The 207924-nt window shown below is 43.3% G+C and overlaps 5 protein-coding genes across 9 annotated transcripts; 3 read left to right on the plus strand and 2 right to left on the minus strand.

Moving 5' to 3' along the window:
• The first annotated feature begins 14768 nt into the window (after positions 1-14768).
• UBE2Q2 (ubiquitin conjugating enzyme E2 Q2) lies at positions 14769-58670 on the plus strand. The gene is made up of 13 exons (XM_050309359.1): positions 14769-15165; positions 29055-29159; positions 35476-35580; positions 37152-37208; positions 39183-39323; positions 45570-45654; positions 49559-49619; positions 51667-51757; positions 52078-52136; positions 53378-53426; positions 54346-54441; positions 55199-55265; positions 57048-58670. Exons 1-13 carry the CDS (start codon positions 14980-14982, stop codon positions 57077-57079), a joined length of 1134 nt encoding a protein of 377 aa, XP_050165316.1. The 5' UTR covers positions 14769-14979; the 3' UTR covers positions 57080-58670.
• Positions 58671-58804: 134 nt separating this feature from the next.
• Positions 58805-65240, plus strand: FBXO22 (F-box protein 22). Its single transcript, XM_050309784.1, has 7 exons — positions 58805-58945; positions 59044-59176; positions 60362-60449; positions 60840-60935; positions 61799-61963; positions 62877-63042; positions 63351-65240. The coding sequence occupies exons 1-7, from the start codon at positions 58848-58850 to the stop codon at positions 63778-63780; spliced, it is 1176 nt and encodes a 391-aa protein (XP_050165741.1). The 5' UTR covers positions 58805-58847; the 3' UTR covers positions 63781-65240.
• A 1166-nt stretch (positions 65241-66406) lies between these two features.
• Positions 66407-116455, minus strand: NRG4 (neuregulin 4). 3 transcript variants are annotated; one of them, XM_050309789.1, is made up of 7 exons: positions 91964-92213; positions 88108-88275; positions 87022-87087; positions 83030-83123; positions 75811-75960; positions 72090-72169; positions 66408-71993 (listed from the first exon to the last, which is right to left on the minus strand). In XM_050309789.1, exons 3-7 carry the CDS (start codon positions 87029-87031, stop codon positions 71977-71979), a joined length of 351 nt encoding a protein of 116 aa, XP_050165746.1. In that variant the 5' UTR covers positions 87032-87087; positions 88108-88275; positions 91964-92213; the 3' UTR covers positions 66408-71976. The 3 variants fall into 3 exon arrangements, with proteins under 3 accessions (XP_050165745.1, XP_050165744.1, XP_050165746.1); XM_050309788.1 differs by lacking the exons at positions 72090-72169; positions 91964-92213 and adding an exon at positions 116328-116455 and having other exon boundaries at positions 66407-71993; XM_050309787.1 differs by lacking the exon at positions 72090-72169 and having other exon boundaries at positions 66407-71993.
• Positions 116401-171221, plus strand: TMEM266 (transmembrane protein 266). 3 transcript variants are annotated; one of them, XM_050309781.1, is made up of 12 exons: positions 116401-116535; positions 117701-117801; positions 118645-118734; positions 120565-120753; positions 130791-130945; positions 134971-135044; positions 143812-143868; positions 145595-145733; positions 146803-146918; positions 154653-154839; positions 164237-164287; positions 170202-171221. In XM_050309781.1, exons 3-12 carry the CDS (start codon positions 118721-118723, stop codon positions 170774-170776), a joined length of 1557 nt encoding a protein of 518 aa, XP_050165738.1. In that variant the 5' UTR covers positions 116401-116535; positions 117701-117801; positions 118645-118720; the 3' UTR covers positions 170777-171221. The 3 variants fall into 3 exon arrangements, with proteins under 3 accessions (XP_050165738.1, XP_050165739.1, XP_050165740.1); XM_050309783.1 differs by lacking the exon at positions 116401-116535 and adding an exon at positions 116566-116926; XM_050309782.1 differs by lacking the exon at positions 117701-117801.
• Positions 171222-171400: 179 nt separating this feature from the next.
• Positions 171401-199897, minus strand: ETFA (electron transfer flavoprotein subunit alpha). The gene is made up of 12 exons (XM_050309786.1): positions 199830-199897; positions 194190-194339; positions 192362-192443; positions 192179-192261; positions 190601-190700; positions 189227-189337; positions 188043-188144; positions 187133-187201; positions 186103-186185; positions 175494-175559; positions 172335-172415; positions 171401-171497 (listed from the first exon to the last, which is right to left on the minus strand). The coding sequence occupies exons 1-12, from the start codon at positions 199866-199868 to the stop codon at positions 171459-171461; spliced, it is 1005 nt and encodes a 334-aa protein (XP_050165743.1). The 5' UTR covers positions 199869-199897; the 3' UTR covers positions 171401-171458.
• Between the last annotated feature and the right edge of the window lie 8027 nt (positions 199898-207924).

Consider the following 207924-nt stretch of genomic DNA (forward strand, 5'->3'; position numbering starts at 1 on the left):
CAGGGTTCATCAGGACAGATTTGAACAGTTTCCAGTATTCCAGTGGAAAATGGGTTGGGAAAAGTGAAATAAATGGAATATTAAAAGAGGAAAGAACTGCTTCTCCAAACAAAGTTTTTCCCCTGTAAAAAACCATGGCAGTTTAATAAAATGGAATAGATTCACTTTGGAACATTAACATGACCATATTTTCCTTTTACAGCACTAAGTTGTCACCGCTGCCAGTGGCTGTTCTGGAAGCTGCACATCAGGCTGTGCTGTGCTGCTCTCAGATGGTAAAACTCCATCACAACTCTGGCTATCACAGAGTCAATTCCCTGCTCGACTCAGTTTGAGCCAAAGCAAATATTGGCAAACAGGTGAAGGCTGTTTGAGCCTCAGAAAAATAGATTTCTAGATACTTTCTCAGGACATAAAGCATGCTGCAGATTCTCAAGTGGAGTGAAATTACCACAAACTTTTGATCCCATACTGGCAATACCATGTGGTTTTCTCAAGGAGTTGAACTGGAAAATTAGTGTGACCTAAATTAACAGGGACAGTTGTCTAGAAATAGTACTCTTTGCTTGAACTTTAGAGCTCAGGTTAATTCAGGATGTATCATCTGAACTAGCCCTCTCAGCTTGGTAGGAGAAGGAAATAACCATGGCAACACATAAGGAATTACCTTTGAAGGCCCAGGTTTTTGGTCTCCTCTGGGTGAATGCTGACCCATAGTAGTCGTAGTGATATAATTAAAATGCTTCAGTGATATAATTCAAATGCTTCAGGTTTACCTTATTGTCAGTGGCTTCCTGTGTGGGAACACCTGCCAAAGACTGGAGTGTTTGCACAGCCTTCTGAGAACCAACCATGAGAATTATTGTCCCCCCTCCTGCCCTGCAAAAGATTTGCAGATGTCACTTCCTTTTCGTTCTCAAGTTTTCCAGGTTTTTGGAACATGTCAGATTCCCAGAGCAAACTGGGTTTGGAGAACAGAAATATCCCTTTGAGTAACCGAGGGGCTGGGACACCCTGCGTGGGGCTGGTGGCTGCAGGTCACAGCTCCTCCTGTGCTTTCAAAACTGCTCCTCTCTCGCCATCTTCTGGTCAGCTCTCCGGGATCAACTGGACCCGCCTTTGAGATCCTCCTCTAAAATTGTAAGTACTGGGCAGAAATGGTGATCACTGACTCCTTGGGCTCGTTTAACCAATGTAGCCATACAGCATGTAATCAGCAGAGATGAAACTGCGTTTCCTCAGCTGATTTTGGAATTGCCAGAGGCGGTGATAGGCGGACAATTTGTGCTCTTGACTTTTGTTACAGAAAGAAAGTGCCTTCTGCACCTAAAGAGGGAGAGTAAATTTGAAATGCATTCACTTTTTAAAAAAGTTCTTGGTACTGCACACCCCCCTGCTGGCTGCTTTAAGTGGATTATAATCACATTTTCCCTTTTTTTTTATTTTTAAATGTTTTCCTCTTCTGTGTTGTGTGTGAAAAGCCCACACAAACAACAGGGAAAACTGACTGACAGCCTTGGGGAAACAGTGAAACTCTGCAAAAACGCTGCCAGGCACACAGAGCAAACTGAGGAAACAACAGGAATCAAGCACTTATTTTCAGTCAATGTATGTTTTAATAAGAGCCAAAAGGATCCTGACAGATGTGGGATTTTTGAAACGAGATGGTGTCCCAGCCACAGATGGTGAAAGGCTGAATTTAGATGCCACTTCTCACCTCTGGGTGACTGATGTGGCCCACTGGAAATTCCAAACCATCAGAGGGTGGTACAGGCTCCCTAAAGTCTCTGTTTGGAAGAGGCAGCTGTGTTTGGCTCCCATCCCTGGGTGGGAACTGCAAGGGTGAGCTCTACAACCACAGCAAGGAGGAATTTGCTGCCTCTGGCCACACCACCCTTTCGAAGAGGCCTCCTGGTGGACCACAAAGCCTTTGTGAAGCACCTCCAAAGGGGTTTAAAATCAAACCAGCTCACACAAGCTGGTGCTGACCACCTGGGCCAGCTGAGAGCTGGGCCTGTCGGAGCTGCAGGGCCAGAGGAGGCCACAGGCATCACCCAGCCAGAGACAGCCTGTGCTGCATCCCTGTCAGCAGCTGCTCCCCTGCAGCTGCACCTGACACTGAGGAACTGCTGCAGGGCCGATTCAGGAGCAATCTGTCTGGGAGCACTGGGATCTGGGTCTGGCTGACCCTCCTTATCTGAAGAAGGCAGAGAGGACATAAAACCTGAGCTGCAGTTCTTCAGCAGGTGCCATCCTGGTATCCTGGTGCGAAGAAAACTTCAGGAACCCAGTTCAGGATATGTGTTCTCAGCTAAATCCCATCCGAGCTGTGTGAGCTGCAAAAAAAAAAAAACAAATTAGAAATTCAGACAGATGGAAACCTCTCAAAAATGTGTGCTATTTTGTTTCCTAAAAGGATTTTGACAGGTTATTTAAAGCTGTTCATCCTGCTGCCGTCTCTGCCTGGTCTTTGAGGCACAATTCGAAAATAACTCATTAAAGGTTTGTGTTTCAGCATGGGAAATGCAGAGTGGCCATTTTGCATTTCTATCAGCAACACCAGCAGCAGGCAGCAACAAACAGGTGTAAAGCTGTGTTTAGGTCGAGAAGAAACCACTGCCTGGCCCCCATAATCATCAGTGTGGATGTGATGGCTACTTTTAAGTGGGAAAAAAAATCTCTTTGTGGCTCCTCTGCTGCATGTGCAGCTTCCAGCATTATTGCTGGGAACTTTGAGAGGAGACTGGGCCGTTGCATTTCACACTGTGGAGTTCTCATGGAATGCTGCAGGCATCAGGAAGGAGTGAGTGCTTCTTCTCCAGTATCTGCAGCTGCTGAAAAACCTTTATTTCCAGAATGGGGCAAGTACGTGAAATGGAAGTGTTTGATTCAAAAAGGAGACTTGTGGATGAGTTAAGTCTGAAGTTCAAATATTTGCCTCACAGAAGGTTTAACAAAGCTTTGCAGTTTTAATTGGGGTTTTTACTTGCAGCCACCACCAAAAGCTCCCAAACCCCCTGACAAATGTGTGCAGGCTTGTCTTGCCTCGAAGCAGGGCAGGGAGAGGCTGACCTGAGAGATTTGTTTCTTCTTCTGTGTTAAAGCTGGGCATTCACAGAGATTTTCTGTGGCTCCCGAGAATGTTTCTAACCCATCCCAGAAAGCCAGGGCAGGAGACCTGATGGCTGTACCCACAGCCACACCCTTTGCACAGGAATTCAGTTCCCAGCTGCCCTGGGAGCTGCCATCTGCACCTGCAGCACGGTGAGTGGGGACAGTGGCACCACAGGGGGACAGGGACCCCCAGCCTGTGTGAAATGCTGGCCTGCAGCTTAGCATGGTGACAAAACAGGCCCTTTTGATCACATTTTGGGGCTGTTCTGGGAGATGCTGTTCTGGCTGCTGCCGAATGGGAGTCGGAGCTCGCTGTCTTTGGCTGCCACTCCGCTGTCCCTCATGGTGTGCTGTGCTCTGCCAGTGGAACTGCACATACAGTCACTCCCTAACCCAGTTCTGTCACAATAATGCAGGTTGGGTTAGGTATTTTTTTAATATGGGGAAAGCAGCCTCCAGGCCAGGTTCCCTTGCTCGGCTCCCATCACAATAACAGCGGGCGACGTTCGTGTCGTGCTCTGCTCAAGTGTGTGTGTGAGCAGCTCGTGATTGGACTTAAAGCCTCTGTAAATAATAATAATAAAAAAAACAAAACCCACAGAACAAAAAGCATGATAGCCCCTCAGAAATCTGGCTGATTCCTGGAAGAGTTAACTCGTTTAGAAACCTTTTAGTGGGCCATATTGATTAGGTGGATGTGTTCAGAGCAGCTGTGGATATTGCAGTAATAATGAACTGAGGCAGTTTATCAGCACATCAATTATTTTACTGGTATAAAAAGGAGCTTTAATTGTACTAATGATGATGGGCTCCATCTTATGTTGAAGCTATCTGGCTATCACAAAATTATCTCTCAATGAGCTCATCTGTTTTGCAAGCAAGAAACTCGTAATCTCATAGAATGGAAGATGTTCTGGCTATTTATAGTCCCTGATTTTATTTGTAGGGAATATCATGACTTCACAAGTGCAGTGGCACTAATCTCCCTGGTAAAGCATTTATCCTAATCTAAAGGGAGCTGTTTTGCTGCAAAGCCAGCCATGTGCTTAAAAGGGCCATTGAACCAAATTTGCAACACTGGCTCTCATTTGCCTGTAAATGTAGCAGGTGATTCAGTGTGTCCTGAATGCACAGCAGCCCCGAGCCAGGCTGCTCTCTGAAAATGAGACAGGGAGACAGAGAAGAAGATATTCCCACCCAAAATGGCTGCAACCAGCTGAGATGAATGTGGGTAACAGCACGTGAGCAGCTGAGGATGTGCTGCAGCCTTCTGGCAGCTGGAGGTCTGCAGGGAGGGTTTTTAGTCGTTCTCAGTTAAAAAGCAGAATGCTCTTCTTACACCCTGGACAGTGAGAGAGTTTACTTTCTCATGGGTTTTTCCTACCCTGTTCCAAACTAGCTAGTCTGGGCTGGCTTTAGTACTGAGTCGTTTGGAATTGCTTTTGGCACCTGCTCCCAAGGGGAGAAAATACCTTTCTGATTATGCTTGCAGAGATCACTGAGGACCGTGGAGCTGGCTGGAGAAGATCTCCAGGAGATCAAACAGTGTTCCCAGCTGAGCCAAATGGAGAATGAGTTAATCAGAAAGCAAGGGGGGAGTGGAGTTTCTGCAGTGTTCGGGTCTGAGAGGAGCAGGGAACCAGCAGAGTTCACTGCCGGGATGGGAAAGGAGCCTGTGGAGGTGAGACCTGCTCGAGCCAGAGTTTAATTAGCAATTCCACAGGTGCTCCAGTCTTCAACAGGACGTGGAGCCAACCCCATAGGACAGGTTGTGGGTGCAGGGAGCTGTGCCAGGGCTGTGAGGGCTCTGAAGAGAGGGACTGTGGGTTCACTGCTGCTTCACTTTCTACCTGACATTTGTTTCCTGCCTTGCTGCTGCAGTCCCCTCAGCTGCCAGAGCAGGCTGCTGGGCTGCAGCTGTGCCTGAAAGGATAATGCAACCCTGAGCCTGAATTCACTTTTTCTCCTTGAAATCAGCAGGTACAGAGAGTGGAGCAGTGCTCTTCACTTGCATTCCACCTGGGCCTGGGCTCAGCAGCTCCACAAAGATTTGTACCCGAGGTATGGCCAGGCTGAACCGGGAGTGTGTCAATTGAAAAGGCCAGATGTAATAGTGCTCCTTTAAACCATAATCCTTCGTGTAATATCATACTTAGTTGCCATAGAAACCACGGCATCACTAAGACTTACAGCTCTTGATCCAGCAAAACAGTTGAGCATTTGCTGTTAATATAAAGTATGTGCTTGAATTCCAACTCTTCCTGTGGGCACTGCTTGCCTGCCTGGAACTGAGCTGAGACATCATTTTTTTTCCTGTGGGAGGGTGATGTGGCCCAGCAAAACCTTCAGTTGCTTTGGTTAAGCCAAACCAGCGTGCGTGTTTCACAATCATAAATCATAAATCATAAAAATTCTTGGCCCAGGAACGGCCTAAAGACAGTCCAAGCAGAAGTTTTTAAGAGGATATGTTGGATGCTTGATTAGATCCCATCAGTGTCTCTGCTTCTGCAACCTGAAAAAGCATTAGAATGATACTTTTTATAGTTTGTTCCAGTACTTAAGACACTGGACAGCTCTTCATTCTCTTGATTGGAGGGGAAGAATAATTTTGTTCTGACTCTAAAAGGTATAGAATTTTGATTGTAATTTCTAACAGAGACATTCATGCTCCCTGATCGAATAACCAACTTAATGTAATTCTTCAGAAGGCTTGTTGTATTTTTCTCAGTTTCTGGATTAAGTATTTAAGAATTTCTGCTTTAATTTTAAGGTATGTCTTAGCACCCAAAGTGCTGAGAAAAGTGTGAAAATATCCTTATGTCTTAAGAAAACAAAAAAAAACCCTAACCTGGTGACAAATTAAGAAACACTGCATGTATTTTAGTTTGAAGATCTGGGGGTTTTAAAACTTCTTTTAGCTGAGTCCATGATTTGTGAAATTTGAACAGGTGTCAGTGTTGAATATTCAATTCCTGTTGCAAATGCATTTGGATGATAATGTGATGATTTACTTGTTGGCCTCACTCAAGGCTTGCTGGACTCAATGGAGGTCAGTGGGCTCTTTATCAGAACTAGGTGGTTCAGCCTTATATATTCCCAGTTTTTAATTCATATTTGGTGTCACGAGAGAGGTGGGTAAATGCTTTGACTAATTTCAGTGGTTGATAACTGGTTACACATCTGTTATAGCTGTTCTAGAAGGTTATATTTTTGCATCTGCTCTGTGTTTGTGCTGAGGAGACCCATGAGTTCCACAGAACTCCAATAGATGGAGGTGGCAGCAACTCCACAGTGAACTCGGTGCATCTGTAATGCTTTCTGCCAGCAGGGGGTGGGGGGGAATAAGATCCCAAACACATCAGCTGTTGTGAAAATTAAAGCAGAAGGTTAATAAAGGTGGCCGAGTCACAGCTGGCTTCCAATGCAGAGAATGCTTGTGGACAAATCTTCCTGCTGTTTCCTGAGCTCCACCAGCTGGTAAATGGCTGGGTGTTTATAAAAGCCCTCCTCGTAAAAAGTTAAAATTTTGTGAATGGAAAAACGATTTTAAAACGTCCCTGGATAATTTCCTTACCTGGAGAGGAAGGCAGAACCCTTTGTACAACTTCGAAGATAAATTCATGGGTGTGCCGTTGATTTTGCTGATTTCAGAATACCTGGCCAAAAAGACAGAATCTCATCCCCAAAAACATTTTATTAAATAGTGTGATTGACACGAAGAATGAATAAGGATTCACGGTCAGCCACACGTGTGGCAGCAGCCCCCCGGAGGGATATTTCCCGTATTAGTTGTTAATATTGCTGTATAACTGTAATTATTTCGGCGGGGAACAGGCAGGGATGGGGACAGGGAGTTCCCGTTGTCCTGCAGGGCGCGCTCCCGACGCCGGAGGGCGCTGTGCGCTCAGGAGCGGCCGGGCAGGTGAGGAGACACCTGGGGCAGGTGGGGACACACCTGGGGCACTGTGGCAGGACAGGCCCGGCCCACAAACAGCCTCTGATCAACATTTCTTCCCCTCCAGATCATCTCATCCAGCCTGGAATCACAGCCTTTCCCCTTGGCCCCTTCCCCATGGCCACCCTTGTCTCCACTCGGTGGCAACTCTTCTGGGCTATGGCACTGCTTCCTCAGGGATTTCTAGAGACTCTTCTGCCTCAGTGGGCCAACATTCAGGTTATGTTTTCCTCATCGCGGCTTAATTTTGTTTTTCTTGCTTTGTCTCTATATCAGTGCTAAATAATCACAGAATCAACCAGGCTGGAAAAGACCTCCGAGATCATCGAGTCCAACCCTTGATCCAACCCTGCTGTGGTTCCCAGCCCATGGCACTGAGGCCACATCCAGTCTCACCTGCAACACCTCCAGGGATGGAGAATCCACCCCCTCCCTGGGCAGCCCATTCCAAGGGCTGAGCACTCTCTCTGTAAAAATTTCTTCCTGATATCCAACCTCAACCTCCCCTGGCACAGCTCCAGATTGAGCCCTCTTGTCCTACTGCTGGTTCTGGGAGAAGAGACCGAACCCCCACCTGGCTACAACCTCCTGTCAGGGAGTTGTAGAGAGTGAGGTCTCCCCTGAACCTCCTCTTCTCCAGGTTGAGCCCCCCCAGCTCCCTCAGCCTCTCCTCATAGGACTTGTGTCCCTTTCCCACGTTGCTCTTCTCTGGACCTGCTCCAGCCCCTGGACATCCTTCCCAAACTGAGGGACCCAGAACTGGACACAGCACTCCAGGTGTGGCCTCACCAGCGCTGAGTCCAGGGCAAGAATCCCTTCCCTGCTCCTGCTGCCACTGATCCTGAGCCAGGCCAGGATCCCCTGGGCACACTCTGGCTCCTGTTCAGCTCCTGTCCCTCCACACTCCCAGCTCCCTTCCTGCCTGGCTGCTCTCCAGCCACTCTGTCCCAGCCCGTGGGGCTGCCGGGGGTTGTTGTGGCCAAAGGGCAGGACCCGGTGCTTGGCCTGGCTGAACCTCATCCCCTTGGAATCAGCCCACGGATCCAGCCTGTCCAGCTCCCTCTGAAGGAAGATCCCTTGCTTAGTGCTTGCAGCCTGCAGGTCTGGGGAGCCAGAGCACTGTGCAATCCTGTGTGCCATTGGTTATGTGACACAACCATGTGCTACCGAGGGAGGGGATTATAAAGATCCATTAACTCCTTCCCTCCAGCCCTGCTCCCCTCCTCCTGTCCCTGTGGGAGGACAGTGTATTCCTATTTGACTATTCCTTAGCTAAAACTCTTCCTATGAGGCTGGTTCTTCAAGGCAAATAAAGCCAGATAGGGGACAAGTTAAGACTCTTGTCTAGGGAAAAAAAAAAATTACCCTGCTGAGCGTGTGTTCTCACTCTGCACTCTTGCAGGTGTCACTTTCTGTGTTGCTCTGAGGTGGCTCAGAGCTGTGCCTGAGGCTAAAGGGAGGGCAGGGATTGGGATTGGGGTGTGTAAAGGAGCATCCTAATGGACATTGGCTGCTTCTGAGAACCCAGCTCTGCTGTTGAGTCCTGCTAAGTCTCATGTCACAGAGACATCTCCTCCGAGTCCCACACTCTGCTCTGATTTTTGATCACTTTCTGCCCAGATCACAGTTGTTCTAGGTATGGAACACAATAAAATCTACCAGGGTGGATTCTGAAACCAGCCACAGCAGCTGCTCTGTCTCTCCTGGCCAAAACAGGTGGTGAATGTGGGTGGAAATACGGAGAATCCTGTGGAAAGTAAGAAGTGTGGAGGCATGGGAAGGAACTGGGAAAGGGTGAGGGGTTTATGGAATGAGCCCAAGTGAGATACATTGTGATGGTGGTATAAAAATGCAATCCACAGGAAACCAGGATCCACTAGGTTTGTGGTTTGTAGATAAAAGGGTTGATTTATTTACTGATTTTTCTGGCACCTCTTGGGATTATTTCCTTGTCCTCATTGCTATTCAAAATGTCTCTGTGTCGTCAGATAATTTCAATTACAGTCAACTAAATCACAGTGAAAGTCTTGATCTCAACTCTAACACAGCACTACTGTGATCCATTTTAAACATATTAATACCTTTCCCTGCTCAGTAATTTGCTGGTTTTATTCCTTGGTCACAATTTTTAAGCCAGTTCTCAAGTTATGTGGGTGCTGTTGTGTCAAAAGAGATGTGAATTAATGTTATGTTCAGACTTTTGTGATGCAGTCTTTCAAATGTTTGTTTAAAACCAAGAATATTGGTTCTTTTACTTCCCTTTTACTCACTGATTTTGTAAGTCTGTAGGAATTTATAAGGAGTTATAAGGTTTATAAGAAGTCTATTATCCTTTATCTGTTTTAGCAGCTTGTTGTGCTTAGAATTTGTTTCTAGCAGGAAGAGTCAGATTTACAGAATGGTAATTTCTGGGCTCATTCTTTTCTGAGGTTTGGTCTTGCAGTTGAGTCTGAGGCTGCTGTTTTCTGTGACTCCTTCTCAGTCATTCTGAGAAAAGATGACTTCAAGTCATCTTTATAATGGAAAAAAAGATCTTATATTTTCTGTCCTTCTTTCACCCATAAAGATACCTGGGTTAGTTTTCCAGATGTACTTCACCTCCTTTTTTTCCCAGTCTTGGGAAGCTCCATTTTCTGTATTTGCTATTTAAAAGTCACTAGATGCAGAGTATGTAAAAAAAAAATAATCCCATACCAGGGCTTGGTAGATCTTGCCTTGTGGACACTTATGACCTCCAAATCAGCAAATGATTGAAAACCACTGATCTACCTCAGCAGTCTGATTTTCCCCACATATAATGTGAGGCTGCTCCCTGTGCCTGGTTTGGTGTGATCCTGAGCCTGGTTAGTGTTTGTGCAGGGCTTGAGTCTGTTGAGGGTTTGAACAGGGACAGAACTTTCCCAAAATCTAAACTAATCAACAAAAAGAGATAGGACTAAATGAGAAGGCCTGGATGGTTGCTGAGATGCACTTGGTTTGTGTTTTCCAGGCTGAGTGATGTGGTGCTTTCTGCCTGTGCTTGCAGAATCTGAAACAATTCCTGCGACCTGCCCGGTCCATCTCAGTGCCCGCCAGCTCAGGTGCCTTGTGCTGATATTTTAAAGATAGACAAAGTTAACCATTGCACTGCCTACCCAAGTAAGAAATCAGAAGGGAGATGAAGGGGCTGTGTGTTCAGCTGTGGTTAGGATTGCATCTCAGTGCTGTGAGCACTTGAGCTGAGGATCTGCCCCTTTCCCTGCCCACTCCTCCAGCCAGAAATGTGTTTAGCAGGACTGAGCCTGGGCCTGACCTCTGCTCCTGGACATCCCTCCTAAGCTTCTGGGAAGGCAAGGGCAGATAAGCCTGCTGAGCCCTATCAGGCTAATGCTCTGTGGATCCCAAGGAAAGGGTGCAAGTCCTAAGGAGTCCAGGGAAGTTGTGTTGTTACTCTCTGAACAGCTCCATGAAGTTACCTCTTCCCTTACCCAGCTGGCTTCGAAAAAACGATACCACATTTTTTCCTTTTTTGTCTGGCTTCTGTTATTGTATTAAATGGAGTGCCTCAGATGTGGCTGTGTGGCTCATTATTGCTTCCAGAGAGGTGTTTTTCATCTGGTTTTAAGAAGCTGTGTGAGCCATAAAGGAGAGCACTGGGAATATTCCCTCCTTGTGCATTTTAAAGTGTGCACAGGGAGTTTGGTTTCTGATGTGTTTGTGGAGGGGATTCTAATCCCCACCTGCAGCATTGCAAGACCCTGATTAACATGGCATTGCTTTCCTGTGGCACCTTTCTTCTAATAAATTAATTCTCATAACTTTCATATAGAAAACCCCCATCCCTTTGCCCTCACTTTACAGACACTATTCACCTTTTAACCTTTCAGAGATACACACTTTTCAGTCATATATATATAAGTATAGCCAGAACTACAAATCCACAAACAGTAATGAAATTTTCACCAACAAGTTATTGCTGTTTCCTTTATAGGATTACAAACACTCCTCAGTGGCTAAGAAAAAACACTCTGAAGAAGGGACCTGTTTTACTCAGATGCTGAGAGCCACGGGGATGAACTTGGAAGAAGTGGGGCTGAAAACTGCTCTCTGACCATCCTGGGTAAAATCATGCTACATTTCCTTTTTTTTTTTTTAAATCTTAAATCCATGGCCATGGTATTTGAGTGCCTGCAGACATCTCTTTGACACCTACCCCTGAACATCTTGGCAACAATATCCCTGTCTGACCAAAGCTGCCCTAGGATAGATCGGGTTCGAAATGCCATTCCTTAAATGTTAAAGCCTTTAAAAGCATAGGTGTCTGAGGAACTAAGCAATCCCATGCCCACTGCATGCCATGCTTCTTGAAGCTGCATTGTCCAGCCATTCCATCAGCTTTTATGCACTGATGTATGTTTTTTCTCAAATGCTTTGAGGGTGACTTCGTTATTGAAGCAGTGACTTTGGTGCTGGGATCTCAGAAGATGATGTGAAATCCTGCCTTTGGTGAGCAAGACAGCTTGACTTTTATCTTGGTAAAGCAGGACCCTCTCAAATCTTTCTGCCTTTGCCCAAGGGTTCAGGTAAGGTTCCTGTCTTATCCCTCTCTTTATGGGTGTTGGGTATAATTTGTCTTTTCTACTCTCAGGTTCTGCTGCCACCTGTGAAAAAGTTCAAGTGTCTGTTCTGCCCCGGGATCAGCTATTATCAAACTGCATCATCCATCATTAAAATCAGTTTCCACTTCCTCCCACCCAGCTCATTAACTTTGCTTTCACTGTCTGATGAGCTTTAGGGTTACAAAAGATCTGGGCCTTCCCTATCCCTGAAATGGCAGTTCCTTCTTGGGTGCCTGGAAAGTGCCCTCAGACACAGAGAGAGCCTTTCTAAGGGCAAGGCTGTAAATGAGAGAAGTGAGGTCAAACCCAAACCCATGAACTGTTCTCAGAGAAACAAATCAATCCACTGCTAGGCACAAACACTCAGCTGGAATGTACAGGAGCTTCACTGGGGGGTAGAATTGGAAATGCAGCAGACCTAGAAAAGGCATTCACAGGAAGAAAAGGACTAATATAAATGATATTCATCTGTGCTCTTAAGAAGCCTTTCTTTAAGCCCCTAACAACTATTCATCAAAGCCCATTCATCCTCCATTTCAGTTCATGTCCTTCTTAATGGGTCAACCTGAGCTCATCTTTCCTTCAGTTCCCTTTGCCCCTTGCTGCTGGCTCTGTGTCTCACCAGGGACATGCCCACCTCATCTGCTGGAGACAGGGCTGGCACTAAAAGCTAACGGGAAAGACAACTTTGGTCTGTTTGCCTCCTTGTTCCTCGCCAGTTCTGCCCCAGAATGCAGTGAGGAATCTGCTGGGATTTTTTATTGCAGAGATCTTCTCATCAGAGCAGGAAGAAAGGTAGAAAAAAACTGGTGCTCACAGGCCATATAGATACAGGGAACTTGAGAGCATCTGTAACTACTGGAATCTGATACAGTGCTCCCGAGGGTCTTTACCAAGGTGCATTTCCTTTATTCCCCTGAGCTGTCAGGTCCTCCCCTGTGTGCAATCAGTTGGGTCTTTGGGAAACTCAGGATTTCCTGAGTCATCTTCTGACCAAGGTGAGGTTCATGTCTCATGGCAAGTCGCTGAAGAACGAAAGAGGAATGAGTCAGACCTGACAAACAGCTCTTTACACCTCTGGAGCAGCCTCTGGATTCCAGAGAGGAGACAGGCCCGATATGTTCCCAAGGGCTTATCACAGAAACCAATTCCCAGGCCACGTTGCAGCTTGCACAATGCCTGCTAAATACAGAGAAGTGCAGCAGAATTCAGAGGAGTGCTGGCTGTGCAGCTGCATGTTGCTTCTTGAAGCCTGCAGTGAAAAAGCAAACTGAAGGAGCTGGGGAAAGTTCTAGACCAGACTTAAATAATATATGGGCTTGCAGGACACGCTCGGCCAATCCAACAATTTGTTTGGCCTGCCAGGTGGCCAGGAAACGGGGTGGTGTTTGATCAGTGGGTGCTGAGAGAGGTTCCTATGGCTTCCACCAGCTCGCCAGCTCTCGTGCAGGTGGGGCATCCCCTCAGCCAGCCCCTCTGAGCTGCACAGCTGCCAAAAAAAATGTCCTGTCACAGTCAATGGAGAGGCAGAGCAGAGGGGAGGCAGATGAGGAGCCAAGGAGGATGGAACACCTAAGACAGTGATAGAGGCATAGGAAGGTATGACAAAAGGTGCAGTTTGAACTTGCTGAGCCTTCCCACCCTAAAGCTGCAGCGGGGCGTTCCAGGCCAAAATGCCATCGTACGAGGGAAATAGGGCTGAGTCACCAAATTCACTCCTCTGCTGTTTCATGCATCTCATCATGTAATGCCTGACAAAGTCTGCTTTGTTTGGTTTTGCCTCTGGTGTTCCCATAGAGAGGCTCTTCCAGGCCCTCCCTTTTTTAACAGGTATAGTCATCTTCTGCCATTTATTTATAAATAGTTTGCCCTTATGCTAAATCTTCCTTTACCCCTCAAAGTTCTTGGCCCTGCCTGTTGATGTATCGACAGACAACAGTCATATCCACTCTGTCTTCACTTTGCAGGCTGTACAGTCTAAGCAACACACAGCTCAGCCAATCTAGGAAAGCTGAGTTGCAAACACTGTATAATCAGAATTTCAAATGATACCTAAAAAAACCTGTGGACTTTCTGGTATCTTTCATTCAGAGCCTCTAACCGGTGTCAATCCTTCCTGACTCCTTTTGTAGCAAAGGGTGTTCTTTGCAGCTCTCTTTGCTGGAAGGATAGGAATTTCCAGCCCACAAAGCAGTGAGACTTCCATCTGCTTGGAGTTGGGCATGTGCATAACTGTTTCTCTGGATCAAGATTAGAGTTCTCACTGCTTGACAAGATTCAGCTTGTGGTTTGTGAAGTGCTGCCAGTTTGTCTGGAGTTAAAGATTTATATAAAATATCAATTAAAAAAGGGCAATTCTCTATTTCAGGTTTACGTGTGTACTGCATTAATTAAAAGCTGGTTGGGAAACAAGAAGGACACGGTGCAACACCATTGCTTGTATCACACTTTATACCACGTGAGCTGATCCATGTTCCCAAAGAGCTGACAGCAATCTATTGGCAAAACCAAGGTGGGAAGGGACAAATAAAGGTGCAGAGATGATGTTTCCAGTGTGAGGAAGAGGCAGCATCTCTTGATCTCTGAATGTAGGAGTATTCTCTTTACTGTCATGCTTTATGGTGCTTTTTCTGGGGATAAAATGTTGACCATTATAGAGGAGCTTCGGTGGAACTGTAACAATTTTCCTTGGCCTCTGTCTTGCTGATTTCCAGCCTGCAACGACCAAGACCCGATTTTGTTTGTACGGATCTGCCAGAAATATCAGGACAGGAACTCCTCTCTTTATGCCGACTGATCCCGAGGGGTGCCGGAGGGGGCTGACAGGGCTCCGGGATGACAAGCGCAAACCCAAGCCGCAGTTTTTTTTCCCCAGCCAAATCAAAGTGCGGCGGGGAAGCAGGACGGGGACCCCGCCGCGGGGTTCGGCGGCGGGAGGGAGGAGGGAGGAGGGAGCAGGGTGCGCGGCCGCTGCGGTTCGGGGGCAGGGCAGGCGCTGCCCGGGCCGGGCCGGGGCGGGGCGCGGGGCCGGGCTCTGGGCGGAGGGCAGGCCGAGGGCGGGGCGGCGGCGCGGCTGGCCCGGCCCGCCGGGAGGGAGCGGAGGGAAGGGGAACGCGCTGCGCTGTTGCCCTTTTAAGCGAGCGAGCGGGCGCGGGAGGCCGGTACAAAGGGAGCTCCGCCGTGCCCCGCCGGCTGGGGCTGCCCCGGCCCCGCCATCTTCCGCCCCGCAGGCGCGGCCGGGGCCAGGGTCGGGCCGGCCCAGGCGGAGGGAGGCGGCGGCAGCGCAGGCCCGGGCCCGGAGATGAGGCCAGGATGTCGGTGTCAGGGCTCAAGGCCGAGCTGAAGTTCCTCGAGTCCATCTTCGACAAGGACCACGAGCGCTTCCGCATCGTCTCCTGGAAGCTGGACGAGCTCCACTGCCAGTTCGTGCTGCTGCCGCCGCCGCCGGGCTCCAGCCCGCAGCCGCCGCCGCCGCTCACCATCCACTGCAACATCACGGTGCGGGGGCCGCGCGGGGCGGGCAGGGCCGGGCACGGCCCGCCCTCGCCATTGTCCGTGGGGCGCGGGGAGGGGGCGCAGCCCCGCGGGGGTGACTCAGCACGGGGGGGGCCGGGGCCGCTCCCGCGGGGGCTCCGAGCGCCCTCCCCGCCGCCACCGCAACAAAAGTTACAGCGGCCGGGCGGCCCCGGCCTCTCCTCTGGGCGCTCCGGGTGCGGGGGAAGGACGCGGGGCCAGGGGCCGGAACAAAGGCGCTCCGAGCCCGGGGGGTGCCGGGCAGAGCTGCCGGGCCCCGCTGCCGCCCCGTCCCTCGCGGGGCGCGGGCAGCGTTTCCCCCGAGCCCCGGCGGGGCCGGGCGCGGCTCCGAGTGCGCCACAGGCCGGGCCGGGCCGGGCGGGGCAGCCCCGGGGGCGGCGGGAGCGTGAGGGGGACACCGACCCCGCTCCGCCACCGAGGGGCTGCGTTACCGTCACGGTGCCCTCGGACTTGTGAAGGGGCACGGGCAGCCTCGAACCCGAGGGGCTGATACTCCGGAGGGCTTTGGGGGCTTCTCACTGCTGTGTGTTTGTTTTTCTGATTTCCAGCCCCCCTCCCTCCCCCTTAAACTCGTTAGCTTTGTTTTAAATGAGTGGAAGAGAAGCTGAATAAAACGTTCAGTGTTGTTGTAGCGTGGTAAAAATCCTCTGTTTTTTTTTTTTTTAGAAGTTTAAGGCCTAAACTTGCAAAAGGACTTGAATATATTGGCGTCTGTGACTCATGTACAGGAAAGTGCTGGAGGTTCATTTTTAGTGAGTTGGTTGTAGTTATTGAGTGAATTTAAATGCCTTATTCAACTGAAAAAACTTGGGGTGAAAACAGCATATTTGGGTTTGAGGAAGGCATTGCTTTTATGTCTCTGCATGAAAGTTTCAAACAGCATGGAGGTAGAAGCGTTCATGTAAGTGTGAACATTTCAGTACTGAAAGATGAAAGTGTGCATGTAAATCAGGCAAATCAAATAATAATCCTGATCAGATTCTCACTTCGCCTAAAGTAACTTTATTAAGTTAAAGGAGACTCGTTAAGCAGACCTTTCAAGTTTCACAGTTAACTGTCATGAGAAGTCAGTTTTGTGGTCGTGGAACAGGTGTTTGTTTTACTGGATACTCATAAGACATAAGATGTTTTTTAAGGTAAAATAAACAAGATGCTTTGGTGTTCTTGTTTTCAGACGTGACCCATCAGATGATGGACTGTGTGACTTCCTATAAATGTTTTTTATTCAGTAGGAAGTGTTGCACTGCTGAGAAGTTTGGCCGTTCCTTTCCACACAACACGATCTGTTTCACAGATCTCCTTATAAACAGTGAAGTGGAAGGTTTGATGATTGTGCACCCTCAGTTGCCAGATGAATTTGATGAGTTATTTCTTCTTTGTCAAGTGACAGCTAACAGGGAGGCCAGTAGCAAGTAAGGCCTGAAGTTGTGCCTGGGATTTGTGCTGTGGTGTTTATCTACTTGTGAGACACTCGTGTTGTAACTACTTTTGATAGTGATTCTTAACTTGAAAAGAAAATGCCCACTTACCTGTAGGCCTTCAGTTGAGGAGTGTCTGAGCAAGCCAGAAACAACTTGGGTCACTGTTGTCACGTTTGTGTGTTAATGAGGGAGCAGCGTCTGCAGTCTGCTGTTACAGTCACTGCCCCAAAGGTCAGGAGGTCTTTCACGTGCCATTAGAATTGTGGTGTATGAGCTTGCAGAAAGAACAGGAAAAGTGCTGGTTTCGAACCTCAGAGCTGAGACTTCTGCTTTGATGAAGGGCCGTGTCTGAGTTTGTTGAAACTTTTGCTTCACAGCTGGTCTGTGAGCAGCTTGGTGCTTTCCAGTGTTGACTAACTTGGGGCTCTCTGAGGCAGGTGTTAAAAATAACTGGCAGAGGGCAACCTGAGATACAGAAGTTGCTCCCTTGAAACAAATGGGCAGCAGGTGACAGAGCCAAGAAGAGAGAGCTCATCTCTGGGCTTCTGTCCTAGTTTTTTGACACAAATGTTAGAATTCCAAGTGTGGCAAAAGTAACTGGGTTTTTTTCTCCCTCTCCCCACTGAATGGGGTCTCTTGGCTCTGACACCTGATTGCCTCCAGGTTTTGGGTTTTTTTTTTTTTGTAGGTGGTGTAAACTAGAAAAGCATAAGTCTTGTTTACTGTGCTTTGGTGGTTCTGCAGGTACTGTGGGAACTAGAACTTCAAATAGTAGTAGCATGGAAAAACTGGTAAGGCTATAAAGTTGTTGGTAAACATGTTTTCTTGGGGACACTCACTCTCTGCCTCAGAAGCTGTTATCTCAGTGCTCTGGATTTGCAGACCAAATATGTAACTTTAGCTGTTTGCTTTTTCTGACCGGTTTAACCCCTACAATACTGATCCAGCCAAGGTATTTCCCTTACTCAGCAAAAACATACAGTGGGTTGTGTGTCTGGACTCTCAAGAATCCTGCCAAGGGACAGAGGAAGCACAAAGCTTCATAATATCCCTTTTCTTCTTCGTGGCTCTGTTTAGATACCTCAGCATTTCACCTGAAATGAAAGCTGTCTAGCAGTGGGTAGAGATGCTGAAGTTACTGGATGGAGAAATACCTGGTAGGGAAGGAATTTAGGTCTGAAAAGAGATCTGATAACCAAGTTGTTCTGATATTCCCAATGCACCCCTCTCTCTTTTCCAGTCGAGAGAGAGAAGGCAGAGGGGAGAGGGAACATTCTCCTGGAGAGGTGAGGGAGAATATCTGCTTAGGAACTGTATGGGTCTCCACAAGTTTCCTAGGCTAAAATTGACAGTTTGATTAGAAGTCTGCCCTGGCATTTCCCACTGGTGGTTGTCTCTGTGATATGAGTTTGTAGAACTGTCAAAGTTCAGGATTGGCTGCAGCATCCTAGGGATAGTCTGCCTGTGACACAGAACACTGCTGGAAATTAAAGCAGGATACATTTTACTTGGTAGCTCTTCTGTTTTATGGAATGGCAGCCAAACTTCGTCCAAGTCTGTCCATCACTATTTCTGGCAGTGACCCATATTGGAGCTTACATGGTTAATCAGATTATTGTAAAAGAGACACTTGAGGGTGGAGTCATCCCTGTCAGAAACATTGCTGCTTATTCCTGAGAACTCTCTAATTATTGAACTTGTTCAGGCTGTGTACCTTCACATTCCCATTTTGTTATGCCAACAGCAGTGTCTCCATTTGGAGTTTTATTTCTGTTTTTCTCAGGTTTCCTTCTTATTTGACAGCACTATTCCAGTTGATGTAGTTCAGTAAGCCTGGTCCTGTTCTGTATGGCTTTGAAATAGTATCAAAATTGTGGCCTTACTTAAAGGAGTGTGTTTATTGACCATGATTTTAGGTAAGTGTCCTTCAGTACAGTCTTTAGTTTCAGCTTGGTCCTTTATCAGACTTAGGTCATAGTTTTGCAAAGGGGTGTGTTACAATTATTCTACACCCAAGTTTTTTCCTTATTACAGCAAGAAAAAGCCCTGGTTTGGACTGCTGTATAACATTTCCTATTTCTTGTATCATCTCTTCAGATGAGGAACTGGATATTTAATATCTCCCCCTACATAAAATGACTACTGAAATTCTGTGTCCTCAGGTACCACTTGCAGGTAGAAGGGGGTTTGTGCCACCTGTGAGGGGGAGCAGTTGCCCCAGACAGAGCCAGGGCTGGGAGGTGCAGTGACACCCTCCACACATCAGTGATTCAGCTCAGGTGATGTGGCTGACTCACTAAACTCCTGCCTCCCTGCTGGAAAGAACAATCTGCTTTCCCTGAAAAATACCCCGCTGCTAAATCAGAGGTAGGAGCTGCTGGGAAAGACTTGCAAAGGTTGCTGTCTGCAGATTACTGCAGTTGATGGGAGATGATGACTTTGTTTTCATTTCTAAACCAGGATGGATGAAAAGATATTACCTGTGAAGCTTTTGACAAGTTGGGTATATACAGAAAGTGAGTGTATTAGAACAGGTGACAGGCCTTCAAAGGTATAAGATTTTAATATTAAACTCACTCCTAGTAATGCCTGGTAACCTTTTAAAAAGACTATATATTTGTACACAGAGCTAACCACATAATGAATGAGGTGTTCAGTTCCAACCTCAGACTTTTTAAATTTATTTTTTTTTTTAAATCACTAGACATTGTGTAGTGAGGTTGAGGCCTTTGTATTGCATCATACGGATACCAGGGCTGTATCAAAGCACACATAGATTTGTCTTGATAATATGCAGGTTTTGGCTAGAATTAGATGCATTTGGTCATCTGAAAAAGGCACTGATGTAATTATTTTCAACCGTAACTTATGCAATAGAAATCGAGACTTTAATGTTGTTTTATTTAGCAGACCAAAATTAAACAAAAAAAATTACTAAAAGAGTGAGGATTTTAATTTCTCTTTCTATGCCAAGACTATAATTAGAAAAAGAATATTGTAAAAAAGAGTAGGAGGAATCTTTTTGTCTGGAAGACAGGACCTTTCTGACACTACAGCCTGGTTGTGTGATGTGTGAAAGGCTGTAACTAAAACCTCAGGACTTTGCAGGCAGTTCCTCTCTACAATGTATGAAGTGCTTCTGAAATATCCTAGAGGGTCACAATGGTGGGCTTCAACTAGAAAAGCTGGCTTATGTTGAATTTCCAGGGTATAGGAGATGGTGCTTCTTTCCAGTGGATTACTCACGTGAGTTAATGATACGGTAGTTTCAGAACTGGGACTGTTTGTGGTCCTTGAAAGAGCTCTCTGTGCACTTTGATAATTAAAAGAATTAAAAGTTTTGCAGGAAGAATTAAATCCTTTTTTTGCTCAACGTGCTTCCTCATGCGAACTGTTGAGCAGGCTTTGTGTGTTGATGACTTGTTGGTATCCTCAGCAGGAACTGAAAATCCCAGTTGTTGGGAAGAGCAGTGTGGTGGTGTCCTGTGCACTCTGCAGTGCTGCTGTTGCTCGCAGGCTGTGTGCCATGTGAGGTGGCCAAAATTGAGTTTACTGGATTAGGGACCTGGCTGCCGTGTCAGGATTCTTTCCTGAGTCAGTGCTGCCCTGGCCCGTGTCCCAGTCTGGTTCAGTGGGTGGCTGCACAAACAGCTGTCCCGGCACAACAGAGGGCACAGGGGGAGCTGAATCCAGCAGTGCCCTGGGTGGCATTTGGGGCCACTCGTGGGTGCAGCCCTGAGGTGACACCAGGCTGTGGGGGCCTCTACCCCTGTCTGTTTGTAACTGTGATGGCTGGACCAGACTTAACTGCCAGTCGTTTGTTTACTTGTAAAATCTGATTCCTTCCAGGGGACTGGGAGATGTAAAGATGGAGACAGTTCTCTAAATCATATTATCGTTATTAGAAAAGAAAAAGGGAGGGTAAAATTCCTAGGTAGGAACAAATGCTTGTAGAAGCTGATTAGCAGAAATGAGTATTGTTTTAGTTATGCCTCAGTGTGGACTGTGGTTCAGTGCTGGCAGGTTGTTTTGCCTTTATGTACTTTTGGAAGGTTATAAACCCTGAATTCCTGGCTGAAGTTGAATATTAGGTTCGTTTTTTCCCCTTCAGATGATGAATGGTGGTGTTCTGTTTTGAAGAGACTCGATAGTTGATGATTTAGTATGCGTTCCACTGTGTTTCTTCAGCTGCAAGACTCTGGAGGAGAAGCAAAAATGACCTTTCACCACCTCCTAGAAGACAACTGGAAAATTAAATGACTGATTATAGTAAGAAGAGGCTATTTAATGTTTAGATCTTCCATCAGCCTGCCTGTATGCAGAACACTTGAAGCTAATATGATCTTTGATGGAAACAAGCATACCAGTTAGTGTATGTCTTACTGATTTCTTGCTTCCAGCTGTAATCTCTTAAATGTGGTATGAAAATAATGACCTTGCATGTGTTTTCTTTTTTATCTCTTGCATACAAGACATCCTGGTGTATCAAGTACAGTAGAGCAGCTAATACATGTGATGTCTGAAGATTTAGCATGAACTGTGTATTCTCCTTCCTGTCAGACCTTGTAATTTTTTGCCCCCTCTGAGAGAGAGTTCAGTACAGTTGCAGATCTTGGAATAGCTCCTTCAGTGTGTGTTTAGAAAGGCAGGAGCATAAGCTCTGTCAAAACTTGTATGGTGGCATTAGGAAAAAAATCAAAGCGTTCCTGAGCGGCGGTGTACAAGATACCACAGGCTTCCTCGAATTTTTGAAGTAGGAAATAACTGTGGTAAGAGTTGTGGTATTTAACTTATTAATGGTAAGCACGGGTTGAACGCCGTGGTGCTGAAATTTCGCGTGTGGGGGGCAGAATTCCGTGTGGATGGCTCCGGTGTGAAGGCAGCAGCAGGGCAGCCCTGAGGGCACAGCTGGGGGTGGTGGCTGGGCTGCTGTCAGGTGTGAGGGCAGGAGGGCAGCAGGACCTCTCCTGGCCCTGGGGGAGAATCAAAAACCCCTCTATCTGCAGAGTGGGTCTGGAGCACAGCGATGCTGCAAAGGGAGAAGGGGGGAAAGGGGAAGGTCGTTCTCAGAGAGGGGGAAAGGGCACAGATGGGAGGGGGTGCTGAGGGCTTTGAACAGCTGAAAGATGTCAGTTCCTGAAGTTAAACAGAATAAAGGAGAAGCCTGGATTTTTTGGGTGACAGCAGAAGTGGTATCAGACTGTGCTGCTGTGGAGTAACAGTGTAAGTGATAAAGGTGAGAGCAGGTCTGCAAGGAAGTTTTTTACCGAGTTCAGTTGGGGAGAGAGGGACGTGTCACAACTTAGTTATAACCAGTTCTTCAGTTCTAACCATACTAGAAACCATTTCTTGCTACTCTGGCTCTGTGACACTAATGTTGATGATAACTTTTCAGAATGTACTTGTCTGTGTAGTTGCAGAAGTAGGTAATTAAGACCTCTTGATGACTGGAATGAGTTGATAACTTGTTTCGAGTAACTAGACTTCTGCAGGAATTTGGGCACGTAAGACATTGTGCTGCTGGGAAAGAAAGAGTCCTGGAGAATCAGATTTGCAAAAACACCTTTTCCTTTAGTTTGTGTGTTTAGCTCTCATGAGGTGAAGCATTGCCAGCTTGAGTGCACGTGCAATGTGTGTGTTCAAGAGAACCCCTTGTGCCCGAGGACCCCCAAACAACCAGGCTCTGACAACTGGCAAGAAGAGGGGACGGGCACACAGTGGGGTTTTTGTGTGTGAGGAGCAGGACAATCTGATCCCACTGCTGTGAGGGGCTGTGGTAACACCCTGGATATCATCTCAGCTCCACAGCCATCTTCCCAATCAGCAAGCCACTCGGTCTGGAGCGATGCTGTGTGCTTTGCTCAGCTTTCAGTGTGGATGATCTGTCACTTTATTTGTTGCTGTTAATACTGGCAAAGCACTGTCCCTTAGCTCCCTAAGCTGGGTTGGCCCTCAGCAGCAGTTTGCATTTTCAGAGACTGCTCACTGCTCTGGAACAACTGTCACCTGCTGTGCTGCTGGTGAAACCCGGCCTGTGTTGAGTTGTGTTTGAGCAGCAGTACAGTAACATTGGGTGGATTTTGCTTTGGGTCCATACAGAAGTGTTAAGAGTGTTTGTTTCTCCTGTGAATTGCTTTGAGTGGAGAAATGGCATGCTGCATTGGGATGACACAGTGATGATCAGAAAAGAAGTGCCTTTTTTCCCCTTTTATACTCAAAATTCCTATTTTATTTGTGTAGTTATGTTACAATGGACAAGTAGCCTTTTGTTTGGTGAGGGGAGAGGACGAGGCTGTGGCAACTGATAGGAGAGTCTGATAAACCTGTATTTCCAAGGGTCACATGCAATTTCATGGAGCTGAAGTTGACAGTTGTGGCACTTTGCGTGGATGAAACAGTTTGAACGATGACTGGCAGTAAAAATGTAACTGAAAGAACTTGACCAAAAGAAATGTAAGAACTATGATGCCACATCTGCATTTGTGTTTGTGACCCTTTGAAGTGATGATCTGTGCCTTTGCTGCTCTGGTTGTACATGTTTTGACTTTTTCTCAGGTAGTGATGATTGAGCACTGACAGATGTGTGTCCCTGGATAGAGAGATATAGAAGTAAAACATCAAAGTAGCTGAGATTGTTTCCCAACCTTCCAAATTATTGGCCTCTTCTATGTGCCTGTTTGAAAGCAGCATTTGCTTAAATTTTCAGGATTTCTTTTTTTTTTTTCCCCTCAAAATATTATTTTCTATCTTGGGTGTACACAAAGTAAAAAAGTTAAAGATTCCATAATAATTTCAAGAGAATTCCACGGGCTTGGGTTGAGTAAGTGAATTTATGCACATGAAGCTGCTGATTACAAACTGCTTTGGGTTTGGAATAATTTGTACATGAGTGAATGGGTTGTGTGGATTGAATGTTCTCCTGGAGGTTTTGGCTTCTATGGTGCTCAGTGTGTTAGAGACCTGACACAGAACAGGATTTTGGGATTCTTTCACCTCCCTCCTGCAAAGTGCATGATGATTAAGCTCTTGCAGTGCCAGGGATCCAACCAAAGCTTCACCTGGGATTGTCTTGTGTAGGCTGTGGCTGTCCAAACAGCCCTTAAACTTGGAGTAGAACTGCAGTAATTTTGTGTGGTGAAGAGAGAGACTTATTTCAGACAGCTGAACTTGGTGCCTGACCGAACACAGCAGCTGGAACAGTTGCCCTCATTGACCTGAGCATGTCAGGACAAAAAGTAAAGCTAATCCAAGCTTGCTTTCTGTGGCTTAGCAACAGTTAAAGATCTCTGTTTAACTGAATTCTAGTGAATAAATGATGTCTTGCTCTTTATATGCATTGATCTGGTTAGTATTATGTTATATGCCATTTTATAATTCAAAAGGAAAAGCAGGTTGAAGTTTTCCTCTTGTTCAGTAGAGGTGGGTGGAATTCACTTTGCTTCCTCACTGCTACCAGTAATAAACTTCCTTTTTAAACCCTCCATTGCTAACGCCTTTCGTAACCTTTAGAACTCTGGATCACTGAAATGTTAGATTTTTATGTGTAAAAGATTTATCATTTCCTTAAAAGTGCAAATGATAGAATATTGTCATGTTGAATCACTTAGCTGTGCAACAGAGTAAATGGTGATGTCTGGATGTTTGAAAATACGAATTTTGGCGGTTTTAGTAACTCGAGTAACATTTCTCTGGCACTTGAGTAGCTAGTGGTAGAAAATGCTTATGGCTTTTAAGCTGCCTTTGGAAAATTTGACCCCTAATAATGGGAAACAGTCTGTCAGTTGTGTAATCACTACTAATGCTATTTTAAGCAGCTGTAAGTACTAGTGTTTTATGATCATCAGGCTAAACTTTAGCTTTAAGAATATCTTCTCAAATCCTGATATATTTGTCAATATTAACTCTGTGCTTTTTTTTTTCCCCCTCTAAAGGCAGCTTGAGGCAGGTGAAAAATAACTAGTGAATGATTGACCAACAGTTGCAAATAATGTGTACTAAATTGTAGCTAATTGTGGAGTTTAATCTTCAGTATTTATTGAATGTTCATTTGGATGTGTATATGATGTAGTTCTGCTATTCAATTCAAATGGACAACCAATGGTAGCATCAAGGTGCTTGCTGAGGGAGAGCCATCCATGATTTGAGATGGTTATAGCTGCAGATTTATTCACCTTGAGAGGACTGCATTAGCCCTCTGGGATGTCTTGTTCCATTAGGATTTACCCACTTCATTACCGAGATTTGGGTGAGCTGGAATGGTCTCATTCCAACCTTCTCAAAGTATCTAAGCTGGTTTTAAAAGATCTGGGAGTTTGATGTTCTGCTTTGGGGAAGTGAAGTGAGGGTGATGAAAAACTTTGGGACTGATCGTTCTGATCGCGGGAGCAGGAGCAAGATGTTTTGTTGGTTTAATTTAACAGCCTCACGGTACAGCCGTGAGGCTGTACCGTGAGGCTGTTAAATTAAACCAACAAAACAACCGCTTAGAAGCAGCAGCTCGTTTAGAAGTCTCCTACCGGCAGCAGAATTGTGTCGCTGTGGCTTTAGAGAGCCGGGTAACGATTATATAACGTTGCAAGGAAAACAGCCTTATTGTTACGGATGAGAAAGCTTAGATAGGATATACTTAGGCGACAGATCCTGCCCGGGAAAAGCTGTCTTAATGTGTGTGTTCCTGCAATCTTCCGTCGCTTTTTTTGCTGCCTGTTTTTTTTGTTTTTTCGTAAGCAAAATCGTTAGTAAAAATGTTAAGTGGGGGATGTAATGGAATGTCTGAACAGCGAGATCCCGCGTGTGTCCTTCTAACGCGCTGCGGTTTTCCTAAATGATTTGATTGGGTTTGAAATTGTTCCCCTGGCAGGAGCACAGGGCTTTGCTCTCTTTGTGTTTTGTGTGTTTATTAGCGGGCTGGATTCTTTCGCCTCGTTCTGTGACAGCAGCGTTTGTGTTGACAAAGCTCCCCCCCCCCCCAGTCTGTCCCGGTGCTGATACAAAGGCTCTGCAGAAGTGATGATGCCGTGAATTGTGATTGTATCGGGGCTGCTGTAAACATCCCGCCTTTGTCCCTGCCTGCGAGGTGTGATGTCAGGGTGGCACAGTCAGGGTGGCACAGCCGTGCTGGGCCCTGGCCCGGCTCTTTGAGCTGTCCCTGGGCACTGTCTGAGCCTTTGCCTCTCGGCATGAGGGTGTGTTTTTGCTCTGAGAGAGCAAGGAAATGTCGCGTTCCAGCAGTTACATAAAGCATCTTGAACACTTAACATGGGTGATGGATTATACATCCAAAAATCCCTGTCTGTCAGCTGGATAGTAAAAGGCCCAACATAACGGGGCTTTTAGCCACGGAGAATTAAAATAATTTCTATTTTAAGCTTCCTCTCATGAAACATTATATCTGGGAAGCCTGTTCCTTACATGGCATAACAGCTCAAATCCAACCCTTATCTCTGTAGGATGCAGATACGAAAGAAAAAGCTGCTTTAATTCTCTCAACAGAATTAGCTGATGGGAAGTTGAGTTGTGTGACCTTAACAAACCACAAGCTTAGTTCTAAGTGGCATGATGTGGCTGTTGCAAACTCCTGAGCCTCTTTGTATCTTAAGTTCAGAAGGTTTGAAGTTCTGTGTGTGAATGCTGTGTTTCAAAATACAGTGACTCATGTCCACGTGGAAATCAGCTGTTCCAAAAATATGGATTGCATACAGATCTAGAGAAACTTAATGCCATTTCTGATTTTAAGGTAAATGAATATATTTATTGGTAAGCCTGAAGAGTTAAAAAGTGTTGCAAAGAAACAGTAGTTTGTTGGAACTTTATATTTTAATATTAAGCACCTGTTGTGAAAAAGTTGGAGTGCACAATTAAATATCCATAATCCAAAAATCTGAAGTTTGAGATCTTTTCTGATACAACTGGGTAAATACACTCTCAATGTTAAAGAAAAGTCTCTCTGAGAAGTACATTGTTCCTGTTCATGTTTGAAAAGCTAAATCAGACTAAGAATTTGAATAGCTAATAATTTTGGGGGCATGGTCATTCATGTGTGCTGTGCACCAATAATCCAGGCAGTATCAGATTTTAGGTTTTCTCACATACAGAAGGAGTTGTTTTCAGTGCAGAAAAATGGAATGAGAGCAGAACATGAGTAAGGGCTGTCATCCAGTGCAGAAAGCATTTAAACACTCTCTGGGAGTGCTTGATCATCAGGTGTGCACTGTCAGCCCTGGTCCTGCCTGATCCCAGATGTGCTGTAAGGATCTGGGAGGAGATTTTTCCCTAGGCCCCCGGATTGGGATAGATGCTGGTTCCAATAACAAATGTCCTGCTGTGGGTCTGTTCATGAAATCCTTCAGATGGAGGCAGGAGAAGTAAGGTTGTCAGAAAAGAAGAATACAGAGAGTGAAGAGGTGGGCTCTGTTCTGTGAGCAGATGATTTCTTGAGATTCCAGATAGGTTTAGAAGAGAGGTGCCTGATGTTTGTCTTCTATAAATCATTGCAATTAAAAGACTTGCTTAGATCTGGACTAACATAATTTAAAAAATGCTTGATTAAAAAAAAAGGATTAAAAATACCTCTTAGGAGAATGTGCATACACAGTCCAAATGTTGACTGGAGAATATTTTTATTCTAACGAGTCTGAGGACTTTAAGAAACAGGTGGCTTGGTGAATCTTGGCGAGGATTTTGCTTGTTCTTTGTATTTCCTGACGGGAATGTTGGTGTAATCTAGAGCTGTGGTAGTTGTGTTTACTCTGCTGCCTTTCTATCAACTAAACAAGCTGAATGAGAGAAGTTCAGGGCTCAAAAACAGGTGGTTCAAGCAGGTCTTGAGGCAGTGGGGCCACAGCTGGCAGAGTTTCCTTTATGATGTTCCCCCCTGTGCATCGAGATCAGTGTGAAAGGCTTGAGGTGAGGATGTTGCACCACTGCAGAAGGCTTTACAAGTAGGTTGCATGTTATTAAAAATGGGAGAGATTTTATCAGTACAAAACCTGGACTATCTTTAATGAAGTTTAGTGCCTAAAAATAATGGTTTGGAAACCCTGTACAGGGGGAATTCAGTCTTGTTCCTCCCACAGAGAGCCTGGTTAGTCTTTCAAGAGTGCATTGAGTGAAACTGAGGAGAAAATACACTTTTCCTAATGCCGTGTTGTGTAAAGGAGAAAAGGGATTAAACCACATGTGTGTGCCCATCTGTGAGCCTGCCCTGGCCATAAATCATGGTGAGCTGAGCACTGGGCTTTCCTGATGGACATGTGAGATGTTAGGCCTTAGTTAATCAAGAGTAGATATTCTGAGGTCTCTGTGTTGTGTATAGGGTGCTTTGAAGTGCAGATGAAAGATGTGAACAATTTGTCTTTTTTCATAAAGACACTGGGAATATCATGTTTTCTTTTAAGGTGGTTTTAGCTGGGATTTAGGAAAAAGAAACAAACTCAAGGGGAATGAGCCTGTTTAAAAAATAAGTTTATGCAGAGCCTTCAGTTTACAGGTGGGAATTTGCAGACCTCTGTAGCCAGAGCTTTGCTGGAGTGTGGTGCCAGGGGGGAACTGTTGTGATGGTCTGTTTTCCAAAACTGGTGTCCTTTAATCACATGGTTTCTCCTGTGGGGTTCAACACCTCAGCTGGAAGGTCCAGTGAGGAATTAGGCTTTATATTGTTAAAAGCCAGTTCTAACTTAGTTGTATTTTTCTCCAGTTTTCAAACCTTGACTCCAAGTGTGGAAGAATCAAGCATGATTTGTTGTCTCTGGAAACGAGAGAGATTGGAATTTTTCCTTTTAAACTGCAGTGAGGGAAACGAATTCCGAGATAATGAGGGAATTTTCAGACCTGGGGATATGAAGATAATATCTGGGTGATAAAACTGAGGTTCAGCAATTTGTCTTTAGCTACTAAAATATAATTGAACGGGTGAGAAGTAGAGAATGCCTTAAATAACTGACACAAAACAAATGAGATCCAGACATGTCAGTGGTGTGAAGGGACACTCACTGTTGAGTTGGAAGCTTTGTGGTTCCCTCCATCCTCACAATGTTAACAAAATCAGCATCAATGCAGTTTTATTCTTTGACATGTGCTACTTATGGTTCCATTTTTTTGGGTAATTATCACCTGTATTGCACTTTTAAATTGCTCCCCCCTGCTCCACCTGCCCCCAAGGTTTTAAACTCTTCAGCAATGTTTCTTATGTATATCCATCATCTGAGCAACATTAAAATAAGTTGAAATACTAGAAGAACCAGGTGGCTGGATTTCTTTCAGCTTCTTTTGCATTGCCTAAAAAAAGTGGTGTTAAAAGCTTCTGTATTACCTGGCATAGAAGAAGATAAAATACTGTGTTGTGAAATTTTTGGGGGGTGAATGATTTTTAAAAGCTTTGGTGCTTTTTTTGTGTATTTATTTGTTGGGTCTTGTGTTTGTTTTTTTTAACAGGAGTCTTACCCCTCTTCATCACCAATATGGTTTGTAGAATCAGATGACCCAAACCTGACTTCAGTCTTAGAGCGTTTAGAAGATATTAAGAAGAGCAATACCCTGGTGAGCAAAGTGTTTTGGTGCTTTTGGGCATTTATTTGGGTTTGGGGGTTTATTTGCCTTTGTCATATTAACAGGCAGTTCAGTTTGTTCGGTTTTGGGGTCATTTGGGAGGTTTTGTAAAAAAAACTTTCTCTTCCAAAAGCGTATGAGCCACAATTAATCCAAAAAGCTTTGAGGTAAGGAGGAAAAGATTATTTAAATGCTTATTCTGTAAGAGAAGTTACAGGCCCAGTAATTACAGTGTGAAGCTTTCTGAAAAATAATTAAACAGTGAAGTGGATGAAAAGGTTAAAACTATTGAAAAAAACCAGCTCTTGTAGAGTTTTCCTTGCACAGAGATTAATTACAGAGGCAAAACATACATTCTTGAGAATGTGGGTATAATAAAGAGAATTCCTGGATTCAGTAAAGGAGAATTGACCTGAGAGCTTCTGGTTCATCTGAATGTTCCTTAGGGACTGATGCATTTAAACAGGGTTGTGACTTTGGGCAATTGCTGCTTGAAGAAAATCTCTGTACAGATCCTAATGGTTGTTTTGTGTTGCAGAAAACTCTCCAGCATTGTATCTGACTTGAGTACCCTTTTCATGCAGTGATAGCAGCTCTGTGTCTGTGTGTGTGTATATATAAAAATTAACTTCCCATTCTGTGCAGGAAAGTAAGTGTCCTTGAATAGTGCTTGGAGACAAATGTCAGTACAAAAGCAGTTTGTGCCACAAGGAGTAGTATTGCAGCAGGCTGAAAATTCAGTGATTAAGTGTTGTTTTTCCACTCCAAATTCAGCTTTACGGTTATTAAGTAGCCTTTAAAGGTGATCTTTATTAATAGGTTATTTTAGCACGTTGTGTTTATTTATGCATACAAAACAAATCAGCCTGCAGAATCCTGCTTATTGCATGGATTGTGTACTCAGTACTTGCCTGGTTTGGAAAAATTGGGAATGTTCTTATGAAGTCTACTACTTGTCATGTTGACTGGCATAATGTTAATGTAGCATACAGAGATGTACAAGTGTCTTTTTCTAAAGAACGTTTAGGATGCATTTGACTTCTTGCAGAAATAATTAGGACACTAATTAAAGTGAGAGTCTTTGAGGACCTTACCATAATGAAAAACAGTTGCAGAGGAATGTTAGGGACTTAATCCATTCTGTTGGATGTGACTGCAGGAGCCACAGGTCTCAGCTGTGCATTTTGTACTTCAGCCTAAACTTTAGATCAAACCACCTTCAGAAGAATGTGATGGATCTCTTCATCTTTGTGACTTCTAGAAAGACACAGAACGGGATAGTGGCAGAAAATCTGGCCAAATGATCTTTTTTTTTCCTGAAATACACTTTGCAGAGGATTGTGCAAAGTTGGAAGCTGGTGTGGCTGATGGCTTCAGCCTGAGGGTTCTGAACAGGATGTTTCCTCTGTGGAACTGCCTGCCCTGGGCTGGAAAGCTTTGCTGTAAACATGCATGGGACTTGCTGTGCTCAGTTGCTTGTGCACAGACACTGCTCATGGAGCTGGTAAGAAAACAGCTTCTGATATCAAGATTGTACTTGCCCAGGTAAAAGCTGCTGGGTTGATGTAATAGGCACCTGTGGATGGCCCATTGGTTTCTCAGGAATCCACCCTGCATCTCGTTATGCCAAGATGAAGGCAGATGGGAGTGGTTGAAGAGATAAATACACTACAGAATCTGGCTTCTTTTTTTTTTGGTTTGGCATTGTGGGGTTTGGGTTTGTTTTTTCTCCCCACAGCTTTTCACCATGCAACTTTTCCCCCTTCAGTGGCATTGGAGCAGCTCACAGTTTTTGGAGCAGGGTAGGAAGGGATAGGGAACCACCTGTAGAAATCCAAAGGCTTCTAATTTATCCCAGTCTCCTAAAGATTCACTTAGTTTAATTTAGATTTCTAGAATGTTTCATACCAGTTATCATTTCACTTATTGCAGGTAAAGGATCATTAGTGCCATGTTACTCTAAACTCAAAGACATTGGAACCATCAAATTTTGAATGGGAAATTGCACTGGACTCTTGCAGGAGCTTAACTGGGCACACTGACCGTGTGCCAAAAGCACTGCTGGCACATGTACCCTGGTTTAGCCTTTTTTAGAATTCCTCTGCCCTTTCTACCTGATTTGTAGCTTGTGACAGGTATCAGCTGTTTGGAAAACTGAACTTATGCTCTTCAGGCATAAATGTTTGACAGGGGAAAGAAAGCCTTGTCATTTGACATGGTGAAATCCTGATCCTGAAAATCCAGCATCACATTAGACTTGACAGGTATGAAACTGCCACCTGCCTTCTGGTGGTTGTGCTATGCAAAAGAGAAATCCTGCAGCCTTGGGAAGTTGGATATGGTGGGAGCTGTGTGAGGCAGGTCTGAAGCCTCAAACCTTCATGACATACTAAGGGTAACTATTTGGAGGTTTGCTTTTTAAAGGGAATAGGGAAGTGGAGTTGAATTCAGATAGACAGCTTTAATTCTCTCTAGACCTTAGACTTGCATGGAAGATGGCAAAAGTGTGGAATTCCTGGCATGAGTATGTTTACAGCTTGGATGAGCTGCTGTCCTGAAGGATGCTGCTTATAGCACAATGACTTTAGAGTGAGTCCCACGTGGAGGCATTTCAGGGAAGGATGTTGTCTCTTGCAAACTCCCAGTGCAGCAGCAGCAGCTGAGCATGTGTTGGGAATTTAGGAAGAAAATGCAGGAATAAGCTTTGCTTTTGTTCCTGGAACTGGCCAAGGCTGCTGAGTGTGTGTGAGGGCAGGTGCTGCCACAGGTTACCTGGGAGCTGAGTGGTGGCCACGCTCCAAGTGACAGTTATTGCTTCCCTGTTTGCATTTATATCCTCCTTGAGCAGTTTCTGTGATAATCCAAACCCAAGGTGTTTCACAGTGAACCCAGCAGGGTGTTAATATCATCAGAGGTATCCTAAAATTGTTAATGCTTTCATCCTGCATTGGAAAGATCTCTCCATGCATAAAAAAGCCTCCTGGTGTAGCCTAGGTTTCAGAAAAAGAAAATTCTAGGCTGTTCTCAGATGTGTAGATTGTTAACATAGGAAACAAACTCCAAGAAGTGTTTTTGTGTTCTAAACCAACATTACGGTGTCCACAACAACTACCAACTTCTCAGAGCTCCTGAAGCATTAAAAATTACAGGGGTGTGTATTATATTTTTGTTACTTTTATATTCATTATAATCAGTGTAATAGGTCTATAAATGTGTCATTGCATTTGGTCACTTGAGCATTTCCCCTCTGCAGGCTCCTCACGTGGCTCCTTCGGTCCCCAGAGGGTTGTGCATTCTGGCTGTGCATTCTATGTTTAGTTTGTGCTTTAGGCAGTCTGTATTCCAGGGAAACTCTTGGTGTCCTGATAGCCCCTTTCCTTCAGTAACCTCAAAGTGGGTGTGTTAAGCATTGACTTTACATGAGTCAAGGCTGTGAAGTTACCCTGGAAATGCATTTAAATTATTGACACGTGACAGACACCTCTTCCTGTTGATACTGTCTGTCCATGTGCATAACAACACATACCAAATCACGCCAGGCCCTGCTTTTAGAGCACGGGGCTGGGTCAGATGTCCTCCAGACATGCTTTTCAGCCCAAATTATCCTATGATTTTTCATATGTAGGAGCAGAGTACAAGGGATAAATGATGGTGATTGTGGCAGAAAGATCAAGGGTATGAAATGAATTCCTGGGGAGGGAAAACGTAGCAATAAGTAGAAGGGTTGTAGAGAGAGGATGAGCTGCTCTCTCTGCCACCACCTTTTCAAACTGTAGACACTGATGTCAAACAAAGCAGCTGGTCTCTAAAAATGTGCTGCAGTGTGACATTGCATTAAGGTAACCCTGAAGGGCGGGATCCTGCCAAGGCAGGGCATCCCTGCTCTCAGCTGCACGTCTCTGCCTCCCCTTCATGGTGTAACTGGGGATTGATCCTCCACAGAGCTGATCAGCTGCCTCAGGGCTCTGTGATCTCTGGGGCCAGTGGAAGTGAGGAGGCACAGGCTGGGCCAGTGGGTTGTTGCTTGGAGGGTGCTGGTGTCCCTTACTTGTGGTGCTGCCTCGGAAGGGATTCTGAGAAGCTTCCAGTGTGTTGGGGCCTGGCTGCAAAAATTCCTTCTTAATTCTGGTTCAGGTGACAGGATTTTTCATGAGCAGGATGGGGAGTGGAGGAACCAGGGCAGGAAGCAGTTCTTGAACTCTTTTCAGCCTTGACTGTCTCTTCCAGTTAAGACACGTCTAATCTTGTCTTCATCTGCTTGTCCAAGGTCAGTGCTGATGGACCAGCTCACTGCTGATGGAGCTGCTCTTCCCCCACCACTTTGATTTTTTTTGTGTGTGTGTGTGCTTCACAACAGATGTAAACAAATTAATGGCTTACCTGGGTTTACACAGCTCTGAGAGAAAAATGACAGCTCCTCCAACTGTGTGGTTTCTGCTCCAGCTCTCCATGGGGCAGTGTTTGTGCAGAGAAAAGGTGCACACAACAACATACATAGTGGTGCAACTTAAGACCTCTGAATCTGTCTGGCAGCTAACTTGTTGATGGATTAACCTGATTTCTGCCTGGTAAAAGATTCCTTGATGTTTGAGACACCCGGGAGGTTTCAGATGTAGAGTCCTAATGTTGGTGAGAAACGTGCTTGTTACAGAAAGCTTTTGGCAACGTAAACCATCACATCTCACGTGTTTGCTCCTAAGAAATGTGGTGCTGATTCCCCAGTCCTTTTGGTGTTATCTGCTTTATTTCTGAGTGAAGGATGATGGTCATGCGTGATGCAGGAACAGCAAATGTGGTGTGATAGGAGGGAGTGCCATCACTGTTGTAATGCAGGGCTGGTGTCTGAGTTCATGGCCTCAGATGGATAAATAACATTCCTATTACACAGAATGTGGAATTCTGCTGTAGAAGGGAAAAGCACTGAAGCTTTCAGATAGCAGAAAGGCAACATTTGCTTATCACTGCTAGTGATTTGGGCTTGGAGATAAGTTTTTAACCCTGGAGAGACTGAATTTTCACTTGCTGCAGAGTAAAGTAAGTGCATCTAAACTGGCCAATAGCTTTAGACACGCACAATATTTTGGAGTGAATAGATAATTTATTTTTACCTTAATTTACTGTATATTTTAAGAAATACAAACACCAAATAGTGTTGTAGAGTTATAATTCTTTCAGAATAGTGAAGTCTGTGCTGTACCTTGGGTGAGGACACATTTCCCGAGTTCCCTCCCTTATGGGGAAGTGCTTCAGGGGGGAGGGGTTTGCCACTCAGATGTCACTTCAGTGGTGCTGAGGGATGTGTGTGCAGACTTGGGTGTCTGACACACTGCCCTTGACAAGAGCAGGACAAACTCCCTTTGGTGTCCGGAAGAAAAGTCCATAAATGGATGTATAATTTTTTGCAAGCTTCATCCAGGGAGTTATCCTGCAAATAATGAGGTGTTGATCCTTTTACAGATGCATTCTGCAGTCCTTTCTTTGTTTTCCTGACATAGCTGTGCAAAGCCCTTGAAAAGTTAGGAAGTGCAGTAGTACAGCCTTCCATGTCTTGGCCTTAACTGGGAATCTGAGGCTGCCAGGAGAAATTTAACAGTTGTGGAAATCAGCTTAATTAATGTGGTGAGCAAACTTAACGTTTGCCTGTTTCTGCAGAACTGAAGGGTTTTTCTGCCTTGCACAACAATGAGTGTAAGGTGTTTTTGCCTTGCAGTTAAAGAATGTCAGTGTAACACTGCAAGTTGGAAGCAGAAATCAGAGCAGATTGTGCCTCAGCCTGACCCAAGATGTGGCAGCTCAGAGCTTGCCTGCTTCTGTGCCTTGTGCTGGGCTTGTCCTGTTCCCAGTGCCTCACTGGTGTGCCCTGTGAAAGAGTTCAGGATATGGAAAATCACACTCAGACTGTTCCTCCTTGGCTTTTTTTGAAGATGTGGCTTTTTTTAAGCTGGGAAGTGGGAATGGACCATGTTGTCTCATGGAACACTGCCTCTTGCTTATTCCACAGTGATCTGTGGCTCAGACACCTGTGTTTGGGTTGGATGGTGCTGTCAGGGCAGAGTATTCTGCTCGTGGCTTTCTTCACTTGACATGGGGGGATGAATGGGAGCCATCTCTGGATTGCCGTGTTTCCACAATGGGGACTTTGTTACAGGGATTACAGAGGAAAAGAGGGGTCTTTAAATATTATTCCAGCCTTAGAAGATTTAAATGCTGTACAGTGACTTCAAGTTCAGTGCCAATGTGAGAAGAAAATTCAAAGTACTGCTCTGTGCTTTGGTTATAACCACTTCCATGTTTTTGTTTTTTACAGCTTCTTCAACAGCTGAAGCGATTAATATGTGACCTCTGCAGGTTATATAATCTCCCTCAGCATCCAGATGTTGAAATGTTAGATCAGCCCTTGCCAGCTGGACAGGTAAACTAAAAAACTTGTGGGCACCTCCTTATGACAATGAAGGAGTTGTTTTTCCAACTCCCAAGAAAGAAGGTGGTGGGAATGATTGAACATTGTGTAAGCCAGAACTGAGATGTGCACCACTGTTGCTTTGTGGTGTCCTCAGCCTGAATTTTGTTTGCAAAATCCATTTAATAATGGTGTGATAACATTACACAATTTCCTTTGGAGTTTCTGTATCACTGAAAGGGGTGTAAGTGATACCAGTGCTGTCAAGTTTATATTCCCTCCTAAGCACTGTTCAAGCCAACTGCTGTGCACTCCTAGTGCCTCCCAAATTTCCTTTTTCTGAAGGGTTTGCTGTCTGTTGAAGTGTGTATGTTTTCCAGCGGGCAGTTGGATGAACTGCTGTCGATGTTTTCCTTCCTCTTCGATCCCTTGCAGAGCCATGGGGTTCAAGACCATGTGCTGCCTTGGGGTAGGGAGTATCTGAGGTGCCTTGTTGTCTTCTTGTGCCCCTGACAAATGGAGTTGTGAGATGTTCTTGGTAACCAAAATGTTTTGTACTGTGCTGAAAACAGAACTGGAAACAGGCAGTGACTGTTCTTTTTTGTATTTTTAATAAGGCTGCGATAGCTTCTTGTGCTCGTCCCTGTTAAGATGACATGATTTCTAAAAGCTCCTGTAGTGTAACAGATGGTTTTCCTGTGGTGGCAGTACTACAGCAATGACAAATAACTTGCTTAATTTTGGTCACGTGCCAGATTGGAATCCTGCAGGTCCCTCCTCTGAGCCACCCACAGAGCAACTGCGAGGCAGCCGGCCTGTGATCTTAGCAAGCAGCTCTGTGAAGAGTCTTGCACGTGCTCCAAAGCCCAGAACCAAACTCCTGTCAGGGAGTTTGCAAGTTAAATGAGAGTGGCCTTATTAAGTCTGACTAAAGATCCATCCAGTCCCCTGCACTGTCTGGGGCAGTGGCATTCCTGCTGTACCCAGGGATGAGTAAGCACAGGACAAGCATACCCGAATGTTCCTGAGGGTGTCTGCAGCTCAGACCTGCTGAGCTTCCTGAAATAGAGAGCCATGAAACATCAGCTCAGGCTGTTGGTTTGGTATGTTTTCAGATAATCTGAAGATGATGATAGTAGTGGCTACACAGAAGTTTGAGGTCTGAAGTTTGTTGGGTTTTTTTATTTTTAAGAGTATAGCACAGAGATGGATTTTAGTCAGAGCCATGGTCTGATTTCATGGTTAAGAGATCATGAATTGTAACCCACTTGCTGTGTTTGTTGCTTTTGTCGCTGTCTCAGAATAGGATATCCCTTATCTGAATTTGAAGTTTCTATTTAAAAATAGAACTTAATTGGAATTAATTGTGACATTCTATTTATCTTTGCTTCGTGCAAAAGTCTCTTCGCTGTCATACTGCAGGAAAGCATTTTTGTGCATCTCACACTTTAACCTTCAGTCCTTGGCAGACCTTGCTAAGTGTAATTTTCATATATACTGTTCCACTTTGAGAACAGACTTGTGTTTTTGAAAGGAAGGGACCTGAGCAGAATTTATGCAGGAGCTTTGTTGTTGTGTTGCAGAATGGAACAACAGAAGAAGTTACATCAGAGGAGGAGGAAGAAGAAGACATGGGTGAAGTATGTCTATATATGAAATTGTCCTATCCAGTAGAATTGTGGCACTTTGCTCTGCAGTGACTGGCTAATAACGAAACCAAACAGTAAAATGTAACCTCCTTAGAGTTCAGCAGAAAGGATAATTAAAATTGTGGATGTTTACCTGCATGTCAGCATTCACCTCAACCACAAAACTAGTGAAATTTTCTTCTTAAACCTAGATCTCAGCTGTGAGGTACTTGGATACAGAGAATGGGACATCTGTTTGTGCTTTAGTCAAACAATTCATAACATTGTGTGCCAAAGCAGTAAGTTCTTGCATTGTTAACTCCTGTTTCATGTGAACTGGCTCTGATACAGTTGGAAGTGTCTCCCAAATTGAAGCAGACTGGCTGAGTAAATCAGTTTGCTGATTCATTAAACAGGTGAGCTAGTTTTTAACTCTGATACATTGAAGGAAATGGAAGGACATCAAAAAGCAGACACACTGAACTTTTTTGTCACTGTCTGGCAACACGGGGCTCCTTTTAATGAGCTCTTTAGTAAGAACTACCCTTTGGGTTCACTTCTGCTACCTGTTAGAACAGCTCCAAGATGCTTGCTTTTTAAACCACTTTAAATAGCATTACTGTAGGAGAACTGTTCTGACTACCTCAGATTTAAGTTTTTAGTGAAGGTGTAGTAAGAATAAACAACTCCTTCTCTGAATAAAAGGTTTTCCTCTAGAAATGATCTAAATGTTACCAAGTTCTGGAATTAATTTGAAGCTACCTTTTTTACACCATATTTAGTCTGATCCAGACCTCATTTGTTGGAGCCAGTGTTTCTGTAAAGGTGGTGGGAACACCTGCTGACACAAGGCTCTTGTTGCTTGCAGACTTTTAGACTCTGTTTGGGTTACTCTGCACCAAAAACCATTGTCTGCTGTTATTTATAACTTGTCAGGTGTCTTTGTGTGTGGCAATGATATCTTCAACTTGTGATCTAGTGCAAGTTCTAAATGGGAAAGCAGTTTATTCCTGGGGCTCTGTCATTGCCTTGAGAAACACAAACATCTTAAAGAACACTCAGCCTGTTGCAGATGAAGGAAACAGCATTGTCAAAGGCACCAGGGAGGTGTTTCTCATGACGTAGGACATCCCTGGGCTTGGGTTTCCTGCCATGCAGACAGGTGGTGTGTGAAGAGCAGCCCCAGAGCAGTGCATGCTGGAGTGTCTCTGACAGTTGTGTCACCAGAGCTTGCTGGGGTGGCTGCTGGAGTGCTTTCCTGGCGAGGTATTCACATCCTTCCCCTCCTCTCCACAACTTGCACTCGAGTCACCTCCCAGGCAGTTGCCTGAAGCTCAGAGTGCTCCTCTGCAATGGGACAACCCCAGCTCAGAGTCCAGAGCAGAGGATCTCTCAGTGTCTTGGTCCAGAACTCAGAACTGAAATCTTGCTGGTGTGATCAAGAATGTTTGACCACAGAATTTTGTCTTGTGTCCCAATTTCAAAATTCCTGCATCTGATCTTTAGCTGAAATGTTCACCTTGAATAAAGCACACAAAGCTTTCTAATATTTAACTTTCTTGAGGGGCTGCTGTGGCCCTGCCAGATATGTTAAGACTGTGCCTAAAGTGTAGTATAGACAGGATTCAAACTGAAAAAAGAGGCTGCTTTTAGAAACATTTTAGAGCCACCCTGACTTCAGGTACTTTGGGATTCTCAAGCCCCACCTACTTTGATGGGCTAGTTCTCTACAGTCCTGACTTCATGCAGAGGTTTTATTATGCTTGTTTCTGTGACCAGAGCCATGTTGTGAATTTGGGTTTTGTCTGTGTTGTGAGGGCTCCCTGCACTTCCAGTCAATACTGTTGGCTAAGAATGAAGTTAGAACAAAATAGAAATGGCATCCAACAATCACAAATACGTAGTGCTGTGCAGTGTGTGACTGGGTTTCATTGAACAAAGAGCATAGTGCAGTTATTTACAGTTAACTTGTCCTCTGTCCTGTAGGACATTGAAGATCTGGATCACTATGATATGAAGGAGGAGGAACCAGTTGATGGGAAGAAGTCTGAGGATGAAGGCATCGAAAAAGAGAACCTTGCAATCTTAGAAAAAATCAGAAAAAATCAAAGGCAAGATCACTTAAATGTGAGTTAATGATTCCCTCCTAACTGCAGTGGAATACTTTGCAATCCTTCCTTGTAATATTTCTGACTCTAAAACAGAGATGGTTTTCAGCAAATACAGCCCACTGCTATGAATCTACAAATAAATTGACCTGTAGGTAACTATTTAACTGCTTGTCTCATTTCCAGAGGTATCTGTTTGGTTGTCCCTCTGTCCCTTGCTCGGTGCCTTTGTTGTGAACAGCAATCAGCAGGAAGCACCGAGGCTGTGAGCATGACTTCTGTGGCTGAGCCCTTTTTAAAGTGAAAGAAACAAAACCATGTTTAAAACTGAATCCATCAAAAGTCGTGGGACCCAGGAATTTGTATCTTAAACACATTTTATGCACGAATTTATTTTAATATCTGTGCCACATGGAAGTTACTGAAGGGTGGTGGGTTGATTTATTTGGGCTTTTTTTTTTTTTTGCCAGATGTGAAGCAAGGGGCCTTCAGCAGCTCTGCAGCTTTGTTATCAGTTTTTTGAGGGATCTTGCCAGCAGGCAGTTGTAAAAAGTTCATTCTCCAGAGGTTTAGAAATGTTTTGTCACAAGTGCCAGGTCCAGAGAAACTTGTGCTTCTCAAAAGTGCGTGTAGTGGGGAGTGATGATGTCATACAACCTCAGTTTTATTTAGCCTGGGTCCCAAAGAAATCAAAACTCTGGCTTCGTAGGGACTTAAAATGTTTTTAAAGCAGGAAATTCAATGTTTCTGTTCGTGATCTGCTTCAGCCAAAGGGTTTTAAAGTTTTTGTAAGTCACCTGTACAGAAAGAAGTGTGTCCAGACACAAGCTGTGCTGTTTCTCATTAAGCCAGTAGCTGAAGATGTGAGCAGTAGTGAGGTGCAGGGGAGGGACCTGTAAATATTTATTTAGGAAAGGGTTGGTGTGTAAGGAACACCTGGATTTTTGTTCTAGTTCTTATACTTGATGATTTTTCCAGCAAGTATCTCCTAAAAAGCCTAAATTGCATTAAAGGATTATATTAGATTCAAGAAAATTGATGTTGCAAACCTCTTTTAATTTGTAGTGAGAACTGTATAGGAAGTGCTTTTGCTGTATAGTCTGTTTTTGACACTTGACTAACCATAAACACAGCAGTCCTTTATTGCCTTTGTTTAAACTTCAATGTTCACAGTTGGAGAAGATGCCTTTTGAATTTCTGTGTATTTCTGTGTTCATAGCTCAGATCCAGTGGTAAAGACTCCTTAATTATTCAAGAAACTAAATTCTCTTGCAGCCTGAAAGGCATGACCTGCTTTACCGTCATCTAAAATTTGGTAGAACTGAAAGAAGGTTTTTGTGGTGTCAGCATTCCTCCTTGGTGCAGGAAGCCTCCTAAAACTGCAGATTTCCTTTTGCTACCTGTTCTTTCCAATTTGGCAAATATTGCCTTTCCTTTTGCCTTTTTTTTTTTTTCCCCCCTCCACGTTTAGTGGAGCTGAAACAAACGCTGCTGGTTTTCTGTTTGACAACAGCAGACTCAACTTACATAATAGCTGTTCCTCATGCCAAGACGCTCTGGTTGATGCTGGTGCATAAACAAGGTCAGCTGAGTGCAGGGAACAGGGTATTCAACTGCTGCTGAGGAACTGTGTGGTATTTTTGTGGGTCACCAGAAATAGCTGCGCCGCTGAAATCGTTTCTCAAAGGGCTCGTGAGGGTTTACTCTGAAATGCTGTGGAACAGAAAAAAACTCTTTAACTGTGCTACTGACCTGGGAAAGGGCTCACCTGGGAGCACTTCAGTGGCCCTCCGTGCTGCCAAAACGTGGGACTCGGAGCAGAAGGTGTTAAAACATGCCCTGAGAGGGCAGAAGTTTGCTCGGTATCCTGACACGCAGCAGAACTTCAATCTGCACAGCCCTCACGAGTGGCTTTCTGCAGGGACAGTGTGAGTGTCCCAAACGTCAGTGCAGTGGCTAAACACAGACCAGCAGCTTTTTTGGGATATGTTTCCCCAGCAGAGATGAGGAAAACAAAGCCATGCCCTTTCCATGCCGCTGGTTGGGAGAGGGAGTGGGAAGGCTGATGGAAGAAGCCTTTGCCTGGTGCCCAGAGGACTTGTCAGTCCCTTTACGTGTTCTTTGGCCCAAAGCCAGGGGTTGTCCTCTCTCTCCCCTTGCTGCAGTGCAGGCTGAAGTTTTGGAAGGTTTTTCCTTAGGAAAGCAGTGCGTGCAGCCCCATCATCATTTATTTCTAACAGGTTAAAGACATTTTACTGCTTCTCAAGCCTCTTGTCAGGGGAGTTTTTAGAGTTTGTATAATACAAGTTAAGCATGTCTGTCTACTAATTTTGTAAATGAGCTCTCTTCCTTGGCAGTATCCCTAATCCCATTCTTCTTGCTGGCATCAGGAAATAAATTTGGCTTGTGGTACAGTTTGTAACTTGGAGCAAGAATTAATCCTCCTCTTAACATTGTAATAACTTTAAAGAGCCACTTGCTTAGAGTTAAAAGAGGTCTTTGAACTGGAATCATTAACATCAAATATTTAACAACTTGCTGCTGCTTGCTTTTCAGAGGTCTCTCCCCACATAGTCATTTTAGAGATTAATCCCTTTCTTATTTAGATAATGCTATTAGCTTTTCCCATTTCATACTGAGGAGTTTATACTTCAGAAGTCTCAGACGTCTCTACTTTTATCATCAGATTTTATGAAGTCTGAGGTGTCATTTCTATCCTTGAAGTAAGTGTGAATCTACTGTAACTTCCAGGAATGGATCTACACTGCACAAATACTGAGCAAGCTCTGTGACAATAGAACATCTTGTGTTCTTTAGCTCTCTTTGGGTCCCTTGACATTTTATTTTGTTACCCTGGAGAAGTTTGCCCGTTTTTGTTTTAGCAGGTGATTTTTGATCTTGTGGCTAAATTATCTGTAATATTAATGTATTGCAGATATTAATAAGAAAAACCTCCTGCCTCCTGAGGCCCAGTGCAGACAGAGCTGGGCAGTGGCAAGTGCTGGCCCAGCTGCTGCACTGCTCAAGTGTCACATTTCTGATGGTGGCAGAGGCACGTCCTGAGAGGGAGAGGTTGAGAACAGGACAGGCTTGTAGTGATGCATCTCATTAATACTATTTATGTCCCCCAGTCCTGGCTGTGGGAATTCCTGCCCCAGGTATTTCTGGTACTTGCAGCTCGCAGCAGTTGTCCACAGAGATGTTTCCCTCCTGCAGCAGGGATTTCTCCAGCTTACCTGCTTGTTATTCTGGAGAACCTCAAATATGCTTGTACAGGAGAGGATGATCAAGTGAGACTTTTTGTGCCTGTTTGATTACTTAATAGGAAAAGAAAAAAAAAATCACTTGAGTCTTGTCTGGCAGCTCTGTTAACTAACTCAGATGAAATGGCATCAGCCCCACATGACAGATACCTGTCAGATGCCATGATTGACCACTTGTTTCCAAGACAGTTGCAACTATAAATCTTGATCTCACAAGTGGAGAAACTTGATCTCCCTTGGAGTGTCAAGTCTCATTTTTCCAGAAGGATACTCTGTTATTTATATCTGAATTCAGTCTTGGGAGTTACAACTTGTATATAGGGAGTTACTAAACGAGTTTTTAATTTTAGTGCTGTTATAGTCAAAACTTGACCTGGCTGCTCTATATCATGGAGTGATATGATGCAAGTAGTACTTTAGCAGCTATAAAAACCACAAGTGACACCAGAATGAAGGTGTGTGTTTCAGAGCAGTGGTGTTTGGTGTTACCATGAGTTATCTTCCTCTTGCAGCTTCCTCTAAGTTACTCAGCAGTAGTTCAGAGCAAGTAAAATAAAGCTCCTGTGCTGAACTGCTGAGGTTAAGCTTGCTGTCCTCTTTCTCCCAATTGTAGATTGCTGGTTTGCAGTCTGTGGATTCTTTAGAGTAGCAACTGTAACTATATTTAATACTGCTGTGTAGAGAGTGGGCAGCCCAACTAGAAACTCCCGGGGAAAAAAGGGTGAAAAACACTATTATAGGCCAGGTCCACTGAGTCTACTTACATTAAAACTAACCTTATTGTTAATACCACTGCATTTTATCAGCAGTTATAATGGCAGTCAGGGTACGTGGGTGTGCTTAAGTTTTGGGTTTTCAGTGTCTACAGTGGAGAAGTCATTCACATTTTCATGTGCCAAGGTGAGCTTCCAAAGTGATGTATAGAAATTCAGTAGTTTAATCGGATGGAAATAAAGATGCAGTGAGGAAACTGGTTTTCCACAGGATGGTTTTGACCATCTAACTTGTTTTTAAATTGCCTATATACAGAGGTTAATATTGCCCAGGCAAGGATGTTGCACAGCTCTGCACAGAAGAAAACCAGAATCCTGACACTTCTCCATGAAGTTTTCCTCCAGACTCAACACAGAGTCCCAACCTTAACCCTCACAAAGCACAACATCTGTACAAGGAGTGGTGATTGGCACTGTTGTGTTAACCTGTTAAGTGTAACACTTCTCATCTCTCTATAAATATTGGGCATAAATAGTAGGAGTATGCTAATAATGTATATAAACAAACTTTTCCCATAAAATTTCATATACTTGTGTTCTAGAAAGAGGAATCCCTTCATCTGCCCTACAGAGAAGGGCTTCAGTAAACTGAGAAATGACTTGTCTGGTGCCCTGTCTTTATGTAGCTTCTGTTGAATCACATGAAAGGAGTTGCCTGCTCTTTGCTTGTTTAATTCCAAAGTTCATTTTTCATCCTGGCCCATTAAGAAAAACCAGTGGAATTTCAGTAATCTGCATAATTCTATCCAGTGGCATATGGAAGTGAATAGGCTTAAAAGAATAGTCTGCAGATTCTGATGTGTAGCTAAGCATGTTCTGTGATGCTACTGGACAGGGAAGACAGGAGTCTGTTTATAAGAATTAAATATCAGTAAGTGATAATTTGGTTCTACAATTAAGACCTCGTGGAATATAAAACATCACTGATGACTTCAGGCAAATAGAGAGATGATGGTATAGGTGTTGGACAATGGTCACAGCTGTTTCATATTCCTCCAGAAATACTTCTCTGACACTTGTGTCCAAAAAGTGTCTGTCTGTAGGTTGTTTGCTGGTGAAAGCCCAAGTGTCACAGTGCTGGGGCTTGGGGTGATACCTGGCTTACCTCACTTGGAGTCCTCATTCCTTTTCTGTATTTTAAATCTTGTAATGCTAATTTTTCCCTCTCTGCTTTTGAAAAATCTTGAACCTAAAATGATGTTTTGGGTGGAATATATAACAGAGAAATGGGGTGATGTCTAAGGTTTAGTATCAGAATCCATCCTGTTAGCTTTGGCATTGGCTTTGAGAGAGTCATCTGGGTACTTCTGATGGTCATCTTATTCAAAATAAGCACTTCAGCTTTAAAGTCAGGACAGAACCTTTTCCTCATATGAAGCCTAGAAGATTTGAGGCAAAATTGAATCCCAGGATCATGGAAATGTGAGCACTGGTGACATGTGCAGGACACATCCAGTGCAGCAGCAGCTCCTGGAAGGAGACATCAGCTTCATTAGTTTGTCAATAGCTGGTGGATTTTAGAACCCATCCTATATTTTATATGCATGCCACTTAAAGTTGGTCTCCTTTTCTCTTTTATCCTATATTTTTCTTCCCCTTTAGCACTGAAATCTCAGGCTGAAGTCTCAGGTTCAGGAACTGTGGGCTGAGTTTTCTAGCACTTTGAGCTGCTGAGTGTGCAGAACTGAGCTCTGGAAGAAGAGACATTTGTGCCCTGTGACAAATCACAGGAAGTATTTGTATTTTGAGGTTTACCTACCTTAGTCTTCCTCTGTGGAGGTGTTGATTTTTTTTTCATCTGTTGCAAATAAACGTTGCTTTTGTTCACGTTTTCCAAATGTACTGGCTGGTCTTGCTTCTCTGGTGCATAAAAGCAGAAGGTAAATTGAAATATTTTGCTGTTAGAAATGTACTGTGGATCCATCTTGGAAATCAAAATGCCAGAGAGATTTAGCTCCTTTACAGGAAGATAACTGTTGTACCTTGGTTAAAAGTTTGTGTCACCTACACCACGTTGCAGTTTATATTAATGTGCTGCTTTAGAGGGAGTGCCTTTTTTCCTCTGAGTAGTCTTTGCTCACTAGAATGTTTAACTTTTCATAAAAACTAGTTCCCACACAGAAATGAATATATTGTTAATACCTTCTGGTTAGTGTAACTTTGGATGTAAATAAAGCTGTTTGCAAATATGACTTTTCACTTATTTGGAGTCTTTTTTGTTTGTTTCAGGGTGCAGTCTCTGGGTCAGTTCAGGCTTCAGATCGACTTATGAAAGAACTCAGGGATATATATAGATCACAGAGTTATAAAACAGGTAAAATGCCTCAGATTGCCCTTCTTGAAAGCACTTTAAAAGAATTCTCTTGGCAAATACTTCTGCTAATCCTTCTGTGTTTTGTTGTCCTGTACCTGTGTGTGTCTCTGTGTGTGCACATATATACAAATACCTAGATATATTATATATAATCTCATTACATAAAGTAGTGGAGAAAAGAAGTCAGGTTACATAGCCTGTAAATTGTTCTTTCTTTCTGTTATGCCAAGTGTTGTATGAGAATCAGCAGGGTTGGGGTAACTATGAGAGTGCTCTGGGGGTGGATGACTATGAAGAACTCAAAATTTCTCCTGAGGGACTTGTTGAGTGTTCAGAACAACCTGAAAGGTGTGCAGGGCAGAGGCTTTAACCACTACTAGCAGGGTAGTACTGCTCACAGGAACGTGTTTGCTGTAGAGGGATTTGTGTTCAGCAGCAACAGATTTAGTTATTATGTATGATTTAACCTTAATTACACTGCTGTTACTTTTATTATTTTGTGATGGTATTAATCTGATCCTAAGCTCCCTGTATCCCTTGGAATAATTATACAAATGACAGTAGAAAACAGGCTTGCATTTTAAATTTGTTTGAACAATGAACACTGAGTATTTTTGGGTGGGTGGGTGGCTGTTCCATTTGTTCCCTGTGGGGCCTGTTCCTAAACCAGCTCAGCAAAGGAATCAGCATATTGAATTGTCTGAGTGCTACCCTACAAGAAGGAGAAATTACATAGATTTGGGGCAAGATTTATTCCCTTAGGCCTGCCAAAATGCCCCATTAGAGAGTCAATCCAAACTTTGATCTTCCCCCAGGTTTATTTCTAGTGGACTTAAACCTCCCTTGGCAACAGCATTTCGATCTTGTGCAGAAGGACAGAGGTGAAGAGGCTCCTGCTTTGATTTGTCATATTTAACTCTTAGTAAATTGTTTTATGTGCTGACATACCTGCCTCAGGCATAAATTTGAGTAGGTAACCCAGTGCACCTGGTGTTGGTCTAACATGGCCCACTTCCTTTAGGGTTTATTGCAGCTGAGTGCTCGCCAGGGTGCCCTCATCACCAGCCATCTGGGTGTAGGGAAGAGCCCAGAAACAGATCTGTATTAAGGCATGAGGGATCCTTTCCTGCCCATTGATGTTCTTCAGGGTTTGTTTTTGTGATGAGAACTCAGGTTGGCTGTCACAAACCTGCCTGCCTCTAAAGGCTGTCGTGTGGTGCTTTGTCACGAGGTGGGAGCAGGAGCCCCTGCAGGAGGTGTAGTGTCAGGGGAGGATTTAGGCTGGTTAATAATGCCATTCCTTGGCCTTAGGTTAATAACAACTCTTAACTGGTTGCACAAGACTGAATGGTGAGGAAAAGCAAATCTTACTAAACTGTGCAGAAAGCTGAGGTTGTGGAGTGTGAGTGTAGTACCTTATTACAGCTTGGTGACCTGGGACTGTGTAGGGAGACTGCAACTGGGTGTCGTTCATCTCTAAAGCATGTGGATGAACTAGAGTGTCAGGTGGAGGCTGGCACTATAAAGCTGATGGCAATCCTGCTTTGAAACACTGCTCTACTGACACATTTACTAAATTTTGCCAGTGCATGGTGCTGTTTGTTATAAAACTTACCTACATTCACTTCTTACGGCTTCACTTAGTCTTTGACCTCGAGCGAATTTAAGTATCGGTTCTTTGCACAAAACTCATGGTTTTATAGCCTAGTTCTGCCTTTTTTGAGGTAACTGTCACCATGTGTGCAGGGTCTGGTAGGTAACTGGCTTTTTTTAATATCAGTTTTGTTCTGACTACTTATTCCATGGACCATTTTTTCCCTTAATTTAATTTCTTCCTATTAACACACAAAAGAACCGTTGTGAAACTTAAAGGTTCTGGTAACTGTTGCAAGGAAATTTAACACTGTTTTCATTTTTTGTAGCACAGGCCAGAAAGTCTTAAGGCTGATTTTTAGTTGGGAAAGGATCATTTTACCTAGTTTGTGTGAGGTTACGTGTTTTTAGGACTGACAGTAGGATAACAGTGGGAGTTCTGAAGGGAATAATACTTGTAATAATAGTCCTTTACATTTTGTATTTTCTGTTAAAATATCTTATGAAAAAATAGTATTAAAAGACACAGTGAGGTCCTCAACAGTAGAAGTGTATTGGAGGTAGTATCCATTTTAGAACTCAAGTTCCTTTATCAATTGGTATAATATTGTTGGAGTTTAGGCAAAAGATGACAAGCTGGATCTCAACAGCAAAGCTGCTTATGTACCTGGGCAGTCCAGCTGAGGAACTGCCCTTAAAGAAACTGAAAATAACATTCATATGAGCAAACAGAAGCAAAAAAGTACTCCAGCAAATTTATTTTGCTATGAATTAGACAGTTTCATTAACCTGTTTAGGTAATGGGAGTCACAAGTCCTGCCAAGTTCCAAATATGAAGTTGGAGATTCACGAAGATCTTAATGTAATTTGGGGGATCAGGAAAGAAAGGGGAGGAATGAAGAATTTGAAGATATCAAACAAAATCCTCTCATACCTTTTAGCAGCTGTGTTGTTCATTTATAGTGACATCAACTCACTGCTTTTATCCAAAGACTGTTCGGGAGTTACTTCTAGATGTAGTAAAGGTGTCATAAGTAATGCCTGTATTTTGGAGTGAATTGTTTTTCTTCTTTTAATTTCTTAACTTTTTGCTTGCAGGGTTCTGTGTGCTTGTTTTTACAGAGGAATAAAACAAAGGAACTCTTAAAGCATGGGGAAGGTGTATGTTTGAGAGGAGCTTACCTTGATTCCTCTCCTAGCTTAAGGACCCCTCAGAAACTGATACTAATCAGATAAATTCTTCTTGACAGAAACTTTTTTCCTCATACTGTCAAAATTAAGAAAAAAAGCATTTGAGCTGCTTCCAAATAACACCTCTTGATTATGAAGAAAACCTCAAACAACCCAAACCCCTCATAGTGTTGTTAAGAAGCTTCTGTCTGAAGCTGTTGAAGTTCTCTCGGGATCTTCTGTTGCTTAGGATGATGTCAGGATCCTCACTGTAGCTTGTTCCACTGTCTGCAACAAGTGTTTTATACCTGTGCTGATGCCAAAGCTGGAGTACTGAGAGGCTGCTGCTTCCAGTCTTGGATGCAGGTGGAAGAAAATATTCTGGATACAGCAGTGGGATAGATTCATCACTAATGGGAGTTGACAGTGAACAGAGTTCTGAGTGTCAACTCTTTCGTTGTTACATCAGAGCAGTACAAATTGAAACTCTTATAATTCCTGACTTCCCTTAGATGAAGGTCAGTCAGAAAATAGTGTCCTTGGATCTGGGGAACTGGAAAAAGGCCTTAATAGCTCCTTCAGTTCATGCTGGAACAGAAATGTCATGTCTCTGAACCAGCTGCTGATTTAAAAGGGACATGGAGAGGACACTGAGTGAGTGTTCAGGCTTATGTTGTATTTCTAGACATAAAAATCTTTGCAGAAATGCTCTTGGCTGTGCTGCCTTGTGCACTCAGTAAGGAGAAACAGGCATGGACTCTGTACCTTGTTCACTGAGTCTTGAAATGCTTTAGAAATAAAGGTGTCTGGACAGTTTGAAATGTCATCTGTACTCCAACACCTTCTGCTTCTCTCAGTTTCAACTGCAAGATTATCTCTGTTCTAGAATAATAAAACTCAGAAATAGGTACTGCCATTCCTTGGAGAGAATGTGGTGACTGCACTGTGGTGCTTGTATTGACTTCAGAAATCCTTGGCTTCTGCTACTTGTAGTAGATGAAGAATGTGCTGCAGTGTCAGTATCTTACCCATTGATTACATCTGCTGACAGTATTTGTACTTAAATGCAAAGAATGTTTTTGCTAAGTTCTACCTTGTAACACTTTTAGTGCATAATTAATCCCATCTGATATTTCTACAGGGATATATTCAGTGGAACTGGTAAATGACAGCTTGTATGAATGGCATGTTAAGCTTCTCAAGTAAGTTATTTGAGTCTTTTCATATTCTGAACAATCTGTTTTATTATTGCTGCAGAGATTCCTACTGTAGATAAATGGCAATCTCTAGCCAGAGCATATAAAATATGTGTTAAAGTAGTAAAAGTAGTAATGGTAACTGTAGCCACTAAATAGTGGCTCTAATTCTGATGTACAGAAATGTGTAGATGTGGAACTGTAGTAACTGAGCTGGCAAAAAGACAAACCCTCTTTGCACTACCAACACAGTGTGTAATCCAGTAACTGTCATTACTGTTCAATTCTCTTTCTAAAACTGCTCCAAAAAATTGAAACCTTAAATTATGAACATTTTTTTTTCTGGAGTTTTTGGATGGTTTTATTTTTAGTTGTCTTTAAATGTCAAGAAAATGCAATTTTTAGTTTCATTCAAGATGTAAGAAGGAACAGAACTGTCTTAGTGTCATTAGTTCTTTATTTCTACAGTTGAACAGACACATAGGACTGAAACTTTTAGATATCACACAAATGTGAGTTATATAATTATACATAATTTGTCTTTTCTCATCACCTCACGCACAGTGACAAGCAGTACATAACTCATCTTGTTGTGTCCATAGTCCAGTAACTGTAATCTAGGGGTGTTATATTGAAAGTATTCCTGGTAAGGAGATCATCTGCCATGCCAGAAGGTACCCTGTAGAAAGGAAGAGCCTACCCAAGCCATGCTGGGTGGCTGCAAAAGATGGCATGGGGTGAAAGACCCTCCCCAAGTTGAGATCTGTCGTGGTGAACGAGGACAAGGACGGGGCTGTCCCAGCACGGTGCTGACCTGCCTGTAGGAGTTGTGAGACCTGTACAGCTGGGTCACCACCTGCTGAAACACAGCTCTGTGTCCTCCTTGGTGTAATCAGGGTTCTGTGAATGTTTTGGAGCTGAAAATGGCAGGAATGGCGTGGCAGAAAAATCTGTGTCACGTTACGGGAGGCCTTTCCTGTTGAGCACCTTTAACAAAGTGCTCAAACCACCGTGCAGGGATTGGAAACCTCTGCTGGGGTGCTGGGAACAGGTCTCATTTCCTGCCTTCAAGAAGGATAAAATAGGCTGCACGCAGCAAATGCTTCTTTCCAGAGTGACTAAGGGAATAAGTGTTGTGTTTGTTCATCATGGCAAAGAGTGTCTGAAAACAAACAAACTGTGCAGAGTGGCCGAGGGGGTAAATGTCAGAGAGAAGAGCCCTTTTGGGTGAGGAACAGCACTGGAACTAGAACAGGTCACACTGAAGTGGCACAGGACAAGCTATGGCTGGAAATGAGAGGTTTCTAAGCGCTGGAAGATGTTCTTGTGAACAATTTCAGACTGGAAGGACAGGGACAAACGGCCCAAGTAATTCTGGAATGGGATCTCATAACTTTGTGACTCCACCTGTAGCAGAGGATTGGCTTTAATGGCCTCTCAGTCCCTTTAACATAAGCTTTGGGCTTGCTGCAGGTGTTTTTTGACCAGTCTCTCCTAAAAGCTGATGGGGTGTCAGAGCTTGGTGGGGTTAACCCAGTAGTGACGAATTAAATGGCCAGGCTGCTCATCACCAGCTTTGCAACAAACAGTTGTTGGAATTCTGCTGAGCAGAAGCTACTGGATTTAGTATTTCTGCTGATGCAGATTACTTTTAACAGCTGATGCAGAACTACAATTACATATTCCATAAAGGATTCCCTCACTGTGTACTGAAAACTAGATGACTACAATCCTCCTGTTAATTTTTTCCCCCTCTTTTTTTTGAACATAGATTTCCAGTGAACTGAAGAGAATTAACTGTTCTCTTCAAACAAGCAGCTTATTTTGTGCTGTGTTTAAATAACACTTGATAGCACTGGCAATGTAGTGCACTGCAGCCAGCTTTCATGGCAAAGTGTTCACTTTGTAAAAGGAGCAAGAATTTCCTAGAGTTCACCTTAGATTTCAGTTTGTAAACTGTAATTACATAAGGGAAGTGTTTGAGAAGAATTACTGTTTATGGGTAGTGAAAATATTAACTTCATCCAGGATCTCCCCCCTGCTTCTCTTACAGGGTTGACCCTGATAGCCCACTGCATAGTGATCTTCAGGTCTTAAAAGAAAAAGAAGGTGTAGAATACATTTTACTCAACTTCTCTTTTAAGGTATGTGTCTGGGGGAAGAAATGCTGGGGTTCAGTTTGAGGCTTACTGTGCAAAGTGACTGAAATGACCCTCAGCTGTTACTTGGGTAAAAATGGATCTTTAGCATAAAAAAAGGGGGACAAAAAAAAAAGAAAACTGCACTAAAGCTTCCCAGAAAATGCTTCTTTTTTTCTACTACTGTGGAAAAGTGATTTTTGACAGAACAGAAAAATTGCACTGTTTCAAATCTGATCTGCCAGATAAGGCTATTGAAATACTTTGTGCTTAGGAAATCATGTCACAGTGTATTTCTTAACCTGCTTTTGTTTTACTCTTTTCAGGATAACTTCCCTTTCGATCCTCCCTTTGTGCGAGTGGTATCTCCTGTGCTCACGGGAGGGTAGGTTTGAGTTGCCCTGCAGATAAATTGTACTTTGTGGCAGAAATGTCACAACTTGACAAGCTCTGTGCCTGCCACAGTGATCCAGAACTGGCCTCTTTGTGGGTGTTTGGTTGGTGCTTTGGATGGGTTGTGATCCCTGTGTTGCCTTAAATTTGCTGTACGGTCCTGACTGGTTCTCTCTTGCTCTAACACTGCCATAAAGATTTTGTTTAAGAATTCCTCCAATGCTGATCCAAACCCGCTACATTTAATCGACACCATGCTCCAAATGTCATCTAAAGTGTGTTTGGAGTGCTGCCTGTGGCACAGAAACTTTTATATATCCGTGGGGAGAAGATTAAATTCACCTTCCAAGGCTTTTATGCATCTCGTGGTGACAGAAAACAATACCTGCATTTGGAAATGCAGTCTGTGATAGCTGATTCTGATTTGATTTCAATTGCTACGTGTCTTTTTTGACTTCAGGACATGGTTAGTGCAGGTAAATAGCCTTCCTCATGGTGCTGCTATCTCTAAACTAAATGAGCAGAGCCCAACACCAGAAAACTCCTTTGCATTCTTGTTTTGTTCTGCTTGGACTTTGTAGAATTGAAAAAATTAGGAGCTTTTCAGGGGTCGTTTCCCTCTGAACGTCACACAGATCTTGTGTGGTTTGAATGCCTTGATCGCAGAGCAAGAGCACGTTTTGGGAGTGGTAAATTCTGCTCCCTCAGTGCAGGTTTTGTGGTGCTCAGCTCCTCTGCTGAGGCCCAGTCAGCACAATGGAGTGTTAATGGAATTAAAACAGAGTTTATAGGACAAGAGCAAGCAGAGATCTGCTTGATCTCATTTGATTTATAGGTGCACCTGTCTTGTTGGAAACTGTGTTCAATTTCTTTACAGAATTGAATTTTGTTGGGTTTTTTTTAACTGCATGTCACTCCTATGTAGTGTAGCCATAAAAAGCCACTTTTTTTCTGTTGTCTGTGAGCAGTTGTGCAGATGGTTTAGTCACTGGTTTTAAGCAAGTTTAGTTAGCAAACAGCTTTTTATTTTTTTTGTCTCTCTCAGTGCTAATTTTCTTTGCTTAAGTATAACATGGCTCACTAGTTACAATATATTTCTGGTTAAAGGGCATTTCAGCTTTATGAACAATGAATTTAACAAATAAGCTGGCCAGAGCTTAAAGTGCAGTGAGCAGTTGCATCTTTTTACTGACTGCTGATGTCAAATATATTTTCTTTCACCTTTGTTTCTAGGTATGTCCTAGGTGGAGGTGCATTATGCATGGAACTTCTTACTAAACAGGTGAATATGGGCTCTGTTATCCAGATAATAACAAAACATGCTTTAAAATAAGAAAAACAGGTGTTTTCCTGGAGTTGAAGAATCCCTGTGTGGAATAAATTACACACTCCAAAGGGAGCATGGTGGAATAAACCTCAGTCCCACAAGATTTGCCTTGCAGATCTTGGGTGAGATCTCCTTTTCTGCCTTGAGTGGCTCACAGGAGATCTGAACAAAAGGCAGAAGAAGTGAGAGCACAGCAGCTTTGCCCTCTCAGAATGTCTGTGAGGAAGCCAGTGTGAGGAGCGAGTTCTGGGGAGCAAGACACGTTGTTTTCTTTTCCAGAAGTCTCTTCAACTGCACAGAGTCAGCTCTGGAGAAGAGAGGAATACAGGAGCTCCTAGGCATAGATGATTCCTGTGTAGACAGATGGATTTTTTTTTTTCTGTTAAATAAGTAAATGAATGAAGGAACAATCTGCAGGCTCTGGCAGAAGCTCCTGTGAGCACTGGAAGGTAAAGCAGTGCCAGAGATGAGCAATCGTAGTCATAGGAGCAAAATTGTCACAGCTCAATGAATTACTTCATTAGATGTCAGGCTTTTCTGCTTCTTGGAACAAGAAGTTGTAATTTCTGTTGTGATGTTGCTGAAAATGTGTAAATGCTGTAGGAATGGAGCTTTTTTGTTTCTGTCTTGCTGTATTTTGGAAATGTGTGATTCAGCCTTTTCATTTTCCTTACAAGTTCTTAGTACTAATACTGTGTATGATTTTACGGATTTTTTTGTGGAAAATAAAAGTTAACTGAAAACAAGTAGTTAAAACTAAAACTGGAGTTCAGAAAAAAAAAATAATCCCAAAGCACACATTCCAAAATAGATTTACAAGGTGAGCACGAGAAACAAGTACATGTCATATGTTGATATTCCCTTCCTCCCCCAGGGCTGGAGCAGTGCCTACTCAATAGAATCAGTCATCATGCAGATCAATGCCACTTTAGTCAAAGGAAAAGCCAGAGTACAGTTTGGAGCCAATAAGGTAAATGTGCTGTTTATCAATTATACAAATCACTGTTAGGCTTCCATTTCTCTGTTGACTTGCACAGAAGATGTTTAATGACAGGACTGTCATTGCAAATACATTTGCATTTTGAGTTGTTTTGGTGTCCAGTGCACCTGTATGAGTATTTTATAGGCAATTAAGAGTTTCTGTAATTATGAGCATATAAGTTTGATAAAACCTTGGGATGGGCAGGGGTTTGAAGTAGTTTAGACTTTACTATCCTTGCTTTGGCAAGGGAGGGAGGGAAGGAGGATCAGAATTGGGAGGATTTGGACGTTCTGGCTCTGAGAAGGGCTGTAGGTGACAGCCAGGATCACATACACTCGTGGTAAGAAGTTCTCCTCCTATTGCTGGACTAAGTTTCATGAGAGGGAAAAATAATAACATGCAGATACTTCAGAGCTCACCATCCAGCATTAACTGGAAGCACAGTTCAGTTCAAGTGTGCATGCTGGTAACAGACCATAACTTAAAAGGCCTGGAAGAATTAAATGCTGCTTTCAAATGATGTTTAAATTTTTAAGGCAGCAAAATTGTCACTTGAGTGTCTGTTGTTAAGTAGAAAATATGAGAAAATATTTATCTTGATGACCTTGTACTGGAAAGCCAGGAATGTTCCAGCATTGTGCATGGTTTTGATTTGTAAGCCCACTGTAGAGTTGCCTTGTAAACTGTTTTTAAGTCTTCCATGTCTAGGTGCAGGTTTTTATGTTGGTTTCTTTTCTCCTTTCAGAATCAATATAATCTAGCAAGAGCACAGCAGTCCTATAAGTCACTAGTACAAATCCATGAGAAGAATGGTATGTACATTCTTGTGACTTTGTCCTTGTCTGCACAGCACCCTGGGATCTGCTGTTTGGCCACAGAGAAACTGGAGTGACAGAGTGTCTTAGGTTGGCTTGGGAAGATTGTAAATGGTGTTTCCTTCTCCTCTTGCACTATGAAAACCAGAGTGCTTAAAGGAACTTGACTGCAGCCATTTCAGCTTTTCCAATTTACAGCTAGTGTTTCCACATGTTCCTACTGTTTCTTGAAAGGCAGCTCCGTTTCATTTTCAGCAAGTTGGTCTAGGGACTTCATCATTACTGAAACTTTAAAAGGGTCTTATTTATTAGTGAATTACCTGCTGGAAGCTTGTCCCTTCCCTGAAAGGCTTTGTTTCAATGTGGCAAGACCTTAGTGTAGTAATCATAAAGGAAGAGATAAGATGAAAAGAAAGACCCTAGAATAAAAAAAAATTCAAGAAGTCCAAGTGAGGTGTCCTGGATGGAAAACTCTACAACAGAATAGGAAGACACCTGTGTTTAGGGGTTTTTTTACCCTATTTTTACACCATGCAACACTCTCTCTGCTGCATAAAAAATTGCTTCAGGTGTAATTGCATTTACTTGTGCCAGTGTGAGAAGACAATAAGTGACCTGAGGCTCTAAAAGCTTTAAGTAGCTTACAGGTTATGTAAAGGTAGTCAGCAGAATTGGTATCTGGTCTTGTGATTGGGGAATTAGTCCAGTTCCCTGTTCTGTGACGTTCTTTGGTGTGGGTTGGACGCAGTGTCCTCTGGGAATTGGTGTTGCTGAGAACACGAGGGAGTGTTTGTGTGACTGCAGTCAGAGCCTCAGTTTCCCTGCGGCTGAAATGGAACATAACACCTTCTCTGCTGTTGGGAGGAAGGTCAAAGATAATGACTTTAATGTGCTTTCCAGTTGTATGAGAGTTTGATCTTGCCATTAAGAGCCATTTGCTGTTTTAGGTCCCTACAAAGGCCAGCATGGCTGGCTGTTTACTGCTAGCTGTGTGCTGGCCTTGGCCAGTGATCACTCCTGCACCAAGAGCTGCACACAAAGCACTCACAGCACCTCATGCTGCTGGGAATGATGTCTTTAACTTAGACCTGCTGCCTGCTCTCTGGGACAGCATAAATAGGCTCCATAGTCAGTGTAGACACAGTTAGAGGAAGTTTTACAATAGAGGCTGGGAGAGTTAAGATTGGAGCTGTGGAGGTGGCTAGAAAAAGCTGTGCACTCTTGATCAGGTATGATTCAGCTGCTAAACATTCCAAATTGTGTCAGGAGACCAGTTATTCAACTGACATTTCAGAGCTTATTCCTACAGGAAGATTTACAGAAGAAGGGTAAACTGTGCAGCTGTTTGTGCATGCCTAACTCTGCAGTACACAAAATGGGATTTATATAAGTGTGTCCCAGTGTAGTTGTGTTTGTATGTCTGTGCATTAAGTGGCTTGAAGGGGGGTTTACCTGTGTTCCATGAAGTTTTGTCAGCAGTGTTCCTCCTTCAGCTTCCTTTGTCGGTGTCCAGTTTGTCCAACTTGGGATAGCTGCTGCCACAAAATGCCGCAAACTTGGATATATTTAATAAATGCACTCCCAAGGACTGGCTCTGATCCTGGAATATGCCACATGCTTTATGTCCCACTGCTGACCAGTAGCATTTAGGGCACTGGGTCTTGCTGAGCTGGCCTGCTTTAAGGGGGAAGGAAGGAGCCAGGTTAGGCTTCCTCCTCCCACAGATGGAGTGTAGGACCAGCAGTGTCAGTCCCTAACATGTCTCTCTGTTCTCCACAGGCTGGTACACTCCTCCAAAAGAAGATGGCTAACGCTGAGGACTATTGTCTACCTGGACCAATGTCAAGAAAACAAGCTCTTTTTTTATGTTTTCCAACACACAGACTCAAGCTATGAGTGCCCCTATAACAGCTGTACTGAGGACTTTAGCTATTAGATAAGTTAGTGGATAATCTGTCAACTGACACGTACAGTATAAGTTACAGCCTTACCATTCCGCTCTCCTTAGGTATCTGGACTGAGCAGTTTGGGCCTTTACCACATTTGTTCTTATGGATTAAGCATATTTGGGCCACGCCCTCCCTTCTCCTCGTTTTTTTATTTGAAAGCATAAGCTCTCCCTACAGCAGGCTACCGACTTACTAAAGATCATTCAGTAGGAGTGAGTTGTTCACACACTTTTGTGTATTTCTTACCTTTTGCAAAATGCAGACTGCAGAGACTTTGCGTTGTATTGTTTCATTTAAAGCCAAGAAGTTTAATACGTTGTTTAATACCGTTTTAGGAAGTGTCAGGTCTTGCAAATCACAGTAGTTTTTTTTTTTTTCTGGTCTGAAATGACGGCGTTTGTAGTATTTCCAAATTAATGATATAGGAAAAACACATGTATGTTAAGTCATTAAACATTTTTCATGGCTGTATGAGAATACGAACTGTTTATTGGAAAAGATGCTCTTTGTTTAGATTATGTTAAATTTTTTGTTTAGCTTTGGGGGTTTTTCCCTTTTTTTTTTTTTATTTTTTTTTTTTTTTATTTGTTTTGTTTTTATGCAGAGCAAGGCTGTGCCAATAAAACCTTGTAACTAGTCACTTCCACTGGGGCATCAGAACTTGCTGGGCTGTTCCTGCTACTTGTTGGCTCAACCTCCTTAACAAGAAGAGCCGCAGTATGAAGCTTGAAGTTATTTAAAATACTAAAAACCTTTTTAGGTGTTCCATTTTATTAACGGGTTGTTGCAATCATTTGTAAACTAATGAACTTATAAAGTGATTGGCACAAATCGAGATGAAAGTCCTTGAATGAAAAATTTTTATATAAAAGCTACAATAAAGTACCAAGAACACATCATCCGCTTCAGAGGCGTTAAGAGATGTTGCCATAGTCATGACAGTGGTTTTGTTATTGAGAGACTAATGGGAACTGTTTGTTCTTTATTAGGAGACGATCCTGGGTCTGTGAACTTACACAATTTCATTGCCTTACCGAAATCGACTCTATTTTGGTTGTAGTTTTAGTCATTAGGCCTTCGCACTGCTCGGGGCCGAGCTAAGGGTGTGTTCCGTGGATTCAGCACTTCCACGAGTGCAGAAGCATGTTTTTGTTTTTGTTTTTGTTTTTGTTTTTTTAGTTGACTATCAACCTTGTGCTCTTCTCTCTATCAGGCACCCGCGGGTCCTTGTGCATTTGCTTCTAGATCCAGTTTTTAGCTCGAAAGAAGCGATGGGCGAGGTTTGGCACCGCTTCCCGTGGGCGGGGGGTGAGGGACAGACCCGGCCGCGCCCGCCCCCGCCCTCGGCGCATGCTTCGGTGTGGGTTCCACTTCTCCTGGCAGAGTTCCTTGGCAATGTACAGTACTTTGTAAACTTGCATCAAGTTTATAAATAAAAAAAGCATTTTACGAAGCGCTGTGTCCGTGCTGGAGCGCGGGGGGCGAGGGGAGGGGACGGGCGGGGTGTGTGAGGGCGCGGCGGGTCCTCCGCGCCGCCAGGGAGCGCCCTTGCGGCGGCGCGGCCGTGGCGCTCGCCGAGGGGCAGCGGCGTGTGTGGCGCAGGGCGGCGGGGCCGGGAGGCGCTGGGGCCATGGAGGCCAAAGGCGGCTTCGTGCTCGCCAACCTGGCCGAGGTGGTGGAGCGCGTCCTCGGCTTCCTGCCCACCAAGGCGCTGCTCCGCGCCGCCTGGTAAGGCCCGGGGCCGCGGGGGAGCGGGGCGGGGCGGCGGCCGGCCGCGGTTGGCGGTGGCGGCGCGGCCGACGCGGGGTGTCGGTGCTGTGTTGCAGCGTGTGCCGGCTGTGGAGGGAGTGCGCCCGGCGGACGCTGAGGGGCCGGCAGCGAATCGCCTGGGTGTCGGCGCTGGAGCCGGGCCCCGCCGACAGCCACGCGCTGGTGCGGGCGCTGAGCCGCGAGCTCGAGGTGAGGGGCGCGGGGGGAGTTGGGTGTATGTGAGGGGAGTGTGGGGGGTTGTTGTGTGTTTGTGTGAGGGGAATGTGGGGGGGAGAGTTGGGTGTGTGTGAGGGGAGTGGGGGTTTGTTGTGTGTGTGTGTGTGAGGGGAATGTGGGGAGAGTTGGGTGTGTGTGTGAGGAGTGTGGGGGTTGTTGTGTGTTTGTGAGGGGAATGTGGGGAGAGAGTTGGGGGTGTGTGTGGGGGAGTTGGGGGTGTGTGAGGGAGTGGGGGAGGGAGTTGGGGATGTGTGAGGGGAGTGTGTGTGTGGGGGAGTTGGTGTGTGAGGGGTATGGGGGGAGTTGGGGGTGTGTGAGGGGAGTGTGGGGGGTTGTTGTGTGTTTGTGTGAGGGGAGTGTGTGGGGGGAGTTGTGTGTTTGTGTGAGGGGAGTGTGTGGGGGGAGTTGAGTGTTTGTGTGAGGGGAGTGTGTGGGGAGAGTTGTGTGTGTGGCTGGGGGTGTGGGGGGTGTCTGTCAGCGCCTTCGGGCAGTCCCTGAAAGGCTCCCCCCGCTCCTCCCAGGCGCCCGGCGCAGGGAGCGCGTTCGGAGGGACAGTTTGGTGCTGGGTGTTAGTTTAATACACTGATGGAAACGCCGCGGGTTTCCAGGTCAGGGCAAGTCTGTTCATCTCGGCGATCTCGTTAAGAGATAAACCCTTTTTTAGCCTGGGAGACACTGGGAACATTGCAGGATTTCTCTGGCAGGGTTCTTTTCCAGTGTTAACTAGTGGTGGATCTTCACCACAGAAAGATTCCTGTCAAGTTGTTAAGCACTAAACAGAGACCTCAGCAGATGAGTGTTAAACCAGCGGGGACTGGAAAGGGCAGCAGCACCTCCACGCTGTTCCCAGCATCAGCACTTAGGGAAGCCAACAGCCAGGAATAGGAGTTCAGACAGTGTTAAAACCAGCAGTCGTGGGGCCAGGCTGCAGAGCTGTGGTTGCTCGTGTGGTGTTTGGGTCGGTTCCGTGCCCGTGCTGCCCGTTCATCAGATGGGTCAGGGCAGTGCTGGGGCTGAGGGAGGTGTCCTGCTGTCTGACGGGAGCTCGGGGTGGGGGCCGGGGCCGTGTCCCCTAGGAGCGATGTCTCCTCGTTTTGTGCCGCCGCTGTTCCCTCCCTCCCTCCCTGTCCTTGCACTCCTTGCCCCGTGTCTCCGCAGAAGGTGCATGTGCTGCCCCAGACCGTGCTCTACATCGCCGATGCCGAGACGTTCAGCGGCCACGAGGAGTGTCACGAGCAGAAGAAAGGTAACACCTTGCCCTGAACTTGCTGCCCTTTCCAGAAGTGCTCGGGGTGGAGGACGAGGAGCAGCGTCGGCTGAAAGGGAATCTGCCGAGTGTGGATTTCAGCGGGAAGTAAATCTTTTGCCAAAAGCATGACCCCCGAGTCTTGCGTTCGTGATGTGAAGTAGCCTGTGGGTGTGTGTTAACGTGCACAGATGGGCTCGTTTCCCTGCCCTGGAGGACACTGAGTCCCTGGTGCCGGCAGCCCTGAGCTCGTACACAGCTCAAGACCTGTGTGCTGTTACCAGGGCGGCCACTGATGGGCAGCATTGGCTCGGCAGGACGGGGTTTCTGCTCACAACACACTTTTACTTCTCTCTGATGTTTTCTTGTCTCTTTTTCTTATTTTAACAGCCAGAAAAAGAAACAGTAAAGAAACAGCACTCGCCCTTGAGAAGTTGTTGCCGAAGCGATGTCAGGTTCTTGGACTGGTCACCCCAGGGATTGTAGGTAGGAGCAAAATGTGTGATTTTTGTGAGAGATCAGCTTGTTTAGCACTGGCTTCATTTTTAAGGAGTTCACAGTGTTGCTGCTCCTTGACACGTGGAGCTTACTTCATGTATTGCAGTTATAATTAAAAGGATTGATTTAATCAGGCAGGCAGCTTTTCCTGGCACTAATGGACTTACTGAATGTTTCTTGGATTTATGTATCTATTTCAGTCATATTGTGACTGACTGTACAGGAATCCTTGGTGTATACCTGTTTGCTGTGGTCTAGCAGGAGGCATGTGCAGTAACTGGATAATTCACAGCCTCCCTTGGCAGGCTTTTTCTCATTGCTTCCCTTTTTCATCATTAGAAAGTTGGGGGTTTTTATAGTTTCTCACCTTAAATTCTACTCCCACAGCATAAGTAGGGTATTTGATTGTTGCCACTGCCATAATTCAATAATACACTCCCAATATTTGTGTCAGTTTGGTTTATACTGTCATGACATGCTTGTATAACACCTTGAAAACCTGAGCATGTTTGTGTGCCTGGAGAAGTTGGTAGGAAGACCTGTGCTTGTTTTCCTCCTCTTTTATATTTGGTGTGACTGGGGGGAAATGTCCAAATATATCCATTTCTCCTTGTCCAAAGTGACTTTGGCACAAGCCATAGCCAGCAGAACTTCTACGTGTTTCATCTTTCCAAAAGATTATAAAAAAACCCAAAAAATCACACCAGTTTTCAATTAGAGAAGTTGTTATGGAAATAGGTTGTCATGTTTTACATCACCTGAGCTGTTCAGCCTCTTTCAATTCTTGTTACAGTGTAGATGAAAGTATTAGGGGCCCTGACCACAAGATGCCTGGTTTTGTGTCTTTGTAGTTACCCCCATGGGTTCAAGCAGCAATCAGCCTCAAGAAATTGAAGAGGGCGAAGCTGGGTTTGCTCTGTTGTTTCCCAAAATCGATGGGGTGAAAATTCACACCTTCCATTTTTCTAAAGATGTGAAGAACAGGGTCTTTGATGAAAACAAATTTGCTGAAGCAGGTATGTCCTTTTTCTCTCCTTTGCTTGGGTTTTTGTGCCATGCTGTGCTGCTCCAGTCCGGAGTGATGTGTGGAACCAGCAGCTTCTGTGCTGGCTCCAAGAGCCCTCTGGCTCTGTAGGGCTGCAGCTGGTAACTGCATCTCTGGAGCACTGAGGTTAAGTTATCCTGAGTATCAGTCTCAGATTACTTCAAGTTAGGTTCCAAGAGGAGTTGTTAGGTTTCAAGCAGCTTCTAATTGGTTAAAAATATTCCAGTGGGAATTATTCCTATCACTACAGTTTAGAAATGAGTGAGGAGGAGCTGCTTCTCTTCTTCTCCAAAATGACTTGGCATTTAGATCCCCAATCAGGTGTTGTAGCCAGGAAAGGCAGAGCAGAAGGCAGCACATTTCAGTGAATACAGTTCATGTTCTTCACACTGTGTCCTCAGCAGAGTAGGTCATTTATGAAGAGTAATGTCAAAAGGGTCTCTTGAGTCTCCTAGGAACCTGGGGGATTCTTCCTTGGGATAGGAAATGGGCTGAAGTGTGGAATTTATTTCATTTTCAGATTAAAGCTATTTACTGTATTATGGTTCTTGAATAACTTGTATGCCTGGTTCTTACCTGTAAGACTGTCAAGTAAAACTGAAGAGCTGTGGTAAAACTCACGTGCTGTGGTAAAGGAGTGGAAAGCTGGAGGAAGCAGATGCAATCTGTTTTTAACTTGCAAGGTTCTTCCCAGAAATTCTCTCTCAAGTGGGGAACACAGCCCAGCTCCCACCTGGGCAGGTTGTGTCTTTTCTTCCCAACTGCAGCAACAGAAAGCCATTAGTAAAGGTGTGATTTATTATTTGAGGAGAGACTAGGAAGGCTGGGTTTCAGGGCTCAGGATTTAAACAGAACAGAGGATCAATGTTCGGTTTTGTTTGTAGGTCTGAAGAATAACCCAGATCTCCGTGTTGTCCTTCTGTTTGGCTACAACTCCTGGAAGTCTGGAGCTACTCGATTTCTTCATCAAATAGTCAATCCACTGAATGAGAAAAGTATCATCCTGGCTGGAGGACAAGTGGAGAGCTTTACATCACTGACCTCTGAGAAGTAGGTGTCTTTTTCAAGGTGAATGTTAAAAATTATTTAGAATGGGAGAAACCCTGCAGGTCCATAGCCTTCTAGCTGTATTATGCTTGAATCCCCAGTAATGGATGTGGAAGCTTTTCCTTGGGAAAGGTTGCTAAAAAAAGGAGAGTTGCTAGAACGCGAAGGCTTTGGTTTGTTTCTCACCTGTGGGTGGTGTCAGAGCCTCCTGGGTGTTGTCTCCTGTGAAGCCCCCCATGCAGCAGCAGCAGTCAGTGGGCGGGCAGTGATCTCCCGGCACGCTCTCTCACCCGCTGCCCGTTGCCTTGCAGTGCCCACGCCCAGCCCGGGGACGCCTGTGGGGTGGTGGGGCTGGCCTTCAGCGGGCCCCAGATCCAGAGTGCCACCGTGCTGCTGGACCAGGACGTGGCCGACGAGAGGACGGCGGAGGCGGCCATGCAGCGCCTCAAGGCCGCCAACATCCCCGAGCACAACTCCATCGGCTTCATGTTCGCCTGCGTGGGCAGGGGCTACCGGCACTACAAGACCAAGAGGAACATGGAAGCGGATGCATTCAGGAAGTTTTTTCCAAACGTGCCCCTCTTTGGCTTTTTTGGACACGGGGAGATAGGATGCGATCGGATAGTTACTGGGAATTTCGTATTGAGAGAGTGCAATGACATTAAGGATGACCTGCTGCACGGTTACACGACCGTTATGACTCTTATTCATTTCGGTTCAACTAAAGCAAACCAAGCATAAGTAAGGTTTAATGCTGCAGTGAGCTGTTTGTTTCCTTCCAGAGAGCTGGAGAAGTCTGGGAAAGTGGACATCTTGCAGTCAAAGCCCCCTTCCAAAGCGTAAACATCATTTCGGTAACGTTATCAAGTCTTGTAGTTGCAATAGAGTTTAATATACTATCTGCAAGAAAGCCTTGCATTCTGTGTAATCCCCTGTACACGTTAGAATTGCAGGAAATTATATTTGATGGAATTCTGCAATTGAAGAAAGCCTCTTTCTTCCAAAATGAGAGTGGTTTGCACAAATCATAGAATATGCTGACTTGGAAGGGGCCAAGTCAGGGTCATCGAGTCCACTTCCTGGCCCTGAACAGGACATCCCCAAGAATCCCACTGTGTGCCTGAGAGTGTTCTGAAACTCAGACAGGCTTGGTCCTGTGACCACTTCCCTGGGGAGCCTGTTCAGTGCCCAGCCACTCTGGGTGAAAAAGTTTTCCCTGATATCCAGCCTAAACCTCCTGGTTCAGCTTCATGCTGTTTCCTTGAGTCCTGTCACTGTCACAGGAGTGAAGAGATCAGTGCCTGCCCCTCTGCTGCCCCTCGGGAAGATGTTGAAGATCCCAGTGAGGTCTCCCCTCGGTCTCCTCCAGCTGAACACACAAAGTGGCCTCAGTGTCCTCACATGGCTTCAAATCAAGGCCCTTCATCTTCACTGCCCTCCTTTGGACACTCTAATGGCTCAGTCTCTTCCTTACATCGTGTCCCCACAGCTGCCCCACAGTATTGCAGGTGAGGCCACCCCAAGGCAGAGCAGGGTGGGACAATCCCCTCCCTGATGCCCCCAGGACAGGGTTGGCCCTCCTGGCTGCCAGGGCACTGCTGACTCAGGGCCAACTGGCACCCACCAGCACCCCCAGGGCCTTTCCTGGCACTGCTGACCAGCACTTGTCCTTGTTAAACTTCCCGTGGTTGGTGATGGCCCATCTCTGATTCGTGGAGGTCTCTGCAGGGCCTCTCTGCCCTTCAGGGAGCTGAAGCTCCTCCCAGTTTAGTGTTGTCAGCAAACCCAAATAGCAACGTGTAGAAAGAAACGGGACTTTGGGGTGCTCTATTTATGTATGTAAAGCAGTCCATGGAAAAATCCATTTCCTGGATTTTAGTATTAGAGAGTTGCACGACCTTCCCGGAGTCCTATTTACAAAACCGAAGGGTTTTACTGGATAAAATGAATGAAAATCTTAGAAGTAACAAACTGCTTGTTAAATAAAGATGAAAATAATGTCAAAGTACTTTGCCTTCTATTAGAGAAAAGGCTCTGATTTAAAGAGATGTTGTCCAGCTACAAGTTCAGCTTGGGTCACCACCTTGACCTGAATTTCAGTTGTCTTAACTGTCTGGTTTAGAATGTAGTGGTTGTTTTTTTCTTTTGGATTGCCTTGTAGCTTGATCACAAACTTAAATCCAGAGTGCTAAAAAAAATAAGACTACCTGGTATCTTTAAGTTCCTTTAAGAAGCTTTTTTGCTCTTTAATTTGGAATTGGGGGGCACATAGGATCTGGTTATATTTATAGAGAGACTCCAAACAGAACTTGTGCTTTTGCATGTTTTTCCTGAGCTTTTACATCAGTCACCTGTTTTGGTTGCTGCAGCTGGCATGCAGTATTATTCAAGTAAGTAAGTTCAGCATCGTCTCAGTATAGCTAATAATATATTTGCTGCTTTCTACATTTTTTCCTCCCTTTTGTTTTCACTTAGTAATAGAACAACAAGAAAATAAGATGAATTTTCCACCATTTCACCAGACTGCTAAATGCCAAATCAGGCAGCTGGCCCATTTTCAGTGCAGTAAAAAGAAAACACTTAGCTATTGTTGTACAACAAAATGACATTTTTTTGCTTTAAATGTACCCAGCAAGTCTTCAGTTGGCAACTTTTTGCTTTATATCTAGTTAAAACTTTATATCTAGTTAGAACTTTTCCTGAACTTGGCCTGAGGAGCTGAGGTAGAGGTGTATCTGTTCTGAGAGTCAACTGTTGGTTTGCTGAGCACAGGCAGCACTTCCCCATGGCTGTATTGATGATGAGCTTTTTTTAATTAGGAGCTGTGAACTCCCAGTTTGAGATGGGAGGTCACTAAGTGTGGGTGTGACTGGGACAACCTTCAGTCACTGCACAAAGGGGAAAGTTACCTGGAAACGGGGTTGAATTTTCCGAGCAGCCCCTCGGTGGGAGGCGGCTCCGTGTTTTTTGAGCACAACCACAGTGTTGTGTTCAGCCCTCTGTGCCTGCCTGAGCTGGGTGTGGAGCAGGGGGGAAGGAAGTGTTTCACTCCTGTAACACAGATTGCTGTGGCTGCTGGCAGTGCTGGGCAGCACGGGAATGTTCCACTGTCCTGGATGCAGCACAGACGTGTCCGAGGAAGCAGCTGAGGAGCTCAGATGATGGTGCAGCAAATCCAGAACCAGAGGGTGGTTTGAAGGGGCTGGTCATCAGCAGGGCCCTGGAGCTGAGGAAACTTCTGAGGTAAACACAGCACAGGTGGGATGCTGGGGGGTGACCTCAGGGAGTGGGGATGAGCCCAAGGGATCCCAGAACCGTGCACAGGGCTGGAACCACTGCACTGTCTCCCAGCCTGCATCATGCTTTCCATGTGTCAGGGAAGTGATGTAGGAGATAAAACTGCAACATCAGTGATTAAAGTGTTTTGCTATCCATATTCATTTTGCCTTCATGCTGTCATTTGCTCTTCAACCACAACTCCTCAGAGAAACCAAAATATATTTGCTTAAAAGGTGCAGGTACCAAAAGACAGAGCTTGTTCTGAATTGATAGAAAGTTTTGCAGTGCCACAATAAATACCTCTGCCACTCAAAAAGTAACCACAAGGTTTTAAAGTGAGCAAAGTTAGATAAATGAGTATTCAGCAATTGAGGCAAATGTGAATAGCATAAAGAGACCTGAAGTTTATCTGCAGTTCATGCTGATGCTAATCTGTTTCCAACAAGAGAACAGAATTCCTAAGGGACCACAACTGGATTTTGGGTTTGTTATGAAAAAAAGAAAACTTGCAGAGTCACAAGCCAGGGAGGAGTGACAGTTTTGCTGATGAAAGGTAAAGGCATTGTTTTTCCCCATCTTTTGAATATGAATAATGTTTTGCTGCACATTTGTTCTTAATTCATCATTCAGTTATCTCTAAGCTTTAAAAATACAAGAAATAATAGGCAAGTGGTGTGATGTGTAATCTCATACTTGCACAACCGAAATAGCAACTGCCAAACATAGAGCTGTTTCTGTAACTTTTAAGGTCACTACCCAAAAGTCTCCTCATTATGGGATGTTTCTGTAATGTGCAGTTGTAAGAAAGCAAGAATAATTTGATAAAGAGGAGCCAAATTATGAATAAGTAGTTACATATGATTGTAAATTGATTTTGCTAAAAGTCTCCCTCCAAACTCACTCATTGTCATTACCCTCTCTTACTTTATATTTTTCTTTCTAAAAATGGAGAACTTCTTTCTCCCAGAAGCATCTCTGTGGTGGTGGTTGTTAAGTTTTCCCATCAGACACCATCTTTGGAACTCACCTAAGTTTTCTGAATGCCTCATGTCTGGCCCAGTGAGAGAACAAGAAAAAACCTTTCTCATCCAGATTCCTCCTTCTGTTTGACTCAGTGGAACGACACAGGAAAACAGTTACAAAGACAGTAAATGTACAGTTAAGTGGTGGTTTATGAGATCTTTTCCTGCTGCTGAGCCCATTTCCCAGCCAGATGCAGACTCCAGAAGAGGCTGTTCCAGAAGGACTCCAGAGGAGCCCTGAGGGTGTTCTGAACTGCAGGCTGGAAGGTAAACTGAGCTCACTGCTGGGGGAGTGTGCACTGGTCCTGTACCACTGGTTTAGGTCAAACAGAAGTAGGGCCCTTGTACTGACTGTTTTCTGCCCAGCAGCACTTCAGAACAATGCAGGGTATTGTTGTAAACAGAACATACAGCTGCAGGGAGAAACTGGAAACTCAAAGGTAGGTTTGGATTCTTTGAAGTCATATCACCTGGATACTTACATTAGAATTATTAGCACAGAAATAGCTAACTGGAATTTTTTCCCAAGTGCTTTGATAAAATTTAAGAGAACAAAGTTATTCCCAAATCTTTAGGATTTGTCCTTTTAAATGCTGTTAAAAAACAATGTATAAAGTGTCCTCATTACATTTCACAGGTAGATCTTCAGTGAGATTAGCAGGTAGCACAGAATTCTCAAAATAAATGTCTCAGTGATTCACATCACTGACAGTGGCAGGTCATGTCACCTTTGCACAGGAAATTTTCACAGCTCTAAGAATTAGAAACAGCTATTTTTAAAGTAAGCTCAGCTGAGTTGTCAATATGGCAACAGGGAGAGCAAACACGAATCCCCTCAAAAGGAACTCTCTGAGAATCTCCAGAACTGGAGAAAATGATTGAATGGTTTGAAACAGCAGCAGATTCTGTGATGGAGGATGGACAACATAGATTTAAATCACCCAGCACTGTTAAAAACTGCCACCAGTGGATGCTCAGCCACATTTCTACAGCCCATCAGTTGCCTGCACGAGGTTTTAGATGAAATATCATTACTTGCATTGAGAAGGCAATCTGAAAACAGCCTCTTTTAAAATGTACACTGAAAAAGAACGTTCAAATGTTACACAAACACAGAGGTGCACTGAGAAGGGTTAAAAATTGGCCGTAGCTTTAATTTGGGGGGGATGAAAACAGCAATATCTTCTTGATATTTCAGGTTCTACAGCTGTAGGTTCTATTTACACATCCTTATCTCGCTCTAGGAATGATTTCTGGTGAAAGGTTTTGGTTTGTTTGGTTTTTTTTTTAACATCTTCAGGCATACACAGGTTTAGGGATTTTTTTTTTTGGTTGGCTCATTTTCCCCCAAGAAATGCAAGAAATGCTGCGGTACTTTAAATGAAGAATCCCTTTGTTCATTAACCTTAACCACAAAAAGCAAACCATTTATGTCTGGATTCTTTTGATTATTCTGCATCCTGGTAATCTAAGTAATATTGCCAGGGAATCATAACTCAACTTAGTTCCATTTTTTTTTTCCCCCAAACTTACACTGATAAATCTTCATGAATATCCTGGGGTTTGAATACAGTCATAGTAAAAATGAAAGTAAATGGAAAAAAACCCCTGGGTTTAAACTCATCCACAGTCTTTTCAGTTTTTACTGGGAGCAGCTTGATGTCCTTTAATGAAAGGATGCTGAATACCAAAGGAAACTGAGTCACACAGTCAGAGACCCTCTCCAGCTCTTCAAAAATGCAGGGCCAGAAGGAAAAGGATTTCTTTTAGTGCAGTAGATTTTGAAGGGGTTGCACAGCATTGAGGGTACCTTTAAATTGGGAAGTGCTACCAAATGGACTTTCTGTTGGTCTTCCTGCTTAATATGTAACATCATAAATCAAAAACTAGCCCAGAGAAAATCCTCTTGTTTTCTTTGAAAAGCCATTTCATGTTCCCCTTTAACTGTACTTTGCTCCAGAGTTTGTTTGGGCTGCTAATGAAGAAAATTATATACTGATATATATAAAAAACCCTCTTACTTAGGTCTACAAAGAGACCTCCTGCTAAGAGCTGTCAGTTTGTTCTGCAAGTGATTAACAGGGTTTTGCAACACATTAGGAAGAGACTTTTGCTACAGGATTCTGAAAGGAAAACGTGATCCTCAGGTCTAAAAGCATTTTTGCCATCCCACTGTAATAAACTGTGGTGTAATCAAAGTAGTGGAGATTCTTAGGAAATTAAGTCTTTTCCACTTTTCTTCCCCCTCAGCCTTCCAGCTGGTGGAGAGGTAATTTTAAAGACATGAGATCTTCTGCTTGGTGGAAATGGGAGTCAGATGGACAAGAGAAAGCCCTGATTAGTCACCAGTAAAAAGGCTCCAGTGACTCCAAGCACAAGATCTGATCCACTGGAACCAGTGTTTCTTTAGCTTTATTGCTCCCAGGGCTCTTCCTAAATTCTTCCAGCAAGCATTGCTCCAGTGCTGCACCATTTTATTAAATCACACATAATGTTGGCTACCCTGTACTTTCTGTGGCGTTTGACCCCATTAAAATGAATTTGTTTCCCAAACAGTGCAAACACACTTGGTAACAGTGAGTAACTGTTCCATATCTGTCTAGAAAGCTGAGGGGATTCTGAGAGTTTACACAGTACAACTTCAGCCCATTTATTTCTTACATCTTCTAGTAATATCTCCTTCCTGAATTTCCACTTAAGCTGACCACAAGCCTTTTCCTTTTTCAGTGGAGATAGTATCCCAAACTGTAAGTGTGACTGTCTCAGTGACATAGTGAAGTTATCGAAGAGCAGCTGTCTCTGATTAGTTTTCCCTGAGGCTGTTCAGGGGACACTGATGCTGATGGAGCTCTCAGCACTGCCACACATCCCCTCAGCTCTCTGTGCAACAGAGGCATGTCCCTGTGTGATGAAAAATCACTTTTCTCTTTCTTAGCCTTTAAGACAATATTTTCAGCTTATCTGCTAAAGGTCTGAAGTCCAGGAAATAACATATAGGATTGGTTAATTTGGGGAGAAAGTGATCTTTTAGTGCTTTATGTAACGTAATCTCTGGATCAGGTCCTGTACTTGGTTTGGTGCCCTCAGATTCTCCCTTCAGATGCTGAGCATTAACTGGGACTCTGACTTCTCTGACATGAGTCCTTGGCAGGTAATGAGTTTTTCTGGTTTGTGTTCTAGTAGTTATTAGAACACAGTTTTCCCTTTGACTCCTCACTCCCTGTAACAGCAGGGCTTTCCCTCTCTGTCCCACTGGACTTTTGTCTGCACTGATACAAAGTACCCCAGAGCACGTACCAGGCATCCCAGGAACAGCAGCTTGTTTAATATTTTCTCTGCACCCGTGTTTTTACACATCTCCAGATATTGTTTATTTCAGAGATAAGAAATCTCTGTTCTGCATTTTCTCTCCTTTCAATTCGTGACCTTCTCTTGGCCGATCTTCCCCTCAATACCACCTTAAAAATCCCATATAACGACCTGCTGGGTAATGTGCAAGAATGGAAATATATCTGATTTTTGCTGGTTTCAACCCCCAGTGCTAGAAATAACTTGAAAAGCAAGTTGCTCAGTTCACTTTCTCTGTGCCTCTGACTAACCAGACCATTCTCTTTGTGTTGTCAAGGCAAAAAAGGGACATGGACCGTGTCATTTGGCCTCTCTTTGTCTGAGGAAGAGAATCCTGTAAGGAACCAGAGTGTGGTAACATGAGGTACTGATGTGATCAACAAATGGTGATGTGAATAAAAGAAATCTTTGGAGAGGGCAGCACTTTTTCAGCCAAGACACCTGTCTGGATATTTTGTGTCAGGAAGTGACCTGCTGAATAAAATTCCTGCCTTCTGCTATCTGAAATATCAACTGGAAAAATTAAGGTGAGGTTTAAATTTCCCTCAGTAGTAAGATTTCCAGAAGAGAAAGCAAGACAGAAATAAACCCATTCTCTGCCTAAATTTCTTTTAACCACTACCTGTTTATTTTATTAATCTTTTCTTTGCATTTGAATTCAAATCATGTGCCAGGAAGCTGGCCAATACACTAGCAGTGGTACCTCATCCTCAGGTTGTCTTAGGATTAAAAAAAAAAACAAAAATAGAGTATTAGCTGGGAGAAAGGTGCTTTTTTTCCCCTACATCTGTTAAGGGTGTCTGAAACAAGCCAAATCCTGGACATGTATCAAAAGTACAAATTTTGAAACTATTGAATCAAGACAGTCAAACAAAATTCCCCTATCAAAAATCCACAGTATTATGTCATGCTAAAACCCTGTTATTATCTCATATTTTCTGTACATTGAAAAAAACCTGAATGAATTTTATACATTTCCCATGTAGTAAACCCCAAAATTCTCATGCATCTACCTGTGCATTATTGAGAACTGATTGTCATAAAAAAAATCTCACAAAATTCAAACAAATTATAGTGATGTCTGTATAATTGATGCACTTTTAAATATACATACAAACTCCATTAAGTGCAACTGTTTATGTTTCAGTTGCAGTCTTCTCCAACTCATGAGCCTCCTATTTCAGTCTGCTTTCTTCTCTCATCTTGCTCACCACATCATCCTCTACAACTTGTCTTCTTAGGAGTTGCTCTGCATGTTGTTTTCCCACCATTCCTCCACTGGATTGCTTTATGCTGTTGTTATTTCTGGAAAATAAACAAAACACATACCTTTAATTAAGGAAAACTCCCTGCCCCACTTTCCTGGTGGAGTCCAGTCATTTAACTTTAAATTGCACTCACTGTTGCAGCCACTGCTGCCTGTAGGTTCAGCTAGGCTGGCTCCACACTCTGAGGAACTTGTCCTTGGAATGGGAACTTTTCTGACCAAGAGAAACAAAAACCAGACAACAGAGAGAGGGGAAAAAAAATACACACAGAGTGAAAAAGGTTGTCAGGGAGGAGACTAATTAACTGAATGATGTCCATTGAAAAAAGTGACATGGATCTTCTTTCTAATATTCAGTGTTTGTGAGAAGAGTGTACTGGAGGGAGAAGGACAGAGATCAGAGGCCAGTACAGCTCTCATAACTATGTGGCTTCTCTGCTACTCTTCCTGTTTGTCTGATTTCTCAGCTCTTTATTGAAGCAATTAGTAGACAGCACAAAATAATTTATTATTAATTAATTCTCTTGATGTTTGGAAATTACGTGAAATTCTCCACACTTTGCTGAGGAGACACAAATCTCGTAAATAGAGCTGATCTCCTGCTGTCTTGTTCCCTTTCTTTTAATAGTAATCAGACATCTGCTCTCTTGAGAAGAGTCATGAGCTCTTCCCTGTCCTGTCCAGTTTGTGCCCTGTGGTGATGTAACTCCTCCACAAAATCTGGTGTCTTGGACAGCTCAGATGGCTTCATTCCTAGACCCTGTAGCTTTGGCTGGCTGAGTTCCCATTCATCCACATCACACTTACCTTACAGGTAACTTGCCATTTCCACATGGACTTAGAACGAAATATAGACATGAATTGCAGGTTTATTTTAGTTTTCCCTAGGCTTTGTTCTGTTCCTCTTAAGCTCTGTGTGTGTGGCATTTAGGCTTCTGAATTAAATAAAAACTGCCTTATGTGCCATCTATACTCATCAGTCACCTTTCTTACTCTTTTTCTTCTTCCAGTAACCCTTGAGCAATATGTTTCTGGAGGAAGAAGGCCAGATGGATGTGGTCTGATAGGTGACTTGCTGGCAGCAAAATATGCCATTTGTTCCTCAGTACCAGTGTAATAGCAGGGATTTTTGCAGACTTTCCTGTTTTGCCCCTGTCAGGATGACAGACTTTAGGAGCCTGTTTGTTGGAGGGGTCTTTGTTTCGAGGTGGAGAGAGCACCTAGATCTGGATTTGCACTCTGCAGGCTGGAAAAAAATAAATCATCAGCTGATAAAAATGTGATGACTCAGCTGAATGTAAAAAGGATTATTTCCTACTGCTCCCCCAGAGCTTTCCTATGCAGCCCTATTCTCTTATGGGTTATTTTCACTGTTAGTTATGACTTAGTTTTATAAGCAGAGCAATGAAACCCTTTCTCTCCACCCCTGCATGGCTGATGGATTTGTTTCTAGGGAGCATTAAATGCACTTGCACATGTTTGGTCCTCAAATCTGTCCCAAGTAGCCTCAGAGAGAGACAGCTTGGAAAGGGAGGGGGGCACAAGTGATGATATAAACAAGAAAACAGAGCAAAACTGATTTCCTAAATTCTAAAAGATTTAATGTGTAATTTTAGGGATTCCATTTCCTTATTCTGAACTTCCATTAGTTCTGCATCCCTCCAGATTGCATTACTGTTTATACCAAAACCCCACCAGAACCCTCTGCTGAAAGGGCCATGGAAATGCTTAAAAACACACAATATCAGGAAAAAAACTTTGCTTTCTGATTGTGGATCAAACATCTTTGTTAACAAAGTGTAACAGTGGAAACTTGATAGCACAGTATTTCCCTTAACACTTTAAACTTTAAACTTAATATATCCTGTCAAGGACAAGCCAAACACTCAGCTAACCCTTACAAGCCTTAGTTCCACCCTCTTCTAAGATGTTAGGATACAGGTGATAGATCAAATGGGAGGAAAAAAAAAATGCAGATTAATGACAGCTGCTAGCAATAATCCTCATTCATAGAGCTGAAAAGAGGGCAGTAGATTAAAGTATCCACTTGAGACTCCTCATATGGTGGTCATTTCAGTCAAGACACAAGGACTTACAGATGTAAAGGGTTTCCTGCAGAGATGAGTTCTCTGGCAGGTGATTGTCCTACATCAGCCTCAGAGGTGTAAAGGTAAGACAAGACAATTTTGAGCCTGTTAGGTTCTTTTACCTGTACTAAAGAAGTTGATAATGATTGTATGAGATTTTCCAAGCTGATCTGATATGTAAGTTCAAGGCCAGCTATGTTCAGACTGAGTTATTTTTCTAATAAGGAGGCACCACTACTTGTTCTGCCAGTTAGGCAGAGCTTGAGTGAAGAGTAGTTGAGGTTCATCTTCAGCTGTAATAAAAGAACTTGGATGGACCTGGCATTGCTGTCACTCAAATATTCTGTGTTTTGACCATGAAACTCAGCAGACTTTGTCTCCAGCTTTCTCCTAATTCTGCTGTGTGCAAGAGGAAAGGCATCTTTGAACAGATTGCTCTCTTCTTGGAGACAATTTTATTTCTAAAGAAATACTGCCTGTATGAGACTTGAATGAATTTTTCTCAAGTTAGTTAAAGCTGTATTCTATTCTAATAACTTTTTAGTGATCTGCAAATGTTCTTTAGTGAACAACTGCTGTGGCATTCCATGACTGAGCAGGAGTAATTGAACTAAAATTACTAAGGTGGGGGGGATGCTTTACAACAAGGGGGGCTTTTATACACACTGTTTTATCAAATGCTCTCTATCTCTTCTAAATACATTCAGCTGTGGGAAAAACTGGCATTCAGGGGGTTTCCATGACAGCAGCTGAGGTAAAACTAGCCCAGCTCTTCCAAAGGTCGCTCACTGAAAGGCACTGATCAGAGAGGCTGATTTGGCAACGTGATTATGGGAGAGCAAAGAACAGGATTGCAAGAACCACTGGTTATCACAACCAAGGAGAAATGCAGTACAGGAGGAAGGGGAAGAGGCTGCAAGTCTGTGATGGCCAAGAATTACAGGGGCTCATGTAAATTGCCTCATAAAGGCATAAACACATATTAATGGTATGTGACAAAATAAGCTCTTAGACAAAGTGCTGTACTCTAAAAATAGAGGGACATAGGAGGCTGACTTGCATTATAAATGCAGAGATTAAGTGAAAACAGTAAGTTTGTTTGGGTCTGGTCACAGCATCAAATAGCTGCCTTGATCCCAATAACTGCTTGTGTGTTTTCATTCCAAGTCCTGATATGCCTGAAATGCTGCTAAAACCAAACCTGCAGCACTTGCTGTCTAGCACTGACCTTTTCCTGCTACTCAAACATGGATCATCCTGGACAAATTAAGTTAGCCCTCTGTTTTGTTCTAAATGTTAGTTAGGAAACATCTGCCTGGGATTATTCTTCAAATTCATTCCTTAGTTTTCCTTTTTAGACCAGGAGCTGCAGAGGAATTAGGAGCTAAAGGCACCAGCTGCTTTGGCTGCCAGTTCAGTGGGAGCAGTTTTTGATCCCTAAGCACTTCATCAATTTGCTTCTACTTCTCAGTCCTCAGACAACATAAGGTACAGCATAAAGTTTTTGATCTCTGACATGGGCATACTACCTGTATTTGTTACAAAGCAACTACAAGTAATAGCTCAGGAAAGCCACTGAGAAAACTACAAGGCAGGAAATGAAATATTACAAGCAACAAGTTGAGACATCCACATTCATTATGTTGAATAACCATACAACCTTATGGATAATTCATTACATGCTTTTACATTCAGATAATTAGTACATGATTACCAGAAGAAATTTCTACTTGATTAAACAGCTTTCAGCCTTATGAAGCACTTTTACCTGCAAAGGAAGTAGAATGCTCCAATTACAAGAACTCCTAGAAGAAGAAGGGAAGCCAAGAAAGCTGCAAACAGGTCACCTTTTGTTTGGGACTTGATGCTGGGCAGCAGAACCTCCTCACAACGGGCTCCTGTGTAATGCTCAATACACCTGGGAAACCAAGTGGTATTAGATTAGATGGTAAATTGTCACTTAATATGGAAAGCTTCTTTTGCTCTTAAGCGGGGAGAGAACTGTTATGACATAATTCAGAGTTTGTGTTTGCTGTGCAGCAGCTTTTCTTACGGAATTTCACCTCCTATTTCTGGAGCAAAGGGAATTGGGCACACTGGGCACCAAGTTTACACTCTGATCCATACTGCTTTCATATATTAAATTTAACACATTCATTAATTAATTAAATCTACCTCTCTAGTGTTAACTGTGTCATCCCACTGGTTCTCACACAGTAGCCATGCTTTCTTTTCCCCCTTTCATGTAACTTTTAGCTTCCTTTGTTGCAGAGCTATCAGGTAAATAGATCCAGGAAATGGGAATTCATTGAGACACAGTACACCTGAAACTGCACAAGTAGTTTATGCAGGGTAATAATTCATGCCAGGACATGTTACGTGCTTGGTGAATAACCCTCTCTTAGAGAGACCCAGGTAAGTCTTCTCTACTGTGCTTATTTTATGTATTAAGCTTCTGAAAACTTCTTCTGAAGAAAGGATTAAAATGGATATGGTATTTTACTGCAGTAAAATGGTATGTTTTAGTAAAAACAAATAAAAGTGATGGCTTAGTAATTTATATTCAGTCAAAAATAGATAGGTTGAAGCTAAAATGATCTTCATTAGTCTTGTATTTTGCACTTACTCTGCTAAGTTTTCTTTTGCAGAAAGAAACAGAAAATGGAACGCTCTTCTTTCAGTAGCTACATTCTGCATGTATTTTTTATATATGTAAATTTGCTTCCCTCTATTTGTATTACTAAAGATCTCGCTCCTTCTTGCTATTTCTGGCACTGAAGTCATAATAATCTGTGACATAAGCAACTTCAGGCTCCAGCTGAGAGAAATGGGCTGAACTCTGTAACACACTTGAAGTTCTCCACTGCCATTGGCAGCTGCAAGGTATAATTTCAGATGAGGGATAAGAAGGCAGAGTGGGGAGGAACTGCCAAAAAGGAGAAGTGTCTGGGATGTGTAACTAAGACAAAAGGATCCCTGTGAGCTTTCCCCTGTGGAAGCTTGATGTGACTCCCCTCCACTTTCTGTGCATTATGGACAATATTTCAGCACTGTTGGTCTCAGCCATTGCACAAAGAATTGCTACCCCTTCTTTCAATTCTTTGTCTTTGGAAATATAATGGAAGATTGAGACACTAAAAAAAAAAATCTGTTTAATTATCATCATATGTTAAAGCTGTGCAGCTGATCAAACTGCCAAGGACAATGGGAGACTTTTCCAAGTTATGATGTGTCACTGCTGGGAGAAGCAAGGGCAGGCAGACTGCTCTGATTGCTTGAGATAATGTTCCAGATATTTACTGTAAGTGTAGTGGCTTTTCAGTGGCCTATTTCTGAAATACTGTAGAATACTTTAAGAATAGAAGTGTAGTCTGAGTGGGAGCATTGTTCTCCAGCAAGGGAGAGAGAAATGCTTTGGAGAGCTGAATAGAGTAACAGGGATAGAAAATGGAATATGAAATTCATAGAAGTATTCTTGAATACCAATGAAAACTGGAGAATAATGCAAGGCTAAAATGATACAGGAAGAAAAAAAAATAAATAGGTTTTGGCATCGAATTAAGGCTCATGGAAAAGTTCTAAAGAATGAGTGTAAAGGCAGTAAGTCAGTAGCCTAAAGAGCCAAAGGAAGCAGGAGGAAGAAAAGACAGTCCTGCTGCAGAGATGCACACAGGATCAGGTGCAGGGTGAGGGTCAGTGGACTGTCCTGAGAAGCAGAGGTGGCAGGATCAGTGCATGGAAGTTGTATTCACGTGCTGCAAAAGACCACAGGGGAAAAAAAATTGGGAATGTGATGACAGCCTAGAAAAAAGGTCACTGAGGCTGTAGCACTTCCTACTAAACAAAAAACACAACCAGCTGCTTGAGGTAGTCACAAGTCTTTTAAGAGGGAAAGGAGCTTGAAGGCCTAAGGCTCTAAGGGGAAAGCTACAGCAGTAAGAGTGCAAGGTTATAGCAACAGGAGAAAACCCTGCAGTAGAAAAAGCACATGCAAAACTTAAACACCCTGAACCTCTCCTGCATGGATGTAACAGAAACAAGTTGTAGAAACATGATTTTCGTGACTAGCTAGTTTGATGGTATCTGTTTAACTGTGAGCAGTGGATTAGGGATTACAAACTAGGCTGAGCTGCTGACACATTTGCTGGGACTGATTCCATGCTATGTAAAAATTGCTGCCATAAAACCTAAAAATTACATAGGTGTTCACAGATATAGGAAAACTGAGATGAAGTACCTCTGGGTTACATTTAAATAAACAAAATTACAGCTAATGTGACCTTAGCAACAAACTGTGCTGCAGTCAGGGCATTTCTGAAAATCCAGATGTTCAAATATTGGCTTGCACGAGCTTTTATGAAGTCACCTGTCCTGATGTACAAATAGGTGAAGGCCCCATGTTAAAGATAGAAGCCACTGATGCTTTAAGATAACCAGGAAAGGTTTCCTCTGCAAGTCCTTTCCTAAATTTGGTGAGAAACTAAAGACTTCTGTAATTAGCAGTGGAACTCAGTCAAAAGACCTGCTTATCCTGTAGCAGAGCTCCAATAATTCCAGTGGAGTTCCATATGCAATGACTGCAAGCGAGTCAGACACAGAGTGACTCACAAACATGTGGGCCATGAACACAAATCCATGGTATCTGTATCAAGCCTTCTAGAGGTAGTCAATCTTACTAGACATAGCCTTAAAAGCCAGTAGCTTTTAAGATAAACTCCTAATTTATCTTGTTTATAATGGATGCCTAAAATCGAGCCCAAGTTCGGAGCAGCTGTTAAAAGGGCAGGCACTGGTGCATCTGCACTTGAATGAACTGGGGCCAAACCAGAGCAGCCTGGTTCTAGGCTGGACTAAGAGTGAAAGTAAGACTCATAAAGTCCTGTGTGCCCCAGGCCAGGTGTAGCTGTTGCAGAACATCAGCCCCGTGCTGTTATCCTGCTGCCTCAGCACGTGCTCCCTGTTGCTAACCGGCCCTACTATGTGGCATCCCGAACTCGATTTTTAAAATGGAAAAGAGGTCTTTCCCCCTCTAAGAAATTAGAATTTCTAATTCAATCAGAGGGGAAGTACAGCAGCCTTCAATGTCTGAGGGAAATCTGTGACTAAAAGCTCCCATTTTCAGAAAGCACCCAGATTTGTGCTCTCCTAGGTGCCTGCACACACAGGCACACCCACCCACGCCTCCTGCCAGACGAGATGAGCCAGCCTTAAGCTGTTGTATACAAACATACTACAGGAGCTGTGCTACACACAGAACACCAGCAGAGGTAAAGAAATCCAGGGGATATTAATCAAAACTACCCCTGTCAGCATCAGTACAAGGTGCAAGTGAATAGACTGCAATGCATATGATGCCAGGAGATGACCAGAGGGTCTGCAATTCTGTTGCTCCCCTAAAATCTGACTGGTAACTAAAACAGAAGCACAAAAGTCTTGCAATAACAGGAGGCACTGCTGCTGTCTCTTTGCAGATGCTGTTCATGGGGCAGTGCAAGGCATCCTCTGCCCCTGAGATTTAGTAAAAAGGTGAGGTTTCTTTCTCTGCCAGACTCCAAGGGGGGCAACTTAAGGAAGTATCTGACAGACTTTAAAATGGAAGTAGGATTTGAGTTAAATATGCACCTGGATTCTCACTGCACTACATTACACTGTAAGGGTGCTGAGTTCAGTTTTTGTTTGGTCTTCCTTTAGTCAGGAAAATCCTGGATGCTTCTTGGTATCAAAATTACTTTCATGTAAATACAAAGCTCTAAGCAGAAAAAGCTGAAAAGTTATCTGCTTGTCAATGGAACTCACATTCCCTGGCTGATAACTTCAAAATCAACATAATCTTCCATCTGTAGCAGGCTCCTAAAGTTGTCCTAATCCATAAACTATAAGGACATCTAGTAAGTACAAAAAAGAACTTAAAGCCAAAGTGAATAAGCAATACCAAAGTTAATTGGAAGCCCTAAGCAGGTTTTTTAAAATTTTTGCATTTGGGGGAGTTTGAAAACTGTTACTCTGAAGTTGAATTCATATACAAAGAGAGTAAAAGAAAATGCTCCTACTGGAGAGAAGTTGAAAGAATTGATTCTTTTTCCCTAGAACCCCCTTAGCCATGTGTTTATATGGCAAGCTTTGCCATATCTGGCAGTGATATTCATTCTGATTGCTAACAGTTTTCAAACACATAAGGTAAGGAGATCATTCACTGTTGATTTTGTGTGTACTGCCCTGTGAAGCAGAGGAGCTATGTTTGTGTGGTCTTATACCATCTGTATTTTGCTTGAAATACAGAAAGCATGCTCTCAGAAATCTGCCAAGTGTAAGAAAAAAATGCAAGTACCAGAGCACCCCCTCAGCAAACAAAATCTTGCCCTTATTCTGCACTGCCTCATTTAATGCCTGTGGGACAGCTGTCATCGGGTGCTGAGTAAAATGCTTTCAGCCTTGTGGTTCCTGAGACACCTGAGGCAGCTGCTCTCCCATCCTTCTCTGTCCTGCTGCCTGTTTGTTTAGCACATTTGAGTGTTCTGGGTTTGAAGCTCAGCTGGTTTATGGTGCCAGGTGTGCCTTTTGCTGCTGAGAATGTCAACTCATTGTTAGGAAGGCAATGAGGGAAGGTGGCAGCTGAGCAACTTCATGTTTTAGCACACATCAGCTGTGTTTAAAATCTGCTGATGTGGCACAGGAAGAGGGGGTCAGTTAATGTCTGTTTCTATTAAATATCTACCTCATATAGGTCCATTTCTGAATTATGAAATTAACTTAAATTCCAAAGGTAAACAGTGGCTCTTAATTTGTTAGTATGCATAAAAACACAGATTTCTGAAGAATTATGCATTTTCCTTAGTTACATGGGTAAATTACTTCCAATGATGTTGCATCTTACAGCACAGCACGTTTGTGTAACCAAGTAGCATATTAAGGCAAACGTTTCAAGGTAATTCTATTTGCCTGTTCTTTCTCCATCTCCCTCTTTTAACTAACAATCATCCAGCCTTGGAGTCTAAAAGTGATTTAAGTTTTCTTTTGGTGGGAGATGATCATTTGAGGACACTTGGGAGAGCTTTGGGTGGGATTTGGCAGAAACCTTCATCAGAGAAACTTTGTGCAGCCATGTGATGATGCAAGTCTTGAAGCTCCAAAGCACCAAATATTTCCTGAATTCTGCTGAATCGTGATGCATTTTTTTCCTGTTGTTTCTATTCACATCGCTGCTGATTACTAAGATATCTGTGTGTAAACAAAACCTTTCTCATCTATAATTAGCCTCCTCTGACTGATTAAGGAACATGCTTAGAATGAGGACATGCTTAAATAGAATGCTGCTATTTAAACCATCTAACTTCATAATCAATCACTAGATAGAGGGGAAAAAAATAGTTGGTAATTTAAATGCAGTGAGATTGCCTGAGTATAACAGAAATGCTCTTAAGATGTTACTTTTCTGCTTCAGCAGATTATAAAATCCTATGGCACCTGAACTGCAAATGACTTCATTTGGAGCTGTTAAAGTGGAAATTATCTATGCTGACTAGTTTGTGCTCCTGAAGGATGGATTGTTCTGAGGATTTGTTACTTCATATTTATAGTTATTGCATCAAATACATCTGCCTTGTAACACAGTTTAGCAATAGCTGAGAGGGGGCTTTGAAATTGTGTAACTGATGCTATTTAGTTTAACCACTTTTTATTTAAGTATTTTAATGTCAGTAATATGGGATTCCTTCCAGAAAAAAAAAATCAGCATGTATTTCCAAATGTCCTGCTTTTTGTGTGTGTGGTATTCATTTTCTGTCACATAAGATTGCAAGGTTTAGCAGTGAGATTAAATCACCATCATCCAGCACTTTGGAGCTCTGGCCTCCCTGATCTGATTCACTGGGACACTGGGCAATGACAGTGATCTGCTGTGTGTATTTTTCAATGAGCATTTATCACAAAACTGCCTCTTTTCTCCTCATCCAGCTAAATGAGTTTACAGGCTCGAGCTTAAGGGTTTAAATTGAACTGTCCCAAACAAAACAAAGAGATGTTTTAATTAGGCATCTGGGAAAAGATTTTGTTTCCTTCTTCAACTGTTTTATCTGGTTATCATTAGTTATAGGTCAAGATGGAAGAGGGAGCAGAAGTTGCCATAGAAGCAGAAAAAGGTAATATCCCTAAGTGCATGTAATATTTGTCTGAATGCCTATTATTTTGTTAAGTAAACCCGTTAAATCAATCATCATTTATTTTGATGAATGATAACTCAGAATTAGTAAATGAACCGTGAAAAATGGGAATTCCATTGAGCATCTTATGCTTTGGTAAATGAGAAAATAAAAAGATGGGGCTGTATTCGTGCAGGAAATGTATCCACATGCAAAATCCAGGAAGTGCTTATTTTCCAATGGGCTTCAGGGACAAGAATGGTTCTGTTATGGATTGGTGTAGGAAGTATCTGCATTTGCTGCCTGGATGTTTCTTTTTCAGGTAGTCTTTGGCTGTCACTGTGAAGCTGAGTATTTCAGCAAGATTCAGAGAACACAATAAGTCTTGAATTACAGGGGGTTTTCCCCCTTGAAAGATGGTATTATTTTTGTGTCTCCTCATTTTGTTCATGGTAGGCCATTCTACGTTACAAAAATGTTTGTAATAGAATTCATCTGTAAGAAAGACTGGGGGTGTGCTTTGCCTTTCCGAATGCCTTTCCTACAGTCTCTCTTCCATGAGGCAAAGGGTATTTTGTTCTTTCTGTATTGTAATGAGGGAAGAGCTGTGGCTCTAAATATAGACCCCATCCTGAGTGCACACGTAACTGAGCGCTGTTGCATCTGCCAAGCAAGTATAAACCAAGTATACACATTTATTTTTCTCATATTGTCATGGCTCTGCAAGCTTGGAAAGTAATAGGTCTTTTCTTTTGGATAACATTTTAACAGTGATTTCTTAAAGAAACGAAATGGTCTTTAGACAGCTACTGTCCAATACTTAGACACACAAACTCCAGTTTGACTGACCTGCAGAATGGACTGGACACGGTAGGAATCATATAACAAATCCCTCCATTCAGACAAAAAGATCCATAACTGGTGCCACAGAGTTCTTCATGATCTTAAAAATAAGACCAAAACAAACACTGAGAAAAACAGAGACTTCAAAACCAAAAAAACCCCACCAAAACAAACCATCACACAAACAAAACCACCCCATGAACAAAACGGGTACCGGTCTCGCCCTCCAGGCCAGCAACACGCAGCACTATCTTCCAGAACTGTTTCATGTAACAATAAGCAGAAAAGATCACTAACTTATCACCATATCAGATGTGAAACACCCAAATTAGATAAATAAATCAAACTTTTGTCTGGCAGTGAGAGGAACTTCTGAATTCTCTGTTAGCTCCTCTGCCGTTGTGACCGCTCACCGCAGCGAGCAGCGATTCACACGATGACCTGTGGGAAGTCTGCTCTGTCCTGTTCCACTGGCACAAACTATCCTCATCTTCACTGCCTTCTGTGAGAGACTCAGCCAGCACAGATGCACCCAGAATAGTCTCAGGTGTGGGCCAGCACACCCTGAGACTGCTCAGGGCTGCGTGAAGAGCTGAATCGCAGCCCACCTGGGCACCACCGGCTCTTCCCACCCCGGTTCTGGGTGACCAGAGGAGGGGACAGCCTGCCCAGGGTCACTGATGTGCTACAAAGTCATTTCCACACATCTCAGCAAGGCTTTTCCCTGACTCAACAGGCTTCTTGGGCAAACTGTTAGTGTGTTAAACATAATTAGGAATTGTGTAGCACCCCAGTGCAGGACACTGATGTTGGCACTTGTGGCAGCAAGTTGACCATTTTGTGTTTAAAAAGCATATCTAACTGTACCACTTCACTCTCTCTGAGAGCAGTCTAAATTTGGGATTTGGACTGCATATATTTAGGACACATTTAATGCATCAGTAACTCATTTTATATATATATATATATATGCATATATATATTTTTATATATTTCTTCCATCTTATGAAACCACAGTATCTCAATCAAAACAAAAATAGAGCAGTCTTCTGACATCACAAGGGTGAGAATCATGTGTTACCTCACACTTTTAAGTGTTCTTGTTGTTATTTCTCCCAGAAGCTCTGAAAATAAGAACTCTGCTGTCTCACTATTTATGTATAGAAGACATGGTCTATACAAAATACAGTGTTAAGAGTAATCAAGATTTTAGTTTTCTTATTTGTCCTTCGGGGAAAAAGAGTTAGGGTTCCCCTTTATTCCTGCAGAAAAAAGTGAGCAGTGTGGCCATAAGACATCCTACCTTAGAGGGAGTTTCTGCAGCTCTGTATGTAAAATAAAACTGACTTTTCCGAGCGTACCAGAGAGGCTTAGCTACTTCTAACTCTGTGCAACAAAACCATTGTGCATCCTGCTATCCCCTAGGCAATCTCTAGCAATTCCACTCTCCCTTTTTTCCATACATTCTTCCATTTCTGTGATGGCACACTGGTGTGGGAGTGTGAGTCAAGTCCTTCTGTTAATTTAAGATGAAGGCAGTTATACCCCAGTGCCCAACAGGAATTCACTGTTATCGAAGTGTGTGCAAATTGCAACTGGACCTTTTTGCCTGTGTGCAGATAAATGAGGGAGCTGGAGGAGGGAGAAGAAAGGCTGGAAGGATTGTTCATGTTTGACCTTGTTGCACAGAAATGTGTGTTCTGCCCTACCTTGTTAGAAGTTAAATGGAAATTTATTTTAACTCCGAAGCTTTCTGTGCTTGTCTACTGGCAATTCATTTCCTGCAAGTTCGCTGTTAAAAGACTAACAGCACAATTGCAATGGGAATAAAATGGGCACAGAAGAAAAACAAGGAGCTTTTTAAACAAGAACTACAAATTATTTGATTTTAGTCTATTCAAACCTGACAGTGGACCTTCTGTGGGAGTGTAATTCAATTGAATCCTCTGTCAAATGAAGAGAGGGTACTGAACACACGAACACCGTATCAGGATATCCATACAATTATAAAAATCAACTGGGGAAAAACAAAACTCTCAACGTGCTCTCAACTCTGTCAAGTGTCTGAGGGAGTTAATTGTTGAAATTCTACCAGATGGAAAAGCAAGATGATAGAAGGTAGGCCCCACAGAAAAATCCTTTTACACAGCTCATGGGAAGGTTTCAAAGAAATTCTCATGAGAATTAACGAGAATTTGTTAACCTCTTTAAAATCCTGCCCTCAGGTTCTATTTCTTTTCTTCCTCTCCATGCAGAAACAGAGCTGGCCCCCACGGGCACAGTGGCAGAGTCCTGAAGGAACCTCAGATCCTGGAGTCGCTCAGGGCTGGGAACATCTGGGACGATGATCCCTGGTAAGGGGTGATCTTTGCATTAAGGCCCAGCTCTGCAGCACACCCAGGCACTTCTGTTCTGCCAAAACACCTCAGGCACTCTGCCTTAGGCCTATTAAAGTGAGAGAGGTGGAAAGAGAGAACAAGAAATGCCCAGGGAGCCTTTGAAACCTTTCTGATTGTAATTACAGACAATTTTTCTATAGGCTATTCCTCTCCAGAGACAGACTTTTTTCCAATCCTCAGGGGAAAATGGTAACTTTAATTTTACCGGTGATGAGAAACTCGAAGAAACCTCTATGTCCATCTAGATCAGGTGCCCTTTTTTCCCAGCCTTCTGTTCTTTTCAATATTTTGTGTATTAATCTTTGCTACTACTTAGTGAAAGTATCAGAGTAACAAAGTAGGTGTCAGAATTACAAAAGGCAATAAAAGAAAATTCAGGATGCTTTAACACAAGAAAAAAAATATTACTAGAAAATTATAATCCAAAAATAGATATTATTGTACTCTATACCTACTGTACTGAAATAGAGTAGCTTGCAGCAAATTTCCAAACCACAGTTCTGTATTTATAGACAGGAAGGTGTGAAAGCACCAGTTTATCCCTCTAAATTTATAGTCAGTGATGCAAAAGAATATACTGGAGAATCAGAAGGGGTTCAGTACAAAACCCAATTACATTAGCATTGGTGAATGTGTTATGATTTTTCATGAGGTAAGTCAATACATTATATTAATCTAAAAATGCAAATTGTATGCTTTGAAAGTCAAATGTATACTACATTCAGACTCCATAATCAAGATAGAAAAGTTTAACAAGTCAAGTGATGAGGGGAGATTAAAAAAATACAAAAGATTTAGCTTTTAAATTAACAGAGCTCTATGTATGTTGTACATGATATATATCTGTGTATTTTGATACATCCTTCTATATGTGAAAGATTAAAGAGGAGTAAGACACAAAAGTTATTTTTTTACAAAAAAAGTTGAATTTGGTGGAAGGAGAAGCGAAGAGGAATAAACCAAGGTTGTTCTTTCTTAATGCTAGACTATCAGTACTTAAAACTGGCTCTAAATACACTTATTCCTAATTATTCTTTTTGAGGACATGCACATGTCCTGGTTTCAGCTAGGACAGAGTTAATTTTCTTCCTAGTAGCTGGTACAGTGCTGTGTCTCTAAACTTGCCTGTTCTGCATTTAAACTTTTGTAACCTGACTGTCCCAGCTATTAAAACAAATTCAGGCTCAGCACCCCCTTAACTCTCAAAGAGCCAAGCCAGCCTTGATAATCCACACGTTGACTCAGCTGTCTTGCCTGGTCCAGAGGCCAAAACACTGGAGTGTCTAATCCTGAACTCTGCTAACACAAAAAAGGAAAGGGAGAGGAGTGGGAAATGTTGACAGGAGATAAAAGGGGGCTGATGCTTCCTCGCTCATGAGCAACTCTGGACTGTGTGATCAGCCACAAGCTGTGAAACGTTAGGATTGATCAAAGCAAACATCTCCTTACAGGATTCCTACCATCAGCAGCTGAACTCGAGTGAGGGATGGCAGCTCTGCAGAGCAGTTGTGACAATCCCAGCTCCCAAATCCGAGGCAGTATTAATGAATTCTAATTATACATGGATGTGTATCCAGGCAAAGACTTGGAAGAAATTACCTGTTCGCATATTATTCCGACACCAACTTTTATTCTTGGTCAGAGGCTGCTCTTCTAAAACAGCACCTGAAGGCAAACATGGAAGTTGAGCATGTCATTTTTAAACCTGGTGGTGACTTTTCCCCCCGAAGAAACAGTGACTGGAATGCAGCTTAGTGTTGCTGCTGAGACATCTGTTGCACTGTGACAGTAAGGCACTGTTAGCTCCATTAATTCACACTTAATGGCAAACATTCAGCTCTGCTCTGCTCTGCTCTCGAGTTCAGTGAATCCCCAAAGGCAGAGTAAAACCAAATTCACACTGAAGCATATTTAAACAATGAATGCTTTTTTCCACACTGCCATGCTTATTCAGAGTTGTGGTACCTGTGCATTTAGGCAATCTAATTGACTGTTTCTGGCCAGCTAATTAGATTGGCATTTGAACCCTGAAAGACAGTGCACACAACTGAACCAGTCCTCAGACTGGTGATTATTCAGTCAGGTAAGGTCTTGGTGGTAGAATTCTTGCATTCCACAAACAAGAACTTCCCAATGTGTCATTTCTCACAGAGATTCTCTGTGTGTTTCAGTTGAGTGTTTCTTGTGTCTGGATGTCAGGTGAAATTAGTGATACAGGCTGTGAATTTACCAGAACTCAGCAAGGTCAAGGTTTGTACAATCATCTTTAAAATCTGGAATAGAAACTCTCTGACTGGACAGAAACCAATCTTCACTTGACAATGCTAATGAAACTTATTCTGTAGATATGCCAACTCTATAGCCACCTACCCTTGCTATATTCTGTTTTCTTGTTAGGTATAATCAAAGTTTACCGTACCAAATAGGTTACTAAACAAGCCTAACGTAATAGATCATCTTATTTTTTCATGTTTGCTCTTTTTTCTTAATTACACTTTAAAGTGTACATAAAGCAGTTATTTAAACAAACTGCTCTATACTGGAAGGAAGAATCTTTTTCCCATTAAATGACCAAATAAATTGTCAGCTTTACGAGGAATAACTGCCTATCCTTCAGCTTTCAGGAACAGAAACCCAGCTTTCTGTAGAGGCCCATTTCAGAAGGTATAATGCATTTGTACTTACTTTATGAGCAGACAGTGCTGGTTCTCACGGGACCTCAGGTGACTTCTCTAGTTTTCAAGTGTCCTGTCCATACAGGAAAGTCTGAAGTGGCAGTTCCCTGTGACACTGGGCTGTGACAGCAAGGTCCCCTCCCAAAGGCGTCCTCTTGAGCAGCCTCAGATACACAACCTTGGTGTGCACAAGGAGAACAATTAACATTGCACAGAGAGACAGGTGGACAGGAGTCACTTCAGAGCTAAAATCCTGGGTTTAAAAGAACTAAATCATCCTGCAGACAGGTTTCTCCTGCAGTCGAGATCTGGGCTCTGTGTGCTGTGAGAAAGGGTTCACATTTACATACAGTGCAAAGACAAACATCCTGGCAGAGGCCAAGCACAGAAGGGGGGAACACCCTGTTATGCTCACAGAATCACTTGCATATTTTTCTAGGGTTGCCAGCACTACAGTTTATTGCTGAATTCAAAATACCCACATAGTCTAATTCACATAAATTGCATCATATATATATTTTACATGGCGGTCAAAAATCCGATTTAAATTTGTGTCTTATTGGAGCAAGCAGTCCTTGCTAATTTAGTCTCCCTTTTCACAGAAAGTTCCACGGAATGATATAATATCCAGTAGCTCTCATAACAGGAAATATAAACACATATATCACCTAAATTTCAGACTAGCTCCTGTACCAGATTTAATTAGGACAGGAGTCTTTGAATTGACAGAATAACTTTAGTTTTGCTACTGCAAAAAGGAGATCCTGCATCTCCTTTCCTTCCCCTTACTATCAGTATGCACCTCACTATCTCTGGTGCTGCTCCTGGTGTAGGTTGAACTTTTTCAGGAGATGCTTAAATCCAGTGATCTGGCAGAAGATCCCATGGGGGAAGCTGAGGTTTTCTACTGCATCAGTGTGTTTCATCACTGTCTGGACTAGTTCTAATTGTTACAGGTACTACCCACTGCCTACAGGCTGACTGCAGACAACCAGGCAGCTTGAGGAAAGCCATGGGACCACCACTAATTCTCTATTTTCAAAATTTGTTGCCTGCATGTTCAAAGAAATAGGGGATGGCAAAGGGAGGAGGTGAAAATACTTCCTCACCAACCCAAGGAGAGGTCTGGGTGTATGCATAATTCTAAGTTCTGAAAATAAGGATCACGATTTGGGTCTAAAGATGACTTTCCAAGGAGATGCTGCTGACAGCATTCACAGTCATAGCCTTTTTTTCTTCTTTTTAAGATTGAAGAGTAAATAAATCATTAGGCAGTCATGTATTTACATGGGGTGCTGCACTCTGAACAGAGGTTCATGTATAATTGTCCTAAAAAGAACAGATTGGAGTCCCTATCTCATCAGAAATAGGATGATGTATTTAAAGAAAAGGAAATACTACCACAGAAATTGTTGCTGAACTCTATTCCAACCTATCTGTGCACTGAGATCATACTAGAAACACAAAGATCAGTTGTGCCTCTACCTTCCACTTTCCAAACTTCCACTTTTGTCTTCCTCCTAAGAGGCAGATGTAGCCCATGCTCTCAGAAAATACAGATCCAATTGTATGAGTGCTCAAATGTATCTTGCACGCATCTTGGGAGCTCCTGAAAAGTTACTCTGTGTATCCAGCTGGAGCATTTTAACCTGAAATTTAAAATAGAGCCTATTTTGCTCTGTGCCAGCTCGTTGAAAAAAAGCTTCAGATCGGCTCTACCCTTTCCCTCACATCTTTGCCACCTGAACTGGCATTAATAACAGCTGTACGTTGTTTGAAATGTTACAGTTTATGCATTTGGAAGTGTTTTGAACTCGCTAGGTTTGCCTTTGACTGAACCTGTGTGCTTTACTCCCCACAAATTTAAGTCAGAATGTGTGTTGTTGTCTCTTGGGCTTGTGTGCTTTCACTGGTTCGCTGGCCCAAGCATCCCTGAGATGCTCTAACCCCCAAAGATGGCAATTGTCAGTCTTAGTGAGCACAGGCAGAGAAAAAGCAAGCACTGAATTTTGTTTTATGGTTCTTTGTTATTCAAACATTCTTAAAATTAATCTCTGTGTAAACTCTCCCACAAGTTAAAGAAGATCATTTGGGTCACGTGGCTCTTTCAAAGATGCATCGTTTGTACATTTAGATTAAGCTGCACCTTAGAGCCATCTTCAAGAATGAGATTTTACTGCTTTATGTGTTCTTTTTTAAAAATAACAAAAAAAAAAAGTAAAATCTCATTCTGCACCAATACTGAGCTCAAATATTTGTGTTGTGAAAACAGTGAAGGGAAAAAGGTTTCAAAAATTGCTTAGTGGGCTAATTAAATATAACTTTCCTTCTGAGATGCGTCCTTGATATCTGTCAAGCAGTCAGTAACCTACAACCTCTTATTTTCTCCAGGAGCCAGGAACAGTCCTGAAGTCTTGTTAAAAGGAGTCTGTTTTTTCTCCTCTAGGTATAACTTCCCATCCCCTCCCCATCTGAAGCTCATAACTGATCTGAGCACAGAAAATCATCAGGTGTCAGAAAAAAAATGCCTGAAACAAATGAGGATCTGTCTAAGGAAGACTTCAAGGTGAGATGTTACAAGAAATCAGTGTAAGGACAATGTCTTACTCAAATTCACACCCTGAAAGTTTCTTTTAGGACGGGACAGCCACAACAGGAGGGAATTCTCACAAAAGGCAGAAGCGAAGGCAGGTCATAAATAGCTCACAAATCTCAGTGTGCTTTGACTGACAGGTTAATTTTTTTGACTACAGTTGTTCAAAATTCTTTCCATTACAGTTTTCTGAAATGACAACAAATTACTGAGTCCTCTTGTCTTAGAAGTGCCCACAGCAAAAACTTGGATTTACATTTTGATTTTATCCACTGAAGTATGTCTAGGATTAATTATGTACTACAACAGCAGCCTAAAACTCTTGTGGTGTTGAAATTGCAATTTGAGACATTACAGTGACTTTAAGGGGACACTTTCCATTCCTAAAATTTCCTAAGTAGTTTGCAACCAACTGCAAATTCCCATCAGAAACCCCAGTTCGGCTGTATGAGATATTCCTACAGACACTGGCAAAGCTACAAAGTTGAGCTTCTGTCAAATATAACTACTGTAGTCTGCAACAAATTTGTAATGTTGAGGTAGAGATTCCAATCTCCAGCCTGTGTGTGCTTATGTGAGGGGAATTTAATAAATTTTACAACACACTTGCATTAAAAAAATCACTATTAAGCTTGGGAAAAACCCCCCCACAACACTATTCCTTCATTCTTGCGTGCTTACTGATTTCTTCTGTGGCACTTTTGCTTCCAAGTTTATCCCTAAACTCTTGTAAGAAATCAACTGAAATTACCGGAATTTAAAGGCTCTCACTGCGTGGTTAATTTGTACTCGTACTCCCGTGGCAGATGCAGTGACCGCGCAGTGTCAGCTCCCCGGTGTCGGTAACCTCAGATCCAACAACCGGAACGCTAAAAATCCCTGTCACAGACCGGCGTGCAAGACAGCTCAGCACATGGTGACAGAATCACACCGACCGGTGCCTCTTAAATAATTCTGAGTTACTAAAAAATGTTTATCGTGAGAGTTTAGATATTTACTTTTACATGGCAGTCATCAGGAATCAAACGTAATTAGTGTTCATTATGCTGATTTTGATTTTGAAAGATTTATCCATATGGTAATATCGGATTGCTGTTGTAGCATAGGGGAGATAACTCAAACCCTGAATTCCAGTTTCGTTTATTTTGTCCATTTAAAGCACATTCTTAACCTTGGGCTGGTTTACTTCCTTTTTTTTTTTTTTTTTTTTTTTTTCTTTTGGTGCATTTACTTTTGCACTGAGTTAATTTGCTCTACTTAACCCACGGCTTACCGCAGCACAGGGGGTATTCTTAACTCTGCCGGTGTAATCTTTCTCAGACAAGCACCGGGCAATCTGCTGAATCAACGCAATCCCTAATCCGCAGGGTGTAATCCCGCAGCTGCTCGCTCCGGCGCCGTTATGTAATCCGGGCCGCGGCGGCGCCGCGCGGGGCGGCGATGCCGGGCCGGCTGTGTCGCGGTGTGTCTGTCGCTGTCGCTGTGTCTGTCGCGCTGTGTCGCGATGTGTCGCCGCTCGGGTGCCCGCGCGGGGGTCGCGCGCGCGCGCGCGGGGGGGCGGGGCCGCGCCCGTAGTACTCCAGCGCGCGCCGCCCGCCGCCGCCATTGGCCCCGCGCCGGCCGCGTGACGCGCGCGCGCGCCCCCCTCATGCTCCCTCCCGCCAACCCCCCCCACTCCCGCCGCGCTCCCGCGCAGCGACCCGCGCGCGCCGGCCCCGCGTCGCCAAGGGAACGGGAGCGGGAACGGGAGCGGGAACGGGCGGCGCGCGCGGGGCCGCGCGCGGGCGGCCCCCGTCCCTCCCCGTCCCCGCGCGGGGCGCGCGCAGGACGCCGGTGGCGCGGGCAGAGCAGGTACGTGAGGGGGGAGCCCCGGGGGGCGTGAGGGGAGCGCGGTGCGGGCCGTGCTCCGGCAGCGGGGCCGGGCCGTGCCCGAGCGGCGGGTCTGTGCCGTGCCCCGGCAGAGGGGCCGTGCCGTGCCCCGACGCAGGCAGCGGGTCGGTGCCGTGCTCGGTTGCGGGCGGCGGGTCGGTGCCGTGCCCCGGCAGAGGGGCCGTGCCGTGCCCCGTTGCGGGCGGCGGGTCGGTGCCGTGCCCCAGCGCGGCCGTGCTCGGCGCGGGTTCCCCGCTCGCTGCGCCCCCGGGGCCGGGCAGGGCGCCCGGCGGGCCCCCCCGCCGGCGGTGCCGCGGGAGCCGCTCCGCGCCGGGCAAAGTTTGGCGGCGGTGCCGCCTGGCCGGGGGCGCTCGGGACCCTGCGCGGGCTCCGCCGGGCCGGGCGGGCTGAGGGTCGCGGCCGGAGCGGCGTTACCCCCTCAGGGAGGGGGCCGAGGGGCTGCGGGGGCTCTGGGAACCCGCAGTACCTCCCACACCGCAGCCCCCGGCACCGCCGGTCGGCGGGGCCCCCGCGCCCCCGGACAGCTTAATGCCGTGCGGTTCCCGGGTACGGACGATGCCTGAGTCTGAAAGCTGCTTTTTATTCTCTGTGCGGGCAAACCCACCCAACGTGTGGTGCCTCGGCAGTGCCTTCACCGAGAGCGCTCCGAGTCTGTGAAGGTGCTGCAGCGCTCCTTGGAAACCCACCCGTCCCGGAGCAGCATCACTGCTTGCCCCAACCAGAAAATGAACCGTAGTTTCTGCTCTGAAGTTGAAATCTATTTAGAGTGCTCTTAACCGGGGAATTTTTGGTTTGCCTTCCATAAAAGTGTAATAAACTTGATAGGCCTTTTTTGTTATATTCGTAGAGGTGAAATCTAAATTGTGGGGATTGATGAGCTGTAACAGGACAACATATCATAGTAACTTTTCTTAAGGAGAACAGTCCGTGGATGTGCGTGGTTTCTAAGCTTGTTAGCTTGCTGAATTTTCAGGATAAGGTTCTGCTAAATGTGTCTCCAGCAGAATTTCTTGGTTTTTACGTGTGGGTTTGCGATCAAACCGATCTACAAGCTCCGTGTTAACTAGAGCACACACCTGACACCATTGTAACAGCTGCCAAAAATGGTATATATAAAAGAAGTAAAGTGAGTAACGATGTAGGGGTATTTACAGCTGTGAAGGCTCATTCTCTGCCACAGCAGAGAAGGCTCATTTGTCTGAACACAGGGCTTCTGTCATAGGCACACAGTCAGAAATTGCTGCTTTGTGGTCTGACTGCTGTTAGGAATCCTACTCTTTATGCAGGACTTATTGCTGGAATTTGCACAAAGAAGGGTAAGCAAACTGTGTTCTTTTAATGTGCTGTATAACATTATTACCCAAGTGTGGATGGGGGGACACAATACTGATAGTTATTTTTTGGTAGTTCTCGTGAAGATGCTGCAAGTTCCTGCAGGACACTTGTAAAATGGTTATTACTGACACGGTCACGTTAGGTGGGGATTGTAAATTAGACCATGCAATAGTAGCACATAAGTGTTCTGCAACGAGATACCACCATTAACACAGGGCAGCAAGTATCTTATGTGGGAAAAGCCATTCCTCGATGTTGAGAACAGTGTCTGGATTGTGGGGCAGCCTCCTCTGTGCGGGGAAGGGGGGGGAATACTTCTCATTTACAGAGGATGTGGACTAAGAACAAGTGTGTCCTGCTTCAAACGTGTTGTGGTTCCTAAATGCAGAGAGAGTGTGTTTGCAGTCAGGGAAGGGACTGTGTGAACCAAGAACCCATTCCCGAAGCAGTTCCTACTCATTCCTACATGTTTCTGAAGGAAGTGGAGTTTTTGCTCCTCTGTCCTGATGCTACCCACTGGATTGCAAAACTCACTTGTTCACTGCAAGGTGGGGATTTTGCCCGAAGGGCGAAAAGAGGTGGAAGTTGCACACAAAGTTAGATGGGTAGTAATTGTGCTAAAGGCAGCAGTGGACAAAGAGAACATGTAGCAAGAGTACACATCAGCTATTTCAGTCGGAACTGGAGGAGTAGGTGAGATAAAGATCTTCACTCCAACCGGTGTATGAAAAGGTCAGTAAGAAAATTAAGATGTGAGCTATGTGTGCCTGCAGTGTGAGTACCAGTGCAAGCCTGCTACTGAGCTCAGGTATTTTCAGATTGTGACTGACAGCATCAGTGCAGAACACAGCACGCAGCGTAGCTGTTTTCCCTGTCCCTGTGTCTGTTCCCAAAGGTTAGTTGGGTCTAGGCATGATTGCGGCTCTGAAGGTGCCCTGTACAAGGTGCTCAATACACTTCCCTCTCCAGGCCCCCTGTACTGTTGTGCTGTTACTCCAGGTTGGGGTCGGGGGTGACTCCCCCACCCCTGGGTCCCTGGCAGCTGCTGTTCCGCCTCTCGTGGTCTCCACGCTGCGGAGCCCGACTCTGCAGTGATGTTGCATCACAGATCACTTTAGGCACAGAGGGACAGGACTGGCAAAACCTCCAGCACCATGAAGCCCATGGTTCCAGTGTTATTACCCGTGATTGTGTCCAAATTAGGAGGAGGAACTGCATTGCCCTGCTAGATCCTGACACGACTAAAATTCACCTATATCATCAGTATCTGTTTAAATTAGTTGCATTACCTGGCAATAGCACAACAATTAATTGAATTGTGTTATGCAGTATAAAACTATCTGCATAGTCTATCAGAGCGACAAACGAGATGTTATTTCCATATAGTGGTGCTCAGCTAATCTGCTTCCTGGACAATGGGATTACCTAACAGTCAAAATACTTAATCCTTACGAGCACTGCAGAACCAATATTGACATAGGAGAGTGAGCTGGAGTCCTTTCTGCCGCATGTATTATCATCAGAAGTGTCAAATACATGCTATTTGAGCAATCATCGTTGCTGGTTGGTATATGAGAGGAGGACTGAGGTTTGATTCCTCCTTTTCCTCTCCTCGCTGGTTCTAGAGTGATACTGTGTGCTGGTGAAACATGTTTGCCACCCTCGTTTTGGGTTTTGTGATATGAGGGGTAAGTCTGGAATCTGCAGCGTCAGAACATGGAGAGTTTGGGATTTTTTGACTTGGAAAAAATTTCTGAACTCTGACAGTACTTTTGGGAGTATCTCTGTAGTATAGGTGGACATGAGCACACTTGTTGAAACACTGTCCTCAAGAGAAAAACAGTTAAAGTTGGCTTCTTATCACTGTGGGGTAGAACGTGGCTGCTGTTCATTCTTTGGCTCCAGAGGTTGCTGCCCAAGGTGAATTGAAGCCTTTCTTCCACCAAGTTCTTGGGTGGTGCGTTGTGGATGAAGGTGGCAGGGTTACTTCAGCCTCTCTCATATTTCAGCCCATCTGTTTGCTGGGCTTAGGATTTGGTGTGACAAGTGTGATGTATTAGGGTTTAATTCTTAATTTAGTTATGAGTTCCCAATGAGCTCTGTTACCTCCATACAGTCCTGCTGCAGTCGCTGCTTTTGCATGAGGAGAATCAAGACAGGCCTTCTTGTAAGCTCAAGCAGCAGTGGAGGTCTTCTAATCATACTTTTGTCCTTGACTAAGCATTGTAAAATGCAGTATCAGCTCATCCCTTGCTTTATCCAAAATAATAATATTTGCAGCATGAACAGGTTCTCCCTGTCTCAATTTTCATTTTTTCGTTTTGTCTCATCTAGGGTTCATTGTTTCTCTGATGTGTTTCCACTAAAATTTCTTGGTGGCAATTATTGTGTCTCTCCTTGCATCCTGTAAAGCACCACGTGCCCCTGTGGCGTTACACACAAAGGAAAATGCATTTTAAATGTTATGTTCAAATATACTGGTTGCAAAGTCACACCTGCAAGTCAGCAGATGTTTGATTTGGGGTTCTGCAGATACAGTTGTGTGTTGTGAGCCACCCTGGTATCAATGAGCCAATGATTTTCAGGAAAAATAATGTGTGATCTTAACAGTTAGGAAGAGGATTAATGCAAATGGAGCTAAAGGCCTGTGCTGTTTTAAACGTGCTGCTTCCTAATCTTTAAGAGCTTTAATTTCAACCCAAGTAACCTTCTTGCAAATTAGTTTCTCACACAGAACTTACTGGTATTGTGAGGTTTAGTCCCCTTTGTTTTGGCTTTGCTTTTTCTTTTTAATGATGTTGCATGGGGGTATAAACTTCCCCTGTTGACCTTAAAAAAATCCCTAAATGGGATTTGAGCCTTCAGTGGTGGTTTCTAATTCAGGTAACTGCCTTACTTGGTAAGTTCATGCCCGTTTGGGTTCTTTTTTGTTTTTTTTTGAGAGGCCACCAAACACTTGATTAAAAAAAGCAAGCAGGAATAGGAAAACAGTTCAGTTTAACTTGAATGGATTGCCATGAGACAAAGAGCATCTCTGCTATTCCAGGGAACTTCAAAGGCTGCCTGCAGATGAGGCAAGTGTCAGAGCTTCTCAGAAAAGTTGTGAAAGTCTTTGTAGTGGAAAGTGTTATGTGTCTGATATTTAAGTGTGCCTACCAGCTTTTTCCACTAATAGAAAACGAAATTTCATGTCCAAAAATAGCAAAATGCAAGTTTTATTGAAGTTGGTGAGACTTTTGCTGTTGAATTATTTTGTCATTTTGCCTTCCGTGCTTTTGTTCAAGTCTATCAAATAATTTCTTACAGAAAAGCACACCACTTGGACTACCAGTCAATTTAGCTGATGCCACAAATGTAAAGAAAGCTCTTCTTAAAATGAACTAAAGAGCTCCTGTCTGTAATAATTAAAGTTAGCAAACATACAGGATGTAAACATGAGGCATGTGGTGTGTCTCAGCAAGCAGTCCATAATTTTTCTCTGTATATAATAACTACCTGAATTTTACAACCCACATAGAGTAAATAATTACATTCTTATCTGGAATGATAAAACCAGACAGCTTTGAAAACAACTTTTTAACGGGAAAGTGAGATAGGGGGTCAAGGTTCACATGTTAATTGCACAAGTGGATAAAAAAGAAATCAATCTCAAAGATTTTTCTTGCATATATTTGCTGTTTTTCTTGTTACCAGCTGCCACCTCCAGCAATCTGAGTGCTCTTTTTGTTTTGATTTTGGTTTTTTTTTTTCATAAGAAGAAGGACTTTCAGAGCAGGGGCAGTAGTGTAATTAAATAGATATGTTTAACTTGGAAAGGTGTTATTTTTAGGCCTAGCTCAAAAGGGCAGGTGCTCCTTGGAGACATTTATAAATATGGCCAGATTGCTCCAACTAAAGAGCAGCACAAGACATGGGCAGTGTCGAGGTTTGCTTAAAAGTTTTTGACGTGTGTTATCTCTGGGCCAAAAAAACCCAAAAAATGGAGAGGAGGCTGCCGAGTGGGCTCCTCCTGAGCCTCCTGAGGGAGGGATGGTGTTCCCTGCACCGTGTCAGGGCCCTGGGGATGCTGGTCCTGCTCCTCGTGCTTGTACAGTGGCTGCTCTTAGGAAAGCAACACTGCTGGCTGTGGCACCGGCAGGGACCTGCCTAGCAAGGACCGTGCTGGACACAGCAGCTGTTCCCTGCCTGCCCCTCATCGCTGCCTTCTGGGAATTGGGATCCAAAGGTGTGAGTAGTGGAGAGGTTTGGGCACGCTCGTGGTAGGAAAGGGTGTGTGCATGAATTAACGGGCACACTGCAGAGAGATTTTGCTCCCTGCTCTCTGTTCTTTTTTTCTGATTCCCATTTGCTCACTTTTCCACCTCTGAGCAAAGGGGAGCATATGGCAGTGTGCTGTCCATCTGGTTGCCACTTACTGTGAAATCATCATGCAGGCGAATTTGGCCCCATCTTGAGTTTCTTAGGTGGGTAAAACTGTTACTAGAATGACAGCTGAAGTGTTTATTCTGCACTGTAAATGGGAATTAAGCACAGAACGAACACAAATGGTGCTTTGAATGTTTTCAGTCTTCTACATTAACAAAATACTTGTGCTAGTCTAGTATTGAAGGCAGAACAGACTGGGATCCTTGTGAACAGCAGATCTGTTGTGAACAGCAGACTGCTCAAGTACGGATAAAAGACAAGTCCTGTCCCAGGGGATTTGCAGTCTAAATACATTTTAATAAGAACACTGTGAATGGTGAGAGATGCTTAGGAAAGCCTTAGTGATACAGATAATGCTGTATGTGTGTCATAAGAAAAATTCCGTTGACATTTTTGCCTCCCAGCACAAGCTTGTCACAGTCTCTTTAAATGCACAGCAGGTGTTAATTCAGGTCCTGTGCGTTGTGGGTCTATCCAGGTGTTTCTGTTTACCTGCCTATCAAGGATCAACACTGGCAAAGAGAAGTTCTTATTATTGTCTTTGGCACCATGAGCACGTGCACATTTCTGTTGTCATCACATTGCAAACATTGAAGCAGTAATAACTTTGCTTTCTCCTACTTACAAGAAGGGAGTGCCATAATTAAGTGATATTTATACTATTATATTCGATGTCTTACCTGCAGACAAGAGTACCTGCAAAAGTAATTTTTAAATTCTATTTGTTTTATACTTAGGAAAGTTAACTTTTGTACGTTTTCTATTTTGCAAGTCAAGAGTTTGTTTTTCATGTAGCCACATGGAAGAAAAAAATCTGTTTTTTTTTTTAAACTGGAACAGGTGGCTATACAACTAGAAAATAAGTCAGATGCAAGTAACAGATCTGAAACAATCTTCCTTGCTGTTTAAGTCAGGGATCATCACTTTTGATTGCTGCATGCATGTTTGTTATGTAGGACTGCTGCACTGACCCCACTGTGATATGGGATATCAGAGTGCCTGTGGACTGGAAATGAGAGATTTGTCTTTGTGGAGCAGAGTGGCTGGAGTTTGTTCACTGCATTCTCTAAAGTTCTCGTTTTGAACAGAAGTGCAGTCAAGTTTTTAACTTGATAATATTAAATATTGTAAGCATTGAGATATTTTGCCTTTTTTTTCCTGCAATAACCTATTTAAAAGATTGTAAAGAGCTTTCTGAAGAACTTTTGTCATGTACTGAAACACGCAGTGAGAAAAGTTCACTTTGAGTTTTCAACAAGACTCCTGAGTTTGAGGCTTGCTCTGAAGGAGCTGTTTTTGAACAGATATTCCGTGCATTAGTATGTCTTCCAAGTATTTTAAAATGAGAATTCAACCCTCAGTACACAGCTGTGAAACTAGGCTGGCAGTGGGAATCCTGAGTAGGTTTGGGGAGAAGGAAATATTTCATGGCTTCTCTTACAGCCTCATGAGAGCTGTGGCTGATCTGCGGGTGATCTATGGCCAATATCTGTGGTGCAGCAGCACTGAGGGCAGCCAGCTCTGCTGAGACTGAGTGGCAGAGCCTGTTCAATCCCTGCTGAGCTGCACCTTGCTGTACTTCGGGAAATGACTTTTGCTCTGGGGAATTTTTTTTCCAGTTCAAAAGAAGAAGAAGGAAAAAAAAATAGTGGGGGGGGGCGGGCACAGGAAACCCCAAAGTTTTCTTTTAGCACAGTGTTGTGTGACTTGCACTGAAGTCTTCTGGAATATGTTTTATTTGGGAGTTTGTTGTAGGGTAAATCTGTGGTGGATTTAACTGTGACATGCTGAGTGAGATTCATGGATATCTTCACCGAACTTGGCTCCCTGCTATTGTTTTTAATGTGAAGATGAGGAAGAATTCCTTAGTAGTTTGCTTCTCGTGAGGCAGAAATAACTGGGAAGGCAGTTTCTCTGTGGTCTTAGAAGTCAGGATCACCACAGTGACTCTTGAGACTCACATTAGAAAAAGATTATACTAACTTAAAGATACTGAAGGTTTCTCATTTAAAGATGCTGACTATTTTCTTGCATCTATTATTCTGCTGGAGAAAAAGAAGTCATTGTTGTGCAGGTGATATAACGTGGTTCTAGCTAAGCAAGAGACTGTAACAGTTATTTTGAGGTGCTGCTTTTAGGCTGGTACCCAGCCTTCATATCCTGCCAGAAGGCAGGAGTTTTGATGTGTAAATGAAGGTATTCTTTGAAATGCTGGGAAGGCCTGGAGTGCCAGGCAAAGGATTCCCTCAACAGCCCCAGGAATAGGATTTTGGGGACTGTTACAACCCTTTGAATCCTGAGCTACGTACTGGCCAGTTGTAAGGGTGATGTTTGGGTTATTTTTTAATTACAATCTTTTTTTTGCTTGTTTTTCTCTGAAAATGCTCAATAGCATCTCCCTTGTACTTTTCTGGAATTTGGGAGCAGTGGAAAGAAACCTGGTCCTTTCCCCACTAGCAGCTGGGTGTTTTATGTTTCACCCTGTCTGAACGCGTCGCTTCCTTCTGAAGCTTAGGTGAGCCGGTTGCTTTTGAAGAACTTCTTTCAGATACAGATGATTTCCCCTTTTTGGGGGGAAGGGAAGGGACTGCAGTCGAAGTAGCTGGGAGGCTGCCAAGGCCTGAGTAGGAAAGCTCTGGATACAGGGAACCAGCAAACAAAGACTAATTGGTTATTTGTTTGACGCATTTGGAAGTGCAGCCAGTCCTCCGAGTGCCCAGGTGACTGGCATCAGCTGGGATCTGATGGATGTTTGCTGGGCTAAAGGAAGGAAGTGTATCCTCCAGTGAGGAGTGTTCCACATCCTCATCTGAGAGCACTGTTAACTTCCACAGACTGCCCTGGCAGACAGATTGCATGGACTGAGGGAACGTGTGAAGCCAGCAAGCTTTCTTCTGCTTCGTGCCTCCAAACAAGGATTAAGGTACACGGGGCAAATTGACTGGGAAATCCAGGCTTGCACAGTTCGTTTTATCAGGAGGGGGAGGACTTTGTGCCCTGATGTGCCTGTGTCTTTCACGAGCTTTAAAAATCACTTTAAAACATCCTCACTTTTTGTGTGGGGCAGGAGCTTTCTCTCCAGTAATGAAATACTTATTTTGGTTGTAATGCTATCATAAAGCAATGCCAAGTGTTTTATTGTGGAAGAAGGGAAGGCCAGTGTTCAAAATGTTAAATTATAAAATGGAGGGTTCGGTATTGGAAGAAAAACAGGTGGTGGTACTTTCCTTCCCTAGAAGGACATCTGATCTTGGGGCTTTTACTGGTTGTATTGAAATGGTTTAGCAAAGCCCTTGAGTCTGAAAGAGACTGTTTTTCTCTTAGTTTCACTGAGTGTATAAAGCATACTGCATGAACAGCATTTGGCAGGAGAGGAGCTTAATGTATCTGAAACCTTTAATTATATGCTGTAGGCAGCTCTGTCTAGGTCAGAAGACACCATATTATCAAATAACATATTATAGGCATTCAGAACTTGCACAGTAGCTTGATTATTCACTGAATAATTGGTCTTTGTTAAGCAGATAATGGCACTGTTTGCATTCAGAGCCTAGGTTTGAAGTATATGACATAGAATATTTGTATTTTAAATCATCTGTTATCCACCTGATGTAAGAACTAAATAGAATGGAGTTCAGTGAAAGCTTTTCTGATGGCAGACTGTGCCTGTCACATTTACAGTGTGATACCTGCAGTTCTGAAGGTGTCTAAGAGATTTTTTTTGTTTATTGAGTTTAATTTTGTATGGGTGTTGGCAGCAATGCTTAGGTCCATACAGACTGTTTAAACATAGAAACCAAACCAAACAGAAAATGCCCTGAAGAATAAAACAGTTTGGAAGCTTCCCAAACTGCTTGAGGGCAGAAAGGGAGGAAAATAAACAGTGAAGGAGAACAAGTGTATGATTAAGAGAGGCAAATAGGATTTATGAGAGAAATGGCATGTCTCTGTCACACACCACACCTTATGTTGCTTATCTATAGCAGAGAAAGTATTTCTACCTTATGAATATTTACTTAGGCTTTTTAATGCTTTAAGATCCCAGTGTGGAATAGGAAATCATTGACTGCAGTGTCAATAGCTGATAATTTTTGCAAGGATGTCAGAGTATGATCTAAGGTAAGTTTGCAGGTTCCTCTGGGCACTGATTTATGTAAGCTTATGCTTGGAGGTAACAGTGAGCTTGTTAGAACCCCCAGTGCTCCAGTACTCTGTTTTACACAGGCTGGGGAGCAAGTGATGATGCACAGACCTTTTTCATCTAGATTTTATTTTACTTTCCTTTTTCCCAAGCTGGAGTTTAAAAGAAAAGCAGTAAGGTGATAAAATTATTGCCTTAAAGGACAACAGCAGAGATGAAACCCACTCAAAGCAATGGTTTTATTGTATCGAGTGCAGCATGCTCAGTTAATCAAAACACATGTTCTCTGTCTGGGACTGTTCAGCCTGCAGAAGATCAGCCTGCCTTGCAGTAGACAAGTTGTATTTTCCACGGGAGCTGAATGCCCATTTGAGCTGTGATCAGCACTCTGCCTTCCCTAAGGAGATGGCAGTGATTGTAGCATTTATCACACATAAAGGAATCTGTCTCGCTCTATCTATCTGCCAAAAGACACGTGGAAAATAGAGACCGCGGCGGCGGCGACGCCGCCCGTGATCTCGGTGACCCCTCAGACAGCCAGGCTGGTGGGGAGCTGAGGAAAACACTCCCCCACTCCTCACCCACACCCCGTGTTTACCCCCAGCAGTGCTTTGAGTTGGGCTGGTGTAGAACTGTGTCTGTGAAGGGATGTGCTGGCAGAATATCGGCTGGAAGGCTTGTGTGGTGGTGTGTGCGTGAAGCTGTGGAGACACCAACCTCCAGGTGAAAACAAATCCTTGTCCCCACCAGAAATGGAGTACAGAATGCTGTGGCTTACATTCAAAATAATTACTTGGAAATTAAGTGAAACGATGGGCGAGAGTTTGAAATGTTGGTGTTGAAGGAAAAATCCAAGTGCACACCAGTGTTTTGATAAAAGTGTGGATTATTTAGGTTTGAAAAAAGTAATGCATGTCCTGCTTTTATCAAACAGCCCTGGGACTGGAGCAGAGACACAAAACCAAGGGCAAAAGTTCTATTTAGGGAAGGAAAGATGGAGCAGACTGAAGTTGCAGAGCACTTTTTTCATGGAAAAGCGCTGAATATTTGAATTTTGCTTTAGTCCTCTGCTTTATAACATGTAGCAAAGATGATGGATTGGTGATTCTTCTGACTTGGCAAAATTAAGGCTGCTCACTGGGAAATGCAGCAAAAGAGCCTCAGAGGCTGCTCTGAGTGTGCTTATGGATTTGTGCTCCTGTGAGAAGTGTGTGCCTTTGCAAGGACAGGAGAAAGGAAGGACTTGCAAGCCAAGATCAAAATAAAAAGTGAAATATAAAGGTGCCATACATGACCTGTTTTTCAGATCTCTGCTATGGGCAATGAAGCTGCATGGTATGTAATTTCTAATGACTTTCCTCTTACCAAGCTGAAAACATTCTCTTCTTTTTCTCCCCAAAGGACTGAACCATAAGGGTTTTTGTGATTTGAGCAAGGGCAGATATACAAGTAACAGCTACCGACTCTACCTGCTGGACCGAGCTGCTTCCCCTCTTGCCTGTTGTGGCATGTGGTGACAGTGGTGTTCAAGTTGCTAATTATTAATTTAACATCCAAATGAGAAGGTGGATGACAACGTGTGTGTCCATAGCTAGAGGACGTGCGTCCCCTGTGCAAGGAGTGTTGTGTTTCAGGTTAGGTTTTGGTCAGGTTTGATGGTTTTGTGTCTGTTTGGGTGCAAGGATAAGTGTATGTTTAAACGAGTTCTCATCTTTTCTCCAAAGTATATTTTACATTTTTGTAATCCTTTGTAACTGAAGTGTTGGAGGAAATAATTCAGGCATGGGTATTTAATGAAAGAAGATCTAGTAACACTGTTCACTGTTGCAATTCGTTTGCCTAGAAAACCCTACTAGGTTTTTCCTTAAATAAACAAGTAAGCTCTGTTGCCCTTCCCCGATTGTCACAAGTTTTGACACTGTATCTACTGACAAAGCGTGTAGGTCGGTTAGGAACAACATTTTTGCCGTGTGGATGTTTTGTCATTTTCCAGAACGTGTGCACGTGGATGTGGAGCCTGTAATTTTTGTGCTTTCAGAGCTCTCATTAAGGTCATCCTGCTCCAGCACTTCAGGTTTGATTCATGCCTTCCACCAAGTTGTGTCTGGGATGGCCTCTCAGCCTATTGATTTGCTGTGATATTTTTATGCGGACTGTAGCAAAAGGAAAAATATTTTAAGATTTTGAAATGTGCTTTTTTTTCACCTTTTGGACACAAACTGGTGCAGCAGAGGGGAGAAAAGTCAGCACAATGTGACCAGCCATGTCTGTAAGTTGTTGATGGAGCACGGTTTGAGAACATCTGGACTGTGAAATGCACCTCTTGAACTTTCATTGATCGGTTCCTTGGGCTGTCAGCCAGCAAGTGTATTTTTAGATACTTGCAGCAAATCTTATTGCATGTGAGAGAATGCCAGATCCATAGTTTGTCAGCTGCTGTTTGTCAGTAAGTAGGGAAAAACGGATTTGGGGTTTGAGTTAAAGAGTTAATTGGGTGCTGCATTGCAGACTGCAGTTTGTCCAGCTGTACCTGAGTTAGCTTTAAACTGGGCAGCTTGGCAACTGGTACCAAAGTCCAGCTGCAGCAGTGCTGGCTCAGCATGGGCTCTGATAATCCTGCTCGCTAATCCAGAGAGGAAAACTGTTGGCCTGGGCACACTAAAGCAATCTTTTCTTTCAGAAAGCCATGGCCTCTAAAAGCAGAGATGGGAAAAATGTGCGTGTGTTTAATTTTTAGGGCTCACCACGTGTTTTTTTACAAGAACAAAGGGAGGCACAGTAATTTAATGGAAAAGGAGTGGGCTGGCTCCTTATTTGAGTGAAGTGGGATGCATGGGCAGTTACCTGGCACGCTGGAGGACAGGTATTCCCTGGAACTTCTGAAATGGAACTCACTCCAGCTGAAAGCAGGAGAAATGAATTCTGCTGTACCTGTGTGCTCTGCCTGCAGCTGCACCAGGACACGAGTTAGTGGTGAAATGCATTTAAAGTGTGCAGCTGCCTGAGCTGATTTCATCTCCCTGATTGTTGGGCGGGTTCTGCTCTGGGATGAGGGTGCACTGGGTTTTGGCCTGCCTGTGTGTGACGTCTCATTTTTCTAGCCTTTGGATGCTGCCTTGCACCACTGTTGGAGTGTTCTTTGAAGCTCAGGACGCCTGGGTTTGGACACCTGTCTGTCTGTTTTGTGCTTCGTAGAAGAGCATTTCCAGTATTACCAGCTGTTGAAATGACTTGTTAATGGAATATTTCTTCAAAACCTTGTTCATCTTTGATTCAAGACAGAAGTTTTTCTATCCTGAAGCATTCCCTGTTTCTCATGCTATCTATCCTGCAGTTTCTCCTAAAAGATCCTGTGTTCAGTATCACAGGAAGTATGATAGGTCCGTTAAACCAACCTAGATTGATAAGATCTTTAATCTACACTTGTTCAAAACTGTGTGATCTTATTACTGCCATCATTGTCTCAAATTAGATTAAGTACTTTGGAGCAGGGGTTACATTACTCCAAAAACTGCCTTCTAAATCACCTGAATGGTGTCTCTAAATAGCATGAGCATAACTAAAGCATGGGCCAACTTTCTTGTCAGAAAGACTGTTCATTTCTAGGACCTTAAAAATCATAGGATTCTGACTGTGCTTTTGGTGTCTTTCCCATGCTGGTCTCACAGGGAAGTTTGCAGTGGATTCCTTTGACAGCTCTCACTCAGGACAGATGCTTGGTACCATCTGAAAGCTTTGTGAACCCTACGGGTCGTAAACTGTCAATCGTCAGCATCATGTTTGAAATGAGCAAGAGAATGAATTTGATTCAGGACCAGTGTTTTGGAGCTGTGAGGTGTAAGAAGTGAAGGCTCAGAAGATTTGCTCCCTTAAACTCCTTGTTGGTCTTTGCAGCAGCTGCCTCATTTCTAATGCTTTTGCAGTGTCAGGGCCAGTAATCTCTCACCTGATGCCAGTATCATCTTAATCCCTTACAGATATTCTTGTTTGATTGGAGAATGGGTATTGAGTTCGCATTTGGATATTTCTGATTCAAATAAGGCTTTAAAACACAATTAATTTTAATTTTGGAATATTTTCATGCGTATTTTAAAAAACCACAACAACCTAAGTGTATGATACTGGAGGCTTTTCTATTGGAAAGTGTCATTTTTCTCCAAGTCAATGCTGTACCAAAAGTCAAAAACTTGAGCACTAATCCAGATTTTGGCATCTGTTTCCTATGTGGTCTTGCACTTTGGGTTTAGTTAGGGAGTATGAACTCATTAGTTTACTTAAATTCTATTGACAGCGCTGGTGAGTTTTTGGCTGAGATTCTTAGATGGTTTAGCAGAAAGTGATTGGCTTGGAGGGGTTATTGCAATGTTCATACATACAAGATTTCTAAAAATTTTCCAGCTGTTTCACCAGCTCTCCATGTTCTTCATCCTGAAGCCAATACAGATGTGGCTTCTTTGCTCTCATCTGTCTGTCTTTGGATTTGTTTTTCTGAGTTTCCTAAGTAATGGCTAGACTAGTAAAGTTGTTTTATTTTTAATTTCAAAAAAGCTGAATGGATAAACCTTAACAAAAGTCTATATTTGCAGCTGTAACAGATGTGGTTCGGTTACAGGCAGGTAGACTGGTATGGGGTATGGGTTGAAGAACAAAAATGTGTTTTATTTAGATCTTGGCATTTGTTTACTGTTCTGGGGCTTGCACTGCAGTATGGATCCCTTGCATAACCTTTGCTTGAAAAGCATCCTTTTATCTGCTCAGTGTATTAGACAGAACCTCCTTATTGGATATGGGTCATGGGACTTGAAGTGCTAAATAAGATACTGCTAAAATAGAGCTGGGGAGGGTGGCAGGACTGCTCTGTGGGGTCACACAGCAGCAGCCAAAGCTTTTCTGCCTGTGTGGTGCCACAGAACACTGAAGGATGGGTAACAAAGATTTCTTTGTGGGGCATTGTGGTTGGGTTTTCCTGTTTTCTTTGTGATCTTCTGTTTTAAAGAAAAGAGTGACCAAACAAAGCTTTCTCAAACACGTCTGCTTTATGTGTTCTCTGGACTGAACCCCAGGGTAAAGGAGTTTGTTGTATAAACTCCATTGTACTACATTTCTCCAGCAGATCCTGTCGTGTGTGATATAGGTGTTCACAGAAAGTTGTATCTCCTTTAGTACATTTGTTATAATTGTTTAATACACAGGCAAAAGCCACTGTGTCTGATTTGGTGTCAGGCATTTTAAATGCGAATAACTTTCTTCCATCAGTTCATCTCCCTAACTTTTTTCATCTGCAAGTGAACTACTATGGCTTCTATACTTAAAGAACAGCCTAGGAATTAACATGGCATAACTTCTAATTGAAAATACATGTGAGGTTTTTATATGCTGTTTGTTTCTTCCTATTTACTCTAATTTGATAAGTATTGAGTAGAACAATTCCTGCAAAGTTTACTTTAGGAATTGCCAGAGGAGCTGAAGCCAGGTCCCTGTCCTGTACTTTCTTGCAGCTTTGTGAGTGAGAGCAGGAGCTTCACTGGGCACCTCAGGGGTTTTGGGGCTGCTTCAGGAAGACCAGCTCTGAAGTGGGGATCCTCTGCACCTCTGTTAGGTTCATCAGTTGCTTTCCCTTATCATTGTCTCTTATCACTACAGTTCCTTTAAGTTTATGACCGAAACTTCTCTAAGGCAGGGAAGTACTTTCCCTTGGTTGTTTTATTTTTCTTGTTCTTCCCCTTCTCCCTGAAGGAAGAACTGTGGTCCAGGAAGCCACAGTGCAGTGGCCTTCAGGCACTGAAGTCCAAGCAGCTGAAGCAGCAGCACAGCATTAACATTTCTGCTTGAACCACAGCACATATTTTAGCTGTCTCTAAGGTATCCAGGTGTTGTTCTCACTGCTCTGTGCCTCTCCCTCCCTCGTGTTGTGCTGGGGCCGTGGTTGATGAGCTTGGTCAGATGTGCTCCCTCTTAGCCGGTCTCTTTAAGGCCCCAGTTCAAAGTGCAGTAGAGAAGCCTGAAGGAATATTGAAGTAAATTTTAAATCCGAATCCCAGAGTGCCATCCTCACTGCTTTGCATTTCTTGGTATGTTAGCAGTAGCACTGAATTAGTGTGCCACAGGAAAACTGGTTCTTGGCTCACACTGTTAAATCACAATAAGAGGAATTTCCTAGTGAAGATTAAACTTTATGAGCCTTTAGCAATTGAGAAGTTGATCTCAAGTTTATCTTGATGCTGATGCTCTCAGTGGAGGAGCACAAGCTGACAGTTCTCCCCTCTAAATCAGAGGGAGTTCATGGGTGGGTGTTCCTGCACTTTTGGAATTTATTCCATAGCTTGTGATGCTCTCCGTTTACTCATGTGACAAGAGCATCAGTCCTCTCTGTTCTTGAGGAGTTTAAAAGAGATGATGGCTGGGCAGAGATGGTGATGTTGAAGGAGGAAAAAGATAAATTTGGCATTTTTACTAATATGGTATATTGTATTACCAGCTGAATGCATTTTAGTATGTATTTATATGAATTAGCAAATAGCTTCATTCCAAAGGAAAAATGCTGCATGCCTGTGCAGACCAAATGCATTTGAACATCTTCAGAAAGTACTGCTCTTGCATTCTTCAGTGATCCTTCTTGTGTTTCCACACAAAATGACTAATGCATCAATTAGCTCTAGTTAAAAAAGAACAGTCACTTCCCATCCTGTTTCCAGGTGCAGTGGGGAGAATTGTTCTCTTTGCTGGGCAGTTTGCAGTGGATGGTCTAGGCAGACTCCAAACACAGGCTGGCCATGTGTGCCTTCCCTGTGAGACCTTCCAGACCCCCATCAGGAGTGAGGGGGAAGGTGCACACTTTGCTCCTCCATGTGGAAATTACTGGCCAGTTGACAGGGCTGCGTCCTCCAGATGGTCCCTAGACCTGTCAGGACTGGGCCTGCTGACAGCTTGGACCGAGTCCCTCCCCATCAGCATTTTGTGGCACAGACCTGGCCGGTGAGATGTGGTGAGTGCATTCCATCAGCTGGGGGGTGACACAGTTAAATGCACTGTCCATCTATTAAAATAATGGCTCTCAGTACCCTGCATGCCACAACAAAGCACCCAGTGATCACTAAAGACCTTCCCTCACAGTACAGCTGTTGTGTCTGCATGCCTGTGTGTGACATAACTTGCCTCTGAACTACAAGCCAGACGTGAATTCACGAATTTCCGTTTACCCCGTATGTATCACCAGGACTAAATACTGCAACTGTTTGTAAATTTGCATTCAAAACACCTGGGCTATTTGTTCCCAAAAGCTGAATTACAAAGCAAAGCACTGGTTGAGAGAAGAGCAATGTATTTCACATCAATGGACTAATTATTTTATACTTGCTTTTCAGATAGGCAGTAAAGCCATAAATTCATATAAATTTATTGCATTTTGTCTGGAAGGTTGCCCATGGTACTTTCCAGGAATGACAGAACACAGATAATTTCTCAAAAATACATTTGTATTATAGTCGGTTCTTAGAATGAAATCTTGGCTTCCTAATGCTGGTTTTGTCTTGTCTAATAACTGGATTTAGTACCAGTCTGCTTAGGTTTTTTTTGATTCTGTATTGTTGATTATGTGAGAGACAGAATTGGTCTAAAGAACTTCTCAGTCTCCTTCTTCTATAGAAATAACGATATTTGCAGGCCTCACAGAGCTATAATTGGTGAGATGCATTGAAATCCTCAGCTCCAAGAGATTAAATAAATGCCAGGAATTTCTTACGAGGCTTTCTCTCTGTACTTTCCCCCATTCCTATTGTAGTGTTGTGAATCCTTTGTATTTTAGTCCTCTAGAAAACCAGAGAATACTTTTAAAATTTCTAAAAGCCTTTCAATCCAAAATCCATTAGGCCCCCAGGATCTAAAGAAAATTAGAATTAATAGCTTGAGGAAGAGTCTTAAGGTTGAAGCCTAATGGCTGAAAGGCAATGTGAAAGTCACATTAATCTGAGGGTATGTGCAGAAACTCAAGCTTGTATTTATTGGAAGGTTAACCTCCAAGTAAGATGGGCAGCAGATATTGTGGATGAAAACTGAAATGCAGCGAGTTTTAACCATTTTCCTGACAGGTGGTGACCCTGGTACTTTCCCATTACTAAGGCAGCGTCCTGTAAGACAAACTAACAGTGTCACCCCCCTGAATTGAGGCATCCATCACACTCAGGGTGGCTCAAGGGAGGTTGTCTCAAGTTTTTGTGTTACTCTGCTGCAGTTATTAAAAGCCTGAGTGAAATTCCAGCTCTGTCCAAATAAATTTTGCTGTTGGATTCAGATGGACTTGTGTTTTTACCTCAAAAGCCATTAACATACTGCAAAAATGAAGTGCATGTGGGCTAAATTCAAATCTAATCAGATGACCTGCCAGGTATCTATATAGACTTAAAAACATTTCATTCTAGCATGTTCAAAAGTGCAAGTATTTTTTTTTTTTACTGTTCTAAAGAGTAGCTGGACTGATCTTGCTTGGCTTGAAAATAAAAAGATGTGGCTGCAGGTTTCTGCTTGTGCCTTTTCACTGCAGTTCCAGGGAGTAAGAATAGAGCTAAAAGCAAAACCTGAGACTTGACTCTTAATGGATGCAAAAAAACCAAACTTCTTTGAAACTAAATTGGTGCTTGATTTGCTTTCAATAGTAATAATTTGGCTTAATGTGAGTTGACTAGTTTAGTGTCATTCCCAAACATTTAAAATTCAGAAGTGGAACTGCTGTTAGCCCAGCAAATACAAACCCAGCTTTGTTTGGATTTCAAATTTAATATTTTAATATTTATTCCAAGGGAGATTTGAGGGGTTTTTTTTGTGTTGCTTTGTTTGGTTGGTTTTGGTTTGGTTTTTTCTTTTGAGAACCAGAATTTGTGAAACAAAAAAAACCCCCTCAGGTTTGGGGGGGGGGGGGAGGGAGTGCCTGTGTTATGAAATTTGTCCAAACGATCTGCTAACTATATGCTGACTGAGCCCTTTATGACAGAGTCATTTCAGTTTTCCAGACCGGAAAACCCAGATGTTTTCAGTCCAGTGGAGCTGTCGATGCCGGGCTCGCTCCTATCAACATGTGCAGTGGCACATGGCAAAAGCCAAAACTAATGCTGAGCTTCCCAAGTGCGAGCCCAGAGGCGGGATCAGCTCAGCGCTGCCCGAGCCGTGTGGCCGAGCCCAGGGTGTCCCTGCAGGGATCCTTGTGCCGTGCTGCGAGGGGGGAGCATCTGCAGAGCAGAGCAGGGCACCTTCAGATGCGTAAACTGCCAGCCCCCTGCCTAATCCTCGGGGGGAAACACCGAGCCCGCTTTGGGGCTCTCCCTTATCGAGTAGCTCCAAGCTTTGAGGGCTGGACAAATCTGTAAAGGAACCTTCTAACTAATTGATTGCTCTCTTTTGTTTGTTCTCTGGACTCGAGAGCCCTGTGGTGTGGGTGCTTTTTATTCCACTTTCACTGCGTGCAGAAGGTGTAGATAAGTGTTGGGATCATCAGTTTATTACAGCTGAATGAGGGAGGTTTATAAAGTGGGAAGGGAAATGGCATGCTTGGAGTTGCTCCAGAGAAAGAGATCAAATGAATAATCCTCTGGCTGAATGAATGGCTGATGTTTATTGAGGAGCTCAGAGCAGCCCAACAGTGCCAGTACACACCGTGTAGCATGAACTGGAACCAGAGCCCAAAGGAGCTGTTGGGGCAGCTCTGGTTTGTGCTCAAAGTCTGGAGTGGTTGCCTGTCACAGAACCCTGTCTGCAGATCTGCTGCCCAGCCCCTGCCCTCCCTCTCCACTTTGTAGGTGAAGAGAAGGCAGAAGGAAGGAGCATGAGCAGAGCCTTTTCATAACCTTCCCAAACAGAGCATCTTCCAGTCTGGAAGCACCATGTACTGCTCACCCACAAGCTCCTTTGGGGAGGGCTTGAGCAGGCTCTCCTCAGGGTTTGTACTGGATTAGTCCTCCTCCAAAGGTTTTTTTCTAGCTACTCTTATTTGTCCTGTAGTCCAAGGTTTGCAGTACTGAAATGTTCAGGATCTGACCAATGATCATGCTGAGTTTTGAAGGGATTATTATAACTGTGCACGAGATCATTTTTCACTGTTTTGGCCCATCTAAACTTCTCTCCAGAAAGGTATGACTTACACTGACAAATAATGAGAGTCTTTAGACATGATTCATGATTACATGCTCATTCTTCCTCAAAAAGCATTCTACCTAATTTCAGCACACAGGATGATCCCACGAGGGGATAGAATTATGGCTGCATGAGCAGGTTCAAATCTGCCATTTCCTAATTTGTGAATGCCTGACTCTTTTTTCCAATCTAAATACCATTCCTGTGATGGAGGGTTTTTTCCTTTTTTTTTTTTTTTTAATATGATTTATTTGAAAACTTTACTGCTTTAAATAAAAAAGATGCAAAATTCAATGTTCCTTATCACTTGAAATAAAAAGCCCCATCTCTTGTGCCTCTTTCCTTTTGGACACTACATGGGCATGTTAAAGTTTAAGGAAGTTAATTTGCTGTTTGTTTTCTGTGTGGCGTGTCTGCATCCATAATTTTTTGACAAATCTAAATGTGGGGTTTTTAAAACAAATTAAGGAGATCCTCCTTATCCACCTATACAGAGCCATATAAACAAATACTCTATCAAACTCTTGTCTCAAATAAGGCATTAGGGAGGTGCAGTTTAATCAAAAGAATTATTTTTTAATATCGTAACCTGTGGTTTTTCCCATTGGGGGAAAAAACCCCAAAACAAAACATTTTTTTCAACCTGAAGACAAGCAAAGGAGTGCAGAGACCACTCCTGCAGATTTGTCAGGGTTTCCCCTTCAGAACTGAACTGCTGGATTCCTGAAGGAAGCCGTTTTAACATACATGAGCAGTAAAACTTTCTAAATGCAGGTGTGTGGATCTGGTTAAAATTCTCAGAACAAAAACAGGTGTTGTGATCCATCCCAGGGAACATAATTTCAGTTCTTGGAGAAATGAGATTTACAGTGGTAGAGATGAGTGATCACATCAGGTTCATGCTGACCCTCAGGGTGATATCCATGGTGTTAATCACAAGAAAAAAATAAATTTGGCTGGGCTAATTCACAAGAGCTAAACGTAGTTACCCCTAAATCACACTTCCCCTTTCTCTTGGAAGGCTTTTGGGATAGTGTCTGTCTAGGTGTTTCCCCTACTCCTATTTCAGATTATTCCTGTTTTTCTGAACAGTTCCCAGACCTTCTTAAGCTTGCCCAGTTGGCACCTGAATAGCCACCGTTTGCATTTGAGCTTTAGTTTGTTTAAGGCTTCTGATTTGTACACTGAAATAAGGACTCAATTTGCTGGCACGAAGGAAACAAAATTCCAGTTCCTGATCTGGATCAGATTCAGAGTGCAAAGCTTCAGTGTGACACAGAAGGAGAAAACCTCCCCCCAGAAGCCTCTTCCTTTCCACCCCTCTCGCAGTCTCTTCAGTGTTTTTATGTTGGGTATTTGCTCCAGTTGAATGTTACCAATGGCCAGGGCTCTGCACCTCGGCTTTGATTTGACTGTTTCTGATCTAAAGTGTTTCTCCTCTGTGCTGTTGTTTGGGCTTTGATTTGACTGTTTCTGATCTGAAGTGTTTCTCCTCCGTGCTGTTGTTTCCGTGCACAATGCCCTGCCCTACACTTTCAGTTTTGCTGACATAACTATTTTTGGAGCTGTACTATGACCTGTATCAGAGAAACCATCCTGCCTTTTTTTTTTTTTTTTAATTTTAAAAAAGTTCAGGAAAAGAAAGATGGTTTTGTTGTTGTGGAGTGAAATGCCAAATGAGATTTCCTGGACCAGCTCACAGTAACAGCCTGTGGGCAGAGGAAGGAGCTGGAGCTGGGCAAGGACACCTAAACCCCACATTGCAGTGGGGTCTCCTCAAACGTGTCCTGTGGCATTTCCTTTGAATGCAAACCTATCCACGTGTCTTGGGCTGCTGTTGGGGGACTGTGTGGAAGAACCTTTAGTTAGAAGAACATGTCAGAATTTGATTTTGTAGCTACCTCCTAAGGGCACGAACTCAGGTGTTTCAGTTAACATCTGAATTTTGTAGAGGAGCTTGCAGGTTTGAGATAATTCCCCTCAGAACGTGAGCCAGCCCAGCAAACAGCTCTGAATCACGTTGTGTTGCCTTCAGCTCAGCTGAACACAGGGTATGAGTTAGTAGGGACTTTGGTGCAAAAGGCTTAAATTAAACCATCTTCCTACTCCCCACCCCCAATTGGGCCCACTGCACTGTGACACATATTTTGTAAGACTGTGCTTAAATCGAAGCTAAAAGCTGTGGTTTTCATGCATAAGTGGAATATAGATTTTTTTTTTTTTTAAGTTTGCTCTCAGAGTTTTGTTTTGGTTCTATTTTTTTTTTCCCTTTGAGCTCAGAGTGCCTGTGCACCACGTGCTGTGCTTTAGCCTGTGCCTTCCAAACTCTGTTCTGTGCTTTGTGTTGTTTCAGCTGGACTTTATCTCCTATTAGCAAGCTCCAGCCAAGGTGTGGTGACTGACAATAGCAGGTTGATGTAAACATTAACGAATTAACTGGGACGGGATGTGTGCTGGGCAAGGACAGCAGCGTGAACCTTTGCTCAGTGCAGTGCATGGCCCCCCTGCCCAGCCCAGGAGCTGGAGCAGGTGCCCCTGCAGAGGAGGGGAGGAGAAAACAGAATCAACCCAAGGGCTGAGGAGCACTGGCATGTGCAGTACCTGTGCAGAGAACAGGAAAGCAGAAGGGCTTGGAAGGCAAGCCCAGCACTTTGAACACTTGGAAGATCTTGCCTCAGAAAGAGCTCAGTGAACGGGGTACAACTTCCTTCGCCTGCTGCAGAGGGGTGAAGGGCTGAGTCAGCTTGGCTGACATTTGTACTGTGATCCCACACATTTTAAGCTGGGCAGCTTGTGTGCAAACTTTCATGCTTCCCATCAGACTGCACTGGCCTTTTGGTACGTACAAAATACAGCAGTCATTTAGTTCAGAGAATGTTTTGGGTTGTTACACCACTAAAAGCTCACAGTAGGAACTCATGGGACAATTCTTTCCTTTCTGTTATATCTCCCTTTTAAAGTATTTCTGTTAAACTTTGGAAACTGTGCCCTTTCTACAGCCATCTCACCTTGAAAACACACCAGGGAACAAACAGAATTGCTGAACTCTCACAAGTTGGGCATTGCCCATACTCAGACCGAGTGGCAGCTGCCTGGGCTCAGTTCTATAAAGTAGGGGTAAAAAGCCAAAAACCCTGGACCTGCTAACTAATTCTGCCAGATCAGACTATGAGAGATGAGGCTTTTTTGTCTACTGAATAAACTGTATCAAGTGGGGAAGGGGCTGTATGTAAAAATTTCCACTCGGGTGATGGATGGAATACCCGAAAGTTGCCCTCTGCCTATCTCTGTTGGTAGGGAGGACAACCACATCATTCCTCTTTGCCCACATTATATCCTATAGGAATGCAAGAGAGAAGGAAGTGCAGAAGAACAGAATGTCCCTGCTGATCCTTGTTGCCTTTAAACACCACTCAGTTGCACAGAAATTTCCCGTGGAAGTTGCAAGTGTTTTATGTTGCTATAAAAGGTGGGGTTTTTTTAAGGAAGCTAAAAACAGATAGATGAGGTGGGGTGGGTGGTCAAAAATACCTTTCTACAAGATACCAGTATATGTTATGACATTTCTGTTGCAGAACACATGAATCACAGCAGGCCATTTAGGATATAGGGATACACAACCTATTGCATCTTTTTTGTCCTCTTATTGTCCTTGCTCACTACCTGTCCTTTCAGTTCATTAAATCAGCGAATACATTAATCATTTGCACCACAAATTACTCACTTTTGGCCACTTTTTCTCTCAGGAAGGCTCCACTGAGTCCTTTGGAAACTTGACTCCCTGTCTGTCCTTCCAGGTGTGTCTCCAGGTTCCTCGTCCCACCTTTGTGAGCACCTTGTGTCATGGTAGATCCCTTGGGCTCAGCGAGCTGGACTCTGCTCCCTGCGGAGCCACCGGCGCTATCGGCGGAGCTGCTCCTCTGGTCCCGGTGGTGAGCAAACTTTACCTGTAGAGCTGCCAACTCCAGGAGGAGGGAGCTGGTCTGGCTTAGAGGTGTTGCCACTGGTCAGGTCCAGTTCAGAGACCTGGTTCAGTTGTTAAGCAAAGTTGTGTCTGATTGTGAATGTATTTCCAGCTTTCGGGAGAAAACGAGACTCTGTTCTGGAGGGGCAAATATTTAATGTTCATGTCCTGTGTGAGGGAGCTGCAGTGTTGCTGGCCCCACTGTTATGACTTCAGTTCCCTCAAAATCTTGAGATTAATCTAAAAAATAAGTCTTTTAAAAAATCTAGCTATATGTTTTTTGTCACTGTTTTGTTTTCTAAGCCCCGTTTGGGAGAGAGATTGGGGATATTAGCACTGCACTGCCTCACAGATTAATGGTGAGTGTTTTACTAAGTTAAGAAACTCCCACATATACATTTACCTTCCTGTCCTCTGGGGCTGGTTTCCATCAGTTTTATTCCCATTTCCTAAATCAGCTGTACCCACCATGTACCTTCTATCCTCCAGACCTGCAAGTGCATTTACAGCAGGATTCTCATTTTCCTCAGTCTCACAAGGCAGGTGCACAGTGCCTCGTGCCTTTAGCATTTTCTCAGGCTGAGTGCTTAGAACAACTGGTCTGGGTGACATTTTTCATTCCAAATTGTGTGGGGTTTTTTGTGTTGTGAAAACATCACCCCAAAGGAGATGTTGGGGAGCGACCGTCACAAACCAAGGTTAATTCTTATTATTTCAGTTTTGTTGTGCTGGTTTGTGTAACAGTTGCTGTCATAAAGCTCTGGGTGGTTTAAACATGCATAATTATAGGCAAATATTCTAGTGTTTTGCTGCCTTAGGGATTCAGTAAATAAAATAATATAAGGACTACAAAGGCCAGGGAAGAGGCTCCCATTGGTATTGAATGGATGTCAAATGAAGTTTCTGCTGTATAAGCAAACCCTGATCTGAAAAAACTTTGCTTGTTACTCTGTTTTTAGAAGTATTACAAGGTTATAAATAAATGGAGTGTGTGTGTCCTTCTAAAATATGTGTAGTCTTTGGTTTTAAAGTTGTCCATGTTTCTTCATATGGATTATTAAATTGCTTTTGGCTGATTTATCTGCCTGAGGAGGGTGATCACAGTGTAGACCCTTTCTTTTTTGCATACCCAGGCACATTATCTGGAAAATGTGAGAATCCATTGGCTATATTTTACGTTTTTGTAAGGTTACAAAACATGAAATAAGGCCTTGGAAATGGCTCTACAGAAGATGTAAGTTCAATTTTGTTTTTTGATATCAAGTGATTGTTAAGGGTCTTACTGTAGCTACGTTTATGTCTCCACTGTAAATACCTGACCAACAACTCAGCCTGTAAGTGGCTCTCCTATGAAGTTCAGTATAACAAGCATTTCTCATGATCATCGGTGTTACTGTCAGTGACATTCAGATTTTCCTGGTGTTTATTTCTGTGTGATTAAAATAAGAGTTTCTTTTGATGTTGCTTTTACAAATCATTAAGCATCTAAACTTTGTGGTAGCTTTACGAAGTCTCTCTTCACATCTTTCTCTAAGAATTTTGGTTTAGTTTGTGGCATCCTCCATTTTTGCTGCTCCCAAAACTGTTTGACAGCATGAATTAATTCTTGGAAGAGACTTTCTAAAGCAGAGAATGGAGTCAGGCACACAGTTCAAACTGGAAAATGGAGAACAGACCCCTGAACTTCATCGACAAAGCTAATGTTCATCTCTTTAATATATATTAAATTGTAAAAAATCAGTTGGCTTCGAGTAGAATTTGCACTCCTGAAGCCAAGAGCTTGCTTGGAAAATCCACTTCTCCCTCTGACCTTGGTTATCTTTCTCAAAAGTGCAGTGGTTTAAAACAAGCCCTGTGTTCTTATGGCAGTTCATGAGTCTGTGTGTATAAGAAAATGAACTGGAACTTTACAGCTTCAATAATATGGAGGAATTAACCTGGAATAAAAATGCTTCCAAAAACAATCATGAGGGAAATAAAATTATGAGACAAACTTTCAAATTCACAACAGAAGTCAATGTAGCCCTTTGGATTTCTTTCAGCTGTGTTTTAGATAACTTTGTTTTGCTTCTCACAGAGACCTAATCTTGCAAGGCTAGAACTGGAATTATTTAAATATTGGAACTACTGCTGGTTTGGTTGCATCCTCCAACATGACCAATCCTCAGTAAGTACCATGTGACATAATTATAACTGATTTTAAAAGAAAGGGAACAGGTTGCTGCCTGTAGGAGAACAATGTTGTGACATCAGGAAGGTTCTGAAGTTGTCTAAAGGGTGTGGATTAGCAGGAAAACCATGAATGCTGTAAGCATGTCTGATGTGTTACTAACAGCAGTGGCTGAAAACTGCTATGTTACATTATGAAAATTTCATGTTTGTCTTTTTTTTTCCCCCCTGCCTCCAAACCTGTCTGCCAGCACTAGTCTGTCTTTTTGGTTTTGTTTTCAGTCAGAATGAGATTATGTCTGTCATTTAGTCTGTCTAAGAATACAGAAGCCTAAGTACTGCTGGGAGAGGGAAGGCAGCACCAACCATTTCCTTTTTCCTTTATAACACTGGAAATTGGATCACTGTGTGCTCTTTCATGCAAAACTGAACCTGCTTGGTCTTATAAAGGTGAATGTCCACAGGATGGCATTAAAGGTGAAAATCAAAGAAAATTCTTGCTAAAATTAGTTCCTACCTCTGGGTTTCTGATTTCAGATTGTTTACAGAAGAATACAGTTCGTTTGGAAATTTAAGAATCTCATTACTTTCCATTATTAGTTACACATGAATAAAATAAAGGCCTTTAGGTTATTCAAATAGTACTTCCTTTTACCTCTGCTTTCTGCCACAGCTGCAGCCTGTCCCTGCCAAATACCGGAGATTTAACAGCATTTTCTGGTTTTTTTTCAAGTTACTTTCTTATGTAATGCTGGCAGCACTTGGCTCCATTTAATTTAGGAATAATGTCTTCCATCTGAAAGGGTTAGTCTAATGTGAGGCTCTGACCAATAGAAACTTCCACACAGAATTTTTGTTCCCTCACCCACATCCTTAGGTGATATCCTTATACAGGATATAATAGTTAAATACTCTTCTAAACTCTTTTCTTCTTCTGGGAAAAAATAAGGAATTGTTAATCAGGTTGCTTAAATTGCTGGAAGATTTTAATAAGCTTCTTTAAAACAAAATCACCAGTGCCATTTCTGCAGTCAAATAACAGAGTGAAGTTGGGTGCTAAAGAACTTTTTAAATATATCCCTGTGGAAAAGGAGTATCTTCTCACCTGCTGTCGAAAACCTCTGACAGTAGCCTGAGATTTTTCCACAAGTTACCAGGAGTTTCCATGCGTGTTAGTGTGCTGGTGTAAGAATACATCATCAGATTAAGAAGCTGTACATGAGGATAGTTAAGGAAATCTTTATGGAGGAGTCCATAATTCTTCTGAATCATTGTTCTCCTTCCAGAGTTATTTCGAAATAACACAACGATCTTTTCTAGTTAAATGCAACAAAGCTGCCATCCATCAGAATTATTTGAATCAATATTCAAATCCACAGTGGAAGAGGGGTCAAACTGCATCCATTAATTCATAGTTGATTTGTATACAATGATTAATAAGCTTAGCTATTCATTGCTCACTGATCTAACTTACAAAGCAGTGTGTTTTTAGTTGTCATGGCTTCCCGTCTTCTTTCTGTTTTGCATAAATATTTTGCTTTTGGGTTCATGCATTATTTTCTGTATTTGTTTATAACACATCCGTTTGTATTTAGTGCCTCTGAAGCAGATTCAGCAGGGTGAAATGCTGTTCTCCTTGGTCAGGTTTCTGTTGATCACAGTGAGATCTATGAAACACAAGTTTGGAGAGATTTGGTCTCCTCAGTGACCTTGCAGAGGCCTTGCTGGATCTTTGGGATTCTGTGAAGTTCTTGTCTCTAACTTACTTTTACTCATTTGCTTATTTATATATTTATATCCTTTATGTGTGTATGTGTGTTTATTTCAGGCCTACAATTGAAGGTGGTGTTTCAGAAGTTGAGATAATTTCACAACAAGTAGAAGAAGAGACCAAAAGCATTGCTCCTGTACAGCTTGTTAACTTTGCTTATCGAGATCTACCTTTGGCTGCACTTGATCTGTCTGTGGCTGGGTCCCAGCTGTTGTCAAATTTGGATGAGGAGTACCAAAGAGAGGGGTAAGTACAAAGGACAGAATTCTGCTTTATGGTTTTAGGTTATAGTGATTTCATGACCTGTAAAATAGGATGCCTTAAGCTGGAGAAGTGCAGCCAGTTGTCCTCAAACTCTTTTTAAAACCATTGTCACAGAATGGAGGTGACCTTTTCTAATACAGCTGGTCTGGGCTAGTTTGGGGTTCTTTATAACTCTGCTGTTTGAGCACAGTTTGGAAGCCTTATCCCAGGAAAGACTGGACAAACATCTGTAGCTCTTCAGAAAAGCAGAATGGCCTGGTGGAAGTTCTTTGCAAAGGGGTTTCAGGAGGGTTTCAGGATGACAGAGAGTTGGCTGCTGAGATTCTTGGATGTAGCTGTGCATCTCCTGACAGAGATAATGGCACAGTGCTGCTGATTCCTGCACAGATAGTGTACTTTTCACCCATTAATTGGAGTTGTGTAGTTTGATCATGTGAGAGTGTTGTCTTTGATAATGTATACAGTATATACATACTGCTCCTGTTTTCATAGAATAATGGTTCCACTTTTACTGGAATAAAAGATCTTAACCAGTTCATAGCATTTGCTCAGACATAACCCGGTGTCAGATTATGTAGCATTGTTGTCCTACAGGACATTAGAAGTCATCCTTGTGCCTGGTTCAGGCTTGAAGTGGCTGTAGGTGGACTGCTGTACTAAATCCTTTATGAAAGATTTGGGTCAGCTGGAGAGAATCCAGAGGAAGGCAGTGAGAATGATTAGAGGCTCAGAAAACCTGCCATGGAGTACTGGTTGAAACAACATGAAGAAGAGACTTTGAGGGGAGCTTCTGAGAGACCTGAGTGAGGAAGGGAACAGCCTCTTATTGATCTCCGTGACATTCAGGACAAGAAGTAAGAAGCTTGAATTGCAGCAGAGAACAGTGAGGGCAGTGACGTGCTGGGGTAAACTGCTGCTGTGTGGGGGAAGGAGGGGAACTGAGGTACAGTTGCTGGATGTAGTCAGGAAGGTGTATTTGTCAGGAGTGATAACACTGTGGTTTAACATCCCTTGGGACAGAGGTGAGGTGAGCACTTGTGCCCAGCCCCACTGGTTCTGTGGTTGCTGTGTGGCCCTGTGTGTCACACTGAACATGTATCTGCTCCACTGTCAATGGCATCCATATGAAAGCACTTCCCAGTAAGCCACATAGAATGCTTGCTGATGAACACATTAAAAGGCTTTATATAAGCCTCCATTTATTAACAGCTCGCTGAATTTTAACCTGTGCTCTGTAATCAGCAGGGACCTGCTTGATCTCAGCCCAGCAGGTATTCTGTGTGCAAGTCAGGAAGCGATATGTGGGGAAGGCTCTTGCCTTTAATTTCTTTCCAAATTGGACTTTATGAGACATCTCCAGAAAGTTGTTACTCCAAACAAGGGGAAATACATTTCGAGTAGGTTATATAAGCACGGTACAACTGTGACATAAAACACCCTGCATAGCAAAAGAGGCACTTGAAAATTAATTTGAGTATGCAGGTGTAACCCTCAGGCTATTTTGGTGCTGAGTCAATACCAGTTTCGTTCAAGTATGCATTTTTATAGATTTTTATGATCTGAAACTCAATTTTTCACTGTGCCAAAGGGCACGGATCTCTCACTGTAACCATTTGAGCAGCTTTGCAGTCTTAAGCATGGAAATAGGCCTGTCATTCTTTTCCTCAGAGATCTCTTCCTTCACGCAGACTTCTTTTGTGGCTTTGTCAGGCTGCATGGAAGTAAGCAGGTGCCATTCCAGACCTCCCAGCTGTAGAGTGCATTCTCTGAAGAAAATCCAGAGCTTCAGTTTGTACATCTCGAGGCATTTTGGCTGAGTGTGTTCAGCTGAATCCTGGGACTGCACCTCCCTTGTGGGAACGGTGACTTCCTCCTTTCAGCAGCTCTCATGACAACTGATGCCCTGAGGGCAAGAAAGGAGTCTTCTGACTTAATGGTTTTGTTGTGAGCATCCCAAGGTTTTCCTCTAATTTTCCTTTTTTTAAGGCCAGAAGGTGTTCACGGTCCAAGCACGAATTTAACCTGGTTGCTAACGAGGGGAGCTTTTTGTTTCACCTGAGAGAATGTTTCTCTTAATAAAGCCAATATTAATGGGCAATCAGGAATAGGTGGAGAGCTCAGGAATAGCTCAGTCCTCTTTGTGTGCCTGGAAACTCTCACAGGGCATCAGATTAGCTACTCCTCCCATAAGAAATGAAAAAAAAAGAAAAGTTAAAAATAAAAAGAAAGAAAACTGTGGTCTGTCTTTAACTTGTTAGACAGATCATGTGTAAACAGACATTCCTATGGCTTTAATACTGGAATAAAGCTTTTATTTTGTGCAGTTTGATGGATCTTTGTTTTTTATATCAAATTCTCAGGGCAGTCAGTTCCTGTCTGTTGAAGGAATTTTGTGGACAGTTTGAGCTGTTTTGTCAGAAGTTTGGGTGACAGTGCTGATCCCTGTGCTAAGCAAAAAAGAAAGCACTGCAGATTAGATGGTGCATTTAGCCTGGCCCTGAAGTACACCTGTAAGTGGTGAAAGGGTAATCAGGCAAGAAAAACTTTTCTGCTCTCCCAGAAACCCTCAAACACATCACAAAATGTGTTGCCTTCTGATGTGTGTTGAGCAACAATTCTTCTCCCTCTGTAGACTTCTCACATAGGGAAAGTACTAAGGTTGACATGATGGAAGTTGGTTAAGTTGGACAGAACCTGCATTGCAAATGCTCATTACAGATCACTTGGGTGGGCTGGCATTGCCTTTGCCCTGCACTGATGAGGAGTAAGGCTGTGTGAGGCTTCCCTGGGTAGGATGGCAGGAATTCCTGCATCTGCAGTTCCCAGCTGCAGTTAGGCTGATGTGCCTGGTGTTAAAAGAGCTATGGGTCTTGCTCCTCAGAAAAAGGAGGTTTTCTGGTAAATGCCAACAGTGTGTGACTAAAACATTTGGAGTTTTATGTGACTGTAGCAATCTCTTTATAAAAGTAATCTCTTCCTTACTAAGGGAAGAAACAAGAACCAATGTGAGCGTGATGTTCCTCAGTTAATGGCCCCACTGATCTGCCCTGCAGTTACCTGGGTAGATCATCCTCAGAGATCACTTGTGCACTGCTTAGACATTGCAGAGAGACACATATGAGAACTGAACTCATCCCAGAAACGTGCCTTGAGTGCCAAGGAGCACACCTGGTGTACACCTTGAACTTATCTATAACAAACTGGGTGATGCTCAGGTACAAAAAGCACGACCTGCAGCAGCAGTTGCCAGTTTGCTTTGTGTGTCTGTGAATTTACTGGAGAGGCTGTGTCTGCACTGGACTGTTTGCATGAGAAAAGTATGCAAACATCTCTTTGAGAGACTAATCACCCAGGCAGATTTTTAAATGTTAACACGAGCTTTAAGAGCCACTCCTGATTTCTTTTCTTTTTTTTTTTTTCCAATCAAGTTTTCTGTTTTCCAAAAAATATTTTCTCTCTTCTGCTTTTTGCGTCAATGACCAGTGAAACTGGTGGAGAGTAGATGGAAAATTGACAACCTGCAGAAAATGGTACGTGTGCAGGGATAGGGAAATGTTCTCCTTCCTGTGTTTTCCTGAAGTTCCAGTTAGGAGGTGTCTGTCATAGTAATTTATAAAGGAATTCACAGATACGTTGCACAACAGGCTGCAAATTACTGCTGTGTGACTCTGCAGATAGACAGTGAGCCTCTCTTGATGAAGATCTGTGTTTACTGGGGGTTGAGAATCGAGGGGGAAGAGATACACACCAACTTGAAATTATTTGTTGTAGTTGTTTGAAATTGCAGCTCTTGAGTTTTTTTATATTAAAGAAGTTTGAAATGTGATGGTGCTTTCAAAGGACTGTGTTTTCCATAAAAAGCAGTGAAGTTTGGGACTTCATGCAGTTACTGCGACTCATTTGAAATTAGCTGTAAACGGTTGTAATTTAATAATCATCAGTTCATAGCCTCAGATTTGTTTGGTATCAACTAGAAAGTGCATTAAACACTAGGAATATCTGAAAAAAGAGAAAACTGCAGGGAGAGAGAGAGAAAGGAAGGGAAACCAAAACTGAACAGAGATTTACAGAGGTGCAGAATTAACACAGGGAAGAGTCGTGAGCTCTTCTTTTTAAATTGGTTCCCAGGCTTTGCTGGTGAATATATTCACCCATCCTGGGAGAAAAAGATGTCTTCTGTAATTGTACCGAGTCGATGCACTTATTTTGGTCTTCAGATTCATCTTTCAGATATTACTTTGATCTTTTTGAGGTATTTTGCTTAAAGGTGCTTTAACTACAAGAACTTGACTACATCAGGTTTTTACATTTCTCGTTTTCTGCTTTTCTGGTCCTTACCTGGCAGCATAATAAGGAATAGTCCCTTTTCTCACAAGTTCTGTGCAGCTCATGCAGATCCAGGAATGTGTGATTCTGATGCACGGTGAATAATGAGGTTTAAGCTCAAGATAAATTGCAAAGGTTGTGGAGGGCAGAACCATTTCCCGTAGCGAGCGAGCTCCTCGTATTTACAAAAGTGACTTGTAATTTATTTTTAGCTGCCAGTCATAGTCTGAATCCAGAAAGGTGGTGCAAAATCCTAACATGGGGATACAGTGAAATGAGCCTGTAGTGCTGATTCGTTCTTTGTGCAGCACTATATCACTGCTGCTCTCGGTGCTCTGGTCCAAAACTGAGACCTGCACTGCAGCAGAAAATGAGCATTCAGCACCAGAGAACCTGTGAGGTGCCCAGCTCTTCACCAGAGAGTACATGACATTTTGGGCTATGTTATGGGGATGTCTGGTAGGTTAAAATTTTTAAGCCTTTTAAGTGTTTATCTTTGTAAGTTTTGTTTTCCAGAACAGCTCATTACTGTGTTTATCCCTGTCCCTAAATCCTTTGAGTGGATCTCTCCAACATCTTAGCAGTTGGTAGAGGGAACACTGCTAGAAGTAAGACAAAGACTTAATTTTCTAGCTCAGTGGATCGTCCTGTATTTTTCCAACAGAACTTGCTTTTCCCACATACCTTTTGTGGGCAGGAGTGTAGTCATAGTAGCCCACAGACCACTGTTTGCAAAGCACTTCGTTGGGGACTGGGAATGAAATGGCATCTAATTTGTCTGGCTTGATACTGGAATTAATTGTCTGAGTTGGAGAAGATACGGCTTGGTGCAAAAATGGAAATGTGGATAAGCAGTGGGACAAAGGGGAAATGTGGAAGAGAGGAATATTTGTCTGGAAGGAGAGACTGTAAAAAACCCAGGTTTGAATTTGAGTGTAGTTCTGGTCCCTGTCAAAAAGGCTGAGGCAGATATCAAAGAACTGGAAAAGAATCAAAGGCAAACAGTGATCAAAGATGTGATACAACTTCCACTGGAGATGAATATGTAAACTAGGCCTCTTCAGTCTGGAAAAGAGAAGGCTGATGTGAGATTTGATTGGCATTACAAAGTCTGGGACACAGAGAGGTTAAAATAAGGTTAGACACCCACACACCCCTCTCCCAGCACAGTCTCCAGGGTACGTTAATAGATTAGGGCCCAGTTCCCAAGAAACAAAAAGAGGTTGTTCTTTGCACAGAGGGCAGTAGATACCTGGAGCCACTTTCTAAAGCTGCTAATAACTCATCCCCCTAAGGGGAGGTTGGACACGCTTGGGGAAGAGAAATTCATTGAAGGTTGCTAAGTACAGTCTGAGAAAACACATCTGTCTCAGGAAGCCACCAAATTGAAAATAGTTGGATGCTGTGAGAATGTTAAGGGGAAGTATTTATATGTTTGCTGTGTTCTTCATTCATCTTGAGACATCTGCTCATGGCCACTGTTGGAGACAGGATACCAAGCCTTTGTTCTGGCCAAGTTACAACTGTTCTTATGTTTCTTAAAGGTAGTGTTTGAGCCTGATGTGAATACTTCACTAAAGGTCTTGGCATAAAAAGACAAAGCCTAATAAGCAATTTTCAAGTGAGAGAAGTAATAGGCCAGGTAATCACAGGTTGTCTGTGGGCAAAGAGTGTGTTACACACCTATAAAGAAGGCACAAATGATCCTAGAAAGTATAAAGTGCTGGGAAGCATTCGTGTAATTAATTAAACTGATTCCAAAATATTATGTACTGCTCCAATTGTCTGTATTCACATGCAGAAGAGGCTACCAGGATAGTGACTGAGCGTCTGTTGTACAAAAAGCGTGGGCTTTAATTGAATTACATGAGTGGCTGCCATTCCTGTGGGTAAATGCATCACAGACTAAATGCCAGCAAGGGGAAGGAGCTAATCAAGCTAAAGAATAATGCTGGCACAAGAACAAGTGTGCATAAACTGGCCATGGGTGAGCTTAGGGAGGAAACTGGGGCGATCTTTCTTGCCCTTCGAGCAGCAGTTTTGCAGCAATCTTCCAGGAGATGTCATGGGGTTTGAAACAGTAAAAGTTTTAGGGGAAAAAAAGGTGAGGGTGTTCTCAGTAGTTAAACCAAGTCTGGGAAGGGGGTGCAGAGCTCTGTCTGTTCACTGGAGTGAGTTGCTCAAGGGCTCCAGCTCCTCTTGCCTGCTGTGAGATTCTGCTGTCTGTGCTTCTCAGCCAGGTTTTGGGTGGTTGTTTAGCCTTTCTGTGTTCCTGTCACTTCCTGACCACGGCCTTCTACTCTTGGATCTCATCCATCCTTCTGTTTTCTGATCCTAGCCATCTTGTGAGATGCAAACACTTGCTGTTTGGCCAAAAGGAAAATAAAAAGACAGGGTAAGGTGTAATGCAGGTTTGGGGGGTATTTGTTTACAAGAACAGAAAATAGAAACAATGACAGCTGTTAACAGCTTGAACAAATTGTTTGTAGTGATTCCTTACCAAATAAAATATGTTCAACCTTTCCCAGTTTTGCCTTATGTTCTTTTTTCCCAAGCTGTTTATTAATAAGACTTGCAGTGATGATGACAGATTGGTTTTGCACAAAGCCATGTGTGAAAGTATCTTTAAAAAGAATGACCCCCGGTAAAATTCCATTAAATATATTTTAATGTCTCAGAACAAATCTTTTCAGCCCTGTGTCACCATCAACCACAAAATTCCTGTGCTAGTGCATTTATTTAATTCATGCATTAATTGCAAGAAAGGTAAATAATATTCCTGTTGTAGAGATGAAGTAGCTGAGGTACCTGATGAACCTGTTTGAACTTTTACTCAGGAAAGTTTTAGTAAGTCATACTTGTCTGTGGATTCAAGCAAACACAGTCAGGACACCAGGAGAATATATAATTGGGGTTTTTTCTCATTTTTGTCTCAAGTGAGGGAGAAAAGGTGTTCTGCTTGTCTATGGTTAGTGTGGAATCTCATTAATTTACAAAGAGCTCTGTAAGTTCTGGGGGTTTTGGTGGATTTTTTTGAAAAGTCTATGTAGCTTCATTTCTAATCTGAGCTTTAAATTTAAGTGCAGCTTTGCAGGGTCACGAGTGAAATGGCCAGAATTTGGAAGGTAAGTTTAAACTCACACTAATTCAGGTAGGGACCTGGTTATTTCCAAAACTGGATTTTTCATCCATTGAATGGATGAGCCCTTACACATCAGAAGGGAGAAATTAATACTACTCTACTAAACAGATTGCAGGGTTGAAGAGGAGATTTGTGTATTAGCAGTCAGTGTGGTTAGCAGGTCAACAGGTTTATCTAAAATATTTTTCTAGTTGGATTATAGTTCCTTTTATTATTTATGTAAGAAGGTAAGAAGTGAAAATTAAAAAAACACCCAGCAACCCAAGAGAAGGTCAGGACTGGACTGTGCAGGAGTGGAGAAGTAGCAGGGAAGTGAAGTAGCAGGAATTAGGAGTGGTTAAGAAGCACCCACGAAAAAAAACCCATACAGGACCCCTTTTAGAGTGAGATATGGGTGTAAACAGCAGGTGAGCTGCTGACCTCCTAAGCTGATTGCTTTTTGCAGCTGTAAGCTGATAGTTTCATTCAGGAGCTTTTTAGAATCAGTGTTATTAATACTGAAGGGTAATACTGAACAGAGAGAATAACTCTACGTGCTTTAGGGTTCTGTAAGTAATTAATAACTTGAGTAATGAGTATCATGGCTATATGAAATTGTGTATATGATAAACATTTGGTTTGTTTTTCCTGGTACAGTTGGTATATTGGAAAATCTTGACCGTGTAGAGCTTTTAAAGGATTGTACTTGGGCCCTCTACTGATCATTCTGAGAATAGGAAAAGCTGCCCTGCAATATTAAAATGCTGGGTAACAGGACTTTTGGAAAAGGGAAGATAAATGTAAGTGGAGAATCAAACTCAAGCTTGTTCTGTTTAAACAGGGCCATACCCCCTCGTTGTTTTAGAAAATCTAAAAAAAAAAACCAACCCCAAGCCCAAAATTGTAGTTGCATTAAAAACCAGTTGACCTGTTTTGAGGTGATGTAAGATAAAATCCATTAAAGGATCAAATTGGAAAAAAAGGCTTTATCCCAATGCCTTTTCTTTTTTTTTTTCCTTATGTTTTAAAACTACCTATTTAAAATGTGGTGCATTCTGTACTCAGGCTTGAGCCATAACAAAGTTTAACCTAAGGGCAAGTTCCTGACAGTAACACTTGTCAAATCTTCTCTGAAGTTTTAAGAGTCAATTGAGGAGAGCTTTCAGAGCCAGGTAATCAGGCAGTCTGACTGCAAGTGTCGATATGCTTAATTCTGAGAAGCTGCTTGAAAGTGTCAAGTCTCTGAGCAGTGCTTGGCATCACCTTCTCCCTCCTCTGTGAGTGTGGGTACCTCAGAGAACATTTTGGGATTTTTTTTCCAAGTGCTTGATTATAACACGAGTTATTGATTGTGGGGCTGTTAATTTGGAATCGATCAGTGCCATCAGATCTGCTCCTGTACCACTGGTTTCTGTGCACTGTCATTGTAGTTCGGTGGGGTTACTGCACCACACTTGTGTGCTTGCAGCTTTTTAAGCCTAGTCAATAAATCATGTCAGCTTTTCATTACCTAATGTGTGCTTACAGTGCTTTGAAAATCTGAAGTGTCAGGCAACAGCCCATCAGAACTTCCTGAGGTGAGCCAGGACAGGAACACTCTGAGGAGAAATTCTACGTATCAAAGTGAAACTGGAGGGGTTGGGGTGGTTTAGGAGGAAAAAAGTATCAGGATGGGCTTTATGCTTCTAAAGTCCATGCTGCTGGTGTTCTGGTTACCAATACTTTCAAAAGAAAAGAAAAAATTATTTTTTAGCAGCCCCCTTGTAATTTTGTATCTGCATTAGTGCAGCCTTGACTGATCCATCAACCTCGGTCCAGAGTTCTGGTCCTCGGAGCCTCCTTGTGACTGCATCCTGCCTAAACCTTAGTTTTCCTCTAAAACAAGGATGATGTCATCCAAACTAGGTTTGGGAGCAGTCCCTGGTGCATGTTGTCCCCAAAACTGTGTTACCCCAAACTCCAGGAAAGTAATTTTCAGCCTGATCCACAAACAGGTTGGTGAGAGTTGTTAGACAGAGAGCCAAGTGAGAGAGCTTGACACTTAGGCAGGTGTGTGCCTTTGCTCCTGCAAGTGTAGCTGTGGAATCATTCTTTGGTGTTTTCCAGATTCCTACTGCTCTTTTTCATGATGTTTGATTGTTGCAAACTGATTGCAGACTGATTGTTGCAACCCAAATTTGGCAGCCCTTGTCAGGTCCATGTCAGGGATAAGGGTGAACAGACCATAACATTCAACAACAGAGAAATTCTTGTAAAAAACATCATTAGCTTGTAGAGAGCAGAGTCCTGCTGTGCCCTGGTGCTCAGGGGTAAGGGAATGCAGCGTGTCTGTCCCACTGAGAGCAGATGAAAACGGGGCAGACGGGAAGCAAGCAGAAATGTGTGTTCTTCCTGGTCAGCAAAGCAGCCAAAGTGAATTTTGCAAAGTCTCTGTGCGTTATTGCTGAGTGTACCCATAACAGCAGAACTTGTGATTTTCAGTTCACTGCTCTTTAGCTCTTTTCCTTTTTCACTTCTTCTTCTTCTTCTTTTCTTTCCTTTTCTTGTTTTTCCCTTCATTTTATTTCTTTAGATCTAACTGGCTAAAGCCGTGCTGTGGGAGGCGAGCAGCTGTGTGGCAGGTATTTTTGCTCAGTGCAAGTCTCAACAGTTTCCTGGTAGCCTGTGTAGTATTGGTGGTGATTCTTCTGACTCTGGAACTCCTAATAGATATAAAGCTTCTCCAGTGTGAGTAGGAGGATTTTTTTTTCTTTTTCTTTTTTTTTTTTCCTTTTTCTTTTTCTGTTTTTTTTTTTAATTTTGATAAAATAAAGGCTTAACTTGCTGGGAGGTTTTTGAAGTGGGGGGAGGATGGTGGGGATTTTTTTCCTGCCATTTAAATGATTACTAGGCTAGGTAAGAAATGTGTTTTTGTGGAACCCTGGTACAGTGAAGTCAGTCTCTTCCTTATTTTGCTGACCAAATTCAGGTCACCTAACAAATTCAGGATAGGACAAATTTTCAAGGGATACAAGCAGAGTGTACATGCAGAGATTCACATGTGCTGTCATGAGTGCTTGAAAAGGTCTGTGCTTTACAGACATGCTACACATGCACAGAAAAAAATCTGTGCCTCATTAATCTCTGATGTTTATCACATGTGGATAGACAGAAGTGATGAACATAGCAGAGGATTTCATACTACCTCTATTATTAATTTACTTCTGCTGAGGTGGATAGGAATTGAAATTACAGTTTTCTAGCTTGTATTGCACTGAAATGATAGAGATTTTCATTCTACTTTGCTGATACACTGTGAGTCAAACAACAGCTTCAATGGAGTTTTGCTTTATCTGAGTTCACTTTACACAGGTTCCACAGTGGAAATTGTAATGCTTCTGTTTTGCTTCCTAATTCATCTTCTTTTTTCCCCTTCTGCTCTTTTCCTCCATTCCATTTTTTTCTTCCTTTTTTTTTCTTTTATGAACACGAAGTTGACATGACCACAAATACCAGCTACACTTTTCCCTCTGCTAAATGTTGAGGAGCAGCCTCTCACAACTCCATTCAATCTCAGGTGTGCTGAAATGGCAGTTGGGGTTCAGACAATCCCAGAAATGCAAGGATACGTAGCACAAAAGAGTCATGGTCTGTTGTCTTCTTCTGTGGCAGCTTTAAACTGAGCAAACCAAATTTTATTCTGCTGAAGCCCTTTTACCGTTGTGATTTGTCAACTGGTTGTGGTGAAGCAAAGATTTAGGTGTTGCAATTGTATTAAGATTATTTGAGGGGACTTCGTTGATAACTGCAGCCATTTCATACACTGTGTGAGATGAGTGAATGGCTGAGCTGTCACTCCACACTGTGGCTCACCATTGACACCTGTCTGTCCGTGCTGCACTCACTGTTCTGATGTGGCCACCCCGTTCCAGTTGTTATTTTCTGCAGTCTCTGGTCACTTCCCATTTTGGCTGAGGAAGCCCAGCACTTGGACAAGTCCTCTGCTTCCAAAAAAGCCAGAGGTGCTAATTATGGGTGTAAGTCCTTAAGAAACGAATGAGGAAGAAGCTTTCACAGTATTTATTGAGGTGTCACATCCTTCTGTTGATGTAGGGAATTGTCACTCCCTGTAGAGCCAGAGAGTTTAAAAACTGTTTTTGTTGATTTCTCGTAGAGTTTGAACAGTTTTGGACACTCTCCTCTGGAAGCACCCATTTTCTTACCATTTATTTTCTGAAGAAGTTTCCAAAGAAGGCTTTATTTCAGGAATCATTCCTCCTCTGTGTGTCTGCTGCGTGTGACACTCCTCAAAGCTCTGCAGCTTACACCTTGTGCATGAGCTGTCCCAGGTGACTTCCCTGTTCAGAGGTGGCCCCTGCCTGGGTGGATTTTCTCAGCACCTGAGAAAGGCCCCATTCCACTGATGTTGCAGCTTTACATTTTAACTGATGAATCATCCCATCAGGCCTTTTGTCTTTGCCTTGTTTGAATACCTTCTATCTTGTTTTCAGTCACAGAAAGGCTGTCTTGGTGGGGCTGAAGTATTGCAGTTGTGCCTTATGAGGAATGAGTGTCGCTTTTGAAAAGCTATTAACCCATAATTATGTTTTTCAAAAATGTAATTACAGTTTTAGAGGATTCCTTATTTTGTATAAAATCAACCAGTGCATTAGGGTATGTCACAGCACATCATTGCTGATTTTATTTGTAATAACAACAGCTAATCCACATTATAGACTGTAATTACTTAGGAAACTTCCCTTTATTTAAAAAAAAATGCAACAGAAGAAACCCTGGTGTTTTCTTCAGCTGTGACATTTTTAGAGCATCGTTTCCCTCCACAGTTTCAGTGCAGTCTTTGTTTGCACAGTGCACAAAGCTGCTGGGTTCAGAGAGGGACACCACGTTTACAAACTGGGGGTCACACCCAAGGAAAGTACAGAGACCTTTTAGGGTATTTTATCACAAAGCATATTCATACCAGAATTAGAAACCCCAGTAAGCAGGGACACATAATAAGGCTTATTTATTATCCTATTATCAGCTTTTTTAGGTGTCTGCCAGAAAACCACCATCAGGAAGAGCCACTGAAAGCAGGTGCTGGTAGTAAATGCTTCTGTAATGGTCACTTAGGGTTTGTCAGGGTGTATCCTTCATCCCTCCCCCCTGGATGTACATTTTGAGGAGATGTGAAAGTGAGGGAAAGGGGATGAACTGAGTTTGCCTGTACATTTTATACTGATGTATTTGTTATCCTTCTTGATGACTAAAAGGCACCTGGATTTGCATTCGCTTCTCCCCCTGTAGCACCAGACAAGAAAAATGTGAAGCAAAGCAAAACTTTTGGGCTTTTAGGGATAAAAAAAACCCAGAAGTTCAACAAATGTGAAACTGTGTTCCAGATTAAAGTAAAAGCTGAGTAGTTTAGGTGCTTTGCCTCAAACTGAATCGCTGTGAGGTATCCAAACCACCACAGAGCAGGGATGAGCACCTCTTGAAGCCCCTTCTGGTTTTACAGCTTTTCACAGCATTTTTTAAAGGGAGTGTTTTGGAAGAGGCAAATATTCAGTGCATGGGCTGCTGACTCAACTCCTGTACAAAAGCTGCTCGTTTGGAAGGCTTTTTCAAGTTTACTGTTTTACTGGCAATTTAATTGCCCCCTGTCTGGCAGGGCATACAGCACAGTTAGTGCTCAGTCAGTGAGGCAGCAGAAATGGCTTTTCTCCCCAAATTCTGGTTGCTCTATCTTTTTTTTCCACTGGGGGGCAGCTAGAGCCTTGTAGGTCAATCGACAGTGCTGGAAAAAACAGCATCCAGACGGGTTTCCTTTTCTGGTTCTGTAGGCTGCCTTGATAAAGTTAAATATATTATATTTTGCCCATTTGTTTCATCAAGTAGTTGCTGTGCTGCACCACAGCAAACGCTCTCTCATCAAGCCCCAGAAGAGCGAGTTCCAGTGGCAGCCCTTCCCATTTGAATCGATTTGGATTGAAAAATAAAATGCTTTGTTTGGTGTGTCCCCTGTATGTTGTTGGGACACACAGCCTGGCACTCTGTGCACGCAGCCATCGACCGCCTGACACTCGGCTGTTACACGGTCACTCTTTGGCACTGCAAACCACCCAGGCTGCTGTGGAGATGGTAGGCTCACAAATACCCTGAAATAAGCAGAGGATGTTTTCATTCCCTTATTCCAAACATGAGAGCAGGAGCTGCCAGCAGTTCAGATGCTGGACCCTGTCAGCTTTCTGCGCTTCTCTGTCAGCATGAAATGTGTTTGGAGCCCATTCTGAGCAGTAGTTTTGAAGCACCTGTTCCAGACAAAGCCTGATCATCTGAGCTGAATTGTCAAAGACAAGGAGTGATGTGGGGATAGGAGAGCATTCTGTTTCCTTACTGAATCCTGACTCTGGATTTTTAGGTGTGTGGGATTTAGTCACACATCCCGAGCTAAAGCAGCGCACGGGGGTGAGAGCATGGAGAGGTGACAGAGCATCCAAGACCTGAGTATGTCATTGCTTACCAGCAGAGTTACCTGTACATGCTCCAGTGAAGAGCTGCTGCAGCTGCCAACGAGCTGCCTGAATTAGGGTGAGCAGCTGGCAGGGCTGGAGTTCCATTCCCATTGCATCCCATCCTCCCTCTGGTACTTCCATTCCAAAATTTAAGAAAGCAAACTTAACCATGTGTAAGTTGTGGCATTTCTAATTCTATTAAACCTAAGTTGCACTTTGCTACTATAATGACCCTTCCTTGTATTATGTTAATTGCAGTTTCAAGTGCTTCACAGTTTGCAGGAGTAATTCACTGGATCAGCCTAGTCATCCTCTCTGTTTTCTTTTCAGAGGTATGTATAACCAAAGTCTTTCACCACATAACAGAACTGCAAAGTATTTTTATGTTGTCACTGGAATTAGCAAGAGCTTTAACAGTAGCTTGACTGTAAATAAATGTAGCATGGTGTATTTTAAGGAAAAAAACACAAAAACCTACTGTTGCTTCTCCTACTCACCAAACTAAAAAATGCAGCATAGATTAGCACTGTTTGTGAGTTGCCTAGAATTGGGAAGGAAATGTGGAAGATACTGTCTTACAAATTACAACTGGAAAGCTGCAGAAAGAAATAATTATCTCAGAGTCACTCCAGGCACTGGACAGGACCAGGTTCATCCGTTTGTGATCAGCATCACTGGGTATAAGGCATAGCATTAAGACAGGTTCTTCAAGATTAAAGTTCCATGGGAGTTTTTTTACAAACAGATCTGTTTGTAAAACAGATTATCTCCTCTCACAGTCTGTCTAGGTAGTTTAGATGCTCCAGGTTGCTGCATATAGACAGTAAGAGAATGAAACAAATGGTGAATTTCTTGGCCAAAATGTCTGTGAATGTGTGTGTTGGAAAAGGCTGTAGTCATGATGGAACAAATGACCAAACTGGGATGATCTGTTAGAGTTTTCAGCTTTATTCCAAAAAGAAGTCATTGGTATTGAGGCTTTTAGACTGCTCCTGAAATACTCCAAAATGCTTTTATGGCTATTTTTCAGGTCATCATATGTTACTTGTCACAAAAACAAGTTTTATGTTTGTTAAGTTTGGAAGACAGCTTGGACTTAAATATTTAGAAATATTTTTTCTAGTTCCATAGGAGAAAATAATATCATCCAGACAGATGTTAAAGTCTTCACTATATGGTAAATTCGGATGAAGATTACAAAAAAAAAATCAACCCCCCAAAAAATATGATATCTGTGATATCTGCAAATGATTTGTTGGATCACTTGTGTTGAATTCATACATTGCTTATTTCCATGGTGCTCCTAATGAAATACATTTATTTACATATATCCTTGTATTTCTACCCAGGTTTTTTTTTTAACTGGTGTTGTCAGTGGGTGCTTTCTGAAAGGATTGTTTGATAGCAGGCAGGGCTCTCTGCTCTTCATCTGAGCCTTCTGGTGCTGCAGTTACACAAATAGGTGCCATTACTGTCCCCACCCTTCGATGGTGATCGTGGGTTGTAGGTTCCATATAAACTATCTGAAAATAATCTCTAAACAATTAAAATTTTCTGCAGTTTTTCCTTTGTGAGTTGCCCATGCTGATTCCCAGAGACTCAGGTTTGTTAGATGGTGTCCATCCCCTGCAAAGAAATACTTTCCTCTCTCCCCCAGAATTAGCACCCTGGAGCTCCCTGTAATCCTGCGCTTTTCCAACAGGATCAGCTTGTAACTGCTGCCAGAGCAGGGCTGCACAACCACACTCACCTGCTTTCCTTTGCTTTCTGGAGCTGGTTTCACCAAAAAAGCTTCTCCTGGGATCCTCAATTCCCTTGCCCTGCAGTCTCAAGTTCTGTTTTCGTTCACTCGCACCACCACCCACTCTGCTCCTGTATCCCTTCCAGAGCTCAGCTGTTGCTTGCCTGTTTGTGGCAGTGTAGGCAGATCCTCAAGGCCTGTACTCATCTGTCTCAGGGAAGTTGTTTCAGTTCTGCTGAGACAGAGGACCCTTCGAAGTGGATGAAGTGGTTCCAAAGCATTTTGCAGGAAAACAGTAACAGAGATACTTCACAGAGTCAGAACAGGTTCCCTGACTCACCGTCCTCATTTTGGATCTGGGTTGGCTTTTCTCCTCTCTCTATTGGGTGTTTGGAACTGCTTTGCCTACTTGCTGCTCTCATTTATTATAAACCTCTTATCACTCACTTCATTATCTGTTTCTGTCTTCCAAAGTATCTTCCTTCACCTATTTGATTATGGTTTGAATTTAGACCAAATTAAAAGGAGGCCACAAGGCAGCCATTGAGGTGAACAGAGGAGGGTAGATTTTTGGAGATGGGTTCATTTTGTGGCTCAGAGTCCTGGGTTAAAGCAACAGAGGTGGCTCCACAGAGCAACTGGATGTGCTTCAGAGACCACCAGTCTGGAAGGTAGCTCAGATGTACCTTTCCTACTGGGTTTGCTGGGCTTGGCCTTGTGCCAGGTTGGTTTAATAAATACCACATCTTTTCATGTTGAACTGTGTCTCAGGAGAGGGAAAACAGAGGTTTAATTTTCTGTCATCCAAATAAAAAACTTTTTTTTTCCCCTAAAGGTTACAGAATACTGCAAAAAATGGAAGTCACTTTTTTTCCCCCATCCACCTTATTTTTATTTGCTTCCTTGGTCCCTGCAGTGGATTTTTTTTCTCTCTGATTCCCCTACCAAAGTCAGCTGCCTTTGGGATCATTTGTTGAGAAGGTCATGTGTTACAGTGAGATTTTGCAGTCTGTGACTGTTCATGCCAGGATGATTTTCCAGAGATGAGCAAGTTTAATTAGTTTGCCTAGATATAACAGGCAACTGCTGGGGATTGGTTAGTCCTTCAGTCAGTGCTTTTTTTTTTCCTCAAAGTGAGGAGTCAGGGTTCCTGGTGTTCAGAAAAGGTTATTTCTGTAGCAAGTACCATGTCCTGAGTTTGGATGGTTACTGTTTATTCTGTGCTTTAGTTCCCATTAGCTGGAAGTGTGGGTACACAATTCTTCAGAGAACATACAATACCAAGTTGTAAAAGACTTGTTAAAAACCAGCAAACTTTCAGCACAAAATCTGAATGTTTTGGAAGAATGGGACTGGTTGAAGGTGGTGCTCTCAAAGCATTGCAAGTAATTGCATTCCAATGGTGCTGGAGTTAAACAAGCCCCGCCTTTCTGCTTGGTTAAAATGAAGGGCACAAACATGCCAACAGCTGGCAAATGCCACCAGAACAGCTGCCAAAAAAATTGAGTAGCTACTTTCACAGCATCTTCCTGCTCTCCCTATGCTTGTGTTACAGCCACAAGCCTTAAAGGCACTCTGTTAATTTTATATTCCCTGTCACTGTCTGTGACTTTCCAGCATTAAAATATCTTTATTCAAGTGAAGTGCACATCAGCTCTGTTTGCTTTTTTCCGAGTATTTGAACAGGATTTACTAGTGGTGATGATTGTGTGTGTTTGTCTCTGTTTACATCCATCACTGTGATTTGTCTGTGCACGAAATGTTACCCAGATGTTAAGACAGAAGAGAAGAGAAAGACACTGGGGGGGAAATCCCAGTATCAACAGCAAGGCAAGGCCGGGGTTACACTCTACCAAGAGGGCAAATTCAGCCTTGGTAATAAGTTGGCTGAGAAAAGGAAGATGGGGAATGTCCCAGTGTTTTGGTAAGTGGATTGGAGTCTGCTTGTGTTTTAATAGTCTTATCCCATCGCCACAAGTCCGTGATTCTGTAGCTGTTGTTGAGTTCTGCTTTTCCACTCAGATGGGCGAGACTGTTGGCGTGCAAGAGTTGAGTTCCTTGGTATCAGCTGTTTGCATTGCTGTGTCTGTGCTTCAGTCAGCCAAGCACTCAGGCATTCTGCTTTGCTTTCAGCACCTGAGCCTTTCCCTGGCTGTAACCCAGTCTTGATGTGCTCAAAGTTCGGCCAGCACAGAATCACGGCTTTTGTCCTGCCTCTGTGCCCAGCAAACCAGTTCTCAAATGGAGTACAGTCTGGGGTCCCAGCTGATAAACAATCTGTTTCGTTAGCTGTGGCTCACAGGTGTAGTTTAGATTTTTAGTTTTAGCAGGAAAAACCTCCAAGGCTTTCCTCATCCTGTATGATCAAAGGAAGTGTTTGTAGTATCCCAACACTTTGCTGCTTGTTAACGCAACCCTAGAAAAGGAGTAAAGCTGCTGAAGGAAGGCTCTGCTGGGAGGGTTCTGTTAAAAAGGAAAGACATTCCAAATGACAGAACTAAGTAAATAACGTGGTTCCCATAACAAATTCATCATTTGATGTTAGAGAAAACAATTATGTTACTTTTGTTACTTTTTTTTGTGAGCTTCAAAGAGCTGAGCAGAAAGATAATAATCTTCTGTTAATTCTGTATAATTCTTCTGTAAACTGTGGCTTCTCTTCTGGGTGTTCACTTTTCTTCCATGTACACACAACTTTTCTCAGGGTGCATAAATGCACTGCACTGCTGGTTGTGTGTCTGTTTTGGTTTTTAAATGGATTGATTAGTTGGGGCTAGGAGCAAAGATATGGATTTTATGTATTAATATAATTTATAAAGGTAAATTTAAGCTTCCTTCTTTGCTAGTGTGTAAAAAAATACAAATATTTAATATACTGGGAAATTTCTTTCCTAACCACTTTTCTTTCTTCTCAAAAAAGTAGTTAGCAGGGAAGGTGGTTCTTTAGAGTTCCAGGAATCTAGCTAGACATCTGGCTGAAACACCAGTCTGCCCATTTCTTTTCCAAGGGTGTACCTGGCTTAGGGTGTGCTCTATCAGTGCTTCCTCTGTGCTTTCATCTCCTGATAGTGGCAGTGCAGCACCTCCTACACCACGTGTGTCAGGGATGGGCATCAGTGCTGGTGTGACTGTGCCCTGAGGGAACTTGTGTTGCAAGGCCAGTTCTCTGCCCAGTCTGCATCTCTGGTGGTGTGTTGAGTCTCTGGGAAGCCACTTCTGTTCCTGAAAATACACCTATACAGAACTGTCAGTTGAAAACTCACTGGTTTTTTTCATATTTGAAGAATGAATGTTGTGGGAGAACAAAAGAACAACGAGAACTGCGGTGTTTGTGCAAAGGTGAATTTGGGTACTACCTGATATCCTGGTCAGTGTTAGTGAGGGAGAACAGACTGGGATCGTGTCTGTTAGTGCCACCAAGCCTTGGCACTTGATTCTTTGTGTATGGTAGAGTCCCAGCAGCTGCAGAGTACAGGGCACAGGGAATGGTTTGTGCTGGCTGATGGCGAGGTGAGGTCAGCAGGTCCAACGTCTCATTTCAGAGCCCTGATTAAAGACAAGCCCTGTGAGGAGGGTGCCTGTGCCCTGCAAACAGAAACACTGTGTTGGTTTAAATGTGCCAGCACATCCCCCTGGGCTCTGGTGGCCTTGGGGCAGAGTGTGCTGGGACAGCCAGTGCAGTGGCTCAGGACAGGCACACCAGAAGATGGCAAAAGAAGATTATTTAAGTTCTGGATGAGCTAAGGCCCCTGTGGAGTGACCCAAATAAGGAGGGTTATAAATTACAGATTGGGTACAAGGTGTTCTGGGAAAGCTTTCAATAAATATTTGGCCTTATGAGATATATCCAAAAGGCAGAAGCTTAATCTGTAGAGTCTCTGGAACCTCTGTAACAGATAGATTAGTTCTGTGGCAGTGGAAGGGACATCCTTTCCACCTTTCTCCATCCTGTCTCTCTCTCGTACAGTCACTACCCCATCTCAAAATGCAGAGTTGCTCTCCTTTGCCAGACCCTGCTGGACCAGCTTCTCCTCCTGTGCTGCCTCCTTGTGATTTCCTCACTCCACAGGTGAATTTGACACAGTCACTCACTGAGAAGTAAATTGTGTATTAACTGTGCAAGCAGAAAAGTACTTAAAATTACCTGGTGTACCGTGCAGTCAGCTGACAAATGCAGCCAACTCATGCAGATTGTGGGAATTCACAGGGCTGGCTCAGCAAAGGACTTGGCCAAGTTTCCCTGTAAAACCAGAGAGAAAACCTGCAGCATCACAGAGTTCTGCACAACTTCACTGCAGGCAGTCAATGGCATGCAAACAACTGTGTGTCACCAAGAGACGCTGTCAGTTCTGAAATCGCATTCCTGTCGGAAAAAGGGTTTAAAATTTTACCTGGGTTTACTCCAGCTTAAAGAAGTTAATAGAACTGTTCAGTCATTTACCTCTTATTAGTGCACTGGACAGACTTTTATCTCATAATTTACCTTTTAGCAGAAACCAAGAAATGCATTTCTGATACAGCTAAAAAATGAGTGTGTTAAGGACTTGCTAATTAAAAGATTTGCAGTCCAAAAATGTTAAAACCTTCTTTTTCAAGTACAAAAAATCCAAACTGGCAGTGGCCTTTAACAGAAAAGTGCTCACATTGATACTTAAAGGGTTTTTTTTCAAATCTGTGTGTTCAAAAATGCAGAATGCCTGTAGTGCAATGCAAAACTATGTGTATGCATTTGCTACAGTGCTGAAAAATGCCTGCACATCAGTAGGAAACAGCAGTGCTGCTTCATTTTTTTCCCTATTTCTCGTAGATTCTTGTGCCTACAAATGGTAGAGTCGTGAGTAACTTTTGTTTTGTCTGTGATGGATGTTACAGTTGCAATTCTCTTTTAATTCACATGCTTTTTTCAGTTTGGTCCTTGTACAGTGTGCAGGAAGTTTCCTGGATTATTAATTTGTCTCTGGTTTTTTCACATTCTGCTGCAGGTTCTCATTTTTCTAAGTTCTGTACAGAGACAGTATACAAGCAAATGCAATATATTTATTTGTTTGAAACACATTTTTGATTGCTTTTGCAAAAAAAAAAAACTCACTAAAATGTTGTATATAAGTGATACCAATATTTTCATTGCAGTCGAGGTATTTATTTATTATACACTGCACCCTTCCACTGCCCTTCCTGCAGTGTGTCTGCTCTAGCTGAGAGCCAAGGTGCCAATCAGCAAGGCATGTGTTGGGAGAGGTAGCACCAACAACCAGTCCTGCATTAAATGGCTGCCAAGCAGACTTCCAGTCACTGCTGACGTGTGCTGACTCACAGCAGCAGACTGAAAATGAAAATATTGGTGCCAGCTTCCAGCCCTTGGAGCTGCTCAGGCTCAGTGGTGTGACAGTAGCACAGTCTGATTTAAATGCTGCAGCGAGGAATTAAAAAGGCAGAAAGGAAAATCCGATTTTATGTTCCCTCAGCAGTCCCATATTAAACCATATTTAGGGTTGTGAGGTGATGTTTCTGTTTCCTTTGTGCAGACAGGCCTTATTTCAGTGAAAATCCCTTTGTGCACACCTGTCCAGAGGAAGAAGAATTTTCACCCTCAGTTTCTTTGAAGGTGTTAAAAATGTTCAGCCATCCTGAACAGTGAGTTGCTCACTGACCTAGCACTTCATAAACACTGCCTGAGCCTGGCGGAGAACGAGGCAGATTTCCCTGTGCCCTCAGCAGGTGGCTGTAGGAAGGGTGGCATCCCAAGCTTTTCCTCATGTGTCTCCCTGGGGCTGCCTTGCTGTGGTGGATCCCTGGTTAACTAATACAGCTGAATTACAGGTTCGTGGGTAACTTGGACTTGAGTATTTTTTGCTTTAGAAGTAAAATGTTGTTTTTAGGAGGAGCAGCATTGGCAGTTCTTGCTGTCTACATAGAGCCTCGTAATTTTTTGTAGAGGAAAGAGAGAGCTGCATTTTTTTTTTTTCTGGCTGGTGACTTGGTTTCTCAGCCAGACTTGGCCAGTGCTTTTGCATGCACCATTTCTGACTCAGTGTTACCTGGTTCATTTTCTTGCTCACTGATGGTAGGAGGCTGGGCTCTGGAAGCACCTCAGCAATGTTCTCCCTCTGCAAACCAGGATAAAGTGCTGTTACACAGGTTGGGAGTGCCAAGAGAGAACTCAGCACAGCCATCCCAGGCCAAATGAGGCAGCTGGGCTCGTGGGGGTTGGCAAAACTGTGCATCAGAACTGCACTGAAAAATTCAGTGTTGTTCTGCTACTAGTTAGTGCTGGGATATTTGGCATAAAGTCAGAGTTGCTTGGGATTGGTATTTGTAATGAAGAGGAGATAACATGTATTCAGCAGAGTCACTTTTTCCTGCACAGCTCTTGCCATGGTTACCCCTCAAACATAGACCTGCTGAGCCCTCAGCCCTTACACTGTTCTTGAAGGGAGAAGGTAGCATTTTGGTGGGAGAAGGTAGCATTTTGGTGTCTTTGCAAGGCTCACATCTGCAAGGGGGACTCATCCTGTCTGTCATGCCTATCAACATCTGACCTTGATGTTGCTGTTGGCAGAAAACATCCCTACCAGTTATGCTTTTATGCGAGTTCAATTTCAATCATAAGTTGACTGATCGATTTTTTGCCTCCATTGTGCCTTCTGAAAGCCAGGTTAAAAATAAGGAGAGGTGCCATTGGATTTTTTTAATGGGAATTCACCATTGGTTCATTCTGTGTTCTTTCTTTATTCCTCTTTTCTGACTATTGAGGCTACTTATAGCTGTTTTGCTTCATAGGGGAGGATCACAGAGATACTTTTCTCCCTTACCTGATGACTTTCTGGGATCTTATAATAAGACAACTGCCCTGTACTCCAGATTAGAGCATCTGCTCTTCAGACTGATGACATGTCAGTGTCTTTAGGCATCAGGAGAGGACAAGTGTCTCTTCTTTTAGAAAATAAGTAATCACTGGCCTATCAAAGATGACCAGAAAAGAGAATCTTCCCCCATTCTAACTGAGGAGACCCCAGAGTTGATCTTATGTAGGCTTGGGTCAGGGGGCGGGGTGGGGAGGGCTGGTAAATTAAATCACACAAACCTGAAAGCAGATTTTTAGGAGGATGGGAAAGATTGATGAACTTTTGAACTTGGAGCTTGTTCATAGAGGTTTCACTGAGACAATGTAGTGGTTGGAAAACAATGCCTGCTTTTATAAATGCAGCTATTTCTAGAGCCTCATTATTATTTATAAGAAATGCATAATGCTTAAATAAGACAAAAAAATGATTCCTTAAATAGATAAAGGGCTTAAATGTTTATCTAAAATTACAATAACATTCATCATCTTTTTTCCCCCTAATCTGTTTTACTAGACTATTTTGAGGATTGTGGTCCTTGGCATATGGGATTACATTGAAAACAAAATAGAGGTAAGAACTCTCACTCTTGGTCCTGTTTTCCAGGCAGAAGAACTGCTTTGGGTGGCTTTGTTATTAACCTGATGCAATACAACCTCTTTTAGGCAGATAAATACCCACATTCACCTTATTCTATGCAAGTATCCCTAGTTTGTGTGTTGGAGTCCCTTTTTCTGTGAGAGACTCAGGAGAGTGCAATACTTGAAGATATTTTAGGAATATTTGTGTGTATTTACTTTGTTGCTGAGCTCTGCTGGTCTGGTGATGCTGCTACCCTGGGATAATGAGCAACAGGAGTAAAAATTGTCATGTGAGTTGTGTATCCCCGTTATCAAGTTGAAATTAGAACTGGTTGAAAAATTGTATGTGGTTTTCTGATAGAAAGTACTGGTTTGGCAACCCCTATTTTTATTGTGAAATTTCTTTTAATTAAATTGAATTATGATAATTTTTATTTAATTAAATTGTATTATGTAATTTGTACCTCGAATTAAAAATTAGGTAGAATGTGCATAGACAGATAAGGAAGTACATGTGTTGTAAGTACCACATAATCCTGATCTTGAGCACAAATCTGGAGATCAGGAGAATTAAAACCTCCTTCTTGATACTGTCTGATAAACTAATACTGTACAGGATGTACCAGAAGAAAATCTGGGTGTTCTTGGAGCTTAAGCAAGTCTAGAGGCTTGCACATTTTTGTAATAAAGTTGTAAACCCTTTGTTTTGCTAAAAAAACTGAAGTGAAACTTAATTTGTTGATTCAGGGACTCTTGTTATTAAGGCTAAATGCAGCAGTTTCTGATAATTCATTTTGATAATTTGGAATAGAGTGGTATTGTTTACTGCCCATCAAGTGGCAGCAGTAAGGAGTGTTTCTTTTCAATACACTGAATTGTCATGCACAGTTCCAAATACGTAATTCTTGTAAAAATCCACGTCCTGCCTCCTTATGCAAACCATTAATCAGTGGTCTTTGGCAGCAGGGAAGGGTTCTCAGTAGGAATGGGAACATGGTATTCTGTCCTACCCTGCTAGGCCAGTGTGGGCCAGACACAACTCTATTGCCAGTTTGCTCAGAAATGTATTTACTAGCTCACTTCTGTCTAATGCTTTGCACAATTGCTTTTTCTGATCTAATCCCGGTGTAGCCAATGTCATATAAATCATTCTGAATGGTCCCAGTTGTCAGAATCCTTGCAAACCTCGCTGCCCCATAAAAGTGAGAGCAGGCAGTCTTTCTGTCTGGATGCACACGTGTTGTGTAGTCAGGACGTGGCCAAGAGCCATCAAGTCTCTTTGCTCCATCTTTTTCTACTTGTCTTCTTGATCTCTTCATTTAGACAGTCAGATCTATGGACAGGGACCACATCCTTTTTTTTTTTTTTTTTTTTTTGGATGACATTATGCCAAGTAACAGATAATAAATACCAATGATGATAGAACTCTTTGGCTGTAATAGCATCTTGGCCAGTATTTCCAAATACCTTTCTCTCTCCTTGCCCTGCTACAACAGTTTATCTCTCCTCACCTCGTAAAGAGCACTGAGGAATTCTCTTGTGCTACCTAAGCAGGATGCAGCCTGTCTGTGTCTTGGCCACCTCTCACATCCCTTTCAAATATTTACCATAATTGCATTTCTTCTGGGCAAAGAGCGAGTCCTTCAAGATTCCGAGGAGGAATGGCAGGGATATGATTCTAAGGAAAGGTTTGAAAAAAAGTGATGATTTCTCTCTAGGTGTTTGATGGTGCTGTCATAATCTTGTCCTTGGCACCAATGGTGGCCTCAACGGTGGCTAATGGCCCCAGCAGCCCCTGGGATGCTATCAGCCTAATTATCACCCTGCGGATATGGAGAGTGAAGAGGATCATTGATGGTGAGTGGTGACTCAGTTTGTGACTCCAAGCATTACCTGGCAGGCTGGGAAAAGCAATTTTAAAAATACAGCAAGATTGCTTGCCACCACTGTTTCTGTCATTCTCTCTTCTCTTACATTTTGCTGGCACTGAACAGAAGAGAGTTACGATTCCCACGAAGGAGAGCAGGTCCCAAGATCATGCCTGTATCTCCTGCTCCCTGGGAGCCTTTATAAGCCAGGGGTTTGTTTTGCTGTTGGGCATCATCCCATCCCCTGTCCCGTAAACCAAATGCCCTGACCTGCTTCATTCCCCTTGCCACGAGATGTCAAGTTGTTATTTTGGATTTAAATGCCCAGAAAACTCTCTATTCAGAGTTGAGGCCAGGTCGTAGCCCTCTGATTGAAGCATACAAGAAAAGTTTGGGATCTTGTGTAACTTAAGAAAACATCCAGGATTGCAGTATGTATTGAACAGCTTTTCTGTTCAGTCTGAGTTTGCCATAGTTATGACAGGAGCAAAATTTCGAGAGGCATTCAGAAGGCCTATTGAAAACTGGTCTGTAGCTTGCAAAGCAATAGAAGATAAATGCCTTTTTTGTTTTTTTAAAAATACCCTTCTTAGTCTGGTGTTTCCATTAAGGATTTATTTCTTACCACAAAGTCTAGGAATTAAATGCTTAGGGCTCTGGAATAGTTCTTTTCCTGAGGGAGCCGTGCTGTTCAGGTTTAGAGCGGATGGGTCTTGACTCTAAAGAGAAAATCCTCCTACCCAGCAATTCAGGAAATCTGTGGTAAACACTGGGAAGGATCTGTGTTAGTGCCACAGAAGCTGGGAAGAGCACCCAGCATCTATTTCAGCTCATCCAGGCAGAGAGATCTGACTAAACAAGATCTAGACCCTGCATTTCCCATGGTAGATAGAAATCCTTTCCTGGAAAAAGGACCCTCGTGTTGTTTCCATTAGAAATACTCTAGTTCTCTGGATGCAAGGGAGAAGGGTGATGTTCTTTGGCCTGTAAAGGTTTTCTCTCTGATTAAAAAACCAAATCACAGCTGGGTTGCTTTAAGTGTTGTTTGTGTTTTCCAGCGTATGTCCTTCCAGTGAAAGTGGAGATGGAGATGATGATTCAGCAATATGAGAAGGCAAAGGTTATTCAAGATGAGCAGCTGGAAAGACTAACCCAGATCTGCCAAGAACAAGGGGTAAAGTTCGGTTATGTCTTTATTTACGCGTAGCTTGTCAAGGCAAATCAAACAGTTCATGTACTGCTGGTTTTGAGAAGCACCACTGGGACTTCTGTTGTAGGGTGACAGGTCTCAGTGCTGAGGAGGCATTGGCTGCAGCCAGGATGTTGTCAGCGTGCTGTTTGTCAAACAGCTCTGCTGCTGGGCTTGTGTTCCTTAAGGTGAGGAAAACAAATGTGAGGAGCAGAACTGAACAGTTCCAGTGTGTAATTTATTGAGTGAGTACAACTGGCTTGACACAGTACTGAGAACATGCAAAAGGCACTGCCACTGGTGGAGACTGCAGCTGCGTTAAGGCTGTATTCCTGGGAAAACTATATGCAGTTAAAAACTAATGAATCTCCCTGTTTTAAATGCAGAAGGCAGCTCTCCCCTGTAGGTCAGTCAGAGACTCTTGGCAAGCTCAAAATGTTGCAAGAGAAGCTTCTAGTTCCTGGAAGCAAGTCAAGATTTAAGATTCTTCCCAGGCCCCCAAATGTTCAGTGATTCAGTTACGAGGTAAGGAAAGGTGAAGCTTAAAATATCTGAAATTAATATATTTACATGAAAAAGGTGTAAAGCCATCGTTTGGGCAATGAGCCAGGAGCTGTTGCAGTTTGTCTCATGCAAATGAGTTCTTGACTAACTTGTGTGAAAGTAGGAGCCAGGGATGGATGTTGAGGCTGAGCGTTCAGGTGACCATCAAACCACAACACAACGAGCCCTCAGGTGATTTACTTCTTGTTTCAGTTGTAAGGATAACTGTGAGATAGATGTCCAGATAAATCCTGGAGATTTCTAGCTTCAACTCCCATTCCTGGCTTGTGGTAGGTGCCTTTCAGATATGGAATGGGGAGACCTGTAAGTCTGAACGGCTCAGTCAGTCAAAGAGTTGAAGGGCCTGTGCAGACAGGAGAAGCAACTTGTCCCAGAACAGACCAACTGCCCAAAAAGAGGCATAATCTGAAGCAGAGATTAAAGTGCCCATCTTTTACAGAGGAACCCTAAAGTTCTTGTCAAACCATCAATCAGTATTCAGGTCCCCAACTGTCTCTTTAGATTTAGTTCAAGATCTGGATCTCAGCCTAGGATTCTGCAATGAACTCTTGGTGTGGTGCTGAGTTGCCCCATCTGTGTGACAGATTAGGAAGACCTGTTGACAGTGCATCATTTTTGAGTCTCTCACATTAAGCATAACAAATTTCTAAACCTTAGGCTTGACAAAATTGCCAAAAATTAGTTACTTCCCACGATGTAAGTGTCTTCAGTGGCAAAACTGCAGTTCTCTTGGTAACAAATGTCTGAGCAGAGCAGCCCTAATCCGAGCTCTGATGGTTACAACAACCTGTACATCAAACACAAAGAAATACTGCAGTGGGAGAGGAGTAAATCTGAGAAAACAGGGCAGGTTCTCTTGTAGCTTTCAAGTGTCATCAGCTGTGAAAAAATATGCTGTATAGAAAAATGACAGCACTAATCCTTCTTACTGGCCTGACTTGCTGCCAAACAAATGCCTGAGCTGTATGATATCAGGTAAATGTACTGATTCGCTACAGTTAGCAGCAGTAGACACTGACACAGGTCCTGCATCCTTTATTTGTAAATTATTAGCTCCATAATTCAGTCAAGAACAGGTTGTCAGCATTATAATATTCACACTAACATTGTGTACAGCATCTGATGGGAGAAATGGCTCCTAATGGTATTTAATGTCCAAAATTCTGCCAGGTTTTTGCTTCCTCGTTTGATCATCTTTCCTGACCTTTTTAAAGGATTGCTTGTTCGTGGAAAAAGCAGGAAAGATGCAACCTCTCCTCGTCTTTTTGAGTTCCCTTTCTTTTGTCAGTTGTATATTTTGACCAGTGACAGGGTATCACAGCTATAAGTACATTTCCATTCCTGACTGACATTGGAGATGTACTTTTGCAAATGTGAAAACTCTTTCCAGATGTGGATTTTTGACTGGCCATACATCTGAAAACCAGAATATCTTTTTTAAATTAGAGTTGCACGGACCACCACTTTGTTCTCTGTAGTACCCCACTGCAACTGTTTGAGTAGTTTGCTGTTTTATTTATTCTCCATTGGCCAAAAAAGAGGTCGTTAAACAAGAGTGGAGCATGAGGGCAGTCAAGGCAAAAAACACTGAAAAGCTGTACAGGAGATCACAAAATATGGGAAACATTAACAACCACAATAAGAAGGATTGTCTAAAAATGGATGAAGGTAAAAGGAAAAGAAGTCTCACTGCAGTCACTATCAAAAATTATGCATGGAGTATATGGTTTTGTTTTATCAGAGTAACTTAAACTGCAAAGTAAAGTTCCAAAGTTTCATTAACTACAAATCCCAGTCAGGGAAGATTATTTTTTTCCTCTGGAATCACCTGTAAAGGAATTTCATTTCTGGTAATAGATCTACTTACTTGATCTTTTCTGCTTAACTTTCATAAGAGTAATTCATCTGAGCAGGGTCCAGCCAAGACTCTGTGTTCAGCCTTATCACAAGAGCTCCTTTTCTGTCGACTCCTATAGAATTGGGTTTTTCATCATTCTTAAAGCTGCAACAACTATGGAAGCTGTAATTTCTTTTTTTATCTTGGAATATAATTTGTACAACAGCTGCTAGTTTAATGACAGGGCTATTTAGCTGGTAAAATTACCTATCGGAGAAATAACTTATGTTATCCTTTTGCAATAATTTTAATTTATTTCTAACTACCAGTCATTTTCTTGGTGGATGGAAGGCAGCCAAGGTCATCCCGTGTTTCATTCTGCCCGTAAATCATTAGTTTGCAACTGTCTCCTGATTTTTATTGTTACCAACAATGGCTAAACTAATGGAAATAAACATTGGATTGTATCCCAGTGGCAGATGAGTTTTAGGGCAGGGCATTCTGTACAGACAGCACTAATAGAACTGAGCAAAGTTATTGCTCCTGCATTAGACACAAGTAAGCTTCTGGCTAAAATGTTCATTGATCTCTCTGAAATTATGTCAATCATACTCTGTTGCTAGACCATTAAAGGGAAGTACTTTATGATTCACCACTAAGTCCCTTTCTGACTCTTCCATGCGTGCTGTGAAATATCTGATAGCATGGGTGGCACACTTTATAAAACCAGATATGTAAACTGAGATATTATCTGGAGCTCTGGGTAGGTCTGTCAATTTACCTGCTTAGAAATAATCACTAATGCATTATTGGAGTGAGGAAGTGCACAGGAATGCCCATCATTCCTTCTGGTTTGTTTCCTGACAAAATATTGCCAGATTTGTACTACAAAATGACATATAGCAGGTTTTGAAAATGGTACGTTAGATTTACCATTGATGAACTTCCTCTTCATGTCTGACAGTCTGGTTACTCATTCTTCTGTGAGACAGTCTGTTAGTCCCTTTTTCTTGGTAGTGAGTGTATTTTCACATTAGCCACGTGTATTACAGCTTTATTGCTGTCCTCAGCTCTCTCATGGCAGGGTGTACCCAGGCAGTTCTCAGAGCTGCACAGGGACTCTACCCAGGCATGGAACGTGCAAAATTCCTGTGAAATATAACAACAAACATTTTCTCTATGAGAATGGTGAAGCACTGGAGCAAATTGCCAGGGAAGTTGTGCCACATAAGTACAGCCTTGGAGATGATAGAATTTGAGAGGACAATCTTTTGTCAGCCTGAGCTAAATGGACTGGCTCTTAGCAGGGTGGTGGATGAGATGACCCTCACGGGTCCATTTCAGCTGTGATTCTGTGAAGTTTTCAAATATTTTTTTTTCCATTGCAAAGTATGTTGGAACTTACTGAGAAATACCCTCCAAAGTGTATGTAGTTAAAGATGATGAATATCATGGGTGTCCTGATAAACAGAATCAGTAGCAGCCTCAAGTGGGCTGTGTTTGTAATTCTCACGAGTCAGGAGGTGGTTCACTTTAGTCTCCTTGATCTTCCACACAATAGCATTTTTTGCTCACTGTCTCTCTGTGAGACTTACAATGTTCCTTACACAGAGTTGGTATCTATTATTAAGTTTTAATTTAAATAAATCTAAGCATGTATATATGTTTATATGCCTTTTTCCCCCTCCTTTTTTTGTCCCCTCATGATATGCATAATATGCATCCCACCTTACAGGCTGAGAGAGGGATGGTCTGTCTTCCTGAAAAGAGGAACCACAGTTCCCTCAGTCCAGCTCTCCTGCAGGTCTCGGTGTTGGAGGGGTCCAGGTGTACACTCAGAGAGCTACATCAGCTCCTACTGCAAATAGAAATTTCGTGTGTTTAACTTGGCCCAGAATTTTTTTACTTAAAAAGACTGTTATATTTTATACCTTTTAATGATTGATTTAAGCTGCCCTGAACTGCCTGACATGCAGTCAGAGCAATCTCATTAGCTCTTTTACACATTAGAACTGTCTGAGGTCAGTGTTCAATATAATGTTCAATAGATATAAGCACCTAAAATCTAATTTGCTCATGCAGCCTCTCATTGCATTTCACCCATAAGAAACACCCCTTTAGATATAACCTTTGTTTGTAGGGGTTTGGTTTTAGTGGCTAAAACTGTATTCCAGCTTCTGCAAGACCTTGGGATAATTGTCAAGAAACAATTTATATCGAACTGATGTCCTAAGTAGGGCTATGCCTTTTATGAACAAAAATCTGTTTCTTATTTATTGAATGCCCTTTCGTTTTATTAAATCAGTCTTTCTGGTAAATGATGGTTTTCTACCCCATAGAGTCCGTTTTTGAACAGGCAAGAGCTGTGTGTTTGTAACAGAGTCAGGGTTCTGCATCTCTGTGCAACATGTTATATGGAGCACTTTGCAGCAGGAACAGTCAATGTGAGAGTGAGACACCACCATTGGTACAATGATTACCCTCTTCTCTGTCAATGAGAAAAAAAAAATGACAGTTACACACACAACTATTTAATTCCAGCTTTCCACTGTTTTAATGACCACATAGACTTCAGGGCAAACATGAATGGGATCTGGAAGCTCAGCATCTGAGGTAATGGAAAAGTGGAAGGGAAAGCCTGTGTTAACCAGCTGCAGCTGCGGGGGTTTGTAGGCACATCAGTCTCTGCTGCTGTTACCTTGGAACATCTGTGTGCTGTTACCTTGCACTTGATGCCAGAGGCCAGAGCGCTGGGCTGCTTTATTGTGCCCAGGAATTCGATCCTCATATCTGCTTCTGACAGTCTCCTGTTCAATTCTGCATTTGAGACCAGCTGAAATAGCTCAGTGTTAAGAGCTGAAAATGAGACAAGCACGTGGGTTATGTTTGCAGCTCAGGAACGGAGGCATCACGGACCACTTAAAAAGTTACAAGTGCTTGCATGCACCTCTCACCCTCAGCAGCGCATGAGCCAAGGGCCGGGTTCTGATGTCTGTGACGGTGTGACACTAGTGGCACGTTTTCCAGCCTGGGTGCCAGTGTCACGGACAGTGTGACATTAGTGCCCGGTCCCAGTGTCCTTGTCAGGGCGGTGTCCCTGTCCTTGTGGTGTCCCTGTCGCTGTCCCTGCGGTGTCCGTGCCGTGTCTCCCTCAGGCCGCGCGGGCCGTGCGGTTCCCGCCGCCCTCGGCAGGGGGCAGCAGAGCCCGCCCCGCTGCCCCTCACGGGCCCCTCACGGAGGGAGGGTTGAGCAGAGCCGCGATAAACAATAAAACCGCTCATAAAAACTGCCTGGCCACCCGGCACGGAGAGTTTAAGGATTGGAAATAACCTGTGGATGTTTGGAAGTGCTGGCTTTATCGACTGGGACATGCGAGTGGGCAGGAGGAGTGTGCTCCCCGTAACAGGAAAAATCACCTGAGGTGCTTCCCTTTCACATCTCTATAACGCAGTGATGCCCTCCAAGCTTTTGATTGTTATCATCTTCAGCCAATCTTTCTAAATGCTTAAGCTCCTTAAATCGGGTGTCGTGCAGAAATAGTTACTGAGCTGACTCCTGGCTAGTTCTATCCATTGGTGTTAAAAAATACCTGCCAATTTTTTTGTCTTCCATGAAAATAGGAAATCGTATCCTTCCCCCAGGCTAGAATTAAGCATTTTAATAGCGATATTTCTTTTTCTGACACACAGGAATGTTTTTGAAGGATGAAGCGTGAAATGTAGAAAAACAGAAATGATCCCTAATTCTTACTGCCTTTTGGTTTGAGCTAGGCAGCATAAAGAAAAAATCTCCAGATGTATTTTTTGCTTCTCATGTTTAAGTGCATTATTTCCATTAAAGCAAAGGAGTGTCTAAAGGGGTATCTTTTTCCCTTCAAAAGTGGAATGTAAGCTCTTTTGTCATTCCTTTTTTTTTTTTTCAAGTCAAGGATAAAACCTGAAATTCCCTGTATCCACACTGGCACTTCTGGGTACGGCACAAGCACCTTACTCCTCAGGGAGCTTTGGGCTGGCTGGGAACAGAGTTAGCAGTACCAGTTTGCTAATTCCTCCTAGCTAATAAGTTAACACAAACCCACCAGCAGGGACCTGCCGTGGAGGTTTCGTTGCAGGAAATCAAGGGGCAGGGCTGTGTTTTGACATTTGCTGATTCCACCTGACTCCTGACTGCCACTGCAGACCTTTGATTAAGAGCAGTGAGCATTCCATGCAGCCAGCTGTTTGCAGCTGCCAGGCCTCTGTCCCCGGATTTAAAGACAGAGGAGAAGCTGTGTGCTTTGTTAGATCCCTATATTACGTGGTTTGAATGTGACCTGGAAAGTCTGAACTGCCCCTTTGCTTTCTGGATTTGTGTCCTGCAGTGGGCCTTCCAGTGGTAGTTTCTTCCTGTATGCTTTGGAAAGCAGATAGTCTCCAGGTGTGGCAAACTGGAATCCCTTTTTCTTTCCAAAATCTGTGGAAACTCTGTCTTGTTTCCCCTGTAGTTGCTTACACAGCTCGGAGGAGCTGCTGGTGCTCTGCACCCTGTCTGACCGCGGTGGAATGGGCTGGGTCTGCTGATGGGTTCCCAAATGTGACAGCAGAGTAGATTTGAGTCGGCATCTGGGAGGCGAGAGCCAGAAGCAGGTTCATTTAGCCTACATGCTGTTGCACACCAGTTTCCAGGCATGGAGGTGCTGATCCCGTCTGTGCTGTGAATGCGCAGTGGCAGGTGCAGTGAGGCTCACACAGCATCGTGCTCGGTGAAGGATCCCCAGGCCCTGGACTAGGGGAGGCCCAGCAATGCTGGATTCTGAATGCCTGAGCCTATTGCTTGCCTCATCTGCTTTTCCCTCTCAGACTCGCTATAATTGCACATGATTTGATTGCTGCTGTACTACTGATCTGAAAAAGAGTTTAGGAAAGAGAAACTCTGCCTTGCCTCATAGCCCTCATTACCAAGTCTAGTGTGTTAGGGGTATTTGTCATGAACCTAAATTCCTGTTAAGAGTGGTCTTTATATAGAAAGGTTACATTTGATTGGGCAGTTAGATTTGTTAAAAATGGGCCAAAATCTTATCTTCAGGATGTCGCTGTACAAAATAGAAGACCAGCATGAGACAGTCCTTACCTTTAGGTTGTGTGAGCAATGGTGCCGCTCACATGGGCTCTGGGGGGCACCAGCAGCTTGGACTCGTGTCCTGGCTCAACCACATTGTATTTGTTTCCCCAGACTGTAGTGGTTTAGTGATCAAATGAGTAATAGGTCCCCATCTGTAGAATATAAACTCCTGGCCATGCTCATGTGACATCAGTACGTGGTGTTGTTTTTCACTCTAGTTTGAAATCAGGCAGCTGAGGGCCCACCTTGCTCAGCAGGATCTGGACCTCGCTGCAGAGAGAGAGGCTGCGCTGCAGGTCCCGCACGTGCTGAACAAACAGAGCAGCAAGAGGTACAAGGTGGTGGCGACGGACGATTCGGACGACGAAGCCACTGAGAACATCACGGAGCTGCGACCTCCCCGAGGTGAGTGCTGTGCAGCTGATCCCTTACAGGGACTCACTGAACCCACTGAACCTCTGCTGTGGCGGGGAATTGATTACTTAGCTGGAGGCTGCAGTCTCCCATTCTTACAGAGAATCTGCTCCAAAGTGGCAGGAGCTGTTGTTGTATTGGCGAGCAGGTTCTGAACAGAGCCAAAGAATTGACTCAGGAAGAAAATGGCTATGATGTATACCTTCCCAGTGTCCTCATGATTAGATCCATCAAACACTGAAGAAGCAGCAGCCAAACGAGAGTTGGCCAAAGGATAATCGCTCAGAGGTAAAAGCAGGGAAATCGAGAAGAACATTGAAAAACAGTTTTGGTCTTGGGCCACTTGCATTTCTGTGGTTTGGAGAGGACCCAGGCTGTGGGGCTTGCCTTGCCTGGAGGCTGTGCTCTCCCCAGGCTGCTTAAAACTGCCAGTGTTGGACAGGCAGCCCTGGTGCCAGGAAAGGAGGGATGCACAGCGGGGGCATCTCCTGTCTGAGTGCCATGTGGCTGTGGTGAGGAGCAGTCTGTAGGTGTGTGGTTCAGGGAAATACCAACAGTTACATTTACTTGGATCGGTTTTTATTATAGAAGTATTAGACCTGAAGTTTTTTCTGGACAAGACATAACTCTTTCTCCTGTGATCCCCCAGCCCTTACAATGGAGTGCAGAATGTGTCTTGCTTTTGGTAACATTTAATGTAATATTCCAGAGAAGACAACACTGTTTACCTAAGTGGTATGTTAGTCTTCCTTGGACATCTTAGCTTGATTATTTTGGTAAATGAGCAGTATGTGAATATGTTGGAATTAGAGGTTTGCATGTTATCCTTACATTGGCCAACCTCCTTAGAATTCAAGGCACAGATACTTTAATCAAAATCTGTAAGAGAAAAAGCACACCAGACATTTCAAATTATAGTCCTTTCCTTTCTCTACAGAGTAATGAAAGCATGTAGAAATTGTTTTGTTTTCTTTTCTCTTTATAATATCTAAGTCCTAACCACAGTGAAGCCATTAATTATTCCTGATATGAAATTGTATTTAAAAGCAGACAGTTGAGCAGACTGCCCCCTAAAATGCATTTCCCCCCTTTTTTGTAGTATTTCTGAGGTTTTCCCAGTGGCTGTATCATAATTTATGTATGTGTTCCTTGAGGGTTACATTTGGAAATGAAGAGTGTTACGTACATTGTAAGGGGCTTGCTGAAACTTTAGTGCTGTGGAGATCATCTAAAAACTCTTCTGTCCAAGGTATTCATTCCAACATCCAGGTTAACGTGATTACTCATTATTTGTGTCTCCCTGTAAAATTCTGCCCACACTTGCAACAAAGTAGACACACGATCTTCAGGATTGATTTCTGCATTTAGTTCGGTTGTGTGATGAGAGACTCATGCTTTTCACTGAAAAAAGATACTCAGCAAATAAGAAAACATGCATTACTTTATAGATTGGGTGAGGTGCAGTTGTGTTATATTTAGGTTATATTTATACTGAGTAGGCAGAATTAATTTCTGATTCCCAGAAGTCATCTGAAAGTACCAGAGGAAATGTATCTGGTGCATTCTATCATATATTGCATACAAAGTCTTTGTTAATGCATTGGCTGCTTCTCTTCAGAACCTAAATTAGGGTGACTCTGTTTTTACAATTTTAACGGGTTTATGTGACCGAGGCAGGAGTTGGACAGAAACACTTCCCTGTGTTCCTATAGCAAGGGACAATCTGTGGTCTCTGCCATCACACTGAGCTGCTGACAAGGGGCCCAGTTCTGCATGACAAACCACACACCCAGCTGTAGCACTCAGTGCTTTAGTTCATAATCCAGGTAACAGGCAATTGAGAGAGAGGATTTTGCATGTAATTTCCTGGCCTGTTTTGCAAAGAAAGAAGTAGTAAACTATCAAGGCTTTGAATCCTGCACTAGCAGTGCTTCTTTGTAACTTTGGAACCTCACCTCACAGCTTGAGAAGGCAGTTACCCCTGGGGAAGGAGGATCATGAGCCAGCCCTGCCTCATTCTTCTCCCTCCACCCCTCAGCTGGGGCTTGCTCTCCCAGCACCAATTTCTACTCCCAGTACTATGCTGGCAGTTGCTGCAGCAGCTTTCACCATCCTCGCTTTGCTGCCGGTATCTTCATTCTGACCACGTGTCAGCCAAAGCTGCCTGTGGGGTGTGGGATGGAAGAAGGGCATGGCTTCGGCTGAAGGGGCCCCTGTGTGCACTCCATGGGAAGGGGATATCCAGCTGGTGTAGGATCTTCCATCTCCCCACCTGCTGAGGCATGTGCAGTACTCCTGAGACGTGGCTTTGCAGAGCACAGACCATCCCCACAGTTCCTGGACCCTCCCCTTCTCCCGTGCTGCAGTTACACGGGCTGTGCTGCCTTCAGGGCTTTCCACACCACTTGCTCTGCCTGGGACTTCAGCCACCAACGTTTTAACTCCTGGCTTTGGGGTCGAGGGTTATGTTTTGCAGGGTTACCCTCTGTGTCAGACCACATTAGGGAGTGCTTTGCATCCATTTTCTCAAAGCTGTGTTTTGCCTCCTTAAAAGATTCCAGAGTGATGGCTGCAGTTAATCATTCTGTGTGCCACATGGCACTTGTGAGCTTTGAAACATATCTGCAGTTGCCTGTTGCACTGACTAGTCAGAGGAGAAATAAGGGACCGAGTCACTAAGACTGTCAAAAGAAAAGCAACAGTTCAAAGCCACGATTCAGCTGTTTGGCAGAACAGGCTCTGATGTGCTGTTCTTTTATACTCTGGCAGAACATTAGCCCTACATGTAACACCTGAGGGCTAGGGGGTGGAATGGAATGCATGTGTTTTTGCCAAACTTCACTTTGTCAGCCTTCAAAAAATCACTGTCTTCTGAGAGCTCTGAATTCTGCCAAAGCAGCGAGCTTAAGTTGGCCAGAGAACATACTGTGTGAGAAGATGGGATATTCCATGTCAGGCTAATCTTCTTTCCCCCATCTATGTGGAACAATGGAAACATTCAGTGCAGAATACTTCACCACAGAGGCTTATGGAGTAAGAAAGCACTGAGACCTTTTACTCATTTCCCTACCTGGAAGTTTTATGGGATAGTGCATAAGTTAAAGCTCCTCAGGGGCAGCTTGTACTCTGGTATTTACACTGGATTTTGTGCAACCATTTACAACAGCACTCAGTAAAGTAAGGTTACCCCAGTATCACATGGTACATGCAGCACCTCAGGGAGTCTGTGTAGAGACACACACTGGGACATGCACCAGGAGAGCTTTCTGGCTGATTTGGGAAATTTCAGTGTGTGTTTTCACCCAGCCTTGCCTTCTGCAGGTCTCTCACTCTTTGTATCCAAAAAGTGCCCCAATTGCAGATAGCAGATTGGGAGAAGCAAGAGCTCTGCTCAGATGGGCAATGGGCTCTCCCATCACTCCCCACCAAACCAGAAGTGCTCCTTTTGAAGGAGCACTTCTTGAGGCCACACAGCTGCAAGATGTCTCTGTGCTGATTCTGTGCACAGTGAGCTGGCTGCTGCCTCACACCCTTCTGTCTCCCCAGAGCAGTTCACCAAGTGATTTCCTGACATAGTGGGCATAACACTGTGGAAAATATATGGATATATGGTATTTCCTAATTAATTTGGTTAAGAAGCAGGAATTTTTTTCACATTTTACTTGCTTTGAATTGACATTTTATTTCTCTCGCCAAAAACTTGATCTCCGGAGAAAGGTGAAGGCTAAAACACAGGCTTCAGCCTGCAAGTCAGAGGGTGCCAGTGTCAACACCAGGAAGGAGGACAGACCCAGGAGAAGGGCAGGGCTTGAGGAGCTGCAGACCCAGGGCAGAGCTCTGACATTTGCTGTGCTGGGAGCACTTTACCTTCCCTGCCTGTGTTTGGGAAGAGCTTGGGCTGAGAGCTGCTGCATGTGAACGCAGCATCACTAATGATCTTCAGGCCCATTGTGGTCAGCTTTCCTCTAAGAGCAAGGGAAGTATCCTAAGTGCTCCTTTCTTCTTCCCAGACGTGGTTGCCATTTGACATAATGGCAAATATTATCCTATCTATTAATCTCTAAATTATAAAGGAAGTTCTAAATTATGAAGGACTTCTTACCTCATACAGTATGTAACTGGTCATGGTCAGAATAACAGCTAATGTTTTCTGGTCCTGCACAAATCATTTTTAGTGTTTGGTATACAAAGTTCCAGGCTTCAGGGAATGCCAGGTTCACAGTGCCCCATCTAGCCATTAATACTTCCTTCCAAAATTTATTATTCTTTAATCTCTCCCATAATATATGAATTAGAGTCCCTAGTGGAAATTCCTCATTTCCCTGCATATATCATTTCAGTTTTTGAAATCCTACAGTACTGCCATAGTGTAAGATTAATATGCCACCCTTCTATTCCTCGGAGCAAGAACCGGGACTTCACGTTGCCCAAAGCTTATTTCAACTGTTCTGAGTCAAATTTCCATTTTTACAGGGTTAGCACTAAGTCTTTTGCTTTGGGGGACTGCTGCAATTTATGATCATGCTTTAGAGAAAAGTAAAGCTTGCTCTCCTGTAGGTACCCACTGTCTTTTAAGTGAAGAACGTAGGATATTGGGAGGGGAGCGTGAAAAATTCTGGAGCTTTGGAGGGCTTCTCCTAAGATTACTCATAAGCTGTCTGAGAAGGCAAAGCAGGGCACCGAGAAGGATTTTGTCAGTTGTTCCTTGCAAGGCAGTCTGAGCTGGTTGGATGTTTTTAAACTCTAAGCCAGTTCCTTTGGTGATCATCTGTTAGTGCTCTGAGAGAGTCCTACTAGTGCAAAACAATAGATAAAAAATAGTTTATGGTTATTTTCAAATGTTGAAATGTATCTACTTTGAAGCCTACTCCTGGAAATGGTTGTAATCCTAAGTGCACTCCAATTTGGCTTCTCTCTAGGTGCCTCTTTCAGGCTTTGTGGTTCTCTGTGCACTGACCATCCAGGCAGGAATCAAAGGAAGCAAACCTTAAGCAACACTTCCATAAATGTGTGTGCAGTTAGTGAAGTTTGGCTCTTGCATTCCATATTCACCAAATGGGTGGGGTAGAAACTCCTCACTTCCAGAAGTGCTGAGTGCACAGTCACGCATGTGAGGCTGGAGTTGTCTCTCATCATTAATGTGAAGAGGTGTGAGGACATTGCTGACAGGTAAAGGAACACAGAACTGGAATGTTTTCCACTGTCCAAGCATGCAGCCCCTTTCATAATGATCCCTTTCATAAGCAGATGGTGCTCCATGTGACAGCAGGGATGTGTTCTGCCTTCCTCCACCATTAGAGCTGTTCCACCAGCTCATTTTCTAAAGTATTAGAACTCTTTTCCTAATTCTCAGAGCACATTTATTTGTTGCCAGTTTACAACAATTTGTTCTTGAATCCTTCTGCTTAATTTATTCCTCTCTTTCCCCGATGTTTACCCAGCAGATGATTGTTTTGATATTAGCTGTGTCCTTTCTCAACCCTTGTGTTTTTAGACTCAACAAATGTGGCTGTTTCAGAGACAGACCCGAGTTCCTCTGAATGCTTTGGGCTGACTGTAATGAGCCAGCTCAGATGTGGATCTGCTGATCCACATTCGTAGAGAACAAGGATGAAAAGAGCAGTGAGAGGCTCCCCAGGCCAGCCTGTACCCAGAGCCACCAGCTGTGCTCAGGTCAGCACAGGGTGCTCTGGCTGCATGAGCTGCTGAAGTGAGGGCCAAAGCTCCCCCTCTGGATTTCCATTTTCTGCCCCAGCAGCATCTGCTGATGACAGACCCTGTTCCATATCCCAGGATTTCCCTTTGCACAGTGACTTCCATCCCGGGTTGATTTCTATCTTAGAACCAGGCTGAATCTGTTGCTCTGTTTTCTGAGCAAGCTGAGTTTACAGTTCCTCTGGAGATGGATTATCCATGTGCTCAGGCATCCATCCAGCCCCTGCAGGGACTGGATATCGGTGTGAATTAACAGTTGTTGAGTACTGCAGCTTGCACTGATGTGGCAACCTGCCTTCAAACCAGAAGCAGGGGAAGTCTCCTGGAAAGTGCCAGCTGGCTGCTCCTGGTTCCTGTTGGCACAAACAGATGAAAAATCTGCTTCTTTAGAAACCTCCTAGTACAGATTGCTTTCTGGAGGGAAGCTGGGGTAAGGCATTACTACCTCAGGGGGAGGCTACACAGCAGCAAAAATAACCTTCCAGTTCAGAAAATTGAGCTTGGAGAGACAGAAGGCAGTATAATCAATGGCAATAAAATAATAATGAAATATTTCAAAATAAATCCCCATTTTTAAGGCCTCTAAAAGATGTGTAAATGGTATTTATTGTATGCAGGGGAGCTGCAGATCATTCACTAAAGGCAAGGCATTGATGAAACAATTAAAGATCACTGTTGAGGCATTATAGAACTGAAAGAGATCTGCCTTGGGTGGAATGTCATTTATGTGTTTCACCAAATTTATTAGGTTTTTATAGGGCCAAGAGAGAGTGCTTGCAGTGTTGTCTCTTGGGTCAGATGAGATTATATGGCACTGTACTCTAAATAGTTTATTACTCCCTGAACCATTGCAGTGTGTGTTTTGAGTCCTGCAGGAAAAGTACAAGCAGATAACTTGGAAACCTTCATCAGACAAAATCCAGTGGCTGTCAGGCAGATCCCGACCGACAACCACACGTTTTTTCAATAACAGAGATTTGGGCAGCAGGCTGAGATGGGACTGCACTTCACAGCCTGGCAGGGGGGCTTGGTCCCAGTGTCTGGGGAGGCTGGTTTTGTGTGCTAACAAGAGGATCCTGATCACTTTCCTAAGATTGCCATTTTCAGGGGAATTAAGAGGAAAATGCTTTTCCTTCCTACTTACTGCCAGTTCTTTAATTTACTATAAACACCATTTGGGCATCCTTATGGCTAAGGATGCAGAGTTTGTCTTCTGGAAAAGGAAGTGCAGGTAACATTTCTGTGTGTTGGTGGAGATGGATTTATTTCTAGGAAAGGAGAAAATTTTCTGGATGCTGAAAATTCTAAGGTGGTAGAAATAAAAAAAAGCTTTAAGCAAACAGGGTAACTATGAGGAATGAACTACATCTCAAGACAACTCCCTTTCTGAAGCTGAAACTAAAATAGACCAACAGCAGAAAATAGTGTCGAATTTAACTAGTAGTAGTGATCTCCTCTTGGAAAAACTGGTCTCCCCTGCTTGCTCCTGTGAACTTCCCATGTGCCACCAGCTGCACTTCTGACCCCATGAGACCCACACCGAGCAGCAGGGTCTTCATCTCCTTGGAATCACCAGAGCACTTCAGCAGTGTCCCGTGGGAATGTGCACTACTGTACTTTGGCTTTGTGGATACATTTTAAATGCAGAAGTAGGTGCTTTCAGTTGTATATTTATTGCATTATTTTGAGCTCCTTTTTTTTTCAGCAAGGTAGAATATAATGGGAGGTAACTGGAATTGTTTATAGCCTTCAATGCCCAAAGCAGCTGAGAGTCCCATATGACTCAGATGAGTTTGTTAATTGTCAGTTTGCTTTAATGTGATGATTCAGAAACTTAATCTGTTGTTGAAATATTTATTCTGCTGTTGTTATTCCATTACTCTTTATTGGGTTTTATTAATAAGAAACTATTCAAGGTTAAAAAAATGTGTATGCTTTATATTTTATATACACATGCATATCTATTTATGCATATATATTTTATTTATATCTAAACAGATAAGCAGTGATAAGCAATGACATTAATAAGGCCATCACACAGTAACAGGTCTTGGCTCCAAGTGGTCACGTGCAGGGTCAGGACAGTGGGTGATTGTCCCCAGCACTCCAAGGGGGCTGAGGCAGGGCATTGCTGGATTTCCTTTCCAGGTGCTTGGCTTTGCCCACTGCTGACGTAAAGAGCAGTCGGGTTCTCTTTGGTTTGAACACAACTCATCTGTTTGGAAGTAGTGCCCTGGTACATTGTCAGTGGACAAACAGGTGGCCAGTAAATGTGTGCAGTCCTAAAGAGGACTTGATATGAGCCTTGTCTTAAGGTTTGAAAGGCAGGTGAGTCACTTTTCCAGGCTGTTTTCTGTCTTTGGTGCAAAGCATCTTGGCATTTGGGGCAGACTGTAAAGGGAGCCAAAGGAACCCTTTCATGGCTCTTGCCAGGTGACAAGGAGGGTGACCCTGCACATGGAGAGTGCCCTCATCCAGCCACCCTGCAGTGCTGTTTTCCTGTTTGTCTGCTTAGAACTGGGCTCCAGGTTAAATATGCTGGCAGTGCCCTACCAGAAGTAGAGCCACACAGGTATTTCCTGATGCAGTGAAGGTTCCATGCCTGAACCAGAGCCTGTGTCTGTACGGCTGCAAGGTTTGGTGGCACTGAGAGTATCAATTATGCATGCCTGAAATGAAGTGTATTTTAGCAGCAGATATAGCTGAAAAGCCTTGCAATGTACTCCTAATTCAGCGGCATCGCCCTGAGCTACTCTGAGGCCTCTCTTTTAAACTCAGGCATTAGCACAAAGCACACCTCTGACTGCAGGCATTTAAAGATCAACAAGGGCCGAGAAAGCTTTTAAGATCCAATCAAACCAGGCAAACAACCACATTGCCTTTCAGTGTCAGGTTAGATTGCCTTCTTATGAGTGCAGCTATTTCAGGTACAGAGTGCTTGGTGGTTTGGGTCTTGTTGTGCGAGGAAAGTGTTCCCCAGAAAACATCTGTTTCTTTCACCTGCAAACCGCAATGTGCTGTGATGAGGCAGGACTGTAGCCACAGAGGCCCAGGGGGACGAAGGAAATCTGGCTCAAAGGGATGAGCATGGGTTTCTGAAACACGGTATCAAAAAGAGCACTTAAAAGGAGAGAATGCTTTTAGAGCACAGATACACCGCAAATTGGGCAGGTCAGGTTGCTTGTAAGCTTGACATTCCCCTGGACTGCCAATGCTGTTTGTCTTCTGCTCTGAACTGCAACAAGAAGAGTTTCCTTTTCTTTTTATTTTCTTTCTTTTTCCACAACGGTAAAATGTTCTGCTTTTCTGTAAAATAACACAAAATCCCAGTGTCATCTAAGATCATCTAATCCCAGCAGCATCTATAATCTGTACATGCAATAGGGCTGCTGCTTTCCCTTCTGTGGTCACGTCGTCATTTACAACTTGCTGTTACTGAAGTTGAGCTGTAGCTCTTGTGTGTGCACTGCAAGTGTAGTGCTACACCCTTGGTTTGTACAACCCTTTCTAGTAGATTAGAATGCACTGTTAACTTTATGCTGTATATTTTGTATATATGTGTCATATACACCAAAATAGCCCATGCAAGGCAGAGGAGAGCCTTCCATGGGGTGGAATTCAACCATTTAATGGCACAAACTGTCTTCTGACGGCTGCCTTTTTGTCCTTGCAGAGGATGACATGAATAATTACATCAGTCGGTACTACAACGAGCCCAGCAGTGGTAAGTTTTGCTTGAAAACACGAACGTGAACTCTGTGTTTGCATTGCACTGTGTGCTGTAAGCTGGGAGAGACTGAGCAGGGATGTAGATCTGCCCTGGAAAGGAAACCCACCACAGAGTCTCTTGGTTTGCTCTGTGGAAGTGTGTCAGCAGTTCTCTGAAGGTTGAAGGGCCCCAAGTTTGCTCCTGCTGAAGGCACTCAGAATAGTTTGGGAGATCTGGGAGAGGTTAATTCCCCCTAGCCAGGCTGTCCAGCCCCCAGAGCAGTTCAAATGGACCCGAGAATGAACAGCATGGGCAAAATAAATGAAGAGAAAAGCAGTGGGGAGACAGCTTAGCCCAGCACCACGCTGGGAACCTTTCAGAAAGGTTAAACTGAATGGTAAGAAACCTCAGCAGCCGGCGGGGTCTGTGACCCCAGGGCAGCCTTCAAATGGATGAACCCTGGCAGGAGTCCCGCAGGCACAGGGGGCCGGAATTAGGAGGAGGCTGAGCAGGCAGGTGAGCAGGGCTGGGCAGGTGGGGGTGTGCACACTCCCCTCTGTGTATGAAATGTTGTACATATAGTACAAAATGTTCGTGTGTTTAAGTATAGTGTGTTAAAAATGTGTATCTCCATATATACCTCCCCATATATACACAGGGTTATAGGGGAAAAAAAAGATTTGTGTGTACCTGCATATACATGTAAATATATACAAGTGTGTATTTATATATATGTGTATATATATATATATTAGTGTAATGTATTCCATCATCAATATATATAGTAAGCATACACAGCAAAATATAAGCATATATAGATATATCTATAGATAGATATCTATATATAAGGATGTGTCTGTGTATATGCATGTTATATATAAAATGTGTGTATATGTGTATAGTATAAAACTATCATGTATTATATATATTATATATTACATATATCCCATACAGGCACACAAACCTGGATACACATATGTATATAAAGATATATGTAAATATATATATATATATTTGTACATATATATGTATGGTGTATCAGGTATGTGTCTCCAAAGATACACACACATACATGTGTGTATATGTGAGCAGATTTATATACAGATATATGTATGTGTGACTTTTTTGTATAATTCAAGATATACATATATATCTTTATATACAGATAAAGATGTGTGAGAGACTGTGTCTGTGCACATACACAGACATTTATTAGAATCCATATATCAGATATATAAAATACATAAAGATCTATGTAAAAGAGTGGGGAGTTTTGAGAGATGATCTGAACGTATGTGTATATCATGACAGAAATAAAAATGTGTATCTATGTATAATGTATTCTATATTTCCATTCCCATGTACACATGCACACCCACGGAGACAGAGGTGGTTGTGTATGTAACTGAAGCATAAATAGAAGTGTGTGTAGCTGTAAACAGGGATGGCATCCAGGAGCCAAACCTCCTGGAGTTCATCAGGGCCAGGCAGTCCAAGCACAGACACAACCTGGGGGCTGAAGGGAGTGAGAACAGCCTGAGGACAAGGACAAGGACCTGGAGGTGTCGGGGACAAGCAGCTCGACGTGACCTGGCTGTGCACCTGCTCTGCTCAGGTGAGACCCCCCTCCAGCTGCCTCCAGCTCTGGGGAGCAACAGCAGGAGGATGTTGGAGCTGCTGGAGAGAGTCCAGAGGAGGCCACGGAGATGTTCCCAGGGCTGGAGCCAGGCTGGGATTGCTGGGGGTGGGGAGGCCCTGGCACGGGCTGCCCAGAGAAGCTGCGGCTGCCCCATCCCTGGATGTGTCCAAGGCCAGGGTGGACGGGGCTTGGAGCAACCTGGTGCAGTAGAAGATGTCCCTGCCCGTGGCAGAGATGATTCTGAAAGTGCCTTCCAACCCAAACCACTCTGTGTCTCTGTGATATCTGTATATTGTATTACGTGTGTCGATACATCCCCACACTGATACACATGGGGAGATACAGGTGCTTGCTAAAGAGAGCTTCTCCACAGCTGTTTACAGACCAAGAGATCTGTGTGCATATGAGTATGGCTACACAAGTGTCTGTATACCTAAAGATCTATAAAGGTGTTTGTGCATGATTGTGGGTGATAGTTTGATACAGGCATGTATCAATTTGATCTATACATGTATCAGTGTGTGTGCATGTATAGCTGTAATGTATCTGTATGCACAAACATACATGGATATAAGCACTTTTGTATAAGACATGGCTATGTGTGGATACACGTATAAGTCTACATAAAGCTACATGAAGTGGGAGATGTGTGTGTATCTCCCACATCTATGGGAATATATAAAAACATATTTACATATGTATGACAGAAACTGTATATACATATTTTAGATTTCTTATATATATATATAAAAAAACCAAAAAAAAGGTGATTATATACATGTATTTTTAATATGTATATTTTACACAGAGCAAGGATATATCTGTAGGTGTATGTGTGTGCATATATCTTATTCTAAAATACAATGATATAGATATTTAGAAAAATGTGAGAGTATGCATATACATATCTTGGTAATCTGTATTATGTATATATTTTATATCTGAACTCTGTGTGTGTGTATAAATAAAGCAGTCTATGTGTGTATATGCAGACAAAGATCATGATCTGTGTGGAGCTACAGAGGTATTTTATATATGTACAAATACATGTAAAGAGATATATATGGGTAGGTATGAGAGAACCTCTTTACATACATATATAGTGTATATATAAGAGAAAATACTTGAGTGTATATATAGATATATGTATTATATAAAATGTATGTACATACCTAAATCTATTATGAAGGGGAAACTTATATGCATAGAGATGTTCCCTCTATAAATATGGGTGTGTCTGTAGGAAGTTGTGTACAGGGGTAAATAAAATGTGTGTGCGTGAGAGATAAAACCTCTGTATCCATACACATGAAAATTATACATCTCTTTTTAAAAAATGCACAGGCAGACACGTAGGAGGTATAAAGTATTGTCTTTATTTGTGTATCTCCCTCTATATACATCCCAAATCTGAACAGGAATATATATATATGTATGTATGTATATGTATGAATCTATACATATAGTTTTAGGTGTATGGATGGTTAAGGAAAGTAGGGACAGGTGTGAGAGATCACGTCTGTGTACCTGTGTACATAACATTTTATGTGTGTGTGTTCTCATTCATCCCTATATATACATTCCACACGTATATACAGATACTGACATAGAAATATGTAAGCATCACATACACATGCATTAGGTACTATATATGGGGCAGGTACATACACAGCCACCCCCCCTAACTCTATGGATAAAGGTATGTATAAACACTGTGTGTGTATATATATATATATATACACACACAAATATATATATATATATAATCAATGTATATTACAATGTGTATATATATATATGTATGTATATGCCCATAATATACATGGAGAGATATTAATAGGAGGGGGTGTACATATAATTTTATATTTCTAACAGGTGTTAAGTGTAATATGGATGTGGCTGTGCTTAATGTATTATATATGTAGATTCCTATCTATGCATTCCCTGTGTATGTACACACACACATATATATATTTCTGCATAAATATATATGGGGGGGGTGTATTCTAGTTAAAGACAGAAAATTTTATATATTTAAAGGGAGTATTATATGTATCAAACATCCATATGTACACGTGTGCACACATGTTTACAGGTATATATGTATTATATACTATATATTGCTGTACCTACATCCTCATAGTAAACTTGGCTATCTATAAAATGCATGTATATAATTTAAAAGATGTATAAAGGTTGGACATGTCATGTATAGATATGTGTTATTTATAATATGTATCTCTTGTATTATTTAATATGCATTTTATATATATCCCTGTACATACATTCCAGATTTACATATACACACCATAATATGTAAATATTTATACACAAAGGTAAGTCTGTATGTGTGTAAGTGTAAATATTCTATTTAAAGAGTGATAATTATGTTTTCAAAGCGGGAGGACAACAACTATGTACTATATACATATGCATATATGTATGTGTGTGTGTATATATATATATATAAAAATACGTATAAAAACTATCTGTACAGATCTATGTATAGGTCTAATGTATCACTTTAGGTTGGTTGTATACACACAGCAACAGCTCTTCCCACATCTGTATGGTTCCATCTATATCTAAAGATTACGTGTCTATAAAATAAAGTGGGCAAGAGACTGTGTATATGCAGCTCTTACATGTATGTGCACACACGTGTCTAGAGAGGTGTGTGATATTATTTAGAGGTGTATGTCCCTCTAGATACATCCCCATAATGTACTTGGAAAGCTATAAGAAGGTCTATGTGTATGTAGGTATATAAAATTTATTTTAAACATACACATGTAAAGTCTGTAAAGAGGGGGTGCTCATGTATAGGTACAGTGTGTTCTCTGTATACACACATTCCTCAGCTGTCCACACACACTGAGAAATTCATGTGTTTATACATAAAGGAAAGTGTGAGAGCACGTGTGTTCTATTTATAATTAAATGTATTTATTTGGGGGGCCTGCATTACATTGTGTGTCATATGTATATATACTGTGTTATATATGGGTCTCTTTACAGATAAATCTGTAATTCTATTGTGGGTATATATTGCAAAAAACGTGCAGAGATATATAGAGAGAGGGGTAGGTCAGTATACTTATATATATTATTATATATTATAATATATATTTATATATATATTACATATATTTTATACATTATATTATTATAAATATTATTATATATACTTATAGAGCTGTATCTATTATAGAGCTATCTGTGTCCATCCCCGTTATAGAATGGTCCTGGATATAAAGACTGTCTATACCTGTGTGTATGAAGAGCTGTATAAATGTAGCAGGAGGTGTGTTGATGCATAGGTATGATCTGCTGCATACATATCTATCCCATAAATACAGAGAAATACATGTATATTTCAATATGGGCATTGTGCATATTTTGTTTAATGACAGGTAATTTTTATGTCTTTCAACAGGCCACTCTGTACTGTGTGTATAATGTATACTGTCTTGGGCTCACACAGATACACAATTCCTCATATCTATATACAATGTTTCTATAAAACTGAGTGTGTGAGACACTGCATACACATTGTATGTCCTGTATGTGTGTTCACATAGATATACAGGTATATGGCATTACACAGAGCTGTGTATCCCTGTAAATGCATCCCCAGTGTATGAATAAGGAGATAAATCTTTTATGTATCTATATGTGTGCATGCAAAATTAAAAACTGTCTGCATATAGTGGGGGGTGTTCATGTATAGGTATAATGTGTGTATATGTATGTATATCCCTATAGATACACACACATATAAAGACGAGTAGGAGTGTGGGTGTGTTTGCATTCTGTTTTAACAGTGGCTAATTACAAGTATTTAAAGGGAGGGACTATGGCCTATAGGTATCTATCGACTGACTGCACATACGGAGGTAGAATGGATTATAGATGGAGTTCCTTATACATCTATACATACCCTTTATTTATCTACATAAATAAACCTGGAGGTGTTTGTGTGTGACAGTGTACACACACATATATAAGTATACAGTATTGCTGTAGGTGTGTAGCCCTCTGCATCTGTTCCCCCTATATAAAACATAAGAGACATTTTGTGTAGAAAAGTGGTGTTTGTGTTACTGTTCCCTCTGAGCCCGACAGGCAGTTCTGTGTATTAAAGGGGGACTCTGTGCTATAGTGTCTCCCCCTGTCTTTGTGCACACAGTTATAGGTATAGGGTATTACAGGTATATACCCAGCTCTGCAGGCACTACATCTGCCTTTCCTGCCCTCTTGCTGAGTGTGTTTGTGCTCTGTTCCCTGCAGACAGCGGTGTCCCCGAGGCCGCCATCTGCGTGGTCACCACGGCCGCCATCGACGTGCACCGGCCCAACATCTCCTCGGAGCTGTTCACGGTGGAGGTGCCGCTGCGCCTGGGCAGCACCGGCACCTCCGCCAGCATCACATCGGGCAGCGCCTCGCGCTCCACCGTCAGCTCGGGCACCCAGGCCTGCAGCGAGAGCAGCCACACGCTGGGCTCCTCCCCGGACTGCAGCACGGCCTGCGAGGAGCCCGCCCAGGCGGCCCCGGCGCCCGCCCGGCAGCGGGTGCCCCACGCCGTGGTGCAGGAGCTGCTCTCGTCCCTGTCGGAAGAGGCCTGTCTGGCGCAGAAGGGGCTGGATCCCGTCAATCTGAAGCTGCCCAGCCCCCCGGGCTCGGTGGGGGCCAGCCCTGACCTGGGCCACCGGCTCAGCGTCTACAACCGCAGGAACCAGGAGAGCCTCGACGTCTTCCAGCTCAAGCCACTCATCGACTGCCCCCCGAGTGCCCCGATGATTGAGGAGAAATACGGAGCTCTGGGGCCCCCAGAGCCCCGGCTGGGCAGGGTTCCTGAGGCGTAGGGACAGCCTGGGCAATGGGGACTCCTGCGAGGACACGCTCACCGCGCTGGGTCACGAGCAGCCTCAGGGGACGTGGCAGCGCTGAAGGCAACCTGTGGCATCTCCTGCAATGGCCACCAGGGCGAGGCCAGTGTCCATGGGGCATGACCCACCTGCCCTGCCACCAGCTCTGGGCCAACTGGGACCTACAGTGACTGTCTGGGCACAAAGGACCTTCCAGCAGACTCGGGCCAACGTGGACCCACAGTGCCTGGTGGGGGACAAACAGACTGTGCCTGGGAACACCCCGGAACTTCCACCAGTCCAGGGCCAGCACAGCCCCACAGTGCCCGAGGGCAGGACAGAGCTGCTGGACAGCTTGGGCCCAGCCTGGCCCCCCAGCTGACCCTACCCAGGGGCTGAGCTGGGAGGGGTGTGGAGATGGGAATAAATACTGACAAAGCCATGCTGCCTCCTGCCTTGTATCCCTCTTCCATTCCTTTTCCATTCTTCCTTTCTTCTCTTACCTGGCTTCCCTGTTTTCCTTTATTCCACCCCACCACTCCATGTGCCATCCAACTGACCACAAAAAAAAAAAAAAAAACAACCCCCCCCACAAAACCCCAACACCAGTGACCCCACCTCTTTCCAGTACAATCCTTTATTTGTCCTTACTCCACAATGCAGGGTCCATCACCAGCGCTCATTTCTTCTTCAGGAGCTCCGTCATCTCTGGCACCGCCTGCAAACACCAGTGCCAGGGTAGTGCATCTTCCCCCTCTGACCCCCTCAAACTCACCCTGTGCAGTTCCAAACCCTGCAGTTACACTCCCCACCCACCACACCACTCCAGGGGCTGTGGGTCACCCCAGCTCACAGCACTCCCCACTTCTCTCCTGCTGAATAAAGCCTCTTAATTATTTAAGAGAGCTACATTTCCATTAGGTGGAAATAATGCATTCGTACAAAATTTATTAAGGAAATTGTCTACATGGTGTTTCTTCAGAATGTGGCTTTGTCTGTGGCTCACAAAGAGGCCTGTGCTCACCCTGGAGCCAGCGGGCAGCATTTCAGGAATGGCATTAAGTGCTGGCACAGGTTCTGCCCTGTCCCGCCAGTCACACGTGTGGCCGCGCACACGGACAGGCACAGTGTGAGCTGCGGGCGCTTGGGCAGGGGCTGGCTCGTGGCTCCGTGTTCCAGAGGGAACTGCAAGCTCCTCCTGGGCATCAGTCAGTGAGGCAGCAAGCCCAGGCAGAATAAGCACTCTCCTGCCAACTCTCTGCTTCCAAACTTTATGGAGTTTAAAAACAGATGCAAGTGCCTCTGTGCAGGTATTTCCAAAATGGTTCAGGAAACCAGAATCAAGGCAGGTTGACACCCCTTCCCCCCAACACACTTGCTTCTACTTGCAGGGGTTGAATTTGGAGTGTGCAAATAACAAATTTAGAAAACAAATTCTTTAAGAGCAACCCAAAGCAAACACACTCACACAGACATCGTTAACACTCGTTAGGTTGTATTATGTAACCTACTGCCCGCTCTCCCAAAGTCATCCTGCCCAGCAAGTTTGCCTCACCTGGAATAAGTCTGCCACCAGTCCATAATCTGCCACTTGGAAAATTGGAGCTTCTGGATCCTTGTTAATAGCAACAATGGTCTGCAAGCAAAGGTAAAGCACCACATGAATCTATATATTGATTAACATCTGGGGCTTGGATTACAGTGCCAGGTCTTATCCAGGAAACTCAGGTTTTAATCTTTCCAAGCCCTTAATAGTAGAAGATATGGATCAGAGCATTTAACATTTTCCCTTTCCACCTCAAAAACAAAGACCCCACCACCACACCCCAGCCCCCCCAAAACACCCCTCCCTTCCCTGCTCATCACATACATCTTGGCTCTCCTTCCCTATTGAAAAGCCTAGAAAAAAAATACTACAAAGGATTATCTGCACATTCTAAGCCATTGCAGAACTAACTCAGAGGGCAGCAGTTGCAACAAGCACAATAAAGCCCTGCCCAAAGGCTTCTGTACTTATTATGGGACACTGCATTTAGTTTGTCAGACCATAGAAAATGGCACGTGACAAATCCCAGCAGAGTGATCCAGAAAATGTCTTGGTTTAAACCCTGCCATACCAATAAATCATCCTGTAACTGTCTGTGACAGCTTTCAGCAAAATAAGCATAGTGGGTGTCCACATCAAAATCTACAATAGGATGGGGAGCACTTCATAAAGGAAGGGAAAAGAATCTTGAACCAAACCCAGCAGCTCATAGAAGGAGCCTCACACCAAGGCAGGGCCCAAAGCACAGCGCTCCAGTCCTGCCTGCCCACCTGAGGCACTCCCAGGCCATGCCCAGGGAGCAGAACTTCACCTGTCACTGTTTTACTCCTCCACTCAAAGTACTTGTCCAGCAAAATCACTGGCTCAGTAGCAGAGGTGCACTGGTAGGAACTCAGAAGGTTACAAATCCTGAGATTCCAGGCCCACAGAACTGTTGTTTCTTCACAGGTTGTTTGTACCCTGTAAAGATCCCACATGGCAGCAGGCAGTGCCCACAGCCCCCTGCCCAGCTCCCAGCCAAGGCCCTGCAGGTCCTGCAGCAACACTGCCCTGAAATGTTTGTCCCAAAGCTGCAGTGCAGGAAACAAATCCAGGCTGTGATCCCCGAGGTATTGTCAGTAAAGACTTTTCTCTGACCCTGCTGAGGCCCTGCCATGGCTGGCAGAACCATCCCCGGGGTCAGTGCTGAGGGTTGGCCCAGGCCAGCAGTCAGTGCCACCCCAGGAGCTGCCAGCTCTGCTCGTGGCACAACACCCACGGCTTGCAAACCCACTGAAGCTTTAGTTGGGCATCCTGGGCCATCCTCTGCCTCCTTTGGCTGAAGTAACTTTTCAGTAAGATCTGGTTCCCTACCTCATTGTTCACTCAGACTTTAAGCAGCAAGAGCATCACCTTGCTCACAACAGAACTTTGTGAGTTAAATCTCTCAGAAAGAACAGATACAGGAACTGTCTCATGGGGGAATTGGAAATAAGGAAAGAAAGCACCAGCGATTCTCCAGGTCTCCTCAAAAGGTGCATTTTCTACCTTGCTGTAAAGAACAAATAAATTATACATTTCACTTGGTAGAAAGCATCTGACTGCTTTGGAAAACGTCTCCTGAAGTGTACAAGTTCACAATGCCAGATAATTCAGAGTGCTGAGGGAGGATGGGGGACACTCCAGAGCTCCCAGGCTGCATAATGCTTTGTTTGTGAAAACTGGATCTTTTCCATAACTACCCCATCTATATCCTTCAGCTAAAAGGAAGGCAGAATGCATTCCAAACACAAGTAATTAAATCTGACTTTTACAACACATACATTTGTTTATGAGATATGGGAGAAATGGGAAGTGTTAAGTATGCATCTCATATTGGCAAATTTATTCTGTTCTTATTCCCTATAAGAAAACATCTCAAAATATCAAACATGGCATTAGAAAGGCCAAAAAAATTCTGATTTTGCTGTTGTAGTTCAGGACAATATTACTGCTCAATATTATATCAAAGGAAATTCTGGCACATCAAGTAAGAAGTTCCCAGTGTTGCTGGCAGTCTTAACTGAGAGAAGGCAGGAGATGAACACAAACAGGGTCAGATCAAGTCTGAAGCAGCTTTAAATACCCAGTTCCCACAGTGCCAGGAGGAGACTCCACAGCAGCCCTGCTCTGCTGAGAGCAGAGACAGGCACAGACACTGTCACCCACCCTCCTCCTCCCTGCCCAGCATCCACCCTTACATCTCAAAGGTTGGTGGTTTTGCCTCCACTGTAAACTGATGCAAACACCACCTGAGTCTCTGCTTCCAGAAGGTTGAGGCCCCAAACGCAGCTTATTTGACTTTCTCCCCACAAATATTTCAGTAATAAATGGGAAAAAAATTTTTATGAAAGCAGAGATCATCCTACCCACAGGCTGGTTTGTGAGGACAGTTATCTGTCACAAACTCGCTGGTCTGTCACTGGTTGAACATAAGGAACTACCTGCAAAGTTTTGTGACCCTTTTCCTCAGCTTTATGAGTTAATCAAAGTTATTGGCTAATTTCATTCACTGGAAATAGAAAAAAAACACCAACATATCCTCTTTTAAAATTCCTGTGGGGATGCAGGACATGCTCCAGTTTCTGATGTCTGACATTGGATAATATAAATCAGCAGGTAACTCTGCTCCTCTTTCCAAACACTGCACTGTAGACCAAACTGGCAATTCCAATTTTGGATTATTTGCTTTGGCAACTAATGAGTTAAACCTTTTAAAGTTTTACTGCCATTTTATAATAGGTTTCCATTTGAATGGCTAAATGCAGGAATGTCAGAGACATCTTTTACTTTATGGAATAGTAAGTTCATAATTCAAATTGCACATTGTTATGCATGAATTAATATGTCATACTCTGGAATAAAGGCAAATGGAACTATTGTATAGAATTCAGGCATACGTGGTTTGGGTTGGTTTTGTTTTTTAACAAATTCAATTAGCTGCTTCTACTTATCACTTTGGGTTGTAGTGCAAAGGTGTGAGATGTTTTGCCACATTATTTTTTGTCAAAGTGTGTTTTAAAGCAGCAGAGAAATTGGCAATTCTAAACATTTAAAAAAAGTTGGAAAACCATGCAAAGCGCTGATGCAACAGCAAGGAAGTCATTTCCTCCCTCAAAAATCTCTTCTAGCACATCCACCGTTATTTACCTTGCTGTCTTTCATTCCAGCCAAGTGTTGGATTGCTCCAGATATTCCCACGGCAATATAAAGTTCCTGGAAGGAAACAAAAGAGAGGCACTTTTGGTACCCAGGACACAGTTTCAGTAAAACACAAACCCTCACAAACCCTGCTTACAGTCAATGACCTGCAGCAGTTTTTACATTACAGTGCTTTTCAGAACTGAGGGCAGCTGATAACTGGTTCCCTTCCCCACCTGGGGATCCAGTGCAACTACAAGAGGAGAATCCCAAAGAAGCATCCGGCAAAGACACACGAGAGGAAAAAAATATTGAAGAAGTCTGGGTGAAAATCACCCAGCACTGCTCAGCAGGGGACAGGGCAGGGCGTGCTGTCCTGGAGATCCCCACCACAAATGCCAAGGTCACCTACAGATGGATGGTGGATGAGCCCTTCACTAAGACAGAACATAGAGAGCTGAAATTCAGATGTTTACACCTTTAAAAGGTTTCCTGTGTGGCAGGATAAAACACTTCAGGGCTGGTGCATTATTCACTTGTAGGTTCTGTTCTTCACCCCAACCCTCCATGATCACATGCCCTGAAAGTTTCCTTCCCCCAGTCCCTCCCACACAGGAGTACAGAAGCGCTTCCCAGGTACACCAACAACATCTTTACACCTCGGGGCTCCCAGTTCACATCCAGAGTCTCACATTCAAACCAGATTAAAATGTGCAGGCACACAGATCTGTACTGGCTGTTTTAGTCACAGCAGTGACTCAAAACCATCCTTTCTGTAATCTATCCAAAACCAAGAGTATTTCAGTTCCCTGACAGCTTTCCCACCACCACCAGTGCAAGCAGCAGTCACAGCTGTGCAGTTCAGCTAACGAAGATTACAGAAGAAAACCAAAGGAAGTACTTTTCACCAACAATAACAGAAAACTAGCACACAAAATTAATTAAGGGCTCATCTGTCTAAACCAATTAAAAGGTGGTACTTTGCACACGACTAGAAAAGACACAACCTCCAATAATAACAATTTCTCTTTTAAAAACACCAAGGCTAGTCCATGTTTAAGAACATACAGATCTAACTCAAGAAATTATTCTGGGGGCCAGGAGGGTAAGAGGGTCAAAAAGAAAAAGAATCTTACTGCAGCTGAAGGTGGGCACTGCAGTGAAGTGGCTTTAACAGGCACAGACCCACAGAGGAGGCTGCAAACCAAGGTGTTCTAATCCAGACCACGCAGACTGTTCTGCCATCCAGGCCTGAGAGTCATTACAGCAATTAAAGGCAGAAAGATGATTGCTTTCTGATGTTTCTGCAGCTACAGATTTCACCTGTTATTATTGGGGTTTTTAATAGGAATAGATAAATAAAAACTGTGACTTCTTCTAGGCTTTAACAAACTCTCCTGTAAAAACTGAAGGGGAGAGAAAACAGCAGGAACAAAGTATTTCCTATGAAAAAGGCTTCCTTTGAAACTGAAACACAGAATTTAGTTCATGCATTTCCACAAAACCACACAGCTGTTGAACACACTCAGAAACTCCTCAACCTCTGTAGGTTTTTACCGAGTGGATTAATATTGGAGGTCAATCCACTTTAACCACAGCTGCAAGGTAACATAATATGTCCATATAAGAACTTATGGTAAGAATGTAATATTTTAATTATACCAAATAAAAGAACAGATGTTACAGGAGAAATTATTCTAACATCATACTGTCTTTAATACAAGCTCTTTTTAAAGACACATTACTGTAATTTGATTTTTTTTCAGAGCAATTCATTAAGTGCCAGTCATCCAGACTACCAGATACTCTTATCAGTCTGCTTAACATTGTGAAGTTCAGCCTTTGGAAAGAATCCAGCTACCCAGGAGCCAGATGCCTATGAATATATTCTATTAAAACATCTCAGAAAGACAAGGATGTTTCATTAAAAGGACATTTGTAAATCACCAGGCTTGTCTAAAAATCATTTATTATGCATCTAAGCCATGCCCTTCTAGGTTATGTGCCTTTGGCTCCCTGGTTCAGACAACTGGTCCCTCCAGTTGGCTCTAGCACTGATGGGAGATCACCTCAGCACAGGGCAGAATGGTTCTTATCAACAGCTCTGTACTGCAAAGAGACACGACTGCTTAAATACTAATTCTAATCTACAGTTCAGCAGGAGGGACACGAAGGACCCACAAGGGCTGGATGACAAAGATTCAGGTCTGCTGAGGAGCAAATTCAGAGTCATGCAGGGATGTCACAAAGGACTGGGAAATTCGAATCTCTAAGTTATTTTCAGAGTAATACCCTTGCTTTGATGTTTTCCCTGAAATCACCACCTCCTGTCCCGCCTTTTGCCAGTCCTGTCATTGCTCCTGTGTTGGTGTTCCACGTCTGAGCCGGGACTGTGGCCCCAGGCACCACTGAGGGAGGGAGGGAGGGACAAAGGAAGCAGGTGGGTCCCACAGAGTCCCTTCCACTGCACAAGGTGACACATCTGCCATCGCAGAGAGCGTGTGAAGGCCTGGAAGGAGCCCTCAGTCCTTGAGAGCCCATCTGGGCAGGAGCCCCACACCAAGGCACTCAACAGCACAAAGCAGGGTCTGGATCACACCTCTCAGGGGCCAAACATGGCTCTGCACCAGCTCCAAGTGCCAGCTTTTTGGAGCCCTGGAAGCTGCTCTAATTACTGCTGGCAGGCAGCTGATCCACAGCCCACAGTTACAGGCATTTACATCAAAGTCTAGGACATGGAGTGGTGTTTGTGTGTGCTGTGCACAGGCAGGTTTTCACTGAAGGGCTGCTGCCAGCACTGTCCCACAGGAGAGTGGGTAACAAAACAGCATGGGGATTCCACACCAAGGGGCTCACTGCACTGCCTGACACAAATGAACTTCCAAGAGAAAGTTTTGGTGGTGTAAAGGGCAGGGCATCAGGTTAGACAATTGCCTTGCCTTGCAGTATCTTCATTTTACACTGGTAAATCGTTACTGTACACGAATCACAGCCATGCCACAACTTTTTTTCTGAAGTGGCTGGCAGACATCAGCACAGGGGAAGGGACAGCAGAGGACAGAGCTGCCAGCAGGGAGGAGCAGAATGCAGGGAACACACAGCACAGGAAGCTGAATGGACCAAAGAGCCTAAAAGCAGAGGGGAAGGAGGCACCCTCAGGAGGCACCAACGCTCCCAGATGTGCTGCTGCAGGAAGGGCTTGCCCAGTAGTGGGAAGATGTGGAGATGGGGGCACCAGCACCCAGGAGACCTCTCACAGTGGCTACAGCAGCAGCCCCAGGTGATTCTGCCAGCAAACTGGCACTGAGGTCAGAAGTGCTTTAATTTGGCCACACAATATCCCCCCCAGTGGCAGCCAGGACCCTGACAGAGGCCTCCAGGTTTGTAAGCACAGATCTGCGTCACAACCACCCTAAAAAGAAACACAACTCCGACTCCCAGATTTATCCTCTTCAAAGACAAGATTCCAAATCAAGAATCCAGCTCCTCTGTTGCTAGTTAAAGTATTCATCCAGCCTTACCATTGTCATTTTCATTGAAAAACTGTATGTCTTACAGAGTCATTGCATGCTAATCATTAAAATGCAAAAAAGCCTCCTCAGTCGTTCCCTAAACCCTATTTCTGCTTCAAACACACCCAACTGCACTCCTGGCTCCAGAATCCATGCAGCCAGTTTGGATAAATGCACAAGAGAGCTCTATGTGGATGATTATAATTACCACTCTACCAGAGCAGTTATTTTCCTGTGCACACAGACTCTTCCAATTATTTATAGAATAATTTGTGGCACATGATATTACTTCATTTATGCTTATGAGAATATTTAAATGCGCCTGAGGCTGTCTTGGGGCAGTTGAGGGACACGTGCTCAAGAGAAGAACGAGAACAGTTTTTGCTGCAGCTCTCAGAGCTTTTGGAGGCTGCTGTGGCAGAGCTCAGAGCAGCCACAGGTGCACCCCAAGCTGAGGCAGCCACTTTGCAAGCATGTCCTCAGTTCCTATTGATTTTTATGACAATTTTTGAATTATGCTGAAAACCTTCAGCACACATCAATTTATCATCCTACCAGTGGCATGCTTTTAAACAGGCCGGTTTAATAAACCCCTCTGGCACACATGCTCTTTTTAAAGGCAGCTCAGATATTTTATTTTCTCTGTAAGAGCGAAAGGACAATGAAATTAGAAAGAAATCTTTGTGACGAAAATTGCTTCGTACAAGAGATTCCTTCCAATTACAAGCTATTAACCCAATAAAATATTTTCTGCCTTGACACTGGTTCCTCTGTATTACACTGTATATCAAAACAATTCTCCAGCAGGTACTGCTTTGATGCAGTTCCATTCAAGAGGCACACATTAGTAAACTGCAGCCCAGCTACAGTTTCTTTTCCACTTTAAGAACCTTTGATCAGCCAGGCTGTGTAATTACTCTTAAGCGTGGTTAGGGTGTCTGCTGGAGTGCAGGGCAATACAGCAATTTTTTTTTCCCCCCTCTCTCCAGGGAAAAGCACATCAATTGCTTTCAGCTAAATGCACTCACATATGAATATTTTAGTACAATTTAATGTTTCTGCACCAACCCCAGAGGAGCAGAGCATCAATTTGTGAACATAGTTTTCTTGGAGTTAAAAGCTGCACTGGATAATGCAGGATGAAAGGGGTTGTCAATCCTTAGCTTTTTAGCAAGTCGGAGAAACACAGTCTGTAAATTCAGTCCCAGCTGCATACAAACAGCTCTCTAAAGTTATAAAGCTACTTTTCAACAATAGTGAATTATCAGAGGAGATATTCCACAAACAATTTCCCAGGCATGGTCAGCTTTCCCAGCGCTATTCCCATCTGCTGGCTGCCCAACAGCCTCAACCGTTTATACAGTGCAAACCTAAAGCCCAAAGAACACATTCCTACAAAGCAGAGAGCTGAGGGCAGGAGAAATTATGAAATTATGTACCGTGGTTTTGAAGAGAGAAGCTCTGGTATCTCAATATTCCCTTGTATGTGTAACAAATGAGGGTGTAATTAGGATCTTCTCACCGATAAGCAAGGAGTAGAACATCTTTTAAGTGAGTACAATCAAGATGAGAGGAGTGACACTTCTCATGAAGGTGAGAGAATTAATTAGTTCATTGTTAGTAATTTTAGGTAAGAGGCAGAGAACAAAAAAAGGAACAAAATACTGGAATAAAATACCCCTTGTTTTACTTTCCCTACACTTCCTCACAAAAGAGTGAAAGGAAACGACAGATAAGCAAACCTGAGCAAGAAAAGGATCCCTAAGAAAGTGATGGGAAGTAACACCCAAGAGCAGTTAGCACCCACTTTATATGCAAAGGAACCAGGAGTCACCCACGAATTTTAGAAAAAACAAGCCCAGGCTGGGTGGAGTGTTTGCTTTGCCACCAAATACAAAGAGAAACAAAATACAGGAATTATGTAAATGATGTGATACTGTCTGTGGTACTGATGTGATACTACTCCCAAAGCACGGTGATGACTACTTAGTGCTAAAATGCCACTCACTGCAGTGAAAGGGGTGCCTGGTAAGATACTGAGGCACAGAGAGGCTGAGAAAGCATCCCAACGTCTTGCAGAAGAGGTGGAGCAACAATAATTCCACTGCTCTTCCACAGCTTTGGTGCCTTTTAAATGAGCCAACGTCTCACTCTTCAGCATCTCACCTGAAGCTGCTGCACCTCTAACATGCTTCTTTTCCCCTCATTATTACTGTCAATTCCTGACAGTTGTAAATCTGCCTCCCTTTTGAAGTTCCTGCAACCTATTACAGCCAGAGAGACACTCATGTATGAAGCTGAAGCTTGAGCAGTGAAGCCAAGCAGTTTCCTCCTGGCAATCACATCAGAACTCCACTGAATTCCCATCTGCCTTCCCCACCCGAGGTTTCTCAGCACACACACCTGCCTTCTGTGCAATCATATCACACTCCCAGCACAATCATTTAACCCGGTGTCAATTATTGCTACATCACATATTTCCTAACTTGTGCCTTCCCGGGTTTTCCATCTCAGTTTCTTGTCATCTGTTAGAGCCTCGTGCCCAACGCTGAGAGTAACAAGACAGCAGCAACTGAGCACCTAAAAAAACAAAGGCATCCTGCCAGCTGGGAAAACCTACAAGGAAAACTAAGACAGTTATTTGGCCCTGAAAGAACAGAGACTTCGGAGGAAAATAAATTTTAGAAGAGTGAACATTTAAACTCTGAAGAGATTAAACCAGAAGGACGCCTTTCAAGCAGCAGCAGCAGCAGATCCTCCACAAGGTCAGAGGATAACTAAATGAACAGCCTAAAATCACACACACTCGCCAAAAAAAGCAACTCTCGGTGCCATTGAGGTTTTGGCTGTTTGCTGGAGGCAAGAAGTTGAGAGAGAGATGATGCCAGTACAGCCCCATCCTCCTTCCAAAGCTGAAGGGAGAGTATAATTAATCAGAACAGGACACAAGGGAAAACCCGGGAAAACCCGGATACAGGCTGGGTGTCCAGAGACAGGTGCCTCATGCACTGCAGAGAGTGCAGGATTTCCCACCTGGATCAGAACTTTTTTTGCTTAAATAGCAGACAAATGACACAAGCTGCCTGAGAAAGAGTACATACTACTTGGCATGTCAGAAAAGTCACTAATTACACAATAACTGGGTAAGGAAAGCTAATATCGAACTAATAAATGAAGCGTTCACATTCCATTTACAAAAGTTTTAAATAACTGAAAAAACCACATTTTTTACTTTCTTCCTTCTCGTCCTCCTTTTTGTTCTTGTTTCTTTCTTTTTTTGTGAACATGAGAGAAAGAACTAGGAAGATTTTTACTGTGAAAACAAACACCCCTGACTATCTGAAATTTCTTATCTAAAAATAGCAGTTGCTCTGGGGTGGTGGTGGGAGCTTTGGATTGTGCAGGGAATTTAGTATTTTCTAACTGGATATACTTAACTATTATTTAATAGTAGACACTCATGGGAAGGATATTTTCATCCAAAATCAGCTAATTTGAACATTCTTACAAGGGTTTTTTTCTTAAACAGAAACTACATACAGTGCTTCATCTGAGAACTGAATTTCATTTTTCTGCAGAACACCTGCATATCAGAAACAGTGGAAAACAACTGGTTTCTAATTTTAAAAAATATGCTAAAATGGTTGTCACTGATTAAAGACACTGAACATACTAAACTGTTTTTTTCATTAGGAAGGTAACATTTTATACTTTAATACATCCACTTATGCCTAAAAATTTCCTTCCTTCCACCTCATCAAATAATACAAATCAGCCTTCTCTTTCGTAAGACAGAATGTTCAAATAGGAGCTGCAATCACTTGAAATCAATAGGTTAAAAAAAGCTGCAAACAGAAGCAAAAATAATACACTGAACACTTTAACTGGAATAAAATTGTACAAGAGAAAAAATTAGCAAAGAAACCCCAGCAATCTACATAACTACCAACATGAACAAGACCTGGAAGTTTAGTGATCCGAGGCTATTTTGGAAGAGAGATGTAGAATGAAGTGTCAGACAGAGAGAAGGTGAAGTCTGTACTCCTTAATCAACTGCATTCTCCCATCACTTCAGCAAAATGACCTGCAATTGTTCTGTGAGTGGCAGGGTGTTGTATTAATAGCTGGGGATTTGGGGAGAGCTGCTGTGGCTGCATCAGGTTCTCGTGTCCTGTGATGCACTGGCTGGGCTGCATCTTAAAAACTGAAGCCAGTCACAGTATTACTGGAGGACCAACGACCAAAATTACCCTTCCTTCCCCCAGATCTACAGTCAGAGACACAGAGGAAGAATTAAGCAGACCTTTTAGACTATTATCTTCTTCGCCAGCGATGAGCACAGCAATACTTGCCAGCAGTCACACAGAACAAGCAGGAGAGGCACCTCCCCTCTTCCTGAGCTTGGAACTAACCCTTTTCCCTCTGCAGCCTCAAAACTGACCCAATTCCAGAGTCCTTTAAAAACAATGCATTCCAGCCCTCCACTGAGACCGGGCAAGAGCCTATTAATAGAAGGGTAAGAGCAGGCGCTGCGATCCTTTCCCATCAGGAAGGAGCAGCTGCACGGGAGAGCAGCCGGGGCTCCAAACACACCAGTTTTCCACATCCGAGACTCTTCCCCTGCTTAAAAAACCCACGCACACCCACAAGGGCACCGTGTCAGCTGGAGCCCCAAACTGCACACAGAAGTGGGGTCTCAGAGGATATAACTGATCAAAGGACAAACCTGCTTTGCAGTTCTCCAGATAGAACATCACAAGGTCTCCCCGAACTATTGGTGCCAAGCACATACAGGAAAAAAGCAGCATCTTCTGAGAACTGTTAAAATACCCAGTGTCATCCTGACCTGATCAAAAAAAGCTCAGCTCTACTCCTTCAAGTCAACTCTATCTTCCACTGCACAGAATAATTTTCTAGCTAAAGTACCAAAAAGACAGTGAAGTAGAATTAGGAATGTTAAATTAAGAATTTGCAGCTTTCAGCTGCCTCATATTTAAGATGCCTATCCAGCACACTGAAAAATTAGTTCTAGTCAGCAATATTGTGGGCTTAGCATCAATTCAACCTGCACTTCCATTACAATTAACATCTAACATTTTCTATACTTCTAAACCACTGTATGCTGTCCTTGCATGTATTTTAAGATCCCAATGAAATATCCAAACGATTTGAAAGAAGGGTCATGTAGTTTTCAGTACTCTGCACAACTCACTGTTTAATAAATATTTGTTAAGAAGGGAGATGAGAGAAAAATGCCATCAGCCCTGCTGACAAACAGATGCAGCACCACACAACTGTGCCAGTTCAGATCATTTATTGACACAGCAGTTAAACATTCAGTCGTCAGTCCTGACTGACTAATGGCTGTTCCAACAGCCCTCTAGAAGATGACAATGACAACACTGATGTGATCCTGTGCTGTGGCTGGATGTTCTTAGGACTTTCACATGTCGCTATGGGCCATCTGTGGCAAAATACAGCATTGTATCTTCATCAAAAACTAGCCTTTTTTGTTTCAGCATAATAGTTTATATGCCCTTGACTCTGGAAAGAATGTTTATTGTTGAGCCTTGAGACACACAAACCAGAGCTGAGCTGTCTTCAAATTAGTATTCTCCACCTCATTAATGGATATCTGGGCAGTGGAGAACTAAGGATGGTCAGCCTCATCTCATGCCCTCTCAAAATACACAGTAAAATGACACTTGGCTTATACCCTGGGTAAGCAGAAAGAGTTTGGGTTGCATTTATAATCTGCAGAGTTTGTTATCAATATTGTAGAAGGACACACTCTGCAAACAGGGAGACTTTGTCTTATCAATAAGTCTACTTCTCAGAAGCTATTTTTTGCAGAAGTTGGTTATCATACAGACTTAGAGGTTATTTACAACAGCACACCTAGAAATAGCTCCACTTTAGCCCCACAGGGTTATCCTCAGATGGCCTCTGGTGAGGACTTCAAAAAAAAAAAGGCAGCAAACATCCTTATCCACTGTTCAATACAGAAGGAATCAGGAGCACAAAGCATCTTCTTTAAGAAAACACAGCAGGCAGAACTGCCAACAGACTCCAGGAATCACAGGTTCATGTCTGATATCCAAGTACTGCTCTCCCTTGACAGATGAATTACTAGCAAATTAATGGTCAGGGTTTGAATTTCTTGAATTTGCAGCTCAATGATAGAAAGGCAAAACTTTTCAGATCTTAGCAAGGCTTTGAACAGCTTTTTAATATTATTTAAATTATTACAAATCACTTAATGCAGCAGTTGACATACGAAAAGTTTCTCTACCAAATCCCAGCTCATTCTTCCTTTCTGGTCTCAAGTAACAAGTTGTTCCTTGGTGCCTTCTGTTGTCATACACAGAGAATTGCTTACTGAGAGGCTAAACCTCTTATTGCACTGTGGAGCTCAGGGTACCCCTGACAGATTGCCTCTCAATTGTGTCCTTGGTCACAATTCCCTGCTCATGGCCATGATCATCACACCTCAGAGTGTGCTACTGCACACCCTGCCCCACACTGAGATGAGCTACAGTTGTACCTTCCTATTTACAAACACTCAAGTGCTTTATCTGTCCACTGCTCTCCTCAGGCCATAAACAACAGTGAAAGGAGTCCCAGTTCTCTACAGGACAGAAAGCCCTGCACAGACACAGAAATCAGTTCCCTGTGATATCATCATGCAAAAATAGCAGAACAAGATGTGCAGCAGGTTATTACCCGATATTAAGCCACTCAGTAGAGTAAGGTTGCCAACCTGCAGAGTATTTATCTCTTAAACTTCTTGCACTTTTCATATCTTACCAAAATTTTGCTTAGACTGTACTGCCCTAATCCAGTTACTAGAAGTTTTTAAAAAAATCATCACCTGTAAAAACCCAGAACACACAACTGCCAGAGATCAAGCCGTGGATCAACATAATTTCAAGTTTCTGTTGGCAATGACGTCTCTTAGCATATGGTCAAGTGTCACAGTGGGTACACTCAGATTTTCCTGTTGGGCTCAGTATTAAGGCTCAGCTCACCTCTCAGTGCGTGCTCTGAAGGAAAATGCACACTAGAAGACATCACAGCTCTGGTAGGAGAGACATTTCCATACTTACTGGTGCTACTATTTTGCCCGTCTGTCCAACTTGCAAGTCATTAGGAACAAAGCCAGCGTCAACAGCTGCACGGGAAGCTCCAACTGGTTGAAAGAAAATATTTCCAGTGTTTTCTTTTAAAATATTAGCGAGCCAAATTTCTATCACCATAAAAGCACATGGATTTTACTGAAGAGTCCCACACTCTAAGGGCACGTATTTAGAAACTTCCCTCTTAAAAGCTCTTTTGGTAATCCTTCTCTATACCACTGGCTAAAAACTTCCAAATACTAAGTGCTAATGCACTTCATAAGCAACAGGAAATCCTTACTCCCAGCACCAAAGGGCCATATATTTAAACCCAAGGATTTCAGTCTGGCACATTTCCATTATTTTTTTCTTGTTGCTTTGTCAAGAGGATTTTCCCATAAATGCCTTCCCAAAATGTTCCTTCAAGTTTGAATGGAACATATGTGGCATCTTGTATGGCTGTGAATCTCAGAAGTCGGGCATGGTAAAGAAAAAAATCAAAGTAAACTTAAAAATGTCATATGGACATTTAGTCAATGAAGACACCAATTTAAAAACAAAGCCAGTCATGTGAAATTGCAAATTTATACACTTGTGAAAGCTAAAATTAACGGAGTTAAAACGCTCAAGCTAACAGTTCCCTCCTTCTCTCTCAACCTTTACATAAAATACTTAGCTGAAACATTGTATATGGTTGGTTTGCTCCTATTCCTAAAGGGGTGGTATAAAAAGATGTATGAACAAGGTATCAGCTCTTCAAAGTGAGCTAAGACCACTTTCTGTTTGCAAGCTTCTCTTCTGGAGACTTGAGAAGGCCAGGGAATATTACAATTTAGCATTTTGCTGCATACACAGGCATTTAAATACAGTTGACGAAACTTAATCTATTACTAAACTAAGAGGATTTTAAGAATTTATTTAATACATGAAAATAAAAGACTTCACGTGAACACTGCTTTTAACGTGACATTTTAGAATATAACAAACAGGGTTAAACAGAAACAGAGAAAAACAAGTTTACCTGCAGCATTCAACTGATCCGCGAGGTCATATAACAACTTGAAGTTTTCACCACTCTTCATGCCCCTCCCTTAAAAGTTAAGAACAAAAAAAAAGATCAAGAAGGAAGAACATAACATGCTTTAAGATTTTTTTATTGTCTGTTTCTTTTTTTTTGCTACGTTTATTGCCTATATTTATTTTACTGCCTACTTTCTGTAGCAGTATCTGCGTTTGCAAAGAGTCAAAGACACCATTGCAGAGGGTATTTTTGGAAACATTACCAACCAGTATGTAATACTTGGAGATTTAGCTTTTGTCTTTGTGATTAATATTTTATATGTATAAACCAACACCGCTGTCCTGTTTCCTTCCCACACACAGCACCATGCACAGCGTTCTCCAAAATCACGGAAACAGCATTTTTTTTCTACTAATTTGTGCTCCCTCTGCTGGCTTCAGGTACAAAACTCTGTAGTGGGATAACTAAGGAATCATTTTAGCCATAGGCAATACAGTAAAAATCACAGTCCATCCCTTGATAACTGAGGAGCAGAACACAAACATAATGGGTTTTCAAATCGTTAATGCCACTGCATAATGATGTTTAGACTGCCTGTAATAATTAGAAGTAATTTTAAACGTGATAAATTTCAATCTAATAACACTTCATATTGCTAAAATTTGAAAGGGACTCACCAAACATGACAATGTTCTTACCAAGCCAACCAGCATATGTTAAACTCATGTCCTACCTCCCCACAAAACATACATGTTGAGTGCCTTCCCAGCGGCCCCTATGCCATATTTCAGAATCACATCACAATTTATTTTTTTTTTAATGTATCACATTACAGTGTTCTGCTACAGATATTGTTTAAGGAAGAGATACTTAAATGCATCACAAGAGAGTTTTAAGATTATCTACTCACCACCCGACACCACCGTTTTTGCACTGGTGAGCTCCGGCCGATCGCTTTTTGTCAACTTCTGCTCAATCCACTCGGAGAGACCAACGGGGGGTGGAGGGGTCACTGCATTCATCAGATCAACACAAACACCCACAAGAAAAAATGATAAAGCATGTGTTTTCTACCTTTAAAATCTGAGTTTAAACTGAAAGCAAAGTTTATTCCACAACCGACTCTACTGCAAGCTTTTAACTACTACCAGTAGTGGCTCTGGGTAACAAGCCTCACTCACTACAAGCTGCACTGAAACAAAGTTCTGCTGTATAAACGCTACACAATGACAGGAATCAGCACAAGATGTGTGCTTCTTACTCAGGCAAAGAAGTCACTTAGGTGATGCACTGACAGTGCAATACACTAATCTGAAGTAACATTTCTAACACCCACAGTCAGTAGGAAATACAGGAAGGTTCAGAGGCAGGCTCTCTACATCACAAGAAAAAAGGCCCACAGTGAAAAACAGCAGAAGTGATCAAACAAGGTTGCCCAGAGTGGCTGTGAAGTGTCCACGTGTGGAGATGCTCAAAGCCTGACCAGACACAGTCCTGGGCAACTTCTCCGTGGGGCTGGACTGGATGATCTCTAGAGATCCCCTCCAACCTCAACTACTTTGTCATTCTGTGACTGGATCTCTCTACTGTGAAAGCTACACTGGCTTCATTCAGTAGTAATTTACACTGATATAGTTAAAACTGATCAACAACTGGGTGTTCTCAAGTCAATTTAAACCGCTACTAATTTAGCTTGGTGATGTAATGACCCATCTCAATTGCAATATGATTCAACCACAACTGTGGAGAGCCAGCCACTTTTATTTTTGCTCAGTCTTGTTTTGAAAACCAATCTGGTTATTCAAACAGCTGTAACTTGTCCTTACTTGAAGTTTCAAGATTACAGTGGAAGAAGTTTAAGCAGAGAGTGCAACAAGCACAGATTTCAGCACAATCTCCTCTTCTGGTCAAAGAAGAGGGAGTGGCTGAGCAGGTAATCCATACCAGACATCACTAAACAGTGCAAGTACCTGTACTAAAAGTATAAAGCTAACATTACGACAGTTTGTTTTGACAGATGCTTCTACAAAACATCATGCAGTGAGCAAAACTAACTACTACATGAAATAACAGAATCCCAGAACAAATACTCACACTTTTCTACACTGGCACTGCCACCACTCGCTGGAGCAGCCTCAAACGAAGTTCCCCGTACAGTGAACACTTTAGTTGCTTCATCACACTGCACAGTGCAAAGAATATTTCCTAACAAAGAAGTCACATTGAAAATTTAAAGACAATTATCAGATGTACTGTATTTAAAAAAAAAACAACCAAAAAACAAAAACAAACAAAAAAAAAACCAAAACAAAAAAAAACAAACCCACAATCTAATATCAAAACCACATTCACTGTTGTACTAGAACAGACAACATTCACAAAGGTACTTCCCGAAACTGCAGTTTTAGGTGACTAAAACTTGGCACTTAATAAATACAGATTACAAATACTGTAATTTACTTTTTAGCTCCATGTTTCAGGAGGATCATGACAAATCCTCTGTTTTTAAAGGATACAAAGCATTCAAATCATCTCTTATGGATGAGCTTTTAAATTTCAGAAGGGATAAAAAAACCCAACTTTGAAAATGCCATTCTTAAACATAAAGGATGTCTATAATTCAAAGTAGATCTTTTATCCTGTTGCATGAACTCATCACAACCGAAGACAATGAGGCCTCTCCCAAGTATCTGTGGGATTGTGCTTCTCCCTATAATATAATACAATACTTCACACTGCAGGCTGCAGGGAACACTAAGAGAAAAAAAATGCTGCAACATTTTCCTGAACAAACTATTCATAAACAAAGTCATCTTGAAACTGTGAATTACTGGGAGGCAACTTAGAAGTGCAACCCAAACCCACATTCTGGAAATGCAGCTCAAATGCAATACCATGTTGGTACATGGGGTACAGTCTTGTACTATAAAATTAAGAAGCACAAGCTAAATGAGCTCATATCTAAAATAAAACACAGTGTCAGCCAAGCATTAGAGAAACAAGACTGAAAAAGGAATTACAAATTAAGCCAATTAAATATTATAAATAATTCGTTCAGTGTCTTCATAATTGGAAAAAATAACCCTGTGGTATCTTAAACCAGAACTAATGCTGGTCCTATTAAATACAGCTGGACAATTAACTTCACGTCTTACACTTTGCAAAATCTGATCAGAAGGGCATTAACAAAGAAATCTGTACAAAGGATAGGACCAGATTCTGTTCCTGAAGGTGACAGATCTGGGTGTGACACGCTAGTCCCAAAGCTGCTGGGTTTCCTTGTTTTCTCACACAGGGAGCATCACATCCATCCCCAGGTTTCACCTTTTATGAACCACAGCAATTCAGACTGTGGAGGGAAAAATTCCTATCATTTTCCAAAGGTTCTAACGGCAAGATCACATAGGAAAGTTGGCAGTACTGGGGCCTTTATGGCATGAATACCACCCACCTTTTGTGCTTACCCACCTGCATAGATAGTTCTCACAAAAGTGTCTGGGGACTTAATTTCAATAATGTCAGAAACAGGGGCCACGCCAAGTTTACCAGCCACTCTGGGAATGAGGTTCTAGAAGTTAGAGATGAAAAATTAGCAGAGCAAATGCTAACTAAAATACACATGGTCAGTCAAAGAACACCTGCTGACCCAACTTTAACTTCATATAATGCTGTCTTTAAGTAAAAAGACACAAAGAACTAAGATTTTCATAGGGATTCTCATGTAGCTTTAGCAGCCAAATAAAATCCCATTACTGTAACAACATTAGACATTTTATGAGACTTACTGTAAGTAAACCCTTAATTCAATATCTTAAATTAGGAGGCTTATTTGCTTCAAATAGTTTAAAACTGAATATAGATGCCATTTACTCAGAAAATTGACAATTATGGATTGCTGAGCTCTCAGCACTTTTTGGAAAAAAAAAAAAAAAAAGGTATTTTTGGAAGGTAGTTGCCAGAGACAGTAAGAAAAACCCTGCACTCTTCCCCCAAAAGTCAAAAATTTATTTGTAATATTAAAACATATATTCTCTTGCTTCAAAATTTACCTGAAATTACTTAGCACCTTTACGAGTGGGAAAGAGGAAAAAAAGAGCAGCAAAAATGATGAACAAATCAATGTTAACAAGATGATTGCTTGCTCTTTGTCTGCCTCCTAATCTGGTACAACACAAACGGCCCAGTTCTGAAACCTTCACTCACATGAAGCACTCCAAAATGGCAGTGGAAGCTTTAAAGCAAAAGCTATTAACTTTCACTATGACACTGCAGCTCAAATATTAAAAAAAAAAAAAATTAAAAACCCTAAGACTTAAGGTACATAAAAGATTTTCTCTTAGCAAAAATAGAAGTATCCAGACTGATATTGATTGGAAGTGAAAGTAGTCAGCTGGGAGGCCGATGTCATTATTCATCCCTCATCGGCAGGATTTCTCAAGTACCCTTTCTCTCTAATAATTTGCTGCACCACGATGTTGCCCAGACTGGTAGCACTGAGCCTCTCCATCTACTTAAAAACATATTCCTTAAGAAAACAAGTTTTGAAAAATCGTAGTTTCATTAAAAAACATCTTGGCTGAGACTCAGAGCCGTGTTATTTATATATGTTTACAGACATTTCAACGTACATGACTCACATGACCAGATGCAACTCTCCCCCGCCAAAAAAAATTTGCTTCCAATAGGTCTGCACACTTTCATTTCAATATGCAAATACTACATTTTTCATCCTGATTTGCTGTGCTTTTCTTTACAATTTTCATGCTCTCAGATCACAAGCTATTTTGCCTCGTGTACACGGTCCTATCTTGTTACCACGGAACGTTTCTTCTACGCTGTTCTTTCGTCCACATCAGCCCATAATAAAAATCAAACATCAATCAGCGTTTCTAACCAATGACCTCTTAAACGAACTGCTGTAACATTGGTTGCAGACTCAAAAGTGTCCCTGGTTGACTTCCCTCAGGCCTTTGATTCACACTCTTACGTACAGCAGTGTCTGTCTCCTTTTCACAAGAACTTTTGGATGCACTTTGATCTACTTACCTTCCCAAAGGCAGATGCTCCGGCACAAATGTGGGTGTACTTAAATTTTTTATGAGTTTCCACAATCAAGGGAGTCAGCTCCTCTGAGAATAAAAATGTATGGCTCAGAATTTACAACTATCTTCTTTTCAAGCACAAATACAAACACAGTTTCTTTTGTTAACAGGTAAGAACAATTCTCACCTGCCAGAAATCCCTTGTACGCATCGTGCTGAGCCACGAGAACTTTTGCAACACCCTGCACTTTGCTGACTTCTTGTGCTACCTATGATCACAAGGGAATTATTATTATTTGTGTTATAACAGGCACCACAAACAAATTACAGGAGAGTCCCTGCTGCAAAGAGCTCAAAGCCCATAGATTAGTTAAAAACAAAATCAAAAGTACACAAATTTCAAAATCACAACGAACCTGATGGAATAAAATGCAGCTCTTCTAACTCACAGCACAGTGCCTTGTGGGATAAGGCAAATGGACTTGTGAATAAGGAAACTACAAAGCAAATCAAACACAGCAAAGCTTGTCTTGCATTCAGGATCACACCCCGACCTCCTCATTTCCCACGACAGCCGGTAACAGTCACGCGTGAGGATTGTTGCTCAGTATTCCAGTGCAGGCAGCAAGAAACCAATCCTACTTTCTTTTAAAATCAGTCAATATCTACTAAACAAGCAAATACAAATGTAAAGCAGCGTTATGATCTTTGCCCAAATTTTAGGAGCAATCCTTTATTTGCATCCGACCTTCTGCCCACTGACGGGACGCGTATTTTCGATTTATATTTATGCTTTTTTTTTTCCTTTAAATTCGCACAAGTGAAGTTTAAATGATAAAAGGGTTATTACAGATCAGAGAGAAGAGGACTGACAGCAAGGTCTGGAGACCACATGCATCGTCCCAGAACCAGTGTAGTTTTACTGAGTTTGATGAGTATCAGTTTACCCTCAAAAATTAACAAAAGGAAATAAATAGAGAAGAACTCCCTCGTAGCTGCTGCAGAACATCGGTTTGTGTAACTGGCTCTTACAAAAAACCCAAACCTCCATTTTTTTGTAAAATACTTTTTCCCCAGCATGACATGCCTTCTCAAACAGACACCATATACTTAGCATTAAAAAAACCCCAACCAAACAAAACATTCACAGTCATTTTTCTACTGTGCAAGTGCATGAGAATAAGGAAAATTAAAGACAGATTTATCAGGCAATTTTTTTTTTTTAATTTTCTTGATTTAGACAAATATTTGCTTTTGTCTCCACCTCGGACACCTGAGTGGCCACTGAGGTTTCTCCGGCTATTAGTGAATTATCTGCCTTAAGTGAGCCTCCTTCATGAAATACTACCTGTTGCTTTCAAAATAACAGTTCATAAACAGTACATAAAATATTAAGCATAGTTCTCTGTACTTTCACTGCTCACACAAGAGTAAATCCTGCTGGAATAAAAGTGCCACTAATGTACTAACTACATGGTCTCTAAATTCTGCACAGGAAAAATGACATTGAAAATACACAGCCAATACACAAGGAACTTCTGTCATACGTGATATATGTGACAAAGTCAAGCAGCACTAATTTCAGAATTTTAGGTTGCAGACACACTCTTTCTACACAACTAGTAGCTGACCAAGTTGCTCAGAAGCCCAATTTGTGACTGTGCTGTTTTACTTCTGCTGCTTTCCATTTGAACAAGTGTGAGTTTCTTTCCGAATTCTTAGTGCTGCAATTCAAACTTCACTGAGAAATCTTGTTTTAAAAGTTAATTGTCCTTTAGCCCTACAAAAATTTGCTCTCTCAGGCTTGTGATCTCCGTTATCGACACTGTCCCCTGTGAAAGGGAATCTGTAGCTGTATTTTCTCTTCAGAAGAGAAGCAGTTCAAGCGCGGGACGTTTCTGGCAGATTAGCAACTCCCGGCACAGCTCCTCTGCACTACAGGTTCTTTTTCAGGCTGACCAAGTCTTGTTTCACTGTATTCTTTACTTCATTTGCATGAAAATAGCATTTCCTACCTTGTCACAGCTGGTACCAGCTACTAAACAGGACACTTCACCTCCCAGTTGCTTCGCTGCGGCGATGGAATTGAGCGTGATGGGCGTGAGGGACTCATTGTTGTGCTCGGCTACGACCAACGTACTCTGAGACCTCCGGAGCACCGAGGCCTTGGAAGGAAGGGAGAGAGGCAGGAGTTTGATACTCAGCATTTAAGGAAAAAAACTGTTCCTTGGAGCAGTTCTGCTTGACAGAAATGCATCAGCTGTACAAAGCGTGAAGTGCTGCTGACAAATTGAACAGGCTAATTAATTCTAGAGAATTTTTATTAAGGAAGGAGAATATACAATGTTTTAAAAAAAAAAGGAAAAGGCATAAACTTCAGCTTATCTATAATATGCTGTGTTTAAACTAAAACATTCACATGAAAATAGTGAACATAATAAAGAACAACATTTTAACACACTACATTCAAGTTCAGTTGATCAACTTAACCAAGTGCCTCAAAGAATGAGGATTAGAACAGCAAGACTAAGTCACAAGGAAATCAAGGGTTGCAAATATTACTGGGGGTTTTAGGGTGATTCTCTGGTGGTGTTTCATTACAGGTTTTAACAAAAATCTAGCTACAGAACCCACTTTTATATTTAGTTACATATAGAGGCAAAATTGCACACAGTGGCTGCGTGATAATCAAGCAGTGAGGGCTCACAGCCTGAAAACACACCAATAGAAGTATTTATAAACATCAGGTTCATTTTTTTCCCCTTTTTCCTTTAAAACATTTGACACTTGAGCACTTAGTCTACCACCGTAATTTAATGGTCTTTAGATAGTAATTTTGAGCAATTCACCATCTGCACACAAACTTTAACTTCCAAAGCAAAAATGAAAGAAAAAAAAAAAAAGGATAAAAATTGAGACGAAGAATTACCGTGAAACCAAACCAAAATATTCTAAGCTCAGACTTTCCTCTCTAATATTCAGGTGAACATGTGAAAAGCGTTATTCCTCCAAGACTAATAACTAGGGTAGGGGAAACATTTGGATGGGAACAGGAATATTATCCTTCAAGACTCTGTTTACTCTCCATAAAGCCTAACTGAAGACTCCAGTTACAATCAGTGTAATATGGAACACATGGAAAACCAAATATACTCATTAATATGGCCAAGGCACAAACACTAACACAACACTGAAGACTGCATAGCCAAACACTGCTTTTTCAAACACACACATTCCAACTCCATCTCCCCTGATGCCAAACATGCACTTATCTACAGCTTAGGGAAAAAAAAAAAGCTCCAGAAAATCTGAGAGGCTAAAATTTGGATTTGGACTTCAACCCCACCATGCTCAACTTCACACAGAGAGTACAAATCCTGAGCAGCTCCCTGAAGCTCATCACAGTGCAAAAATATAAATACAAAGGTAAGTTTTTGCAGAACCTGGATGGTGATTTGCCCTTTTGGTTAAAACAATGAGGGTTCTTGTAAAAGTGCTCTGCATTCCATCTTTCATGCTTAAGGTTGCTTGCTGTGATCAAATACTCTGAGCTCATTTGAAACCAATTGCCAATAACAAAATATTCATTGCCAATATAGCTCAGACACTGTATTTTTGATTATGTTTCACACATCATTTGCAATAAAAGTTACAAAATTTTAGTCACCATTTGAAGGATAAATCCACACTTTTGTGGCAAAAAGCCCACTTCTCCAATGATTTACAGTCATGTCACAGGGTAAAGTGGACCATGCTCCTGGAAGGTCCTGAAGTTTTCAGATTTCCAAAGGGAGCCACATCCATTTTAAACACACTTATTTCTGACTATATTATCATCTTTTCTCTAAAAAAGTACTGCACCACACAGAGGAGCTCTATCATTCTGCCAAACTATTCTAGAATAAACTGAGAAATAATTGGGTTTTAGCCAAAAAGAATAAGAGCAATGGATGTTGCTTAGAGCAGACTGGGTATTAGGTATTATATTAGCACTAATTAGGTATTATTTCTAAACCAATAATCCCACATTTTATATTTGTGGGAATATACACAACATGTACACCAGAAGGTCACTTTATGCATGACAATTCTGAACATAAAGGCAAGACCAGATTTAAAATAAACTGAAAGCCACATTATAGATCTTGGGTAAAAATCCTAGGTGACAAATAAAATTCCTTTCTGAGTCTGAATTTCAATACACTAACACACATTAAATAATTTTTTCAATTAAAAAAAACACCAAACAAACAAAAAACCAAAACAACCTGACTTTTGTTTGTTATAATAAAGACTCTGCAGTAAAACCAGAGGGTAATTCATGCAGTCACATATGGTCCTGAAAACTAAGAACCTGCCATGAGTCAACGAGGACGACAGGTAGTTATTTTGATGAAGTTACTTGTCCAGCTGCACATGTGTGAGAACAGCCTGTTGTTTCACTGACACAATTTCTGCATTTGGGGCAGGGTGGCTACTTTGAAACCTTGAAAAAAGGAAGGTGGAGAACAAACCTGACCAGCTGGCAGCAAGGGAAGAAAGCACAAGAAATAAGACACACAGACCAACCAAACCATTGGAAATAATGCCTTGAGAGGGAACAGCACTCAGTGCTCGTGCCACAGAAAATTCCTGGTGAAAACCAAGCTCTGGAAAATCTGGCTATGCAAATAAATCAGCTACAGATAAACAAACCTGGGCCACTGAGTAGCTTCTGCAGCACGACAACAGATAATGACCTGGCAGCAACAGGTAGAACTGGGAAGTTTATTTTCCCTAGTTTTAGATACAAATCACAGCCAGGCACCTACACTTCCTCTACAGCTGAAACATCTGCACCTCCTCTCTGGTGGAAACTCCGGACAGTGATTCAGTTTATACCAAAATAAACAGTTGTGAATGAAAACTGTCCAGAGTTTCCAACTTCCCTCTCCATCCCCAGCATTTACTGTAGAGCAAACCTGGCCTCTGACTTCCAGATGTCTAAAAGTTGCTAAGATTAACCTAGATGTGCAGTATAGGTGCATTCAGCCACTTGCAAAGTACCAAAGGATTCACTGAATCTATCAAGTTTCTCCAAAGTATCTTTTTGCTCCCCACCTGAGAAACTCGGTAAGATTTTCCAAGCAGAACGTGAAAAATGTCAGCATAATATCTGGGTTTCCAGGCTTCAGACAAAATAACCAACAAAATAATTGTTACTGTCCTCAGTAGAACATGAGCAGTGTGGACACCTGCCCAGGTGATCTGCTCTTCACACAACACCCCTGCAAACTGAACTGGGCTGGTCTGTCAGCATTTCTACAGACAGGTCACCTGGACAGCACATGCCCAGCACTTCTTAAATATGGATTTGCTGCTTACATGGTAAAAACAATGTATGAACAGCTGGAAAAGCCCTGAGAGAAGTGCTGTCAATCTTTGCTTGCTGCTGGGTGGGACTCTGCAGTGACAGTCATGGCTAAGTGCCTGCAGCCTGCTCCAAGGACACTCATAGCACAGGAATTAGGAAATCAGCTCTGTGGGTAACACGTGTGGCCAGCACAGGGACACCAGATGGGTCAGCCAAAAAGTCGTGCCAGAAAATGCAGGAGCTGCAGCAGGTGAATTCTGCAGGGCCCCATGCTCCAAATATGCATGAACACAAAACAGGCTGCCACAAACTTCATCTGGGAACCTGAAGTTTGTCTCCCAACCTAATTCCAGTAAGAGACAGTCTTTTAGCTGCAAAACTTTAAACGAAAAAGAATAAATGAGTTTTGGTATGTTCAGGGAGAGGAGGGAACTCCAGCAACAAAGGATGTACTTCTAGAGCCTCTCTACAGACCTGCCTACAAAAGAGGTCTAAGAGACAGCTGTGTAACTTCAGGAAACACTAACTACAGAAACAACACTAAAGGCACCTGAACTGAAAAGGAGCTACAACTGTAGCAAAGAATATGGGAAAAAAATAGGCAAAGAAAGAATACACTTTGCAAAAAGGATTTTGCAATCACAATAAAGACATCAAATTACAAAGGAATTAAAGCAGCAGCAGAAAGGTGTAACACAGAATAAACTTCTTTAGATATACCCCTTGCACACCATTAGTAAATATCAACAAGGCTATTTTGAAACACAGATAGCACTGACAGTGAACTCCCTAGGTGGTTTATTCCCATCCCTGTACCAATTTTTGTGTACTTGCAGTCTCATTTCTCCTCAGTCATCTTTAAATCATGCAAAACTCCAACCTTTCCTTCCTGTTCACACCTCACAGGTCTCTCTCCTGATTTTCTCTAGATTCCATCCACCACTGAACTGAGCATCAGCAGGGAGAAACTTTGCACTTTTCAAAAAGTGAAACAAACTTGCAGTTTGTTTCGCTTCTCTCACAGATTACATTGTTACCCACATGCTGAAGGAGCACAGGGTGCTTTACAGGCTTTATTTTATAGTTATGAGTTTAAATGTGTATGGCTGGAAACCCAGGAGTTGACCTCACGTTTCCAGGACACAAAACTGAATTGTGCAGTGACCATGTGAGTAAAGTACTATTTACACAGCAGTACCATATGATCTGGGAGCTTCAGAGATCACCAAGACCTTTGCTCTACAAAGCCTGTAGCCTACCAACCGAGACATGTCCATGATTACAGCAGGTAGAACTTTCTGATTAACTGAGTCACGTCTGACCTAGTCCACCTGTGCTGCTCTCGTAAGAGATTTTTATTGCCTGAAACCATTTCATATATCCACAACTCCTATTTTAGAGCTGTACATAACTGCAATACCTATAAAAGCCTTGCAGAGCTCAAAAAGAAACTTGCAAGATTTAAAGTTGTGTACAAGGGTTATTTCCACACAGTTTTAGTGGAGGGAGTATCTCCCAGTGCATGCTAAGAGTTCGAGCAGATAAGCAGAGACATCTCATCAATCATCTACTCCAGTTAACCTTGAGTTCACCTAGACCTTGGTAACACAGCCACAATGACACACCAGGCAGCAAACGGCCTCCAAGAGCCCAGCACTGCTCCCAGCTGAGCCACTGGACGGTCAAACTGGAAAAGCAACAAGTGTTTCGCATTAGCTTCGTCCACAGGTTGGGAGAGTTAAAGCAATCACGTTTTTGCACAGCTGTGACTGAGAAACGCTGTATCAATCCCTCAACATCCCAGAAAGCCTCTCCTTGAGCCACAAGTATTTTTCTAGTGTTGTTTAGGGTTTGCAGTAACAATCTTTAAGGGTCTTCTCCAGCGGTGAGGAAAGCACTCTGTGGCTCGGCTCGCCCCGCTCGACGGGGGATGCGAGCGAGCACTCTCGGGGGTTCACGACTGCCCTGATGCACCGGGACCACAGCCCGCAGCCCCGGACCGCCGGAAAGGGCTCCCGAAACACCCGGCGACTGCTCGGAAACTTTATTGTTAACAGCCAGGGAGCGGGACAGGAGGCCAGCGGAGGAGTGCGGCCCCGGCGGCGCCGGCCACTCGACCCCCGGACACCCCTCACCCGCCGCTGCCGGGCGGGCGGAGCTCGGCCCCGCCCCGCGTCACCTTTGCCCCACTGAGCAGGCCCCGCACGGCCAGGGCGGCGGGAGAGCCCCGGCGGGAGGGCCCGGCCCGTGTGCCCCGGGGCGCGGCGCGGGGGTCCCGCACGGCCCCGCTCCCCTCACTCACCGCCCGCCGCAGCCGCTGCGCCGCCGCCGCCCGCAACATGGTTCGGCCGGGCCTCCGCACCGCTCTCGCGAGAGCAGCGCCCAGCCCCGCCCCGCAGCAGCATTGGCCCGGCCGCGCGCCCAATGGGCAGCGCCCGCGCGGGAACCGCCGTGAGGGGACTGCGGGGACAGTGGGGTGGCTGCACCGAGCACACCGGACACCCCGAGCACACCGCACACCCCGAGCACACCGCACACCCCGAGCACACCGCACACACCACACACACCGAGCACACCGAGCACACCGCACACACCGAGCACACCGCACACACGCTGAGCACACCGCACACCCCGAGCACACCGCACACACCACACACACCGAGCACACCGAGCACACCGCACACACCGAGCACACCGCACACACCGAGCACACCGCACACGGACTGGGGTGACACTCCGAGCACACCGCACACACCGAGCACACCGCACACACCGAGCACACCGCACACGGCCTGGGATGTCACACGGCACACATGGTGTGTCACAGCGCACACACCGACAGCTCCCCCGCACACACCGACAGCTGTATTACATCGCACACACGGCTGACCCCGCACACAGCGCACACATTGCACACTGCACCACCGTGTCCCCCCGCACCTCCCCCGACCCACCGCTCGGCCACTGAGCCCCGCACAGCCGGCTGTGTCCCGAGCCGCCCGGCCGTGTCCGTGCGCACTGCCCGCTGTCCCCCCGTGCCGTACCGGAGGGCAGAGCGCAGTCGCCGCTGCCGCCGCGGTGCCGATCCAGCTCCACCGGAGCACTCGAGGGGAGCGGGCCCCGGTCCGTCCCGCAGCACTGGCCCTTTCCCGCCCGTCACCAGCGCCAGCTCCTCCGGCCGCCTGTCCCCTGTTCCCCGACACTGCTTCTGCAAGGGGCTAAAGACCTGAAAGAGAAGAAAACAACAGAAAGAAGAGTTATGCCAGCAAATACTCACTCCACGCCAGATTCTATCCCAAGCCAATAAAAATGCGCCTTGCAAATAAAAATAAGGGAAAAGTGTTAATTCGCGGCTGCGGAGCCAGCAGAAGCCTGGAGACGATGGCCGGTGCGGGACAGGCTGCCAGTCCCAGCCCCCAGGGCATGCCCCGGCCTGAGGATGCCCGTGAGCTGCCAGGTCCCCCCGGCCACACTCCCCACACCACCAGACACAGCAAGAGTGAAGGAGACAGTGTGGGGACAGCGCGTGTGGCACACGGGAGAGGCCAGACATAACAGTGCTTCCCTACTTAACGATCCACGAGTTGTGGGAACCGCGCGGCAGCTTCAAAAAACGCTCCGGTGTCTCCAGCCCCAGCTGGGCATCCCCTCAGCGGGACAGATTTCCTGCTGCCTCACCCACACCCCCCCGTGCTTGGCCCCACGCAGCATTAGGCAATAGCTCATTAGCTCTGAATAATTTATAGATCTATTTCATTATTATTATTCTGATTTCCCAGAACCAACACAAGACATTTTGTGCTTGCCACTTCTGTGGCACCAGGATGCCCCAGGGGCCAGACTGGCACTTGCTGTTTTTCTCCATACCTCCGTATTTTTTTCTGGGTGGCAAGGAGAAGGATTTAAAAATCAATGAAGCAAAACGTTTCAGGCCAAATTCTCTGCTTAAGTATGTGCTGTGGTTCTCTGAAAACCTGGTGTCCTGGAGAAGCTGACAGGAGCTGCCACACTGGAGCAATTAGTCCTGTCAGCCCAGGAGCCCCAAGCACGCCTGGATTTGGGATACTGACGATGGAAATGCCATCCCAGAAATCACAAGATAGTGAGCCACGAAGGCAGTTTCTTCTTTCCCATCCTGAAGTCGTTTAGAGGAAAAAAAAAAACAAAACCCAAAACCCAAACACAAAACCCCCTGAACAATTATGGCCATCGGACTGTTCCTCCGAGAATCAGCGGTGATCTGCAGCATGTCAGGGATTCGTTCTGCATTGCTGAGGAGCTCTACAGGAAAGCAAAAAGCAAATTGATCAAAAAGGCTCTTCGACTTTGCCACAGCCTTGGCACAGGATCACCTCTCAAATTTATTCTGCCACATGATTTTCACATCGGATGCCAAAAAGTACTGCTTTACAGCAAAAGCTAACCAGGTCCAGCAACTCAAGAATCTAAATGGACAATTTACTTCGTCTCAAATCTCAAAAGTCTCTGTAACAGAAAAAAAAGCAGCTGCACTGCATATTCCAGTTTCCTGGCCCCGAGCACTACCTTAACTCCTCAGGCCCCAAAGGAGGGCTGTGAAGGGAAGGACTAAAGGAGGTGACAAACCTCCTCCGGGGCCTGTGTCTGATTATACAGTTTAAAGTAGCTCCAGGGCTGCTCTAACTTCTGCCCGGTCTGACTCCACCCTCCAGCCAGTCCCGAAAAAAGAAGGGAAACAAAATGAGCGTTTGGACCTGCCTCTGCGTTGAACAAATGACCAGGTGAAAAAGCCTAAAGGTTTTCATGAAGATGAGTGGAGAATGGTTTTGCTGAAGTCACAGTACCCTGAGATAGGTTTGAAAAGAGGATAAGTAATTGAAGCAGCTCTTTATCGCCAAATGAGAACGTCCTGGGCATCCTTAATTTGCCCATTATGTCTTTTTAATTGGGGTGTTTTACTCATTAAAAGCGTGGCATGTAATTTCATAATCCTATTTTAGGCTCCAAAACTAAGCTTCCAACATGCATGTCTCGTGGGGATGAAATCTTGAACAAGAAGAAACAACACGTGTACACCTAAAAAACCCAAACCACAAAAATATACAAAGTGATCTCATTCAAATTTGGGTTTTAATACCTCAGACTGAAACCAAAGTGAGCTACTACCAAAATTGACCTAATTGCATCATAGTTTAGAACGAATTGATCATTTCACTGTGTATCTGTCTTAACAACATGCATCATATTTTCATAAGCAGAGTGACATCACCACTCTTCAGATCAGATTTGAAGGTGTAGCGTTACCAATGCAGAGACGTGACAGGCTTTTTATGATATTTTCTGTTTATAATTTTGATTCGAAACCTCAGCAACACTTCAGATGCTCATAATCCTTATTGAAACTGGCTTGATGCGGATTACAGCCTGAAGCACAAAGGAAGTCTTTATCACTTATGGCCAGTGTTTTAGGAGCTTATAACTGTAATCAGGTGGGGATTATATCAGCACGATCCATACTAGCTGAACCATGGCAAAAAGCTTTTTTTTCTATTTGACCTTCCCACCTAGGGCATGACAATAATAAAAATGGTAAAACATGCAACAAACAGGTGCCACTGAAGGTGGAGTCACTTTCCACTGCTGGCAGAGGATAGTACTTCATATTTTGAAAGAAAAATTACTCATTAATTAGTGGAAGCAGATCTTTGTATTGTGCATTGTTATCCAGGATTATTTCATTAGGATCTGCTGACCCAATTTCTGCGTTGGAAAGAGAATTACATTTTTTCACACTATTGGGCGGGGAAAGAAAATATAATAATACAGATTACTCAAACTTTTAAAAACATGGTTTGCAAACAAGGGCAGGTACCTGTACTGGTATCTCTACAGAAGCCAAATGAAACAAGGACCATTACAAATACATAATCACATCTTCACTAGAATCAGATATTGGTTGTCTTAAAATACATAATTCCTAATTAAAACATATGGAATCCAGCTAATACAGCCTCATGACTAAGGGATTTAGAGAAGAGCAGGAACTTTTTTTATTACTGCTACGACGGTCCCCTCTGCCATGGGTCATCCTTAGCTTACTCCTCCTGCAATCCCCCTGGGGATAGCTGACTCAGATAAATTAAAAGAGCTTCATTTGGGAAGCTTCCCCAACACACGAAAGGATTCGCCTCTTAATCTGTCAAAATCCAATAGAGTTAAAGCAACTGCAACCTGCTTACAGCTCAGCAGGGCTCCCGAGCCGATGGGCAGGACCCGCAGCCCAGCACCGGACAGGACAAAACCCACATCAGAAGCAGCAGCAGGAGAGATCTCTGCTGCTGAAATATCTTGTGTTAAGTGCTGTGAGCTCACAGGGTCCAAGTGGTTCAGCCACCCGAGGACATTGCCCCACAGCCACGAGTTGTACACAAGGTGGGACACGTCTCCACAGAGTCCTGCTCTCTGCCCCTCATCATCACTAGCACAAAAACTCACCATGTCCTGCCACTGGAGTTCCTTTACAACAGAACACCACCACAGGTGTGCCCAATGCTCTGCCCAGATCACCTTACAACCACTCCCCTGCATGCCTCAGGGCAGCAGCTGGTCTTTGTGAGGCCTTACAGCCACCTCTGGAAGCGGAGAATGCCACAAGTCCTACTTACAAAGTGGGGGACAGAAGAAAGAACTCCCCCAAAACCACCCCATAGCAAGGACAACCCTTCTTCTTATACTGAACCTGCAAAACCACCACATGCAGGTGTTTTCCCTTTCTTACAAACTCCTCTCACTTGCTAATCATTTCCATGTGCCAATCAGGTAACAAGGGAGTTAGGGAGCAATGTCACATCCCATCCCATTTGCTGCATATTCCTAGAGAACAAGAACACCAGAGGAGTTCAAGAAACCCTTTCTTGCTGAGGTCACAGGCGAAGAGAGACCCTCATACCCTCCTGAAAGCAAAGGCTCAGGTTACCTTGGAAGGCAGCCTGTCCTGCCCAGGAGTGCTGGTGGTTTGTGCAGAGGTCAAGGGAAGCAATCCTGGGAGGAAGAGCTCTGGTCCCTTCCCAGTGCAGACACCTGCAGTGGGTGTTTTGTGACCTGCCACCCTCCTCCTGCACACAGCTCGCCTTGTCACTAATGGCAGATGTGTGTAAAATTCTCTTCCAGGTTGCAGCAGCATTATTTTTTAAACAGGTAGCTGCTTTTTCTGCCCATCACACTGCTGGGAAGGAACCCAGATGCCACTGTGTTCCCGCTAATGCCAGCCCAAGCCATTCCTGCAGTAGCAGGGACAGCAGCCCATGAAATCACTCCAGGGAACAGCCCTTTCCATGCCTACAAGCATTTTTCAGGGAAAAAGTTGCTTTCTCCTTTTTTCTTTCCATTTCAGCTCAGTCAAAAACACTTCTGTGAAAGCACAGCAGCTGCACTAGGCCTTGTTTTCAGTGTTTTGGGACTTGCTTGATTTTTGATGTTTTAATATTGCAAAAGCTGTTACAGAGGAGCACCTTCTGGTGACGTTACCTGCAGCTTATGGCACCTGGCGACAAAGGCTAATGTGCCCTGCCACAAAGTCTAAGATGAAGTCTGCAAAGTCTACAACTTACCCTTTGCCTTTAATCCTGCAGATAATGGCATAACAAGATCCAGTGTCTGAGGGTTGAACCTAAACTATACACTTGGTTTGCCATTTCAGTGAAAGTAGTTACCGAGCAGGAACGGGGGGAGCAGAGCAGTCTCTCCCGCACTGGCAGGCGACATCAAGACCAGATGCATCTCTGGGAGACACGACTGAGGTCAACCATAAATTAACGGGCTCACTGCGAGGGGAAAAAAAAATAATACTGGGTCCAATTGCATGGTCTGGTATGAAGGAGGCCAGAGGAAATGGGCCAATGAGTCCTTTCTGCACCCATGAACTTTCAGAACCCTTCTTATCCGGAGGGGAAAAATGGCAAGGGCTCCCTTTGCCATGTTACCATGGCTGATTCTTAATCACTAGCAGGGCTGGCAGTAGCTCTTGTGCAACACCACTTTCCCCAGCGCTGGGCCCTGTTCCCCTGCAATGCTCCCAACCCCTGCTGGTCTCAGAAGAATTGAGCCCAAAGCTCCACATAGCAATTCAAATGCATCACCAGACATTAGGCCACCGGGTTAACCACTGTTTAATTTCGTCACATTTGTTTGTGAGTTATGTACGTGCCTTTCTTTTGTCAACATCTCCTTTTAGAAAGGATATTGATTTTGTTTTCAAAGGCTCTCGAAAATAAAATGAATGACTACATTCTAAGGAAGAGTCATTTTCTCAACAGCTGTAAATAATTTATTGTTCGCAACCCACCCAGATCAAAAGATACTTCATCAACTGATGTGGCAAAATCTGGTGCAAGCTGCATTTCTATTATCTCAGATCCAATTAACCATTTGGAGCAGACTAAAACATAACTAGATCAATCCAGAATCAGATTAATATCCAATCCATAATCACATTAATCACAATCTGTCCATAATTAGCCATCAGATAATCCCATTGGACAGGAGGTGACATGCAGTATCCCATTATCTCATTAATTATCTATTTTCAGTATCAGACATTGTGCCCAAACACAAGGAAATGTTTTTTAAAGGAAAAATGGATAGGGAATTCTCCTTGCTGCATCCACCCCATTGAAGCCCCCAGTGGTTCAGCGTTGGAGTTTTACAACATTTCTTTGTTTTTCCATATTCTATTAGAATCAAGAGCTCCTTTTTTTGAGAGATGTCATCTTTTTAAATAAAATATGATTATCTTAGGAAGATGGATAAATAAAACATTTGTTTCATGTGAATAAGTTTATGAAAGAAAGAAAACCCTTCATCAAAGGTTTTAATGGTAACATGATAACAATAGCTTTGCAATGCTAAATCTTATTGCAGATGGTTCCTGTCCTTTTTTGTAATGTAAGTGAAATTGCGTTCCATCTGTTTTAATTTTATAATGGACTTAATCCATGGCTGGCTCTGAAAGAATCAGCATTTACTGCCTTTGCAATCTGCTGCAAACAAAAAAATTGTTACCGTTTCCCCTTTCTAGAGGAACTTGTATTTCTATCTGGGAGCAGAAAGCAGAGCTGTCGTGTGGAGAGCGGGAAGTGCTGTTTGCCGGCTCACCCCACGGCTGCCCCTGCCAGCTCTCGCACCAAACCCAGTCAGAATTGCCCCAAAAGCCACTAGAAACTCCGAACACTGGGTGGAGGAGAGCACAGAGCAATCAGCGTGGCAGGAGAGAAACTGCATTTGGCTTTGACTAGCAAAGGCTTCCAGCAGTTCCAAGCGACCTGAAAGCAATTTTCCAGAGATCCCTCCTGGCCTGATTTATTCTATGATTTTATGATGTGCTTTCCCTTAGCTCCCCTCAGATGAACCAACAATTAACCTGTTTGTAAAACATGGTGGTATCAAGCTGCTTCAATGCTTCTTGTACCTGTAGTCATTTTAAAGATTTTTGTACATCACATAGAGGAGCCTCAGGGTTTTCAACATTTCCCTGGCAGGCAATTTTTTGGGATTTTCTACTAAAGTGCCTTTGCTGCACTACCTGCTCTGTTCCTACCTGCCAGGCTGTGAAGGGAGTCCAGTCCAACCATACCTGCCTGGTGTCAGCACATTGCTGTGCACTGACACAGGTGTGCCTGCAGCACAGCTTTGCGCCAGTTTGGAGATCTTTGGCTGGCTCAGCTGTAACCTTTCTTTTTCCTGAGTTGGTGGGAGGTTTGGGAGAGCAGAGAGGATCCTGCCCTCGAGTGGGAAAAGGGTGATGCAACACGAAGTATCCCTGCCAAGCTGCTGTATTCTTAGACGTGTCTCATTCTCCTATCACTCTGACATTTTATTTTTGCATTTTATTGTTAACACATGCAAATACTGACTCACTCAGGACTCTGGATTCCAGCTCAGGCTGAAGTCACCCTTCTGTACCCTCTCTTCTGCCAGGTGCCCAGGCATGGGCAGGACAAACTGTGCTGCCCCACAGCCATGGCAGTGCTGTGGAGGTTCCCATCACCCATCCCATAGGGTCACCCCAGTTTGAAGAGCCAGCCAAAGTTTTCTCATTGCCTTCACCCCACTCACCTCCCAGCACAGCTCAGCCGCTGGCAATGCAGGCAGCAGTCACACCACAACCCCTGACAGGCGCCATGACCACCCTGCCGCTGCCACACAGGCAGGGGACACACGGACCCACCCTACCCTGAGGATGTCATGGCCACACTGCACCTCTGCACATGCAGGGATGCCAAAATCCCATGATGACACGTGTCCCTGCTGAAGTGGGTACCACAATTACCATCATCCTTCTTCCCTCAGTTGTTGCACAAACTTAAAGGTTTGCTTTCAACATTTGGGGTCCTCAAGGGGTAGCAGGGGCTGCGGTCAGG

Source organism: Myiozetetes cayanensis, unplaced genomic scaffold (assembly GCF_022539395.1).
Source record: "Myiozetetes cayanensis isolate MyiCay16 unplaced genomic scaffold, myiCay2020 scf14, whole genome shotgun sequence".
NCBI lineage: Eukaryota > Metazoa > Chordata > Aves > Passeriformes > Tyrannidae > Myiozetetes > Myiozetetes cayanensis.

Bases quoted from the DNA above. Each gene is read 5' to 3' on its own strand.
- FBXO22 (XM_050309784.1), top strand. From the start codon at position 58,848: ATGGAGGCCAAAGGCGGCTTCGTGCTCGCCAACCTGGCCGAGGTGGTG. The intron at 59,177-60,361 runs GTGAGGGGCGCG...GTGTCTCCGCAG, and splicing joins CGCTGAGCCGCGAGCTCGAG to AAGGTGCATGTGCTGCCCCA. The intron at 61,964-62,876 runs GTATGTCCTTTT...TTTTGTTTGTAG, and splicing joins AAACAAATTTGCTGAAGCAG to GTCTGAAGAATAACCCAGAT.
- TMEM266 (XM_050309781.1), top strand. The intron at 135,045-143,811 runs GTATGTATAACC...CTGTTTTACTAG, and splicing joins TCTCTGTTTTCTTTTCAGAG to ACTATTTTGAGGATTGTGGT. The intron at 146,919-154,652 runs GTAAAGTTCGGT...TTTTCACTCTAG, and splicing joins AGATCTGCCAAGAACAAGGG to TTTGAAATCAGGCAGCTGAG.
- UBE2Q2 (XM_050309359.1), top strand. From the start codon at position 14,980: ATGTCGGTGTCAGGGCTCAAGGCCGAGCTGAAGTTCCTCGAGTCCATC. The intron at 37,209-39,182 runs GTATGTCTATAT...TCTGTCCTGTAG, and splicing joins AAGAAGAAGACATGGGTGAA to GACATTGAAGATCTGGATCA. The intron at 45,655-49,558 runs GTAAAATGCCTC...ATATTTCTACAG, and splicing joins ATCACAGAGTTATAAAACAG to GGATATATTCAGTGGAACTG.
- NRG4 (XM_050309788.1), bottom strand. The intron at 75,961-83,029 runs GTCAGTCAAACT...TTGGTTTCCCAG, and splicing joins GTGTCCAGTCCATTCTGCAG to GTGTATTGAGCATTACACAG. The intron at 71,994-75,810 runs GTAAAAGTGCTT...TTTATTTTCCAG, and splicing joins GCATTCTACTTCCTTTGCAG to AAATAACAACAGCATAAAGC.
- ETFA (XM_050309786.1), bottom strand. From the start codon at position 199,868: ATGTTGCGGGCGGCGGCGGCGCAGCGGCTGCGGCGGGCG. The intron at 190,701-192,178 runs GTAAGTAGATCA...TCTAACTTCTAG, and splicing joins GAGCATCTGCCTTTGGGAAG to AACCTCATTCCCAGAGTGGC. The intron at 189,338-190,600 runs GTGGGTAAGCAC...CTTCTTTGTTAG, and splicing joins TGTGAGAACTATCTATGCAG to GAAATATTCTTTGCACTGTG.